Source organism: Panthera tigris, chromosome B2, assembly GCF_018350195.1.
Source record: "Panthera tigris isolate Pti1 chromosome B2, P.tigris_Pti1_mat1.1, whole genome shotgun sequence".
NCBI lineage: Eukaryota > Metazoa > Chordata > Mammalia > Carnivora > Felidae > Panthera > Panthera tigris.
Window position 1 is genome coordinate 15,023,218 of NC_056664.1, and position 288,358 is coordinate 15,311,575.

At 44.2% G+C, this 288,358-nt stretch overlaps 4 protein-coding genes and 1 pseudogene across 8 annotated transcripts; 3 read left to right on the plus strand and 2 right to left on the minus strand.

Moving 5' to 3' along the window:
* Nucleotides 1-26,516: 26,516 nt before the first annotated feature.
* Nucleotides 26,517-52,282, plus strand: MCUR1 (mitochondrial calcium uniporter regulator 1). 2 transcript variants are annotated; one of them, XM_042985693.1, is made up of 9 exons: nt 26,517-27,076; nt 35,278-35,415; nt 38,886-38,989; nt 39,731-39,832; nt 41,359-41,400; nt 42,182-42,253; nt 46,254-46,307; nt 47,612-47,726; nt 51,352-52,282. In XM_042985693.1, exons 1-9 carry the CDS (start codon nt 26,644-26,646, stop codon nt 51,414-51,416), a joined length of 1,125 nt encoding a protein of 374 aa, XP_042841627.1. In that variant the 5' UTR covers nt 26,517-26,643; the 3' UTR covers nt 51,417-52,282. The 2 variants fall into 2 exon arrangements, with proteins under 2 accessions (XP_042841627.1, XP_042841628.1); XM_042985694.1 differs by lacking the exon at nt 51,352-52,282 and adding an exon at nt 48,802-48,875.
* Nucleotides 52,283-97,924: 45,642 nt separating this feature from the next.
* On the plus strand, nt 97,925-188,233 carry RANBP9 (RAN binding protein 9). The gene is made up of 14 exons (XM_042985695.1): nt 97,925-98,592; nt 112,960-113,071; nt 150,409-150,461; nt 151,357-151,524; nt 155,761-155,783; nt 163,481-163,665; nt 166,338-166,450; nt 167,799-167,907; nt 170,367-170,557; nt 171,710-171,854; nt 175,185-175,306; nt 176,964-177,115; nt 183,919-184,030; nt 187,364-188,233. The coding sequence occupies exons 1-14, from the start codon at nt 98,016-98,018 to the stop codon at nt 187,492-187,494; spliced, it is 2,193 nt and encodes a 730-aa protein (XP_042841629.1). The 5' UTR covers nt 97,925-98,015; the 3' UTR covers nt 187,495-188,233.
* An 804-nt stretch (nt 188,234-189,037) lies between these two features.
* Nucleotides 189,038-193,541, minus strand: NOL7 (nucleolar protein 7). The gene is made up of 8 exons (XM_042985696.1): nt 193,220-193,541; nt 193,044-193,104; nt 192,354-192,412; nt 190,657-190,688; nt 190,340-190,421; nt 189,646-189,767; nt 189,490-189,567; nt 189,038-189,215 (listed from the first exon to the last, which is right to left on the minus strand). The coding sequence occupies exons 1-8, from the start codon at nt 193,483-193,485 to the stop codon at nt 189,139-189,141; spliced, it is 777 nt and encodes a 258-aa protein (XP_042841630.1). The 5' UTR covers nt 193,486-193,541; the 3' UTR covers nt 189,038-189,138.
* A 3,603-nt stretch (nt 193,542-197,144) lies between these two features.
* On the minus strand, nt 197,145-234,163 carry SIRT5 (sirtuin 5). 4 transcript variants are annotated; one of them, XM_007089747.3, is made up of 9 exons: nt 233,957-234,163; nt 227,060-227,209; nt 223,092-223,225; nt 215,597-215,822; nt 212,625-212,712; nt 211,480-211,533; nt 209,364-209,487; nt 207,169-207,284; nt 197,487-197,651 (listed from the first exon to the last, which is right to left on the minus strand). In XM_007089747.3, the coding sequence occupies exons 2-9, from the start codon at nt 227,172-227,174 to the stop codon at nt 197,576-197,578; spliced, it is 933 nt and encodes a 310-aa protein (XP_007089809.1). In that variant the 5' UTR covers nt 227,175-227,209; nt 233,957-234,163; the 3' UTR covers nt 197,487-197,575. The 4 variants fall into 4 exon arrangements, with proteins under 4 accessions (XP_042841633.1, XP_007089809.1, XP_042841632.1 ...); XM_042985698.1 differs by lacking the exon at nt 233,957-234,163 and adding an exon at nt 233,579-233,621; XM_042985697.1 differs by lacking the exon at nt 233,957-234,163 and adding an exon at nt 233,227-233,411.
* A 4,098-nt stretch (nt 234,164-238,261) lies between these two features.
* LOC102958392 lies at nt 238,262-238,987 on the plus strand (annotated as a pseudogene).
* Nucleotides 238,988-288,358: the final 49,371 nt, after the last annotated feature.

Consider the following 288,358-nt stretch of genomic DNA (forward strand, 5'->3'; position numbering starts at 1 on the left):
CCCAGGAGCTCCGCCCAATTCCCGCCCCTCCCCCCCCCCCCAGCCCTAGGGGCGGGCGGGAAAACAATTGAAAGCTAGTGGTTGTTGACAATGTTTCAGACCCTTCCAGGGATTTCAGATGCGTAAATCGTAGTTTCATCTATCCTTGAAGTTGTGCCCCTTGGGCCTCCAGCCGTCCAGGTGTCCGCGCCCCGCCCCCACCGCCACGCCGCGGCACCTGCTCCTGTCCTCACCTGGTCCCGCCACCGTGAGCTGTGAGCCGCTGCGGCCATGGCCCTGGGAGCCGTGGGTGGGCCTCCAGTGCCCAGTGGCCTGTGGTCCGGGGACCACCAAGGGGGGGGGACTCCGCAGGGCAGTGCGGGCGACCTCCGTTGCCTCGGCGCTCAGAGCTCCTGCTCCAGGAGAGCAGTGCGGAGAATTCCTCCGTGGTGGTCGCTTCTCCTCGACAGTCCTTGCCCTTCCCGGTCGTTGGTGGTCCAGCCACCTACTTCACAGCCTCTTCATTCTCCTGGGACCCCAGAGCCTGGGGGGGGGGGGGTAGATAATTAACCCTTGCCTGAGATGTGACAGGCAGGTGAGCGCCCCCCTCCTCACCAGAAGGGCAGGGCAGGGGGAAGGGATTATTGCCATCAACTCTGATCCCCCGGGAAGAAAAGCCACCTGCCCTCTCCTGCACCTCTTTATCTCTCTTCTCTCTCTCTCTCTCTCACACACACACACCCAAGAAAAGAAGATGAACCAGTTTTCCTCTTTTTTCTCGACTTTGCCCCATCAGGACAAAGTCTCTGCCCACAGCTCTAGAGGCTGGAAGTCCCAGATCAAGGGGTCAATGGGTTCTTCTCCTTGCCGGTAAGTGGCCGCTTTCTCCCTGGGTCCTCTCAACGTCTGTCCTCTGTACACAAGCACCCTTTAGGCTGTGGCCACACTAAATACGTGCCAACCATCTGTTGCCCATATTTAAGCCCCCTTCTCCCCCCCATCACAAATATTGGTGTGAAGTTCCTTAACTGCTTCAAATGGGTTCCGTAAACCCGTTTCCAGTGGATGAGCGCTGGTAAATAACATGTGGGAGTTGGGGCTGGGGGGAGGGAGATAAACCCTTCTCTTACAACAGGAGTAGCTCCACTCATGCAAAGAGAGTGACCCACAAGTAGACACCCGAGACTAAAATGTCCCTGGGGTCACCCTCACCGGAAGTAAAGGGAAACAATGAAAGCAGGAACCAGGGTGCCGGAGTTGGCTGAGCCCCAAGACCTCACCTTGGATTACGCGGGCTCACTGCACATGTTTCTGCCTGATAAGCATTAATGAGAGTTATCTCAGGAAGCATTTCACCAAAGTAAAACTCATAGCAGTTTTGCCCCCAGCGCGATTCCTCCTGGATATTTCTTCCCTACTTTTTGCTTCTTGCTGAACTTGGGGAGCAAAACAAAAGCTTGCCTGTCACGCCCATCCCAACACCGTAGCTGAATAGGGTTTGTTTTCCGTGTATCCTCGTGGAGTCTCGTAAAGCACAATGAACGGCTGTGATGCCAATTCACTTCTGCACGGCGATGCATTTTCTAGCTCAATCCGTCTCGTGCTGTTTCTTTCACCACTGCCAAGAGCTACTGGCTTCTTTTACGCAGAGCCTCTCTCAGGCAACCGATCCCAAGTTGATTGGAATCCACACACCCTCGTGCCAGTTAAAAGGGAAGGGATGCCTCACATCTGTTAGGATGGCTACCACCAAAAAAACTTGGAAAACAACTGGTGTTGGCGAGGCTGTGGAGACATTGGAACTGTTACACGTTGTTGGTGGGAGTGCAAAATGGCACAACCGCTACGGAAAACAATACGGCGGTTCCTCAAAAAATGAAAAATGGAATTACAATACGATGCAGCGATGCCACTTCTGGGTATATACGCAAAAGAATTGAAAGCAGGATCACCAAGAGATCATCGTGCACCCACATTCGCAGCAGCATTCTTCACAACAGCCAAAATTAAAGCAACCCAAGTGCCCAGCAATGGAACTGACCAGCCAAATGTGACGTATACATGTAACGGAATGTGATTCAGCCCTAAATGGAAGGAAACTCGGATACATGCCAGTATGTGGATGAATCTTAAGGATGTTACGCGGAGTGAAATGAGCCAGTTACTAGAGGCCAAATCCTGTGATTTCACCACTATACTGCAGTGCCGAGAGTAGTCAAATTCATCGACACAGAAAGGAGAATAGTGGCTGCTGGGGGCTGAAGGAAGAGAGGAGAGGGGCGCCTGGGTGGCTCAGTCGGTTAAACATCCGACTTCGGCTCAGGTCATGATCTCGCGGTTCGTGAGTTTGAGCCCCGCGTCAGGCTCTGTGCTGATGGCTCAAAGCCTGGAGCCTGTTTCCGATTCTGTGTCTCCCTCTCTCTCTGACCCTCCCCCGTTCATGCTCTGTCTCTCTCTGTCTCAAAAATAAATAGACGTTAAAAAAAATTAAAAAAAAAAAAAAAAAGAAGAGAGGAGAAAATGGGGAGTTATTGTTCAATGGTTACAGAGGGTCAATTTTGCAAGATGGGTAAGAGTGCTGGAAAGGGATGGTCATGATGGCTGCAGGACAACGTTAATGTACTTAATGTCACTGAATCGCACACTGAAACATGGTCACGGTGGCAGATTTTATGTGTGTTTTTATCATATTGTTTCCACTGAGGGGAAAAAATCAATAATCGAAGATATAAATTTTCAAATGGAATATCTTTTAAAAGAGAAGGAATGAAGTCAAGGATGGGATGTGGGCCAGGAGAGGCAGCAGTGTCTGTCAAGCTTTGTTACGTGGCTACAGTTAGAGGTTGCAAGTCAAATGACTTTTTTAGCATGCAACAAATTACCGTTGTCGAAAGGGTTGTATCAAAACATCAATCACCCCCTTCACGGTTCCAAGGACGATACATCACCCAAGTTTGTCTCTCCTTTTCCTTTGCCTCTTTAAGCACACACATCAGCATAAATCTTACCTTATCCAAACCCACTCACATTCCAATTCATTTACATCCCCCTGGATGGCAGGTGCATGTAAACTGGTCAGAACAGGCCATTGTAACACGGAGAGTGAGAGGAAGATGTTTGCCCAGCCATTTGTCAATTGGGTCAAAACATTGCCTTAGAATTAAGAAACATGATTTTTATGGCTTAGGAATATTTTCTTTTATTTTTTTTAATTTTTTTTAAGGTTTATTTATGTTTGAGAGAAGGAGACAGAGTGTGAGGCGGGAGAGGGGCAGAGAGAGAGGGAGACACAGACTCTGATACGGGCTCCAGGCTCTGAGCGGTCAGCACAGAGCCCGACGCGGGGCTCGAACCCACGGACCGTGAGGTCATGACCTGAGCTGACGTTGGACGCTTCACCGACCGAGCCACCCAGGCGCCCCGGACTTCTTTTCTTTCTGTCACGGTGCTCACCTGAACAAAGCCAACAGCAAATCTGTTTGCTTCCAGTGACAAAATGCACCCCAAATCTGACCACTTCTCACTACACCCACCGTCGCCTGATGGGCTCTTAGACACCATCACCTCTCCCCTGGATTCCTGTATGTCCTCCAAGGTGGTCTCCCTGCTTTCCCGCTACAGTCTCCTCACCACACAGCAGAGAGGAGGCTACTTTTAAAGGTGAGTCAGATCGTGTCATTCGGCTCGAAACCATCCAGGGACGTCCCCTCTCACTCAGATACAAGCCTAATGGCTTTGTAAGAGTCCACACAGGCCTCTCTAAATCTCCTCTTCTGCTAACTCTCCCCATTACTCTGTTCCATTCACCCTGGCCTCCTTGCTGTTCCTCACACAAACAAAGCAAACTCCTACCTCAGGGCCTTTGCACTTGATGTCCTCACAACTTGAAATTCTTTTTTTTTTTTTTAATTTTTTTTAACATTTATTTATTTTCGAGAGAGACAGTGTGTGTGATCAGGGGAGGAGCAGAGAGAGGGAGACACAGAATCCAAAGCAGGCTCCAGGCTCTGAGCTGTCAGCACAGAGCTCCATGCAGGGCTTGAGCTCACATACCATGAGATCGTGACCTGAGCTTGAAGACAACTTTCTGAGAAACTCATTAAACTCATTCTAAAGTCATCCAAAAATTCATGGGCTATAAGAATGGTACAATACACAGCAATGAAAAGTAATAAATTAGGACAATATATATTGATCTGAAGGTCTATCCAAGGTATAATGCTAAGTGGGAAAAGAAAATCAAACTACAAAGTAATAAGACTAGTATGATTCCATTTTTGGAAAAGTCTCAATGAATATGGTATATAAATTATAATTTTTGACCATAGACTACATAGGGAATCTCAAACCTGAATTATAAACCCCTCTATAGCTAACTTCATTAAAGTAATTAATATTGTCATAACTTTTTTAACCAATAAGAATTTTTTTTTAAGTTTTAATGTGGAAAAGTTTTCCGTGGAATATAACGTAGGCATCAAGCAACTTTTGGACTTATGACATAATATTAAGATGCAAAATTAAGTTACTAAATGCTTGAGCCAATTAGGAAAATAATTAAGTAGATAAATTAAAGAACCTCTATATTTTCCTTGCTTTGCTTATACAACTCAAAATATTTTCAAAGAGTTCAACTAAATTTAATGTGTAAATACAGCCAAATTTTCCAAAGATCCATTTTTTGGAGAGGGGAAAAAAAAAAAAAAACAGATACCAAGGAACCATTTCTTGATTTTGTTGTTTTGGAGGATGGTTCAACTTGCTAGAATTATATTAATTTTGGATACTGTGAGTTTTAGCGATCTGGAGCATTCAAAATGTCCTACCATAGGCAGGACTATGGTAGAATGAATACAATAAATGAAGTATATTAATAAATGAATAAAATAATTGAAGTAGAAGCAGACATAAGAGAATCTCAATTTCTTTACTAACAAGACAGTAAGCAAGGATCAGAAGTATGTAATTATTTTGGAATTATTCAAAATGCACGTGTTTTTTACCCACTTTGTCAATTCTTGAGATTTGCCTCAAATTTTTAAAAAGTTTTTATTTATTTATTTTTGAGAGAGAGCTGGCATGCACGATGGGGGGAGGGGCAGAGTGAGGGGGAGAGAGGATCTGAAGCAGGCTGTGTGTGGGACAACAGAGAGCCCCATGTGGGGTTTGAACTCACAAACCGTGAGATCATGACCTGAGCTGAAGGCAGACATTTGACCAACTGAGCCACCCAGATGCCCCGAGATTTGCCTCAAATTTTGAGCAAATTAGGCTCTGTACTAAAAAAATTAAATTCTGAACAAATTGGTGGTCCTATTACATCTGTAATTGCTATATAATCATTTTTAAAAAAATCTCTGAATCAATAAAAGACTAAAAGTTCTCATGTTGTTTGGATTAACAGTAATACTTAAAATTTTTTTATTATATTGGCACAAGAACAGACACTCAGATCAATGGAACAGAATAGAGAACACAGAAATGGACCCACAAACATATGGCCAACTAATCTTGGACAAAGCAGGAAAGAATATCCGATGGAAATAGACAGTCTCTTCAGCAAACAGTGCTGGGAAAACTGGACAGCAACATGCAGAAGAATGAACCTGGACCACTTTCTTACATCATACACAAAAATAAACTCAAAATGGATGAAAGACCTCAATGTAAGACAGGAAGCCATCAAAATCCTCGAGGAGAAAGCAGGAAAAACCTCTTTGATCTTGGCCACAGCAATTTCTTACTCAACACATCTCTGGAGGTAAGGGAAACAAAAGCAAAAATGGAACTACTGGGACCTCATCAAAATAAAAAGCTTCTGCACAGCAAAGGAAACAATCAGCAAAACTAAAAGGCAACTGACAGAATGGGAGAAAATATTTGCAAATGACATACCAGGTAAAGGGTTAGTATCCAAAATCTACAAAGAACTTATCAAACTCAACACCCAAAAAATAAATAATCCAGTGATGAAATGGGCGAAAGACATGAATAGACACTTCTCCAAAGAAGACATCCAGATGGCCAACCGACACATGAAAAAATGCTCCACATCACTCATCATTGGGGAAATACAAATCAAAACCACAATGAGATAATACCTTACACCTGTCAGAATGGCTCACATGAACAACTCAGGCAACGACAGATGTTGGCGAGGATGTGGAGAGAGAAGATCTCTTTTGCTTTGCTGGTGGGAATGCAAGCTGGTGCAGCCACTCTGGAAAACAGTATAGAGGTTCCTCAAAAAACTAAAAATAGAACTACCCTACGACTCAGCCATTGCACTACTAGGCATTTATCCATGGGATACAGGTGTGCTGTTTCGAAGGGACACATGCACCCCCATGTTTATAGCAGCACTATCGACAATAGCCAAAGTATGGAAAGAGCCCAAATGTCCATCGATGGATGAACAGATAAAGAAGATGTGGTATATATATATATATATGTAAGACACAAAAAATTATATATATATATATAATGGAGTGTATATATATATATATGTATATATATATATATATATATATGTAAGACACAAAAAATTATATATATATATAATGGAGTATTACTCAGCAATCAAAAAGAATGAAATCTTGCCATTTGCAACTACGTGGATGGAACTGGAGGGTATTATGCTAAGTGAAAATAGTCAATCAGAGAAAGACAAAAATCATATGACTTCACTCATATGAGGACTTTAAGAGACAAAACAGATGAACATAAGAGAAGGGCAACAAAAATAATATAAAAACAGGGAGGGGGACAAAACAAAAGAGACTCATAAATCTGGAGAACAAACTGAAGGTTGCTGGAGGGGTTGTGGGAGGGGGGAATGGGTTAAATGGGTAAGGGTCATTAAGGAATCTGCTGAAATCATTGTTTCACTATATGCTAACTAATTTGGATGTAAATTTTAAAAAATAAAGTTAAAGGGGCGCCTGGGTGGCGCAGTCGGTTAAGCGTCCGACTTCAGCCAGGTCACGATCTCGCGGTCCGTGAGTTCGAGCCCCGCGTCAGGCTCTGGGCTGATGGCTCGGAGCCTGGAGCCTGTTTCCGATTCTGTGTCTCCCTCTCTCTCTGCCCCTCCCCCGTTCATGCTCTGTCTCTCTCTGTCCCAAAAATAAATAAAAAACGTTGAAAAAAAATTTTTTTTTAATAAAAAATAAAGTTAAATTAAAAAAATTTTTATTATTTATTTTATAAATTATTTCTTATTACTTACAATACTAATGGGAAAATCTTACTGAGCATTAATGTAATAGCAATAATTTCACCTCAAAAATTATAATTAGTGGGGTTTTTTTAATGTTTATTTATTTATTTTGAGAAAGAGAGAGAGAGATAGACCATGTGTGAGAGAGGGACAGAAAGAGAAAGGGAGAGACAGAATCTCACCTGACAACACAGAGCCCTGACACAGGACTTAATCTCACAAACCATGAGATCAACAGCTGAGCCAAAATCAAGAGTTGGACACTTAATCAACCGAGCCACCCAGGCACCCCGATAACTGATGCTTAATAAACTTTATGCTACCTAGAGATATCATATAATCAATTTTTTTAAATAAATGAATTTTATAATAACTATTAAGAAAGCAACATCTTCTGCCTAGAAATGGGGCATAAAATGTCAGTTTTTAAATAAACAAGGAACAGTTCTAAATCTTCCTTTGACAAGCTAGTGGTGCAGAAATGTATATTAAAGTTAACATTATCCATAATTCCCTAAACCATACTCAAGATAGTGCTGATGACATATATATATGTATCTTTACTCCAAGAAAATGCGTGGCAAGTCCAATGTGAGGACTTTAGATCAATACAAATGAAAAATCTTATAACTTAATAATTACCAATATCATTGCACCTTCATGTAACATTAATCAAAAGCAATATTTTCAGGGGCGCCTGGCTGGTCAGTCAAAAGAACATGTGACTCTCAGGGCGCCTGGGTGGCTCAGTTGGTTAGGCGTCTGACTTGGGCTCAGGTCATGATTTCATGGTGTGTGAGTTCAAGCCCCACGTCAGGCTCTGTGCTGACAGCCTGGAGCCTGCTTCAGATTTTGTCCCCCTCTCTCTCTGCTCCTCCCCCACCCCCTCTCTCTCCCTCCCTCCCTCTCAAAAATTAACATAAGAGCATGTGACTCTTGATCTTGGAGTCATGAGTTTGAGCCCCACGTTGGAAATGGCGATTACGTAAACATTTTTTTAAAGAATATAAATTAGTGTGCTGTTAAGCTCTCCCAATTGCTTCAGTTTTAGATAAAAAGTTATCAAAACCCATCTACAAGTGAAGAAAACAGAATACACTAGAGCAGCACTTCTCACTCGGGAACTTGTTAAAAACACAAGTTCTACCCACCCCCTCCCTTGACCTGCCGAATCAGAGGGGAGTTGGGTCTGGCGATCTGTTTTTTCAACAAGCTCTCCAGTGATTCAAATGCACGCTACAATTGGGGAACCACTGGGCTAAATAAAAACAATCCAAAATTATTTATTAAAAAACTATCCCATAGGACAATAGCCAAAAACAGCACTTCTCAGCATGGAAACCCGATGGTTGAAAAAAAATGAATAAATTGTTGGTATTTTCCTAACGCCACACAATACCAAAAGCCGTTGTTGTGGTAGCAGACTACTGTCTTTAATTTGTTGTTTTCAGATTTGGAGTTTCAGAATTTGATCATGTAATAATGTATTCCATCAAATAATGCTATTTGTTTATTAGTAAAGTGATGTGCATATATTCAGTCAACCTAAGCTTGCTCAGCTGTGCAAGGGGTTATGGGAGAATATTAGTCAGCAATTGGAAATTACTTTGACTGAGGACCCATTTAGCTAATCATGCTACTGACCAACTCTTCATCTCCTTTAAACCAATGGTCACAACTCTCATACCCCAAGTGGAGGGATACCTCTTTTATGATTAGTTGTAACAGCTAGCTAATGACCTCCTACAGCCAGGATTCTTTCATTCTCCCCAAATTTACCCTCATTTTTTCAAGTTAGAGGTCCCTTCATGTGTTTTCTTTTTTTAGCGTTTATTTATTTTTGAGAGAGAGAGAGAGAGAGAGATGGAGCTTGATCGGGGGTGGGGCAGAGAGAGAGGGAGACACAGAATCCGAAGCAGCCTCCAGGCTCTGAGCTGTCAGCACAGAGCCCGACTGTCAGCACAGAGCCCGACGCGGGGCTCGAACTCACAAACCATGGGATCATGACCTGAGCCGAAGTCGGACACTTAACGGACTGAGCCACCCAGGCACCCCTACAGATCTCTTGATTTGGACCAGAAAGACACCAGTAAAGTAGTGTCTCCAAAGTTGGAAGAAAATACTGGAATGTGAATAATTGTAAAGAATAAGAACTGAAACCTTACTAATGTTTAGCATATGGCTTTGCTCTGCCCCAACTGGGCCCACAGGCAGTAAGATCACGTGCTGTATGTATGTAGTAGGTGAGGGATCATGTAGGAAAAGTAGGATTTCTACCACAACAAGGATTTGTAATAGCCTCATTCACTTTCAGAGAATTGCGTGAATTACAGTTTACCCGTGCTAGGTAAGTCAAGTCAAGAATTATCTTATTCGAGGCGCCTGAGTGGCTCGGTCAATTAAGCCTCCGACTCTTGGTGTCAGCTTGGGTCGTGCTATCACAGTTCGTGAGTTCAAGCCCTGCATTGGGTTCTGCACTGACAGTGTGGAGCCTACTTGGAATTCTCCCTCTCTCCCTCTTTCTCTGCTCCTCCCCTGCTCTCATTCTCTCAAAATAAATCAACTTAAGAAAATTATAGTAAGTAAACTGATCTTAAGAAGACATCTTTTGTTATGGATAGAATTTGTCATTCCCAAAATCCATGTGTGGGAAGTTCTAACCCCCCATCTCTCAGGATGTCACCTTACTTGGAGATAGGGTCTTTACAGAGGTAGCCAAGTCGAAGCAAGGCTAATGGTGTGGGCTGTAATCCAACATCGACTGGCATTTGTATTACAAGAACTTTGGACATAGACAAACTCGGAGGGAAGACCATGTAAAGAAGGAGAAGGGAGAAACAGTCCTCTGCCAGCCAAGAAGAAAGGCATAGAATGGATTCTCCCTTACAGCCCCCAGAAGGAACCAACCCTACTGACATCTGGTTTTAGCTCCAGCCTCCAGACTGTGAGACAACCAATTTCTTTTATTTAAGCCACTCTGTCTGTGGTATTTTGCTACAGAAGCTTTAGCAAGCTAAAACACCCGCCCACGAGTAAACTTCAGATGAAAGATGCTACTCATGGGGCGCCTGGGGGGCTCAGTCGGTCAAAGTGTTGGACTCTTGATTTCAGCTCAGGCCATGATCCCACTGCTCCTGAGTTCGAGCCCCGAGTCAGGCTCTGCACTGACAGCACGGAGCTTGCTTGGGATTCTCTCTCTCCCTCTCTCTCTGCCCTTCCTCTACTCACTCACGCGTGCACGCACACGTGCATGTGCACTCTCTCTCTCTTTCTCTCAAAATAAATAAATAAACTTTAAAAATTTAAAAAAAAATGCTTTTTAAGACATTAGACTGGGGGCATAACAAGAAAATGACAGAGCTGTTGCTTCCCTTGCACACGGTCTTTATTAGTCATAATTTAAGGTAAAAATAATAATCTTCTAATCAGATACGACCCCAAAAATGGCCCCTCAAAAAATCAGAATTACCAAAACAATAACAAGAAAGACTTAAACTATGGTTGTTGAAAATTTGGATGATGCTGAGTACTTAAACCTCCAAAACTTCTGAGTCTCCCTCTCCAGCAGAAACAACCATCCTCCCCGCGTAATGAGGTTGACCCTACCTTGCCTGCTCTTCTGGCAACTGCCCTCCTGCCCCACTCCTCTATCGCACCCCCAAACCCACATGGAGTCGGGGCCCCCCGTGCCCCTCGGGAGCCAATTAAGAAGACAGTTCCAGGAAAAACTGAGTCTCACAGCAAAAGGAAAGCCTGGTTTGTGGAGGTTCTGAACCCTTGGGGAGTGAGTGTGGACACAGATCCCCAAGAGACTTATCCCGAAAGGGAAGAGCTCAGCACTGACGTCATCTATATGGTGACAATCCTTACCTGCGATTCCTACGCGTGGTGCCTACAGTCTCTGCCTCTAGGAGGGACTCTCACTGCCTGCCCACTGGCCTGACTAAAACCTGAAGCCAGGGGCAGACTTGACCCAATGAAGCTGAGATGCCAGAAATTCCTCCCTATCACACTGAGGAAGGAACCCGAGGACCCAAGGAGATAGGAATTGCAATGGATTTGTGCTCACCCGTCCCTGCTGGTGGCCCTCAGTGGGCTCAGAGGATGTGACTTTCATCAGAGCTTTGAGACATAGAAGAGTGAGAGATAGAGAGAGAGAGAGAGAGAGGGCCTATCTCTGTGGGAACCTTGATGGAGGCTGTCCTCTGTGTAACACACATAAATTGAGAGAAGGGTCTGGATTTGGATTCCAGTTCCACACCTCACCAGCTTAGCAGACACTAAATGGCTCCAAGTCTCGGTTTGCTCACCTTTGTTTTTTTTATTTTTTATTTTCTTGAGCGAGACAGAGAGAGAAAGCAGGGGAGGTGCAGAGAGAGAGGGAGAGAGAGAGAAAATCCCAAGCAGGCTCTACGCCCAGCACAAAGCCCCATCTCAGGACCCCGGGATCACGACTGAGCCCGAATCAGGAGTCTGACGCTCAACTGACTGGGTCACGCAGCCTTACGCATCTCTCAACGGGGAGAGTGAAACCCTTTGAGGGGGTGTGTTGACAAATACTCTCATTTGTTTTCATCAGATACGGTAAGAGATGCAGACACAGAGATTATTGTAATGAAGAAAGAAGTTTATACTCACAGAGCCCTAGGAACAGGAGGTATGTCATGCAGGGACACATGGAGAAGCACCAGGGACAGTCAGGGGACAGAAGAGGGGTGAGAAGGGAGAGCATAGCTTAGGGCCTCTGTTGGGGTTTTCACAGGAAGGAGTGGGCAAGGCAGGGTACATATGCTGAGTAAGTTTGGGGCTGGGTAGTTTTTGGTTTTTTCCAAGTAAAACCAATACAATATTTTTAATTTATTTTTTAATATGATTTATTGTCAAGTTGGTTTCCATACAACACCCAGTGCTCATCCCAACAGTGCCCTCCTCCATGCCCATCACCCGCTTTCCCCTCTCCCCCACCCCCATCCGCCCTCAGTTTATTCTCAGTATCCAAGAGTTTCTTGTGGTTTGCCTCCCTCCCTCTTCGTAACTTTTCCTTTCCCCCCTTCCCTTCCCACATGGTGGGACTGGATAGTTTGAATAACTTCAGCGGGCTCTGGGCTTTAGGAGTGGTCCTTAGTTGTCCCATATCTAGCCCTGGAGTGATTTAGGGCAGGGAAAAATTGGCTTGGTGTTTGAGAATTTGATAAAGGAGATGGTTAGAGTGTTGTGGCACCGGTTGGTTTTTATATCCAAGGCAAGCTCTCAGGGGACTTATTTGCTACCTCTAGGAATTAGCTAGCCCTGGGAGGCCCAGGTTGGAGGCCCCACATGCCAGAGCATCAAGAACACGAAAACATAAAAACAAAAAAACACGTAGTCAATACACAGGGCTACCGTGAGATGGAAATGATGCAATCTTTGTAATGTCAAAGAAGAATATATTTTCTTTAAGACAACTAGAGACCAAAGCCTGAGCTCGGAGGAGTCCCGTGTTTCTGTCTGGTCTCTGATCCTTGAACCACACAGGTTACTCTTACACTCAGAGGACGTGGCCTCCCTGCAGGCCCTTCTCAGCTCTTTCTTGGCTCTCTGAGGGGGACTTGGGACATTTCCCCATGCCTCTCGCTCAGAAAGTCTTCCCTGGCCCTGTGCCGCATCCACTCCGTCCCTGTCACAGCTCATTGTCGGGAGAACCGGCAAGGCCGGTGTGCGGAGGGCACACAGGTGTCCTTCCTGCCCTTTAGAGACTGAATAGACAAACAGACGATGACCAGACCATTTACAAAAATCAGACTCTGACCCACAACCTGCAGCACCTGCCCAGGAAACCAACCCCTTATCTACAGTGACCAGCCCCGGAAGTCGGCCTGCTCAAAAGCAGACCTTCCGGAAGTCGGACCACAACCTGGGGCAACAATCCGGGAAACCTAACAGTTAGCCCCAAATGGCCAGGACTCGTCTGATAACTGACGGCTTCGCGAAGGTTTTTCCCTGCTTCCAACTCAGGACCAATCAGAGATAACCAAATAGATATCCCTTTCCAGTCACACAGGAAGCCCCCCTTGTAGTTACCCTGCCTCCAGCCTCCCGGGGCCAACAGCTAATGATGAGGACACACCTGAAGCGGATCCTTTTTCTTCCTCTCAAGCTTTCTCATGTCCCTGCCTGCCTTTGAGTGTCTTTCAAAATGCAAGTCAGCAAGGCCGACTCTTTCACTACAGCAAGCCCTGAATAAATCACCTCTAATTTCCTCATGAGGTTGGTCTTTTCCGTACCTCTGATCCCTAAACACATTCAGCTGTATTTCCACACAGCCTCCACCGGCAGGCACGGCAGAGCGGACCAGGAACAGGCTCGGAGCCCGCTCATCCACCTTTGGCCCTTCTTCTAGCTTCCAGACATCTTCAGTTCCTCTGGGGAGGGAAAAACAACATGGCACAGCCAACATTCCTCCACGTCTGCTGTTTTTAGGGTGAATACCATGCTCTGAATGCTTAAACGACAGGGCATTCAAAAGCCCAAGACACTTTCAACGACTAACTCTGAGGCAATACTTAAAGGCTACTGTGAAACTCATAAAGCTGAAACTTGACTCTTGTCTTTATATCACGACTGTAACACCCCAAAGGAAGACAATTTAGAATTAACAGATTTAAGTGATAGAGCAATCAAGGACGACGTTTGAGCCTTAACTGTATCCTAGCGTGAGCCAACAAACTTTGAAAAATGTGGTCAGGTAACTGAGGACATGTAAATGCTAACTGGATAATTGATGACAGCAAAGAATTCATGCTATTTTTATCACGTATGGTAAGAGTGTTATGTGCGGGTTTTTAAAAAAGGATTATTTTCTTTTAGAAAACAGTGAAATAGGGACGCCTGGGTGGCTCAGTTAGTTAAGTGTCCCACTTCGGCTCAGGTCACGATCTCACAGTTGGTGAGTTTGAGCCCCACGTCAGGCTCTGTGCTGACAGCTCAAAGCCTAGAGCCTGCTTCAGATCCTGTGTCTCCTTCTCTCTGTCCCTCCCCTTTCCCACTCTGTTTCTCTCTCTCAAAAATAAACAAACATTAAAAAAAATTATATGTTAATCAGGCCGTTTTAACCTTGGGGCCTTGCTAACCCAGAGGGACTGCCCCTCCCAGGATTAGCCAAAACCTAGAGACAGTAAATGACTTGCCTGGGAGAGTGCCTTTCAAGTGCAAAGCAGCAATCCAGAGCTCACACATCCCACTACTTTCTTTATCAGACTCACTCCCTCAGGACCAATATTCCCCTGTGGTAATCGCCCCAGGGCAGGTGCAGACAACTCAGGACAACCCTACCCCCAAAGCCCACTGAAGTGATTCCAGGGAGCCAATCCTAAGCCTGCTTACCCTGCCTTCCTGTTCCTCCCCCATAGAAACCACCATAAAGGCTCTGGCCTACATCTTCCCCTCATTCCCTGCTTCCCCTGAATGGCATACCCTACTCTCTTGGAATCTGTGAATAGAACGAATTATCTTTTCAATGGCGGGCATCTCCTTATCAGGATGAACTCACCGTACTTGAATAATAATAAAACCTCCATTTTAAAACGGAAGTCTATTTTGAAACTCAGAAGCTAAGATCTACTTTTATTTTTCTTTATATTGTGACTGTAACAAGTCTTCCCTAGGGGACTGAATTCGGAATGTCCTGTAGCCCGAACTGGGTGACGCAAGTTGGGTAGAAAAAAAAACCCATATCAGCAATTATCCCATGATAATGATAATAATGATAATTATCTTAAGTGCAGAGTAAGCATCCAGGAAATATTGTTGATTAACCAATTTTGCTTATTACCCAAGTACCTTAAGTAAGCTTTTCTTCGTTAATAGATAAAAATCAGTATGCTTTTATTTTCCTCTCCTCCCTGCCACTGATCAAGTGCCCCTAAGTATTTTTGACAGATTGAAATCCATTTTGATCTACTTACTGTTATATTTGTGGGATTCTTCTTCCATCCTCTATCCATGGCTTCACTGATGTCTCAGAAGAGAAAATATTTATACTACGCTTTTGTGAAAATATATTTATCGAATTTGTATCGTGCCATTTCTTCCAAAGGAGAAATATTCAAATAAGGAATATTTAAGTTCAAAATAGCTATACAGATAGATTCATGCAAGATTATTGGTTTTGGTAATTTTTTTTAGCTCCAGAGCTGGCTGAAGAAAGCCATCTAGACATGTTCATTTAGAAATAAGACTTGTATGCTGGAATAAAGGCCTATGTTTACAGATTTAAATATGTACATTTATGTATAATTATGTGAAGTTATAAAGACAAAAAATAAAAGTTGTACTGCTGTGATTAAGGAATCTTGCCAATTCCCTAGAAGTGAAAAAGAAAAAAAAGAATGTAAGCATCTCCATTACATAAAATTTAAAGGGTGCATTAGTTTTCTAGGGCTGTTATAACAAGTACTGCTGAAGCCACAGAAATTAATTCTCTCACAGGTCCAGAGGCTAGAAGTTCAAAATCAAGGTGTTGGCAATGTTGGTAGCTCCCAGAAGCCTTGAGTAAGATCTGTTGCGTGCATCTCTCCTAACTTCTAGTGGTTGCCCACAATCCTAAGTGTTCCTTGACTTACAGATATGTCGGTTCAATCTCTGACTTCCCTCCCTGGATGTGTCTTTATTAACATCACCTTCTCTGTGTCTCTCTGTGTCTCTGTGCATTGTTTTTTATAAAGACCCCAGTGATTGGATAAGGACCCACCCTAATCCAGTATGACCCCCTCTTAACCAATTATACCTGCCACGACCCTATTTCCAAATAAGGTCACATTCCAAGGTTCTGGGAAAACATGAATTTTGGGGAGACACTATTCAACCCAACATCAGGCAGAAATATAGATAAGTGAAAATACCTAGAATCACATTCCATAGCACAGAGATAGGGGCTAGGTCTATACCTGGAATACAATATAAGATGTGACATTTATCTGTATGATCTAAAATGAAATCAAATCTGGACTCAGATCCATAGCATCCACTTTTCCACAATTCACCTGCTAAGGACCTCTTCCTCCCACCCTGTTTATCCTAATTTCCAGAAAAAGTAATGAATCATCATTTATGTGGTAGGAATGATACCCAAGCGCCAACGATAGAATGACGAACACAACATGGCCCCTGACCTCATGGACCTTGCCCTCTAACGCAAGGATGGATGTTAAATTGTTACATATATGGTAGAGGTAACAAAATTGTTGATAAATTGTTATCACTCTGCATAGAGGAGATCCCCAAGACCACCTTCACTAGGAAGACTCATAGAACTCAGCACATGGTTGTATTCATGGCTGATTTATTACATCAAAATGAATACCAAGTGCAATCAGCAGAGGAAAAAGGCACACGGGGTGAAGTACAGAGGAAACCAGGCTTCCAAGGAATCCCTTTGGAATTACACAGGATACGCTTCATTCCCCTAGCGACAGGCTGTGACCACGGATGTGAAGTCTTGTCTACTGGGGAAGCTCGTTAGAGACTCTGTGCCCAGGGTCTTTTTTTTTTTTTTTTTTTAATGTGTATTTATGTATTTGGGGGAGAGAGTGCGTGAGCAAGGCAGGGACTGAGAGAGGAAGACAGAATCCCAAACAGACTCCGAGCCATTAAGCGCACAGCCCCTGATGTGGGGCTCGATCCCACAAACCGTGAGATCATGATCTGAGCCGAGATCAAGAGTGAGTTACTCAACCAATTGAGCCACCCAGGAACCTCGCCCGGGTCTTTTTAGGGACTGATCATGTAGACAGACTCTGCTTGACATGTGCCAAAATTCCGGACACCCAGAAAGAAAGCAGGTGTTCAGCATAAGCCATATTGTTTATACAAACAGCTTAGGCACAGTGAGCTAGTCTTGTCACTTAGCAGTGAGACCCCTCCTGAGATCTAAGTTCCCAGACACCACCCAAGTACCAACCTAGTAAGCAGGACTTTCCAGGGACTATGGTTTAAGCTTGCTCTATTAACTCTTTTCTGCATACCCTGAGACACAGTGGGTCGTGTCCAGGGTCAGCCAAGCTCCCTAAAAGATCAGGATGCCACAGCCCATGGGATCTAAGAGGTCGTTGCCCTGGAGTCCCATCTATCCCACTATGCGGTCACCTTTATCCCTGACAGATTCCCTATTCTTACCTGGAAAAGGCGGCAATGAAGAAGGACAAAATGGAGTAGAAATAGGGAGCAAGGGACTTCTTGCTCTGAGTCCAGCCCAGTTTAGAGGAGCTGATGAATTAAGCAGAAAAGGTAATTGGGAGTGGGGTTGGGGGTTGGGGGTGCTCTGGTAAGCCTGCTGGGTCTCTCCTGGGCCTTGCCATGGAGTTGATTTAGTGCACATGTCTCAGACAGGTAATCACGAGCTAGATGAGATGTATTGGTGGTTGTGTGATGATTGATTGTTTTCCTAATACATCATCTTTGAAACAACGTAGCAAAATGGTGCCGATGGCATTATGAGAAATTACACCTGGGACCTAACTGTTAGATCCAAATGGGGTTTGCCATCCTTGAATGTTATTTTGCCTGAGTTTCCAGATAGATGGCAGTTGGGGCTATAGAAGAATTGGTAAATCCCTATGATTTAAAGGACTTGGCCCTGGTTAGGCAGGATTGTATGACCATCAGCCTAGGGCATCTCTGATGAGAAAACTGGGCACTGGGAAAGCCATGCTCACAAAATACGGTGCATCCTGATGTCCTCTGACCTCTTCACTAATATGGATTTTGTGCTTGCCACACTCCCCTTAACATTTATACAGTGTATTTCTGGGTCTCATTCTTTCCAGAACTCAAACCCCATAGGTGGTGACACCAGGGAAGTCAGGATCTAGGTAAGCTCCTGGTTACAACTGGCCGAACCTGGAAACGAATCAATACGCAGAGGCATTGAAATGACATTGATAAGCACTTGGAGGCAGCACCGAGATTTCCAAGCTTGGTTTTTGTCAATTATCAGAATGAAAAGTAGATTGTAGTATTATTCACTAAGGAATCAAATGTGTGTGTGTGTGTATTTTCTTCCTCTGGCAATGTAAAGAAATCTCTCTTCCACTTGTAGAAGAACTGTGAGCTTCCTTCCAGCATTCATTCTCCCTTTCTTTCTGATAGTACTATAACCCCCAGGTTCTAGTGAGGTTAAGGCCACTCCAAATAAAGACTATATTTCCCAGACTCTCTTTCAGCTAAGGTTGGCGCTTTAACGATGGTTTGGCCAATGGGATGTAGGCAGAAGTAATGTGTCCAACTTCCAGATCACATCCTTAAACGGAAGAGGCACACTCGCTCCTTCTTTTTCTGCCTACTTAGAATGCCAGAATGTTGGTCGTTTATCTTGGCAGATGAGAGCAACGCTCTAGGAGGAGTCAACCAGTTCAACACCACAGAGACACAGAACCCTATACTATTCAATCCCGTTTGTGGGTTTCTGTTTTACATTTATTTATTTTTGAGGGGGGGGGGCAGAGAGAGAAGGAGACACAGAATGCAAAGCAGGCTCCAGGTTCTGAGCTGTCAGCACAGAGCCCGATGCGGGGCTCAAACTCACGGACCACGAGATCATGACCTGAGCCGAAGTCAGACGCCTAAGTGACTGAGCCACTCCGGCGCCCCATGTGGGTTTCTGTTTTAGATACGGAACCTATACCCTAATAAACCAATATAGCTAGTGTATGGGGCTTCTCAGGATGCCTTGTTAACAAAACGCCATCGATGGAGTGGCTTAAAGAACAGAAAACAATTGCTTATACACGTGTTTTATATTTTGTTGGTAAGAAAGTGGTTTGTCAAGTGTAAGGGAGGAAAAACTATTTTCCCTTCACCCATCTTCTTTTTTTAAGTCTATTTATTTATTTTGAGAGAGAGACAGTGCATGTGAGCACACACACACACACACACACACACACGGACGAGGGGAAGAGAGAATGAGGAGAGAGAAACCCAAGCAGGCTCCACACCATCAGCACAGAGCCTGATGTGGGGCTTGAACTCAAACCATGAGATCATGACCTGAATCAGAGTGGGATGCTTAACCGACTGAGCCACCCAGGCACCCCTAAATTAATACTTTTAATTTAATTTAATTTAATTTAATTTAATTTAATTTATTGTTCATTTATTTTTGAGAAAGAGACAGCATTCAAGTGGGGGAGGGACAAAGAGAGAGATGGACGGACACAGAATCCAAAGCAGGCTCCAGATTCCGAGCTGTCAACACAGAGTCCCACAGCGGGGCTCAAACTCACAAACCACGAGGTCATAACCTGAGCTGAAGTCGGACACTTGGTCAACTGAGCCACCCAGGTGCCCCCATCTTAAGTTCTTTGGTTGGAGTCCATCAGTTCAACTGCTAAAAGAAAAGATCTACAAGCGAAAACAGACAAGTTCATTCACAAGTACAGAGGGCACACACAGGAGTGGTCAGAGATGAGGAACACATAGGAGTGGTAGAACTTGGGCTTGTACAGCATCTTAGCAAAGAACAATTATTTTGTGGAGAAGTGGTAAGACAAGCAAAAAAGCACTTTGAGCTTCTAGGGGTAGCAAATTGTGAGAAGGCAAATCTAAGGGGCAGTAATGATTGATAAGGGTAGAAAAGGTTTATTATGTAGATTCCTCTGATTCTACTTCTTGGCTGTTACTGATCTAGGTTCCCTCTGGGGATTAACTTCTTTCTGGTAGAGAAAGGGGAGGGGACACCTTTACAGATCTATGTCCTATGTATAGGCAAATAGGGGGAAAGCAGAGAACTTTTCTCGTATCGACTTCCTCTCAATTGCTTTCAGTTCGAAACAGTCCTTATGCCAAAGTGGCATATTTTGGGGTGGCATTTATTCTACTAGCCCTCACAAAAAAGGAGGTTGGAACATGTTTTATTTAACAGGGTCTTAGCTTGATTTATACCTTCTCAATATCTGGATATAGGGGTAATGGGTCTTCATTTGTTCTCTTGCTCTGGTCTCTACAAATGTCCGAGGCAGACTACTTATAAAAGTAAGGAAGAGAATGGGTATAGCAAAGACTTAAATGATTCCCAAAGAAGAAGGCTTGAGGTCATACAAGTAAATGCAGGAGCAGTAAAAACAGTAACAGTTATTCAAAAGAACAAAATAGATATGGAAAACAAAAGTGATTCAAAATATGGATAGTTGTCCCTGAAATAGAAACTCAGCCGGGCACCTGGGTGGCTCAGTCAGTTGAGTGCCTGACTTTGGCTCAGGTCGTGATCTTGCGGTCTGTGAGTTCAAGCCCCGAGTTGGGATCTGTGCTGACAGCTCAGAGCCTAGAACTTCCTTCAGATTCTGTGTCTCCTTCTCTCTCTGCCCCCACCCCTCCACTCTCTGTCTCTCTCTCTCTCAAAAGTAAACATTAAAAAAAATTTTTTTTTAAAAATAGAAACTCAGCCAAGGGATAGGAAAATTATCAAAAATATAGGGAAAAGAAAAGAGAAACTGGTTATGTCTCAACCTTTCCTTCAGTCCTCTTATCATCATATTGTTCAAAGGCAATTGTACTGTCACATACCTTTCTTTTTTTTTAAGGTTTTATTTTATTTTATCAAAAAAATTTTTTTTAACATTTATTTATTTTTGAGAGACAGAGTGAGACAGAGTGCTAGCCGAGGAGAGGCAGAGAGGGTGGACACAGAACCCGAAGCAGGCTCCGGGCTGTGGGCCTTCAGCACAGAACCTGACGTGGGTCTCGAACTCACGAACGGCCAAATTAAGATCTGAGCCAAAGTGGGACGCTCAGCCGACTGAGCCACCCAGGGGCCCCTAAGGTCTTATTTGATTAGTAATCTCTACACCCAGTGTGAGCCTCGAACCTACAACCTCAAGATGGAGAGTCATATGGTCTTACCCTCTCAGCCACCCAGGCCCCCCTGTCATATACCTTTCTTATGCTACCTTACACATTAGTTTCTTATTTCTCCTCCCTCTTAACTTACTGTTTCCTACCTGATAATATTGTGAGAAGGGCTAATGTAGTTAATATTCTATGTAAAATAAGAACAAATGGGCACAGAATGAGTGTCCAAAGGCCTCTGCGTGGCATAAAGGGCTCAGGTTTGATGGGGGTAACTGACGATACTCAGAGTCACCCTCTGCTTTCGGTTTCAGGGCTATATGCTTCCACTCCGAAATTGCCAGAAATCTGGCTTCCCTAGAAGGGAAGAGGAAGGAAATAGCAAGGAGAACCCCTCTATTTCTGTCAAGTCCCTATCTCAGCACACATTAGAAGCTTCTTTCACTGGGGTTTTTGCCTCTTAGGGAAGCACTAAGGAGAAGCATCTTCCCCTTTCCCCACCCCTGCAACCTACTCACACCCTTCTAACTGAAATGAGTTTCTTGTTAACTATGTAAAGTCATTGTTTCGGGGCACCTGGGTGGCTCATTCAGTTAAGCGTCCGACTCTTGATCTCAGCTCAGGTGGTGACCTCACAGCTTGTGTCAACAAGCCCTGTGTTGGACTCTGCACTAACAGCACAAAGTCTGCTTGGGATTCTCTCGCTCCCTCTCTCTCTCTCTGCCCCTCCCCCCCACATTCTCCCTCTCTCTCTCTCTCTCTCAAAAAAATATTTTTTGTTTATTTAAAAATAAAAGAGGGCAATTAGGTGGCACCATCAGTGAAGCATCCAACTCTTGATATCAGTTCATGTCATGATCTCACCCGCACGTCATGAGATCAAGACCCGCACGGGGCTGTGCACTGACAGTGAGGAGCCTGCTTGAGATTCAATCTCTCTGCCTCTCTCTCTCTCTCTCAAAATAAATAAACATTTAAAAAAATAGGTCATCATTTTTTTCTTTTACTTTTTAATCCATCCAAAAATGTCTGTCCTTTAATGGGTGTTCTTAGGCCACAGGCTGGCAAACAATGGCCCCTGGGCCACGTCCAGCCCAGCACCTGTTTTTGAAGAAGAAGAACATGTGATAGAGATTGTATGTGGCCCATAAAGTAAAAAATATTTACTATCTGGCGGGCCTGCAGGTGGCTCAGTTGGTTAAGCGTCCGACTTTGGCTCAGGTCACGATCTCGCAGTTCGTGAGTTCGAGCCCAAAGTAGGACTGCACTGACAGCTCAGAGCCTGGAGCCTGCTTCGGATTCTGTGTCTCCCTCTCTCTCTGCTCTTCCCCCACTCACACCCTGTCTCTGTCTCTGTCTCAAAAATAAATAAACATTAAAAAAAAATTTTTTTAACTGAAGAGAAAAAAACTTTGTTGACCCCTGGTTTAGATCACTTACATTTAATGTGATTATTGATATGTTTAGACTTAGGTCTACCATTGTATTATTTGTGTTTAGTTTGTTCCCTTTGTTTTTTTTTTTTTTTTAATCTTCTCTTTCCCCTTTCCTGTCTCTTTTTGAGTTATTTGAACACTTTTTTTTTTTAACGTTTTATTTATTATTGAGAGACACAGAACGTGAGCAGGGTAGAGAGGGGGGAGACACAGAATCTGAAGTAGGCTCCAGCCTCTGAGCTGTCAGCACAGAGCCTGACGTGGGGCTCGAACTCACAAACTGTGAGATCATGACCCGAGCCGAAGTCGGTCGCCCAACCAACTGAGCCACCCAGGCGCCCCTGAACACTTTTTATTATGGCATTTTATCTATCGTGTATTTTAACTCTATCTCTTTGGATAATATATTTATGGGTTGCACTAGGCATTATAATATACATATTAACTTTTCTAAGTCTGTTTAGAATCTATTTAGAATTAATATTTAGCACTTGAACTGCAATATAGAAAACTTACCATCATATAAATACATCATACATTACATATATTATATACATTACATCATATATGTATAATAATGTACATATACGATATATAATGGATATCCATACCCATAACCATTAACCATAAACACTGAAAACCCCACCAGACACTCATAATTTTTGCTTTCAACCATTAAACACATGTTAAAGAATAGAGGAGAAGAATAGTCGATTACATTTACCTGAATATTTACTATTTCTATTGCCCTTCTTCCATTCCTGATGTTACAAGCTTCCTTTTGGCATCATTTCCCTTCTACCTAATGAACTTCCTTTAGCAATTCTTTTAGAACAAATCTGCTGGCTAAAAAAAAAAAGAAAAGAAAAGAAAAGAAAGAAAAAAATTGTCTTCGTTCTCTTTCATCTAAGAAGAGGTTTATTTCAACTTCATTCCTGATGGAATTTTTGCTGGATATAGAATTCTGGGTTGACAGGATAGGCTGGAAGGATGCCAAAGGGGGAAAAAAATACCCGTGAACTCAGCATCGGCTTGGTGGCACTTTGAATTTTTGCCTTCACGGACCCGTTTGCTACTATTTATTTTTCAGAGTCCTCAAATACCTGCCCTGTGCTTTGTGTCCAGATTTTATAGCTGCACTGAGTTGAAGAGATAGGGTGGGGTGTGCTAACTACATCCCACCTGGAACCAGAATCCTCTCCTCGCCCTTTGTTATTCCTCCATGAGGGAGAAGAGCTAATCTGAGTAGTGGACGCTGATCTCCCCTGGTCAATGTTTACTGGTAAATGAGGTCATTACGGTAAAGGTCACACTTAACATGCTCCGGCCTCTTTGTTTTCTCTTTGGCCTGCCATTCATGAGGCTCCTATTATTAGTCAGGATAGGAGACACAAACCCCGCCGTAGCTGGTTTAAACAAAAGCAGTTTGTCGGTTTTTAGCAATAAAAATTTCAGTTTCAGGTTAAGCTAGAACAAGACATTTCTCTTCATCTTGCCGGGCTGTTTTCTCCATAAAGGCTTCAGTCACAGGCCACGTGCTAACCCCAAGAGCTCAAGGTTTAAAACATCCTACACCTAGATATCATCAGCAAATAAGATCTTCTCCTTCCCAATAACTCTTAGAGAAATTCTAGTATCAAAGCTCGTTGACTCTTAACCGGTGACATGGCCACGCCTATGGCCTGGAGAGAGGCTGGCCTACCCAAACCACATGGACTGAGCAGGGACCAGCGTCACCCCATGGAAAGCTGAGGTGCTGACACCAAACGCAAGAAGGTGCTTTGGAAAGCAAGTAACATGTGTCCCTGCTTTATCTAAGGAAAAGTCGTATCCAACCTGTAATTGGTACTGACATTTGCTAGGCTTCAACCCTATACCAGGCACTGTGCTAGGCACTTTACATATACCACTGCATTTAATACTGACAATAACGATTTTTAAAACAACATGGAAAGGTACTCTCAGGGGCGCCTGGGCGGTTCAGTGAGTTAAGCGTCAGACTCTTGCTTTCCAGCTCAGGTCATGATGTCATAGTCATGAGATCGAGCCCTGTGTCAGGCTCTGCACTGAGTGTGGAGCCTGCTTGGGATTCTCTCCCTCCCTCTCCCTCTGCTTCTCTCCCCCCACTCACTTGCATTTTCTCTCTCTCTCTCTCTCTCACTCAAATAATTTTTTTTAAAGGTACTCTGGATATCATTATTCATCAGGAAAATGCACATTAAAATCACAATAAGATAGCATTCCATTAAGGACTGAAAATATGAAAAGTTGAAAAAAAAAAAAAAAAAAAAAAAAAAGGTCCGTGAGTTCGAGCCCCGCGTCAGGCTCTGGGCTGATGGCTCGGAGCCTGGAGCCTGTTTCCGATTCTGTGTCTCCCTCTCTCTCTGACCCTCCCCCGTTCATGCTCTGTCTCTCTCTGTCCCAAAAATAAATAAAAAACGTTGAAAAAAAATTAAAAAAAAAAAAGAAAAGTTGGCAAGGATATGGAACAACTGAAACTCATCTATTGCTGGTGAGAGTGTAAAGGGGTCTGATTACTCTGGAAAACACTTTGGCATTTTCTGTGCAGTTAAATTACACTGAACATATGAATCATCAGTTTGACTCCTAGGTTCTTTCCCAAGAGGATGACGAAGATTTTGTCATTAACCAAACCCTACTCAGGTTCCACAGAACTGCTTTCCAACTAGGCCTGACTTTCAGACTTCCCCGTTCCTCTCTGTATGATCCAATTTTCGCAAAACTCCCGATAAATCAATTCAACCAGGACCTTCCATCCTCCATATCTGATCACCCTGAAGGGCTGCCGGCAAGATTCCTGTTAGGTTGGTTTAGCCAGAATCCATCTTAATTCTGATGTTTCCTTATCCGCACCCTGTTCTGTGGCTATGAATTCCCGTCTGTCCCTGCTGTGTTTGAAGTTGACCCCAATCTCTCTCCCCCACTGCAAAATTCCACAGTAGTGCTCCCTAGACCTATCAAGATAGCTCCCCACCCTTGAATAAAGTTTTCCTTACTGTGCATTAACAAGTGTCATTGAATAACTTTTTTCCTTTAACAAGGGATAAATGCACATACCCACACAAAGGTGTATATAAGAATGTTTATAACAGCCGTATTCATAAGAGCCAAAAACTGGAAACAAACCACCACATGCTGTCAATTTATGAACATAAAGGCTGTTGATACACTTTGCTAAATTGCTTTCCCTACCAGTTCTACAAATGTGTAACTCCTACTAACTTCTTATGAAAGTGTCAACTTGCACCTTAACATTTTTAGTTATTTGTATTTTGATAGCTACTTAAACCTTCCTTCCACCTCTTTCAACGCCATATGCACTCTCTTCTCTCTTACCAGCACTTTGTAGCTCTTAAGGCTCATAAAACATGTTTTCCTTCCATCATGTATGTGGACATATGTAAGTGTGTAAGAAAACTCCTGGAGGACAAGGACAACTCATTTTTCATTCTCTCTCCAAGCCTTGAGCTTTGTGCGTTTCATTCCTTCACTCAGGAAACACCGAGTTCACACAACAGACCGACCTGTAACCGAGACAGGTGCGCTAGGCATTCAAAAAGTTCACTGAACTGAACCCCACTAGTGTCAGATATCCTACGCCAGTAGCTCTCCGTTAACATACAAGCCCCACGTTTTAAATTCCCCAGATTGTGTACTAATCCGAAAACAAAAGCTCTGAAGTTTATCCTTTAAAATGTATTGACTAAGTAAGCGCCGCTCCCTCGGCCCTGTTAATTCCCTTAACGTGCACACCACACTCTGGGAGACTTCGGCCAGAAAAATGACCAGGGCAGCCTGGTGGTGCGGGGACTTTTCAAGGGATTCTGAAGGGCGCCAGGGTCATTAATTTCTTTGAATATGCAAATCGTGGCAGCCCGGCAGGCAACCCAGATCCCGGAGCGCCCGCCGCCTCCACCCTACTGAGCTGGTCCGGGGCAAGTCACTCTCGCGGTGCCTGGGACCGTGCCCCGCCCCCGGCCCCGCCCCGGCCCCGCCCCCTGGCCCCGCCCCGCCTCGGCGCGCGTCCGGAGCCCGGCAGCCCGGCAGCCCGGCAGCCCGGCAGGAAAGGGCGGGCCGAGGCCGCCGCCCACGCTCGCTCCTGCCGTCTGACACGGGCCGGCGCCGCGCGAGGGGCGGCATGAGCGCGCGCCCGGGCCGGTGACCGCCGTGGCGATGGAGTGCGGCTTCGTCGCGGGCGGGAGGCCGAAGCGCCCTACGGGCCGCCGGCGGCTTCTGCTCTTCCTGCCCTCCGGCCGCTGCGGAAGCCCGGGCGGCCGCGGCGTCCCGGCGCGCCACTGCCTGTCCGCGCTGCCGGGGGCTTTGGGGGCGCTGCGGCCCCGCGCCCCGGCGGCCCGTGGCGGAGCGTCACGTGCCTCCCCGCTGCTCCTCCTCCTGCTCGTGCCCTCCCCGCGCCTGGCCGCCGCCGCCTCCCCGCGCCGGCCCCTCGCGGAGCGGGAGCGCTCGCGTCCGGGGCCCTCCGTGCCCCCGGCCGGTCGCGGCGGCGCTGGGAGGTGCCTGCGGGGCCTCGCCCCGGGCGTCGCCTCGGCCGCGGGCCTCCTCCACCTGTGCCGCGGCCGGGTGGCTCCCGTCGCTTCCTCCAGGAGAGGTGAGGGCCGCGCGGCCGCGGGATGCGGGGGGCAGCTCTGGCTTTAACCTCCCGAGCTGGGTCAGGGGGGGAGGCTCGGCCACCCACAGGTCGGGTCTGCCGAGGTCGCCGGGCTCCTCTGGGGCGTGGGGACGAAGGTCTGTGTGGTGCCCTGCCCTGGTGACCCGCGGTCGCCTGGCCTTGGCCAGCCGGGAAGAGCCGAATGACGCGGAGTCCCGGGCACCAGGTGTGTGTCGCGCTGTTGGCTCGGGCTGCGGGGAGGACCGCGCGCTGGGTGGGGAGCAGGTGCTCCGGGATGCGGGGAGCCGCCGCGTGGGCGCCGCTGACTCGTGCGTCCTGTCGCGCCTGGGGTGCGGGCGGCTGCGGGGGTCTGCGAGCTTATTACCATTTTATTTCCGACTCTCATGGATTTTTTTTTTTTTTTTTAGATTTATTTATTTTTAAGAGAGACAGTGGGCGGGGGAGGGGCAGGGAGCGAGGGAGACAGAGAATCGGACGCAGGCTCCAGGCTCTGAGCTGTCAGCACAGAGCCCGACTCCCAAGGAACTCACAAACGGTGAGATCTGACCTGAGCCACCCAGGCGCCCCCCCCCTCCCCCCCCCACTCTAACGGGTTTATTAACTCCTTAACCACTAGTTGCCTGTTCTGTGTTTCGCACTTTTCTGGGTCCTTGGGCTGTATCAATTGACAAAATCTCGGATCTTCACTCTAGCAGAGGAGATGATACGGCTTGATAGCTTTAACTTACACATACACATGTAATTTACATATACGTACGTAAATACTGTAGGGGAAAAAAAAACAGAGGTGGTAAGGGTTAGAAGTGAGGGGGGCCTCCGGCTATGGATTTAAATGGGGTTATCAGAATAGGTTTCATTCAGAAGGTGGCATTTGATTAAATTCTGGAAGGTGAGGGCAGTCACTGCCCTGCATAAAGATTAGGGAAGTCCAAAAACAGGCTCAGTTTACTAGACAGCAAATGGTTGCTTACTAGATCCCATCATTTGTGGTCACCTTTATTAATTAGCAAAGGGCATGGGGCGCCTGGGTGGCTCAGTCGGTTGAGCGGCCGACTTCGGCTCAGGTCATGATCTCGCGGTCCATGAGTTCAAGCCCCGCGACGGGCTCTGTGCTGACAGCTCGGAGCCTGGAGCCTGTTTCAGATTCTGTGTCTCCCTCTCTCTGACCCTCCCCCATTCATGCTCTGTCTCTCTCTGTCTCAAAAATAAATAAACGTTAAAAAAAAATTTATTAATTAGCAAAGGGCAAAAATATCACTTTGGGTGGGCTATACGTATGAGTCGGTAGCCATCAGTAACTACACTGATGGGTATTTATTTATTTATTTATTTATTACGTTTTTCTCAGTAGAAATGCCCTGTGAATGTTGACCGCGTCTAAAATTTGAGAATGCCTGTGGCTGGGGGAGAAACTGATTGGGAGAGGAAGAAAGTGAAGGGAGGAAGCTTTATGTATAAAGAGTGGAGAAAGAGTCGTGAACTCTGTCAGTGTCCTGCAGTAATTCTGAGTTAGAGATGGCTTTGGTCTTTATTTCAGTGCTTTTGCTCCTTTCTTTCTTTCTTTCTTTCTTTCTTTCTTTCTTTCTTTTTTTTTTTTTTTTGACAGGCTGGTAACTTGTGATTTATTTTCATTTCATAATTCAAGATGCTGGGGCAAAGGGGAAGAGCCTTTTCTCATCAGTTTTCTGACAGTGTGTCAAGAAGGAGGTCCTATTGGGTTAGTCCCAAAGGATCTCATTCTTCACAGTGAGAACGGATGCCTAACTATGGGGAAACAGACAGCACACACTTAAGGAGTGTGTGTGCCCATTAACTAGCAGCATAAGTTTTGGTCCTTTGCCTCCAGCCTCATGCTGTGTTCAGTACCAGAGCTACTGAGACTTAAGGATGTTACAAATAGGAAGTTTGTGCTTGGCTTCCTCCTCTGTTCAAGGCCAACTTTGGGCTGCTTTTGTATGCATTTTTAATATCCTTTTGATAGCCTGATGGTCCCTCCAAAGGAGAATTCCACATGACGCTTTAGCATAGCTCCCTTTACTTGCTTCCTGGTTATTGGTAGGAGTTCCCAGTTCTTGGGCCTCACTGTGTTGTCACCATAAAGGAGAAAAAATGAGTCAGAGGTATTCCACATGCCAGAATATTGGTCGTCCTCAGGCTCTGCCCTTTGACAGAAGGCAGGACATGCAGCTTCTGTCAGCAGAGGTTGGCCTGCCAAGTGACAAGTGGCCAGTCCTTTTCTCCACTTTTCAGATGGCAGTACATATTTTGCGACTGAAATAAATTCCAGTTGTTTTTGGACGAGAAAAAAAAATCTGCGGTATCGAAGTTTGGAATTAGCTCTTGCTTCGAAAGTAGTTGTGATAGTTTATTTTGTGTGTGTGTGTGTGTGTGTGTGTGAGAGAGAGAGAGAGAGAGAGGTTTTAAATCACACAAGTGATTATTTTTGTTGGTTAAACAAGAAATTCGATACTAGAAAACTCCATCACTCTTCACAAGCCACCTCTAGACTCCAGTGTTTTCAACTCGCGACCCATGGGACAGTTCAGCACAGTTGAAAGATGGGTGGGGTAACCTCTAGAGAGCCCCGTAAGAGATTCGGTCATTCATTTGTCCACCCCCACTGTTTCTCGAGCTAGGTCTGTTCTGTGTCAGGCAGACATTCGGGTCTCTTCTTACGGAGGCCACTTTTATCTCAGGACTGGACATAAAGGATGAAGAAAGACCAGATTTAACTGAGCAACTTAATGTAAAATAGAAAGATCATTGGTGAAGAGGCGAAAGGAGTTGATTTCAAATTTTCTTTTCTAGACAGTCTCATAATCCAGATCATAGAGTTCCCTTAAAAAATTTCTGGCGGTACCTGGGTGGCTCAGTCGGTTAAAGCATCCAACTCTTAATTTCCATTCAGGTTATGATCTCATGGTTCAGGAGATCGAGCCCCACGTCGGGCTCTGTGCTGACAGTGCAGAGCCTGCTTGGGATTCTTTCTCTCCCTCTCTCTCTGCCCTTTCCCTGCTCACACTCTCTGTCTGTCTCAAATAAATAAACATTAAAAGAAAAAAAATTATTTCTGGCCTGCAGCATGCCAGGCCTTCTGCTAGATGCTAACAACGTGAACGTGACTAAGACTGGCTGCTCTTGGGATGTTTGGACCAATGGATGATACAGATGTGGGAATAATACAGGGAGGGCTGTGATCGAGCTGTCTGAACTGGGCTGAGAACACAGATAAGGAGCAATCAAGGCTGCCCCCTGCCCTGGGTGGAACTTGCAGACAGAACCATACAGAGGAGTGTAATGCTCTGCCCGGAACTTAGTATGTGCTGAGCAGATTGTAAAATTAAATGAAAAAGCGTAAAAAGGTTTCGTAAAATTTACCAGTTGAAAAAGGGGGGCAGAGCAGACTTAAGGTTGGAGTACCAAGGTTATGTAAGTGCAGGAAACGGAATAGCTTAAGTGGCTGGAGGGAAAGCTGAAAGGGCAAGTGTGGGCTAAATTAGGACAGGCTCTGTATTTGTATGCTTTGCCAACGCCCTTTTTTTTCTTTAAGTTTATTTATTTTGAGAGAGAGAAAAAAATATGAGTGGGGGAGGGGCAGAGAGAGAGGGGAATACAGCAGGCCCTGTGCTGACAGCAAAGAGCCCAATGCTCATGGGGCTCACACTCATGAACCATGAGATCATGACCTGGGCCGAAGTCGGACACTTAACCAACTGCGCCATCCGGTTGCCCCTTGCCAAGGACCTTATACTGTAGGCTAACAGTTCTCTGAAAGTAAGGGCCTTTTTTTTTTTGTTTAACCCTTAAACTCACACATACATATGATAGCTGTTGCATTTTGTATTTCATCAGTCTGCAAACCGCGCTTGGTACAAAATGATTATTGGATTTCTTGTACCTGATACCGACTGAGCCTCTTTCCAAGGTGGGAACCACTGCTGTAGCTTACAGACAAGCATCAGATCTGTAGGGTCCTGTCCACGCCACACTTTTGCTTACGTGCAGTTTCCTTTAAAATGTTTGGAGGTGAAGGACTGACTATAGGAGCTGAACTATCTTTCTAGTCACCTAGGGATCTTGCTGAGAAAACCTTTGAACTCTGAGTTAGTAGTGACTGTTCTTTCTTCTACCACCCTTCTCCAAACCTGGCATCGTAGAAAAGTAAGAACAAATATGAGGCAATATTTTCATACAGCTATGTTTATTACATTTAAATGAAAGTGTTTTTTTTTTTAACTTTTTTAACATTTATTTATTTTTAAGAGACAGAGAGAGACAGAGCATGAGCAGGGGAGGGGTAGAAAGAGAGGGAGACACAGAATCCGAAGCAGGCTCCAGGCTCCAAACTATCAGCACAGAGCCCGACACGGGGCTCGAACTCCAACCGTGAGATCATGACCTGAGCCGAAGTCGGACGCTCAACCGACTGAGTCACCCAGGCGCCCCTGAAAGGTTTTTTTTTTATATTGTTCATCTCTTTTTTTTTTCTTTTGCTGTCAAAGTGCCTTTTATAGTATTGTAATAGTAAGGAGCTATTATGTTTAAATGTCCTTTTTGACAGAATTACTCATTGGCATTGCAATTGTTACATATTTTTTAAAACTATTTTTATGGTTCATGAAATACAAAAGCCAGGGAACCTCGAAACAAGTTTACAAAATGGGTTGGATCTGTGGCTAAATGCACAGAAATTCATAGAAAAGATAATATACAAATTGTTAGGACACCTCTCTCTAAAGATAGGCTTTTACAGAGACATCACAAAGAATGAAAACTATAGACCAATACCTCTTATGGATAAAGACACAAAAATCCTCAGCAAAATACGCAGCAAATCAAATTCAGCACTATGTAAGAAAGGAGTATATACATCGTGACAAAAGGGGATTCTGTCCCAGGAACAGCAGGTTCATTTAAGATCTGAAAATCAATTCACGTACTGCACCGTATTAAAAAAATAAAGAAGAGAAACCACATGACCATCTCAAAAGACAAAGAATTTGACAACATTCAGCACCCCTTCAGATAAAAAGGGGAAAGGCATCTGTGAAAAACCCACAGCTAACATCATACTTAATAGTGAAAGACGAATACTTTCCCACCAAAGATCAGGAGCAAATCACCATCCATCCAACATTGTACTAGAAGTTCTGACCCGGTCAAGACAAAAGGCATCCAGATAAGACGTAAAACTATCACTCTTCATAGATGACATAATCTTGTACATAGAAAACTCTAAGGAATTTGCTAAAAAACCATTAGAGCTAATTAACCAGTTCAGCAAGATTGCAGAATACAAGATCAAAATGAAAAATGTAAAAAAAACAAAAACAAAAAACAAAAATCAGTTGCATTACTCTACACTAGAATGAACAATCTGAAAAAAATCTAAAAAACAATACCCTTTATAGTAGCATCAAAAAGAATAAAATACTTAGGGATAAATTTAACATAAAAACCCACAAAACTTACATTCCACATGGTTGAAAATCTGTGTTTAACTTCTGACTTCCTGAAACTTTAACTGGTAATAGCTTGGCCAGAAGCTTTACCTAATAGACAGTTGTGTATAATATAATATTTTGTCTATGACGTGTGTTCTATTCCATATACTTATAATAGTGTAAGCTAGAGAAAAGAAAATGTTATTAAGGAAATCATAAAGATGGGGAAATACATTTACAGTACTGTACTATAAAAAATCTGTGTATAAGCGGACCCATGTGGTTAAAACCTGTGTTCAAGTGTCAGCTCTTCTGTGAAACCTACACAACGTTATTAAAAAATTAAAGACATAGGGGCGCCTGGGTGGCTCAGTTGGTTAAGCGTCTGACTTTGGCTTAGGTCATGATCTCACAGTGCGTGGGTCTGAGCCCTGCGTTGGGCTCTATGCTGACAACTCAAAGCCTAGAGCCTGCTTCAGATTCTATGTCTCCCTCTCTGCCCCTCTCCCACTCGCACTCTGTCTCTGTCTCTGTCTCTCAAAAATAAATAAACAGTAAAACCAAAAAAAAAAAAAAAAAGAAATGGAAAGACATCCTATGTTCATGGATTGAATTTGTACTCCCCCAATTAATATACAGATTTAAAACAATCTCTCTCAAAGTTTCACGTGTCGTCTTTGCAGAAATTGGTAAACTGATCCTAAAATTCATATGGAAATACAAGGGACTCAGAATAGCCAAAGCAATCTGGAAAAAGAACAAAACTAGATGACTCTTCCCTGATATAAAAACTTACACTACAGAGCTATAAGTAGTCAAGAAAATGTGGCATTGGTATAAGGACAAATATAAATCAGTGATATATAATGGAGAACCCAGAGATAAAGCCGTTATATTTTCAGCCAGTTGATTTTTGACAAATTCCAAGATAATGCTGAAACAACTGGACATCCACACTCAAAAGAAGTTGAACCCTCAACTCACACCACGTAAAAGTTAAATGGATCAAAGACCTAAATATGAGAGCTGAAATTATAAAACTTTTAGGAAAAAAATACAGGTGTAAATTTTTGTGTCCTGGAATTAGCTAGTGGTTTCTGAGATATGACACCAGAAACACAAGGAACAAAAAATAAATAAATTGGATTTCATTAAAATAAAAACCTATTGTGCTTCAAAAGTCACCGTCGATAAAGTGAAAGCCAGCCCACAGAATGGGAGAGAATATTTCCAAATCATATAAATGATAAGGAACTTTTATCTAAAATGTATAAAGAGCTCTTAACCGACTCAATAATAAAAAGATAACCCAATTTTTTTTTAAATGGACATAGAGATTTCTCCAAGGAAGATATACAAATGGCCATTAAGCACATGAAAAGATGCTCAACATCAGGCATCAGGGAAGTGCAAATGAAAACTACAATGGACTATCCCTATGTTTATTGCAGCATTAGTTACAACAGCCGAATTACGGAAGCAGCCCAAGGGTCCATCGGCTGATGAATGGATAGAGAAGATGTGGTAAAGATATACATTGGAATATTATTTAGTCATATAAAGGATAAAATCTTGCCATTTGCAAAGACATGGATAGAGCTAGAGAGTACAATGCTAAGCGAAATAAGTCCTATGATTTCACTCATATTTGGAATTTAAGAAACAAACAGAGGGGAAAAAAGGTGAGAGAGAGGTAAGCCAAGAAACAGACTCTTAATCGTAGAGAACAAATAAGTAAATACCATAGTTGAAGAGACATCTAAAAAAAATAATAATAATAAAATAAAATTGCAATGGGATACCACTTTATACCCCCTAGGATGATTATAATAATAATAAAAAAAAAACCAATTTCAAGTATTGAGGATGTAGAGAAATTGCATCCGTCGGACACTGCTGTTGGGAATGAAAAATGGCATAGCCACTTTGGAAAATAGCCTGTCATAACCTCATAAGGTTAAGCAGTCACTATATGATGCAACAGTTTGAATCCTGGATATATACCCACGAGAATTGAAAACTGGTTCACACAAAATCTCATACACTAACGTTCACAGCAGCATCATTCCTAATAGCCAGGAAGTGGAAACAACTCAAACGTCCTTCAACTGATGAGCAGATAAGAAAAAAATTGGTATATTCCTGAAACACAATGTGATTCAGCAATAAAAAGGTATAAAAAGTGCACGTAATTACAAGGTGGGTGAACCTTGAAAACCTCACCTAAGTGAAGGAAACCAGTCACAAATACCACATCCCTTATGATCTCTTCCTATGAAATGCCCAGAGTAGGCAAATGCGTAGAGACAGAAAGTAGATAAGGGGTTGCATGGGGGTCAGGGAGTAGGGAGATTGGGGCGTGATAGCTAAAGGATATAGGGTTTCTTTTTCGGATGATGGAAATGTTCTAGAGTTAACTGTGGAGAAGGTTGCAGAACTCTATAATTATAGTAAAAATCGCATTAAACACTTGAAATGGGTGAATCGCATAGTATGTGAATTACATCTCAATAAAGCTGTTTAAAAAAAAGAGGGGTGCCTGGCTGGCTCATTCAGAAGAGTGCGCGACTCTTGATCTTGGGGTTGTGGGTTTGAGCCCCACTTTAGGTGTAAAGATTACTTTTAAAAAATAAACGTACAAAAAACCAGTTAGGCTTTTGAGGTATGCCATGTTCTTTCCTGGCTTTCCTTTACCACCAGGTCCTGTTTTGAGCTTTATTGTCCTGTCCTTTCTAGAACTAAGCCTGTCTGCTGGAAGCCTGCAGCTGGAACACAGGAGAGATGTGGAGCACAAAAGGAGGGAGTTCACCTCTTGTGGGAACAGGAAGCTCTACTTCGACACCCATGCCTTAGTGTGTTTACTCGAAGAAAATGGTAATCCTTTTGTGCCAAGCTCAATGCCACAGGAAAAAAAACGCTGTAAAATATGACTTCTCATGATCTTATCTAATTTCTCATATTATTCTTTGACTTGTAAGTCTACAGGTAATCTTTTGCTCACTCTGTGTTTTTTAAGTTCGTATTTTTTGCTTAAGGACATTTTCGCTTCATTGGTACAGTTGAGACTTTTCCCACCCATTTTCTCTCTGTCCGAGAGAAGTGTATTTTAAAAAAATTATTTTAATGTTTATTTATTTTTGAGAGAGAGAGAGACAGAGAGACAGAGACAGTGTGAGCAGGGGAGGGACAGAGAGAAAAGAAAGGGAGACCCAGAATCCGAAGCAGGCTCCAGGCTCTGAGCTGTCAGCACAGAGCCCGACACAGGGCTCAAACTCACAAACTGCGAGATCGTGACCTGAGCCGAAGTCGGACGCTTAACTGACCGAGCCACCCAGGCGCCCCAAGAAGTGTATTTTTTATGACATCATTCTAGAAGGACAGCGTTCTAGCTAAAAATTTAGACACAAGTTAGCAAAAGTCAGGAATGGTTCCTGTGACAGCTGTCTGTAGCATAGAAGGGGTAGCTTTATTACTATGCATGATGTGTGCTTTGAAAACTTTCATGAAATTAAAATTTTCCTGAGCAGCAGTTGCTAATAATTCTAACTTGTGGCATTTTTAAATAGTCTAATATTTTCCCTTATTGCTGTTCATTAACATGAAAGGTAGCTCTAACATATACGACATTTACCGAAAGTGCCTTCAGTACATAGGTAACATTCTCTTTTACTTGTGTTTTATTATTATTTTTTAAATGTTTATTTTTGAGAGAGAGGGAGAGTGTAAGTGGAGGAGGGTCAGAGAGAGAGTGGGGACAGAGGATCTGAAGCGGGCTCCAGGCCCTGTGCTGACAGCTGTGAGCCCGACGTGGGGTTCGAACTCACAAACCATGAGATCGTGACCTGGGCCGCAGTCTGACACTTAACTGACTGAGCCACACAGGCGCCCCACGTTCTCTTTTTGTCTCATCTAGACCGACACACCAATTCTCATTCTCTGTACTGTGACCCTTTACTACCCTGTGTGGCTGTTTCTCCGGGCTACCCTGTGCTTCACTTGCCCAGGACACGCGATGGTGTGAGTTCTGCCGTGCTTGGGCAGGGGAGTTAGAAGTTCTGGGTTCAAGCTCTGCCCGGGGCCCCGCTGCACAGCCAGGCAGCTCTGTCATTCTTCCCAGTTTCCATCTCTTCATCTCATCGGTAGCGTCAGCGCAATAAGAATTCCGAAGATCCTTTTGAGAATTAAAGGAAATACTGTGTACTTGAACGCACTTTGGAGAAACGGTCAAGCACTGTATCGTAATTTTCACCACTTTGCTTCTCAGAGTTGAAACGTTAGGCCTTTCTTTCACCAAAGTGTCTTTCAGCTCAGAATTTGAAAAAGAAGAGCATAAGTGAGAAGAGGGGCATAAGAATTGTCTTGATAAGCAGAAGTCTTCCTACTTTTTCTTTTTTTGGATGGACCTCGTGTTCTTGCATTGAAAGTAACCCAACGTAAAAAGACACATTCAAGATAATGGGGAGGTTTCACTCCACGCAGGTGCGTGGGGTTGGTGAGGAAGCGTCACAAATTTTGCTAAGTGGCAGGGTAGCTGCAGTGGCCTCGAGATGGCCTCAGAGCTACGTCCCGCTAACAGGTGTGGTTTACTTCCCCTCCCCCCGCATACAAGTCGATTTAGTTAGTTTTGATAAATAAAAATTGTTCATGTTTAAAGTGTCTTATTCCGATGGATGTACTTCCTGCTTTTCTTGTTTTCAAACCTTGACCCCTGAGTGTTTGCATCTCTCAAGACCGGTGTTGGGAGGAACCCACTGCAGTGTAGGGCGCGAGGCCTCTTAGAGGAGCCATATGGGTCCGCCATGCCGTAGGGTGAGGCCCAGAAGGACCCGTCCAGGAACACCCCACCCTCTGTCCTCTTCTCCGAGGCTGTGTCTCCTGCTTGAGAGAAGTTCCGTCCGTCTTGCAGCTTCACTGACCCTGATCGTGTATTGGTCTGTCCTTCTCACAAAACATTGATTTGTACCTGGTAACCCGGCAGGTTTTTAGGCCTAACTTCTGCTTTTTCTTATCCCTTTCTCCTCCCACAGCTGGCTATAAACTATAAGGTTGTGGAGTTGATCATCAGCATAAGTTCTCCTCCGGTTTCTCTTTCTCTTTTACTCATCGCTGCCAAACTAATTATATTTAACTAGGAACCTGTCATAAAGTTTCAAAACTTGCGAGACGCATTTTCATTTTCAAAAAATGGGGAAGGCAGAAAAGAAACAACAAAAAAACTGTTTTGAATCCCAATACCCCAGAGCTAAACAGCATTAACATTTTGGTGGGTAACCTTTTAGATGATTTTTCTAAATGTGCATGACCCACGTGTTGAAAATTTAAGGATTTCGAGTAAAGTGAAGGGAGTAGGTCTTTGGAGGTCCTTTTTTGTTTCTTTCAAGATTTTGCCTTTGGTTTTTAAAAATTTTACTCCCATGCTTCGTCTGATCCAAATTGTTATCAGTTATAACTTTATTCAAAGTGCCTTTAATTACAATAATCAGTAGATTCTTCCGTAGTTCTTATGGCTAGAAGTGTTTAATGGAAAAAAAATTACTTTCCAGGGACTTGGTTTTAAGCATTTTTATTAGGATTTCCAATGTGAAATGTAAATTACCGTCTACAGTTATTGGAAACAGTAACACTGCTGAGTTGGATGTTTATATAATTTAATTCAGTATCATTTACTGAGTAGCACCTGGCCCCCTCTCCACAAGTAACCCAAGAGACTTGTAGAGGAAACATAAAAGAATGATTTTGTCTTTTTAACATCAAATAAATTAACAGCTGAATTACTAGTTATCTTTATATGGTCGGTGATTTGATGGATTTATGCAGGTTATAAAACAGTTGAACTTTCCTACTTAAGTAAATTATTCTTTACTAACATGTACATTTTAAAATTTGGGAAGACATGTCATTCTAGAAAATGTAGACCACACAGAGAAAAAGAAAAATTACCTAGGGTCTTTGTTAAATTACAAAAGCAGTAAACTGCATCTGTAGTTTTGAGTCTTGCTTTCCTTCCCTTGACCCCACACTTCAGGCTTCCTCTTTGTCATGAGACATTCTCTGGAAACATGATTTTTGACAGCTGGGTGGGATGTTAGAGGACACCAGCCCAGCCCTTTATCTTACTTGGGGAAATAGACTCCGCTGTGTCATGCTTGTCCAGAGTGACAGACACATCACAGCCCGGACTCTGGTCTCCTCACCTCCTGCCACACTGGGCTTTCTGAATTCACTTTCTCCCTTTCTTTGCATTGTCTCCCTTTCTGTGAAGGGTTTTTTTCTGGGTTTTGTTTTGTTTTGTTTTCTGACAAACGGAGTCTCCAGAGTGTGACTGTCTCTGTGTGTTCGCTTAGGGTTTACCACCCAGCAAGCAGAAATCACCGTCTCTGCGTTGGTCAAGATCACCGATGCCAATATGGACATTGTCTACAAGGATATGGTCACCAAGATGCAGCAGGTTAGTTGGGGCACTGTAGCAAATTTCAAGTCTGAAGCTGGGATGTTATTTGTGATACATATTTTTGGATGATATTCTATTGAAAAGCATATGGTACTTTTTTTTTAATTTCTTTTTTTAATGTTTATTATTTTGAGAAAGAGAGAGCACGAGCAGGGGAAGGGCAGAGAGAGAGGGAGACATGGAATCGGAAGCAGGCTCCAGGCTCCGGGGGGTCAGCACAGAGCCCGAAACGGGGCTCGAACTCACGAACCGTGAGATGGTGACCCGAGCCGAAGTCAGTCACCCAACCGACTGAGCCACCCAGGCACCTCTGAAAAGCATATGGTACTTTTAACCAGTAGTTGAGAGGCGAATGATTCCAGTGGCATAAAAGATACCTATTTGAAGCTCTTCTGTCCACTGTTGTAGAATCGTGCTGGAAAATTCACTATGCTTGAAAACAAACTGTTGCAGTCCACCAACCACACGCAACAAATGGCGATCTGGCCAGCACTGTGGCGGCGTGTTCGTGAGCCGCTGGCCCTCAGACTGCCACCCTTCTAACCGTGGCACGCTTGATGATGATACTGCACTTGGTCTTTACCGTTTTCCTTTCCTCATTAATAGAGAGCATGGCCTCGCTGCGCTGCTTTTCTCACGTCCGCGTTCCTCTGGTTTCTCGCAAAGATGATACCAGGTAGGAGGCGGACGTCCTAGGCCCGCCCAGGTTATTGATGTGTTTTGTTTCTCTCTTCCTAGGAGATCACTGTTCAGCAAATCATGTCTCAGATTGCTAATGTGAAAAAAGATATGGTTATTTTGGAGAAGAGTGAATTTTCAGCCCTCAGAGCAGAAAATGAGGTAACACTGAAGAGCCCCTCATCTTTACAAAATAGCATCGAGGCGTTGAAACCCAACACGCAGAGACAAAGTGCACGATAGACGTGTCTTCGCCAGGTGCCCGCTACCAGTCAGGTCGAGAAGTAGAATGTTACTGGGACCCCAGAAATCTCAGAAATCTGCTGACCCCCACCCTGCTAGGAAACCACTAGCCTGGCCTGTGGCACCGTTGGCCAGTTTTGCCTTTTCCAGAACCTCATCCGGGGGAAGCATGCAGTGTGGCTTGCAGCAGCAGATTTTGCTCTTGTCCACTGTCTGTAGGGTCATGTGAATGTGCCACATTATTTTCCTGTGACGTACGGGAGATTGACCCCTGAACAACGTGGGTTGGAACTGAAGAGGTCCACTTACACAGTTCAGTGAATGTGTATCCTCTTCCTTAGGATTTTCTTTACAGCATTTCCTGTTCTGAGGCACCTGGGGGGCTCAGTCTGTTCAACTTCCGACTTCAGGTCCGGTCGTGATCTCACGGCTTGTGAGCGTGAGCCCCATGTCGGGCTCTGTGCTGACGGCTCAGAGCCTGGAGCCTGCTTCCGATTCTGTGTCTCCCTCTCTCTCTGCCCTTCCCCCTGCTCACACCGTTTCTCTCTCTCTCTCTCTCTCTCTCTCTCTCTCTTTCTCTCTCTCTCAAAAATAAGCATTAAAAGATTTTTAATAACATTACCTTTTCAGTGGCTTACTTTATTGTAAGAAGATAGTATATAATACATATAACGTGCAAAATATGTGTCATGTTATTGGTGAGGCTTCCAGTCAACAGTAGGCTATTAGTTAAGTTTTGGGGGAGTCAGAAGTTATATGCAGATTTTTAACTGTGTGCGGGTCAGCACCCCTAACGCCTGCGTTGTTCAAGGGTCAAGTGCATATTAAAATTGTTTCCAAATTTGGGTTCTCTTGACCAAGTGGTGCTATAAAGAATCCCGTGGTTTGTAAAGTGCGGCCCGTGCTGTGTTTGCATCCTTCCTTTTGTTTTCAGTCCTCGTTAGAGTTCCGTAGAGGAAGTCCATTTATTACCGGTTCATCCTAGTCTTGTAAGAAGCCTTCTAGCAAAAGATTCCTTCTTTTGCTAGAAATGGTAAAGTTTGAAACTCTCATACTTGTCCTTGAAATCAGCTTGTTTGAAGGCAGAATTCGTTCAAAGTTGAAGGAGGTATTAAAGAAAGCAGGGCCTCTGGAGGCAAACATGTATGTTGAAAACAATTGCATTATTGATTTTATGTATCTTTCGAAATGAATTAAAACTGATCTCAAGATAGTCACACGCGTGGTCTTACCCTCCTGGCATATGACAGATTTCTGCTGCGGGGGCTGTGCAGGTCACATTTCATTCTGAATGCGGCGAGGTTCGTGTTCAATGAGAAAAGAATCAGGAAAACTCATGCACAAATACGTTGTCCTGATGTGTGTTTATTACCAGGTTTTGTGTATTTTTTTTCTAACCTTCTAAACGTACCCTTGACTTTTTTTTTTTTTTGATGTGTTTTTAGAAAATAAACCTCGAACTACATCGGTTAAAGCAACAAGTCATGGTAAGATCCTCACTCCTGCTTGCTTGTTTGCACTTACATAAACATAGTAACAAATATAATGTCAGAAGCCCTTTAATTCTCTGTTAATTATTTGTGTGATATGTCTCAGAAGTACACATTAGAAGATTTAGCTAAGAACATAGTCATGGAATAAGTTAGTGATGTCTGTAACCAAATTCGTTAAGAAAATTGTGTTCTAGGATGAATCGGATGAATTAAGTCATTTTTAGGTTAAAAAATTCTTAGGTAGCCACTTGGAACCTCTAGATTCTCTTAGAAGAGACTGGCCTTGGAGAATGACCTGTGGTTTTAAATGCTTACTGTGCCAGCTGTTTGATTTTTTTCTTTTTTAAGTGGAAAGGACATGGATGTTAAGGAAGAAAAGGTTCTGGTGAGTGTCAGAAAGAAGGCTTTATGTAAACCAGAATTTAGTATTTTCCTTCTTTGAGCCCAACTCTGCTTTCCAGAGTGGACTTTTGCCACAAATTCTGTAAAGAGATTACCCTGGGAATCTTGAGGTTGAAGGCGACAATAACCCCCCCTGGACTGACTTGAGCGTAAAAGGGGATTGTTTGTGTATGCGACTGGGGACTCCAAGACAGGGCTGAGTGCAGCCATGGCTTGGCCAGGGACGGGCCTCGTGTCTCCGTATCTCTGAGATCCCCTGGCCCCACCCCGTGCTCAGGAGAGAACCCGCAGGGTCACCATTGTAGGCTTCGCACCCCAAGGTTCCCCTTTCTCACTGTGGACTTCTTTCTTTCTTTCTTTGCCCTCCTCCTAGGATGAAGTGGTCAAGGTCCGGACAGATACCAAACTAGAGTTCAATCTAGAAAAGAGCAGAGTGAAGGAACTGGTATGTCCTTTCTTTAAAAACCGAGTGCGAATTCATTTCTCTGCAGGATAGCGTACTTGGTCAGGTCTGAGTTTATTTACAGCTCAGCAGTGCTGGCACACACTTACCCAGGTATTGTTGGTAGGCAGTTTTTGCTTTAATTCTGTTTTTGGCTTAGAGCTTAAATTTGATGCTTTCCAAAATGGCATTAAAATGCAAATTTTGGAGGGATGCCTGGCTAGCTCAGTCCGTAGAGCCTGTGACTCTTGATCTCAGGGACACGAGTCCAGGCCCCACATTGTGTGTAGAGATTACTCAAAATCTTTAAAAAATCTTTAAAAAAAACCTTTTTTTAATTAAAATCTTGGTCAAATCAAGTTTGAATCTTATTTCAGAGAGACTAAATTATGTGTTACTTAGACGTTACCAAAGAAACCAAACTCAATCTCGCTCTGTTTAATCTGACTTAAACCTCCACAGGTCCTGATTTCTCAAAAGTTAAGTTCATGACCTGTCTTGAATATTAAATTATTAATATCAAATTCTACACTGAAATTCAGGATTAAAAAAATATTTCCATGTAAGCTTTTTTAAGTTTATTTATTTTTGAGAGAGACAGAGAGGGAGATGCAGACTCCAAAGCATAGTCTTTTTTTTTTTAATAAAGACATCTTAATGACTTTATTGCATTGTTTTGAAATGCAAATTTTAAATGATTCTTTGAGTTACGTTAAATTGAAACTTTTAATTAGGAAAAGTAGTTGTATACATTTGTTACAAAAAAGATTCTAGAGTAAGTAAGCCGACTGGTACTCATACAGCAACGTGGGGGGATCACATATGGGGACCCAAGAAAACTGGAAATACAGTTCTGCTGCCCTTGCTTTTTTCAAACACGATGCAGATAAGTACTTTTTCCCCCCTCAGAACTTTCACAGTAATACTTTTTGAAAAGTTTATTATATTGTTATAATCGACATATACGGCATTATATTCATTTCAGGCATACAAGATAATGATTTCATATTTGTATACATTGCAAAACCATCACCACTGTGAATCTAGTTACCATCTCTCACCATATGTTGTTACAAAATTTTTTTCTTGCAATGAGAACTTTTACGATCTGTTCTCTTAAAGGCTTTGAAATATACAATATAGTACAATTACCTGTAGTCACCATGCCTTACGTTACATCCCAGGACTTACAGTGTTTACGACTATAAGTCTGTACCTTTTGACCCATTTCACCCACCCTGCAGCTCCCACCTGTGGCAGCCACTAACCTGGTCTCTGTGTCTGTTAGCTCAGGTTTTGAGGGGTTTCTTTTTGGTTCGGGGGCAGTTTTTTAGATTCCACATGTAAGAGAGATCATACAGTATTTGTCTTTCCCTTATTTAATCACCCGAGGTCCATCCATGTTGTCCCCAATGGCAGGATTTCCTTCTTTTTATGGCTGAGTAATATTTCATACACACACATATATACATACACACACACACCACATTTTCTTTTTTTTTTTTTGACGTTTATTTTTGAGAGAGAGAGATTGCACAAGTGGGGGAGGAGCAGAGAGAAAAAGAGGAAGACAGAATCTGAAGCAGGCTCCAGTCTCCAAGCTGTCAACACAGAGCCTGACGTGGGGCTTGAACCCGCGAACTGTGAGATTATGACCTGAGCCAAAGTCAGGTGTTCAACCAACTGAGCCACCCAGGCGCCCCATATACACCACATTTTCTTCATTCACCCATCAGCGGACACTTACCTCTTCCACGTCTCAGTGATTGTACATAATGCTTCAGTGAATATGTTCTAATAAAGATACATGTTGAGTTGCCTCTAGCGATTTTTAAGCCATCCATCTTCTTCAGGCTTTATTTCAATTTGATAGCAGTAGTTAGATAGCGTCTTTATTCTTAGGATAATGAGAAATAGGGGGTGCAAAGCATTTTTCACAAACGGAACTGGATACACCTGTAGAAACTGAGTATGCACATTTGTCCATTGACTTCGTGTTTTTCACAGTTTGTAACCAAAATGTGCTGCGATGATAAATGAAGCCAGTACTAAAATGCAAATAGGTACTTAACTTTATTTTAGAACTGTGTCTGGATTTCAAGAGTTAAGCTGAGCCTTGTTGTCCAAAATAATTATTAGGCCCATGTCACCTGTCTTTCTTGTCTTAAAAAACACGTCTCAACCATGAAGATTAAATCACCTCGTACCGCTAAAATAGTTGACAATCATTAGCATACAATTAGTCTCTAGAAGAAGAGAAACTCTTTTAATTACATTTGTCCCTATGGGTTATGTACCTAGCAGAAAATCTGAATGCACTTGATTTAGCCCATAGCTAACCAGGTGGGGAAGAAATACATCTAGGAGATGGGAAGGTATGGGATTGATAAACATGGGCTAAAGCCAGTGAATTTATGTGATTTATTAGCCCAGCTGAGAAGTAGTTCTCAGTAATCCTTAACTTAGAAGACTCTGAAATGCAGGACAACCATATATACTGTTTCGCAGCTGGCGTGGATTCAGTGTGCATTGGGGAAGATGAGTTATTTGACCCTCCCTTTCCTCGTTTAATAAAGTTATCATTCTGGGGCGCCTGGCTGACTCAGTAGAGCACGCGACCCTTAATCTCAAGGTCATGAGTTTAAGCCCCACATTGAGCGTGGAGCCTACTTAAAAAATAATAGTAATAAAATTAAATAAAGTTATAATGCTGATTCAAAGATATAACTGGTGGCACATCCAGCCAGTTTCAAAAGCAGTACAGCCTATAAACTGCTTTGGGGTGCAGGAAGATGGAATCCCATAGAAGTTATTCTAAAATCCATGGCCATGTCAAGATTTAGGCTTTTCTTTTCTGTTTCGTCAAGACTGACTTAGGGAAGACTGGAGCCCAAGGTTTGCAGAAAGATCCAGTCCACCCTGCCCTCTTGTGGTGATTTGATGCATAGCTCTTTCCTTTTCTGAAACCTTGACCTACAAAGAGGCGATGAGCAGTCTTTGGTCCTAGGCTATTCCTTGATTTGGGGTTTTGGGTTTTGTTGGTTTTTTGGGGTTTTTTTGTCTTCTTTTTCTTTTCTTTCTTTCTTTCTTTTTTTTTTTTTTTTTCATTTCTGGGCATCACTGTTTTTATACTCTATCCCCCTGTTATTGCCAGGGGAACATTTTATAGCTAGAACGTTTCTAGATACTAGAGCATTGCTTTTCTCTCCTATAACAATGTTAATTTAGTGACGAATTAAAAGCTAATTTTTCACTTAAATTATAGGTTTTCATTAACTCAGTTAAATCCTAATGCCCATTGCTAAGGTGGTATATCTGAATTTGGTCTCAGTGACAACAAAATTGCACTAAATCTTTGCATAAGCATTAATAGCCAAAGGCAAGATACCATTTTGATTCTGGGTAGTGCTAGTCTGTTCCTTTATTAACACTGGATTGTGACAACACCCAAGTGGGTTGTTGTTGTGTAATTAAAACCAACATGTGATGGTTCGTGCATTTCTTGTATCGATGTACTTAAATTGTATCTTTAGGCAACATGTGCGTCACAGAATAATATTCTTTGAAACTGTTTTTCCCCCAACTTTATAAAATTCCTATCTTTGTCTAAGCCTCAGCTAGTGACCAATTTTGTAATTGTGAAGGGATAACTCCCAAACTACATCCTTCCCCACTTTTTTCAACCCTCTCACAACCAAAAAGCATCTGACTCAGCAGCCATGCAGATTGGTCCCCTAGTGGGAGGGGCCTAATGACATCACAGCGAAGAGAGCACAGGAGCAGGGGAGAGAGGTAGGGGGTGACAGGGTGATGAAAGGAATCCAGATGCTGGAGCAGTGAGTGGCTAGAAATCAGAAAGTTGAGCAAACGCATCTAAAGGAGAGGGGCTAGCAGCAGAGGTGATCTCTAGTGTTCTGTGTTCTTGGAAGTACGGAGAATGCAGAAGGAGGAAAGGGAGAGAGGAATAAATCAGAATCTGACCTGGGTTACATGTTTGTTTCAGTATTCGTTGAATGAAAGGAAGCTGCTGGAAATGAGGACAGAAATGGTGGCATTGGTAAGACGTGAGACTGACTTTCCTTGATGGTTGTGTCCCTCTTTGCTTCACCCCACGCATGGTTACTGTCATTCGTGATGTGTCATAGGGAGGATGCACGCAGGCTCAGCGTCCTAGGGGTTTTCTTTTCAGTACACACGAAATCACCACCTGAACCGCTTCTAAGTGAACAGTTCGATGGCATTAGGTACATTCGCATCATGACACAACCATCACTGCCGTCCATCTGCAGAACTCTTGACCACCTATAGAACTGAAACCACCTGCTACACGCTGAGTCGCCATTCCCTTCTCCCCTGTTCTACTCTCTGTCTCTATGGGTTTGACTACTCTGGGGACCTCATGGTAGTGGAGCCATACGGTGTTTGTCCTTTTGTGACTGGCTGGCTTATTTCACTCAGCACAGTGCCCTTAAGTTCATCCGTGTTGTAGCACGTGTCAGAATTGCCCTCCTTTGTAAGGCTGAATAATATCCCATTATATGGACGTGCCACGTTTGGATTATCCTATCAGTGGACACTTGGGTTGCTGCCGTCTTTTGGCCATTGTGAATAATGCCGCTATGAATGTGGTTGGACACGTACCTGTTGGAGTCCCTGCTTTCAGTTTTTGGGGTACGCACCCAGAAGTGTGGAGTATCTTGGGGATTTTTTTTTTTTTGCACTTAATAGAATGTTTGATTATCTTAATGAAAGTTTAAATCTCAGTGACTGAAGAATAAGGAATGGAGATTTTTTATTTTTTATTTTGTTTTTGAACTTAGGGCATGCATTACTTTTTTTCCCTCCTATGTTACTTGGGACCCCTGAAACTCACAAGACACTTCCATCAGAGAATAGAATATTCCTCCAGAATATTTTCTACTCATCCAGGCATTTATTTCCTTACTCATTCCCTGAATTGTTAGCCATAAGGAACTACAAGTGATCCTTGAACAATAGGGAGATTAGGGACCCTCCCATGCATCAGAACTCTGCATATAACTTGTGACTCCCCGAGCACTTCACCACCAATAGCCTCCTGTTGACCGGAAGCCTTCCCAGTAACATCAGTAGTCAGTACGTATTCTGTATGTTGTATGTATTGTATACTGTATTCTTACAATAAAGTAACAGAAATATTAAAGGCCCTGATCAGTGCACATAGTGTGAGCATGGAAGAACAGAGACTAAAGCCCAGGTCTCCTCAATCTTACCCCAGCTTTCTCTCCGACTGCACCCTGCTGGGGAGGGTCCCTAGGAGGGAGCCATGGGGACAGAGGTATCCCAGCTGGTTTAACGCTGTGACTCTCTCTGTTTTAAAAGCATGCCCAGCAAGATCGGGCTGTCACCCAGACCGACAGGAAGATAGACACTGAGGTCGCTGGCCTCAAAACCATGCTGGAGTCGCACAAGCTTGATAACATTAAATATTTAGCAGGTAAGCTATTTTGTGTCGAAGTCGTTCAGAACAGCTGAAAATACATAAAATTTAGAAAATAAGTCAAAGATGTGCACTTTGTTGATTCTAACACATTTTTTTCGCATTGTAACGTCTCTGAAATTAGAAGGCACCTTACAATTTCTAATAGATGGATCATCATACCGTAATTGGCCTTTTTTCCCCTTAGTAGTGTAGCGACGTGCTTTACGATGGTCAGAATCTTTAATTTTGTAAGTTACTCTCATTGAACAGTCGTTACTTACTTGAAAACTTTTTTAGTGGAATTCAAGATAGAACATTTTATGGATGGAGTAAAAGGCTTTTGAACTGTGATCTCTCTGCTTCAGTTGGTCCCACTGCCTGTGAGGAGTTATTTTGGTTTTGTAATTTTTGAGCCCGAAGAGGAAATGAAGACTCACATGTGAATATAATTAGCCATCCGTTGCAACTCCTATTTAACGTTTTGGATTAATCAGTACTTTCAAGTTTCTAAAGCATTTAGAAGTGGAATTTTGTTCATGAAGTTAGTTTAAAGGGTGTGTCCCTGTAATATACATGTATTTTGTGACCACAGAATTTCTGTGATTCTCAGCTTTCATTAAAAAGTTTTGTTGAATATTGGATAATTTGTACTTTGAAGATGATGATTTGAAGGAGTGGAGGGGTTTTTTTTGTTTTTTGTTTAACGTTTTTATATTTATTTTTGAGAGCGTGCAAGGAGGGGAGAGGCAGAGAAAGGGGCGGGGGGCACAGAGGAGCCAAAGCAGGGTCCACACTGACAGGAGCGATCCCAATGTGGGGCTCAAACTCACGAACCATGAGATCCTGACCCGAGCCAAAGGCAGACGCTCAAGCGCCTGAGCCACCCTGGTGCCCCAAGTAGTGGAGTGTTGTCGTGGGCAGGTGTCTCGTGGAATGTGGCACATTAGCAGACGATCTGAGTTTCTTGCGTTTGTTCATTGTTCTGCTTGGTGGGTAGGTGGATAAACAGCTGTGTTTTCTTAATGAAAAGTTGTTCCTTAAGTAACTGTTAACTAATACTATGCTTGATTTTTTTTTTTTTTTCTTACAGGGTCTGTATTTACGTGCCTAACAGTAGCTCTGGGATTTTATCGCCTGTGGATGTAATAAAGTGTCTGTTTAAAGAAATCCTTATCGTTCTGCCTTAAGAAAACCAGACTGCTGTCCTTCCCCGCCCCCTCCCCCATTTCCAGATTTTAATCCTGGTTTCGATTTAACATGTATTATTTATTTTATGCAGATTATGGACATATGACCAAGGAAAGGAGTCAAGAATTTCATAATTGTTCCTTTCGTCTTTTCTGTCTAGTTGGCTTTGTAACGCTGAGCGGTGGTGGACAAAGCGTGGGAGACCCCGCTCAGCTGGACCAGTGAACTTGGTCTAACCTGTGGGACATATCAACAGTAAATATTTGCATAATTCTCCACAATTTTAAATCTTTTGTCAGAGGACGTGGGGGTCTCGGCGTCTTCACTAAGTGCTGAAGAATCACCGAAACTGAACCAAAAGCACCAAATCTCTTTACCTGAGGACCCGGTCCTTTCCATCAGCCAGTCCCCACATTAGGGTAACTGTGTTTCAGGCCCAGTTGTTTGGGGTGTTAATGATTCCCCTCTCCTGTCCACCCAAAGCAGATTTTTTTCCTCTTCATTTCCATTGTCTTTGTTATTGTCATGGTTATTTTTTACGTGCCTTCCAGCTAGAAAATCTTGTTGCCTAACGAAGTTTTGTAACGGTACTGGGGACTCTCTTTTACCTCCCAGAGTGCTAGGTTTCTCTCCCACCCTCTCACTTAAGTCTCCATGATGTGAGAACCGTAAGGTAACTCCCATTTGTGGCATTGCCTACCTAGAAAACGCGCTAATTCTCGGCATGGAAGTCTAGTTTGTGCAACACGGTCTCCTTCCTTCTGGTCTTCATCTGCTTTGCATGCAAGAGAACCACTCAGTTTTCCTTCTGCAGCAGTATCTAGATCTTTAGATAGCGGATGCACTTTTTACACAAGTCTTTCTTTAATGAATATGCTTGGAAATTAGAGAACCGTCATGCCGGCTCATCGTCCAAACCTGGGTCTATTCCTTTGGTTGTTCAAGACTTTCTTATGCCTGCCTTACCTCTGGTTTTTAAAACAAATAAATGCCTAGATACCGACAGGTTCCTTTTAGAGAAGCACGTTCTCATGTTATTTGAATGACTGATGTGGGAGAGGAGAAGCATTTTTAAAACGAGGACACAGAGGCCACGTTTTCCATCTTTCTCCACACACACGTGTGCACGCGACCTGGTACAGTGGAGAAGACAAGTGTCGCTCAAACGAGTGAAATAAATCACCCACCGTCACTGTTGGCAGACAAATTACCTTTGTCCTTTGGATGTCATTTCGAAACTTCCGGAAGTGTAAATCATTGTCTTTTTTCAAAACGTAGGTTTAGCACAGAGATTCTGAACTCCAAATAGGCATGAGAATCAAGTACTTTGGCATTGGTGGTATCAGTTTCAAAGTGAATGTAATGTAATCGTTTTCAACTTGATCCAGAATTCTCTCAGCTGCTCCATAAACTACTGTGGCAGTACGTTCTTCCCCTTTCAGGGACGGAGCCCCAGAAAATACTGCACATTTAGCAATTGCCTTAATTATTAAAGATTTAAGTAAATGACATCCATTAAGACCACGTTTGCCACTGCTTAATGTAGATACAACTTTCGTTAATAAGAGCTTAGAGAGAGGGCCTGGAGCGCAGACACTCCTCCAAAATTAAAAGAATCCCCAAGAGGCACAAGCACTGTAGGCAATTACGTTTCAGAGCAAACAGTAACTCGTGTAGGTTAAAAACAAGTGAGGTGACCTTACTTCCCGGTAAAACATGTCTTTAAGTGACATTCAGTGGGGTGACACTCTTTCATCTGCCAGAAAGTACTCCAGGTGACATCCCCACTGTTTTGCAGTCGTGCGCTGCGTCAGGCCCTGGACGCGGGGCCTTGGATTTTGCTCTGCCGTCGTTTGCAGCACAGGACAGCCTCCCCATCCCCGCAACCTTGGGAGCAACGAACTCGCCTTTGGGTGGCTCAGGTTGCGTGCGTCCGTGGAGGTTACAAGGGTCCGGGACCGTGTTCTCTTTGTTTGGTCAGAGGTCTTCTATGGGAAAAGCATATGGGCCAGAAATACGAGCATGCCCTCCCCGCTGCTGGCTGGCCCAGGCTTCTGAGCAGCGTGACCATTCCCTGAACTAGCCTGGCTCAGAGGGATTCAGATCACTTGGGGATTTAGGCCTTCGCCTAATTTCTAATCTCAGGAAGGGGGAGGATGCCCGGCCCAACTCGCAGGGAGCCCGTGTCCGGGCCCTGGGGAGTTAACCAGAGCTGAGAGCTGCCAACACGCCCCTGTGGGTACAGGTGCCTGAGCTACGCATGCCCAAGGCAGGGCATCGAACGGACAGGCTCCGTCTCCTTCGAGGCTGCCTCTGCATTCCTGCCTCCTCCTCCCGCCTGCCCTGGTTTTGTTTTGTTTTGTTTTGTTTTTTAAATAACCTAAACTCCAAATCGACACCTTTCCTGCTCCATTAGTAAGCAAAACCTGCCTGTCTCTACGGTTCTTTCCAGGAAACAGCAGTTTGGTCTCGGGGCCGTTCTTACCCCTTCGGCCGGTTTTCCAGCTTCGTCTCTAACAGAACCAAATCCGAATGTATTCATTTTTTCCCTCAAGTACGCCAAGGACCTCAGTTGAGAAGTCAAGTTCGAGAAGAAAGGCTTGACTCAAACCAGACATCTCGCTGGAATTTGTCTCGGGAACACTCTAAAAATAAACACCCTGAGCCACAGCGAACATGTCCCTGCCTGGGTTGGCCCCGGCTCAGCTCGTGCCCTTCCCTTTGTAGCTGCCCTTAGTGACAGGAGCCTTGCTTCTGTGTCTCAGCCTCCTCCGCATCCCTGCCTCTGCCTGTACATTAACCACGTCAGCACCGGCCCAGCATTTCTCTTCCACCCCACCATGCTCCGTCGAATCTGTCGCCGTCCTTTGCGAACGAATCTAGAACTCCCGTCTAGGAAACTTCGGCCTTAACGTACGTGTATCGGATTTGCAGCTTTTCTGACACTAAAGCAAGAACGTGTAAAGCGGAAGCTATTCCTTCTGTATTCTCTGTGTTTGAGAATGTCGAGCCTTTTGCTCTATTTTGAAAATACCTGTCCTGCTGAAGATTTACACTCCCGTTCCTTTGATTGTAACCCAAATCATTTATTAACCTTTTCGTTACTTAAGCAGACGTTCAATTCCATTTTATTGTAGAGTGGGTATAATATCTTTAAAGTAGAATATGTAATTGTTTCTGTGTGACTACTTTTCATTCAGATTTTTCAATGAATGGAGAAAACCTAGACCAACCTGTGCACTGTATTTTAACTGTTACTCCCTCCAATTGTATAGGGTAACGTTGGTGTATTATAAGAAAATCTAATACCCCCAACATTGGGTTTGTATAGACAACCTGGCAAGTGCTTATTTGATTTACAAAATAAATTTTTTTTATTATTCAAAAGAATCCGCATGCTTGTGTAAAACCCTTTGCTTGTTTGAGGGGAAATGAGGTTTTCAAGCTCAAGTTTTAGAAGTATGAGTGTTAGGAATCCAAATCAGGCTAGCCTGAGCAAGAAGGAATCTGCCCCTTTAGCTCACATGATCAAAGCTCAGGAGGGGCGAGACTCCAATGCCATCAGACCTCCTCCCTGCACCTCTTACCTCCCCTTTCTCTCCAGGTGGGCACAACTCTCTCAGACCAGCTTCCTGGTGAAGAACCGGAAAGGCCCAGCACACGCCCCGAGGCTTGGTGATTGGAGAGCTCATTCCACTGGGACAAAGCCTGGAAGAACGTATCCAAAGCCAGCGGCCAAGGTGGCAGCCGAGCAGGAGGGTGCAGGGAGGGGTGCTGTGCTTCCTTGGGGCAGCTCCTTCCCTGGAGACCCGCTGGGCAAGCGTCCCAGCTCTGGAAGAGGGAGCTCTTCGCGAGTCACTGTGCAGGCGACCTTCAGTGTAACCGCGTGTGCATGCGAGGAAAGCGGACACCTTGGGAAAGCGGACAAGTGAAATAGCTGATAAATTAACGTTAGGTACCTTTCATGGTCTCCAACCAGAAATCTACCAACGGTAGAGAGTCAAATAAACTGGACTTGAGGATGAGCCTTAAAGTTGCTAAAAAGCCTCCAATGATTTGCAGACTCAGCCTCCGTGTTTACAAAGCGGGTGGGGGGCGTCCATCCACCTGGTCCTGCTCTCACATCCACGCGGTGCGGCAAAACGAAAGCCTTGGCTTTGCCTCCGGCCTTTGACGTCCTCCAAAATAAGAACGTTGCCTCGAAGGATGGCATTTTCCAGAAACAGCTTTCTTTCTGGAATCGAAGACTCCGCCTTTCCCCAGCCGAGCTCTGCCACACATCGTACAGCCAGTGGCGTCTACCTTAATTCCGCAGCTTTCACGCGAGGGTCACAGACTGTGGGAGGCTGGGGAGATTTCGCGGGGGCCACCGCCACCCACAAGGATGTGGGCATCTGCACCTCAACGTCAACGGCCTTGGGTAGCCTCTTACATGTTACAAGTACGCGCACAACTATTTCTAGGCCAGCACTCTCAGGAGGAAGGAGTTGAGGCTGGGTTGGTTTTTTTTTAATGTTTATTCATTTTTGAGAGAGAGAGAGACAGCATGAGTGGGGAAGGGGCAGAGAGGGAGGGAGACACAGAATCCGAAGCAGGCTCCAGGCTCCGAGCTGTCAGCACAGAGCCCGACGCGGGGCTCGAACTCACCGCAAGATCATGACCTGACCAGAAGTCAGACGCCCAACTGACTGAGCCACCCAGGCGCCCCGAGGCGTGGGTATTTTATAAGGTCCTAATTTATATTCTTCTCTCCATTTCATCCTCCGCGTCCCCTATCAGTTCATGATTTGGAAGCTTAAGATCGGCCCAGGGAGCTGCACTCCCAGTTGTAGCTCGGGCACTTAACTGTCTCTGGAAGATATTACAGTTCTTCCATGGCCACTTGAGAGCCCACGACGTCCGTCCTCCCAGGAGAGAAGAAACAGCTGCTGAGTGGCACCGTGTCCCTTACTGCACGAAAGCCAGCGTCTGTGCCTAACGGAAGCATTTTTTTATTTCTTCTTTATAGTAGTTTGTGGTGTGTGAGCCTCACATCATTCTGAGAGGCGGTGTCTCTGTGGTATCTGTGAAAAAGGGTGATGAGACTTCACGGAGGAAAGATGGAAACCTGAGGGACCAAGGTATTCAGCGAACCCATGAGAGCACTTACGAGTATTTTTTTTTTTACGTCGTAGCGATCGGGTGCTTTCAACGGCAAGTAACATAAAACAAACAGTGGCTTATGCCAGATGACTTTTATAGCTTAATTGAGTCTAGAAATGCAGGTGATCCTCAGGGTTGGGTTGGCATGTCAGTGTTGCCTTCGAGGATCCAGCTGTTCTCATCTTTGCATTCTTCCCTTCCTCTGTATGTTAGGCCTTCAGCTTCAGCCTTGGGGTTACGTGATCACAATATGGCTGCCACAGCTCCAGGCCTCACATCCGCAGGTGGCAGCATGCAGAACAAGAGAGAGAGCTCCAAAAGGGCTCTTCTCATAGGTGTCTCGCCTTTTAGTCAAGGCGAAAAGTGTTTCGCCTTTGCAGCCCTTCCGGTGGGAGGCGGACAAGGAAGAAGGAAGCTGGCAGTGGTTGTCGGGTTGGCATTCACAGCATTGGTTAAGCGTGCGAGTGACACGGCCTGCACACTTAAAGAGAAGTAGATAATCACTTCAAATGGACAAATTCACACGCAGATGTATTTCTCAAAGCTCTTCCCCAATCTGCAGGGTTATAGATCCTCAGCTTTGCGGTATTATTTTAGCAAAGCATGGCGTAACCCAGATACCGCTCCCTTCCCCTTAAAAAGAGCAGGGTAGGGGGGCCTGGGTGGCTCAGTCAGTTGAGCGTCAGACTTTTGATTTCGGCTCGGGTCATGACCCCTGGGTCATGGGATCAAGCCCCACATCAGGCTCTGTGCTGAGCATGGGGCCTGCTGAAGGTTCTCTCTCTCCTTCGGCCCCTCTCCCCCACTGCTGTCTGTCTCTCTCTCTCAAAATTAGAGGGGCGCTTGAGTGGCTCAGTCAGCTGGACATCCAACTTCAGCTCAAGGCATGGTCTTGCGGCTCACGAGTTCCAGCCCCGCGTCAGGCTCGTTGCTGTCAGCGCGGAATCCACGTCAGGTCCTATCTCCCTCTCTCTCTGTCCCTCCCCAGCTCCTGCTTTCTCTCTGTTTCAAAAATAAATAAAAGCATTAAAAAAAACCTTTTTTTTTTTTTTTAAGAAAGAAAAGTCCCTTGCATGTTAAAAAAAAATTTAAATTTAAATTAGAAACAGAAAGATCAGGGTAGACTTCCAACAGGCACTGGACCCCCGGCGTCCTGCGGTTTATTTTTGCCTCGGTTGCCTTACGCTGCATGGCGAAGGCATGTGTCCCCCACTCCATTTGTCCTCCTCTGTTCCCAGCTTTCTGGCTCCTTCTTTTCTGACTCTCTCCTCTAAGAATACCTCAAAACACATATACTTGATCTGCAATTCGCAGGTTTGAGGGAAACGGGTAAAAAAATCAGTCGACACCCGGTAGAAGTCAGGGTCGGCTATGGCACGCTTGGTGGCCATCAGGCTTGTTAAGGGGGTGGTGGACCCAGAAGGCATCGCCTTCTCCGCTGAACGTGGTGCCCTCTGTGGGATGCTGCAAATCACTGGCGTATCCGATCCCTTCACTCGGACCCTGGACAGGTGCCCCTGCAGAAAGTCTGCTTCCGAGGTGTGAGTGCAATTAAGAAACAAGGTCAGCGTGCGTGAGAACCAAACAGCGGTTGAATGGAGCACGGCCGGTAACTTCCGAGTCTTCACCATTAATATTTATGCGAATGCCTCCCGTTGGTTATGAGCACTGCGCGTGCTAATAGACCAAAGAGTAGCAAGCCCTCAAAGGTTAAGAAAACTCTAAGGGAAAAAGTTTAAGGTTGAGAGAAGTCCATTAACTTCTTCCTGCCAATGAATAAAACCATGATTGTTTTGTTTTGTTTTAGCGGCATAGGATCACGGTGTGGTTGCTCAACACCCGTTTTTCTAAGCAGATAATTTCAAAACCACTAATGCGATGAGTCAGGAGCCCTGGGTTCAGCTCCCCAGCTTGCCACTTGCCATGCTCCTGGGAAAACCATCGAAGCTTGCCAAGCCACGGTTCCCACATTTCTACAGTAACAGCAGGAACAGTCACGAGAATGGGAATGATTATGGAGCATTTGTTTACCATATTCCAGGCACATTTCGAACGTCTTTCCGTGCTCGTTTAATCTTCATCACGTCCCTATGAAGTAAGCGCTGAAATAATCTCTTTACAGATGAGGAAATCAAGGCAGTGACCGTCGAAGTAATGTGCCCACCAGCGCCCAGCTAAGACGTGGTGACTCCAGATTCAGACCCAAGCGTTCTGACTCAAAGGAATACCTTTCCCTCGCCATCTCCCCAGAGTGCCAAGACACCAACACATACCAGGACAGGTTTATTTTTTAGTGTTTTATTTTTGTTTTTAAATTTTTTAGTTTCTATTTGAGAGACGGAGAGAGAGTGACCGAGCACCAGCAGGGGAGGGGCAGAGAGCTGGAGACAGAATCCAAAGCAGGCTCCAATCTGCGAGCCGTCAGCACAGAGCCCGACGTGGGGCTCAAACTCACAAGCAGTCAGATCATGACCTGAGCCAAAGTCGGACCCATAACCGACTGAGCCACCCAGGTGCTCCCCAATGTTTTATTTATTTTTGAGAGAGAGCACACGTGAACGGGGGAAGGGCAGAGAGAGAAGGGGACAGAGGATCTGAAGCAGGTTCCACGCTGACGGCACAGAGCCTGATGTAGGGCTCAGACCCACGAACCGTGAGATCGTGACCTGAGCCGAAGTCGGACGCTCCACAGACTGAGCCACTCAGGCACCTGAGTCAGATGAATTTGTTGAGAAAGATGCGGGGTCTTAGCAAAAAACAATAATCACTTGAATAGCTAGGGTATAGATTGTAGCAGGTACGTACGTAGATCATAGCAGGAATCCAGAAACTTCAAGGAAATGAGCATAAGCTGTGAAGGATTCTACTCTGCCAGCCCCTCGCATAAATCCCAGAGTGACTGTGACTGTTCCTCATTTTATGTGGGGGTTTTTGTATTAAAGGATTGATGTTGACATGAAGGTCACTGTCTAAGCCTTAGATTTATTCAAAGTTTAGGCCTTAAATAATTACTTACTATTTAGTTTAATGCCCTTTTTTTTGGTGGATCATTAAGTAGGGTATTTCATTTTTTTTTAAGTTTATTTATTTTGAGAGAGATGGCGGGGTGGGGGGGGCAGAGAGATAAGGAAAGAGAGAGTCCCAAGCAGGCTTTGCACCTGCAAAACCGACCTGGGGCTCAGACTCCTAAATCGTGAGATCATGACCTGAGCCGAAATCAAGAGTCAGACGCTCGGGGCGCCTGGGTGGCTCAGTCGGTTAAGCGGCCGACTTCGGCTCAGGTCACGATCTCGCGGTATGTGAGTTCAAGCCCCGCGTCGGGCTCTGTGCTGACTGCTCAGAGCCTGGAGCCTGTTTCAGATTCTGTGTCTCCCTCTCTCTCTGACCCTCCCCCGGTCATGCTCTGTCTCTCTCTGTCTCAAAAATAAATAAAAACGTTAAAAAAAAAAAATTAAAAAAAAAAAAAAGAGTCAGACGCTCAACCGACTGAGCCACTCAGGAGCCCCATTTTAAGATTTTATTTTTAAGTAATCTCTACACCCAGTGTGCAGCTCGAAACCACAGCCCCAAGATCAAGAGTCGCACGCTCCCCTGACTGAGCCAGCCAGGCACCCCTAGTATATTTCGTTCTTAATCAACGAAGGCAACCATCTATCTGTAGCACTACATGAGAAAATATATATATATATTATATAAAATATATAATACATACCATACATATATATATATATATATATATATATATATATTCAGCCACTTTTCAAAAGTTTTCCAGAGAGCCGGGCTACCCGAATCCTGACAGGGCCCTTGGAAGCATTTGCCTCTTTTCCAAATTCTGTTTTATTTGCATAAAACCCCTCTTGCCTGCTCTCAGCTTTCCATGGAAACCACGTATCTCCTGCTCTTCTCAAAGCGGGGCCTCAGATCTCAGATCTCAGAGAGATGAGAGGGAGAAGGGGCACGCGGGAAGGGCGCACTGGCTTTTCATCCCACCTTCTTGTGGGTTAAAAAAGTTACATTAAGAATAGGGGCGCCTGGGTGGCTCAGTTGGTTAAGCAAAAGAAGGACTTCGGCTCAGGTCATGATCTCAGGGCTGGTGAGTTCCAGCCTCGCCTGGAGCTCTGTGCTGACAGCTCAGAGCCTGGAGCCTGCTTCCGATTCTGCCCCCCGCCCCCCCTGCCCCTTCCCAGCTCACACTGTGTCTCTGTCTCTCTCGAAAATAAACATTTTTTTTAAGTTATTTAAGGATAAAAGGTGTGCACACACACAGACACTTCACCGGAATAAGCAAATCCATAGAGACAGAGAACCTAGACTGGGAGTTGCCTAAGGCTGAGGGGTGGGGGTGGGGTGGAAAGGGTGAGTGCAAAGGGTACAAGGTTTCTTTTTGGGGTGATGCAAATGTTCTAAACATGGATTATGGTGATGGCTGCACAACTCTGTGAATATACGGAGGACACACTTTAAATCCGTAAATTGTATGTCGAACTCATTGAAACTGGTTTTTATTTTTTTTAATTTTTTTTTTTTTTTAACGTTTATTTATTTTTGAGACAGAGAGAGAGCATGAGCAGGGGAGGGGCAGAGAGAGAGGGAGACACAGAATCCGAAACAGGCTCCAGGCTCTGAGCGGTCAGCACAGAGCCTGACGCGGGGCTCGAACTCACTGACCGTGAGATCATGACCTGAGCCGAAGTGGGACGCCTAACCGACCGAGCCACCCAGGCGCCCCGAAACTGGTTTTAAAAAAAAAAAAAAACAAACATGTCCATTCTACCCCTTCAACTTTCGGATGAAGAACCAAAGCCAGAAAATTGTACAGTCTGCCACGTGGGTCACACGGCTGGCTACTGGAGCTCCTCCCCCTCCCCCCCCCCCCCCCCCCCCCCCCCCCCCGCCACCCAGGGACCCCGCGGGGGCCAAGTCCTCCTGCGGTGCCCTCCCTGTGTGCCACATGACTCTTGATCAGTCTCCCAAGAAGATGCTTTGGTTACCGATAAATCCTAAATTAGGTTTTTTATTAAGGTTCAGTGATAACTAAAACGAACTAACCTAGGGCACCCCTCTACTTCAAGTGTTTTACAAGGGCAGAGCCGCCTCCTGGTCTGCACAGGGAGAGAAACCGAGCTTGTCCGTGGTGAGTGCGTTGGTCTCCCCGGGGCCGCACAGCAGGCACCCCCAGGGAGGGGTCGGGCCTTCTGGCCTCTCATCCCCAGGGGCCAGCGTCGTGCCTGGGGCAGCCCAGGCGGGCGGAGGCCACCCACCCTGAGCACAGGCCTCTCTTCTAGGGAGTGAGTCAGCCTGGGGCCTGAAGGGGGCGCTACGAATGGCCGGAAGGCCCAGAGGGTTAGCCATCCAAGGAGCCTAGACCCCCGCGCTCCGCAGAAAACTCCTCCCCCGGGACCTCCGCGGTGCTCTCCCCACGCCCCCGACTCTGAACTCTCGCCGGCCTCGGTAGGCAAATCAAGATTCCCCAGCCGTGACCCGTCTTCTCAGACTTCCAGTATCTTCTGAGACGGGACGTCCCGTTCTGCTCCTCCTGTCCCTTGTCTGTAACACGAGGAGGGGAAACTAGGAGACTCTCTTCCTCCCCAGACCACAGCCCTGAGGCTACAACACGTTGTGAGTCCTGGGGCTCAGGGCACACAGGGCCCCAGTACCTGATGCTTGCGGAATGATAAAGGTGAGGGAAGAGGCCTCCCCCTGAAGGAGGCCTTAAAACTAAAGAGTCATTAAAACTAAGAGGGTTAGAGGTGCCTGGGTGGTTCAGTCCGTTGAGTATCCGGCTTCGGCTCAGGTCACGATCTTGCAGTTTGTGAGTTCGGGGCCACATCGGGCTCTCTGCTGCCACTGCAGAGTCAGCTGCGGATCCTCTCCGCCTCTCCCTCTCAAAATAAATAAATAAACATTTTTTTTAAAAAGTAAGACGGGTTAGCAAGAAGGGGAACCAGCTGTCTTTTTTTTTTTTTTTTTAATCTTGCTCATTCTCATTCACCACCAACGTGGCCCCGAATCTCCATCATTCTTTGTGACAACTTAACCTCCTCCAGGAAGCCATCTGGATCGACCCCATTCTTCTTTCTCTGTGTTCCTCGCCATTCGCGTCCTGTGTCAAGGTTGGAAGCACAGCCTCCAGAGCCAGGCTGCTTCCGTTTGAATCCCTTGACCTTGGGGAAATGACCCCAGCTCTCAGTGCCTCAGGTTCCTTATCAGTAAAATAGGGATAATAATAGTACGCAAGTCATAGGGTCATTACGAGGATGAAATCAGTTTACGTGCATCGCCACCCAATGCCTAGAAACCGTTTTGTGAGTCGGTGCATTTTCTCATCTGCATTTCCTGCTTAGTGAACATGTGGACTTACAGTTGTTTCTAAGCGCTCCTGGAAGGACTGTCCCCTAACCGATGTCCTTTCCCAGTGATGAAACGACGCCGTGCACACAGCGGAGTGTTGGCTAAACGCTTGCTCTCTGCTTCCCGGCGCAATCTGTTTCAAACGTAGAGAACATTCGCTGGAAATTTTGTCAAGGCGGATCTGCCCGTATTTTAAACCCCGGGTGATTGTTGGAGGCAAGAATCGTCACCTTTTGTATTTTCCCTCGGAAGTGTCCTTTGCAAGCTGCAGCCACCCTGGTACCTCGGAAGGGCCCCGAACTGGGCTTCAGGGTTACAGGTTAAAATTAGCCACCTCGCTCTCGCAGGGGGTGCCCGGAGATGCAGGGATGGGGCGAGAGTGGATGAAGCTGGCCTGCGATTGGGGACCACCGTGGAGGGGAATAGAGGCAAGAACCTCCCCCCCCCCGCCCCGCCCCCACCATCAAATGTTGGCATCTCCGAAGGGGGCACAGAGCCTGGGGTTCCCCGAGGTTGTAAAAATCCCAAATCCGTGTCACGGCATATGTCTTCTCTGCGAGGTCTGCTGCTGCTACATTTGAGCTGTGTTGACAACTGGAATCTTCCAGATTGTTCCTTTTGTGATTATAAACTGTCTTTGGAGTAGCGTGATGTGGGCGGATGCAGTTTATAGAACTACTTGGACCAATCAGCCTGCTCCCCAAAGGAACGCTTGTCTTACCCTCTCCCAGAGTCTTCCTTGCAAAACAACATAGCCTGACGATCTGTTTTGGGGGAAAGGGGAGGAGAAAGGACATCATTCAATTTAAGGACATGAGGAAATACCCGAGCACAGACCAGACCTGAGTCGAATTGGGCAGGAATTCTCTTTTATGCGACCTCCCTCCCCGCCCCTGGACCTTTCCCCCATTCCATGGTATCTCTTCTTCTGTGAGACGCCCACTGCCTTCGTGTATTCTCAGTGCCCCAACCCACCAAAAATAAACCCAGAAACCTCTCCCCTCGGGAAGAGAGCAAATCTCAGCCCTTCGTTATGAGGGTGGGCTTTGACAGCACAGAGACCTGGGTTCAAACCCCAGCCTTTTCTGCTTCCTAGGGGTCTGAGCTCCTGCAAATCAGCCTGCCTGTCCCACATAAACCACAGATCATAACACTCACGGTGCTTTTAGCCACAAGTAACCAGAAAGCCAACTCAAATGGGTTTAACCAGTGAGGAAATCGATTGACCCCCACCCCGCCCTAATAATGGAAAGTTCAAAGGTGCAACAGGCTGACTGAACCCCGCTATCAGGGACCCAAGGTTCTTTCTGCTTCTCTGCGTTCCATCCTCGGGGTCAGCCGCATCTTAAACCTGGCTCCCTTCACAGAGTGGCAGCCAGGGCAGAGGAAACCACCCCCTTGACCACGGGCTAATGACTGGCACGAAGGGAATGCTATGCGCTTAGTGCCTCGGGCCTGGCTCCGTAAACCAGTTACCAGCAAGGCATGGACAGGATTACCATGGTTGGTATGCAGTGGTTGTCAAACTTGAGCGTACATCGGGGTTGCCGGAAGGACTTACAAAAACACAGATAACCGGGCCTCAGTGTTAGCATTTCTGATTCTGTAGGTCAAGAGAAGAGCCTGAGACTTTGCCTTTCTCACAAGTTCTGGGGTGCCACGGAAGCCTCCAGATCACGCTCTGAAAACCACTAACGTAGTCAGAGCAGGGGTACCCCTAGACTCGGGTCAAATGCCCCAGACTGCACGGTAAGGAAGGGGTGACATGGACGTTGGAGAATTAGCTGTGATACTCAGAATCTTGGAGAGTCAGTGTTTCAGTCATCTGTCACTGAATAACAGACATCCCAAAACTTAGCAGCGTAAAACACCAACTTATTATTATTTTCAATGGTTCTGTGGGTTGAGCGGTCTCGTCTGGGCAATTTTCACTTAGGGTCTCACATGCGTTTGTAATCGGATGTCAGTTGGGGGCCGAATCCCCTGAAAACTATGTTGAGCTGGCATGGAAATGGCTTCTTGGTTCACATGTCTGGAATGTATATGGCTGGGATCGCTGAGGGCTGGCCAGCACCTGTGTCCCCTCCGCCACTCCACGTGACTTGCTTGGGCTTCCTTACAACATGGCTTCCAGAGACTTGGATTTCTCATATGGCGATTGACTTTCCCCAGAATGACCATTCCAAGAGACCAAGGCAGGGGCTGTGAGGCTCCTCCCGATCTAGCCTTAGAGACCACACAGTATGCCTTCCTCCCCCCACCACGCCCCCCCCCAAGGGAAGGGCACCACACAAGGGCATGTATATATAGAGGCAGGATCACTGAGGGCTCATCCTGGGGACCAGCTACCACGGGGATTAAAGGAGATCATTCATGGAAAGTCTCGAGTATGAATATAAGCATTTACCATCAATAAGAGTTCAGGAAATGAACATTATAATAATTGCTGTTCCATGCAGGGGGTTCTGCTTATTACACTTTCTATGTTGTTGAGGAATTTAAGGCTTTCTCAACTAGGAAAGGATTTTCAGGCAGTAGCCAGCAGGTGAAGCAGTATTTTCTTGGAGTGTGATCCTTCCAGGTCTCCCGAGCCAGACGTACAAAGTCACTATTTCCTTAACCAGGAGAAAGACTACACTCCCAAGTGTATCTGCTATATGATAGAAATGTTCCTTTTCTATTGGCTTCTTCCATGTGGTTTCTATTTTATTAAAGTTTATTTATGTATTTCGAGAGAGAGAGTGGGGGAGGAGCAGAGAGAGAGGGGGAGAGAGAGAATCCCAGGCAGGCTCCATGCGGCCAGCACGGAGCCTAACGCAGGGCTCGAACTCACGAACCGTGAGATCACAACCTGAGCTGAAACCAAGAGTCGGACGCTTAACTGGCTGAGCCACCCAGGTGCCCCAGGTTCCTATTTTTAAATTTTTTTTAATGTTTATTTATTTTTGAGACAGAGACAGAGCATGAATGGGGGAGCATCAGAGAGAGAGGGAGACACAGAATCTGAAACAGGCTCCAGGCTCTGAGCTGTCAGCACAGAGCCCGACGCGGGGGCTCGAACTCACAGAGTGCGAAATCGTGACCTGAGCCGAAGTCGGGCGCTTAACCGACTGGGCCACCCAGGCGCCCCTCCAGGCTCCTATTTTAGAATGCTGGCTTTCGATGAGAGATTTTTACCCAGGCTCCTGTAGATTGGCTGACTTGTCTAAAAATTATGACAGCTCTTGTGTTCTGTATCGGTACTTAGGTGAAACCTAGTCCTCCAGTGTCCCCGTTCCCATGTCACTTATGGAAAGTCACTAGAATGACAACGACTCAAGTCACTCTGTATCACTCCCACCCAGCCACCTCTATTCTGAAGCCAAACACGCCTTGCCAATTTGAGCGATTCTGAGCACGACTGAGTTTCAGAATGGCCTCAGAGAGAGGATGGGTTTTCTTATTTCTACCAAATATGCACACATATGTCTTAGCTTTATACTTGCTGGTGCTTTTTCCTTTCCTTTTTTTTTTTTTTTTAACGTTTATTTATTTTTGAGACAGAGAGAGACAGAGCATGAACAGGGGAGGAGCAGAGAGAGAGGGAGACACAGAATCTGAAACGGGCTCCAGGCTCTGAGCAGTCAGCACAGAGCCCGACGTGGGGCTCGAACCCACGGACAGTGAGATCATGACGTGAGCCGAAGTCGGACGCTTAACCGACCAAGCCACCCAGGCGCCCCTCCTTTCCTTTTGAGTGAGAGCGAGTTGGGGCTTTACTCAACCGCATGATGGAGAGAAACTTGAGGGGCTTTTGGCTTGTGTGTGTTGGGGGTGGGGAGGAGCTGGTGCATCCCAATCTGGATGAATCTACTGCTGCGGAGGGAGAAGCACGGAGAGCTTCTAGAGTGTCTGTCTGTCGGCCAATGTACCCGAGCAGCCCTGCCAAGGTCTGATGTGTTTGGACTTGAGCTTGACGGGGAAGGTTGCACAAAGGCAAGTTCCTGGGATTTGTTCTGCCGTCTGAGTGGGCTGGGTGTTCTCACGGGGCTATTTCTGTACAAAAAGCTGTCTGGAACCATCTGAGAATCCACTCACTGCCGCGGTTTACTGGAATATACCTTCTAGTCACTCTGTTGCATCATTTCCCCTCCATTTTGTGCTTAAGAGGACGACTGTGTGTGTACATGTGGATGTCCGTGTGAGCGTGTGTGTTCCAAAGTTATGTTACCATGGAGAGTTATTTGGAAAAGCTATCTTACCAACCGTTTCAGCCGAACGTCTGAAAGTTCATTTCAAAAATCAAAGCTCCTCTTAATGTGCATAGACTCTGTTGGGAAGGACACGCAAAAAAGCGGTAATCTTTGTTGCCGCTGGAGAAGGGAACTGGGGGGTCAGTGTGCTGAGGGGGGCTTAGTCTTCATGGCGTGCTAGTTAATTTTGTTTTACCATGATCGTGTAATATTTTTAAAAAATGAACACTAGAGTTGTCGGGGGTTTTTTTTCCTAATGTTTATTTTATTTTTGAGAGAGAGAGAGAGAGCTTGCGCGAGCAGGGGAGGGGCAGAGAGAGAGGGCGAGAGAGAATCCCAAGCTGGCTCCTCACTGCCAGCACAGAGCCCGACTCAGGGCCCGACCCCACGCACCGTGAGATCATGACCTGAGCCAAAGTCAACAGTCTGACGCTTACCTGACCGAGCCACCGAGGCGCCCCGAACGCAAGAGTTAAACGCCAAAGCTTCTCCTGGGAACCATTCGCTGGACTCAATCGTCCCTCTTGACTCCTGCACTCAGCTCCCCAAGAGGAAACTGGGAATCTTTGAGCCATCGTGGGCTGAATATGAAGAAGGAATCTGCCTTCTTGGACTCACACTGCACAATCTCCAGGACACCCTTCGCCTCTTTATCCCAGAGAAAACACAGCGGGTGGTGAGTGGGGCAGCCCGCTGAGTGCAGGGTGCTAGGCATACCTGGAGTGACCTGCCAGGCCGGCACGAAACAGCTCGTCCCAGTTGTGCAGGGAGGCTCTGTACCTGGTCACATAGAGGAACACCGCACACCTTCATGATGTGTCTACCCACGTTTCGATTCCCTCCCAGACGATGGCTCAGGCTTCAGAAGTTATGGCGACCTTACTGTGTATTTTTATATTCTCTTCGCTGAGCTAATGACCTGCTTCCAAGCCAAGAGTACAAATGGCAAGTGGACAGCCCAATATTTCCTCTCCCGTCCTCGCCCTACTGGCAGTCCATTTAACATAACGCGTGTCCACACGGCCCCTCTCGTTGGCACCGTGCGTGCGGCTTGGGCTCGCTGAGTTGCACCAGATAGAGCCTGCTCATTGGAAAGCATTAGCCAACTCAAGAGGGAGGAAAAAAGAATAAAAAAGAAAAACACTGCCCATCATAAAAATAACTTGAGAATTGCGCAACCCGCCAGCATGGGTCATTTGTGTTGAACTTGCTTTCAGCGCTCTGTTAAAGGTACCACACCCTACCAGCCAAGAGATTACTCCCTTCCTTTCGAGCAGCAAAATAATGGGAGCTAGAAAAGCTTCTGTGAATTTGGCAAGGCTTCGTATATACAGGTTTCCATGAGGTCGGGCAAGAGCCAGGGTGGTGTCCGGTATACGTTAGTGCTCCCTGTTCATTAAAGGCTGCCTTTCGGAGGTAAAGCCACGCTTTCCTAGACGTGAGATTCTGCCCCGACCCGGTGCACTCGGCTGACGGTGTGGATTTTGCAATGCAGGTTATTGTTGTCTTGTTTCAATATGCTTGAAATCATCATGGCACTTCACGGAACGCTAATGTTTTCCCAAGGGAAATACTATGCTTTTGCACGCAGAGCTACCCGGACTCAGAGTTTCCTCCCGAGGACATTGTGCTATTCCACGGAACACAATAGGGCAGATGTTTCAGGGGATTTCAGTGCGGTCGGGAGAAGTTTGCTGACTGCCAGCTGCGTGCCAGACATTTTCGTATGTCTTCACGTGTTGTTGACAGCCACCAAGCGAGGCTGATGTCACTGTGCTTTCCCGGGTGGGGAAGCTAAAGCACAGAGGAATGAAGGACCAGCACAAGGGTGTCCCGCTGTAAGCGACAGCCGGGATGTACACCCAGACCCTCCTGGCCCCAACGCAAACACCCTTTCCTACGGCAGTGACACTGCCTTTCAATGCCCCCTTTGACGCTGAAGATGAAGGTGTGGCTCAAAGTTTGGACGTGGCTTTCAGGGAGGCTCTGCCAGACCACGGGTGGGACGTTGATGAGAATGGGGACTTGGGTTTCCAGGGGGAGGTTCCAGTATTGAACAGCACAAGGGCATCCAGAGAGCGAGAGGCGGGATTCCTGCTAATCGAATAGCAGATATCTAGGGACTAGACTCTAAGGGCAGGATCATAGCTCCAGAAAGACTGACGAGGAGATAATGAGGCAGACCCTACGTCGTGGAGGAGACAATGGGAGCCACGAAAACATCGACTCAAATCAAAGGGATCAAGGGGGTCAAGATGGAGACCCACCACGGTGGACTTCAGTCCCAGAGGATGTAACAAGGGCCAATGACTAGCGTCAGACGGTCAGAGCACGACCAGCACCAGCCTGACTTGGTGCCGAGGCTCTACTACGCGGCAGGGGCCGTGGGAGTAATAGTGGACAAGATAGGTGGAGTCCCTGCCCTTGTGAGCTGGTGATGGGTGCCCGGGGTCTGTGTTAGGGAGTACTCTTGGGTTCAACTTGTGGAAGGGAAGCGGGGAGGGAGCAAGACGGGGCGGAAGACGAGCTGTCTCCGGCGGGGAGTTTTGAAGATAGGATGACCCTCCAGAGCCACGTGCCCTGGGGGAGGCGGCTGGGCCCTGGCACTCCCCTCCCCCCCAGGTCATTGAGCCGTGGCTGCCCCTGGAAAGGGCTGGGGTGGGCAGCTCTCCTTCCCGGGGCGCCTGAAGGCTATCGACCGGCAGCACTACCTGCCATGAGCCCGTGATGGGAGCAAAGTGAGTAAGAGGGCGGTGGCAGAAAACGAGTTCGGAGAGGCATCGGGGGGCCAGCTTGTGCGGACCTCGGAGACCTTCGTGAAGACGGGCTTTCGTTCCCCCACTGGCGGTCTTGAGAAAGGCATGCCGAGCTCTAATTCACATGTTAACCTGATGGCTCCTGTAGCTAAGGGGAACAGACTGTGGAGAAGCAAAGGGGAAGGAGGAAGACTTGTGTGAGTCTGGAATTCAAAGGGAAGGTCCCAACTGAAACATGAATTTGGTAGCTTTCGTGATGCATTTATTTATTTATGTATTTATTTATTTGAGAGAGAGAGAGAGAGAGCACGCACACGAGCAGGGGAAGGGGACAGACAGGGAGAGAGAGAGAGAGAGAGAGAGGCTCCACACGCAACACAGAGCCTGATGTGGGGCTCAGTCCCACGACCCTGGGATCATGACCTGAGCCGAAATCAAGACTCCAACTCTCAACCGACCGAGCCACCCGGGTGCCCCTTTCGTGATGCATTTAAAGCCACGTGACCCCAGCTACCCCTTAGGGAGTGAATGCAGAGAGTGGAGAGAAGAAGTCTGAGGATTGAGTTCCAGAAGATTCTGCTGGCTGGGGGCCGGAAATAGGAGGAGGACACAGCAAAGAGAGACAAGCGAGGGTGCAGGAACTGCGTGAGGGAGCAGCGGTCCCGAGGCCAAGTAAAGAAAAGGTTCCACCTCGGAGAATAATCAGCTGCTGAGAGGGCGAGTAGGAGAGAAGGAGCAGGACCCGTTAGACCCGACGAGCGCCCTGGACAAGAGCAGTTTCAGATGCTCTTGGTGGTGGTGGGGTGAAAGCCTGATTGAACTGCCTTCAAGAGATAACAGGCGGAGGGGAATTGGACACAACCAGTACAAACTACTTTCTGAAGAGTTCTGTTAGAGGAGCAGAGAGGGGCACATGGGGGGGGGCTCAGTCGGTTGAGCGTCCAACTCCTGGTTTCCGCTCGGGTCATGATCTCGTGGTTCGTGGGTTCCCTGCTGACAGCATGGAGCCTGCTCAGGATTCTCTCTCCCTTTCCCTCTGCCCTTCCCCTGCTCATGCTCTCTCTCTCTCTCTCAAAAAAAAATAAAAATAAATTTAAAAAGGAAAGAAAGAGAAGCAGAGAAATGGGGCAGTAGCATGGATGCCTTCAGGGTCAGGAGAAGGCCAGTGAGCCTCGGGTCCCCCGAAAACAGTTCCGGAGTCTGGGCCGGGTGGAATCCGTGGGTGAGCACCCAGAGGCCCACCTGAAGGCTGGAGATTACAGGGTTTGGGGCTGAGGAGGCCATGCAAATCCTGATGTGATGAGTAGAGGGAAGGAGAACAGAGCATTTCAGATGTGCCTTTTTCTACACTGTCCTCCTACGGACGCTGAGAAGTTGGATATGGGTTGAACTTTTGGAAAACTTGGTCTTGTTTTAACTACTTGGGGGAAATTACTTAGAGGAAACCAGTGGTGATTTTTTAAAAATGCTGAAAAAATTTTTAGTATTTTTGAGAGAGAGACAGAGTGTAAGCGGGGGAGGGGCAGAGAGAGAGAGAGAGAGAGACCCAGAATCTGAAGCAGGCTCCGGGCTCTGAGCTGTCAGCACAGAGCTTGACACAGGGCTTGAACCCATGATCCGTGAGATCGTGTCCTGAGCCGAAGTTGGATGCTTAACCACCTGAGCCACCCAGACGCCCCAGCAGTGATTTTTTCGTGTGAGAAATCCTCTCCGAGCATAACCGTGTTATGAGAATTTCCATGTATCAGTTTTTCTAAAAACTGGGTACACCTATAATCGCACTTTGGGTTCTTGGCTACATCGAGGATGAAACTGAATGTAATTATATCACATTTTCTTCAAAGGCTCTTAAAAAAAACAGGCTATCACAATAGGACTGTGAGATTATAGAATAGCATGCAGTTTTTAAAAACTAAAACAGGGAGCAAGAAAGTTATTTTCCAGATGCCACAGAGTAAGCCTGGCCAAGCCTGGCAGGGGGACAAGAAAACAGCAATTCTGGGCCAGGCCAGTTGTCCTCAGGACCCAAGGGAGATCGGTAGGCATCAGGAGCCACAAGGCTTTAGGGAGGGCTTTAAAAGTTAAAGGACCAGCATCTAATACGAACAGGACCCTGGATAGCAGCACGGGGCAGGGGGACAGAAATTCCCGCCTTGGAAAGGCTGCAGGGCAGGGAAGGGGTAACAGCTCGGGCTCACACTGAGGAGGTGCCCAGCCTGTGTTTGGAGATTCAAGGCTGCAAGGTGTCCCCATGAAGACGCCTCGAGGACGAGCAGGCCCCCTCGGGGCCTTTGCTGTGTGGTCTCTCTGCTTGGAGGACTCGGCCCTCTCCGCCATCCCCAGCCGACTCTTACACAACCTTGAGATCTGTCTCATCTGAAACCTGTCGAAGTTTCCTGACTCCCTTCCCCCAACTTTCTTTTGTTTCTTTTCTCGTGCAGCTGTGGTCCCCTGGCTTCCCCTTCGTTGCTAGGTGTTGGTGCACCTGCTGCCCTGCTTCTCTCACTCCCCACCCCCTACCCGGGCTCTGATTTCCTGGTTCTTCTTGGATTAAAAGCAAGCCCAACCCACCCCACCCCCCCCAAGCAGTCTGTTCACACAGTGCGTTCTCCAGCTGCTCTCCTCTGGTTCAGGCTGCCCACGTGAGGTCAGTCCCACCTGTTTTATGGGACAGGGCTTTTCAGCAAGAGCCATATCCAGTTTTTGAAGAGACGTCCTCCTGCTTGCTAGTCATGCTGGGGAAAATGTTCCACTCTCCTGACCAAATAGTGACTACCAAAGGTTTTCCTGCAGATAAATATTCTGGATAATCACCGAGCACCACTTTGATTCCCGTAGAATTCGCCGAGACTTCCCATGGCTGCATGGAGATCTTCCTGTGGAGGATTGCAGGAACCCTGTTTTTGTTTTTGTTTTTTTAATGGTTTATTTATTCTTGAGAGAGAGAGACAGAGCATGAGCGGGGGAGGAGCAGAGCAAGAGAGGGACACAGAATCCGAAGCAGGCTCCAGGCTCTGAGCCATCAGCACAGAGCCCGATGCGGGGCTCGAGCTCACGGACCGTGAGATCGTGACCTGAGCCCAAGTCGGACGCTCAACCGACTGAGCCACCCAGGCGCCCCTCAGGAACCCTGTTTTGATGAGGTTCTTTCTAAAGCACCGGCAGAGAACGAATATAGGAGAGGACTCCATAGTCACACGTCATTCACTATTTCAGCTATTCAGATGGAAAGGGGAGGACCCCGGATGCTAAGGTGTCCCCGTTCTGAGGCTTCACGCTTTCCCTGTGTGTGATCAGGACAAGATAACAGGCGGTGTACCTTCGTGAGTGTGCCCTTCGTGAGACACCAAGCAAGGGCCCCCAGCTTCCCCTGGGCCTGCTACACTGTCATGTTTTCCTTCTCCCAAAGACAAATGTGGCTTAGACACTTCAGACCCTACTCACCAAAGACTTTCTGTGGCTTTGGGTTACGGTCCTGAGGCTGCTTCCTGGAATGCCAAGGAACCCTAGATTGCCCTTACCCACCAAGCCCTCAAGCCCCTGTTTGCTCCCGGGCTCAAAAATGCCAGCTTCCCTCAAGCCATCCTTCGTTTCCTCTTCGAGAACAATACCAGCCACAGGTATAAAAACTGGTGAGGATGCCCTTGCTGTTCCTGGGGAATTAAGAAGTCTGACCCTTGCCTCTGTGGGTGCAAATTAGACAAATCTTAACCTCTGGTATTCATATACATCTGACAAAGGACTGCGATCCAGATATATTTCTTTTAAAACTCCTACAAATCAATAAGAAGACAGACATCCAATTTTTTTTTAACGGGCAAAAGATTTACGCAAACGTCTCAGAAAAGGAGATACACAATTAGCACATGAAAAATGCCCAACATTTTTATTTATCGGAGAAAGAAAATTAAAGCCACAATAAGATACCACTACACATCCCCCCTGAAATGGCTACAGTTTTAAAAACTGACGCCACCAAATGTCGGCAAGGACGTAGAGCAACCGAACTCTCACACAAGCTCTGGTGGAAAACAAAACGGTACATCCGAGTTGGAAGACCATTTGGCCGTTTTTCACAAAGCTGCACTAACCCCACGACCCAGCAATTCTACTCCTGCTTGGTTTTTCTTACCCAAGAGAATTGAAAATATATGTCCGCCCAAGGGCTTGTGCCTGAGTGTTTATAGAAGCTTGGTTCATAATAGCAAGGCAAAACGAAGTCGTGCATAACCAAAATGTCTATGCCAGCAAGTGAATAGATAAACAAATTTTGGTCAAGTCACATAACAGAACACCTCTCAGCAACGAAAGGGAACAAATTGGTCGTGTCCATGACGTGGGTGAATTTCAGAAACACGACACTCGGGGAAAGAAACCCAATAGCCAAGAACGTATACTGTGTGATGCCATTTTTATGAAATTCTAGAAACGCGGAAAAAAACCTATAATGACAGAAACATTCTCAACCTCATACACAATAAAAAAAAAAAAAGCAAAACCACAATGAGGTGTGGTTTTGTTTTTTTTTTTTTTAATCTGCAGGGCTGCAAAAATATGTGCTTTGAGCAAAGTACAAATCTAGATTAAAGGTCAGTGACAGAGTTTGGGGACTGACTGCAAAGGACCACGAGAGAACATTTTGCGGTGACAGAAACGTTCTATGTTTTGATTAAGGAGTGATTACCCAAGAGGACACGTTTGTCAATATCCCACAAAATGTGCACTTAAAATGGGGATTTTTATTGTATATAAATTATACCTCATCCAAGGGGATGGGGGGGTTACCACTTAATAGGTACAGAGTTTCAGTTGGGGATAACGGGGAAGTTCTGCTTTTTCATGGCCGTGATGGATGTCATTTTTAATGTAAATTTTATTATTTAAAAATTTTTCTTAATGTTTATTTATTTTTGAGAGAGAGAGAGAGAGAGTCAGAGTGTGAGTAGGGAGCGGCAGAGAGAGAGGGAGACACAGGATCCAAAGCAGGCTCCAGGCTGCGAGCTGTGGGCACAGAGCCCGCCGCGGGGCTCGAACCCACGCCCCGTGAGATTATGCCCTGAGCCCAGGTCGGACGCTCGACCGACTGAGCCACCCAGGCGTCCCTCTTCATGTAAACTTTTAAACAACAGTGTGAACATACGTAATGCCATAGGACCATACACTTGAAAATGGTTGCAATGGTGATTTTTTGCATTGTGTGTCTTTGACCGCAATAAAAGAATTCTGCCTCGTTAATGTCAATTTTACAAAAAGGGAAGGGGGGGTTTCAAAGAGCGGCCTGGAAAAGAGTGAAGAGCACTGTCTGGAAATGGATATGTAAAACTTGGAAGAGTTTTACAGGACCTACTGGGTGCTAGCCAGATGTGAGATGCCCCTGGGCCGTCAGAGAAGTTGGTCGAGGCGGCCATGGGGCCGAAAAAGAACTGAGATGAAAAGCCAGACTTGTAGCTCCTGCCGGGCTCCCCGTGTGGCCGGAGAGTGTCACTTGTCCTTCTTCAGCTTGGGCCGCCTCCCCCATAAGGCGTGGGGGCTGGACTGGCTGGTGCCCAACGTCCGGCCTGGGGCTGACGCTGTTTCTGTAGCCACTAGGGATTTCCTCCCCTACAGAAGGGGAGATCCATAGCTTAAGTCAGACAGACCTAACGTGTGCTTTAAAGAAGTGAGCAGTGTTCACATTCATAATCATAATTACGATTACATAACATTATACAACAATTATTATTTGTCTTAAAGAAGTCGTGCCAGCTTTTTTTTCCCAATTAACTTTTACTAAGCACTCGTGTGTTGTGTCCAGGCGTCTCCCTCCGCGCCCTCCCTCCTTTTCGTTCTCTCTCTCTCTCTCTCTTTCCCTCCCTCCCCCACCCCACCCCTCAGGGCCCTCCCTCCCTTTCTGTCTTTTCCCTTCCTGTGACTCAAAAACCTGCCTATCAACACTCCCCCAAACCTGTTCTACAAAGGTCACAGTGACCTACTTCCTCATTGCTCATTCCAAAACACTCTTAAACCTTCATCCTTCCTGAGCTCTTGGCCAAACTTGACACTGTGGGTCCCTCCCAGCTGAGAGAACTTGGGACCTGTCGGAGCTGCCCCATCCTGCCGCGTCCCCAGCCTCCTCTTTTTTTCTCTTTATCCCTTCCGGGACCTGCAGACGTTTTCCTTTTCTGCCGAGGGCCAGATAGCAAATACTTCAGGCCTAGCAGGCCATAAGCTCTCTATGGCACATTTTCTGGTTTTGGATTGTTAGTTGGTGTCTTAAAACCCTTTAGAATGTAAAAGCCATGCACCCGTCGCATGGGGTGCCCGCCACACTGCGTGGGTTTCTGCCCACTGCCCCCACTCTAGCACCACCTGTAACCCCATGGCCTCACGTGACGGCCCAGGAGTTCCATCTTTCCCCAAGATGGGGAAGGGGGTTACGGATGCCCCATTTTCTGCACTCCAAGAAAGCTGGTAGCTGCAGGAGAAAGGACAAGGTCAAAGGGCCTGCACAGGTGATTTACAAAATAACAACTGTCGATGGCTTTGAAGCATATTAACGTTCTCAACCTCAAACACGATGAGAGAAAGGCAAAGTGAAACCACGACGAGATGCGCTTTTTTGATCCTGTACAACAACAAAAATGAAAGAGTCGGACACTCGATGCCTGAGCCACCCAGGGGCCCCAAGCGTCATCCTTTTGGGTGGGTGTTTTAGCCACGCATCGATCAAAATACAAAACGCACTTATCTTTTGACCCAAGAGGTCCATTTATAGATAGTTACGTGCAAAGGCAGACTGGAGGGCGTGCTTGTGGTACGTCACTGCCTGTATGAATGGGGCAGGGGTAACGCATGAGTATATGATACGTTGTTGAGATGTTGTCGAGAGCATGATACGTTGTTGAGATGTTGTCGAGAGCTCGGCAGAAAGCAGAAAGCTGGGAGTCAAGGGTGGAGGAGGAACAAGCCTTTGCACTGTGTATCTTTTTGTATCATTAGAGTATTTTTATCTTATGCATACGGTATTTTCACCAAAATGAGCCATAATTGCATGATGGATGGATGGACAGATAGGAAGGGAATATCTTATCAACAAAGACAGAGGAATCGTTGAGGTAGACGGGACCTTAAGATCATCTACACCAATGCCATCGTTTGTTGATGAAGACACTGAGTGCCGAGCAGGTCTGTGACTCTTCCGCGAGCTCACTGTTGCTGACTGAACTAGAACTTGAGCCCCGGCTGCTAGTTCTCGGTCCAGCACTGGTCCCTCTAGCTACAACACGCTGCATCCCATCTCTTAGATGACGCTTCGATGCAGGAAATCTAGCTACATAATTTGAACTTGAGGAAGAAATAACAATATTTATAAAATTGATCATTTGCAACGGATCTTCATGGGGAAAAAAAGGGCCCATTCTTGTATTTTAAAATTGCCAAAGTAGTAGGCGCTTTGGCATCTATAGAACTGGTAGAAAATTTAAATAATGCACACGTGTCGTAGGGTTGTTTCCACAACAAACATTCCACCCCTCCCCTGTCACGTGGCAGCCACAAGTGATTTGCATGGGATCAACCCCACTCTCAGCTGCAGGGGACACCGTCATTGATCTAAACAGAATTCTTTGCCATAGTGGTTTATTTAGAGAATATAGGCCCAAGCCAATTAGCACTTGCCACTCCTCTGGCCCCAGGAGTTCATTCAGGGTTGATCCAACTGATATTGAACCTGAAGACTTTTGCTGAGAATTAGGAGACAAGAACACATCTCTGCTTCCAGGTACTGTGGGGATGCATACGTGACGTTTGGACCTGCTGCAGCCTTTTTGCCACCATGAGGGAATCTTGTTTATGAATGCAGCAGACACAACTGAAAGCAGAGTACAAAGATGGAAAGAAACCAACTCCTTAAAGACGTTATTAAGTTACCAAATCACACCAATCCTGGCATTGTTAAGCTGTCAAATCACACCAGACCTCCAAATTTTCCAGAGGCCTGAGTAAATATTCCCCTGTAGTATTTAAGTTAATTTGAGTTAGGCTTTCTGTTACTTATGAAGTGAAGAGACCTGAATGATACATGTGTAAAGGAGTCCCCCTACTTCCACATTTAAGGAATAACTAGCATAAACAACCTGTTGTACGTCCTTTTTCTCAAACTGCTCTGCGGGGGGCGGCTTGTCACAGCAGGATATGTCCCTTCCCACACACACACACACACACACACACGCTCACACATATAGTTGGTTTAAAAAAAAATCCATTTTATTGCTCATGCTATTTTACAACTTGCTTTTTTTCTACTCAATAAAATGGCGTGAGAAGTTTCCCTACCCGTACAAACCAAACTACCTGTTTGCTGCAGGGTATCCCGTGGTATGGCTGTAACTTATGTATCAAGCCGTCTTTCTAATTTTAGAACCTTAGGTTTAGACTCTATAGCACAATCATGCATCCTCAGGCAGGTGTGAGGCATGTTAAAGAGAGTGACTTCATGTATGGGCTCTGGAATCAGATTGCCTGGATTCAAATCCTGGTTTCGCTAGTTACTCACTGTGAAAACTTCCTTTCCCTCAGCCTCAGTTTCTCGGACAATGGAGGTGATTATGGGTCATCTCGTGAAGCAAAGGAAGTTGTTCATGTAACGCGCCTGGCATGGGATCTGGCACGCAGTAGGTGCTCACGTAAGGCTAGCTGTTGTTATTATCACCGGAATGAATCTCTACAATTGCGCTTTCTGGACACAAGCTTACTTACCTTTTAAATCGTGATAGATGCTGCCAGTTGCACTCCAGAAATAAATCAAGTTCTGCTTTCTCCCACAGTGCCTTTCACCCCCACCTTTACCAACACTAAATCTTTTTCTTCTTTTTCTTTTTTAATTTTTGTTTTTACATTTATTTATTTTTGAAAGACAGAGACAGAGCATGAGCAGGGGAGGGACAGAGAGAGAAGGAGACACAGAATCCGAGGCAGGGCTCCAGGCTCTAAGCTGTCAGCACAGAGCGCGAGGCTGGGCTCGAATTCACGAACTGTGAGATCACGACCTGAGTGCAAGTCAGACGCTTAACCAACTGAGCCACCCAGGCAGCCCCGCATTGAGTATTTTTCATTTTTGTCAATCTGGTGAGCAAAAAAGTTATTCATTGCTGTTTTAATTTGCACGTCTTGATCAGTAGCAAGCCCTTTCATTGTTTATCAGCGATTTGCATTAATCCATGAATTGCTTGCGTATTTAGGATACTAAACCTTAGTCTACTATGTACGATATAAATATTTTATTCTGGTCTGCCCTGTGTCTTTTACTATCTTTGGTTTCTTAGAAGTTTATTGTTTTTAAGTTTATTCGGAGAGAGAGAGAGACACACACACACAGCATGAGTAGGGGAGAGGCAGAGAGAGAGAGAGAGAGAGAGGGAGGGAGGGAGAGAGAATCCCAAGCAGGCTCCACACTGCCAGTGCAGAGCCCGATGCAGGGCTCGAACTCACCAAACAGTGAGATCATGACCTGAGCCAAAACCAAGAGTTGGACCCTCAACCGACTGAGCCACCCAGGCGCCCCAGAAGTTTATATTTTTTATGTAGTCAAATCTGTCCTTTTTTTTTTTTTTTTCTTATGGCTTGTGGATTGTGTCTTTTTAGGATGGTTTTTACTTAGAATTTTTGATACGCATTTGGCTTTTCTATTTAGAGCAGGATAGCATTAGCTTTGGGATTTTTTTTTTTTTCCTGGAGAAGATTGGGCCTCTTGGACATTATTATAAACTATGAATTCCTTGGTCTGAGAGAGGCCCTTCAGGACACCCAACCTACAGCAAGGCTTTCTGAGCTGAGCAAGGGGGTCTCTGGCCTTCAGTTAGTTTAATATTTACTGAGCACGGTGGTTAGCGGTGGGATCCAGAAATGGTACAGGATATAGAAATGATATAGTTCCTGCTCTGGAGGTGCCTCCAGGGTGATGCAGGGAACGGGCATAGAAGCAGATCACTTCAGTCTTTCTCCCATGCTGATCAACAGTCCTCGCCACCCTCACAAAACATTTAAATACAAGCAGTGATACGGACGATATTGCTTCACTTAGTGTCACGGAATTCTTCAAAAAAAAAAAAAAATGGTTCCAAGAAATTATGATCTAAGATTCCACAACGAGCAAAGCATTACCTTCTACGAGACCCAAATGCAAAAGGCAGGGGTAGGGGAGGCCACGTGAACAAGGATCAGGTCCTCGGATTCTCAGCTGGGCTGTGCAAGGAACATGCCACATGACTCAGAGTACTCCCCACACCTTTGGGCTTGGTTCTTTTCCTGATTGGCTTTTAGGGTCTTGGGGTGAGGGGCGTTTGGGGAAAAGGAGGGCGAGGAAAGGCAGAGGTGCGTAAGGGTTGTTTTGCTGTTGTTTCATTTTGATTTTAAAATCAAACCTTTAGATGGAAACCCTTCAGATGAAACTTGCACTTGGTTTACAAAGTGGTTTGCAATCCACTCCAGCCTCATCGTGACTCTCTTCGTGACCCGCATATGGCCCTGTGCTCTCTACTCTCTGCAGGGCCTTTGGACACGCCTCGCTGGCCTTCCTCCCATTTCTACTTCGCTCACTGGGATGATTTGTGTCGTAACTTCTAGTACCTCGGAAGGGGACCTTATCTGGAGATAGGGCACTGCCCATGTCATTAGTTAAATGAGGATGAGGTCATACTGGAGTGGGGTGGCCCCTAAGCCACGAGGACTCAGTCCTTATGGAAAGGGAGAAATTTGGACACAGAGCCGTGAGGAGAGGGCCGTGGGAAGACTGAAGTCACAAGCCAAGAAAATAACCAGAGATTGCCTGTAAACCCCCGGAAGCTGTGAGAGAGGCAATGCAAAGTGAAAAAAGCTGGCTTACAAACTGTCTTCACATGTAATCACTTTAATTAATTTGGATGCCGTTGACATAATGGTAATTTTGTAGACATGCAATTATATATGCATTTGATATTGATATTGTCGCTCCCTTTCGATATTTTGGTCATGATACTTTTTTTTTCCCAGAACTCAAAACATTTTCATCGCTCCTGAGAAAGCTTGCAGGCCTGAAGCTCCTGCTTGTGGAACCCAACGAACACCCTTTAACATCTGGAGCTTGTTTCAGCCACAGAATCTGGCACCTGCTGGGTAACTGTTATTCCCTTGTGTTTTTCTTTTTATTTTCTTTATGTTTATTTGTTTTTGAGAGAGAAAGAGAGAACGTGAGCAGGGGAGGGGCAGAGAGAGAGGGAGACACAGAATCCAAAGCAGGCTCCAGGCTCCGAGCTGTCAGCACAGAGCCCGACGTGGGGCTCGAACCCATGAACGGTGAGATCATGACCTGAGCCGAAGTCAGGCACCTAGCTGACTGAGCCACCCAGGTGCCCCTGCCCTATGTTTTTCTTAAAAGGCTATAAATTCCTCGAGTACCAATCTCTACCTTATTTCTCTTTGTGACTATGTCTAACACGTGGCTTCTGTCCAGCAAGACTCATTTAATGAACAAATAAGCGATTATTTTTACAAATACCATTTTAAAAACTTACTAAGTGGGGCAACAATTAGTGTTTCTACTTTATTATTTTTTTAATATTTATTTGTGGGGGGCGGGGCAGAGAGAAAGGGAGAGAGAGAGAATCCCACACAGGCTCCACATGTCAGCATAGAGCCCAATGCCGGACTCGATCTCACGAACCACAAGATCATGACTTGAGCCGAAATCAAGAGTCAAGATGCTCAACCAACTGAGCCACCCAGACGCCTCTCGTGTTTCTATCTGAAAGCTCAAATGCAAGGAATAGCTAAACATGAAACAAAGAAAAACCCAGGACATTTTTTTTTTTATATATGAGGATATTTACATATGAGGACATTATGAGGACAAAGCCACGTTTTATATCGTGAGGACAAAACCATTGTCATTTTGTTATTCCTAAGGGATAGGAGCGGAGGCTAACTGTTGTTAAGTAATCTAAGTGCAGGTGCAACTCTCCTGGCCTTTCTTGGTTCCAGGAGATGAGTCTTGTCTTGGGTTCAACTCAAGGGTTTAGAGCAGGTGCTAGAGAGAAAATTCCAGGCAGGAGAAAACAATGGGCCGACATCATAGGGGTGGGAATGAGTGCCCTCTGTTATTTGAGGGCAATAATCCCTTGGATCAAGACCTATTCTGGGGGCACCTGGGTGACTCAGTCGGTTAAGCGTCTGACTCTTGATTTCGGCTCAGGTCATGATCTCACGGTTCATGAGTTCAAGCCCCGCATAGGGCTCCATGCCGACAGAGTGGAGCCTGCTTGGGATTCTCATTTTCCCTCTCTCTGCCCCTCCCCTGCTCTCTCTCTCTCTCTCTCTCTCTCTCAAAATAAAGAAACATTTTAAAAAAGACATATTCTGTTAAAATCATCGAATACTTAAACAGTGCTTCTTCAGCACTTGGCACAATTTCACTTGATCCGTGTCTGTCAGCTCATGTAATCCTCTCCGGAACCCTCCAAGCAGGTCAGCAGCCCACAACCATGCAGGCTGTGACCGGCGCCCCCAACCCTACACAGCTCTCAGCCTGCACAACCTGTGGTGACCCTGCCTATAACCCTTCATATACCCATTTTACAGGTGAAGAAACTGAGGCATGGAGATGTTCAGAGAAACTTTCTTAGTTCAGGGTTTAATCAAACTCATGCTAATCACAGAATACTCTATTCAAAGCTTGATAAGATAAAAATGCATTGATCAACCCAATTGCGAGGTGGGGGGAGTGTGGAATGGGGGGAGAATTTACATGTCGTGGCAAGTGTATAAGAGAATCATTTCTAAGAAATTAGATCTCGTGCATTAAATTACATCAAACCAACTAAAGTACTACCAGAACGTCGAGCCAGAAAGCAATCATGTGCCCCTAACGAATGCCGAGGTCTCATTTGCAGTCAAGAACCGTTACGGTACTAAAATTCTTAAAATTGGAAAAGAGGCTGGGCTGGCTTTATTTGATCAATTAAGCATGCCCCCTTACGAGCCTATTAACTAGCTAGACAATTTATTTACTAAACAATTTCTTTTTTTTTTTTTAATTTTTTTTCAACTTTTTAAATTTATTTTTGGGACAGAGAGAGAGACAGAGCATGAACGGGGGAGGGGCAGAGAGAGAGGGAGACACAGAATCAGAAACAGGCTCCAGGCTCCGAGCCATCAGCCCAGAGCCTGACGCGGGGCTCGAACTCACGGACCGCGAGATCGTGACCTGGCTGAAGTCGGACGCTTAACCGACTGCGCCACCCAGGCGCCCCAACAATTTCTTAAATTTCTCCAAGACTTCACCATATTCCAAAAAGAACACATTGCCACTCAGAATTGAGTGCAACTTGGTAAGGTTTCACTATGCTTTTACTTTACTCGGTTAAAGACTGAGTTTGGAAGGTCACAGGCAAGAGTTTCAAGAGAAAAATGTTTCTAAACTGACAAAATAACTCTTAAGCCAATAAGATAGGATGGAACCTGGTTTGTGGACAATTTAATACAGATTTTTGTGTGTGCCTAGTTTCTAGAATAAACTGCTCCGTTAAAAAAACAACAACAACAAAGTCCACAGAATTCTCAGTAAAGTTTACCTATGCGTATATTAACATTTATTATTCTTATCAAACAGGCACTAAGTGTTGCCTGGTGGTTAGACGTCAGTCTCCCAAGGCTCCGAGGTGTCCAAGAACCCTTCCTGGATCTCAGTGCCTTGCAGATCTGATCCATTAGGTCTGGGGTGGGGTCTGTGAACCTGCATATTTAAAATCTCCCAGGTGAAGACGATGCTGAAGAGTCTAGAACTCAGACTTTGGGAGCCAGATAGTTGGAGCTGGGTCCAAATTCTAACTCTGCCACTTCTTAGATCTGTGTCCTGGGGCGAGGCACCTCACCTCTCTGCGCCTTAGTTTCCTCATCTGCAAAATGGGGCGATGACAGCCGTATATACATCATAGGGGCGTGGCAAAAGTAAGATGATCCAGTAAGAGTAAAGCAGAAAAACATGACTGGCATTATGCTACATGTGTGGTTTACAACTTGCTTTTTGTACTGGGCATCTTTTTACGTCAGTAGAATAATAATAGGCTCATCTTTTTACATCTTTTTACCCCATTCTTCCTAACAGTTATATGGTATTTCATGATTGGTTGTATCTTGATTTGCTTCATTCCAATGGATTTTTTCTGCCCATTTTTAAAATTGTGGTCAAATATACCTGACAAAATCGACCATTTTAACCATTTCAGGGGTATGAGGTACAGTCACATGATTGTGCAGCCATCACCACCATCCATCTCCAGAACATTCCATCATCCTACGCCGAAATCCCATATCCATTATCTCCATGATATCTGGCACCTGACGATCTCTAGTCTACTTTCTTTCTCTATGAAGTTGCCTAATCTAGGTTCCTCACTTAAGTGGAATCATACAGTATCTGTCCTTTCGTGTCTCCCGTGGATTTTGAAGGGCAAAAATCTTGCAGTTTGTCCTCTGAATCCTGAGATCTCTGAGCTTCAGGTCATCCCCCTCCACAGCCCAAGCAGGAATTAGGTCAGAGCCGCTGAACTTCTGTGATGTGCAGCCAGCCTCTGGAGGCTTCTGACTCGGCAATGAACAAAACTCATCGTCACTTTTCTTCTCTCAGGGTCTACCTTGGGCCAGAAAGGTACTGAAGACCGCAGAGTGTCCCGTGGGGTTGGGAACATGCCCCCCATTTTGCAGACGCAGAAACGGAAGGTCAGAGAGGCTCGCTGACCCGTCTGTTGCAACTCAGAGCTGTTTAGGGACAGAAGTGGATTATAGGTAGGTCTGACTCCATCATTCGAGCCCTTTCCCACCACCTACCCAGCCCGGCAAATGAAAAAGCAATTGTTGGTGGTGGTGTTCAACAACCGTCTGATTAAACGCAGGTGGAACTTAAACGAAGCAAGCCCGATAACTGAACACTCAGATGTTTAGCCAAAATAACTGGGGGTAGTTGCTCACCGAAAGAATTCGACGCAGAACCTCTCTTGAGCATAAGTAAGCTGCTCAGCTTCCCAGGTGGGGAACGTTTCCAACAGGTGTTGAGTTGGCCAGTCGATTTACACCCTCTGCTGCTGTCCAGCTCCCTTTCCGTGGGGTCTCTTCCTAATCGTGAGAGTATGTCGATTTCGAATGGTAGTCTAGTCGATCAAAGGGCAAGGGCAACCTCAACGGGCCGTTCCTTACAGGGCTAACCCGGGTCCTCAGACGCTGCCGCCTTTGCCTTCAGTGTTTCAGGAGAACTAAGAAGGCTCAGAGGCAACCACTGTGGTCCCTGCCACACATAAGGACCTCAAAATGCTCGTCCGATCTCCTCAGCTAGCCCCCTGGCCAACAAAATGGGCCAGCGGTGCAGGTGTGTGTATCCGATTGCTTTCTAGAACGAGACTCAAATGTTCCGCTTAGGAAAAGAAAAACACACCTAATTTTAAGTTCGGTGGGAAAACCCTCTACCAGTGGCCAGAGCCACGGCATCTGAAAATAGCATCTCTGTTGGGGCGCCTGGGTGGCGCAGTCGGTTAAGCGTCCGACTTCAGCCAGGTCACGATCTCGCGGTCCGTGAGTTCGAGCCCCGCGTCAGGCTCTGGGCTGATGGCTCGGAGCCTGGAGCCTGTTTCCGATTCTGTCTCCCTCTCTCTCTGCCCCTCCCCCGTTCATGCTCTGTCTCTCTCTGTCCCAAAAATAAATAAAAAACGTTGAAAAAAAAAAAATAGCATCTCTGTCTCCTCCGAGGTGTCTCTTGTCCCTTGTTTTTGCCAAGAAGAAAGAGCGCTGTTTACGTGTCACCTCACCCTCTTCACGTGCCCCCAGCTGGGGATCCTCTTCACCAGGCTCACATGTTGCTCTGGCAGCCTGCACGCATTCTTTCGTGCTTCCACCCCTTAAAGGAGCCGTGTCCAGCCGAGCGGATCTGGGACTGTCACCCCAGCGGCGGCGGTGAGGGGCATACCGCGTGTTGGGATCGCATGAGCTTCCGCTTTGGGGCTGTGTCGCCTAGCTGGACCTTAGATCAGGGCGATTAGCGAAGGCCTGATGATACCACCCCACGGTGCACACCCCAAAGCCAGCCACTGTGGTATCTTTCATTGTGAACCCCAGCACGCAAAAAATAAAAAATAAATAAAAACCCACAAATAGATAACAGTCATACCCACAAGGACTCTTGGAAGGGGTAGTGGTCAGAAGGTCAAGATTTGCCAGGTCTGATGCTTTTTAGTGACTTTGGTCAAGCTAGTGAACCTTCTGTGATGATGACTAACATCTACTCCCTCCCTAGTAAAACCTCCCTTACTAGGGGTTTCATTATCGGACAGACCCTCTGAGTTATTTGATAAATAAGCTTGAAATTTCAGTCACCTGTAGCTGCATCCACTGAGTAGCTCCAAAGGATCTACAAGAAATAACCCCCTTAAACACCGGGGCCGTGACACAAAAGACTGAGGGTACACGTCCCCCTCGGAAATTGAGCTTACTGCTTTCTTTTGCAGCCGAGGAAGCTGCCTTTCTTAACTCAGACTCTGTATCAGAAGAACATCTCACCCTTTGCTCCCTCTCTTCAACTGGTTCGTGAATATAACTGGGCATCCGCATTCAGGGAGACTCCTCTAAACTGTGGGGCTTGTGTTACGTACAGGATCCAGAAAAACGGGGGTATAAATAAAGCAATGCCTCAGCTTTCATATGAATGTCACTGGCCATCCATTTGGAGTCAGGGAGATACAATGCACATGGCTTCTGGGGCCCGCGTATTCTGGAGAATTGTGGTTACTGTATGCGCTAAGGTATAATTCAGTCCATATTTATTGAACGTTTCAATGCTGAGTGTGCCTTCTACTCAAGACACCGAACTAAACAAGAGGATAAGAGATGAACCACCTAGTGGCTGCTTTTCGAGGTAAGTTCCCATCTGTCCCTTTCCAGCCTGGTTTCTTTCTTTTTTTTTTTTTTTTAATTTTCGTAATGTCGATTTGTTAGAGAAAAAGAGACAGACACAGAGCTAGCAGGGAAGGAGCAGAGAGAGAGGGAGACACAGAATCGGAAGCAGGCTCCAGGCTTTGAACTGCCAGCACAGAGCCCGATGTGGGGCTTGAACCCACAAACCGCGAGATCATGACTTGAGCCGAAGTCGGACACTCAACCGACTGAGCCACCCAGGCGCCCCTCCAGCCTGATTTCATGTGCCTACACAGAGTGGCTGCTTTCAATCAGTCACCAAGCATGTGGTAGGCACAGTGAAGTACATCTTTAAGGAAATCACTCTCTAGTTCGGGAGAAAAGACACGTGTACATAAAAGAATTAGCGATCAATACGAGGTCATATAGAATCAAGCGTTAGAATGTGGTGACAAAGACGTGAGAATGGGTTGGAATTTTAAAAGGGGATAAAATGGCTGGAATCCAGTTAGTGAGGGTCTCTGTGGAAGAAGGAAGCTTGGGAGTTGGCCCTCGAGTGAAGAATTGAACTAATGCAAAGGACAGAAAAGTGAGCCTTGCAGACTGGAAAACAGATGAGCTTGAACAAAGCACAGAAGTAGAATGAGAGAGCTGTGCCTGCTTGTTTCTCTTTGTCCTTCCTTTATAGTTTCTTGCTGCCGCTTCGCCCATTAGAGCTCCTTCCACTCCAGCTAATAGGCTGCAAATTTATAGAAGAGCCGCTTGGTTTTTATGCCATCTGTTCAGGGAATGTTGTGTACCTACTCTCCCAACTTTGGAAGGAGGGGAGGATGAATTGCATTTCACGAGGAAAAAAATGGAATCATGAAAGAGAAATGTGCTCTTTTCCTTCCTTTCCCTTCCCTTTCATCCCAAATGATTCAGACCTGAAGCGTTGGATGGGGCTGGACACCCATGGTGCGGGGAGAGAGGGTTAGCTGTGGTGTGTCAGATCTTAAGCAAGGTGAAGAGGGCCACCATGCAAAGGGGAGGTAGGGCCTCTGAGGGTGAGAGGGCATCCACATACAGGGTGGCTCCACGTGTGTGTCAGGGTGTGAGCACGATGACAGAGGCATCCTCACGTGAGGGCAGCCGGACACAGGATATCGGAGCCCGAGTAGAGAGGAAAGCATCTGTAATGGAGAAGGAGTGGCAGAAGAGGTAAGGAATGGATCAAATAAATACATAGAGGTTTCTCACCGTCGGGAAAAGAGAGTTACAAATACGGAAAGGAAGAAAACGAAAATGAACGGTGTGATGTTACATTGGAAGTGGATGAAATAGTATGAAGCATGGTTTGCAAGACAGAACAGGTAGATGGATACACTGGATGGATGGATGGATAGAGAGGTAGATAGAAATATAAACAAAGACATACATATGCATATACGTACTGTGGCAGACGGACTACAAGATAGCCCCCTTGCCTCTATCACTTAATAAGGTGATCGGAGTAGCAAGCTCTTAAGATAATCCCCAGTGATCCACACTTCCTGGTATTCATGCCTTTGTGTAGTTGCCTCCCCTTAAGTGTGGCAGGACCTATGACCTGCTTCTAACCAATTCAATACGGCAAATAGGATGTTGTTTCTGTGCTTATGTTACGTAAGATTGTAATGCCCGTCTTGCTTGGAGCCTCTCTCTCCCTTGCTGGCTTTGATGAGGCAAGCTGCTGTGTTTTCAGTGGTTCTGTAGAGAAGCCCACAGGGCAAGGAACTGAGGGCAACCTCCAGCCAACAGCCACTGAGAAACTGAGGCTCTCTGCCACCACATGAGCTGAGAAGGGGGTCCTTCCCCAACCGAGCCTGCAGATAAGATCACAACCCCAAACAGACATTTTGTGACACCCTAAAGCAAAGGAGCCGGCTAATCCATGCCAGGATTCCTGACCTCAGAAACTGTGAGATAATAACTGGGTGTGGGTGTAAGTTGCTAAGTTTGTGAAATTTGTTATGCGGCAATAGATAACTCGTTACGTGTAGTGCATGTACCTTAGCTTTCACTGAGAAGGCTTAAGGACAACAACACCCCAATAGCAATACATATACCTAGTGCCCAGATTTTCTTCCAATGTCATTTCCAACTACAAGGAACCATGGCTTCTTGGAGAAATGGCTCATTCCAAGGCTAAAGTGTGGAAGGTACAAGAGGAGTCTGGAGCATCATCTTGTGCCGGAGAGTAAGAAAATGCTCAAAGAATGACAGAGATGTGTCAAAAGGACCCACTAGCCAAACCACGGGTACTTTGAGCATCAAAATAAATGATAATAGTGGTGATTTATGAACCGACTGAATAAATAGGAAGTCATGTGTTGACAGATACATAAATAACTTTGTGAATTAAAAGTTTGATAAGGAATGAGACATTTAGTTCATTTCTTTTTTCTTTTTTTTTTTATTGCTGAGTGATGTTCCATGGTATGGATATACTACCTTTGATTTATCTGTTCATCCGTTGATGGGCATCTGGGTTGTTTCTACCTTCTGGCTATATTATGCATAATGCTGCTATGCATATCTGTGTACAGACTTTTGTGTGGACATGTTTTCATTCCTCTTGGGTGTATACATAGCAGTAGAATCGCTGGGTCGTATGGTAACTCTATGCGTAACTAACCTTTTGGGGAACCACCATACTGTTTTTCACAGGGGCCGCCCCATTTTACATTCCCGCCAGCAGGGTGTGAGGGTTCTGACTTCTCCACGTTCTTGCCAACACTGGCTGTTAGTACATGTAATCCGGGCATCGTAATCAAACTGTGAAAAACTTCCTTCTGAGAATGAAAACCACGAGGTGCTCGTAAAGGCCTGGAGTCGAAGATTTTGAAACCAGCCCGTGTGTAGCACCGGGAAGTATTTAAGGAGAACACACTGGATGTGGGGCATTATAACAGGAAGTGGGCTCTTTGAAGGGGTTTCTCCTGCTTGTGTTAAGTAAATGGGGCACCTGTGACTCAGATTTCCCTGGCAAGCCGGGAAGTGTATCAGGCTCTTTAGATCTGGTTCTACAGGCAGGGTAGCGTGACTGAAAAAACTAATGTCCCCAATCACCGATGGTAGGTAGGTGGAGGCAAATCACAACACTTTTTGGCTTCTCAGTGAACCAGGCAGATGGGAGACGGCAGAGCACATCCAGGACATCTGTAATTGGCCCCGAATGTCCGGCTCTGAGCTCAGGGTTGCCTTTAGGCCACTAACTGGTGACCCACTAACCAGATCTGACCCGCAGAGAGATGTTTTGCCTGGCCCACGTACTGTTTCAAACATTACGATTCTAATTTCTTCACACTCTCCATCTGTGACAGTCCCCACGGCTCCGTATGGTTTTAAACCTAACCTGGGTGACTCTTCTACATGATCCGTCTGGCTCCTGGAGGATGTGCACGTCCTGTTTAGATGGTGCCTGAGTCATATGGCTAAAGCCTGGGTAAGTCATTGAGTAAAATATCACTGCCGTCATCACAAAGCAAACAGTCACGTCTCTACAGTGCATCATCAACAAGAAGTAGTTATTAAGCAGAAAATTGTGCAACACGCGACATAGAGAACAAAAAATAGATGTGACCTGTGTCTACTAGGACCTTACAGACTAAAATAAACCACTCGGACACAGACGGACATTCATGTGGCCCACAGAGAGTGGAAAAAGGCATGCAGGCCACGAAAATAAACACGGCGTGAGGTCAGCACTGAGCGTGGCAGCACAAACTCACAACTGTGCGGTTGCTCCCACAGGCACCCTAAAAACAGATTTCTCTACAAAACACACTCTTCCTAGATTATTCCTACTAAAAGTTGAAAGTGTTTGCTGATGAGGTCTTCCTCATAGGATTTGCAAGACGTGAATTTCCAGCCTTTCGGGAATGCAAACATGCTTGTTTGTTTGCTTTCTTTCAGCGAGTTCTCTTATGGCAGGTGTATTCGTTGCAATGGTCACCCGTGGGGCGCCTGGGAGACTCAGCCGGTGAAGTGTCTGACTCTTGATTTTGGCCCAGGTCATGATCTCACGGTCCGTGAGTTCGAGTCCCGTGTCGAGCTCTGCACTGACAGTGCAGAGCCTGCTTGGGATTCTCTCCTTCCCTCTCTCTCTCTGCCCCTTCCCTACTCATGCATGCTCTCTCTCTCTCTCTCTCTCTCTCTCTCAATAAATAAATAAACATTAAAAAAATGTGGGGTGCCTGGGTGGCTCAGTAGGTTAAGTGTCTGACAGTAGGTTAAGTGGCTCAGTAGGTTAAGTAGGTTAACCTCAGTAGGTTAAGTGTCTAACGATGTCACGGTTCATGGGTTCGAGCCCCATGTCAGGCTCTGTGCTGACAGCTCGGAGCCTGGAGCCTGCTTCCGATTCTGTGTCTTCCTCTCTCTCTCTGTCCCTCCCTGGCTCATGCTCTGTCTCTCTCTTTCAAAAATAAAATAAACATTAAAAAATAAAAGAAATGATCAGTCGTGTGATTAGAAATGTAGTTTGGAGCAGAGCACACACATCCCTAAATGCGATTACTACCTTGACCAGTATCCGTCACCAGCCGGCTCACCCGTCTCAGGCTGCTGGGAGCACTAGCTGCCAGTGGTTTACACTACATCCTTCTCCAGAGAACTGCCCTTGCCTGAAGGGAGTCCGTAGCCCAGAGATGCCAGGATGTTATGCTCCCCCAGGGAGGGAGGTGGTCAGCTAATGAGGGCTGAATACAAGTTATAAAAGTCCTGGACTCTTGCCCGAGATGGGGCAATCCTACAGCATCGCACACACAGTTCAGAGCTCCCTGTGGGGTCAGGCAGAAGCCAGACTTTGCTGAACACTCATCTTTGCCTGGCTTCTTCCCCTGCCCTCTCCTGCTCCCCTTATTCTCTTACAGATGTCACTTGAGAGCGCTGTCTCAAAAACCACGTGCACTGGAAATCCCATCTCAACGAACAAAGGAAAAAGAGACTAACATAAGAATAGACTCTTAGATATAAAGAACAGACTGGTGGTTACCAGAGGGGAGGTGGGGGGACCATCGGTGAAATAAAGGGGATTAAGAATACACTTATCATGGGGCGCCTGGGTGGCTCGGTCGGTTGGGCATCTGACTTCAGCTCAGGTCATGATCCCACAGTTCGTGAGTTCGAGCCCCACATCGGGCTCTGTGCTGACGGCTCAGAGCCTGGAGCCTGCTTCGGATTCTGTGTCTCCCTCTCTCTCTGCCCCTCCCCTGCTCGCTCTCTGTCTCTCAACAATGCATAAATGTTAAAAAAAAAAAAATTAAAAAAAAAGAATACACTTATCATGATGAGCAGTGAGTAATATATAGAATCGTTGAATCACTACATTGCACATACACCTGAACTAATAGAACACTGTACGTTAATTATACTGGGATTAAAAAAATAAATAAAAAACAAAGAAACCCCATCTCGGGTTCAGCTTCTAGGAAACATGAAATAGGACAACTGACCTGTCCTACAAAGTTATCCTTATGGGGTCAGATTTTTCAAGAGTCGTTAAAGCATGACACACATGACGTTAGGCATCTCATGGTTAAAAAGTAACAGCTCTGAGCTGGGGCAGCCAAGGTGACCCTCTAATAGTGTCCTTAAGGCAGTTTTACGGCATTTATGCTTCTGACCCATGGAAGAGCCATTTCAGTTCATACCCCAGTCATAAAATTACTTTTCCATCAAACCAAAGTGCTTATAACCCCTTCCTTTACTGGAACTCAGAACCCGGAGAGAGAGGAGAGAGACAGAGAGAGAGAGAAATGAGGCTAAGCTATAAAATTATGAAGACAAGTAGTGAGCTTAGATTTGCCTTCTGGAGATAGACAATTAACATGACACGTGAGCTCTGGATCGTATGGCAAAGTACATTCCAGTAAAAAGCACTGCAATTTTGATGGGGGAAATGTGTTCATGGATCACTCTGGCTTCCACAGCACCCGGTATACTTAATCTTCTTAATGACTTCGTACAACTTTTCCCCCCAGAACCTAATAAGTTTGAAGTATATGTGTGCGTGAGTTTCCTAGGCTGCCGTAACAAATGACTACAAACTTGGCGTCTTAAAGCAAAAGAAGTTTATGGGGCGCCTGGGTGTCTCAGTTGGTTAAGTGTCTGACTCTTGATCTCGGCTCAGGTCAGGATCTCACAGTTCGTGAGTTCAAGTCCCGCGTGGGGCTCTACGGGGGCAGCACGGAGCCTGCTTGGGGTTCTCTCTCCCTCTCTCTCTGCCCCTCCCCTATTTGTGCTGTCTCTCTCTCTCTGTCTCGCAGAATAAATAAAAATTAAAAAAAAAAAAAAACAATCCAGAGTTTATTCTCTTATAGTTCTGGAGGCCAGAAGTCCAGAGATCAAGGCACGGACAGGGCTGTACTCTGTCCATCTCTGTAAGGGAAGATCCAGGCTTTGCCTGGTGGATGTTGGCGTTCCCTTTCCCCTCCTCCGTCTTCACATGGCCTTCTGACTGTGTGCGTCTTCTCCTCATGGGTCTGTCTGAAATCTCCCTCTGCCTCTCTCACAAGGACATTTGCCATTGGATTTAGGGCCCTCCATAATAATCCAGGCATTACTTCATTACCTCCTTAATCATATCGGCAAAGAGCCTCTTTCCAAATAAGGTCAGGTTCACAGGTTCACAGATGGACATCTTTCGGGGTGCTATGTTGGGGTCAACTACAGTGTGTGTGTATGTGTGTGCACAGCCGCACCAAGATAGAGAGGGCCGTGCACCGTTGAGGAATCCAACCAGGGCAGCACTTACGCACCGTACTCAACTCTGAACGCCCACAGTCTCGCCTCTTTAGAGGCAGCCCGGAAGACTCTTGACGAAATCCAGGTTCATAATTTTGCCCGAGCACAGATTGCATCACATGTGCGATGAGGTGAGAGCACTACATGGAAATAGGAACCTGGTCATTGAGTAGTCACCCAACACCCACATGCTAGTGCAGCTTTTCTGTGCTCTAACCATGTCGATGATTCTCATTATGCTTAGTGTGTTTTGTAGGGTGGCATGCTATGCTACGGTGGGATTTGGAGTGTAAGGATTTAGAAAGGTCTTTGATCTTTTAAGAATGCTGAAGGTCATGGTGCGCCTGGGTGGTTCAGTCGGTGAGGCGTCTGACTTCGGCTCAGGTCATGATCTCACAGTTTGTGGGTTCGAGCCCCGCGTCGGGCTCTGTGTTGACAGCTAGTAGCCTGGAGCCTGCTTCGGATTCTGCGTCTCCCTCTCTCTGCCCCTCCCCTGCTCACACTCTGTTTCTCTGTCTCTCTCTCTCTCAAAAAAACAAACAAACAAAAAAAACCCCCCAAAAACAAAAAACCAAGCATTTAAAAAAATGCTGAAGATCAATTGTCTATGGGAAATTTTCGGATAGTGGCACAAAGCACATGTCAGGGGCTGAGACAGTTGGTGACAGCAGGAGACAGGCCAGTAATTCCCAGCTAAGGCCACTCCTTTAAATAACTGCTATCTGTTTATATAAGTTAAATATTTGTAAAGTAAACTGATTTCAGCTGAGGCAGAAAACTACTAAAGAAGTATTTGAAACCGTTTATGCTGCTTCTTAAAATACAGATGTTCTATAAAATATTTTAAAAAACGAAAAAGGAAAAAGGGGGCTCCTGGTTGGCTCAGTTGGTAGAGCGTGCGACTCTTGATCTCAGGGTTGTAAGCTCGAGCCCCACAATGGGTGTAGAGATTACTTAAAAATAAAACCCTTAGGGGTGCCTGGGTGGCTCGGTAGGTTGAGTGTCTGACTTTGGCTCAGGCCATGATCTCATGGTTCCTGAGTTCGAGCCCCACACTGGGTCTCTGCCATCAGCCTGTCAGTGCAGAGCTTACTTCGGATCCTCTGTCTCCCCCTGTCTCTCTGCCCCTCCCCTGCTTGTGCTGTCTCTCTCTCTCTCAAAAAATAAATACAACATTAAAAAAAAATCTTTTGAGAAAATACAGATGTTCTGACATCTTTGAAATATTATGATTTTAAAAAGCCTCACATATTGCCTGGCATATTTTTCCTTGCATATCATTAAAGGCACTTCAGGAAAACAAACAAAAAAGTTTAAGAAATTAATTACTGAGCATAAAGTGATATGCAGCCGTGATGAAGGAAACAGTGAATTGCAAAATAAATTGCCTCACTAAATTACTTTCTTCTTGTATTTAGATTGCAAATTACACCTTGCACCTTCTTTGAGGGCCGTTACAATAAAAAAAAATGTGCATTAATTATGTCTGTGTGGTAACCTAGGTACAAAGAAACTTGGATCGAAGAATTAATTCATTTTACTGACAACAATGGGTTGGCTGGAGAATTACTTTTCCTGGGATATTAGAAAAATAGCCATAGTGCTTTCCGTCTCTATTACAGCACTTTTCCTACTCAACCTGAAAAATTGGTTATGTAAAAGCAATGTTCTTTCGCACACAACGACAAACTCCTCGAAGTCAAGGACTTTAAGATTTCTCCCCCACACCTCCCCTCTCCTTTGCTAGAAATGCCCATGTGCTGCTTAGCGCTGTGTATTGTATGTAATAGATACCCAATAAATGATGGCTGCAATGCAGCCCATATCCCAGGAAGATAGGGGGCTAACCCACAGTTGTAGGCAAGTTATAGACCTCAGGGATGTTTGGCACTTTGGGGAACTATCTACCATTGCCCTTTGAGGACCCATCTTTCTTTCTTTCTTTCTTTCTTTCTTTCTTTCTTTCTTTCTTTCTTTCCTTTTTCTCGCCTATTTTTTCTGTTTTTGTCTTTTGTCTTCCTTTCACCTGTCTCTTCCCTCCTAACTATTTGCCAAACTCCAGATGTTGAGATTTAAACCCCCAATGTGATGGAATTTGGAGGTGGGGCATTTGGGACATCATTATGTCACGAGGGTGGAGCCCACGTGAATGGGACCGGGTGCCCTTATAAAAAAGATCCCAGAGCACTCCCTAGCCCTTTCGGCCAGGTGAGGACGCACAGAGAAGATAGCCGTCTATGAACCAGGAAGAGGACCGTGGCCAGACACTAAATCTTCCGGTGCTTTGATCTTGGACTTCCCCGTGTCCAGAACTGTGATCAGTAGACGTTGGGTTAGTTTATAGGCCACCTGGTCTGTGGTATTTTATTCTAGGAGCCCAAACGGACCAAACCAGCATGCCTTGGGCTGCCCGCATGATCTAGCATCCAATAGGCTTTTCCTAGGCTCACAGGTGCATTGTCTGGACCTCAGGGAAATTCTGGGCAGGCTTCTCATTTTATGATTCCATCAAGAACCTGATCGCCCCTACTCAATAGCACTGAGGGAGACGGTGCAGAGGAAGCAAGTTCCAGATCAGAGCTTTACAGCAAGTTTTGCTCCCTGCTGATACGCCACCTTGCATGTGCTTTTGTGGCACTACCAGGAAACAGAGGGGACGCAGAAATCAACACGGAGGGAAGAGATGCGAGTTTTGACAAAGGAAGGAGGAGCTCCGGGAGACTAGAAAAAGCAGAAGGAAAAATTAAGAGGGAACTCAGATTGATAATAGATTAACTTCTTAGCCCAGCTTCTCTAAGCCAAAATTGCAATTTTTGTTCAAATCCTTCTAGAACCGATTAATAAAACATGTAGTTTCCTCTACATTTAATAACTTTTGGGTTTTCACATTTGTGTTATTAATGAACACTGAATTGTAACTGTTCTAGTCACGCATGAATATGAAATGGTGCATTTGTGTTATTCCAAGTGATTTTGCGGACCCTTTTCACCCCGAACCCTCAGCCGCAGGAATCCTACCTCTGGGTTTGCGATCATAGCCAGCACCCCCTTCCTGGCCTGGCCAAGACAGCACACAAATCCTCCTCATATTAGGTTTTGTCTACCTCGCCTTGGACTCTGAAGTCTCTGTTCATCCCCTAGAATCATCCCCTCCCCTTGAATGCGGGCTGCACCTAGTGACCTAGAGTGACTTATGTACTTAGCGACTTACTTTGAAAAAATAGATCATGGCGAAAATGATGGGATGGAACTTCTGTGATTAGGTAGGTTACAAAAGACTGACTTCTGTCTCGCTGCTATCTGCTTTCTTGGCTTGCACACTTTGATGACACAAGCTGTTTTATTGGAGAGGCCCATGGGCCAAGTTACTGAGGGCCACTTCTGGCCAATAGCCAGCAGGGAACTGAGGCTCTTTAGTCCAATGGCCTCAAGGAACTGAATCCTGCCATCAACCAGGTGGGTGAGCTTAGGAGTAGAACCTTTCCCAGTCAAGCCTTAGGATGAGGGTCGCCCAGCTGACACCTTGACTGCCCCTGAGAGACTCTCACGCAGAGGACTCTGTTAAGTTGGGCCAGATTCCTGACCCACTGAAACTATGTTATATGTTGTTACTTTAAGCCGCTAACTTTGTGGGTAATTTGCCAAGCAGCAGTAGATAACCAGTACAGACCCTGAAGCCATACTCTGGATCTCGGCATACTTGGCCGTCACATTTTCCAATACTTAGAAGGATACTGTCATGGATATTTCCTGAAACTGGCTGGCCAGTGTCTGACCCTCTTTTCTAGTACTGGGAAATCCTCAACTCTGGGCATCAGTGGCCCTTTTTCCACTAGGGCAGTGTGTTCTAACGTTTTTCATGTCATGCCAGGCATAGAACATGAATACGAGAGGCGCCTGGGTGGCTCAGGCGGTTGAGCGTCCGACTTTGGCTCAGGTCACGATCTCACAGCTCGTGAGTTCGAGCACCGTGACAGCTCAGAGCCTAGAGCCTGCTTCCGATTCTGCGTCTCCCTCTCTCCATCCCTTGCTTGCTCACACTCTGTCTCTGTCTCAAAAATAAACATTTAAACAATTTTTTAAAAAAGAAAATGAATATGAGGTGTACTCTATGAACGCATGAGGCTGCTCAAGGCCAGGAAAGACCACCAGCTCTGTGGGCTCCAGGCGTTCAAGGGCTACCCTCTATAACCCACCCATAGAATAAGCTGGGAATCTCTGCTCACAGGGAGCCCCTGGCATGATCATGCCACCTAGGCTTTGCCAACTTTGAAATTTGAGTGAATGATGAGAAGATTGGAGGTCAGAGAGATGAGAGTCCAGGCAGTGGAGGTGGCATCTGATTGATGGTGGCTGCTGTGACCAGTGGTGGGGCCCTGGCCTGACTACCTTTGGCCTTTGTTTTCAGGCTTGTGTCAATTCTGAGAACCATCCGATATCTTTCCAGTAAATTCTTTCTGCTTAAGAGAGCCGAACTGGCTCCTACTGTTTGCAACCAAGAACGTCAGCACATAGATACATATCAGTATTATTGCAATACATGGCAAAGGCTGAAAACAGGTGCCAGACGTGGTGGACGAGTTCAAGGCTAATGGATTTTTACCACGTATATCTCTATGTACAAGCCGAATGTTTTCATAATTAAAATTTACTTTTAATCATGTATTATAATTACCCATTACAGAAACATCTTGTGATTTTTTTTTTTTTCCTTCAACTCTTTTTGGTAACAATTGGGTCCAGGTATGATTATTGGGTAGTCATTTCCCATGTAGCGCATCATAATCTCTTTTCCAGGTCTTCAAAACCATATTTTTAAGGGGCCATATATTTATTTCACACTATGCCCGTGCAAGAGGCCTGGAGGGAGGTCTGAAATTGGGCCCAATATCCACTGACTAAATCAAGAGAAAGGAGTGTCTGTTTCTAATTGGTTGGCCTCCTTCTCCTGGCAATTCCGCTGCCCAGCGGGATACATTAAAAAAAAAAAAAAAATTCAAACCAACGTGCTAAACACGCTCCTGCAGTCCTACTTCTACTGAGTGGCTTGGAGCGCATTTATTCTACCTTGATTAGCCAACATTTAAATAGAGTGTGGCTTACATTGGACTCGTTGCTGTAATGTAAATGAAAGTTTTAGAACAATTTAAATACAATGACATCCTGTAATTTAAAGTGCATTGGCTTGGAAAAAGTCATCAAACAATAGGTTACAATGATCAGAAATTTTTATTAAAGAACAAGAGGGCATCAAGTTGTCTGGGTAATTGAGGGAGAAATTAGACTTGAATGACTTTATTCGTTCTGGCCAGACATTAGGGGCCTTCAATTAAATCACCATTTACCTACCCTCTTCAAGACAAAATAAATACTTCTCTATTCAGCAAACTATTCGTTCCTTGCATATTTGGACAAACAATTACCACCACAATATCTTTGCAAGCAAACAAAATACCAGAATTTACATCATGTCGTTTACACGTGTTGAGATCGATTTTGCCAGCTGAGGAAAGGATAACCCAAACAAAGGGAAGCGAGGAAAACAAAATAGTAATGCTAGGATGGGTCAGAGAGCAACACTTGGCAAGTTGTGCCAAATTAGTCGACCAAGCAAAGCACTCTATTGGGAATTGCAAAGTAGGAAGTCCTAGTTTTGACTCTGCTGACCTCGGTGAATATTTCCTTGTTTTAAAAATGTGCATAATTCTTTGCTACCTAACCAAGAGGCCTGTTAGGAAAATTAACGAGTCTATAAAATGTTTTGACGTCTCTAGAAGCCCTTTCTAAACCCACACTATAATCTTGTATTCATATAGTTCGTGTTCCTGCTCTTTGAAGATATGCCAGTCTTTATTAGTATTCCTGTGCCCCCTTCTACGACTCCAAGTTCACTTTAAGTCCTCATAAAATTAATTAATCAAATGACCACTATTTTAAAGTGGGAGACTTTGCCTTCAGAAATGGTTTCCAGTCCCCACATGCTAAACGCTGAGGTATTAAGTCCCGTGCAGAATAAAGAGCAAGTAGGTTCACGGAGAGGGAGGCGGCGGACAGGGTACCTCGCCCCGTCCGGGGCAAGCTCGGCCGGCAGAGCCCGGGCAGCCCGTGGGCAGTCTCGGGACCGCTCACCTCGGGGACCCAGCGGGGCCCCCGGAGCCCGAGCCTCTCCGTTCGTCCCGGGAGCCCGCGGGCCGGGCTCGCGGCGGCCCCAGCCGGGCTCGATTACTTTCGCCTGGGCGAGAAGCAGCACCGCCGCTCCAGCGGGAACCCTACGGAGGGGGGGGGGGGGGAGGTGGGGCGACGACAACAAAAAGAAGTAAAGTAGGAGGAGATTCTCCCGGGAGGGCCCGGGCGGAGGGGGGGGGAGGCGGCGGGCTCGTGGGAGGAGGCAGGGACCGGCAGAGGGACCCCGCGCCGGTAGCCCCGCGCCCCGCCGGGGAGAAGCGCTCCGCCGCCCCCGCCGCGCGCCTCGCCGCCCCCCCGCCTCCCACTCCCGCGGCCCGCGCGCCGGGACCCCCGCGAGCCCGCCCCTCGCCGCCCGCGCTCCCCCCGCCCCTCGCGCCTCCGTCCCCGCCCCCTCGCCCAGCGCCGCCCGCGCGCAGCGTCTCGCGCCGGCCCGGCCCGCCCGCCGGGAAACAGCCGCGAGAGCAGCGGCCGCGGCGGTCGCCACCGCGCCTTCTGCGCCCGCGCTCACGCTTCGCCCCCGCCCTCGGCGCCGCGTCCCGGGCCCGCGCCCCGGCCAACGTTCTCTCGGGGCCTCCCCCGGCCCGCCGCCCGCTCCCCCGTCTCCGAGCCCCCCAACCGCCGAGCTCTCCCTCGGCGCGCGGCCCGCCGCCTGCTTCCGGGGCGGGCGGACTGGGCGCCTGGTGCCGGCGGCCGCAGCGACAGCGCCCCCGGGAAGCAGAGGAGGAAGGAGAGAAGAGGTGGAGGTGGCCGCAGGCTGAGTCGCGGCCGGGATGTCCGGGCAGCCGCCGCCGCCACCGCCGCCGCCGCAACAACAACAGCAGCAGCAGCTGCCGCCGCCACCGCCGGCGGCCGTGGCCCCCGTCTCCGGAGTCGTCCTGCCGGCGCCCCCGGCCGTCAGCGCCGGCTCCTCTCCGGCCGGCTCGCCCGGCGGCGGCGCGGGCGGCGGCGGCGGCTTGGGGGCCGCGGCGGCCGCCCTGCTCCTCCACCCGCCGCCGCCGCCGCCGCCCCCCGCCACCGCGGCCCCGCCGCCGCCGCCGCCGCCCCCGCCGCCCGCCTCGGCGGCCGCCCCCGCCAGCGCGCCCCCCGCGCCCCCGGGCCTCGCCGCGGGCCCCGGCCCGGCCGGAGGCGGCCCGGCCGCAGCCCTGGCGGCGGGCAGCAGCGCCGCGGCCCCCTTCCCGCACGGGGACTCGGCCCTGAACGAGCAGGAGAAGGAGCTGCAGCGGCGGCTGAAGCGCCTCTACCCGGCGGTGGACGAGCAGGAGACGCCGCTGCCGCGATCCTGGAGCCCGAAGGACAAGTTCAGCTACATCGGCCTCTCTCAGAACAACCTGCGGGTGCACTACAAAGGTACTGGGCGTGTGTCGTCGTGCGGTGGGAGTGGGGCCGCTGACCCGACGTGTCCTGCCGCCGCCGCAGCCGACTCTCGACCCGCCCCCGACCCCCTCCCGCCCGGGGCCCTCCGAGGTGACTCGCCGCCCGTTCGCGGCTGCGAGGGTGGGACCGGGGTCGCGGGGAACGGGCGAGATTGTCGGGCAAGGCAGGTGAGTAGCATGTCCCTAGGTGTAATGGAGCCGGTGATCCTAGGCCAGGAGTGGGACACCTTGAGGGAATCCAGGATGACAGGACATAACTCGCTTTCCGATTTCCCTTGAAGATAAATCTTAGGGCTTGGGTGGAGGAATCCACGGACCCGGAGTTGGGTTACATTGTTCTCCAAGTGGTGGTGATGGGGTCAGGCGTTCTCTTCTTACGTGGGGGTGGGGGGGGGGGGGGTGGGGGGTGGACAGGCACGATCCCGAGGTATGATTTCTAATTAAGGGAGATCAGGGATATATAGGGGGAGGGGTAATCAGTGGAGGATTTTGTCCAAAATTAGGCCAGAGATTGTCTACGGGGACAAAAGGGCAAGGGCCCCAAGTTTGCCATCAGTGTTTCTTACTCAGAGTAACGGGGAGGGGAAGAGGTGAAGCTCAAAAGTAGGTGTTTTCTTAGGGGAGCAGAAACCTACCACTAGTGATTGGAAATGCCCTATATTTATGTGCTCGTGTTATATGAAGTCTAATTGAAAACGGATATTTAAAAATGTTATATAGCATTTTAAAGAAAACGGCTTTACGTTTTACACCTGCAGTTAAAAAAAAAAAAAAAAAAAAACAACAGCAGCCTTAGGCTTGTCCCCTCCTCCCTCACCTATCTGTTAAAACAAAGCATTAAGTAGATCAGTTTTATATGAAATTATCAATTGCTCTGACAATTCTTGAAACGTAGCAGTCTAAATGAATAGCATGCGTCAAGTTTACTTGTCGGGAGAAAACAAAATCTAACGTATGTCTGTCTGGAAGCAAATCCAGTTTTTAGGCCCCAAACCTGAAGCAAGAGCTTTTACATTTCAAAGCAGCCTCGTTTTGATTGGCTACAAAGGAAGGGGCCTCATCAGATCCTAGTGACAGGGGATATAGAGGGTATAAACAGTTTTTGTGGATAAATTCTTGAAGTACACAGGATTAGAATCGGAGAAGAACCTTGATAAATAAGTTACTGTTTGATCAGAAAGGAGAATGGCGGCAGAAATCTAGCAAATGGTTTGGCTGGAAAGAATCACGCACAAAAATAGGCCTTGTTGCACATTCCTTCTTTTTGTCCATAGATCCACAGAAGTACTTTCCGTTTTAAATATTATGTTCCTTATTCTAAATGGCTGAAAATGACCTTTGCTTTCTTTTTAAGTTAGGACATTTCGTTAATGCTCTGTGAAGGCTATTTAATTTTGCGTTTTAATTCGTGTGAGCTGTGCTGTGCTGTGAAGTGTTTACTTCTGATCTGGCTACCGGAAAGCTTTTTGTTAGACTTGACAAAACTTTATCTTAAATTTATGGTTGATGGTTAATAGTTAGCTTATAAAATCAGAGGCAAGCGATATGGAAAATTATTGAACAAAGAATCCTACCTTTCTTGAGTCCCGCAGTCATTTGTGATTTTAGGCATGTTCCAGGACAGGGCCTCAGTTTCTTCCTCTGAGAGTTGAGTGAGTTGAGCTGGATGGTAAGGAAATTTCCAGCTCCGAATTTCCGTGAGATCTAGGATTTCTGATTAGAGTCTCTTTAGCACTGTAACATGCCTCGATTAGTTTTACTGACTCCTTTTACGTAAAATTGATGATTTGGGTCACAGAAAAGTGCATGCTTGTGTGAAATTGGTTGGAGTTTGGAATATTTATGATACTGCTGTCTCCCATTATTTTTCCTGTTGGCCTCTTATTACTTGTTGTGTAATACTAAGATTCACTTTCTGGAAACTTCACTCTTTTATAAACACAAGGCATTATTTCTGGAAGAACAGATTTTGTTGTTTGTCATCTTTTTTCTTTTCTCTCTCTCTCCCCTTTGTCTCTCCCCTCCCCCTTGTCACAATCTCTCCCCCCCCCCCCCCCACTGCCTCTTCCTCTTGTCTTGTTATTTTAATGTGTGTGTGAGGTTTTGTGTTGTTTTTTTTTTTTTTTTTTTTTCCTGTTGTTTTTCTGTGTGCCTTCTGAGTGGACCACACCAAAGTACTGGGCAACTCTGTCCCAGTAAGAAGGGAAGGGAGCAAAGGGGGAGTGTCATAGGTATGGAGGATAAAATATTGAAGTCCCCAAATTGGAAGAGTGAGTTTTATTTAACATATCATTGGGCTGCTTTGATTTGGACCGAAGCATTTTTCGCACCCTTTTAACATGAAAACCACTGTTGATAAAATATTTTTGCATATAATGGAATTTGAAAAGATGGGTGTTATAAGGATAAGGATTTTTCTTACCTTTGAAATAGAAATACGTTGGCTTCTTTTGCTCTGAACCATGCTCAGTTTTTAAGATGTTATTCTTCTGAGTCGGAATTACTGTTTTGGAAGCCATATGGTTCCTTAAATGATTTGAAGGGATTCATGTTAAACAATGCCAGACATGCAGACAAAGTTGATCGGATTGCAGTGGAATAGCAGGGTGTGTGTACTGTGTGGTAAAATTTTAAAAAAGACCCTTTGCTTAGCAGTCACACACCAACTGGTGAAACACTCAGGCATAGCCCCTTTTATTTTTAAAACTCTCGTCAGCCTTGAATAAGTACGAATGTGACAAGCTTAGACTCCGTTATAATGAGAACTTTATTCCAACTTAAAGCATTTTAATGCATATGACAATTGGATTCAATTAGTCCTAAATGCTTCAGTTACAGATTGCATTTTTATATTTGTGAAGTTATCCCATTTGGATACTTTACAAAGCTTTTTAATACACACAAGTGTCTTAGTGGACTTGGACAAGGTAGTGGAATTCTCAATTTCAGATACGAGCGAGTGGCAGCACCTGGAGGCTAGGTGTTCCCAGTCACAAGTAAGCCAGGCCTGGAAACTAGTTTTCACCAGCTCTAAATTTAGTGCTCTTTCCAACCCTCCAGTATTGCCTCTTTCAATTCGTATGAGTTTTAGTTATCTCTAGTAGATATAATCCAGTGATCACGTTTAGAACTTTTTGAGGACTAGTTGATGTTAAAAGTACTTCCTCTAGGGAAAAAAAAAAACGTGGTCTGGAACACACTAATGCCTTGGAAAAGTCCAGATGCTTTGATTATAGCAATTTATGGCAGCTTAGAAGAAACGCAGGATAAGTGAAAGTTGGAAATGATAAGTAGCTATGAACTAGTGAATTGCTCTTTTTGATTGAGGCATTATTAACAGCATCTAATGAAATAGCTTGGCTTTCTGGTGTGCCTCACTCCCATCCCTCTCAGTATCCCCGGTCATCAGGCCTTTGACACTTCTGAAATTTAATTACTCACTGAATTCTTTTGCACTTCTTCAGGTTGAAGAAATATCTTTATGATATTTGCTTGCCTACCAATACGAATGTCTTTCAGGACTTATGGGGATGATAGAAAAATGTTCCCTAATATCAAAGAATTTAAAAACCAAGCTGAGCTTTTCCCAGGGATCTCTTTGCCAGTATTAGGGAAACTGAGCTTTAAAAATGGTAGTTGAGGGGTGCTTGGGTGTCTCAGTCAGTTAAGCGTCCGACTTCGGCTCAGGTCATGATCTCACGGTTCATGAGTTCGAGCCCCACGTCGGGTTCTGTGCTGACAGCTCGTACCCTGGAGCCTGCTTCAGATTCTGTGTCTTCCTCTCTCTCTGCTCCTCCCCTGCTCGCGCGCTCTCTCTCTCTCTCTCTCTCTCAAAAATAAACATTAAAACAATTTCTTAAAAATGGTAGTTTATAACTACAACAATTAAGTGAACCTAATAATCACACTCATAGAAAAGTAGTAGTAATGGCATTCATTGAGCAGTTCCTATGGTGCAGATATTCTGCTAGACAGTTTGTGTTTATGCCCTGCTCTCTGTTCATTCATTTATTCAACAAGCTTTTATTTATTTATTAAAAAAAATTTTTTTAACATTATTTATTATTGAGAGACAGAGAGAGACAGAGCACAAGCAGGGGAGGGGCAGAGAGAGAGGGAGACACAGAATCCGAAGCAGGCTCCAGGCTCTGAATGGTCAGCACAGAGCCCGACACAGGGCTCGAACTCACACTGTGAGATCATGACCTGAGCCGAAGTAGGATGCCCAACCAACAAGCTTTTAAGTGAATGTTTACTTTGTACCAAGTTCTAGGCGCTCCAAGGTGATAAGATAATGTCTTTGAAAGCACGTGTAAAACACTCAAGGGTAGTAAGGGAAGTGTTAGAGTCCTGTGGAAGAGTGGAGGGGCATCGACCCCTGGCTGATACTGGAAGTGATAAAGTTGGTGAGTCAGGGACAGCTTTTGGGAGGGATGAGGCCAGTGGTCAGTCTGGAAAGATGAGGAAATAGGAGAAGGGGCGTTAGGAGTGAAAATGCATAACTAAGAGCGCAGAGGAGAGAGTTATCCTGTATGTTCGGATTGACCAGCAGGTTTGCTTTGTTGGAATTTAAGAGTGTGTGACAAGTAGCAGCTGGGAAAAGATCATGAGAAGCCTTTGGAATATTTTACCAAGCTTAGATCTTCTTCTCTAGGACATGAAGAATCTTCAAAGGATTTTTTTTTTAATTTTTTCTTTTAATATCTTTGAGAGAGAGAGAAAGAAAGAGAGAAAATGAAAGTGTGGCGGAGGGGCAGGGAGGGAGACCCAGAACCCGAAGCAGGCTCCAGGCCCCGAGCTGTCAGCACAGAGCCTGATGCAGGGCTCAAACACACGAACTGTGAGATCCGGACCTGGGCTGAAGTCAGACCTTTACCTGACTGAGCCACCCAGGTGCCCTTCAAAGGACTTTATTTATTTATTTTTTTAATGTTTTTTTTTTTGTTTTTTTTGTTTTTTTTTGAGACAGAGAGAGCGTGAGCACGGGAGGGGCAGAGAGAGAGAGGGAGACACAGAATCCGAAGCAGACTCCAGGCTCCGAGCTGTCAGCACAGAGCCCGACGCGGGGCTCGAACTCATGAACCGTGAGATCATGACCCGAGCCGAAGTCGGACGCTTAACCGACTGAGCCACCCAGACGCCCCAAGGTGCCCTTCAAAGGACTTTAACTAGGAAGTGACTGGCTCATAGTTTCATTTTTGTGATACAACCAATTGGAAGATAGATTTAAGGAGTACAGGGCTGAGAAGAGCAAATTCATTTAGATGATTGTTTGGCAGACAGACCATAAGAAAGGCCTAGAACTTGGTCAGTGGTGGGATGGAGGAAAACCAGATTGGTGATATGTTTTAGAGTAACACTAATAGAAAGTGATGGAATGATGGAGACAGAAATCAAGGGTGACACTTGGGTTTCTAGCTCTGTTAGGTTCTTGCAAAGAACCAGGAATCAAATAACGATTGCAAGGAAGTATTACAGTGTATTTGGAGATAAGGAGGACTGGGAATCTTAGTCATATGATCTGACTTCATGGCAACCAGCAGAACCCAGAGACACCTTACAGAAAGAGCAGGAACAGATCTTCTGGAGTTAAGGTGGCTCCAAGTCACTGCAGTGGCTGGAGTTCATGACTTTTCGTTTCATTCCAGTGCCAAAGAGACTCAGCTACAGTTTCTAGTCTCTGGTTGTTTTCTTCTCTTTTCCCTGCTGACTGGTTTATCCTTTCCTTCCTATTTCAGATTCCTGAGGGACTTAGCAGATTGGCTTAGCTAATTGCCATCATTCTTAGTTGGGCGCAGCTTTTCGTTGCGAGCTGTGGTGTGAATGGGTGGCCTTCACGTCAGGTGCTAACCTGTGTTGAGTCAGCTGTAGAGGCGAGAGGGTACTGATGAAATACAGAACACCCTCCGGGCATAAGGAGAGTCGGGGCCCCGCTTGCAGTAGGGATGGTGTCTGAGGCCCTTTCTCCTAGGAAGGGTGGGCACACACCGTAACTGACTGAGCTTGGGAGAGAGGTCTAGGTCGTGACTGATCTGGGAGTCACCTCTAGGTGGTGGTTGAAACCCAGAGAGGGAGTAGATACAGTGAAAACAGTGGGCTAAAGATGGAACCCTGAGCGACACCAACATTAAAAGCCCGGGTGGGGTCCAAGAAGGAATAGGTGGGAGGTACCTGAACAGGGCAGAGTGTGGTGTCCCGGAAGCTGAGCAGAGGACTATGGGAAATGAGGAAGCGACCTCAAGTGTCAAGTGCAACAGATCGGCTCAGTGAGACAGGCAGAGTTTTCCACTGGATTTGGAAACTAGATCATTGCGACCTGAGGAGAGCAGTTTGAATTTGGCGTTGGGGGGCGAAGATCAGAGTAAATAGTAGGGACCAAGCAGAGGGGATAGTGAATATAGACTACTCTTGAGAAAATAAGTGAAGAAACCTGGAGGAGGATGGAGGTTAAGGCAGGGTTTTTTGTTGTTGTTGTTTAAATGGTGGACGGTGGAGTTACATCGCGCCTGGTGATTAGCGTCTAACACCAGCACAGAAGATGAAAATCCACATAGTCAAAATGATCCCTGAACACTCCATTGGAAGGTACTGTGTTCGAGACTGTTGTATCATTTCCAAGTAAGTCTCGTTTTTGCTTGGCGGTGTGGGTAAAACTGAAGTGACGTGAAGTTGGATGAGAGCGTGGTGTTAGTCGAATGTACGGACTCCCAGTAAATGTTATGTCCAAATTTAATGGACCTTTTGACAAAGTTAGTGTCAACGGTACTTGCTTTTATTACCTTAAAAAAACAAAAAAGTTCATTATACTTACTACCAACCCCAGTGCATTACTGACCATGATGTGGCCCCGAAGCACGGGGGATTCTGGGGACACCGCCTTACAGATTGAGAGGAAGGAGAGTGACGAGGGGAAGGGGGAAGAAGAGCTTGGGAGGCTGACGCCGCTGGCCTGCGGGGAGGAGGGCGGTTCCGGAGCACAGTGCAGTCCCGAAGAAGAGAGGACATCCCACTCCCCTGAGACTCCCCCGATCGGGGGAGAGGTGAGGATTGCTGTGGACGACGACCAGTTTGTAATAGGAGAGTGGGGACGAGAACATGACCGTGCACTTAGCGGAGTCCCAGTGTACGATAAAGGAGGCGAGGCGGTTTGCTCGCATCGGTAAAGTGGGTGGTGACCTTAAAGTGGGTGATGAGAATGTGGACCGGCCATCGAGGGGAAGGGGGCACAGGCCAACTAAAGCTTTCTCAGTACACCGTAGACAGCAGTGGGAGAGCCCAGCCGACGTCCTTCCTTCATAGTGGTGGCTGTGTGCGAGGTTGTTGGACTTGACTTGGTAGAGGCCAACTGCCCCCGGCAGGAGGAGGGAAGTGGATTATAATATTGATCTAAGGCTGTGGTTTTGCTGGTTGCGTGTGGCGGAAGGATAGGCGTGGGAGAGAGATCAAGGATATTTGAGAGCTTTTGAGTGATTACCACCTAGCCCGTCCCGGAAGAGGAGAGATGGGGCGGAGCGGAGCGCAGCCGGGGGAGCAGGGCTCAGGGAACGGGAGTTGGGAGTTCCCGTTGATCCCTTGATGTTGAAGAGGAATGTGGACCAGGAATGTTTAGGAAGGGGAGGGCAGAGGGAGTTGTGTCCTAGAGGAAGATACAGACATTGCAGCTCCTGTGCCAAAAATGTGTTCCTGGAAAAACCTTAGGTTTTCCACAAAATTGGGCACTGAAGGTAACGGGGCTTATGGGAAAAATAGGGCTGGGGCAGACTACTTGAAACCTATGAAACTTTGTAACCAGAGCCCCACAAAAATAACGGCCTAGTAAAACAGAAGCCCGGTTAAATTTCTGCTGGCGTTTGTGTCCGGCATCACAGGCTGCAGCCTGGAGCCCTGGGGTTTGGGCTTCCTTCTTAGGTAAGCGCTTGACAGCCGTCCGATCAAAAATAAAAATCTGATTCAGGGTTTAGCTCTTTTCAAATCCCCGCCCCCCCCCCCCCTTCCAAACAAAGGAAGAACATACAAACTCGAGCTGTTAGGATGGCTGAAGTCCAAAGAAAACCTGACGATGGCAGTTGCTGGTGAGGACTCGAGAGCGACGGGGGCTTGCGTACTGCCGGGCCGGGAGCGCAAAGTGATGCGGCCGCTCTGCACAGCGTTGGGTGGTGTCTAACAAAGCTAAACGTGGCTTCACCAGCAGTTGAGCTCCTACCTGGCTGACTTGAAAACTTGGCCCACACAGAAAGCCGCATGTGAACGTTAGAGCGACTTCTCCCATAATTGCCCCAAAGGGGAAGCAGCCAAGAGGTCTTTGAGGGGGTGAATGGGTGAACTGTGGTACATCCATACAATAGAATATTATTCAGTGATAAAAAGAAATGAGCTGTCCTTCCGAGCAAAGGCACATATGGATCTGAAATGCGTATTGCTAAGTGAAAGAAGCCAGTCTGAAAAGATTACGTGCTGTATGATTTCAGTTACCTGACCTTTTGGAAAAGGCAGAAGTAAAGAGATAGTAAAAAGATAAGTAAGTGCTTGTCGGGGGCGTGAGGGGAGGGGAGTGGGGGGATGGGCAAAGCACAGGGGGTTTCTGGGCGGTGAAAGCACGTTACTGTAACGGTGGACACATCACGCTGTGTATTTATCAAACCCACAGAACTTTACGGCCATAAAGAGTGCACTTTAATGTCTGTACATTTCAAAAAAAAATGTATTAGGAGAGAGGGGGGAAATCCCAGGATAAAACGCAGAATGTGACAAACCAGTCTAACTATTACAAATCCATGGAATAATAGCCTTGGAGAAGAGGGGGAAAGGAGCTGCCCCAGGTAACTTTGGAAACCGATAGTCTGTAAAAGTAAAGGTAAAAGAAACTACAAAAGCACTGAACTTTTACTGATCAAGTTGTGTCGCGTGGGGATATGGATTAACAATTCAGACGCTATTATACACGTGTACTGGAACTGCACAGTTAAATGCATGGCGGACGGTGGGAGCTACGTTTCTTACTGTTGGGGTGGAATTTTACAGATGAGCAGAGAGAGAAGGTTAGAATGATCTGTGTGGTAATAAACTTGGAGACCTCAGCGTGACCTCATGTTTGGTTTAATACAAACACAGATGATTACATATAGAAACGTAGATATATGTAGGGGGTGTGTGTGTGTATGTGTGCATATGTATACATGTACGTATGTACATGTAAGGGTTTATATACATCCATATATTTCCCTGCTCTTGTCAATGAGCAAGCCTAAAAGCAGTGACACCCCAGTAACAAGGAGCACACCTGCTAGCTCGATCTTGGGTTCTGGTGCTATGTGCCAGTAAAAGGAGCGAGCCCCAGGGCTCCTTGGAGAATGGCTGATTCTAGGACTAGGGTGGGAAATACACAAGATGAGCCGCCAGAGTCTTCTAGGGCCAGAAAAGAGCAAACAGCAAGAAGCGACATAATGGAGGTATGTCAGGGGAGCCAAATGAAAAAGCTCCCAGAGGCTGGGCAGTTTGAGCAGCAAAACAAAGTAGTATTGAATTATAACACAGAGTGTAAAGTAAATATGCAAGAGAGGCATGAGTCCTTCCGATATAAACGAAGAGGGAGTATCTTCGTACTTTTTGATCAGTGTCGCGCTTGAATTTTTCCCCGGATGGCTTAATGCCCTGGCAGGTGTAGCTGTTCCTGAGGCCACTGAACACTGGACACCGTAGGAATGCACTTGTAGAGGGCCCCAGGTTTTTTGACTTGAGAGTTTTTTTTGCATGTTGCTAGGCTTTGCTCTTTAATTCATTAATGTACTGGGAAAAGCGGTGTTATGACCTAAATGACTTCTTTATTGTGCTGACATCATTCCTGTATTTATCAAGTACGTGTGAGCTAATTTGTATTCAAGAAACGTGTTTTGTAGCAGAACACACGTCGTTAGAATTTACTGTTTCTGAGGCGGAATAGTTTCAGGTGCTGTCAGAATCCAGAGTGTGGCTCCAGGAAGGAATGATTGAAGTTAGAGTAGGAGGAGGTCAGTGGAAGTAAAGAGGCCCGGGAATTAAAATGTGAGAACAATAAGATAATCACAAGTAAGTGTGGAGCGTGTAAGTGTATGGGACGAACACGTGTTGCTAGGAGGGCACAGAAGAAGGAGGTTAGACCCAGTCAGAGGCTAGAGGAAGAGTAATTGAGGAAGAAAAAGTTGAGCGGAGAGCTAAGGGGCGAGCTGCTGTAACTAGGTGAGGAGGAAAGGGAGAGCTTTCCAGTTAGGGGGAATGGTTTGGGTGAAGACTGGTCAGGCCAGTGTGGCCGGTGCTGGAAGGCGGTGGAAAGTGCTGGGGGGCGGGCCAGATCGACAGAGTTTTCAGGCAGTGGTGTATCTTTTTCCTGGCTGAACGGGAGGCTGGTGAGAAGGAGTGTTAGCGGTGTGAGGGGATAGTGGCACTAGGAAGACTGATTGATATTTCCAGAAAGGCAGTTGACTGCACGTTGGGAGAGCGGAGGGGGGTGAGAGGTGGGCTTAACTCAAAACCTTGTCCTTGCAGTTAAAAGGAATCGACAGGTTGTGAAATGAAAGAGCTAACCTTACGGTTTTGAAGCAGTAACTGTACTTTGTCTCTGAATCCTGTAGGAAACACGTGACGCTGAAGACTTTGTGGGTTTAAAAGTTTATCCTTTGGTAGTGTGAAGTAGTGTTGTCTGGTCACGACAGAATTTAAGGTAACAAGCTTCCTGCCGATGAGCAGTTACTAGAAATAGGCCCTTCGCTATTGATATTACGAGTCTTACCTAGGAGACAGTACGACTCCTTTAGTCTGACATCGCAACTTTTTCCTGGGTCTTTCCATTTAAGTTTAATTTAATTTAAAAATGAGACCAATCCTTTTAGCATTTACGGAATTTTTCTACAGCGTCTAAATAGAACATAATATAATAGAACCTGGAAGATTGATGATTGTGTAGTTTACAGTTATTTTTGTATAAGAGGAAAATGTAGGGCATGTAAAAAAAATTTTTTTTTAACGTTTATTTATTTTTGAGACAGAGAGAGAGAGACAGAGCATGAACGGGGGAGGGGCAGAGAGAGAGGGAGACACAGAATCGGAAACAGGCTCCAGGCTCCGAGCCATCAGCCCAGAGCCCGACGCGGGGCTCGAACTCACGGACCACAAGATCGTGACCTGAGCTGAAGTCGGATGCTTAACCGACTGAGCCACCCAGGCTCCCCAGGGCATTTTAATTCATATATGGATTTAACACACGACTCTACTAATTAGGGGCAAGTTATACAACCTCTGTAAGAGTTTCTCCATTTTTATGTATGTATGTATGTGTGTTTTCAGGGGGGGGCTGAGAGGAGAGAGAGAGAATCCCAAGCAGGCTTCGTGCTGTCAGCATGTGACAGTGTGGGGCTGGGTCTCACGAACCGTGAGGCCATGACCTAAGCTGAAATCAGGAGTCAGGTGCTCAACTGACTGAGCCACCCAGGTGCCCCACAGTTTCTCCGTTTTTAAAGTGAGGTTAAATGATACCTGTTTCACAGATGTTGAAGGAGAAAATCTATACCAAAGCACCTAATTCTTTGGGAGGTTGTTCACCCTCAAATACTAATTTTCTTTCTCTTTTCCCATAGAAGTAGCAAGAATAGGAGCTAGGAATACAAGTGAAGTGATCCCAGGATGCTCATTGAACCCTTCCTGTGGGTTCGGAGCTCACACTGGATCAGACCTCTTGAATTTAAATCCCAGCACAAATCCTGGTTTGGAATTCTCACACAGCAGTATGATCTTGGGCGAGTTTCTTCATCTTCCCTTAATTTCCTCAACTGTGAAATGATAATAAGTAGTACCTACTTCAGAAGTTGTTTTGAACACTAAACGAGTGAACAAATATGGTCCTCTTTGAGAAGTGCCTGTCACATAACACTAAATGTTGACTATTGTCATTTATTATCATCATCATCATCATTATTTTTTAAGTTTATTGTGAGACACAGCAGGAGCAGGGGAGGGGCAGAGAGAGAGGGAGAGAGAGGATCCCAAGCAGCCTCCACAGTGTCAGCACAGAGCCCGATATGGAGCTCAAACTCCAGGACCGTGAGATCATGACCTGAGCCGCAACCAAGAGTGTGATTGCTTAACCGACTGAGTCCCCTGGCACCCTGATTATTATTATTAAATATATACCTTGCGACTACTTTATCCCTCAAAGTTTTGGTCACTTCTCTTCCAGAAAACCAAAACTAAAAGTAAAAGTTGATTCAGGACTCCAGGGTTAATCAGGGTAGGGTTTCTTTAGATTTTTTTTTTTTTAACTGTCTGAATTTTAAAAGTTCATTTAGTTCACCCTACCATTTCCCAGGCAATTCAATTATTTGAACACATTCTTACTGAAAAACAAGTTTTGCTGAAACCGTAATTTATTAAATGTCTCTTTAAGAATTGACTGGTGTCATTCTACAGATTGATGTGTTTTGTTTTGTTTTGTTTTCCTTCTGCCTAGCTCGATGTAAATCTATTAGCTAACATATGTTAAAGCAGTTTTAGGGGCATCGGTATATTGCTGCTTCCATTTGTATCTTCCTCACCAATTTTATCACCTCTCAGTGGTCACCACTTTTGCCCATAACGTACATACTTAAGAGATCTGTGGACACAGGTTTTCATGGTAACAGAAAGGAGTGTCTGAGATCACTCAGTTTCTTTTGGGCCATGTGAACAGCTAGTTTGCTTTGCTAGTGTAAGCTTACCTGTTTAATGATGTAATTTGATTAAGGTGTATGTATGGTAAGGGAAGCTGTCTCATTGGTGCGTGAGGGTTATTGTATAGCTAAGAGAGAATTTTCTGTTTGAAGAAGACATTTAGTTTTGAAACATGGTACATTTGAGAACGGGAAGTTTGCAACCCATGAAGGTCATATTATAGTGTGACTAAAGGGTAATGACCTAAGTTTGTACTGGGGGAAACATATTTAACACTGAAAAAGAATTTAGAGTGTTGTTTCTCAGTCCTTTTGGGGATTGTGGAGAGTTGTCTCACTCTTGAGTACTTTCTGCCATCAACTTATGTTTTTCTTCTTTTGTGATTTTTTGGGCATATCTTGCTCAGTTGATTTTGTTCACATGCTAGCTTTAGGCTAATTTGTGTCTTGGGCAAGGGACAGGGGAGGCGATTGTGAGGGAAGGAAATCCTCCTGGATTAGAATTGAGGAATTGCTATTTTAAAAAGTTTAAAAGCCATTAGCTAACAGATTCCCTAAAGATTTCAGCAGTGGTATGGTGTTAGATTCCTTTCTTTAAAAAGAGAGAAAGAAAATACAACTAGAGTTTAGATCTACTTCTCAGTAGGCTGTAACTGACCAAAGAAATTTTATGGATCAGCCTTTGTATAGAATGAATGATAAGAGTATGTCAAAGAACAGACTTGTAAATTCTTTTTTTTTTTTTTAATGTTTATTTAGAGAGGACGCATGTGTGCACACATGAAGTGGGGAGCCAGGTAGCGGCAGAGAGAAAATCCCAAGCAGGCTCTCTACGCTCAGTGTGGAGCCCCACACAGGGCTCCATCTCATGACCCATGAGATCATGACCTGAGCTGAAATCAGGAGATCACCCAGGTGCCCAAAACTTGTAAATTCTTCAAATAAGAAAGCTGCTCTGCCAAGTCCAATCTAATTATATAAAACTTCACTTAAAACTAATACTCTGTGAGGGGCTCCTGGGTGGCTCAGTCGGTTAAGTGTCCCACTTCGGCTCAGGTCATGATCTCGCAGTCCATGAGTGTGAGCCCTGCATCGAGCTCTGTGCTGACAGCTCAGAGCATGGAACCTGCTTCAGATTGTGTCTCCCTCTCTCTCTGCCCCTCCCCTGCTCATGTTCTGTCTGTGTGTCTCTCTCTATCTGTCTCTCTCTCGTCTCTCAAAAACAAATAAACATTAAAAAAAAATTTTTTAAATAATACTCTATGATATAGATGCTTCAGGTTTAAAAAATAGACCACTTGACAAAAGAGTGGGAATAGTATAAATTCTATGCAATTTGGATCTAATAAAATTTCATCTTTTTCAAATGCAGCCTTTTTTTTCTCTTAAAATATAGTCTACCCTATTTAGTTTGGTAGGTTCTGTGTATTCAGATTCTTGAAGTGTATTAAATCTAGTAATAGTGTGAAAAGTCCCAGGGCTAACGTGGGCTGTTTTGCATATCGATTTGCGATAATAAATGTTTCACTAAGTCTTTATATGTACTGATGGGAGCAGAAATGTATATATCGTTCTAAAAACTGTATTTTTCCTGAATTGCGTAAGATTTTTGTTGAATATCTCATTTGAGGTGTTTTTCTCCCCCCTTCCTGTGTCCTGTGCAGGTCATGGTAAAACCCCCAAAGATGCAGCGTCCGTTCGTGCCACGCACCCAATACCAGCAGCCTGTGGGATCTATTATTTTGAAGTAAAAATTGTCAGTAAGGGAAGAGATGGGTAAGTGTAAATTTTGGTGGGACGAATTGTTGGCTGTTCTTGCGTAATTATTTTGCCTTGATTTATAATAATTGTGATGTAACTGGGAAACGGGGATCTTGGAAGTTTTGGTAATCGGTCAAGTAGGATCTGAACGTTCCGCTGTAGCAGGTTGGATGTAGTTCTAGTTCTGTTTAAATACTGGTTGAAGCTAATACCTGAGTTGGTGAAATAACAAAGTTTCTCTGGTGGGTTTGTCATTAAGTTGGAGAATTGGAATTAAACGACAGAGAGACTGACTCATTTTCCATGCCTTGCCTTACACTGCCTTTGTCTGAATTCTGTTGAGAATTTAAATCTTCCCAGAGCTAGTTAACCAAGGCCAAACGGTGATTCATAGGTATTTTATGGGGGTTAGGAGTTTAACTTTTGGGTTTAGATCAGGGAAGTGTATGTTTATATGCTCTCAGCTGGAGGTGATTGGCAGGGATTAGGATGTGGTGGAACGGCCTCCAAATGAGAACTCCACCTAGATCCTGGAGGCAACTTTGATAGCATTGCTTTTCAACTTGGGATCAGTGTGTTCTGTGTGTGTATACATTAGAGTCACTTACGGCACTATTGGAAACGTAGTAGCTTGGGCCTTATCCTAAAAGTTCCTAAATCACTATTTTCAGAAGCAGAGCTTAGGCAAGATGGGCATTCTGAGTAAGCTTTGCAGGAAATTTTGGTGCATATCTCTGATTAAGAACTAATTACCTTGAATCATTGGATCTATCCTCTGGTATTTCTGGATAACTTCATTGTGGTACCAGAGGTCCCTTTTTAAAAAAAAAAAGAAATTTTTTTTTTAATGTTTATTTTTGAGAGAGAGAGAGCGCGAGTAGGGAAGGGGCAGAGAGAGAGGGAGACACAGAATCTGAAGCAGGCTCCAGGCTGTGAGCTGTCAGCACAGAGCCCGATGCTGGGCTTGAACTCAGGAACTGTGAGATCGTGACCTGAGCTGAAGTCACACGCTCAACCTATTTAGCCACCCAGGCACCGCCCCCCCCCCCCCAATTTTTTTTAAGTGTATTTATTTATTTTGAGAGAGAGAGAAAGCACAAGCGGGGGAGGGGCCCAGAAATCCTTTAAAGCATCCAGAGTCATTTGTCCGACTACCAAGATAAACTTACTAAGTTGACCTGTATTTGAAGTGAATCGTTTAACCTCTTAGTGCTTCTTCTGTGTTTAACTGACAAAATAAGTATGTTTAATAGATTATTCCTCTTTATTTGTGGAATAATTTCATTGTCAACAATATGGGAAGTAGAAAGTGAAACTTTGGAATTCATGATAACTTCTTATTTAACTGCCTCAGTTTCCCCAGGGTGATCAGGGCAAAGATAAAATCAGAGAAGCCACAGATAAAGTGGTTGAGAGACCCCAGATTGAAATAGACACATGATTATAATCATTTTTTACTCGGCTGCTGCATACTCAGTAAGCCAATTCTGTTTTTACTTCAGATTATACCATCAACCTCATTAATGCTGCTGTCGCTCACAGTGATTCCCAGGATTCTCTTTACCTTTTCTTTTTATTTTTTTTTATAATTTTTTTTTTTAACATTTATTTATTATTGAGAGACAGAGAGACACAGAATGGGAGCAGGGGAGGGGCAGAGAGAGGGGGAGACACAGAATCCCAAGCAGGCTCCAGGCTCTGAGCTGTCGGCACAGGGTCCAACACGGGGCTCAAACTCATGAGCTGTGAGATCACGACCTGAGCTGAAGTCGGTCACCTAACCCAACTGACCCACCCAGGCGCCCTTCTCTTTACCTTTTCATTCTCCATATTCTGTCTTTGCATGATCTTGACCTTATATTTTCATGGCTGCAAGTGCCCTGACGAGTCTCAACTTTAAAGCTGCCCCTCATGTTTTTTTTTTTTCCCCTCGAGCGCCAGCCCCATACATCTGACCCGGTGTTTGCATGTGAGTGTCCCACACACGTTCCAGGTTAGCTTGGTCAGTGGTGTCACTTGTGCTGGAAACTTGAGAACTTCCTGACTCTTAACTGACTCTGCATCTCTACGGCCTCCGCCTTAAGTCAGCTTCCCTCGTTTGTCCCCTAAATTACCGAGGTGGTTGGTTCACCGGTCTTACTTCAGTCTGTGACTGTTGTCAGTGTTCTTTCAGACACAGTTGTGCCTGTCCCCTTTGGGAGATTGTTTGGTGCGCTTGTTGCTTGGAGGGTAAAATCTAAAACTTCTTAGCAGGGTCCTTCGTGGTGTGACTTAACTCCTTTTGTAGTTTTTCAGTCTCATCTCTTTGTTGCCGGGATCCTCATTCATTTTTTTTCCTCTCTTTTTAAAATTAGGTGATTTTTACGTGTAGGAAAATTGATCATTTTTAGTGTGCAGGTCTGTGAATTTTGACAGGTGTGGATAGTCGTGCACCCACCACCACAGTCAATATACAAGTGGCCTTTGAATGACACAGGTTTGACCCGCATGGGTGTACTTTATGCACGGACATTTTTTATAACTGCAGTATAGTACTGTAAATATACTTTCTCTTAACGATTTCTTTTTTTAAGTTTATTTGAGAGAGAAAGCATGAGCGGGGGAGGGGCAGAAGGAAAAGAGAGATTCCCAAGCAGGCTGTGCACCACCAGCGCGGAGCCCGATGCGCGGCTCAAACTCGCAAACCGTGAGATCATGACCTGAGCTAAAGGCACATTTTACCGACTGAGCCACCCAGGCTCCCTCTTACGATTTTCTTTTTCTTCCCTCTTAGGATTTTCTTAATAACATTTTCTTTCCTCTAGTGTACTTTATTGTAAGAATACAGCGTATCATATATATACAACATACAAAATATGTGTTAACTGTTTATGTAATCGGTAAGGCTTTCAGGCTACAGCAGGCCGTTAATAGTTAAGTTTTGGACATGTCAAAAGTTACACAGGATTTTCAACTGTGTGGCGGCAGGGGGGGTGGAGGGGGTGGGAGGCTGGTGTTCCAAGGCCACCATAGTTCAAGGATCAGTGACAAAACCATTCCTCCCCCCCACCCCGATTCCTTCCTACCCCTTTGTAGACAATTTTTCCCCATCTCCAGCCCCCTGGCAACACTGATTGATCTTCTGTCTCTCTCGTTTTGCTTTTTCTAGAATGGCATATAAATGGAATCATCGTATGTAGCCTTCTAATTCTGGCATCTTTCACTTAGTATGGTGCATTTGAGATTCATCCCTGTTGTTGCATATACTGGTAGAGCAGTCCTTTTATGCTGATTGTGTGGTTGAGCCAACCACAGTTTGCTTATCCACTTCTCAGTTGAAGGACATCTGGGTTGTTGCCGTTTTTGGCAATTAGGAATATAGCCGCTGTCAACACTTATGTATAGGTTTTTGTGCAAACTTGAGTTTTCGTTTCAGTTGGGTAAATATGTAGGAGTGAGATTGCCGGACCGTGTGTTAGGTGCACTTTTAACTTTATGAGAAACTGCCGAGTCGTTTTTGCAAGGCGGCTGTACTAGTTGGTGTTCCCACCGGCAGTGTATGAGAGTTCCTGGCGCCTTGCGCCCTCAGGAGCACTCGGTATTGTCAGGTGTTTTTTTTTTTTATTTCAAATTTGTAGCCGTTGTAATAGGTATCTGGTAGTTTCTTGTTGTGGTTTTGATTGGCACTTCCCTAATGACTAATGTTGTTAAAGCAGCTTGAGTTCTTATCTGACTCCCCCTTTAACAAACTCCAAAATTACTTGATTTTGATTTTAATCCTCTGCCAACCACTGTGGAAGTGGTTAAGAAACGACTTACAAACACACTTAAAGATCCTGAATGACGGCGAAACTGAGTGGAAAGTTTCATAGGGCAGTTTTCATTTTGTCATTCACGCCAGTTAAATTCAAGGTCCTTCTACCTCATCTCTTTTCTGAGCACTGTAAGCTGTACCTGGGGCATCCAGTTAATCTCCATTTCCACCTAATGCAAGCTTAGGCATGGAGAAATTAGCCCCAGAAAGTAGAAAGTAGGATACGAAACAGAGTGGAGTCAATGTGAAATGACCCCAAAGACGGATGGAACAAACTGTTTGTTTTTTTTTTTTAATGTTTATTTACTTTTGAGAGACAGAGGGAGTGTGAGTGGGGGAGGGGCAGAGAGAGGGGGGACAGAGGATCCTCAGTGGGGTCCACGCTGTCAGCACAGAGCCCTACGTGGGGCTTGAACTCATGAACCGTGAGATCATGACCTGACCCAAAGTCCGGACACTTAACTGACCGGGCCACCCAGGTGCCCGACAAGGACCTGTTTTTAATCAGAATCAGCATCTGTGAAAAATGCATTGGGTAGACAGCAGTGTAGTACCACAGTTTGCTGTGCATGTGGCCAAATATTTCTAGTTCTGTCTGCAGACTCTTTTTTTTTTTTTTTTTCATAATTTTTTTTCTTAATGTTTGCTTAATTTTGAGAGAGAGAGACAGAGCATGAGCAGGGGAGGGGCAGAGAAGGAGACAGAATTCGAAGCAACTCCAGGCCCTGAGCTGTCAGCACAGAGCCTGACGCGGGGCTCAAACTCAGGAACTATGAGATCGTGATCTCAGCTGAAGCCAGACACTTAACCCACTGAGCCACCCAGGGGCCCCTCTTTCCTTCCTTCTTACATTCACCTTCTCTTGTCTCTTTACCATTTGCCCGGCTTAACTAATTACTCTTCAACCCTAGTTTAAAGATTCCTTTTTTGTGGTACTTTCTCCTCCCCCAAATAGGATTATGCCTTTAACAATCTTCATTTACCTTTTGGCCAGACTGTAATTATAATGTCTATACTGTTTCACTTCCTGCCAGTGGTATAAACTGCAGAATCAAGGGTAAGGGCCTATTTTATGTTTCTGTCACTCTAGTACTAGTAACTAATTTATAGCCAGCATTCATATGAATGAATGAGAAACAGTACTTACCTCCTCTTCTTGGACAAATCTGTTGTATCTTTGGGCAGATCTTAGTCATCTTTCTGGTGCACTTTTTGAACAAAATTCTAGGTGTAACTCCATGTTTTTGGCAGGGAAGCATGATTCCTTTATGAAGGAAAGCAAGTCGTATTGCTAACTGGGCAAGTAATGTCTTTCTGGAGATGTATTTAACTGTATCAGGAGAACTAAAAATTCCTAAAATCCCAGCATCTTTGTAAAGATGGACCAGAAAGAGCAGCTGTTACTTTTCATTTGCAGCGATATGTGCTCATCTGAGAGTTTATTATATTTGAAATTTAATTTTCTTTTAAACTGTGTGTTTATCCAGGATTAGAGCAGGCAAATAAATATTTAGATCCAAGAACTTGTCTTAAGATAAATTGATAAATGCAACATGTTTTCTCATGACATAGCATGAGTTGAGTATGAATTACCTCTTAATTTATATGTGATATGCATCATTTCTGGGTCTGCCTTGGAAAATTAGGAATATGACTGTGATCATTGTTACTTGTACTTTATTGCCTAAGGAATAAGGCTTGAAGGAAGCCTTTTATTGAGTGAAAGAAATAATATATTTTGGTTTTTGCCTTAGATTTTCATTTAAACATTTGTGTGTGTTCAGGAAAATAAGCTTATTTATTGGGACACAAGAGCCTAAGTTTTGTAGTTAATTTAAAAATAAATTTTGAAAAAAAAATAAAAATAAATTTTGAATACATTTTGTAACAAGATTAAATCACCTGTCACCTGCGTAGCTTTTTTTAGGAGTTATATAACTTTAATATATTTAAATAAACTTTAAACATATTTAAGGCTATATATTTACTTTGTGGTCTTGTTAATGATTGTTGACTCTCGAGATGAATTTCTCAAAGCTGTGTCTCATGAATGTACATTCAGTGCAAGAATTTCATTCAAGTTTTAGATTATCCATACTAATGCAGGCAGTGAAGATCCAGTCAGTTTTAAATGTGAGAAGTGATCCATTTTTTATTTGAGTATTTGTTGAATTATAATTTATTATGAGTGGTATTTTTAGCTTTTCAAACGAAATATTGATGCCATTCTGCCAGTGGTTCAAGAGAAGGCAGCAGGTAATCCAGTCTCTGTTCTGTTCCTAAATTCTTCTGCTGATAAGAAAGTGCAGTCCTTAGAGTGCTCCTTCTATGCTCGCTGACTTTCTGGATTATTTCTTGGGAGTGAAGAAAAGAAATAAGTCCTCTCTTCCCATTTAGTTTTAAACGGCTTTAAAAAGTCTTTCCTTCTGTTTTCGATGGGTGATAAGCAAGCAGCAAATGGAAACACAGATGGAAAAAGTGAACAAAGGCATCAGGTGACGTATTTATTAACTTAGCAAATATATATTGACCACGTGTGACATGTGATGTGTCAGGCATTGTCAGCGGCTGAATATAAAAATGAAATTATTGGGGCGCCTGGGTGGCGCAGTCGGTTAAGCGTCCGACTTCAGCCAGGTCACGATCTCGCGGTCTGTGAGTTCGAGCCCCGCGTCGGGCTCTGGGCTGATGGCTCGGAGCCTGGAGCCTGTTTCCGATTCTGTGTCTCCCTCTCTCTCTGCCCCTCCCCCGTTCATGCTCTCTCTCTGTCCCAAAAATAAATAAAAAACGTTGAAAAAAAAAATTAAAAAAAAAAAAAATGAAATTATTTTATACATCTCTGTCTTGTCCATAGTTCCTAGAGGACGCTGAGTGAACTAAATGTGGGTCCTTGCCCTCAAAGAATAGTAAATTCATTGGAGAGTACAGTGGGGCAGGGGAAGCGGCAGACATATACAGATCACTCTAAATTAAGATACACTACTCACTTGAAGAGCAAGAGAGTATATGGGAGAACTGAGGAGAGAGTGATTAATTCTCGCTCAAGGAGACCGATTTGTAAAGAAGGTAGTATGGATAGGCTTTACAAAATGAGTAAGAATTGAAGACGCTCTTTTGGGGAAAAATACTCCCGACTGTGATAGTGGCGGGACTAGTTTCATGGGAGGAGTGGAGCCGTATGGTATCTTTGGCCAAGGTATGTGGCTCAGTATTGCTGGAGACTGAAGGGATTATAGTGAAGAGTTCCCAGAAGTGAAAATGGCCATAGAGAGCACTGCTCTAGAGAGCACTGGGGACAGTTCTCACGTGGAAGGTGGTAGGGAGCCTGGAGTCTTTTTAGTAGGGCAGTGATAGCGATACCTGTTTGGAAAGGCAGTGCTAACTGGGTGGGGTACGTTGGATATGGTGTGCGGTGGCAGCGTGAAAGGTGGCTACGGTTGGAGTTCGGTTATGAGGCTGGTGCCTTGGGATGGATTATGTTAGCGCTTTAAAAAAAAACAATGGAGGGGGACGCCTGGGTGGCTCAGATAGCTGAGCATCCCACTTCAGCTCAGGTCGTGATCTCACGGTTCGTGAGTTTGAGCCCTGTATCAGGCTTGCTGCTATCAGGGCACAGCCCGCTTTGGATCTTCTGTCCCCACCCCACCCCCCACCATCTCTCCCACGCACCCGCTCGCGATCTGTCTCAAAAATAAACATGGAAAAAAATAGAGGGACAGGTGGTGGCTTAATTTTTGGCGTACTTACGTGCTAGGAACCTGGGGTTTATAAAGACGAACGGGGTCCCTGCCCTCCAGAGGTTCGCAGGTAAGAAGGGACACGGACAGGTCAGTGAGTTGTTAAATATAGTATAAAATATATGTAGTAATGGAGGAAGTGACCAACTCTATCAGAGGATAGGGTGGGGAGCCACCATAGAAAGCTTGCTTATAGTTACGGAAGAGGAAGGTTAAATCTAAGTCTCTCACTGTCCCTTAGCCCTCATTTACCCTCCCTAGACTAATTGCCTGGAGATTCCCCCCGCCCCCCCCCCCCCAAGTGTATGAGCAGAGCTTTTAAAGACATAGCTGTTTTATGGGGGGCTTGGGGGGCTTAGTCGGTTGAACGTCTGACTTTGGCTCAGGTCATGATCTCACAGTTCCTGAGTTTGAGCCCCACTCGGGTTCTGAGCCTCCTTCAGATCCTCTGTCCGCCTCTCTCTTTGCCCCTCCCCACTCACTCTTTTTCTCTCTCAAAAATAAATAATATTAAAAAAAAAAGATGAATAGCTGTTTTAGAAGCTGATAAGTGACCTTTGCCAAGAAGTACAGTGTACTTTGGGATTGGACAGACGGAGATTCGAACGTTGGGTCTGCGCGTGTACTTTTGGATGAACTCTGTTGCCTCATCTGTAAAATGGAAATAAGAGTGCCAGCCTCAGAGGATTAGTAATTCGTTGAAAACACTAGAGTGTCTGGTGCACATGCTGGGTGCTGCTGTCGCTGGTGGAGAAAGAGCAGCCCCAGGTTTTGTGGGAGGATTGTGTGCAGAGGTGACCTCACGTGGACTTCCAGTGCTTATGTGCCTGGCCCTTGGTCATTTAGGTGCTAGTTTTAAGCAAGGGAATGATAGCGCTTGGCTTTGCATTTTACGGAGGTTACTCTGATGGTAATACAGAGAGGAGATCTGAGACTGATATGGACGGGACGTTTGGGCCATTGTGATTTTAAATCGAGGGCTTAATCTGTCCTGGAGTTGGTGAGAGCCTAGACAGATGTGGTTAGCTGTCAGGACACGGAAAAACAAAAACAACCTTACCTGAGAGAAGGAGGTGGCAAGGGTGGGTTTGGAGAGAGAGAGAGAGAGAGAGAGAGTGTTGAGGACACCTTCCAGGTTTCCGGTGACTAAACAAATTAAATACCGGAGGGAAGCTGAGCTTCCAGGTTGCAGATTGGAGCAGCGTCTGAACTGCTGTGGGCCAGCCAGATGACTAACGGCAAAGCGGTGGGTTTTCCGAGGGAGAGCAGAGCTACGGGTGGATTCTGGAGTCCTCAGAATGTACGTTGTTAAAGCCGTAGGGATCGATGTGATCACCCACGTACGCGGCGTAAAGAAAGGCTGGCGATGGACACTTGAAACGCCACCTCCTATATATACGGGAGGAAAGAAATCGACTTGAAGAGTCTAGGAAGGAATGGTCAGAGAGAAGGGAGATGGGAGACCGTATTGTGTCAGAAGCCAAGAAAGTCCGTAAAAAGGAGAACTGAAGCATCCGCTGGCTTGAAACAGTTTCCTTGAAGTCAGGATAGAGGCGGGCGCTGTAGGTCAGAACTCCGAGTTCCGGAGGTGGGGAACGGAAACCACGGAGCCTGCAGACTCCAGGGCTGTGTTGCTGTCGTGGGAAACCATCCTCTGTCCATTCAGCAAAGTAATACGCAGCTAATTGAAAGATTCAGGGAGCACAGAAGAAAAATGAGGAAGAAAATTATAATCTTGTGTAATTGCTATTGATAATCCAACTTGTTTCCTTCTAGTTTTTTTAGATAATACGCTCTCATATTTTAAATATGATTATTCTCTACTTACAGATTTTTGCGTCCTGTTTTATGGGCTTACTTATTTGTATTTATTATTACATATTTTTTACACAGTGACAAGCATTTTCCTGTAAGATTAAAAGCCCTGAACATCTTTTTTCTTTTTCCTTTACTTTTTGGCTGCAACGTAGTTTGTCGTACCTATATTAAGGCACATCTGTAGCTGTTCTCTTGTTATTTTAGTGAACTCCTTTGACTATTATAAATAATTTTTAAGCATGAAATCTATCTCTGTTTCCTGGGGAAAGATTTCTTGAAGTAGAATTATTGGACCAAAGGAAAAGATACACACATTTTTGAGACTTGTGATACAGTAGCCAAAAGACTCTCCAGGAAGAGGAGTCCAGCTCCCTTTTAGGCGGGAGAGACTTAGTTATAGAAATCAGTTGATGAGGAGGAGTCCCTGCTGAGTCCAAAGAAGGACTGAGGGAGTGAATGCCTTTGCTAAGTGGATGGACTTGGGGGTTTTAAATAAATTAGGAACATGGGATGGAATTTGAAATTGATTGGAACGTATATATCTCTACTTTGGGAAGCCTTTCTTGACAGCCTTTCTTCCTCCCCACTAGGTTAGGCTCCTGTTGCCTGTTCTCATGGCACTTTGTGCTGCCCCTTCCTAGCATTTTGTCGTGTTTATAATTGTTTTTTTAAGGTCTGTCTTCCCTGTGAGAGTGTCTGCTCCATGAGAGCACAGACTTTTTGTCTGTGTGTTGTCCTCCCACATACTTATCAGTGAACAGTCACTGATCAGAGAAGTAAACGTATTGAGGAACTCTTGAGATTTAAAACCAGGAATTTGTGGGGCGCCTGGGTTGCTCTGTTGGTTAAGCATCTGACTTTGGCTCATTTCATTTCACAGTTCTGTGGGTTCGAGCCCTGCGTTGGGCTCTGTGCTGACAGCTCAGAGCCTAGAGCCTGCTTTGAATTCTGTATCCCCCTCTCTCTGTGCCTCCCCTGCTTGTGTGCGCTCGCTCTCTCTCGCTCTCTCTCTCACAAATAAACATTAAAAAATAATAATAAAACCAGGAATTTGTTGTGACAGCAGTTTACATACTTACTACCGTTTTCCTCTATGTTCTTAGCTGATTAGGGAGGAAAGTTGAATTGCATGATTGATGCAGGTTGGGAAATGATTAGGTAAATTGGAAGAATAGGTGCAGTAGATTGTGGTTACTGGTGAGGGAATAATTAAACGGCCAGTTTTAGGGGTACCTGACTGGCTCAGTTGGAGCATGTGACTCCTGATCTCAGAGTTGAGAGTTCAGGCCCCACTTTGGGCATGGATCCTACCTAAACTAAACTAAAATAAGCCAGTTTTAGTTCATGCTGGGTAGTGAAGAAATGAAATGAGTAAGGAACTGATAAACTCCAACAAAATTAAAGAGATGTATAGATTGCTGTCTGTAGTGAGGTTTAAGAAGAAATTTGGTAGCATTTCTGAGCTGGAATTGCTAAAGAGGCAGGTTGGATGTAGCAGTGAAGGACAACTTCCATGAAGAGAAAGCAGAAGGGATTTGGGGTCCGTTCTGCTCACTCCTGTATTCTCCACAAAATCGGTGCTGGAGGAGTATGTTGACCAAGTGGAGGTAGATAGGGATGTCTTTTTCTTCCGTATCCCCCCAGCTCTGCCTTGTGCAGAGGGTAGGTATGTATTTAGAGTGGATGGAGTGATTTTACCTGCCTTGTGAAAGGATCAGAAATTTTGGGAGCTGTGTTTGTGGTGGGGAGGACAGTGTTGTTTAACAAAGGACCTGGGGAATATGGGAAAAGTGACCTAGAGATACAGCACCATTGTGTTTCTCAAATTATTCGTTTTGGTTTTTTTTTTTTTTAAATTTTTTAAAGGTTTATATATTTTAGAGAGAGAGACCGAATGCAAGCAGGGGAGGGGCAGAGAGAGAGGGAGACACAGAATCCGAAGCAAGCTGCAGGTCCTGAGTTGTTAGCACAGAGCCTGATGCGGGGCTTGAACCCACGAACCATGGGATCATGACCTGAGCCGAAGTCAGACGCTTAACCGACCAAGTCACCCAGGGGCCCCATCTCAAATTATTCTTGAGTTACTATCTTCAGTGTAATGAATCTCAAATCGCCCTTACCCCCTACTCCCATCAGTTATTTTATAACCAGCAAATGCATATGGATTTTTTCAAGAGTCTTTTTTCTTTTTTTTTGAGGTATAAGGTAACACATTCTTAATGTAAAAGAAGCCAGACAAATCCTGTGAAGTAGAAAACAGCATAACTATTTTAAAAAGGATCTGCAGTCCCACCACCCATACATACTAAAGTGCAGTTGACATTTTGTGGTGTTCTCCAGGACTTTTTGTCTCTATTCAAACAAATTTTAACATTAAAAAAAAGACTTAGGATGTATTTGAATAATGAAATACATTATTCTTGTGTGTACCACTACTTACATTTTCACATTAGGATGAGTTTAATGAAAAATTCAGAGAGAAAACCTCTCTCTAATAATGTCTTGAAAATACCCATAATCTTTCAATATAACTGTAAGGATACATAGCTTTGCCATAATGAAGATCTTACTTGAGGTCGTACTTCACTTTTTCAGAACGAGAAAACCGGTTTGTAACCAGTTGGTTTATGGTGACCTCAGATAGCGTGCTTGCTGTTCGCTGACGGCTAGAATCATTTAGGTGAAATTAAACGAATTTCAAAATAAGGAGAAAGTGGTCTGTTGGTCCTAGACCTTTTGCCTCTTTGTGGCTGACCTGGCGGTTCGGATGGGTTGTTGAGGAGGAGCGGTCGAAGTGTTTGAAGTGATTACAGAGCAGTCCTTGTTCTCGGATGGAAGCCCGGGCTGGTTAAAAGTTGAGCTTCATCCCAGTCTTTCTCTCTTGGTGATTCAGACAGCACGCGTTCTAAGCGTTTTCCTCCCCAACGTTTTCAGACACACGCAAGAGTTCAGGGAATACCCATGTACACAGCACCTAGATTTTAGGGTTGGGACTGATGCATTTGCTTTATCACAGGTCTGTCTAGCCATCATCAGTCTGTCTCATTTAGTGCATTTCAAAGTAAATTGCAGTTTTCAGATCAGTTTTACTTGCATTTTCTAATTTTATACTTGTATCTCTTTTTTCTTAATCTGAAAATCTTTGCTCCCTACGCTACTGACATTTTTTTCATTTGTTTCATACTATAACATAGCTATATATTTCTTTTTAATTTTTTTTAATGTTTATTTTTGAGAGAGAGTGCGCGCGGGCGAGGAGCAGAGGGAGAGGGATACACAGAATCTGAAGCAGGCTCCAGGATCTGAGTGAACAGAACAGAGGAGAGCCGGACATGGGGCTCAAACTCATGAACCGTGAGATCATGACCTGAGCTGAAGTGGGACACTTAACCGACTGAGCCACCCAGGCGCCCCCATAGCTATATATTTCTAAATTAAAATACCAGTATCGTTACTAAAAAGAATATTACTATATGATGTGTTTTTAGTTGTTTGTTTGTTTGTTTTTTAGAACATATCCTACTAGGGATAGATATTCAAAATACTGCGCTCTAAAGTCCCTTGAAGTAACTCTTTTCTTTGTGTTACTACAACTAACTTGACATTATTAGTTTCATTTGTTTAAGTTTTTTAGGTTTTTAGGGGTTTCTTTCTTTTTGTTTTCTGTAATTATGTAAAACATTTAAACATTTGCACTGTTCCAAAATTAAAACTGTACAAGAAGGTACATCACAGAAGTTTCATTTTAATGGGTCATCTTCCCCATGCCTGCAAGTAATCATTTTTATTAGTTCTTGGTTTACCTTTCCATTATTTCTTTTGAAAATACATTGGACCCTTGAACAGTACAGGGCACTAGGGCTGCTAACTCTCCATGCAGTTGCAAATACATAATTTTGGGGGGGGTTTTGTTTGTTTTTTACCTGATCAAAAGTTATTTTTCCGCCTGGAATGTTTGAAACGTTTGGAGATGACATCTTTTTTTTTTTCTTTTTTTTTTTTTTTCTTGGATGTATACTTGAGTCCTGTCATGTTGGTTTCGGGTGTAGACTCTGTACCTTTGGCTGTGCCCCCACAAGCCTAGCCACCATCTTTCACCTGGCAATGCTATTGCAACATTGACTCTATTCCCTCTTTCTTACCTTTCAGCCCGGTGACTTATGTAACTGGAAGGCTGTATCTCCCAGTCTTCTTCACTCATTTTGCCCATCCCTCTGCCCCTCTGCCCTCTGGCACCCATCAGTTTTTTCCTCTGTATTTATGGCTCTGTTTCTGCTTTTTGTTTGTGTGTTCATTTGCTTTTTTTTTGTTTTGTTTTGTTTTTTAGATTCTACATATAAATGAAAGGGTATTTGTCTTTGGCTTATTTCACTTAGCACAATACCTGCTAGGTTCACCCATGTTGCCAAACGGCAAGGTCTCATTTTTTTTTTAAATGGCTGAGTAATATTCCACTGTTGTTTCCATTCCGTGTGTGTGTATCATACTTTCTTTGCCCGTTCATCTGCCAGCGGACATTTAGGTTGCTTCGTTGCTTCGGTATCTTGGTCCATGTAAATAATGCTGCAGTTAACATACGGGTGCATGCATCTATTTGAATTAGTGTTTTTGTTTTCTTTGGTAAATATCCATCCGTAACTGGGATTATTGGATCACATGGTATTTCTGTTTTTAATTTTTTGAGGAACCTCCATACTGTTTTCCACAGCGTCTGTACCAATTTGCATTCCCACCAACAGTGTGTGAGGGTTGCATTTTATCTGCATCCTCACCAGCACCTGTTATGTCTTTCTGGTCTTAGCCATTTGGACAGGTGTAAAATGATATCCTATTGTGGTTTTGGTGTGCGTTTCCCTGATGATGAGTGTTGTTGAGCGTCTTTTCTTGTGTCTGTTGGGATATCTGTAGGTCTTCTTTGGAAAAATGGCTGTTTAGGTCCTCTGCCCAGTTTTTAATTGGATTGATACCCCCACCCCCACCGTTGAGTTGTATAAGTTCCTTATATATATTTTTTGAATATTAACCTCTTATCAGATACATTATTTACAGATATCTTCTCCCACTCAGTAGACTGCCCTTTGATTCTGTTGGTGGTTTTCTTTACTATGCAAAAGCCTTTTAGTTTAGTGTAGTCCCAACAGTTTAATTTTGCTTTTGTTTCCCTTGTCTGAGGAGACCTGTCTAGAAAATGTTGCTAAGGCCAATGTCAGAGATTTTTGCCTCTGTTTTCTTCTAGGAGTGTTAAGGTTTCAGGTCTTGCATTTAGGTCTTAACCCATTTTGAATTTATTTTACTGTTTGGTATTAGAAAGTGGTCCACTTTCATTCTTTTGCATGTAGGTGTCCAGTTTTCCCAGCACCATTTAATGGAGAAACTATTTTTCCCCATTGTATATTCTTGCCTCCTTTGTCATAGATTGACAATATAAACATGAGTTTGTTTCTGAACCCTGTATTCTGTTTCATTATCTTGTGTCTGTTTTTGTGCCACCATACTGTTTTGATTACTATCTTTTGTAGTATGTCTTGAAATCTGGGATTACGATACCTCTAGCTTTGTCCTTCTTTCTCAACATTGCTTTGACTATTTAGGGTCTTTTGTAGTTCCAGACAAATTTTAGTACTCTTTACTTGTGTGAAATTGCTGTTGGCATTTTGATAGAGATTACATTGAATCTACAGATTGCTTTGGGTAGTATGGACATTTTAACAATATTAGTTCTTTGAATCCATGAGCATGAGCTGTCTTTCCATTTGTTTGTATCATCTTTCTTTCATCAGTGTTTTAGAGTTTTCAAGAGTATAGGTCTTTCACTTCTTTGGTTAAGTTTATTCCTAGATATTTTATTTTTTGATACACTTGTAATTTGAATTTTCTTATTTCTCTGTTACTTTTTTATTAGTGTCTAGAGACAACCGATTGCTGTGTGTTAATTTTGTATCCTTCAACTTTACTCAATTCTTAAGAGTTTTTAGGGTTTTTCTATGTATTAGTGTCATGTCATCTGCGAATAGTGACCGTATAACTTCTTTCTTGCTAATTTGGATGCCTTTTATTTTTTATTTTTTTGTGTGTGATTGCTTTGACCAGGGCTTCCAGGACTGTGTTGAATAAGCGTGGCTACACTGGACATCTTTGTCTTGTTCTTGATCTTACAGAAAAGTACTCAGTTTTTCACCATTGAAAATAATGTTGGCTCTGGGTTTTTCGTATATGGTCTTTATTATGTTGGTATATCGTCTCTCTAAACTCACTTTGTTGACAGTTCTTACCATAAACACGTTGAATTATGTCAGGTACTTTTTCTGCTTTTATTGGGAGGATCATGTGATTTGCGTCCTTTCTCTTGTTAATGTCGTGTGTCACGTTGGCTTGTGTATATTGAGCCATCTTTGTTGCATCCCTGGAATGAATCCCACTTGATCATGGTGAACGATCCCTTGAATGTATTGCTAAATGTGGCTTGCTGATACTTTGTTGAGGAAATTTGCATCTGTGTTCATCGGGGATATTGGCCTGTAGTTTTCTTTTTTTGGTAGTATCTTTGTCTGGTCTTTGGTATCAGAGTAATGCTGGCCGTGTAGAATGTATTTGGAAACTTTCCTTCCTCTTCTAGGTTTTGGAATAGTTTGAGGAAAATAGGCACCAATTCTTTAAATGTTTTGTAGAATTCACCTATGGATCCATCTGGTCTTGGACTTTGGTTTGCTGAGGGTTTTTTGATTACTGATTTAATTTTGTTACCAGTAACTACTCTGTTCAGATTTTCTGTTTCTTCCTGATTCAGTTTTGGAAGATGGTATGTTTCTAGGAATTGATTGATTTTTTTATAGGTTGTCCAGTTTGTTGGCATATTGTTTTTTGCAGTACTCTCTTACTATCCTTTATATTTCTGTAGTGTTGGTTGTTACTTCTCTTTCATTTCTGATTTTATTTGATTCCTTCCTCTTTCTTGATGAGACTGCCTGGAGGTTTATCAATTTTGTTTTTCTTTTCAGAGAACCAGCTCTTGGTTTCTTTGATCTTTTCTAGTGTGCGTGCATGTGTGTGTGTGTGTGTGTGTGTGTGTGTGTATTTTATTTCTGCTCTTCTGATCTTTATTACTTCCTTTCTTATACTAACTTCGGGCTTTGTTCTTTTTCTAGTTCCTTTGGGTGTAAGGTTAGATTGAGATTTTTTGTTTGTTTGTTTCTTAAGGTCGGCCAGTATCACTATAAATTTCTCTCTTTGAATTGCTTTTGCTGTGTCCCAGAGATTTTGGTCTGTTGGGTTCCCATTTTTGTTTCACGTGTCTCCATGTATGTTTTTTATTGCTTCTCTGGTTTCTTTGTTGACCCATTTGTTGTTTAGTAGCATGTTATTTAGCCCCCATGTGTTTGTGTATTTTCCAGTGTTTTTCTTGTGATTGATTTCTGGTTTCATACTGCCATGGTTGGAAAAGATGCATAATATGATTTCAGTATTCTTAAATTTATAGAGACTGTTTTGTGGCCTACCATGGGCTTTATCCTGGAGAATGTTCGATGTGTATTCTGTTGTGTTTGGATGGAAGGTTCTGTATATATCTAAGTCCATCGAAGGTTCTGTATGTATCTAAGTCCATCCTAGTCAATGTGTTACTCAAAGACACTGTTTTCTTACTGATTTTCTGTCTGGATGATCTTTTAGTGTAAGTGGGGTGTTAAAGTGGACTATTGTATTGTCCATTTCACCCTTTTTATTCTGTTAACATTTGCTTTATGTATTTAAGTGCTTCAATGTTGGGTGCATAGATATTTACAATTGTTACATCCTCTTATTGGATTGATACCATTTTTAATAAGTAGTATCCTTCTTTGTCTCTTATCACAGTCTTCGTTTTATTTTTTTATTATTTTTTTTAATGTTTATTGATTTTTGAGAGACAGAGACCGAGCATGAGTGGGGGAGGGGCAGACAGAGAGGGAGGCACAGAATCTGAAGAGGCTTCAGCCTCTGAGCTGTCAGCACAGAACATGACATGGGGCTCGAACCCACGAACTGGGAGATCATGACCTGAGCCGAAGTCAGTTGCTTAACTGACTGAGCCACCCAGGTGCCCCCAGTCTTTGTTTTAAAGTCTGTTTTGTCTGATAGAAGAATTGCTACCCCTGCTTTTCTGTGTATAACTTTTGACTCCCCAGAAACTTAACTACTAATAGCCTACTGTTGACCAGATATGTTACCAGTAACATAAACAGTTGATTGACATATATTTTGTATCTCTATTATATGTTGTATTCATGCACTAAAGGAAGCTAGAGAAAAGGAAATGTTATTAAGAAAATCATAAGGAAGAGAAAATACATTTACAGTATTGTAATATAAAAAATCCATGTATAAGTGGATCCATGCAGTTCAAACACGTGTTGTTCAAGGGTCAGCTGTATAACCGAATATGCCTTAGAACACTCTGAACAAATACCACAAATAAATGGTGACAGCAGTTGCTTCTAGATAGAGGAAGTGGTTAGCTGGAGATAGGAGTGAAAGGAAGCTTGAAACATTTTTGTCACTTCTGAATTTTGTTTTTTATGATACCTATTTTCATTGCTCTCTTTTGGGGGGAAGATTATGTAGTTAGAAAGTTACTTTTATACTAATACCTCTAGTCCCTTCCTTTTAAGAGATTCTCTTTTGTGAGCAATAATGAAATCAGCCAGTAACCTCTTCTTCACTTTACCTCTCTCTTCCCTACTATCTTTTGTTGTTGTTTTCTGGCATTTAAAAATTTATTACTGATTTGCATGCAGTAAAATCCACTTTTTGGAAAGGGTGTACATATGGTTCTGTGAGTTTTGACAAATTCGTAAAATCATGTAACAACCATTATAATCAAGATACAGAACTCTTCCTCACCTCCCTAAATTCCATCTTACTGCCCCTTTATAATCAAATCTTCCTCCCACCCCTAATTTTTGGCAACCACTGATCTGTTTTCTATGCCTATAATTTTTTTTTATTTGAAACCAGAATGTCTTATAAATGTTACCCTTTGAGTATGACTTTGTTTTTCGGTTAGCATGATGCATTTGAGATTCATGTAGGTAGTCCAATGTATATCAATAGTTCATTCTTTTTTTTTTTTTTTTTGGCAGACTCCTCCATTTTGTTAGTTTCATTATATCTACATGTTGTAAAAGCACATAATATGTTTGCATCCACAGCTGTGTTACCTCATCTTTTAGTGTTAGTTAAAAATTCAGTGTTTAGTAATTCAGTACCAGACCTTATGCCAAAGGTTCTCTTAGGGTTTTTTGGTTTTTGGTTTTTGGTGTGTCCCCCCCCCCCCCCCCCCGGTTGTCTGAAGATCATTCTTTACTAGAGAACTCAGGAAGAGCTCATGGGAACAATATTATTTTTAAGTCCTTTTTGGTTCAAAACTGTGACCATTACACTCATTTTATTTGAAGATTTGACTGGATATAAAATCGCTGGCTTATATTTTCTTGAGCTCCATAGTCTTGGATGTGCAGCATCATTGTCACAGTCTTAGGCCATCTTTTTTTCCTTATGAGAAAATTGGTCTTTCACTCGGATGGCCAAAAGATTTTTCTTTGAAGAGCCAGTACTGAATATATCTTGGTGTTAACCTTCCTGTGTGGCCTTAAATAATAATTTCAAGCCCTCTTTCATTTCGGAAAGGTTTAGTGTATGATGATTTTCATTCAGTACTTGTCCTGTTCCATTACCTAAGTTTCTTTTTTAAGGACACCAGTCAAGAGGGTGTGTTGGATCTTCTTTGCCTGACTTCTATATCATTTGCTCACAAAACCTTTTACTTTCCTTCTTTGTTTATTTAGAAAATTTCTCTGTTCCATCTTTTTCTTTTTTTTCTTTTTCAAAGATGTTTTGTTTATTGTTGAGAGAGAGTGAGCACAAGCTGGGGAAGGGCAGAGAGAGGGGGAGACACAGCATCTGAAGCAGGCTCCAGGCTCCAAGCTGTCAGCACGGAACTCAATGCAGGGCTTGAACCCACAAACTGCGAGATGGTGACCTGAGCCGAAGTTGGACGGTTAACCGACTGAGCCACCCAGGTTCTCTTGTTCCATCTTTATCTATGGAGACTGTTCACTCTTATGTTCTGTTTAGTTTGTCTTCATTTCTGATGTAATTTTTTTCTTCTAATTCTTACATGATGCAGGTAAAAACACTATTCTACTTATGTTTATTCAAAATTGGGGACTTCCTATTAAAAAGTCTTAAAGATCCAATGTAAATTTTAAGTTCTAGAGAAATGTGAAGAGAAATGTTATTGCTGAAAAACCGTAAAATACACCACAGTCTGTGTAGTTTTGTAGGTATACCTCGCTTGGTACAATGGATAGTACCTGTAAAGTTCATAAGATTGAAATGTGAAGCCATTTCTTTTTCTTTAAAGATTTTAAGTAATCTCTACAGCCAACGTGGGGCTCCAACTCACAACCGCTGAGGTCAGGTGTTGCATGCTCTACTGACTGAGCCAACCAAGTGCCCCAGATGTGAAGCAATTTCTTATTAACTTATTGGCTTGATTTGGAATTGCTGCTATTTATTGTTTATCTATCGATTTTGTAGGGACATGCTGAAAAACAAGAATTTTATGTATGGAGTACAATAGAAAGAATTGATTTTGTTAGCCAAAGATTTCACTTTATTAGAGTCATAATTTAGTGTCTATGAGAGGAAAAGATCTCTTTTGTACCTAAAGTGTGATAAATTATTTTCCTTACTCTCTGTTTAACACTATGACAGGCTACTTTCAAAAGTCAGGAAACCAAATTATGTTTCGTTGTTGTAATTAACTACAGATGAGATTCTTTGACAAAGAATTATTAGAGGAACTCTGATACTAGTATCTGCTTTTGTGGCTCATTGAGTTTGATTGTCTTAATTATTACTTAAAAGGCAGGATCAGTGAATACTTGAAGGCCACTCTTTAATTTAAGGTATTGTTTATATAGCTCTTTTAGAGGTAATGGGAGAAATCTGCATCTCGAAGTTTGATGTATATTATGGTGGACTTCCCAGAGGCAAGTAGTAGAGCCTGTTAAGTTTGTTTTTCATGACCCTTCTGCTTTAGGAGGAATGGGGGAAGGGCAGTGCAGTGTAGAGAGAGATCGGTAGCTGCTTTGCTGTCAGTGGAGAATCAGAATTGGAACAACATTTTGCGTCACAGGGTGCGCTAGGTTTGAATAGTAATATTAAGGATAATTATTTCCATTTTCTTCAGTTAAATTTCTTACCTCAGTCCTCTTCTCTCAGATAGTCATCTGGCGATTAGTACTTAATTTGTAATATTTTAGATACGCATGATCTTGAATTACCTTCGTATAGTAGCAGTAGCTGTTCTAAGAACGCACATGTTGGATACGATGGTGAAGGTGTCACAGCTGCAGGAGGAGACCAGAGCAAGGCTGGCGAGGAAGTTTATTACACTCACAGGTCCTAGAGAGGGGAGGTCCCACGTGCCACGAGGGGCCCCAGGGGAAGTACCGCGTTGTGGTCAGGGGGCAGAAGACAGGAGCAAGGGGAAGGCCTAGGCCAGAGCCTTCTTTGGGGTTTCCAAGGGAAACGATGCAACAGTTTAGGAGGGGCTCGTTTGAATGATTTTGGTGGGCTTTGGGCCGTTTTGGTGGTCTCCAGTTTTCTGGTGCCTGACCCTGGGGGGATTTAGGTCAGGGGACGGATTGACGTGAAAATGAGATAACGAGATGGGCTGCAGACCGGGTATTGGCTGGTTTGTGTGTGGGAGACGTGCCCCGGGCCAAGTCCTTTGCCGTCTTCTCCTTGGCCAGCAAGCTCTTTAAGATGTTCAAGACCTCATATAAAATACGGTGAAAAGCATGACTATTTTAGTGGCTTATGAAAGTGAACTTCCATATGTTTTTCCTCATAATTTCTGATGTGTTCATAATCTTTCAGGACCGGAGCTCCCTAGACAATTGCTTTCTTTTTCTTTGTTTGCTTTCTTATAAGTTTTTAACTGATTTGGTTAGTAATTGTTTTTGTTTCTCTGGTTTTGGTTTTGGTTTTGTTTTTTTTAACCCTGAAGCATGCATTTCTTAAAAACCTGATTGAAATATTTTCACGGGAGCATGTGCAACTTTTGATGAAATCTTGTGGTTTAATTTTACAGCACTATATGAGTCACCAGTTGGGTATATGTCTGCAGTTTACTTTTAACAGTTGAAAGTAGTTAGATGTTTTCTTTCACATAAAGAAGAGATGGATGTTATATTCATATCTTTTACACATGTTTTAGATTGGTACTTGTGAGATGCAGATAAGTGTCCTGAGTTTCTGTATAGAAGGAGATATACATATACCAGTATATCTTGAAGCAGTAATTACTCTCCTTTGGTGTTCTTAAAGTAAGAGTTTTTTCTTTTTTTTAAGTTTGTTTTGAGAGAGAGAAAGCATGAGCATAAGTGGAGGAGGGGCAGAGAGAGAATCCCAAGTAGGATCCATGCTGTCAACGTGGAGCCCAACGTGGGGCTTGATCCCACGAACTGTAAGATCATGACCTGAGCCGAAATCAAGTGTTGGATGCTTAACCAACTCAGCCACCCAGGTGCCCTTAAGAGTCTTATTTTACTATATTCATTATGCCTTCAGACAGAAATAAGACATTCTAGTTCAAAAGATATTAAGTAGTTTTCAAGTCTTGTGAGGCCAAAAGGTCCCTTTTGTACCTAGAGTAATGTGAAAAACCTATTCAGAATTTGAAATTTTAAAATTCAGCATCAAACAAGGAATTTGCTTGGTTACCATTATACCCACTAGATGAATGCTTAATGAAGAGCTAACATTCAGCGTAATTTGAAATTTTCTTTATTTCTGAGATCCATGAACACTTTTGTTAAGAAATCACAGTGATTTTTGTCAAGAATCACAGTGAGAAGATTGCTGGTGAGTTTCGAACAAGGCGGTGGTTGGATGAATTATTGTAATTAAATTAATATTAAATCTTAATTAAGATTAAATTGAAAGCTGACTCCAGCCCACATGGCAGAAACATCTAGTTCACCAGTCTTTTTGAGAACTGCCAAAAGTTGAATTGTTTCACTCAGAAGGGCCATAGTTGCCCTTTTGGAAAACACTATCCCTTTACAGTTCCAGCAGATGTGCACACTGGTTCACAACAGGCTTTCCTCCTCCGTTATTGCCTGATATCTTTACATGTTATTACATTTTTTTATGGCGGCATTTGCAGTAATCACATGGATTTGTTTCTTTGGAAGGTGTTGGGGAGTCCGGCAGGGCCTGGCCGCAGTCTGCTGGCTTGTCAGGTGCAGGGCCGTCTCTTCCTCCAGCCATCACGTTGCAGCGTGTAGGGTCCTGGGGGGACCTGCGTGAGATGGGGACTTGTGTGCCGCCTATTTGGAATGTATGCATGCAAAATGATTTATTACCTGTCCTTTATTGTTACCCATGGAGGAGAACGCTGGCTTTCAAATTACCCATTTTTTTGTTACAGTACTTCCTTTTTTAAAATTTATTTTTAATTAATGTACAGTAAACCTTTTTTTTGTTTGTACAGTTCTCTGAGTTGTGACAAATTCATGGAGTCCTGCAGCCACTACCACAGCCAAGATATAAAGCAATTCCATCACTCCCTGAACTTCTTCCCTAAAAGGGAATGATCATTAATCTTCTCTACACTGGTAACTCCTAAGAGCCACTGAACCATTCTCCTCCCTTCGTGGTTTTCTTTTTGAAAAATATGGATGGAATTGTGTCATATGTAATCGTTGGGACTGACTGATTTCATTTAGCATAGTGCCTTCAAGATTAATCCACACTGATGTCTGTACCAATTCTTTGTTGCTTTTTCTTACTGAGTAGTGTTCCACTGTGAGGGTGCCCCACAATGTATTCATCCGTTCACAGTAGGAAGGACTTTGTGTTGTCCATATGTCTGTTAGGAGTACAGCTGCAGAGAGTATCTGCGAATAGGTTTCTTCTTTCACAATATTTTTAAGCACATTCTGTGTTTAGCGTAATTCTATACTATGTATGTTGGAATATCACTCCTAAGTTGTTTGCCCTTTGTATTGGGTTATGGTGTTTTTCTCCCTAAATGTACCTTCGGGTTTTTGGCCAGTTTTAGGAAATTTTTAGAAATTTAGAAAATTCGCACAGAAAAATTAAGCAGATACTACAAAGAATTCCTGTTTATACCCCTCCCCCCCCTGGTTTCTCCCATTAACATCTTGCATGAATGTGGTACTTTTGTTCTAGTTGACAAACCAGGATTGATAGGTTATTACTAACTACAGTCCATAGATTACATTGGGGTTTACTCTTTGTTGTACAGTTCTGTGCGGTTTGGCAAACGCATCATGTCTTGTATCCACCTTTACGGTGTCTTACAGAATAGTTTCACTGCCCTAAAAATCCCCTCTGGTTCCACCTGTTTGTCCCTCCCCTCTCTGCCCCCCGTCTCCAAACTTCCCGGCAACTGCTGATCTTTTCACTGTCTCCATAATTTTACCTTTTCTCGAGGGTTATAATTGGAATCATACAGTATGTAGCCGTTTCATACTGACTTCTTTCACTTAGCACGCATTTAAGATTCTTCCATGTCTTTTCATGGCTTGATAGGTTATTTCTTTGTATCACTGAATGATACTCCATTGTAGGGATGTATCACCGTTTGTTTACCTGTTTACCTAATGAGGAGCATCTTGGTTACTTCCAGTTTTTGACAGTTACGAACAAAGCTGCATGTGCAGGTTTTTGTTTGGACATAAGTTTTCACCTTATTTGGGTAAAAATACCTAGGAGCACGATTGCTGGAGCAGAAGGTGGTCTGTCTTGGTGAATGTTCTTGTGAGCGTGAGAAGAGTGGGTATTCTGCTGTTAATGGGTGAAGTGTTGTATAAATGTCAATGAAAACCAGTTGATTGATGATGTCTCTGAGTTTGACTACATGCGTGCTTCTTTTCTGTGTCTGCCGGTTACTAATGCACGTTTGTTGACGTCTCTGGTTGTAATAGTGGATTTAACTATTTTTCCTTGCAGTTCCGTCAGTTTTTGCCATACATCTTGTGACGTTTTGTTACTGGTGCGTAAACATTAAGGATTATTATATCTTCAAGAATTGGTTCTTTATTGTTATGAAATGCTCTTTAGTTCTGATAGTTTTCCTTGTTAAATCTGCTTTGAAATTAACATAGCTAGTCCCGCTTTCTTTTGATTGGTATTAGCACGGTATGCCCTTCTCTGTCCCTTTACTTTCCATCTATGTGTGTATCTATATTTAATGTGGGTTTCTTGTAGATGCTATATACTTTGGCCTTGTTTTCTTATCCAAACTGGCAGTTTTCTTAATTGATATATTTCGACCTCTCACATTGAAACTGACTGTTGTAGCTGGATTAGTGTCAGTGCTAGTTGTACTTGTCTTCTGTTCCTTGCGTTTGTTCCTCGTTGCCTTTGTTCAAAAGAAAAATCTGCTTTCTTCCTCCTCTGGTTTTAATTGAGCATTTTTTTATGATTGCATTTTCTCTCCTAGTTGCCTCAGAGTTTGCAGTAGTCATTTTCATGAGTGTAAGTCCATTTTCGAAAAACACTTTACCATTTTACAGGTAGTACAGGTTCTTTATTACATTATAACCACTTCCTCCCTCCCATCTCATATAATACTGCTCTCACTCATTTCACTTGTCCATAAACTGTAATTACCCAATTTATTGTCGCTGTTTTTATTTCCAACAGTTAAGATCAATTCAGAATGAGAAGAATGCAAGGTTTTATCATATCTTCATTTATTTCTTGCCTGATTCTTTATGTGGATCTGAGTTCCTCCCCAATACTTTTTCCTTCTCTCCGAAGAACTTTTAATATTTTTTGCAAGGCAAGTCTGTTGGCAGTTCTTGGGAGTTTTTGATTGTCTAATAAAGTATTTGTCGTTAACCTTTTAAGGATAATTTTGCTGGACACCGAATTTTAGGGGAATAGTTTTTTTCTTTCAGCGTTCAGGTATGTCACTGCAGTCTCTTCTTGCTTGCGTGGTTTCTGAGAATAAGTCTTCATGTAATTCTTAATTACATGTGAGGTTTTGTTTTGTTGTGCCCTTAGTTTATTTCAAGATTTTCTTTTTTGACTTTCTGAAATTTGAATGTAAGCCTGGGTGTTGATGTTTTGGTATTTATCTTGTTTAGTGTTCTGTAACCTTTCTGGAATTTTGGTTTCATGCCGGTCATGAATTTTGGAAAAATTCCCAGCCATTATTACTTAAAATACTCAAGTTTCTTTCCTCTTCTTTTGGTATCCCCATTATGTGTATGTGACACCTTTTATATTGGTCCTGCAGCTCTTGTATGTTCTGTTCTGATCTTTTTATTCCTTTTTTTTCTCTTGGCATTTCAGTTCGGGAAGTTCTTAATAACATATCCTTAAGCTCACTGGTGGCTTTCTCAGTTGTGTTTGGTCGAATGATGAACGCATCAAGAGCACTGTTTGTAATAATGTTTTTAACTTCTAGCATTAAAAAAAAAAAAAAATTTCTTATAGCCTACAGCCTATTAATCACAGTTATCTTAAATTCTTAGTTTGAAAATTCCCAAATCTCTGCCTTGCCTGAGTCTGATTGCGATACTTGCTTTATTTCTCCAGATTGTATTTTTCTTGCTATTTAACATGCAGTGTGATTTTTTTGTTGTTGTTGAGAATGTTACATGATTTATTGGGTAATAGAAATTTAGGTAAATAGATCTTTATGTGATGTTTTATACCGTGGCTAGGAGTCAAGTTGTGTTTAATGTTTCCTTGGTGTATGTATTGTTTGACTGTGTCAGGGGCTTCATTTTTCTCTGGTTTCCTTGTTTTTGTTGTCACTCTTATTTGGGGTTTCCCTAGAAACTCCTTAAATAGAGTCTGTGTCTTGCACCTCTGTCAGTTGTAATTGACTATTATAGTGTTACACTAGAGCCTTACTGACGTGGTGATAAGGTACCAGGGAAAGGCAGCGGTCTGTGATTTAATGACTAAATCTCAGTTGTTATAGTGGACTAGTGTCCCTTTCCTCTGAATTTCAGAAGAATTTTAGTCTTTCTCTTTTTTTTTTAACCCCTTCTCTTCAGTCAGGAAGGCTAACAAGAACTGGCGTTGTCTAAATGCTCTTTTTCTAATTCAAATAAGGTTCTGATAAAGTAGTTTCTCTTGAAGGCAGGTCTTTGTTAAAAGGGACACACTGCTCTGGGTGTTATCTCTGAATGGTTACTTTTCCCCTTCCCGTGGACGGAACTGAAGAGCTCTTCTTGCTCCTGGGTGATAACCTGGTGACAAGGTAAAACTCATCCAAGTGTGGAGGCTTCTGGAAGACTGGGCCATCAGCAGTTTTAAAGCTTCAAGCTAGTTTATACTCTGCCTTCAGGAATTCATTGTTACCTTTTAGTTTTTAAAAATTTGTTTGTTTTGAGAGAGAGAGAGAGAGAGACAGACAGACAGACAGACAGTGTGTGTGTGTGTTGAGGAGGGGAGAGAGAGAATCCCGAGCAGGCTCTGCGCTGTCAGTGAAGAGCCGGACGTGGGGCTCGATCTCAGAAACCATGAGATCATGACCTGAGCTGAAATCAGGAGTCAGACAGACTTAACCACCTGAGCCACCCAGGTGATATTCGTACCAGTTACTATCTTCAGAGACTCCTGCTCATGGTAAGCTCTGATTCTCTGTAATCACACAGCGTTGTAGCCTTTTTATTTGTTCACCTTTTTTTTCTTGTTGTGCGGAAGGGAGTGACAAGTTCCAAGCCCTTTACATATTCGCGCTGCAAACAAAAGTCCTCTTGTTGATGTTTTAATGAGAATCTTACTGAGACATTATTCATAGTTATAAAAATTTACCCTTAAAAGCATGAAGTTAGGTAGTTTTTAGCATATTCACGGAATTGTGCAATCCTCACCACTGTTTAATTTTAGAACATTTTCACGGCGCGAAAAGAAATCCTGTACTCGTCAGCAGTCCCTTCTCCTGATCATGGGCAACCACGTGCCTATTTTGTTTCCATGGATTTACCTACACCGTGGGCGTTTCATATAAATGGAATCATACAACACGTGACCTTTGTTTCTGGCTTACTTATCTTAACATGATGTTTTCAGAGTTGATTTCTGTTGCGGCATTTGTCAGTATTCCATTCCTTTTTCTTGCCAAATATTCCATTATAAGGATATATCACATTGTGTTTATTCATCAGTAGGTGGAAACACATTTCTGGCTATTTGGAATGATGCTGTTATGAACATTTGTGTCATGTTTCTGTGTGGATATGTTTTTGTTTCTCCTGGGTAGATAACCAGGAGTTGAATTGCTGGGTCAGAAAGAAACTCAATGATTCCCATTTCAAGGAACTTCCAGACAGTTTTCCAAAGTGACTGCACTGTTTTACCTCGTGACCAACTGTGAAAGTTCTAAACGCTCATTCATGATTCTAGTCTATTCTTGATTCTCGTCCTCGTGGGGTGTGTGAAGTGAGATCTCATAATGATTTCGATTTGCATTTCCTTAATGACTAGTGATATGGAGCATCACTTCATGTACTTATTGGCTATTTGTATATTTTCATTGGAGAAATGTCTGTTCAGGTCCTCTGGCCATGTTTTAGTTGGGTTTTCTTTTTATTGCTAAGTTGTAAGAGTTGTTTGTGTGTTCTGAATACAAGTCCCTGACAGCTGATTTGCATATATCTTATCCTGTTTTAAATTCCTTAATAATCTTCAAAGCACAAAAGTTTTATATTTTTATGAAGTCCAGTTTATCTTTTTGTGGTTGTTACTTGTGTTTTTGGTATAATATCTAAGAAACTATTGCCTAATCCGAGGTTATGAAGATTTACTCTGGTGTTTTTGTCTAAGAGTTTTTATGTTCTCTAATTCATTCTGAGTTACATTTTATATATGGTGTCGAGGTATGGCTTTGTTTTCATTCTTTTGCCTAGATACATCTAGTCCCTGCATCAGTTGTGGAAAGACTATTGTCTTTTCCATTCAATTTCCATTAAATCAAAGACTTGTTTTTTCCATGAAATTGTCTTGTCTCTCTTATCCTAATCACTTGGCCATAAACATAAGAGTTAATTTCTAAACTCTCAGTTCTGTTGCATTAATACATATGTCTGTTCTTAAGCCAGTAATAATACACTGTCCTAAGTACTGTAACTTTATAGCGAGTTCTAACACTGAAGTGTGAGTCCACCAAGTTTTTTTGTTTTGTTTTGTTTTTCCAGATAGATCAGTTCTCCTGGGCCCTGTTGCATTTCCATATGAATTTCAGGATCAGTTTCTCCATTTCTGCTGAAAAGCAAGTTAGAATTTTGATAAGGATTGCCTTGAATCTCTAGATTAATTAGGACAGCATTGCCATCTTACCAGTATTCTTTCAATCCGTGAATGTGGGTGTCTTTCCATTTATTTAGATGTTCTTTAATTTCTTTCAACAACGTTTTGTAGTTTTTTAGCGTTCAAGTCTTGCACTTTTTTGTTAATTTTATTTCTAGATATTCTTTGATTCTGTTGTAAATGAAATTGTTTTCTTAAATTTATTTTCAAATTGTTGCTAGAGAGTAGGAATAAAACTGATTTTTGCATATCGAACCTGTATCCTGCAGTATTACTGAACTTGTTTAATAGTTTTTTGGTAAGGATTCTGAGGATTTTTTATGTGTAAAATTGTGTTGTATGTGACTAGGGTATGTTTCTTCCTAACTTTACAATACGGATGTCTTTTCTTTTTCTTGCCTTATTGCCCAAGCTAGAACCTCCAGTCCTGTGTTGAATAGAAAGGGTAAAAGGGGTTATCCTTTTCTTGTTCCTGATTTTAAGGGGAAAGCATTTAGCCTTTTACCGTTAAGTATGATGTTAGCTGTGGATTTTTTGTAATAGATACTTTTTACCGGGTTAGGAGGTTCCCTTTTATTCCTGACTTGTTGAGTGTTTTTGTAAAGAAGGGATGTTGGATTTTGTCTAATTCTTTTTCTGTGTCAGGGATCAAGTTGTTTTTATTCTCTATTCTGCAAGTATGGTGTATTACGTTGATTATGTTTCGAAGCCAACCTGCATTTCTAGGATAAATTTCTCTTGTTCATGATGTACAGTCCTTTTCTGTGTGTTGCCAAGTTTGGTTTCCTAGTCGAAGATTTGAGCATCTATATTTGTAAAGGATATTTTCTCTTGTTTTCTTGTGGTATCTGCTTGATTTTGACAACAGGGTTAACATTGGCCCTGTAGAATTAGTTAGAAACTGTTACAAATTTGCAGGGAGGAATCTGAGGATTGGTGATCAGTTTTCTTTATGTTTGGTAGAATTCACCAGTGAGGCCATCTGAGCATGGGCTTTTCTTTGTGGCAAGTTTTAAGATTGCTATTCAGTTTTGGTAGTTTATGACTTTTTAGGGATTTGTCCATTTTAAATAGTTTCTGTAGTATGTTGCTATATAGTTTTTCACAGTATTTTCTTATAATTCTTTTTATTTCCTTAAAATCTTTTGTTACTTTGGTAGTAATTACCGCTCTTTTGTTGCTGCTTTTGTTGAGTCTTTTTCTTTCGTAGTAGAACCACCTTTTGGATTCAGTGATTCTGTTGTTTTCTGGTCTTTTTTGCATTTATTTCTGCTCTAATCTTTTAATCCCATTGCTTGCTTGGGTTTGTTAGTTTTGGGGGGTTTTTGTTTTGTTTTAATTTTCTAGTTTCTCAGTGTAGAAAGTTGTATTATTCATTAGATCTATTTCTTTTTTTTTTTTTTTTTCAAGATTTTATTTTTAAGTAAACTCTACACCCAACAAAGAGCTTGAACTTACAACCCCAAGATAAGAGTCGTGCACTCTATCAACTGAGCCAGCCAGGTGCCCTGAGATATTTTTTTTTTTTAAATATAGGAAACTGCAGCTATAAATTTCCTTCCAAGTACTACGTTAGATGAATCCCATAAGTTTTGGTGTATTATGTTTTCATTTTCCTTCATTTCTAAGTATTTTCTAATTTCCATTGTGGTTTCTTTGTGAATTTTTAGAAGTGTGTTTAGCTTCCACATATTTGTGTACATTCCAATTTTTATTGTATTTATGAGTTCTTTAAATTTTTTTAGTGTTCATTTATTTATTGAGAGAGAGAGAGAGAGCGAGCGTGTGTGTGTGTGTGCACTGGGGAGGAACAGAGGGAGAGAGAATCCCAAGCAGGCTCGGTGCTGTCGGTGCAGAGCCGACGCGGGGCTCGATCTCATGAAAGGTGAGATCGTAACCTGAGCCGAAATCAAGAGTTAGACACTTATAACCAACTGAGCTACCTAGTACCCCATGTTTGTGATTTCTAATTTAATTTCTTTGTGGTTGGAGAATATGCTGTGTATGATTTCAGTTATTTTAAATTTACAGGGGCTTGTTTTAGGGCCTGGAGATTCTTCTGTGTGCTCTTGAGAAGCATGTCTCACCATGGTTGGTGGAGAGTTCTATAGATGTCTGTTGGTTCTGGTTGGTTTACAGTTGTGTTCAAGTTTGCATTTCCTTGTTGATCCTCTGATTGTTCCATCCGTCATTCAAAGTGAGTTATTGAAATTTTCAGCCATTATTTTGACTTGCGTGTTTCTTTTAATTCTTGGAGTCTTCACTTTAAATAGGGCTCTGTTGGTAGGTTTGTATTTGTGTATAATTGTTATGTTTTCTTGATGTATTGACCCTTTTGATGATAAAATGTATCCTTTTGTTTCTAGTAGCAGCTTTTGTCTTAAGGTCTATTTTGTCTGGTATTAGTAATAGATTACTTAATTTCTTGTTTGATTACTATTTAGAATGTCTTTTTTCCTTCCTTTTATTTTCATCTTGTGTGTTCAAATCTAGTGTTCCCCTAGACAATATGCCATTGTTTGTTTTTTTAATGAAAAATACTGTTCTATGAGTCTCTACCTCTTAATTGGATGACTTTATCCATTTGTGTTTCTTATCATTGCTGATAACGTAGGACTTAAGTCTGCCATTTTGATATTTATTACGTGTGTTGTATCTTTTTGTTTCTGTGCTCTTCCATTATTGCTTTTGTGTGAATTAAATGTCTTCTAGTATACCTCTCAATTTCATTGTGGTTTCTTTTCTGTCGTTTCTGAGTTATTTTCTTAGTGGTTGCTCTGGAGGATTACTCAGATAATACCTTAACATAAAAATATAATTTGGGGGGCGTCTGGGTGGCTTAGTCGGTTGAGCATCCGACTTCGGGTCAGGTCATGATCTCACAGCTTGTGAGTTCGGGCCCCGCATCGGGCTCTGTGCTGACAGCTCAGAGGCTGGAGCCTGCTTCCGATTCTGTGTCTCCCTCTCTCTCTGCCCCTCCCCTGCTCATGCTCTGTCTCTCTCTCTGTCTCAAAAATAAATAAAACATTAAAAAAAAATTTTTTTTTAAATAAAAAAATATATAATTTGGATTAATACCAACTTAATTCCAATAGTATGTTAAATTTTGCTTCCTAATATATTTAATTTGTTCTTTTCACTGTTATTGTCTTAAAATTCTATCTGTATGCAATTTAAACCTAAAGAGTTATAATTATTGCTTTTATGTTTTTTATGTAGGAGAAGAGAGTTAGAAACAACCATTCATACCTTCTTTTGTATTTACCTATGTAGTTATCTGTATTGCTGTCCTTGCTTTGTATGGATTTGAGTTAGTCTCTAGTTTCCTTTCTTTTATGCCTTATCATTTCTTATGCAGGTTTGTTAGTGACAAGCTTCCAGTTTTTGTTTATTTTGGAATATCTCAGTTTCTCTGTTTTTGAAACATAGTTTTGCTCTATATAGAATTCTTGCTTTACAGAGTTTGCTTTTTCAGCATTGCCAAACGTCATCCCACTGCCTCTGGCTTCCATGGTCTCTGATGAGAAGTCTGTTGTGTGTCTAATGAGTTAAGTAGCATTAACTAAACAAAGCAAGAATGGTGCCGTTCTTGTGGAGTGAGTGGCAAAAATGTGAGAAGAGGTAAACGGGCTTTAAAAGTTTTGTGTTACATTGTCATCATGTAATAAATATACTAATTCAGTCAAGAATATGTGGGTTAAAGATGCATTTCTTAACACATGGTGTTCATTGATATACTATCAAAACATACAGCAGAAAGCTAATAACAAAGGGTAAATATAGAAAAATACAAAGAACGTAGAAAAGGATGAATGGAGAGAACAGATGGGAAATTAACAAGCTAATTGACTTAAACCTTAAACCTATAGTAGGAATATAAACTAATCTTCTTAGTCTCTGTTCTTTGATATTTGGTGCAACCATTATTTTTAAAATGCTAATAACTGTATAATTTGAAATTGATATATTGATCTGAAAAAATTTTATAGCCATTTCCTTTGCTAAACACAGAGTATCACAATAATAAATTTCTTATTCATTGGAGCTCCTGGGTGGCTCAGTCGGTTATACATCTGACTTTGGCTCAGGTCGTGATCTCACAGTTTGTGAGTTCGAGCCCCACATGGGGCTCTGTGCTGACTGACAGCTCAGAGCGTGGAGTCTGCTTCAGATTCTGTGTCTCCCTCTCTCTGCCCCTCCCCCCTCATGTTCTGTCTCTCAAAAATAAATATTATTAAAAAATAATAAAAAATAAATTTCTTGTTCATGTACTTTAAAAATCTTGCCACTCCCTCATTGCTGTGTAATTCGAACTTGCTTTTATATGTCATGCCACACCTCAGACATCTACCAACTATGTTGGTTCACTGCCTGTTACAAGCCACACCCATCCACATCTGCTGTTACAGATTTGCCCGGCAAAGAACTTTTCTTCCACCGCTTCACAATAAACCACAAGCTACAGTCCTGTGCCACCCACTTCCCCAAGTGAACTTCAAGTCTTTTTCAGTGCAGGAGGCTGTATTTATTGTCGTGTTTATGTATTTTAATCAATTTAGCTTGTGTAAAAATTTTTTTTTGAAAAAAATTTTTTTAATTGGGTTCTTCTCTGTCTTTTTTAAATGTGTTACTGCTAGAGTTTTGGAATGCCATGCTCTTACCCCATTTTTTCCCATAAGCCCTGTGGTTTTTATTGCATGATTTTGTATAGTGCAGTGAATTTAAGGAACTTAAATGTGATCATATAATGAAATCCCCTCCCCCAGTTTCTGCATTTATAGATATTTTACTGTGAAATAAAATTTTCTTATTTTCATGTGAGAAATGCACGAGTATGCAGCTCAGTGTTCCTGTGACAGTAATAGGTTTTTTTGTTTTTTTTTTTTTCTGGCTGCTTTCACTATTTCACTTTATTCTTACTTTTCAGCAGTTTGGCTTGTGACTTGTGCATAGGTGTGCTTTTCTTTGTGTTTAACCTGTAGATTATTGAATCTATAAATGCTTTTCCCAGACTTGGGAGATTTTTCTCAGATTTTTTAACCCATTTTCTCTTTCTCCTTGTGGGACTCGGGTTACATGTATGTTAGACCTTTGGATACTGCCTTAGGCAACTCTTTTTTCCCCTCATTTTTCTCTCTGTTCTTCAGATAGCTCTGTCTTCATGTTTACTTAACTCATTTTGCCATTTCCAGTGTGCTGTTAAGTATGTAAGTGCTTATTTCAGGTATTTTTCAGCTCTAGAATTTTTGGGTTTTTTTTTTTTTTATTGTTTCTTCTTCTTTGTTGAAATGATCACAAGCATATTTCCCTTTACGTCCTTGAGCATTGTAACAAGAGTTGCTTTAAATTCTTTGTATTTTAATTTCAACCACTCCATCATCTCAGGGTCATTCTGTTTTTTGTTTCTTTTCTCTTGGATATGGGTCATGTTTTCCCGTGTCTTTATATGTAAAGTACCGTTAATTGTATTCTAGCGTGTTAGGTATGGATTATAGAATTTTAAAATAATAGTATTTTGAGGAATTATTTTTAGTTACATATGTCATCATTTTTTGTGCTGATTATTGTTTCTTTGACCCTTGCATTTCTTCTGTTTTTTTTTTTTTGTTTTTTTTTTTTTACTTTTTCACTTTCTGGTAAAGCATATCTTGAAGTAGTTCTTTTGTGAGGGTCTGTGGATAGTAAAACTGTTAGCTTTTTAGTGTCTTTAAATACCTTATGCTGCCCTCATTTTCAGTGCAACTTGATCTGGGCATTAAGTTCTAGGTTCTTTACCTTAAGTTCTAGACTGTTCTTTACCCTTAGTGCTTTGTGCCATTGTTTATTGCCATCAACTGCCGCTGGGGCAAAATCTGCTGTCAGTCTAATGGTCTTTTCTTGGAGGGACATAAGCCGCATCTTCCCTTTGGAAGCTTTTAGGATTAAGTGTTACCGATATTCTGTAGTGTGTCCGCGTGCGGGTTTATTTTTATCTTCTTCAGTGTGTGTGCGCGCTTTCAATTCAACAATGATAGTTTTCAGTTGTGGAAAATTAGCTACCTATCTTAATAAACACTGATGTTCTGCTTTAATTTTCCATGCTAATGGCTCCTTTTTCCTTTTACGTATCCTAAATGTCCTTTTTAAATTGTTCCCTCTGTCTTAATTGTCCACTTACTTGTGTCATCTAGAATGAATTCTTGTTGCAGTTGTATGTATTTCCTTGGCCTATGTTTGGTATATCCTATAGAGTTTGGCTTTTGTAGCTCATTTCGGTTAGAGAATTTAAAGTTTCTCTTCATTTTGTGCATCTTTTTCTATCCTCATTTTCTCCTTATGACAGTTTGTACTTTCTAACCCCTGGGCCCCCAAACAAAAGCTGGTAGAAGAGTCTTCCAGTTCTCCCTTCAGGGGGATTGGCAGCCTGGCAGAGTCAGTCCCTGATCGTTCAACAGCTTTGCTCAGGTTTAGTCAGGAGGCTACTGCTAGCCTTATCTAGGCCACAGTGTCCAGTAGGCTTAAGCCAAGGCAACAAGTGGTATCGGTATTTTCTTCTCTTCCTTTCAGGAGCGGAAGCCTCTTCCAGTCTTTGGTCTTAAGCAGTGAGCACGGCTGATGTGCCTCCTGGGGAGCATTTTTAGTCGCCGTTTTCCCAGAAGGGGAAACTCGTAGCCGTTAATGGGTGCTCCTAGACCCAGGACCTTGCAGGTCTGCCGTCGTATCCCTGCTCGCAGCTTCGTGTTTCTTCTCAAAGACTTAAGTCTTGTACTTTATTAAGTCTTTTGTTTCTCCCAATACTTACATTGCATGTAAAATACGTGCAATACTCTCAAAATCCTTCTAGTTTTGAAAATCCATTGGCAATCTTTCTTAAATCTTATTACATGTATAAATTTTAGAAAGATACTCTTTTTTTGTACTGTCAGGCTATCCAAATACATAGCATATCCATGTATTTATAGCTTTTATTTTAATATTTGTTTTCATGCCATGGGACTCCTGTTTTATGATTTCTGTAGTTTTGTGACTGTATATTTACACACACCACTTTTTTTTCTCTGGTTACTACTAAAAGAGAAACGTAAATGTTGGTCTCATTTCTAGTCACTTTGCCAAAATAATTATAGTTGACCTCTGAACAACACGGGTTTGAACTGCATGGGTACACTTATATGCAGATATTTTTCAATAAATGCAGCACGGTAGATGTATTTTTTCTCCCTTATGATTTCCTTGACATTTTCTTTCTTTAGACACAACTGTATTGTAAGAGTACGGTGTATAATGCACATAGCATACAAAATATGTGTCAGCTGACCGTTCATGTTATTGATAAGGCTTCTCTGGTCCATAGCAGACAATTAGTTAGGGAGAATCAAGTTATACTTGGATATTTGACTGCATGAGGGTCAGTATTGCAACCCCCTGCATTGTTCAAGGGTCAACTGTAATTCTAAAAACTTTTAGTAGACTCTGTGGTTTTCTATGTATATAATCATAGCGACTACAGGTAAAGATTATATCTTTTAATATTATACTAGTTATTTTTATTAAATTACCTGAAAACTTCAAAACAGTGTTTAACAGTTGTAGACAACTCCATGTCCTGATTTTAATGGAAATGGCTTCAGGGTTTACTGTTGAATATCTTCCTGTATTAGAGTTGGGCGGGGGGTGGGGTGGGGGGGGGGGGAAGTGTGTCATATTTTAGTTTCCTTATACTCTTATTTTGCTTGAGTTTTTATTAGAAATGTAGCTGAAATTGGTCAAATGACATTTTATTTTAATGTTTATTTTTGAGAGAGAGCAGGAGCCGGTGAGGTGCAGAGAATGAGGGCGTGGTGGGGGGAGGGGTGGGACATACAGATTTTGAAGCAGGCTCCAGGCTCTGAGCTGTCAGCACAGAGCCCAACGCGGGGCTTGAACTCACAAACCGTGAGATCATGACCTGAGCCGAAGTCGGATGCTTAACCGACTGAGCCACCCAAGGCATCCTGTCAAATGCCATTTTAAATCCTGGTGCAATCATAGTCAATTAGCCTTTTAACAAACTGGATTCAGTTTACTGTTTTATTTAGTTGTTGGGTTTTTTTGTGTCAGTATTTACAGGTGTATTGCTTTATACTTTTCCACTTTTCTCCTGTCTTTATAGGTTTTATTAATATTTCATAAGCTTTTAAAAATACTTTTAAGTGTAATTTTATTAAATATTTCAGATGTTTTTATATGAATTTGACATCCTTTTTTTTCTAAATCTGTATCTGTGTTCCTTTTTTTGTGGTCTAGATCTTTACTGTGTCTTTTTAGAAATATATTTGTTTCCTAATTATTGTTTTCTTTTTCTTCCACAATCCCCCTACACTTTTTATTAGAAGTCTTAATCCTCAATATTTGTGTGGATAAGTTGAAAGGTTTTTCTAGTTGTTAGTAGAGTGCATAATTATTTCTAATAGTTGGGGTGTCTTTATGAATGAGTACTGTAGGAATTTACTGTGAATCTGGGTTTTATTGTGCTTAATATTGTCCTTTTTGCCATTTAATGAATTGTAATAACTGTTTTGTAGCTGTCCTAGGAGTTTCAACTTGGGCTGGGTTCTGATGTTTCAGGGTGTTGGGTAGTTTTTTTACATATATGGTTATAATAACATGCTTTTCTCCCCCCTCCCCCCCTTTTTTAACAGTTACATGGGAATTGGTCTTTCTGCTCAAGGTGTGAACATGAATAGACTACCAGGTACTTGTGATTGAATTATAGTACTGTCCTACAACTACTTCTTTCTGGTTAAATTTGAAGTAATAATTTGAAATCGTTAAATACTGATTTTTCTGTGTTTTTAATCACGTGTATTACGAGTTCAAAGTGGAAGCCGAGAGGTTTTAAAAAATTCAGATTTTATGTTATTTAGCAAAACTTACGTGTACTATGCATGTTTTTGGTTTTTTTGGTTTTTGGGTTTTTTGCTTGTTTTGTTTTGGCATTTTAACTTCCAGTATATAGCCATATCAACTGCTTTAACTATTTTCATATGATTGGTTGGTTCTCTTTGCTACCCAGCACATTCCTGGCTTTTAACCTGTTGTCATTTGTTTAATGTTCTGGGAATGTAGGCTAATAGGAAAAGTAAACTAAGGAAGGTGTGAAAGTGATTCTTGGATTATATTTTCTGGTATCCCGCTTACCAATGTTAAAAAATTAATTTGGGGGGAAACTTTTTGAAAATAGAAAAATCTTATATTTTACACTAAATGCTCTGTGTGTGTGTGTGTGTGTGTGTGTGTGTGTGTGTGTGTGTGTCTGTCTAAGCCAAATCAAAGCAAAATTCCTTTGGTCTGATAGCAAAGGAAATATGCATGGAAAATGTGACTTTTTTTTTTTTTTTTTAAATGGTAGGAGTCTTGTTTAGTGCATGTTTTAGTCTTCTGTGTGGCATATTTTCCTTAGTGTTGTGAGCAGTATTTTAATGTAGAAATCATGTGGTGTAATTGTTGAGAATTTAAATGTACATTTGGGAATTTATCTTTGTGCTCTTGTTTGTTGTACCACTCTTGCTTGTCATAATCTTAGTGAATAGCTCTCGTACAGAGGAACCTGACTTTTCATTGTAAATATACTGGAACTTTCTCTCTAGGCTGGGATAAACATTCATATGGTTATCATGGGGATGATGGACATTCATTTTGTTCTTCTGGAACGGGACAACCTTATGGACCAACTTTTACGACTGGTGATGTCATTGGCTGTTGTGTTAACCTTATCAACAATACCTGCTTCTACACCAAGAATGGACATAGTTTAGGTACTAAGATAACGTATTGCATGTAAAATAACCGAATACTGTGATTATTGTACTTACAGCATGGTAGTCACATTTATTATGTAGTTCTCTATTATAAATAGTTGCCCGTAGACATTATTTCTTTGTTCCTTCCAGGTGGAGGTTGAGCAAACGGGGAAAATTTGTATTCTGTGAAGGCCACATTGTATCACATGTACGGGAATAACTGTGAAAATAATCCCCGGGGCTCACGTGTTTATTCTAGTAATAGAAGTAAATGCTAAGTGTTCTCTGCTTTGCTTTGAGTAAAACACTTCGTAGCATGACTGAAGTCTCTAGGTAACAGGTGCTAAGGGGAAGAGAAGGGCTGTCAGTTGGTAGTGTAGTATGGGGGAATAATGAAGGAAAAGATTGGTACTATCAAGCAAACCAAAGGCCGTGACCTACTGAAAGGTCAAGCCTGCTAACAGTGTGATGACTGCAGGATGATGGCTACAAGTTAGTTCTGCAGAAAGGAGCAGAACTGAAAGGAAGAAAATAACAGCAGGATTTCTACGGGTAAAAGACAGATGGCAAATACACAATAAACAGGTTAATGGAAACACGAAGAAGCCTGTCCATTGTAAGACGAGTAGGAAATTAGGCTTTTTTAGTTGCGTATGCACCCACAGCACTTCAAATTCCGAATCGTATGCGGTTGTTACACTCGCTTTTCTTAGAAGTCTTTTTGCTTTCGTTTTTATACAGAAGGTATAAAGAAAGAATGGTAAGACTGATGCTTTTACAAATAAAATGGTTTCACATTATTTGAAAAATCCTTGGCTCAAAGCAAATTATTTCTGATGAGGTAAAGCGTAAGGAAGCAAAAAGTAATAAGTAGCTTCAGAAGGCAGAAATTTCAGTTGGCTCATAAACAGTATTGAAAAATTAGACTGCAAATAGTGTCCTTAGGCAAATAAGAGATGTTCTTTGATAGAACACAAAAGCTGTTGTGTCTTTCATTTCATCGTGGGAAATTCTAAGTGTTTTGCTACATTGGTAATAGCTATTCCTTTCTAGTGTCTCAGCATCTTCGTGGTATGCAGTTAATGTCTTCACATTTATATATGGCTTCAATCTTTTCCTTCCAAGTTTTAATATTGATCCTGAAGCCCTGTGTTACCTGACTAAAAGGTCATTCCAAGTCCATAGTAGATCCTTATATGGTCCTTGGTACAGGAACGTTGATTCAGGACGCCAGGCAAAATGTGTGTGTTTAAGGTTGGGTTGCTGTGGCCAGCCAGTTTCCAGAAGGATGCAGCCTCTTCAGCTTCTTTGTTAATAACTGCTTTGGCTCTGACTTATCAAAGCAGTTAACTGGGATGGTCTCAGTGGCCTTGCTCGCGTCAGATATTTGGTCTTAAGTTAGGAGAAATCTGCTTTGAGGTATGACTTTCGATTCAAAAATGCAAAGGAAGACATGTTTTTAAAACTTTATTCCAGAGAAAAAAATTCTATTTTGGGCAGTGGAAAGATCATAGGTGATGTGCCAGTTTCCTGTTCGAGTTTCACAAACACTTATGCTGAGGTTTTCTCTTGAATAAGAAACGGTTTTTAAAATGTGAGATGCTTTTTAGGAAAAGGGTACTTTAGTGATGGGATCACATTCTAATTTTAAGTAAATTTGAGACATTTGTCATGATTCGTTTCTAAAAGTAATGGTTATTAGGCCCACAGAGAGGCAGTATAAGAGCGATTGAAATGGGTTCTTTCGTTGCCTGCGTTTGTCTCCTGGCTTAGGCCTTGTGACCTTAGCAGGTTAGTATTTGTGTGCCTCAATTTGTAAAACAGGATTACTATAATACCCACCTTTTTTTGGTTGTTCAGGTCGACTGAAATGACGCATGCGAAGTTCTGAGGTGATTGCCTGGCACATAGTGAGGATGCACTAAATGTTGTTTATTATCATTGTTTGCCAGGGTCTGGGCTAGATGCTGGAAGTCCAGTGGTAAAAAATGACTCCTCTAGGACAGAGGTCAACAGACCATGGCTCATGGTCCAGATTGGTCTCCTGTCTTTTTTTTTTTTTTTTTTAAGTAAAGTTTCATTGGAACATAGCCACACCCATTCATTTGTGTAATGTGTATGGTTGCTTTCCCTGTTTCGGTGGCAGAATTGAGCAGTTGTGACAGAAGCCATACGGCCTAGAGAGCAGAACATACGTACTGTCTTTACAGAAGTGTGCTTACGTAACTTTGATCCGAATACTGGCATCTAGAAAATAAAATGTTATTTCCACAGTGTCGTTGTGTACTTCCTGGAGTGGATAATTTCTACCCAAAAGGTGATACGTCTTTAGCTTCTGTTTCGTGAAGGTTTTCAAAACTGGATATTTACTGATCATAGAAATAGAAATGGAGAAGTTTTTATTTGAGGAAATAGGTAAAGGAGAAACAGTTCGGTATGCAGGTTAACTTAATTGGGAAAGTTTTTTACTTGTTTTATTGAATATTATCAATTGAAGATCACTTTTTGGAAAACCTCTTGCCAAGTCACAAAATGAGAAATATTAAAAAAGTGTCTTCTGTGTGAAATTTCAATAATTACACTAGCTACAGTGGCATCTTCCTGTGGTCTGGATGTGTACAGGTTGTGGTAGCTGGGTTTGGCCACGTTCCAAAGGTTCATGTGTGGAATTGGGTTTTTCCATTAGAGTTTTTGGTGAAGACTGAAGATTTCAGTAATAACAAAAAGGAACTTTTGCTGAAACTATAAAAGTAGACAGTCTTTGCTATAACAGACATCTTTGAGGAAAATAATTTGTCAGGCTGCTAATTTATGGCAAATGGTAAAGATATGAATGGCAACTAAAATATTCTCTGTTGTTTTCTGTATCCTGTTTAGTTTTCTGAAAATTTTAGAATAAATTTTCATATTTGGCCTGTAGTCCCTTTGCTTTCCATTTATGAATGAAGCCAAAATGATCAGGATGTTTCACAGGGGACTTGGGGGAACCTCCAGCTTTGTTTGCCTTTTGACAAGCCAACATGAATTTACTAGTTTTTAAAAGTCATAAAAATAAGACTTTGACTACAAAACACTATTTCTACACATTTACTAAAAACCATCGAGTAGAGATGTATATAGTCTGTCTTTCAGTTTTATTACTTTAATATCAGATAATTGTGTTTTCTGATGGTATAGCACAATTACAGAGCCATAAAATCTCACGTGGGGAGATACCGTAAAGATAATTTAACAGAAACGCCCTCAATTTTTAGATGATGATCAGTCCCAGAGAGGTCATGGTATTGGTGTGGGTTTTTGTTTTGGTTTGTTTTGGTTTGGGTTTTTTTTGCTTTGTTTTAATGTGTATTTAGACTGGAAGAACTGAGATTAACTGACTAGCCAACAACATCTCCTCCTCTTTTTCTAGAGCTCATTTTTTTAAACCTATCAATGAGATCCTACAGAAATGTTTGGTTTATTTATTATTTTATTTTCCGCTAAGTAACATATTTAAATACTTGAAGAGAGATTATTAAGTCGTCATTTCGGGATGCCAGTAGACTTACTCCAATGACGTCACGTTATTCAAGTATATTTGGAAAATGACTGTGTTCAAATTACTGTCAGGACATTCATGAGAAGTTCTCAACCGTGTAAATCTTGATTCTTTGAATGAGGAATTGACTTTTGTCACAGAACAGTCAAGTTATTTAAGAATGTACTTTCATGGGAAACATTTTTTTTTAAGGAAACACAAATACCGTATTTTGCATTGTTCACTTTTCTTTTTCTTGGTAACAAAAGAAATCTCCGCGCCCCTCCACCCCCCCCCCCCCCCCGAATTACTGAAAAACTAAATCCAGGTGAGGAAGATTAAGTGATAAGACTGGATAGAGCAGCTTGGGTGTTGGCCAAAAATCAGATGTCACTGTCGTGCAACCGGTATTCTCGCAAGGGTCCTCACATAGCCTAGGAGATAGATCTAAAACCATTTTTCAAGATGGTACCCCATAAACAGACTTGGTGTGTGACTAAGAAGGATGTGGACTTTGAGAGGAGATAGCATTCACTCCAACCTCTGTTGGTGTTCTTGAGAAAAATGCTGGTCTCATTATTTTATATTTAGCCTTTAAATTTTTCCTTTCCTTCCTTTGCCATTCCTTCCCTTGTTTTCAGTTATAAATTCAGTTCAGCTTTGTCACTGTTGTCTGCCTTTGAAAAACCATTTCTAATGCCACTTTTTTTGGTTTTTGTTTGTTTGTTTTTTAGGTATTGCTTTCTCCGACCTACCGGTAAGACATAATTTCTTTTACAAGCAGTCTTGCATTTTTAATTAAAAGAATTTAAACTAGTATTAAGCATGTGTGGAATTCAGTCTTACTGATAATTATTAATTTTAGAATGCCATGCGTAGAATAGAGATCCTTTCTGTAGCCACCGCTGTTGTGCACTTTAGAAATTAAACTCCCAAGTTGCTCTGGGTGCCATGGCACAAGGGAACTTTGTTGTAGCTAAAAAAAAAAAAAAAAAAATCAGGATTGATTCTTAGACTACACCTTGTAATGTCACTGCATTCACTCGGTATCCCTGAACTTTTCAGCAGGTGGCTGTGCCACAGTTCTGGTCATTTATTAATGCAGTTGTATATTGAGTGCCTGCTGGTGACAGGTTCTGTGCTTGGGATACGTCATTCATCAAAACAGGTGGAGGTCTCTCTCCTCTTGAAGCATTCACGCTGGGGAATAGAGAATAAACAATTCATTAAAAACAAGTAAATTATAACCTATTTTAAGTACTTTTTAAAGAAAGAAAACGTGGGCGTAGCAAAGACAGAAGAGGAGCTGTACGGTTTGCTCACCTTTGCTCAGGGTAAGTCTCGAGCAGAGACTTGTGGCAAAGTGAGGGAGTCAACTGAATGGGTATGTAGAGAAGGGCACAGGCAGAGGGAACAGTCAGGGGAGCCGTACTGAGGCAGGCGCACAGAGAGTGCTAGGTGAGTCAGAGGTCATGGTGGGAGAGGACGAGCTAGATCACAGAGGCCTTGAGAGCCATTGTAGGGACTCGGCGTTTACTATGAGTGAAAGGCAGAGACCCTGCAGGGTTTGAGGTATAACTTAAGTTTTAAAGGGTCACTGACTGCTGGTTGAGACCTAGACAGGGACAGGGAGTAAGGGTAGAAGCAAGCAGACCTGTGAGGAGGCCATTGAGAAATTGAGGCAGGAGATGATGGTGACTCCCCTCATTAGAGATGTGAGAACTGGTGTGATTCTAGATACATTGTCGAGTCAGAGGCTGTCCATTGTCATGTGCATCATGTATATATAACCCTACAGTAAGGGAAAAAACCTAACAAACAACGATACGATGCTTTCTTGTCACTTAGAATTTTTATTTTGTATTTATTGAATTATCTCTTAGCGTATTTAGAGGTTTTTAATCCATATCACTCGTTGCACACTTAAAAACAATAAGATATGCAATATAGATTGATTGAGGTATTCCCCAAACTTAATGTCAAGAGTCCAACCTTTGAAATCACTTTCTTAGAGTTGACATCTGGTTGTCTACATGATGGGGGCTTCTGGGCCATCAAGAACATTTCTTAAGAGCTGTCCATTACGTCTCTGGCTTTTTCTTCTAAGCTCCTGGTGCCATTGTGCAGGCTCTGATGACAGCCCTTTTTAATATTACCAAAAGGTACTAACCAGAGGTTTTCTGACAGCAGTCAGGACTCTGATACTTCTTTCTTAGTTGGTCCGTTCATGACTTGTTGACTAAAATTGCAGTGATCCATGTTTCACCAGGAAAAACGTTGTTTTAACAAATTCACACTCCTGTGGGCACAGCGACAGCTGCCTGACCAGACACATGTAAGGTGCCACTGATGATAAGACACGTTCCAGTTTCCGAGAAGTTTTGAGAAAAGTGACAGGAGAATCAGGCAGAGAATAGTCATCTGACCTGTAGATTATTAATATTCCTGAAGAAAATTTTAGGGAAGGAAAAAAACCCAGAAAGAAATCGAAGTTATAATAGAAAACAACTCTGCTAAGCCAAGGAGAATTTGGAGTCTAAAATCAACATGCTCGCCAGGAAGCATTATTTAATAATAAACAGTGATGGGACAGGTGTTTCTTTTTTTTTTTTTTTAATTTTTTTTTAACGTTTTATTTATTTTTGAGACAGGGAGAGACAGAGAATGAACAGGGGAGGGTCAGAAAGAGGGAGACACAGAATCTGAAACAGGCTCCAGGCTCTGAGCTGTCAGCACAGAGTCCGACGCGGGGCTCGAACTCATGGACCGCGAGATCGTGACCTGAGCCGAAGTCGGCCGCTTAACCGACTGAGCCACCCAGGCGCCCCAAGGTGTTTCTTTTTTTGAAAAAATATGTCATCTTGGGGTTTTGTCTTGTGTTTGTTCCAAAGTAAGTTCCAGGTAAAGAGTTAAATGAAAAAACAGAAATCAATATGATTGAACCAAACCCCAACTGAGAGCCAGAGGCAAGAGAATTTTCTGATGGATTGGATGTGAACGTATGAGAAAGAGGATAGACAGGACTTGGAGATTCTTGGCCCGAGGAACGGAAAGGATGGCGATGTCACTTACAGATAGAGGGCTGTGTGTAAGGGAAGCAGGCTTTGAGTGGGGGGTGGATCTGGCGTTCAGTTTTGGAAAAGTGAAATGGACTTGCCAGGTATACAGCGTTCAAGAGCATGATCTGAGCTGGGGACGAAAACTTGGGAGTCTTTGGCATTTCAGTATGTAAATGTAAAGTCACGAGACTGTGACGTCAACAAGGGAGTGTATGTAGGCAGAGAAGAAGGGGCATGCATGTTTGGGAGAAGAGATGGGAGCGGCAAAGGGAGATTGAGACGGAGCAACGGGTGAGATAGGAGGAAGACTTAGAAGCGAGTGTGTCCACAAAGCCACGTGAAGAAAACCTCTCTAGAAGGAAGGAGTCAGCAGCTGTGTCAGATGCCCATGCGATAGATCCCGTAAGCTAAGGGCTGAGAATTGACCGGCGGATTTAAGCAGAGTGGAGGTCGCTGGTGACTTTGACAAAGTTTCAGTCGACTGAGTGACGGGGAAATCCTCATTGGAAAGGGTTTAAGAGAGAATAGGAGGAGGGGAATCACAGAGTACGGACAACCTGGTGGAGAATTTGACTGCACTAGGGAGGAAACAAGTGGGTTGTCGTGGCTGGTGGCAGAGGTGGGAGCAGTGAAAGATTTTTTGATTTACTAGGATGTTTATTTGCTGGTGAGAATGATTCAGGAACAGCCAAACAAGTTAACATAAAGGGAGAGGTACACCGTGAGTGGACAAGCTGGGGATCACATGACTCGTGGAGGGGAGGCTGCAGAGAAGAGCATCTGTGGAGGGGCCAGGGGTGGGGTGCAGGTGTGGATGCTGGCACGCAGGTCAGTGTGGCTCAGAACCATCGCAGAGGGCAACACTTGAGTTTCATTTGCAGTTGGCCAAAGGGTTTAGCTGGTTGGGTGTTTGGGGGCGTTTTTTCCTCTTTGTGACCCAAAGTAAGTAGAATCAACTTGTCGGAACAAGCAGATGTTTTATGAGCTCTTGTTCCTCACTTTCATGAGTGGTGACAATTTGGAAAAGACTCGCCGGTTGTAGACATGTTGACTATTTTTGTGTTGCCTTCTGGTTATTTTTGTCCCATTTTAGAATCACTGGTTATGTTTCTTGCCTTGTCTATAATTAGCTGGTGGTAACTTTTTACCAACAGCGGGTAAAGTGGTAGTTAGGGTAGTGTTACAAGTTTTGTTTTGTTTTGTTTTGTTTTGTTTCAATATAGTGGTTCTGAGAGCCTTTTATTCTTAGGATTCTGAGATCTGCTGGGACTTCCACATGCAGCACAGCATTCCGCTCCTTGAAAAGGAAAGGAAAAGTGAATCTTTGCCTTAAGGGCCCCACCAAAGAAGTATTTCTGTGTTCTCTCCCTGTGATCTCTCACTGGCCAGCTGTAGCATTAAATCCTGGTAGAGAGTGTATTTACAGAAAAAAAAAGTTTATCTAGACTGTGTTCCATTTATCATGGAACCTAGGGTGTTTACATGGCTCTGAAAACCCTACATTACATCTTTTCCAGAATAATCTTTCTTCCCCAGCTCACCTCACCAGTTGGAAAAATATCCACCTATAAACTAATTTCACTTTGGGATTACATAAATTCTTTCTTTTTTGTTATAGAAGCTGTCCTCATTTAAAATGATGCTATTTTCCAGCTCTTTAGGCTGATTTGAAATCTACTTTTTATAGATAACATTATTCTTTTTGTTTCTTTTCATTTCATTTCTTTTCATTAGAAAACATCTTTAGAACAAGATTATGCTACTGAATTTGATTTTGTGTGTGTATTTAGTTTTTGAATGTTATTTTTAATATCTTTATCTTTAATAGGTTAATAGAAATTATGAGATCTATGTTTCTCTTCATAGAGACTTATTTTCATTTTTGTCTGATTCTACATGAGAAGGGGTGATCTTTTTTTTTTTAATGTGTTAAGTTTCCTAGAAAACATTGTTTTACATAAATCCACAACCTAGATTCATGCCGTATCATGGAAGAACCTTGAAAGCATTTTGCTAAATGAGCGAAGACGGTCACAAAAGACCACGTATTGTATGAATCCTGTTTGTGTGAAACGTCCAGAATAGGCAGCTGCATACGGTCAGGAAGTAGATGAGTGGCGGTCAGGGGTTACAGGATGGGGAGCAGGAGGTGACTGCTAGTGATAAAAATGTCATAAAATTAAGTAGTGGTGATGGTTGCACAGCTCAGTGACCATACTGAAAACTGTTGTGTTGCTACATTCTGTTTTTAGAAACCTGTAGTCCAGCAAGTTATCTATTAGATTTTTTTTTTTTATAATGTATAGTTTAGCCACTTAAGCCATTCCTTTCTCCTCAGTTCTTCAGGTTTGAAGTTGAGTAAGCGGTATAAAAAATACTGTTACTTTTCATTGAATCCAACTGACTTTACCACTTCTAGTTTTTTATCACGTCCTGATTACAGAAGTAATACACAGTGTTAAGTATTTGAATAATAAATGTTTGTAAATACAGAAAGGGTACAAAAGAGAAGTTTCTCGAAATTCCAGCCTGTTTAGACATGATGGCTGCATTGAATATATATCCTTCCAGGTCTGTTTCTGAATTTAGGTTAGCCAGTATGTCCATTATTTAAATGTTTACAGCAGAGGTGAGGTCATAGTTTATGTACTAGTCTCTAGCTTGCTTTTCTGCATTTAGGAATATAACATCTTTCTGTGTCAGCATACAAATTTTTTACTCTTGTTTTTTGCTTGCTTTTGATATCTTATTGTATGATGCGCTACCACGATTTCTGAGATGCACATTTTTTCATATTTTGACACTTATTTTTTTAAGTTTGTTTCTTTTTGAGAGGGAGAATGAGTGGGGGAGGGGCAGAGAGAGAGGAAGAGAGAGAGAATCCCAAGTAGGCCCCACACGTCAACACAGAGCCCAGTGTGGGGCTCGAGCTCACGAACCTGTGAGATCATGACCTGAGCCGAAGCCAGATGCTTAACCGACTGAGCCACCCAGGCACCCTTCTGTTTTGACTTTTATAAAATGGGGGTGCATCTTAGAATCTGTGGCCTGCCACATTTAATTGGAAGTGTTTTTTCTTAGACATAAAATGATGGTATGTCTTACAATTATTGGAGTCTGAGTTTCGATGAATGTGGTATGTAATACCACTTGTGAATGGACATTCTTTTTAATGTTTTTCCATTAAAATAATGCTTCAGGGCGTTATGTTTGTTTCTCTGTAGGATTTAATTCTTAAAAGTGAAATTGCTCTGTCAGTTTTAATAGATTTTGCCAAATTTCTTTCTTAAAAGATGATATCCTTTTACATTGCTGTGCACAGTGGATGAGAGGGTTTACTGTCTCAACCTTCATCAGCATTGGGTATTCTTAGCTTTTAAAATCTTAATCTAATGTGCAAAAAATTCTTCTTGTTTTAATTTGTATCCTAGGAAGGCCAGTGAGGTTAAGTGTCTCTTCATATTTTCATTGTTATTTGACATTTCTTCTGCAAATTCCGCGTATAGCTGTCACCACTTTAAAAACAATTGAGTTGGCCTTTTAATCTTTGTACCGTATCTTGAGAATATTGTTTACATTGGGAATGTTGATTCTTACATGTGTAGCAGATTTTTTTCCCCATAAAGTCTATTGTCTTGACGTTTATGGCATGTTTTGTCATAGGGAAGTCTTAATCTGTGTTATGGCACAATTTTATCAGAGTATTTCTGAATGTTGATTTTCTTTTCTAGTGTTGATATGATTATTTTCCCGAGTTCGCCAGGAAAATTTAGATTAGCACACCCCTTTTAAAGCGTCTCTGGGCAGTGCTGAATGTCAGAATCACATTCTGCTTGACAAATGGGATTGCCTTTCACTCTGTTGTTGCCTGTATGAACAGTCTTTGGCTTTATATACTTTTGTTTTAAGGTATGTCAAAGTTTGGTTCTGGAGTTCAGTGGAAAGAATCGTGTGCCAAAAGTGGAGAGGCTTGCGTCCCTTTTTTTATGTGTCTCATTCAGAGATGTATGCTGCCACTCCCTGGGTCTCAGTTTCCCGGGGGGTGAAATGAGAGGGCTGGAACAAGTGTCTCCCTTATCTCCGGCTTAAAATTGTAAACACTTGCTAGTTTGGTTGATCTGGAATCCGGGCATTTGCATACATCGCATCACCATTTATTTCCCGAATCCAGTGCAATTCTGTTCCTCAGTATTTTGACACAGTATTCCCTTTGTTTCTGATTTTGGTTGCTTGATCATCGATGAGTTGTTGTTAAATACATCCTCTCAGCTTTTTGCTGTGAAATATATCTAAGCATCTTAAATTCACATCCAAATTATCCGCTCTTAATCTTTATCCAATTTTGTAGTGAAAATATTTGTGATAACCATTAAAGCAAAGAAATAAGGCATAAATACAGAGAATAAAGATGAAGTAAGCCTTGGAGTTAAAACTAAAGTAAAACTAAACGTGGATTTGTTGTCAGATTAATCTGTGCTCCAGTCCCTCCTGTGTCGTGATGCATACCATGAGCAAGTTAATTTACCCCAAACCTCACTTTCTTTATCTTTGTAATGCAAATAATAATTATTTCACAGGATTATTATTGTGCTTAAACCCTGCTATTTAGTAGACATTCAGTAATTCATCCGCCCTTTAGGTATGACAACTAGTGATAGACCCAGAAGGATTCCTGTATTTTTTGCATACTTGAAGCTATTAAACTTGATTGTTTAGCTTCAGAATCTTGGAATAGATCTGAATGCATTTCTCTGTGAATTTGATCATCGAAATCCCTTCCGCTCCCGAAACGTGTGCATTTGAGTCTTTTATTTTTATACAGAGAACCCCACTCTTAATGGCACTGTGTGTTTTGCTTATAATTAAGTTCTCACCACCGTCCCTTTATAATGGCATGCCCAATGCACAGAGAAGTGAAATCGGTAAACTTCAAGTGGCGCCTGCCCCGATAGAGTTGTACAGTAACTAGTCTTCTCATGGAGTCTCTAGAAAATGCATCAGACGTATCCTATATGAAAGCATAAATCCGAATTAACGTGTTTACACTTGAATTAATGTGTAACTAGTATGTGACATGTTCTTAAGAGCAAGACTTACGTTTTTGCTTATTAGAAGTATAATGCCACACGGTCTCTGAATAAAACAGGTGCTTTAGGTGGCTTTAGACTTTCTCTTGATGATTAGATTATAGGAAGTGCTACTTTTTGTCGAGCATATGGTCTCACTTCGATTATTTGCTTACTTTTATTTGTCTTTAGCTGATTTTCTTTCTCTGCTGGTTTTGATTGAGATTTTAAACTATTCAAGAAGTAAAATTCTGAAAGGTAGCATTTGAAAGAATGACTGAGTCTTTAAAACAGTTAGATAGATGCTAGTGAAATGTGTTGTCTTACAGCCAAATTTATATCCCACCGTGGGGCTCCAAACACCAGGAGAAGTCGTGGATGCCAATTTCGGGCAGCATCCTTTCGTGTTTGATATAGAAGACTATATGCGAGAGTGGAGAACCAAAATCCAGGCACAGATAGACCGGTTTCCTATTGGAGATCGGGAAGGCGAATGGCAGACCATGATACAAAAGTAAGTGAGGAAGTTTGAATGGACGTTATTCAAAAATATATATATATATATATATTTATGAAACATTCTTCTAGTATGAAAGAATATTTATTGAAGCATTTTAATCTCATTTCTATCCTAATAATTTTAGTGTATCATTGATTACATTTAAATCTCTATAAAAAGTAATTTACTTTTCTTAATTAAAAATATTTTTTATATATCCTAATAATTTTAATGTAGTGATGATATTTTAATCTCTATAAAAAGTAATTCACTCTGCTTAAGCGATTAAAAATAATTTCGTATCTGGTCTTACTGATTTGGAGGACAAAATAAAGTGACACTAGATAGCTTGGGTTCGTTCATTTGCTATCCTCAGTAATAGGATTTAATGATTTCCATAGGCTACTTGATTCTGTTGTTAATAGTGCCAACGCAAAAGACAAATTCAGGAAGATAATTTAGGTTGTATAATTCGTGGTTTTTGGACATGAACTTGGCTGTGTCCGGTTCACATATTTATGGGGCTAAAAAAAATAATCCAGTTAAAATAATGGTATAGTTAATGTACTGGAATACACACTTGGGATGTACATTTTGTATTTCAAGTTTTGACTCAATTTTTCCAGTGTGTGGGTTACTCTGTCAGAATAATACCAGCTACTTTTGCTTACTAGGATTCCTGTTGTGCTAAATATTTACTATTTTTCGTGGAGATTCAGGGAGGCTATAATTGCCTCTGTTCTAAATAGGAAAATCTGACCAAAAGCATTCTATGGCAGGAATTTTTAAGAATCTAATTATTTTTAATGCAATTTACTTTTATATGTTCTCATTAGACATTTAAGAGGAAGCAAAAAGAATGAAGATCAAAGAGTTGAGACTATGGAGTGAGGATTCCTAAATGCAGGATTGATACTTAGGATTTAGGATGATACAGAATGGGTAGCAGCAAACAATGGGTGTCAGTAAAAGTACTCTAAACTGAACAACCTGTATCTTAACTCCTTTATGAAAAAAGAGGATTTCATTATGGAAGTCAGCAGGAAAATGCAAGTCCTGTGACAGTCAACTCTGTAGACTGTACCTTTGTGAAAAGGCTAGAGATGACACCTGGGTGTCAGTAGCACTAAACGGTAGCTCTGAAAGCTTGAAATGGTACAGACTTAAAAACTAAGTACCAGTGAATTTAAATAGTCATTTTCACTGCTGTCATCTCACCCAAGAAAATAGCAAAGGCTTGGAGATACCATCTATCCGACAGTGTGTCTTAAATGTCTGTGTAATTGCTTTGAACAGTTGTAAACTTAAAGATACAATGAAATTTTGTGTGTGTGTTTTTTGGAGAAGATAGTGATTGGAAGACATGATGGTAATTTGGAAAACATGCTTCTTCCTTGGAGCTGTTACCATCTGGTATCACAGAAGCTCTCCACCGGTAGTCTTTGCCGGCACACTTGACCCAGCAGTGAAGTCTGGCTGAACGTCTCGTGGTCACCATGAGTTAGAGCTCAGATGGGTTGCTGTCCCGGGGTCACCTCCCTTTCATGCTTTAAAAATGGGTGCCGCTGAGCATCCTTGCAGGGGAGTAGTAGAGGAGAGGAAACCTTGTTTATCTTAATTCTGTGGTCAGAGTCCAGTGAGGATCCTCACCGCCACCATGTCCTTTACACAAGTGACACTCACCATGACCTCCTAGGGGGTCCATTTAAAACAGTTCTTCCCTACCCTTTGAAATTAATTTGACCAATTAGATGAATTAAAATGAAAAATCTTGTTTCTTGGAGATTTGCCCCTCTGCCCCCCAGTCCCTCCTTCCGGAACCACAGCTTCCTTCCCCATTTTGATAGGGCCTCAGTAGTGCCAGATGGAGGCAGGCTTAGGAGTTGAATACTTGGATATATTGGTTATTTGGGTTAATATTGTTGAGTCAAGTTTTTGTAACCTTTTGTGATTAGATGTAAATGTGTTTTGACCGCTTGATGGCCTTTTAAAAAGTACACTTGTTCTTTGGAAGTATGGCACTTCCATGTAAATCACAGCTGAGTCAGTTTTTTGTGTGTACAGTCATACTAATAGATTTAGATTAGAAGGGCAGTTTCTCATTGATTAGTAGAATCGCCCTCAGAGACTTTGTTCTGGAAGATTCTCAGGTTCACCTTAGCGTTTCTTGTGTTCACCTCCTGTGACCCCATCTCTTGTAACTGAGGAGCAGAGAAAGGAGTCGAGCTCCACACAACACAAAGAGTTAATCTGTTATTTAAAAATTACTGTATTTTATAAAATGCTAACACTTCACTGGGATAAGCCATGCAGTAAAGATGAAACCGAAATTACGGTTAGTGGGATTGAATATAAGGATGGGAATCGTAGGAAAGGCCCCGGGGATAACGGGGAGCCAAGAATCAAGAGCTGTATAATGTCCTTGCCTCTCTAGTGGTAGTTACTCCTAGGGAGAGCACTCTTCACATGGGATTTGCAGCTAGCTGCCTTGTTGGAAATATGACATGAATAGAACAAAATGACTTTTTTTTTTTTTTTTTAACTTTAAAGTGGAGGTTCTTAAAGCCTGGTTTCAAGGGAATAGGTTGGTTTTGTAACATCAGAGTAGATCTTGTTTTATATAACTTGTAGTATGAAGCCTGTATTCTCTTGACTAAAAGATGTGTGTTTCTTCTTTTTATTTTAAGAATGGTTTCATCTTATTTAGTCCACCATGGGTACTGTGCCACAGCAGAGGCCTTTGCCAGATCTACAGACCAGACCGTTCTAGAAGAATTAGCTTCCATTAAGAATAGACAAAGTAAGGACCCTGTGGTGCATGGATAACACTTGTTTTCAGATTATAGGTTTGGTTATATCAATTTTTAGAAATTATATTTTTTAAACTAAGATCTTTTCAAATATATTAACTTAAAATGGATGCCTCTGAAATTTATTTTCACTGACATTTTTGAAGACCACCTTAAAAAACACTCACGTAAGACTGGGTTAGCGTTCCGGACGTAGAAAGAATTTTGGAGAAAGTTTTATAAGGAATGTTTACCATTTTTTCTTTAAAAATGTTTGCATTAGCTTTTAGGAAGTAAACATTAAACAAAAAAAAATTCTTTTTTTTTTTTTTTTTTTGTAGTTGGTAAAGTAATCCCATGATTAGAGACTAGCAGAGATAATACGTACAAAGCAATGTAAACCTTTGCATTCAAATCGCTCGCTAACCTTAAGGTAGTATTGGTCTTCCGTTGTACTGCCCGGGTGCCGGTGCTGTGGCCAGAGCTGTCGGCCCAGGCTACCAGGGGCACGTCAGTGTGTCGCTCCCACAGTTAGCCTCCTAAGTGACAGTGGCGCAGCTAAGTCCACCGGGGAGGGGGTGGCTGGATGAGACCCTAGGCATCGAAACAACGTGATGGGTGAAAGCGATGTTTTTATAGGTCGCGCTGCTATAAGAACACTTACTCCATTGTGTTGTCACCAACTGTAGGCTTGTCTGTCTTTCTCGCTGTGTTTAAGCTCTGGCAAACCGGAGACGATCACTTTTTTTGTGTGCCCATCATGTAATTGAACAGCTTACCTGACAGCGGGGAACACTCAGTGAATGTTGAATTCAGACTTTACTCCAAGGCTACCTTCTCTCAGTACTGGGTTCGAAAGGTTATCACGTTTGATAAGGCATTTTGAATATTACGTCTTTAATGTTTGCTATGGTCTTTAAAAAAAAAAAAACACAACACTCTACTGAGATATGATTGGCATATTAGATAGAAGCTGACGTATTTAGTGTGTAAGTTGAAGAGTTGGGGCTTGAGGATTCCGTGAAGCCAGCATCACACTGTATGCCGTAAACACGTCCCTGCTTTTAATCTTCGTGTTTAAAACTTCAGTAATGCTTCACAGATGTTTTTTTGTATTACTTGTGTATTAATTCGTGATTTTTAGAAATAGTTTATGAAAGTACTTGTTTTTCTAATTTTTTAATGTGTCTGAAATTGTTCCTTGATTGCCTGATAGAAACTATGATTTAAAACAAAAAAAGAAATGGAAGTTAATCACCGTAATTTAAATACTTTTTTTGACTAACTCCTTTTTTGACGGTCCACTAAGTTTGTTTCTACTCTTAAAAAATTAATCTTTTACCTTCTTTTTCTAAATAGGAATTCAGAAATTGGTGTTAGCAGGAAGAATGGGAGAAGCCATTGAAACAACACAACAGTTATACCCAAGTTTACTTGAAAGAAATCCTAATCTCCTTTTCACGTTAAAGTGAGTTTGTTCAACAAAACGTTATTGTGTGTGTGTGTTATGTATAATCAGAATTGTTTTCATGTTTTAATAGTTTTTGTTTCACCTCGTGTCAGGTATTTACATATAATTCTGTGATACAGCACGTCTCCATAACCGTTTGTAAAAAACACTTTTGTGGTAGGATTATAAGCAGATGGCATCTCTTGCTATGTTTCTGCTCTTCTGTGGTGCTAGCTATATGTTTAAAAATGTTAAAATTGCAGTTAAAAGGTGGATATCTGTTTTTCTTCCTGCTTATTGTAAGTCTGTGTCATTTCGAAAGCTGTGGTAAAATATACGTAACGTTTGCCATTTTTGCACGTGCACTTCTGTAGTATTTTTGCTTTAAGTTTATTTTGAGAGAGCACGCACGTGCATCGGTGGGGGCGGGGGGCAGAAGGAGTGGGGGAGAGAGAGTCCCAAGCAGGCTCCGCCCTGTCAGTGCAGAGCCCGACGCAGGGCTCGTGTTCACGAACCGTGAGATCATGACCTGAGCCAGAATCAAAAGCCCGACCGACGCTTAACCGTCGGAGCCACCCAGGCACCCCGTGCAGTTGCGTAGTATTAAGTGGAGTCACGTTGTTCTGATCGTCACCCGTCATCCACCTCTAGAACTTTCTTCATTATCCCAGATGGAAACTTGGAAGTCCCCATTTCTCCCTTCCCTGCCTCCCAGCAACCACCAGTTTACTTTCTGTTTCTGTGAATTTAAATTTGGCCGCTCTGGGCGCCTCAGATAAAAGAAAGCGTAACAGTGTCTGTTCCTGTAACTGGCTCATTTCTCCCAGCCTATTGTCCTCAAAACCCATCCATGTTATATAGCATGTGTCAGTTTCCCTCCTTTTGAAGCTGAACAATTGATAGACATTTGGGTCGCTTCCACTTTGGTTCTTGTGAATAACGCTGCTGTGAACAGGGGTGGTGTACGAATATCTGTGCGGGGTCCCTGCTTCCAGCTCTTCGGGGTATATACCCAGAAGTGGGATTGTTGAACCTGTGATCAATCTGTTTCACTTTTTGAGATTAATCCTGAGAGCTCTGTAGCCCTGCACCATTTTACAGTCTCAGCCAGTGGTATGCAAGAGTCCTGGCGTCCCCACATCCTGCCGACACTTCGTTTCTGCAGCTTTTGTTTTAATAGCCATCATGATTTGGCGTTTCTTTTTTATTGGTGTTATGGGTCTTTGTTATTTTAAAATTCAGGTGTTATTAAGCCTAATATTTCAACTCTCTAAGTACCAGACGCCCTTTGTGTTTGTTTTTCTTTTTTTTGAGAGAGAGAGTGAGCCGGTGGCGGGGGCGGGGGGCAGAGGGAGAGAGAGAATTCCAAGCAGACTCCGTGCCCAGCACAGAGCCCGACCTTTGCAGGCTTCGATCCCATGACCCTGAGATCATGACCTGAGCCAAAATCAAGAGTCGGACACTTAACCGGCTGAGCCACCCAGGCGCCCCACCAGAAACCCTTCCTTTGTAAGCCAATGTCAGAATTGTTTTGCTTAAGAGTAAAATTTTAACTGTGGCACATTTTGGTTAAGAGGTTGCAGATGGGAGTTGCAGTGAGGAAGAGCGTGGAGCAAGGCGCTTCGTCTACGTGATGTGTACACGAAAGCGTATCGTGTTCTTGCACGCCATCTGACTTGCCGCCAAATGCGAATATTATTTGATTAAACTATTTTTAGCTTCAAAAATGAGGTCTTCTGATTTTAAGCTATGGACTCCTTCATTTTCTTAGTGAATCTTTTTTTTTTTTTATTTTTTTTTAATGTTTGTTTATTTTTGAGAGAGTGCAAGCAGGAGAGGGGCAGAGAAAGAGGGAGACACAGAATCGGAAGCAGGCTCCAGGCTCCGAGCTGTCAGCACAGAGCCCGACGCGGGGCTTGGACTCACGAGACGTGAGATCATGACCTGAGCCGAAGCCGGACGCTTAACCGACTGAACCACCCAGGCGTCCCTCTTAGTAAATCTTAATTAAAGGAGAGATAGTGTGTTTTGCTTTATACTCTGGTTTTTCCGGAAATTTTTAAATTATTCTAAGCAGTACAGTGTATGAAACTACATGTAGTGTTTTTAGCACACTATCTAAAGACCACACCTACTGATAGATACAAGTCCATAAGGTATTTCCTTTCAGAGATCTGTTGTTGCTACTAAACAAACTGCTCTTTGAAAATGACCTAAGTAGGGGCGCCTGGGTGGCTCAGTCAGTTGAGCGTCCGGCTTCGGCTCAGGTCATGATCTCGTGGTCTGTGAGTTCGAGCCCTGTGTCGGGCTCTGTGCTGACAGCTCGGAGCCTGGAGCCTGCTGCGGATTCTGTGTCTCCCTCTCCCTCTGCCCCTCCCCTGCTTGTGCTCTGTCTCTCTCTGTCTTTCAAAAATGAAGAAACATAAAAAAAAAAAATTTGAAAATGACCTAAGTAAATTTGTCTCTTATCTTTCTAGAGTGCGTCAGTTTATAGAAATGGTGAATGGTACAGATAGTGAAGTACGATGTCTGGGAGGCCGGAGTCCAAAATCTCAGGACAGTTACCCTGTCAGCCCTCGACCTTTCAGTAGCCCGAGCATGAGCCCCAGTCACGGATCGAGCATCCACAGCTTAGCACCAGGCAAAGGAAGCAGCGCACATTTTTCTGGTGAGACTCAGTCTTACGATGTTACTTTGAAGTGTTTGCCCTTCTTTGTAGTTTTGAACCAAAATGAAAATTTTTTGAAACATGGACGTTTCCACATAGCTGTTTTGCACATGCACATACTTGACCTCAGCGCTGTTCTGGAAGGAAAATTGTAAGTGGATCGGACTCGTGTGTTTTTAGTACCAGAAGGTGACTTGAAGCAGAGCTGTTTCTGAGAATGGATTATTAGCAGATCTTCGTAAGCCAAAGTCGACATTCGAGCTGTCTCTAGAAAGTAAATCAGTAGATATTTGGTAAAGGTAAAAGGTAACCCGTGTGTTCTAATCCCATATAAACGTGAAGGTGGTGCCGTGGCCGTGGCGGCTTTGGCCACCGATCCCCACGCTAGCTGGGCCGGCTGCTCTCTTTCTTTCCCCACCGGGCCTCTGCTCTGCCCGCTTCATTTTCTCACGTCCCTCTCTGGGCTCACCGGTCATAGTCTCTCAGGCTTTTGGGGTTCTAGGAACTAAAATTCTCTCCTTTCCTGCCTTCGAGGACATCACTTCTACAGGTTTATTTCCAGCCTTCCTTAGTCTTCCTCTGCTGGTCTCTCTCATTCTGTTCTTCCCAACGTGTTCTCTTTCCTCTGTACATTTAACCTTCTAAAGCAAAAGTCACATCCTCTTTCCTTTCATAGAGTAACACCTTTGCTCTTTCTCAGTCGGCATGCACCTTTCTACATTACCACCTCTCGGTTTATTTACATCACCATCCTGTGCAGTGCGTGTGATTCCCACGTTTGTACCCTTCGCCACCTCCCCTCTTGAATTTCATACATTCACTCGGGCCCAGACGACTTCTTGGCCTCAGTGTATTCGTGCATTAAATGGGAGCGATGAGAACACAGGCCTCATGGGGGAGCTTGGGGGATTAAATAAGATCCATAATTAAGCCTTCAGTAAATGTTAGAGGAGATGATAATTACAGCCCACAATTAATATCCGTCTGTCCTTTCAGAGAAGTTATGTTTCCTTTTTAAGCAATGCATGGACTCTGCCACGTTATAAAAGTTTTAAATGCAAGATCAGAATATGGGCATATAGTCGTTACAGCTGACCAGTAAGTTGGTGTTTTGTTTCTGTTTTCATGCCTCTTTTTCTTGTTTTTCCCCAGGTTTTGAAAGTTGTAGTAATGGTGTGATCTCAAATAAAGCACATCAATCCTATTGCCATAGTAAACACCAGTCATCCAACTTGAATGTACCAGAACTGAACAGTATAAACATGTCACGATCACAGCAAGTTAATAACTTCACCAGGTATGTGATCTCCCTAGCTTTTACATTACTATAAGCAGCCTGATTATTTGTGTCGTCATTTTTAATCATTTGGAGAACTTGAATTAGATCGTCCATAGGGGGTCTGGGCGCTCCCAGGTCCTCAGAGAACAAAAGGGTGAGGAGTGAGTCCCAAACTCTCTGGTCTCCCGGGGGCCGGCAGCCTCTTTTCCTCTGCTCCTTCGTCGTGCTCCGCATCACCTTTTCCCTCTGCCGGGCTGTAAGCATACACACCGGACTCCTTGCCTCTGGGCTTCCTGTGGGCAGCGGCCTGTACACGTGGTCACATAATGCTGTGCCTGTATTTCCGGGTTAAGTCCCAGTCGTTCATTTACTCTCTAGAAGTAACGTATGGTATGTTTACAACTGTCTTTTTCTCTCTGTGTGGGTTTTTTGGTGTAGATGTGCATCAGGTTTTCTGAATTCCAGGTAACTAACTTGACAAAGAATCTTTTTTGAAAGCCTGACTTTAGGGGGCGGGGCTTGCTTGTAGCAGCAGAGGGACCTTCGGCCATTTAGTAAGCGTACCATGAGCCCAGTGCTGAGGACCTGTCGGATGTCAGACATTCTGCCGGGCCTGGTCTCCGACTTCAGAGAGCTGGGAGAGAAGAGATGTGTGTGTCACCGTCCTGTCACATATATTCGGGTTGAATATTCACGAACCTCGAGGTTCACGAAATGTAATCATTTGAATTGAATACGAGTTCTTACGAAATCAGCCTGCCCAGATCATCCAGCATCTGAATTCACTTTGGTTCAGGACTAGTGGCATGATAAAAAAATAATACACATGAAAAATGATGTGTAGATTTTATCAACTTGAGGTTGGTTTGGTCTTACAACATGAATTGTTTGGTCACACCCCATCTGGGGGGGAATAACGTTCATCAGTGCAAAACTTTCTCACTGAAGGAGAGCGGATGGGATCTGACTTTTGACATGGGAAATAGGATTCTGGAGAAAGGCGTATGTGTGAGAATCAGTATTGCGAATCAGGAGAATAATGAGAGTATCAAGATGATCTATCCCAAGCGCCAGCCTGCCGAAGTAATGGCGTGTGGTGTATACAGGTCATAATGGTGGTCCACAGAAGTGGTAGGAGAAGAGTAGGAAAAAACTCCGTCTTGTACGGAGGAGGTTCGGGTTGTCTTTCACGATAGAAATGACATAGTGGAAAGTAGGTTAGAGGACTGTGTCGTGCTGAAAATTCTGTCTGGAATATGGGTGTGTGCGTGCGTATGTGCTTTATATATAGCACGTTAGCACTTTGTTCTCGGTAGAGGCTTCTGCCATTGTTTGTGGCAGGACCGGGGGCAATTCGGGCAGTTTGTGGGTTTTTCTCTGAAATACCTCCTCATGGCAAGGAAGTTGCTAAAGAGACCTGTTGTTACCTGCGTTCAGGGAAGCAAGCTCACCGGAAGGGTTTGGCGACAGCATCTTCTGTGTGCCGTACGGACGAAGAAAGTGAGCTTGTGAAGTGCCCGGAACCGTTACACGGTAGCAGTTCCTTTGTAGTTGCTGAAGGCTTTCCTTACAGCCCTATTGCGAAGTAGCGAGGGTGGTACTATTAAAACATTGTACAGATGGAGAGCCCAAACCAGAAAAGTAAGCGATATTTTGTTGTTGTCAACAATACACGTCAATAATTCGTGGCTAGTAAGTTGCAGAACAGTGACTGCGTCCCAGGATTCCTGACTTCCAGTCGTGTGCTTTTTCTGTTATCAGCACCCCCCTCCCCTGCTGCCCCATCTGCAACACTGCTCCCTCCGCCCTCCCTCCTCCCCTCCTCTCAGCCGGCTGTAAAACTGAGTTCACTTGTCATTCCCAGGATGATTTCCTGGTGACATCCCCACCAAAGGCGGTGGCTCCCTCCCAGTGGGTCCTCTGTTGGCCCCTGGAGGGCGGAGGCCGTCTCATTGTAACCTTAGCCCGCAACACACAGTGTGGGCTCAGAGGCTCTTAAGTGTGTGTTGAATGAAAGGATCCCTCCCAAATACCGAATTGAATTGTCAAAAAAAAAAGAAAGAAACAAGTGTTAGTATATTAAGATCACTAAGAGCTATGATCTCAACAATTTCCATTACATTAAACATTATTTTTTAAAGTTTGATTTTTCTTCTCGTTGTCAAAGCTCATCAAGATACAGTCCGCGAGCTTTTCTGCCTGATGGAGTCATCCTGGGGCCCTTGCCCCCTTCTTCCCAGATCTGTGTCTTTTTGCCTTACACGTCTCACCGATGGAGGCAATGCTCTCACACGCACACACTTAAACTCACGCACTGACCCCGAGGTGCTACCAGCGGTTACCTCTGGTGGTGTGTGTGCAGAGCGCGTTTTGCTTGTCTGCGTTCGGTGTTGTTTTTTTCCTACGAATGAATATAGTTGCTTTTTTAATGAGAAAAGTGCATTTTCATTTAAATATTTCCTACACTGTCATCACGCGTTCCTTCTGGGCCGTATAATCCCTGCCTGGATCGTCACTGGAGAAGTCTTCAAGAGGAGGCGTTTGCCGTTCGTAGGGCGGGTGCGCGCGCCCACAAGTTCAGTGTGTCCAGACCCAGTTACTGGCACAGGGCTGTTCTTCGGTAGATGTGACCTGAGGGAAAATGAGGAGCAACCTAAATACCCGAAATCACATTTTTAAAATGAGGATTTAGCAGTGCTTTTTAGATTCTGTAGCCAGCGAGAAAGCCTGCGAGAGAAGAATCGTGGTGGGGGCTGGCCGGGGTGTGAGAGGGCGAGCCAGAGTGGTCTTCCAGATCACCGTTCACCTTGGTGGGAGGCTGTGTTTCTGAGTGGTGAGGACAGATGCCACCCCGTCCGGGCCACTTAAAGAAAACCTCGTCCTAGAAGGGATGAAGATGAGGGCACGAGAAAGGTGAAGTGGGGTCGGGGAATGGTTTGTTTCGACGGGGTAGTTTTCCCCTTTTTTGCCCTGGCTGCTCGAAATGCGAGCGGCGTGAGGCTGGGGCACCCGGGGGCAAGAGCTGATGAACACAGAACCAAGTGCGGATCTGACCTGGAAACACGGTGAGACGTATGTGAAAAGGAGTGTGTCCGTACGGATATAGAGTCAGGAAACCGCTGCATTTTAGGACGTACGCTGTTTTCCTCCTTCCAGGAGTACGGCTTTGTTGCGAGTCGGCTACCTACTGGCTCTGAAGACATTCAGGATAGAACCAAATACCTTGTTTTTGCAGACTGCTGTCGCCCTATGAAGTCAGTCTATGAGGAGGCTAGGAGTAGGAATTGATTTTAAACTACGCTGCGAGGATGTGATTTCTAAAGTTAGGTGTTTCTTCTTTATTTCCAGTAATGATGTGGATATGGAGACAGAGCACTACTCCAATGGGGTTGGAGAGACTTCATCCAACGGCTTCCTAAATGGTAGCTCTAAACATGACCACGAAATGGAAGACTGTGACACCGAAATGGGTCTGCAGTGATATTTCTTACGTTTTTAATAAAAAATGGTGACTACAAGGTTATGCTTTTACTTGTATTGATTCACAGCTGATGAGCACAAATCACGCTTAGCGATGTATGTGCCATTGGATTTGACAAGAGCACATATCCCGTAAACTGCCTCGTGAGCGCGGGCTGCTGCAGGGCGCGGTGCTTTCCAGTGCCTTCTGAAGTTAAGTTCCAGCCGGTTTTCTGTGCCGGACTGTCTTCGGCTCAACTTGGTGCTGGCGTTGATGCAGCCGTACTCTTACTAGCGTTAACTGTCTTTTAGGACACTTGGGGTTGGGGAAGTGAACGTTTTTACACTGGCTTCAGTATAGCCAGTGAAGGCCAAATGGGTACAGCTGATTTTATAAATTCGAATCAATTTCTTAAGTTCGTTTAATGTGAATATTTGTGACTATGAATAGTTCAGTGCCTTCCACATAGTAGGTGCTTCAGTATGACCCCCCCCCTTCCCTCTCCCTCCCCCAGGCCCCCCCAAAATTATGTGGCTGAAAGGTACATTAGCACGCATAGTTTTGTTTTGTTGGTAACTTGCATAGTAAATTGTACCATAATGTTAAACCATCAGCAAACTTTCCCATCGATTGGAGAATGAAAATGATTGGAGCTTCAAAATGCTTTTTTGCCTGAATTCGATGGCAACATTAGATTTCTGAGTATTTGGGAGTTAAAGGGTCCTTATTGAGGACTGTTGTTGAGGATTATGTGTTCAGTGTAAAATCCATTTTTCCAGCAAGGGGTATAGTTGGGAAGGCCAGCCTAGTTTTCTTCTATCAGATACCAGCACCCTCAACATTCAGAGTATAATCAGAGCGTGGTGATTGAGAGTTCTGGAGCCAGATGACCTGGATTTGAATTCTGCAACTGCCATTTACAAGCTGTGTGACCTTGCTCAAGTTACTTAAGAGCACAGTGCCTCAGTTTCTTCATCTGTAAAATGGGTGTGGTAATAATAGCAACCGCCTCATAGGCCACTGTGAAGCTTAAATGGGCTAATTTGTGAAAAGCTAGTAGGCACAAAGGAAGTGCTTAGTGAATGTTAAGGATCGTCATCGTTAGTAATTTATATGTTATTAGGGATTCATACAGTTACGTTATTGATCAGCGGTTATTGTCAACCAAGATATATACTAAACAATTATTTTCTCAAAGTGTGTAATTAATCCTGCGATTCCCTGGTGTCTTCTGTGTTTTTATTGGAGTCATTTAGCTTTTCACCTGGAGGAGTCCTTTTTTTCCATCTCTGCTCTGTGTCAGTCAGAGTAGCTGGAGTGGCAGTGCTGTTGTCTCCTTAATGCTGCTTAATGTAGTTTTAGAGAATTGTGCTTAACTTCTTCTACACTTTTCCCTGATATACCAGGGGCATCCTAAATGGAGACGATTTCGACGGACTTTGACCTGCGTGCTGGAGAGTAGAACCTAGATTCTTGAGACCTAGATAAAGTATACCTTTTAGCTGCAATGTTTTCTATTAAGTGAGAAAGAAAACCGCATATTTAAATAAACTATTAGGTAGTAATTACTAAATGAAACGTACAAAATGTTGTAAGCAACTGATGTTCATTTCTCCCTGGCACTCCATTTAATAAGAAAGTAAAATACTCGTTTGTTTTGCTTACAGAAGTTGATTCGAGTCAGTTAAGACGCCAGTTGTGTGGAGGAAGTCAAGCCGCCATAGAAAGAATGATTCACTTTGGAAGAGAGCTACAAGCCATGAGTGAACAGCTGAGGAGAGAATGTGGCAAGAACACAGCAAATAAAAAAATGTTGAAGGTAGATTTGTTTTTCCTTGAAAAATTGTTGATGTGTCAGAGGAACTAAAATTTAATTTTGTAAAGCACTGAGCACTAGGAATTCTTGTTGGACTTCAGGTAAAAAGGATGGATTCAGGGCACCTGGGTGGCTCAGTTAAGCACCCGACTCTTTATCTCAGCTCAGCTCTTGGTCTCAGGGTCGTGAGTTCAAGCCCCGCGTTGGACTCTGTGCTGGGCATGAAGGCTACTTAATAAATCAATAAAGGTAGGGATTCAGTCCCAGTTCTGCCGCCTGTCAGCGTTTTATGCCCTTTGTCGACCTACTGTAATTTTCTTAGCTGTAAAATTGGCAGACTTATTAGGAGACATGCGAGTTTGTTGATAAAACTATAAATTTGCGATATTTTTATTTCCATAAACGCTGCTCAGGGCTGCAGTAGATTGAACGTGTACTACGTGGCTTTCATTATGACAGTGATTGCCGAGGCACTTTCACAACCCCAGATAGATAAAATACATTTTCAGATCTCTTCTGGATTGATGCGCATGATAGATGGTAAGATGGCTAGGACTTCAGCAGTTTAGTACGGTGGTCACAAGTTTGCGTGTCGGTTGCGGATGGAGTTTTTCCCTCCCTTAAGTCGCCGTTGCTGTTAGTTGTAGAGATGTTAAGACTCCAAGAGGTTTTTTTTTTTGTACTCGCGTAAGTCCCAACAGCCCTGTAAGTCTATGACATGTTAACCTAGCTGTTGCATTTTTTTTTTGTAATCCTGCATCAGCTTGGGCTCAAAGGTGATTCGTTAGCAACATTTTCTCCTGCGTGTTTAAGAGGAGAGACGCGTGTGCTGTGGCCCTGAGACCGATGCTGGGGTGCAGTGGCAGGAGCAAGGCTTCTGCCAGCCCTTCCTGACCCAAACTGAGCCTCAGCGCCACAGTCAGCACCACCTAGCAGCACCAAACGCGGCCTAAAAGCAGCCAAAACTCAAACGGCTACCTGCACCGGAGCCTCCGTACGGTGCCTGTGTAGACGGAACACCACCTGCTCAGCCTAGGATGGTGGGTGAAGGAGCCACCCACGTACATCGCCAGTTACGGCGTGCGGTCTTGTAGCGTCGGGGGCTGCGACGGGAGCAGCGGTGTATTTGCTCTACGCGGTACTTCACCCGCTGGATCGCACAACTGCGGTTTCTGGTGGCGACCCTGAGCTATCCAAAAAAAAAAAAAAGAAGTAGTTAATTATGATTTTTATGCTAAATAAAATTGGTGGAATATGTAATTTAAACAGTTTTTCATTTAAAATGTCAAATCGCTTGGTGGGACCGCAAACTGGTGCAGCCACTGTGAAAACGGTTTGGAGATCTCCCAAAAAATTAAAAATAGAATTACCATATGATTCAGTAATTCCACTCCTGGGTATTTACCCAAAGAATATGAAAACAGTAATTCTAAAAGATCCATGCACCCCTGTGTTTATAGCAGCAGCATTGTCTACAACAGCCAAATTAGGGAAGCAGCCCAAGTGTCCACCGACCGGTGAATGGATAAAGAAGTGGGAGACAGACAGACGCGCACACACACACACACACACACACACACACACACACACGTTACTCAGCCATAAAAAAGAACGAAATCTTGGCATTTGTGACAACATGGATGGACTTCGTATTCTGCTAAGTGAAATAAGTTGGAGAAAGACAAATACCACACGATTTCACACATAGGTGGAATTTAAGAAATAAAGAAAACTGACCGGAAAAAGACTCTTAACTCTAGAGAACACACACTGCTGGTTGCCAGAGGGGAGGGGGCTGGGGAATGGGTGAAACAGGTGATGGGGATCAAGGAGCGCACTTGTGAGGAGCACTGGGTAATGTGTAGAATTGTTGAATCACCATATTGTGCACCTGAAACTATTCTAATGCCGTGTGTTAATTATACTGAAGTTTAAAAAAAACAACAATAGGGGCGCCTGGGTGGCTCAGTCGGTTAAGCGGCCGACTTCGGCTCAGCTCACGATCTCGCAGTCCGTGAGTTCGAGCCCCGCGTCGGGCTCTGGGCTGATGGCTCAGAGCCTGGAGCCTGCTTCCAATTCTGTGTCTCCCTCTCTCTCTGCCCCTCCCCCGTTCATGCTCTGTCTCTCTCTGTCTCAAAAATAAATAAACGTTAAAAAAAAAAACAAAAAAAAAAAACAACAATAAATTAAAGCCAGACACTGATATATTAGGAATATGGCTGCCCACGTTTGCCCTGTAAGGTGCAGAATTCCTTGAGGTCAGACTAGGTCTTTACCTAACTCCTCCCCCTTTAAATATATCCAGTGCGCATGGCACCTCGCTATTCATGAATGTTTATTAAGAGTTTTGTTTATATGGGTTCTGTTTATTGATATTTACCATACTAGAAATTAAAACAAATGATTAATCTCCTGACCAATAATCCTGGATCCGTTGAATATTTTTACGAAAAATAACTTCCAGAAACATCCGAAGAATGGCATCGCTTTACATTTGCCAGGCTTGATGGAGGGGAAGTTGGATTCTCGTCCCTACCTGTGCACTCGATGTGCTGTGCTGTCACTGTCACCGGCCCCGTGGCCCCTGGAAACCCCGCTGTGTGGCCGGGAGGGAATGAGAGTGAGGGTGAGGCGAGAGAGGGTTTTCTCAGTTTTATTACGAAAACAGCGTTGACGTTCCGGGACCTCCTGCAAGGATCTTAGATTGAACCCAGTGTTTCTGGACTGTACTTTGAGAACTGCTGTTTTAGGGGATATTTGGGGATACGGAATGTTTCTAAGAATTCACGTGCTTTTTTACGCTAGGTCATCTTGACTGTTTTCTTGTTAAAACTTTATGCTAATTGTGCATGATGAAGGAATGTGATTTATGTAGTGCCTTTCAGAATGTAAGATTTCACTTAATCAGCTTACTGTCTTTGATGCTGATGTGCATAAGCTGAGAAAATGGCATTGATGTGGCCTCTTCTCAAAGATAGTCCTTGATTATATATTGAATTATGTGAAGATGTAATTCATCTTCCTCATCTAAAGAGTGTGGATGGCTTTGATTTTGCACTTCTGACTTCTAAGCACATGCCAACTACTACTTTAAGAGACTTTCTTAATATTCTGAACTCCTTCCTTCCCATTCCCCAAACTTATCTTGATCCACGTGGGGACAAGATGACTGACTGATCCAAGTTACAAGTCCCCGAAGAACAGCTGGAGGGTTTGAGGACAACATGAAGAGGTGGTTTTTTTTTGTCATCGTTGAGAAGGTTTAGAAATTATCCCCTTTCATTTTTCATTTCAGGGCACGTGTGATTGTAGTGGGTGATTTTTATCTTTAATTTTGTGTGGATCCGCGTAAGCATCTGAATCACACAGGCATCTGTAGAGAGAAAGATTCCTTTAAATGTGAAGCTAAGAGTTCCCTAAATGCTTTCCTGTATTCTGCTTCCCAGGGTCCTGGGGAGCAGGCCTCGTGCAGAGCCTGGGGTGGCCCGTGTGCGGTACAAATGGGTGGGAGGGGCAGGGCGTCCTGCAGCGCCCGTTTGCCTTGACCTTTCCCAGTTCTCTGTCTTCCTTTCCTCTTCTCCTGTTCTCTGTTCCTCGCCTCCCTACACCTGCCAGTGGCTCGTCAGACAGCTACCTGAGTTTGTTCCGGAGCTGCGTCCTGAGGCTCTGGCCGGAGGGACCGTGGAGTCGCACACGAAGGAGCAGCCCCGGCTGGCAGTTGAAGCCAAAACAGAACCACTTAAGACCAGCCCTGTTTAGAAACTGCTGCAGATTTTAAGCCAACTACAAGTACAGTTTGAGAATCCTACCTGAATGATGTCACGTTTGCCTCAGAAGTTATTCCCACTGAGATCTGTTTTTTTTAAGTGAAAAGAAACCCACGATCCCACGCCTCAGAGTTTTAGTTTTGTGCCTTAAATCCCCCGTGTGTATATTTCACGTAGTAAGTATACCATTTTGTGGTGTTGTCATTGTCCTAAAAATGTACTCCCAGTTTCTGTGCATTAGTTCTTTTTAAGTGGCTACACGCTACTCTCTTGAGTTGCTGTGTCAGTTCATTTAAGCGTTGCTTTATTCAATTTTTTGCTTTTATTCAGATGCTTTAGTGAATGCCTTTATACATGCGTCTTTGTTCCTTAAAATTACAACACGGGATAGAGTCCTGGAAAGAGAATGATTGAGTCAAAGCTTGGGATTATCGTGGCTTTTCCTATATATTGCTATACTGTTTTCCAGAAACCTTCCCCCAGCTTACAGCAGTAGTAAAGGAAAGTGCCGGACGTACTCCTGTGTTAGTCTGCTTTAGTGACTTCAAGCTCAGACCTTAAAATCGCTTGTTTGCATTTCTTTGGTCATCACCATCAATTAGGTTTTACTGCAGGATTTAAAACATTAATGTCGCTGCCCTGATTTCACTCCCTTTGAAAAGGAAAAGTTGTAGATATTCAGGGAACCTGGTGGCATAAGCCTTTTTTTTTCTTCTTCTTCTTCTTTTAAGGTTTTATTAGTTTTCTTGCTTATAGCTTCACCTGACTTCCAAGCCTGTTCCATTGTGCTGCGGTGGGATCCTGCTGAAGTCAAGTCTTACCCACATCAGTCCTCCATTTAAAACTCCATTGTCGTATTGGAAAAAAAAAAAATTTAAGCCTTTGGGGACATTTTAGGATCTAACCCCCCTTACCTCTGGCTCCGTCCGTGCCTTTCTTTCTCTCAGCCTGTTTCCACGTACTTTGGGTCTCTCTGGGACTGTGACACGTGACACAAAATACTGCATGTTCATAAGCAGTACCCTGTCCATTGTTTATTTACATGTCTGACTTCGCCGTAAGACCGCGTGGGTTCTTGGCACAATGACTAGGTCCTGGTGATTGCTCTCTGTGTCCTCAGGGTCTGGCAGCTGTGTGCAATAATACTCCATTGTTTTGAAAATATTGGAGCTAAATTTTAGCCTTTCTTCATCTTGATATTTAGATTGGCAGTTAAAAGAAGCTGCATCTTACTAAAAGAGGTTCTGTACTAACTGTGTGCCCTTAAGCTCTCACTGCCTCAGTTTGCTTCTCTGTAAGATGGGCATAACAGTATCCGTCTCCTAAGGTTATTGTGAGGATAAAATGAGATTCTCCACGTTAGGGCTCGAAACATTGCTTCACCGGGTATTAGTGCACGATAAATTATTACCATCATCATCTGTTTTTTTCCATGAGGTTTTGGTGAAATACTAGGAGAAGGTGTTAACAGAAGAACGGTCTGCCTTGAGATCTGGGACCGCAACCTTTCTCGTTTTCGGTTGCGTGTCCAGATGTATAGACCCGAGAGGACAGTTTTGTGCTTAGAGGTGGTTAGGTGCCAGTTGTTCCTTGAACGCTTCTTCGGTGTACTTCAGCTAACTTTCTGTGGCATGGGGATGGTACCTCACTAGGTGGCTGTGGGGTCAGTTAAGTCTTGAGCGAAGATCCGTGACTAGAGTTAGCTTCCCGGGATACGGGACGTTGATACTCTTTCCATCAGTAAATTCGGACGGCGGGGGTGGGGGAGCCAGGAAGTAGAACGGAGTGGCCCTGTGCGATGCACTGGAAGAAGCAGGTCCTGTGCTGGGCGGGTGTGTGAAGCTGCTTCCCTGTTCCCAGCGTCTGTGAGTAGCTGCAGGGGACTCAAAATAGTGTAAGAAAGAAATTTTCCTTTCAGAGACCTTTCGTTATAAAAACCGGGGCGAGCCGCCCACCACCCGTGAAATATTCAGCAGCGGAAGGAAGACCGTGGACGAGCCGCACGCGTTTTCTTTGAGAGGCACGTGTATTCCCCGCCCGGTAGCCCCAGGCCGCGCGGCTCCGGCTGCGTGGACAGCCCTCCCCCGGGCTCCCCGGTGTGCAGGCCGCGTGGGGTGAGAAAGGGCCAGAGCACAGCTGACCGGCAAGCCCGGCCTCCGCGGCCGCTCTGAGCAGCGGTGAGTTGAGCGGAGGGACGTCCGGGCGGCCGGCCCTGGGACCCTTTCCTTCAGAAAGTCCAGTCTCCCACGTGTCCGTAATCCGCGTTTTGAAAGTGGCACTGACCGAATTCGTTGACGCTTTCCTGAGCACTGTCCTACGTAGGCCTTCTGAACCGGGAAGGCGTCCTGTCATTCGCCTCTCTCGGGAACACCGCCCCGGATTAGGGCCTTGACTTCGGGCAGGAGAGGACGACCTCCGGTACCGAGAGGTTAGAACGAACGGACGCTGCCAGTGTCCTGGAGCGGTTAGTGCTTACTGACCGAGAGTCACTGACTGAGAAGACCGCGTGGCCGTCCCTTTCGGAAGGGTGGCTCGAGGATGGTTGGCGCTACCGAATGTTCCTGAAGGGCAGCCAGTTTACCTTGTTGGTCCCGAGTTTGAGAAAATGACATCCAGGGAGATGGAGCTCGTCCCCACGTCTGTTTAAGAAAATGAATAGGCTCTGTCCTCTTAATGTCAGATTCATACCAGTGGTGATAAATTATAGAGCATCTGAATGTTTTTGTCTTCCTCTTTAATTAGCCCGTTCCACCGGAATTTAATTTTGCCGTTGTGTATGTGTTGTAGGGATGGGGGAAGATTCAGATTCGGATTGGCTGTTTACAGTAAAGAAGAAGGAAGACCCATTAGGCTTTGTTGTATCATCTTGTTAAAAAATATATATATAGCCTCATAATCATTGGGGTAAATGGGTTTGAGTGTCGCTGTAGTCTTGTGCCGGAAAGCTGTGTATTTTACTTGTCTCTCAACTTTGTAGCCGTGGGGAGGACAGTAGCTGAAGCGTTTGAATGAAAAACCAAACTGCTGTGTTTTCAACAGGACGCATTCAGTTTACTCGCTTACTCGGATCCTTGGAACAGCCCGGTTGGAAATCAGCTTGACCCGATTCAGAGAGAACCTGTGTGCTCAGCCCTTAACAGTGCAATACTAGGTGAGTGAAGCGGCACTTCAGCCAGAGTGTCTGCATATTTGAGACGGGATTCGTATTTTGGTAAAATCTTAATGTGGAAACCATTTCTACATTTTAAAAAAGGTAAAATTATTTCAAAATATAGAAACCTTCCCCTCCACCATCTCAATTCCAAAATTAAATGGATTCAAACAGAATAATAAAAAAAAAAAACCACAACGGTATATTGAGATCATACCCCGGGAAGTCTGGAAAATGGAAGTCTTTGTGTGCATGTCGTGTAAGCGTTTTTGGGCTGAGCCGCACATACCGCAGCTTCCGCTGTGCTTGAGATACGGACACGAGGGACTTCCGGGTGACGTGTGACTGCCCTGCCAGCACCAGCCCTTGGAGTAGCACCGTATTTGCATGAAAGTTCAGCATATTCAGCCGTAATATGCCCTTACCAGGTAAAAAGCGAGGGGGGGAAGAGAGCAGCAGTTTCGGTGGTGAGACGTCGCTAGAGGGGAGCACGGAGGGAGACCGGTTTGCCGTTCCCCTGGTCGGTTGCTGTCCCTGTAAGCAACTCATTACAGAATACGCTTACAGGACTCATGTCCCGAACAAATACTTTTTCTGTGAATGCTAGAACATTCCGTGCATTTATATATAAACCGTACAGGGCGGTTTACGTGAAACTATGATCTTCTCTCGGAGATTCTTTTCAAAAGTAACTTAAAGAAGAGTGGCTTTTGACCTGACTTTACAGGCTAAATCCACAGGTAAGATGAGGCTCCCACTCCTGCTCGGCCCTGTTAGGGAGCTTTTAGCAACACGTTTCACACCATTTCAGGTGCGCGAGAGCGTTGCCACAAAGAGCAGGGAGACCTGCAGCGGGCCAGGGACCGTATGGCTAGAATGTGAAGGGACCAAGTGTTCCTACATGAGCCTTATCTGCTCTTACAAAGTTCATTACAGTTGACGCTCGAACCGAGTGGGGGTTGGGACACCAACCCCCCAGCACAAAAATTTGCGTGTAACTTTTGACTCCCCTAAAACTTAACCGCTGCTGGCGGGAAGCCCTGCCAAGAACAGGAGCCCTTGATAGACACAGATCTGGTATGTGACACGTGTTGTGTTCTGGATTCTTACAATAAAGCCGGAGGTGAAGAAAACCCGAAGGGAAGAGCCGTCTACATCCCTGTACCGTATCAAAAACCGCAGCTGGAAGCGGGTCTGTGTAGTTCAAACTGGTGTTTCTCAGGGGTGAACTGTGAATTCTTTGTGTTAAAGTAGAACGGGGTGGGGGGGGGTTGCAATAACGGTAAGAAAAAAAAAACGTCTTTGGTGGGGTTTCTATAAATTTAGAATTTGTATATAATAAATCACGTGAATTTTCTCTGGTTAACGTGTTGTATTCTCTGGTTATATGAAATCCACTTAGCTCTATTGGTAAAAACAGAACTCAGTAGTAATGCTGAGATTGTAGGGCAAATCGTGGTTTACTGTAATGGTCTTTTTGAAATTACAGCCTTCATATTTAAGGATCAGATTCGTGAAGAATTTTTGAAGTAACCAGTTTTCTTAGAATAGTTTTTTATGTCGAGTTCTTCAAGGTAATTCAGTGATTAAATATGAAATTTTGTAGGGCCATTAAAGATGTGTGTACTCTCACTGTGCTACCTAGTAGATAGGTTCAGCTGTACCTAGTACTTAAATTTATATTCATAGGATTCCTGCAAAATTAATGACAGGCTTATTAATATAAATCGCTGTAGATGAATATGTGAATATTTATAAATCTGTAATTAGTGCTTAAAGTTGTTACATATTAACTGTATGTTAGTTCTTGTCAGTTGCAGATCCCAAAAGAATCTAAAGATGCTTATAACCACATGCCTCCTGATGCTTATCTTCCAGCAAGGTTACTTCCCTGTGAACCATCAGACATTTTTGAAAAAAAAAGCTTCCTTTTCCATTTTTTATTCCTTTTCATGTTGATTTTGTGTAAAACTTAAATTGTTCTGGACTGAAGACAGAACTATAAAGTCCGTCCTGCTTAGAGCTGGCAAAAACTGTATCACCATCAAAGTTTAGCTAAACAGTGTCTCACCGAAGAATAGCCAGGACTTTATTAATCCTAACCCACAGACCACTTTTCAAACCATACTTTCTCACTGATCTGTGTACCTTTTCTTACAGATTTCCATTCTTCAATTCTTGATCCTATTTTGTGTTCTTTTGTACCTTTAAATCCTGTATTTGCTTCCTTTATTTTTTGGGGTCATTCCTTATGGAACTTTCTCCCACCCCATTGTAACCTTGGAATCAAAAGTAGAATTAAATTGGGGCACCTGGTGGCTCAGTCGTTTGAGCGTCCAACTCCTTGATTTCAGCTCAGGTCATGATCCCAGGGTCGTGGGGTCGTGCCCTGTGTCGGGCTCTGGGCTGAGCGTGGCGCCTGCTTCAGATCCTCTCTCTCTGCCTCTGCCCCCTCCCCCACTCACGTGCATGCTCTCTCCCTATGAAATAACAAAAATAGGATAGTATGGAGTGTGGCCTTACCTGCCAGTATCATGGTCTTTGCCCTTCGTTGTCCACTATGCCTAGAAAGGACTGAGGAGTGATTTTATTAATTGGGAATCTAATCAACTTGAAACTTGGACTTCTCCACCCAGGGAGAGATCACTAGGAACTTGGCCAGTTTCACCAGTAGTTCATTTTTTCATTTCTGGCACAGAACTTGAAGTCTTGCAGACTTCTGGTATGTAGGACACGGAGAACAAATTTATCGGCCATTTAAAACATATTTTATCTACCAACTGTAAGTCAACTCCCTCCAACGTCGTAGGGTGGTTTTGCTTTTGTCTTGCCTCACGGCCACCGCCACCATTTGCTCCCTAGAAGCCCAAACAACATCCACCAATATGCCTTGGAGACAATTAGCCTCTGGTGGGTTCTATCCCCAGAAGGGGAGGCGTTTATCGGTGAAACTTTTACTTTAAGCCTGAGGCCTTTTCCTGTTAGGTCAAGTGACTTAAGGCGAAGAGAAATACTAAATAGTCCTTACTCCCCACTGTAAATATCAGGTAAGACCGGACCTCTTTCCCATCATAGTTAATGTGGAAGTTTTTAAGTGTCGAATTCTGCAAGAATTTTCCTTCAGAGTCGAATACTCAGTACCCATAGCACCTAGTCCGAGCAGCAGGGCCAAAGACGTTAATGACTGGCTTAGAAATGACCGATGCTAGTGAGGTAATTAAGAACAGTGTAGGCAGGGGTAAGTTTTCAAGTAATGCAGTATTTTCCCCATTGAGAAGTTTTTGGGAAATGTCTTGCTAATTGCTGTTTCCGTTTTTAATCATTTTTCCTCAGAAACCCACAATCTGCCAAAGCAACCTCCACTCGCCCTAGCAATGGGCCAGGCCACACAATGTCTAGGACTGATGGCTCGGTCAGGAATCGGATCCTGTGCGTTTGCCACAGTGGAAGACTACCTACACTAGCTATGCATTTAAGGAGCTCACGTGTACATTGTGGCATATAGTCAACCTGGAAGTAGACCAGCTCTGCTGATTTGAAATTTAGATTTTTTAATTATGTACTGGGGACAGGTTTTTGTCGCTTTACATTGCTTCCTAGTTTACAGCATGATGCAAATGATTTTCTAACTTGGTGTTAGGAGAAATTATTTTCCATCTTTAACCTCTTAGTTGTCTAAGAGTTCAATATTACTGAATTTCAGACGTTCAAATTGATCATCACAAATCCTTTAAAACAATTACCTAAAAGAAACCAAAAAATCCTGCCGCCTTTGTTTGGGGGAGAGGGGGGAAGGAAACGGAACCAGTTGTGTTTGTGTTAGCATGTGGGTGATGTAAACTTCAATTTGGGAGATGCTCCGACCCCCGCTCCCATATAAGCATTCAATCAGTGTAACTTGCAAAACGCATAAACATCCGACAGTTTGAATTTATAGTGTTGATGGAAGAAATCATTTTTAATGTGTACTGTAAAACTTGAAATACTCAGGAGCTGAGTGAATATGTTTGTTGCTACTTACAATCCCGACCTGTTAGTCCCAGTAGTTTTGTTTTAACATGGTCTTTTTCAACTTTGTTTCCTGTTTAACTACAGACGACTTCTGTTGTAGACTCACAAGTTTAACTGTTGTATTATAACAGTATTACATGTCAACAGTGTGGTTATGACCTTTATTTATATAAAAACCAAATATTTAGTCAATTTACCGTGTCTTAATTTAATCTTTGTACACCTTCCATTTTTAAGTGCTTAAATGAGTACTATATTGCAATAAAAATGTAGTGATATAATTAACCAGCCATTAAAAATTTACTATTACAGATACTAGAGTGTCAATTGAATTTATATATTAGGTGCCCGCACACTTCTAATACAGAATTAGAGCGATTCTCTAAATCTGAGTTCTACAACGCAAGACTGCCTTCAGCTTACTGGCCGCCCTAGAGTAGGGTCAGACCTGATGCTGTGGGTGCTGCCGCAAGAAAACAGACAGTTCAGCTCCTGTTTCTGTAACTACAGTAGGAACGATGGCACGTGGCCTGCCACCAAAGCACACCCGCCCAACCTGGTTAAAAGTAACACTCAGCCAAGATCACCAAATCCTCTGGCTAACGAACTCTGCACGGAGGCTTCCATCTTCCTCGAGAAGAAATACTTACTGCACTGAGATACTGAGCTTTCAGCTACTTCCTTCCCGTTCCATAGCCTGGGAAACAAATGCCCCTCAAAGCACCAAAACCTCTGCGAGACCAAGGCAGCTGAGAGCTGCAGCTGAAAACACCCCAGGGCCCACTTCTCTCGCCCTGCTGTGCACCCAACACCGCAGGTGGAAGACGAGCTTTCAATTAAATGCACAAACGCTCATAAAAAAGAGAAACCATCTTTTGAACCGGTTTGTCTTCCAACGTCATTCTCAAACTACGAGGCAGGACTGTCCTGAAGGATGAGAGGTGATGGGGTGCTTCCCCCAACAGACCTACGAGTTTTGCAGTAACCCTTCAAAACTCTTTATAAATCATTTATTAGATCTTTTTAAGAGCATTTTCTAAACCAAATAACTGAGTCCTATACATACAAGTTCTCATCCTTCATTTACTTCATTTGATTTACTTCTTAGAAGTTTTCATCTTTCTGACCATCCACCGTCTTTTAAACCTCTTGGCATTTTGTTTTTTCTGAGTTCCTAGAATAGAAAAATTTTATTCAGTAAGAATATTGGATACGAAATTCGCAAGAAACAATTCCAAAGTTTTCAAGATTCTATGAATATAAACACTAATCAAATTGTACAGTAGATATACCACGCTGATCTATGTTTTAGAAGCAACTTCAAGATATTAATACAGAAGCCATTATAAGGAAAAAATGGATATCTCACGATTATTTAAGTATTTACTACCTCCTTAAAAGAAAGTGTGCGATATATAAAAAGCTGAGGGAGCGGAGCTGGATCTTACCCCAAGCATTATTCAGAAACTGGGCTGCAGCCTTTTTCACTGGTAACCTCTTATTTTCAAGAGACAGGAACTTATTTACTAGAAAAGAGAATTATCTATCACTTCTTTGTTTAATTTGCAGTAAAAAGTGAGAGAGACAGTCTATAAAGAAATTACCAGTAGTTCTGTTGGTTCCTGGACCATATAAAGAATTCTGTATAAAGGCTTTTGCTGCTTGCTGTCTTGAATCTCTCAGATCTTGATCTTTTAGCCTTAGAGCCAAGTAGCTTTTATTCTGGCTGGTGACAAACACAAAAGGTCAAAATGAGCAAATCTGATAACATGCTGAGTTTGAAAATAAAGTTTTGTTAGCTACTTAAAAAAGTGAAAAGGGGTGCCTGGGTGGCTCAGTTGGTTAAGCGTCTGGCTTTGGCTCGGGTCATGATCTCACAGCTCATGAGTTCGAGCCCCACGTAGGGCTCTGTGCTGATGGCTCAGAGCCTGGAGCCTGCTTCGGATGCTGTGTCTCCCTCTCTCTCTTCCCCTAACCCACTCACATTCTGTCTCTGTCTCTCTCAAAAATAAACAAACATTAAAAAAAAGAAAAAATTTTTAAAAACCCCAAATCCTAATTTTCTGTATGTGCAGATCGTGAATAAAATGACATCACTGGGCTATTTTACTACACACAAATAGACTAACGTTTCCATTTTAGGAGGCAGAGGTCTTATTTTTACGTAAATATCAGAACTGGTTTTCCCATAGAGGAGGTAATCTGAAACTACTATAATGAAACTATTTCCCCCCACAAGCCAATACTCTCTCTCAGGTCAGCTTTACATTCTCTGAAAAGAAGAAAGACCCTCCTTACCCGACAGACTGTACTTTTTGTACTTTAGCTTTCTTGGAATCACTTCCTTTGTCACAGTCTTCATTTTCCTTCTGCAGATTCGCTAAAAAATTGAGTTTATATATGTAAAACAAAGCAGGAACATTTACTGGACTGTACTTTAAATCTAGTACCAATCTGGGTGCAATCTTTACTTGTAAGAAATAGAGACAACGGGCCAAGCTCCGCTTGGCCAGGCCTATTCCCACACTCTCTCGGGGCCAAACATTTGGCTGCAAATATCTGCAAATGTACCTGACACTTACAAGAGAAGTTATTGAAATGAGAATAGTTCATACCTTCTTTCAACTTTCCTGATGATTTCTTGATGCTAAGGAAGAACAATAAAAACACTGATTGGTAAGGCAGATAGCAAAGATGACTCCACTGGTTAACACAATTTCATCTGCTTTTACGAAGATCTCCCCTTTTCATTACCACCATCCTCGGTTTTTACTCAGGATCGTTAATCAGTTTTGGAAAGCAAAAGTCCCTCCCCAGGGCACTGCTACCAATTCCCAAACTAGTAATACGCTAGGGAGGGAGTATCTTCTCAGAAGTGAAGATCTCAAAGCATATGAGCAAACTTCAGCAGAAGCAGATCGATGTGGGTAACAGTAAAGTGAAAGACTTCAGGAAAAACGAGTTCTGTAATACAGTATTCAAAATACAAAGTGAAAAGGTGGTGAGACCGCCTCGTTTTACTTGGAGGAATCACAAAGGGTTAATCCAGCAGTTCAGACAGAAAGACAAGGATGGAGACCAGGACTAGCCTGGAAGAGTAGTGGTCTTAACGAGAGACCAATGTGAACTGACAAAACACAACAGGAGACTCCCATGTGGAAACACCAGCACAGGGGAAAAGCTACACTAAGGAGGCAGCGAGGACATCTGAGCTTGGTTTTTAAGGAGGAAAGGGGAATGTGCCCCAGGTAACAACTGTTGGTATGTTTACTGGTAGTGTTTACAGAACTTGAATAGCTCTTTGGAAAAGCCTTTTACTGAAAATTTTGAGAACCGCTGGCCTAGGCAAGAAATACAGGACTAGGGGTGTCTGGGTGGCTGTCCACTAAGCGAGCGGCTCAGGTCATGATCCCACGGTCGTGGGATTGAGTCCCAGGTCGGGCTCCTGAGATTCTCTCTCTCCCTCTCCTTCCCCTCCCGTCTGCACGCTCTCTTAATAAATATTAAAAAAAGAAAAAACTACAGGACTAAACTTCTGAACTTAACAAAGCAGTCAGGAGAGGCCAGGAGAATATTAAAAAATTGCCGAATATCTAGCAGCCTAAATTTATTAAGGTTTGATTTCAAGGGCTAGAGGAGGACGAGAACTACTGCACGGGCCTTTACACATTCGGCACAGGGCACAGCTGCTAAATGAGAGGAATGAAACCGAAGCCGGGGAGCAGCCAAGGCAAGCACGGGACAAGAGGAGCCTCAGAGCCTGCGGATGTGCCTGCTACTCCACTAGCTGATACGGTTCAAGACATCATTTTACTCACCACCGTCTCCCCTGCCCTTAGTACAATGACAGGAGCACAACCGTCCCCTGACTGAACACACTGGAATCAGTAACTCGGAGGCTAGAGTTTGCTGTGGGAATGAACACAAAGTGGTGGGGCACCTGGGTGGTGCATCCGACTTCGGCTCAGGTCACGATCTCGCGGTCCGTGGGTTCGAGCCCCACGTCGGGCTCTGTGCTGACCGCTGGGAGCCTGGAGCCTGCTTCGGATTCTGCGCCTCCCTCTCTCTCTCTGCCCCTCCCCCGCTTGCTCTCTCAAAAATAAACATCCAAATTTTTTTTAAAAAGTGGCAGAAGACTGAAAAGTGGAGTTAATTCCCTCCACCTTTCCCACCAAATCCAACCACCTGCTGTGTAGCTTTCTGTCTTACTCTCTTTATTATTATGTGGATTCAAACAAACGTGTGTACCCCCCGTATAGCATCCAAAGACAGGTGTCTAAGCAAGGCGTATATAACAGGATCTATTACTTACTTAGTCTGTCCGGCTGTAGTTAACTTCTCGAGAATGTTATCCGGAAGGAGTTTCCTTTTCTTAGATTAAAACATTTAAAAATTAATCAGAGGTGAGATACATGACACACCGTGGGCTGCTTCTCAAGTTTCTGGCTCTACGGACACAGCTTTACACCCAGAGCAAGAAATGAATCAGGCTGAACCCTCCCTGCGCCTGCGATCCCTACGCTGTGGAAGCAGTGGGCCCAGGAAGCTCAGAACCTGTAACACATTCTTGGGAAGACTGAGCGAAGACTGGGAAGGCTGGCCCCGGTATTCCACCCCAGAGGTCACTGTTCTGCCATGAGCGCAGTCAAGTCACGTCCCTCTGAGCGGGCTCTCTGTGGCCAATCTGCCAAACGTCAGACAGCAAAGCGAAGATACTCCAGGTACAGCCTTCACTTTGCAAAGTACCTGAGCAACCCAATTTCCGGTAAAGAAACGACCTCCGCGAGACTAAACGACCAGGCTCGTCACGGTGAGCTGGTACAAGGGGGAGAACCCCACGATCTCAAACTCCCGCCTCTTCCCACTCCCATTTTCAATCGGTGGACAGCAAAGAGCACGAGCGCCTTGTCCCCAGAAATCTCAGCGACTCTCCCTGCCAAACATGGGAATTCTGCCCCGGCCGGGGTGCCTTTGAAACGGAGACGCCTCCCCCGCCTCTAACCTTTTGTTCGATGAACAGCTCCTCGCGTCGCTTCCTCTTCTCCTTCAGGAGCGTTTTGTCCCTGAGAGAAAGAGTGACAAGTCAGTGCGGGGCGACACGCGCGGGCCGGGGGGGTACGGGGGGGTGGGGGGGGGTAGGGGGGGGCGGTTTCTCCCGGCCGGCTGCGGGCTCCGAACCTGCGCACCGACTCCCGAACCCGCCGCTCCTCCTCTCGTGCTTCCGCCTGGGCGCTGGCGAAAGTCAGCTCCTCCGGGGCCTCGTCGTCAAACTCGTCGTCCCCTTCCTCGTCGTCTTCCTCCAGCGGCTCCGCGGCCGCGCCGCTGCTGGGCTGCCCGAGCAACAGGCCGTGCTCCGCCTCCTCCTCCTCCTCGGAGGCGGGCTGGCCCTCGTCCACCATCGCCGACGCCGGGACGCGGGACGCGCGAGGCCGCAGCTGCACCATGGCCCACACAGCGCGCCCGGCCGTCCGGCCTCTGACCCGGAAGCAACGCGCAAGCGCCGCGTGACGCAAAGAAAGAGCGACGCGACTTAGGCCGCCCCCTGCAGGTGCAGATGGGAAGACGGCCGCGCGCCAGCAGAGGCGCAGGCGCAGAACGAGGAAGGGCGTGGCCTAGAGAGAGCCGGCCGTGTTTGTTTCCTCTCTGTATGTAGGATGTTTTCCTCGTCTGGGATCCCACCTGGATTCCTCTCCGCCCCGCAGCAGTGGCTCGCGCTCCGGCTGCGAGAGCGGGCAGTGATGGGGCTCGTTTCCAGGAGGGGAAGAGCCATCATGAGACGTCCTCCGCTGGGAGGCTGGCAGCAGGATTGGCTGGCTCCCTCCCTCCTCCGGTCCAGTGGCCAGTTATGCCAGCCAGTGCCCAGAAACCTGTGACCGCAAGCCCCGGCGGCCCTACCTACCACGGGGATCCGCTTGGTCCTGTTAATCTGAAAAAATAAAACTGCCGGTTGTTTTACCAGCGAAAAATGGGTTTATTCAGGAATCGTAGAGAGTTGCAACCCCGTGGCAAACAGGCTGCAGGCAAAACCACAGCAAGTACCCCTAAAGCGTGGATCGCTCTTTTTATAAAGGAAAGGGAACCTTTGGGTGGGGCTGTTACAAACTAAAAGGCCATTGGAATAAACTGGGAGTTCAAACTACAGTGGCTTCTCATTGGGCGAGTTGTCACGCTGTCATTGGCTGGGCTGTTGCTGGGGGAAGAGGAAAGCCTTTCTCCCTCCTGTGGGCGTTAATAAAGCAGTATACACCTGCCAGGTCCACTGTTGGATTTGCAAGTAAGGGCAAGTGGTAGAGCGTGAGACCGCCCTTGCCCAACTTCCCAGCTCCATTTTAGTGAAGTTTCTCCTTATTAATTTTCACAGTCTAATTAATCAGTATTTGTAGAGTCAGCTCCCTTCACTCCCTGCACCCCAAAGAAGTGGCATTTCCGAGGGAAGAATTGTAGCAATAGGACCTCGATGCCTTCCAGTCCTTCTGTTGCCGACAGGAACAAGTCGACAGATGCAGGTTTCAATCAGTCCTCAGCAACGAACATGTGCTTGGCAACCTCAGCCACCAGGCTCCCCTGACCACCTGCCCCCTGGACTGTCCACGCCTCTGTTCATCGTTGTTCTGTCAACACTGCTGACAGCTGATCATCGGACACCCCAATTAGGATGTAAGCAATGTGAGAATAGGGTCCTGGTCTGGTTCCCTGCTTTAACCCCAGGAGCCTTGAACAGTGGCGGGTGGTCGCAAATCCTGAATCTGGTAGAAGAATAACTTCACCGTTACTTAGTGAATGCAGCCCGAGCGTTGTTTATATTCTCTGCCTCCGGGTATATTTTGTCTCTTGGCACACAGGCCCCTTCCTGATCTCTGTGCTTATCTTCTCCCACCCATTGCACACAGCACTGATTGGTCACTCTCTGAACAAACCAAGCTATTTCGCACTTGCTATGCATTTGTACACGCTGTTTCCTTTTCTGATACTCCTCCATGTGGAACTATTTATACTTCAAACATTGCCACCAAGGCTGACTTCCTCTTAGATTTTTGTTTTAACGTTTATTTATTTTTGAGGCAGAGAGAGACAGAGCATCAACGGGGGAGGGTCAGAGAAAGAGGGAGACACAGAATCCGAAACAGGCTCCAGGCTCTGAGCTGTCAGCACAGACCGCGAGATCATGACCTGAGCCGAAGTCGGACGCTTAACCGACTGAGCCACCCAGGCACCCCAAGGCTGACTTCCTCTTAAAGTGCCTTAATATCTACCCTATCCCCTCTCCACCCATCTCTAATTGCATTCTTCCCTGAATCTTGCTCATATTACTTCACTGTAGTTGCCACACTGTAAAATAGTTTACGTAACAGTTGTCCCAACCATTCTGTGAACTCCTAGAGGGTAAGGCCCATATCTTGCCGATCGTCTTATTTCCAGTGTCTATCACATGGGAGCCATTCAGTACACATTAAATTGAATTAAATAATGCTACCTCACATACGTTTTGTATTTTCAACTCTTTTTTTTTCATCTTCTCTAACAAAACCAAAACGTGAACAAAAATGAAAAAACACGAATCAAACTAAAAACTAAAAAAAAGCCACTGGTGCCAAAGGCCCAGGATGAGAAGAGTTGCAAAGAACAGTTCCGAAATACGTGGGCTTTGGTCAGATAGAAATTACAGGTTAAAAATATAATCAGACTCGCGGGGCACACCTGAGTGGCTCAGTCAGTTAAGTGTCTGACTTTGGCTCAGGTCACGAGCTCATGGTTCATGGGTTCGAGCCCTGCATCAGGTTCTGCGCTGGTGGCGTGGAGCCTGGTTGGGATTCTCTCTCTCTTTCTCTCTCTCTCTCTCTCTCTCTCTCTCTCTCTCTCTCTCCCTCCCCCACTTGCACATGTGCGCACTCTCTCTCTCCCGCAAATAAACTTGAAAAAATATATATAATCAGACTCACTGAGACAGTATGCTGACTTCTGACATCGCTAACCCTAGGAAAATGTATGCATTTAACTTTGAGAAGCCCAACAACAAAACTATTAAGAGTGAATGATGAAAAGTGGGAATCGAGCCCTCAAGATGCTTGGCCGGTCTTTCAGACTCCTTGTAGGTTATGAACACCCCTCTTGCCCAAGCAAAGAACCTCTGGGATTTATGAAAAGTTATGACTTGCAAACGCAGTACAAAGTTTTATGTGACCCGTGTCTTGTCTATTTCTACGAAAGCCAACAGTGTAACATTAGATGCGGTTTTGTAAGGGGCTGAGGCAACGTGGCCCAAGTGTGCGATCACCCAGGGAACCCACCTCATCTAAGGGGCCCAGGTAGGGCTGACCTCCCTCCACTGTTTCCTAAAGACCACTCTTCCCGGTCAGGCCAGACAGCAGGCATTCCGGGACCCTGGGTGTGGCGTTAGATGGTGAGGCTTGAGCAGGAGCTGTATTTTTACTACTTTACTCCAAGGTAGAATGGGCATAATTTTTTTAAAGTCCACAGGAAAAAAAAAAAAAAAGCTTCAGAATTCAGTGTCTGGGAAAGCTTGGTGGGCTTTTTCACCATACACAGACCGTTTGCTTCTGTGTTTATGTCATTGAGAAACAGCGATCACGTCCCCCTTTCCTCCTTGGCTGCTAAGAAGGCCAGCGCTCAACTTTAGGCAGCTGTGTTTGCCCCTGGAGTCCATATATTTGCATCGTTTATTTTTTTTTTAATCCGGATTTTCTATCTTTTTAGAAAATTTTTTTAACATTTTTTATCTTATTTTTTTTTGAGAGACAGAGACAAAGCGTGAGCAGGGAAGGGGGAGAGAGAGAGGGAGACACAGAATCCGAAGCAGGCTCCAGGCTCTGAGCCGTCAGCACAGAGCCCGACGCGGGGTTCAAACTCACGAACCGCAAGATTGTGACCTGAGCCGAAGTCGGAAGCTCAACCGACTGAGCCACCCAAGCGCCCCCTGATTTTCTGTCTTGTGCTACTTTTCTCTTCCTTCCTTGCATGACTTCTTGTTGTAGGGTTATCCCACGCACTGTGAGGTAAGACAGACAAACGAGGAAAACACCGAAAAGGAAAATCCCCCAACAAAGACATCTCTTGGGGTAGCATCTTTATACAATAAATCACCTACCGTAGAGAGTGAGTTTATTTTCCACCAAAACTTGACAAAAATTAGAAATACCAAGGTTTGACCCCTCTACTCCTATCTTTGCCCAGATAGCAACAATAAAATCAGCACAACTGCTTCTTTAAAAGAAAATCCAATCACAAAAATATCCCCTTCCAATAACCAAGCAAACACGTCAGAGAGATCTTGTGTTTAGGTTCACACAAAATAACACTGCATCAACTCCACTGTTCATTGACTTCTCCCTCTGACTACGTTTGCGATTGTTCCTTCTAAACTGCCATCGCTTATCATCAGGTGGGATTCCAGCCAGGGAATCGGAGGTTATTTCTAGATTTTCTAACATTTAGCTCACCATCCCCATGATTGTTTCGCCTCTGTCTGTGGCCCGGTACTTAGATGTGCCACAATTTCTTCTTTCCCCGGGACAATTAAGACACGTTTTCAGTTTCATGAGGAGCAAGGGCTTCAGGAAGAGTGGTACCGCAAGGCCCCTGGAAGTGAAACCTGAAATAGGACAAATACAGCCGAGTTAGGGGCAAAATGAACATACGACTTCAGCCGCTCACACACTGCGTGGCTGTATCCAAAGTAAAATCCCAAATCTCACAAATACGGTATTGTGAACTTTGTCCCCACTCTTGGCAAACTAGCTTCTGACAATTCTAGATGTAGACATTTCATTACAGGCCGGCCACAGAAATCAAGGGGATGTAGTTAGGAAAGGAACAGCCTAGAATTCAGGCGCTATAAACACGAATTTTATTTGAAGGGGTAGGGGAGACATAATTGTAAAGTGCATTTTATGACCGTATTGCCAACCTCATAACTGAAACTGTGAGTTTTACAAAATCCATATACTGCATTAAAAGAGCATTTTCGTGCACTGAAGACAAGAGAGGGGCGCCTGGGGGGCTCAGTTGGTTAAGCTTCCAACTTTGGCTCAGGTCATGACCTCACGGTTTGTGAGTTCGAGCCCCGCGTCGGCTCTGTGCTGACAGCTCGGAGCCTGGAGCCCGCTTCGGATTCTGTGTCTCCCTCTCTCTCTACCCCTCCCCTGCTCACGCTCTGTCTCAAACAAACATTAAAAAAAAAAAAAAAGACTAAAGAAAAATAACCTCATGTACCACACAGACCATGAACATTTTCGCTGAACAGGCCTCTCAAGCGATCCACTGGACTTCACGACTAACTGACGTATAAACAGTCAGAAAGGAGAAAGAAACAAACATAAAGAGCAAACAGCAGGGACAAAGAAGAAAAATTAATGATTTCGGCTTCCTTTGAGGAAAAACACAAAAAATAAGCCCAACTCTGAATGCAGGATGAGGAGAATCCTGTAAAAGTAGGATTTTCTAGTATGTTAATAAGCAAGCCAACTGAGCACAATTAAAAATGGAAAAAGCACATGTTCAATGTAATTCATCATTCATGCTGTATTTTTTAAAAATTGTTTAAAATGTTTACTTATTTATTTAGAGAGAGAGAGACAGAGAGACAGACAGGAGAGGGGCAGAGAGAGAGAGAGAGAGAGAGAGAGAAAATCCCGAGCAGGCCCCATGCTGCCAGCGCAGAGTCCAACGCGGGGCTCGATCTCCCGAATTGTGAGATTACGTGAGCTGAAACCAAGAGTTGGATGCTTAGTTGACTGAGCCACCCACGCGCCCCATATCGCTTATTGACACAACACAAATCGTGGACGCCTTAGACCTCAAACAGTCTTGTCTCTGGACAGAGTGCTGCTAACGGATGTCCCCACCCAGTGACACCTCTACTCCTTCCGGCCACCTACAGTATGTTGAACACTGGCTGCCAGCAAGCTCCTCACCTGCACGGTTGAAGCCCCTTGAGGACCTTCCAAAAATGCCAGCCAGGCACGGAGAACTCCTAGGGAATCCCCACAGCCTCAACTTGCACACGTTTTCCTTCCTGAGAAAGTGGCCTTTCACCTGCCCCTTGCCCCGTTCAGCTTTCTCCCACTTTCCAAGAGCAAGCCGAGCCCCTCACCCGCCTGGAGCCTTCCCACGATGCCTTATCACAGAACGTGCAAACTTTCGAGGGGCCGGATAAAGGGGCGTTTGAAATGTCGGTGTGCATCTCAGAAAACAAACGGTTTCCGGAGACGGGGTGACGACACATCCTTAGGCAAGCAGGGGCCACTCCGTTCCTGTCTTCAATAAAACCGGAAGAGCATCTGGCCCGGTAGGGCCGTCGACGAGATCACTAAATGCGATTCAGTAAAAATGTGCCCTCCCAGCCCTCAGACTAGAGAGAACAAGAGACGCAGAGAAAGCCAAGTGCAAAGAGAAAACGGTATTTTTTCCCAGGAGGAGCTGCAAAGTATCCTGACAACCCCCCTTCTCTGTGTGACTGCTGCTTTTTGTTGTTGTTGTTGTTGTTGTTGTTACTCAGGGAGGAACTTTGTTCTCTAAAATCATAAACTGCCCGAAACTGCTGTTGGAAATGACAGCGGTAAAGGGTAAGTATGCTCAGAGGATCTAAGTGACCGTGCCACTGACCAGCAGCCTTGACTTCCAATCCCGGTGCAGACCTCCAGATAAAGGGCATCCGGACACAGCCTTCCACGTCTACCTTCACTTTGCAGGCTCCAGGGAAACAGGACCCTGTGCCCACGCTGCCCGCCAGACTGCACCTGACCCCCTTCCACACAGCCCTGCTTGCTGTTCTGTCTCCCCAAAACAGCTTTGTTTAAATTTCACCTAAGCTCCACCCTCCCTCCAAATCCTGTAGTCACGGCACCTTTTCCTTCGCATGGGGACACGCACCATGTCCCCCTGGGATGCGGTCTCCCTCATTTGCAGAGAACCAGTAAACTTGATCTGACTACAGATTTGTTTCTGGTGACTGCCGGCGGATTGGGCAGGACCAATATAAACTGTCTCCTAACACTTAGCCGGGGACACGGGAACTACTCCAAAAAGTTCATGGCCCATGCATCTATTAAGAGATGCGTTTTGGGGCCCCCCGGGTGGCTCAGTCAGTTAAGCATCCGACTCCGGCTCAGGTCATGAGCTCACAGTCCGTGAGTTCAAGCCCCGCATTGGGCTCTGTGCTGACAGCTCAGAGCCTGGAGCCGGCTTCAGATTCTATGTCTCCTTCTCTCTGACCCTGTCCTGCTCCTACTCTGTCTCTCAAAAATAAATAAAACATTAAAAGATGCATTTCCTGGGGCGCCTGGGTGGCTCAGTCGGTTGGGCGTCCGACTTCGGCTCAGGTCATGATCTCATGGTCTGTGAGTTCGAGCCCCACGTCGGGCTCGGTGCTGACAGCTCAGAGCCTGGAGCCTGCTTCGGATTCTGTGTCTCCCCCTCCCTCTCTGCCCCTCCCATGCTCGTGCTCTGTCTCTGTCTCTCGATATTAAATGTTAAAAAAAAAAAACAAAAAACATTTTCTAGCCAAGAACTCAGACTTATAAACTCTACTGGCAGTTTGCTTTCTTTCTCCCCCCCCCCCCAAAAACATGTTCCTTCCTGACCTTCCTGACCACCTCTTCGCCCTCCCTCCCCCTACTCCGGCCACACTGACCTCAGTGCTGGTCCTCACACCTCCCAGGCGTGCTTTGTCCTGGGGTGGGGGGGGGGGGGCTCTGCTCAAGTGGTCCTGTGTCTGGAAAGCTCTTAGCCAGACAGTCCCCTTAGTTCACTCTCTCATCGCCTCCAAGCCCGCGCAGGTGTCTTCTCAGTGCGGCCTGCCCTGACTACCCAGCGGAATCTGGGTAGTCTGCTCCACTCCAATTCGACTTTTGCTTTCTGCCACAGCCTCCGGCCCAGCTGCTCACCGGCTACAGTCTTGGCACGTTTATTCTGCTTTACTGCTCACCGTCTGCCTCCACCACGAGAGGGTCATGTTCACACAAGAGATTTTTTTGCTTGGTGTCCTGACGTATCCCGGCCTGAGCACCTAGGACCGTGTCTAGGGCATTATAGGTGCTTAGTAAATGAACACCTGTGGACTTCAACTAAATTCCCAAGTTTAGAGAAATTCCAAGATGGACGACATGGTGATCACAGGGCACGGGGGTGGGGGGAGGGGACCAGGTACTTGGAAGGCCCAACACATCAGCCTCCTGACAAGCAAACCTCATTTCTGCCTCAGCAAGTGCACAGACCCTCACGTGCCAAGGACCCCGGCGCTGAGTGAACAGCCAAGAACCTTGAAGCCGAAGCTGAAAGTGGCTCATGTCTACACTAACCGTAATGGCTTGTCAGAAATCATCCGCGACCACCAGCGGGGATGGGACAAATGACAAAAACAAAACCGGAACTAATGAACACCCTGAGGATATTAATACGTTTCAGTGGGAGGCAAATTCTGTGACTTTGTCTCTACATGAGAATTGGGGCAAAGAATCTAATCGACGCGTGCTCGGTCTAAGACGTCCTGTGAGACCCACGTTCAAAGTGTGGCCCGCGTTCCTGCCCCGCCTATTTAGGCAATAAGGAAAATTAGGCCAAAAGGAGACATTATCCCAGTTTTTGTTTCTCTCATTAACCTACAGTAGTTGTTGGCAAAGCCTTTCTCTGTGAAGAGCCAGAGAAGGCATATTTTAGGCCAGACGGTCTCTGTTGCAACGACCCAGTTCCGTTGCTGTAAACACAGGGCCACGGCTGAGTGCCAATAAAACTTTATTTACAAACGCAGATGGCGGGTGAATTTGGCCTACAGGAGGCAGTTTGCGGAGCACCGACCCAGAGTCAAATCCAACCAAAATCTATCACGCGTGAGCTGTTAAGAGAAAATCCTGCCCTTGTCGAGCTGTGTGTTCAAACACTCGATCGCCCCAGCCCTGGTTCCCCGTTTGAAAAGCTGAGAAGGGGTGAGAAGATCACCTACATCTCTCCTAAATGCCACCTTTGAGGACTCCTAGATAGAAGCACGACTGTCTTCGCCCGTCAGTTACACCCATCTGGGAAAATTCCCAGACTTGGTGGTACAGCCAGCCTCAGCTGCCAGAGGAACAAACGAACAGCAGGCGGTTCTTGTGGTAGGTGCTGGTCAGTGGGTAGCTTGTCAGACTTGGTCAAGGCTTCCAAGATTTTGGCCGAGACTGAGCAGCGGCGGAACCGGGTCTGTCGTGTTAGGAGGCCCAGCTTATGCAATGGTATCATTATACGCCACGATTCTCTTCTCAACCTGCAGGGACAACTGGCAGGTTCAATTTCCTCTCACACGAAGACACACACAATGCCTGCCAGTCCCTGCCGGTCAGTCCGGGGCATGAAAGGTAGAGGCCAGCCCTTGGCTTGTGCAAACACTCTCCTTTTATTGTCTTCTTTTCTCCCCCCCATCTGCATTTTGTTACTTTCCTACCATGATGGTTTTGTTTTCAGTCTTTATACTTCTTAGAGGTGAGCTGGAGATCATAGGACTGAAAATAAACCACATTAGAAGAAAGGGACTAGGGACGGAGCTCCCTTCCTCCTTCAGAAAGTTTATCCCAGGGCACCCGGCTGGCTCAGTGGGGTAAGGTCTTGACTTGGGCTCAGGTCATGATCTCGCAATTCGTGGGATCAAGCCCCGAGTCAGGCTCCGTGCTGATGGCGCAGAGCCTGCTGGGGATTCTCTCTCATTCTCTCTCTGCCCTTCCCCAGCCCCACCTCAAACAAATAAATAAATTTTTAAAAAAAGAAGAAACAAAGTTTGTCCTTTCCCATTCTTGGAGAATACTGATGTTCTTTTTTTCTTTTTTTTTTAATGTTTATTTTTGAGAGAGAGAGAGAGAGAGAGAGACAGAATGCGAGCAGGGGAGGGGCAGAGAGCGGGGGAGACAGAGAATCCGAAGCAGGCTCCAGGCTCCGAGCTGTCGGCACAGAGCCCGATGCGGGACTTGAACTGGTGAACCGTGAGGTCGTGACCTGAGCCGAAGTTGGACACTTAAGCCGCCGAGCCACCCTGATGTTCTTTCGAGCAGACGAGAGGCCTGAGCTGCCTGCTCCGACACTTCTTAGAATGCTACAGGCTAGCACAGCTGCTACCTGTGTATGCCACAACGCGTGTTAGAGGTCCAATGTCTACTTTTTGGGGCATACATTAGAAGATAACTTAATTCTGAGCAGGACAGCTTAACTGAGATATAACTCACATATAAGCTGTTTAAAACATATAATTTAATGTGGTTTTTTTTTTTTTAGTATATTCACAGAATTATATGACCATCACCACAATCCACATTAGACAATTTTTTCTCATCCCAAAAGGAAACGTGTCTCCATTTATAGTTACTTCTCGTTCCTCCCTGCCCTAACCCTAGACAACCACTCATCGACCTCCAGTCTCGGTTGATTTCTAGGTATCTCATATAAACAGAATCATATGATGTGTGGTCTTGTGTGTCTGGCTTCTTTCACCCACTAGAATGTTTCAAAGGTCATTCGTGTTGTAACACAGATCAGCATTTCATTTCTTTTCGTGGCTGCATAATATTCCCTGATATGTATGTACCAAATTATGTTTCTCCACTAATCAGTTGAGGACCGGAAGGACATTTGGATCATTCTTGCTTTTTCTTTTTTTTTTTTAATTTATTTTGGGAGAGACAGAGACAGCACGAGTGGGAGACGGGCAGAGAGAGGGGGAGACCGAGAATCCCAGGCTGGACAGAGCCCGACGTAGTGTTCAAACTCATGAAACCATGAGATCATGACCTGAGCCAAAACCAAGAGCTGAATGCTTAACCGAGTGAGTCACCCAGGTGCCCCTTTTTTCCCTAATGTTTATTTACTTTTGAGAGAGAGAGCGCGAGAACAGGGGAGGGGCAGAGAGAGAGGGAGGCAGAGGATCCGAAGCAGGCTCTGCACTGACAGCACAGAGCCCAATGCAGGGCTCGAACCCACAAACTATGAGATCATGACCTGAGCCGAAGTCGGACGCTTAACCGACTGAGCCACCCAGGCGCCCCAGTAGATGTATGTTTTCATTTCTCTCGGCTATCTACCTAAGAGAATTGCTGGATCCTATGTTCACTCTGTATATAACCTTTCGAGGAACTGCCAGACTGTTTTCCGGAGCAGGTGCACTATTGTCCATTTCTACCGGCAACAGGTGAGAGGTCCACTTTCTTCAACACCTGTTACTTTGTTTTATTATATATATATATATATATATATATATATATATATATATATGCACACTTTGTATTATTATACCCATTCTAGTGGTTGTTAAGTGGTATCTCATGGTTTTAATTTGCATTTCCCCTAATTTTAATAATGTTCAGCATATTTCAATATGCTTATCGGCCACGTGTACATATTTGGAGAAACGTCTACTCAAATCTTTGGTCCATTTCTAAATTGGACCGTTTGTCTTTTTATTATTGAATTGTGGGAGCTCTTTACATATGCTGGATGCAAGTCCCATATCAAATATTAGACCGGCAAATATTCTCTCCCATTCTGTAGGTTGTCTTTTTCACTTTGCGGATGGGGTCCGTTGAAGTACAGAGGTTTTTAATCTTGATGGAGTCCAATTTATCCATTTTTTTAAAAAAAGTTTATTTATTTATTCTGAGAGAGGAGAAAAAGACAGAGAGGCAAGGAGAGAGGGAAAAAAAGAATCCGAAGCAGGCTCCACACTGTCAGCACAGAGCCCAATGTGGGGCAATGCAGGGCTCAAACTCATGAACCGTGAGATCATGACCTGAGCCAAAAGGAAGAGTTGGATGTTTGACTGAGCCACCCAGGCGCCCCTGATTTATCCATTTTTCTTGTGTTACTTGTGCTTTTGAAGTCATATCACGGGGGCTTTGACTAACTCGAGGTCAAAAAAGACTTACTCCTATATTTTCATTTAAGTATTTTACATTTTTAGCTTTTATGTCTAGGTCTATGACCCATTTGGGCTAATTTTTGCAGGTGGTGTGATGAAAGAGTCCCAGTCCCTTCTTTTGCAGGTGGCTCTCCAGCTGTTCCAGCACCACTTGTTAAAAAGACTGTCCTTTCCTTGAGTTGTCTTCATACCCTTTCCAGAAATCAGTTGGCCATACGCTGACTGGACTCTCGATTCTTTTCCGTTAACCTAGTGTATTTCTGGACTCGCGATTCTGTTCCGCTAACCTATGTATATTTCTGGACTCGCGATTCTGTTCCGCCAACCTACGTGTATTTCTGGACTCGCGATTCTGTTCCGCTAACCTATGTGCCCATCTGGAGGCCAGCGCCACGCGGTCTGCGTAACTGTAACTTCGTGGTAACTTTCCAAACTGCAAAGCGTGAGTTTTTCAACTTCATTCTTTTTGTTTCGGCTATTCTGGGTCCCCTGCATTTCCGTATGAATTTTGGGGCCAACTTGCCAATTTTAGCAAACAGGCCAGCCGCAATTTCGATAGAGACTAGCGGTATCTGTAAATCAGGGTGGGGAGCACTGCCATAGTAACAATATTAACTTGTCTGGTCCATGAACGTGAATGTCCTTCCACATATTCTCATCTTCTATATTTCTTCTCCTGGGGAGTTTTCAAAGAATCAGTTTTATAATCGAAGGCAGTTTTTTAAAGGGACGTCTTCCTGGTTCCTACCACTTATGCACAAATGAAGAGGTGGACTAAGGACACAAACCGTAGCTGATTAAAAAGACGTGGAGGAGACCAGATTCGGCCAAGTCACCTGAAGACGGTCACACAGTCTGTGGCACATTTTGATCCCAATGAAGACTCAGAATGCTGGTTCTCACCGTAGCTGCACATTAGAATCATCTAGGAAGCTGATAAAAATCACGATGGCCAGGCTACACCTCAGGCCAATCACATCAGAACCTCCTGGGTGGTACCCACACGTTGGTATTTTTTTTTTAATTTTTTTAACGTTTATTTATTTTTGAGACAGAGACAGAATGCAAGTGGGTTGGGGCAGAGAGAGAGGGAGGCACAGAATCCGAAGCAGGCTCCAGGCTCTGAGCCGTCAGCACAGAGCCTGACGCGGGGCTCGAACTCATGAACTGTGAGATCATGACCGGAGATGAATTCGGACGCTCAACCAACTGAGCCACCCAGGCGCCCCCGTCGGTATTTTTAAAATATGTTGTCGAGGTGAAAACTATTGGCTGAAGTAATGATAAGAAGTTTCAGGAGCGCCTGGGTGGCTCGGTCAGTTAAGCGTCTGACTTCGGCTCAGGTCATGATCTCGCAGTTCGTGGGTTCAAGCCCCGCGTCGGGCTCTTTGCTGATGGAGCCTGCTTCAGATTCTGTCTCCCTCTCTCTCTGCCCCTTCCCCGCTCATTCTCTCTCTCTCTCTCTCTCAAAATAAATAAACATTAAAAACTTAAAAAAAAAAGAAGTTTCAGTGAAGTTTTCCATTTATTCATATTTCTTTAAGAGTTTTTCATGTTCTACCTTATTCTAGAAAGGAATTAAGCAGACTGATAAAAATGTATAAACTAAGGGAAGACACAACAGCCAGGGTGAAAAAAGAAAGCAAAAGGAAGGGGAGGACAAAACAGAACCCCCAAAACGCATACTCTGATGGTCTCCACTTTCCACAGTGTGGAAGAAGGGATCAGAATCGCGGCATGGCCCCAAGTACTAATATTGAGGATACGTGGCAACTTGGCAATTATTTGGCAATGAGACCAAAGAGGAGCTCACCCAGGACGCCGCGCAGTGAGAACAGAGTGATGAGGGCGTATGGGCATCTCCCCGGCTGTGCTGGGTATTCAACTCGCCTACACCGAAATGCCATTACTAAATCTCACATAAACACACGAATGACAGCAAAGCCTAGGGAATCAAAGAACTTTCAAAACGCTAATCAAAGAAGGACTTTCAAAATGTGAACCCCAAAAGCCCTAAGGCAAATTCCCTGTAAAAAGACATAGCTACCTTGGTCTACAGTGAAGATTTTGTTCTTCCATCAAAGCAACGACCGACCAAATTAGAAAACATATACTCTGTGTGTCTCCATCTCTCTCTCTCTCTCTCTTTTTTCTAATTAGAACCATAGGTGACATCTGTTTAGATAACGTGTCTAAACGTGCTCAGCACCGTCCATCTCCCACCTGGTCCCTGTACCTGAATCTGTTCGTGGCTGGGGTGGTTTCCATGTTGAATTCGGCCACTGGCACTCCGCGGGCAGACACCTGGGGGGCAAACATGGCGGCAGGATAAACCACGGAGGAAGTTCCCACCTACAAAGCAAACAAAGAGAAACGGACCAATGACCACACTACGGGAAGAGGAAACATTCTTCCAGAAAACCTTACATAAACTCAGGCCACTTTAGGGTTGCAAGATGTGAGGAAAGCTAGCTGGATGAAACAGATGGAGAGCTTCCAAGGGACAGATGGGGAGTTAAGAGGCATCCTGTCGGCTGATCACTAGAAGAATGTGCTAGGGAAAAGGGAGCACAAATGGAGAGAATCAAGGGCTCGATTTTGTCTCTGCTCTGTGAAGTAATGCCAATAATCCATGTTCGTTTCTTTCTTTTTTTTTTTTTTAACATTAGAAAACGCAAAGAAAAAATATACTCACGTTATTCATACTCCCGCTACCCTGTGATGACCACTGTTCACATTTGGATATACATCCTTTCAGGTTTTTCCCTATAGATACATATGTATAAGTGTGCTTTACAAGAATGGAAAGGCCAGAATATGTTGTACAAACTAGGTTTTCTCATTTAAGCACTGGTGATGAACAGACACTGAAACATTGGGGTGCACTCAATAAATACTGGCTGAATGAATGTGTACCCATGAGAAAGTGCTTCTGCTTTTAAAGATGTGTTAAGGAAACTCAGAAATATGCACACCCTCTGTCTAATTCATTCCATTTCTAGGAAATATGTCCCAAGGAAATGATTTGAAGAGTATATGAGGAGTTATGTCTAAGAATAGTCACTACAGGGGCGCCTGGGTGGCTCAGTCGGTTAAGTGTCTGACTTCGGCTCAGGTCATGATCTCGCAGTTCGTGAGTTCGAGCCCTGCATCGGGCTCCGTGCTGACAGCTCGGAGTCTGGAGCCTGCTTCAGATCCTGCCCCTCCCCCACTCACGCTCTCTCTGTCTCTCAAAAATGAGTAAGCGTTTAAAAAAAAATTAACGACAGGGGCACCTGGGTGGCTCAGTCGGCTGAGTGTCCGAGTTCGGCTCAGGTCATGATCTCGCAGTTGGTGGGTTCGAGCCCCGCATCAGGCTCTGTGCTGATGGCTCAGAGCCTGGAGCCTGCTTCGGATTCTGTGTCTCCCTCTCTCCCTGCCCCTTCCCCACTCATGCTCTGTCTCTCTCTGTCTCTCAAAAATGAATAAACGTTAAAAAAAATTTTTTTTTTAATTAACAACAAAAAAAGAATATTCACTACAGCATTATTGAAAATATCAAAATGTGAAATGGCCTAAATGTCCGACAATGGAGGATTGGTTAAATATATCATTGTATATCCATGCCACAGAATACCATGCCGCCAATGAAAAGATGATACAGATTTGTGGATGTACTGACACGGAATATGCCCGGTGAATCGCTACATGAATAAAGTTGTTTCAAAGCAGAACATACAGTATGAACCCACTTTTGAATTTTTAACCACATGTATACATCTGCACAATGAAAGGTCTAGACTAGGAGTAGGGAAATGTTTTTCTGGAAAGGGCCATATAGTAATATTTTTAGGATTTATAAGCCATACAGTCTCCATCACAAATAGTCAACTCTGCCATTGGAGTGTGAAAGCAGCCATACACGATACATAGAAGAATGGGCATGGTTGTGTCCCAATAAAACTTTATTTACAAAAACAAGTGGCAGCCTAGATCTGGCCCACCGGCCACAGTTTCTCACCTCTGATCTAGGAAAAAATACACTAAAATGAACAGTGGCTATTTTTGGATGGCAGAATCATTGGTGATTTCTAATTTCCTCCTTATAATCTTACACTTTTTTGTGTTTTCTCAGATGTAATAATGAACATGTATTACTTTCAAAATCAGAACCAATAACATGCTCTTTTCATTATTTTTGGCAGGAGGGGAGTGTCTTTGCAAAGCCCAAGACATGGTCTTCCGCAGTTTCACATTTACGATCAATTCGTATTCGTTGTTTCTTAATTCTTCTGTAGGGTACAAAACCTCTCAACACACACAGTAGGAAGAGGAGGAAGGAAGGAAAGGGAAGAGAGAGGGAAGGAAGGGAAGATAAAAAAAACACAACAAACTCCACCCCAGTCCTGGTGTTCCGGAAAATCTCGAGGATCAGGGGAGGGCATGACTTACCACTAGACACAAGTCACAGAGGGTCAGCTCTCTGTCAACCTCCTCCAGAATGGCAGGATCCAGGTTTTCGCCAAACCACACCACGTGGGGTCGCAGCAGGCCCTCGCACCCCGCCTCTTCGCACCTGTGGGAACATTATCCTTCACCCAACCCCAACACCTGCCCTGCCAGAAGATCTGCCCCACTGGATCAGAGGAAGGCTAGGGGCTACCCCAAATCAAGTCTGTCGCCCTCTTCCTTGTTATCCTCCCTCCCTCCCCTTCCAGACCATGTGAGCTTATTCTGAATATTCAGGCCCTTCTAAAGCTTTCATTTTGTCCGGATGCACTGGGCTGATATGTTGACAGATGTGTTTCGGCCAACCTTACCATTCTCTTTCTAAACCGTGTTAAAAAAGAGAGACCACAGGCCCAAAATGGAGTCCCGTGGGCTAAGCCCCATATCAGCAAACCAAGACCTAGTACCTAACCTAGCTGTACACCCAGCCTCTCCAGGGCCTGTGGTCTTTAACCAGTCAATCTGGAGCCACCTGGTCGGCACTAGTGGGGTAACCCGCCTGAAACACCCCTTGGGTCCCCAGAAGGAAGGTGACCTTGCCCGAAACAATTCCCTCTTTGCCCGAAGAACTTCCTCGCCCTGCCTCCTCCACCTATAAACGTCTTCCATTGTGCGCAGCTCCTTGGAGCTTCTGTCTGCTACGTGGGATGCTGTCCGATCCATGAATCTCGGATGAAGCCAACTGATCTTCAACATGGACTCAGCTGGATGTGGGGTTTTAACCACAGCTTTCCCTTTCCCAGCTACGTCATCGCACTCTTCAGCATGGCAGCCGGGAGGAACCAGGCTCAGCCCTGCCTCGAACACACCAGCCACCTGCTAGTCGCATCTGTGTCCCCCTTTCACTTTCCCTCAGATTCACCTTTCTCTTGCCCTCACCACGGCCAAGTTCGCCATCTTCCTCTTCTTCCACTCCCCACTGCCTGTGGGTCATCTTACGTAGACCTTCTACAACAACCTCCCAAACCTCACTTTCATCATAAATAATCTTCTCAAGAACTGCCCACGATTCCCTATTGTTTTAGATCAAACTTTAGAATTCAGTAATAAAAACCCTTCTTAAGAATAATAAATAGGGTTCTGGGGCGCCTGGGTGGCTCTGTCGGTTGAGCACCCAGCTCTTGATTTCAGCTCAGGTAGGTCATCATCTCAGGGTCATGGCATCGAGCCCCGCGTCAGGCTCCACACTAAGAGCCCAGAGCCTGCTTGGGATCCTCTTTCTCCCTCTCTTTCTGCCCCTCCCCCACTCACTCTCATCCTTTCTCTGTCTTCTCAAAATAAGTAAATAAAACACTTAAATTAAAAAACGTTGAAAAGAATAACAAATAGGGTTCTGTGGTTAAATAAACCAGTGAAATATTCACAAATGATAACTATTCTTTAAAGAACAGTGTACTTTGGTGTATTAAATGCTCTGAGAAGTCCTGCAGTAAAGCAAACATACTTCAAATTTGTTTACTCTACGGTTTCCATATTTATTTGAACACATAACATCATTTTTTAAGTAACGTCCATCAACATCACATGGATCGAGTGTTCTAAGAACACTTTGGGAAATGCCGTTGTAACGTCTGCTTTTGAAAAACCGACACAAAAATCTTTCTCTAGGGCTTTTCTTTTTTTTTTTTTATCTACAAAAATCCTGTTTGGTCCTATAATTTCACTTTTGCAAGACCTTTTACTGCCTCCTTTGCCCTGGGTTAATAACACACGACAAGGAGAAGAATGAAGTTGATTGCAGCTAACATTTTCACAAGATGTCCGCCTCTACGCTTCGTAAGCACCGGGTAAGCAGCTGGGGCATAACAGCTCCAGAACCCTTCCAGGCCTCAAATTATCCCACCACAGTGCAAAGCAAAAAGGGACAGTGCAAAGCAAAAAAGGGACGGGAAGGGAGTGGTTCTCCTCGCCCTGGGGTGGTTCACCTTCAACCTTTGGCCCCCGTCCGGCTGCATTTGTGCACTTAAGAGGCATCTCAGCAAATGAACTTAGATTTTGATTGTTTTTTTTTTTTATTTCAATCTGGAAAACCAACTACGGATCAGAGATTTTTACCCACCGGGGAAGTTTCTCCACTGGGATTCTGGCATCCTGAGCTTCAGGTTCCGGAGCCCTGGAGTAAGTGATGTTAGTAAAGAAACAATGACATTGGTATAATCAAAGAACAGAGAGAAAACATAACGTGAGTCTGTATATTCGCCTGGCGGTATACAGCTCCCAAACTCATAGTTAATACAAGCTGACTTAGAAGGGTACTGGAAGGGCAGATACCAAACAGTTAACACCCAGTGATTTTATCTCAGAAAAGGGAATTTGCATGTGGGGAGGGGGCGGAGCCACCAGGATATTAAGGCGGAGCTTCCTGATATGCACTGTATACATCATCATTGGAATCTTCTGCGATGATACTGGATTCATGTATTACCTATATAATTTATCCTGATTTAAAATGGCCAGGTAAGGGGCATCTGGGTGGCTCAGTTGGTGAAGCGTCCAACTTCGGCTCAGGTCATGATCTTAAGGCTTGTGAGTTCAAGCCCCGTATCAGGCTCTGTGCTGACAGCTCAGAGCCTGGAGCCTCCTTTGGATTCTGTGTCTCCCTCTCTCTGCCCCTCCCCTGCTCACACCTCTGTCTCTCTCTCTCTTTCTCTCAAAAGTAAATAAACATTAAAAACATTAAAAAAAAATTTTTTTTTAAATGGCCAGGTAAATTTTTTCTCAATATTTCGAGTCTACTCTTATTTTTTTCCCTAGTTATAACAGTACGTGCTCATCACAGAAATGTTAGAAAAACTCCAGAAAGATATAAAGAACTAATCAAAATTACCCATAACCCCACTATTCTTGATAATCACTGTTAATATTTTGTTGTCTTTTCTTCTGATCTGTTATCTATATACCAGGTATACCCACATGGGGTGTGCGTGTGTTTGCATGAGTGTGTGTGTGTGTGTGTGTGTGCACGTGCATGTGTTTAAATATGAAGTTTGGATCATATTAGATAAGAGTTAGGTCCTGTGGTTTTCACTTAGCATTGTAAATTTTGAGCAAAATAGTTCTTTTATCCTATGGCTGTACTGTAATCTAGTCTCATTTCTCGTAACTATCCACAGGAATCTTAGGCTACTGTTCAATTTCCTTCCGTTTATGTTGAACTTAAAAGAGAAAACAAAGTACACTCATTCCGTAGGGCAGTGTCATTACCCTTTTCCCAATAAAGCTGGACAAATGGGACTCTTGTAATTCTCCGCCACAACTCCACAAGAGGTACATCGGGTTTTAAATAAGCTACCTGAAAAACACAAGTTAAACAAGACCGGAATTTAGCATAATTAGAAGGAATTGTCTCCATGTCTAAAGGGGTACAACAGAATTTAGTTTTTATTCGTTCATTTCAACAAATGGGCCTGCCCTAGGTGTCCAGGGAAATCCAAAGGCAGTTCTACTGAGCCACAGACATCTGCCTCCTGGATTTTGTAATCTGGAAGGGAGAGAGACAGATAAAATGACTTATGGCATGATTAAGGAGCTCTCAAATGATCCTGATGTTGAGGCGGACTTGAAGGTGGTCAGTAGGGTACATGAAGCCAGTGTCAACCCAAGGGCGTGGTTTGCTAGGTACATGACTGACGAAGGCTCAAAACGTTGGATGTACTGGCAAAATCTTACCGTCGGCTCAACAAATCTTGAGTCTTTCTACAAAAGCAGCTCAGTAAATACATAAGCAACTAACAAATGAAGCAGGTAATTGTTAAAACTAGCAACCCATTTATTGAGCTAAAGCAACGACGGTGACCACGATTCACTAAATGTTCACCACGCACCAGAGTGGACGTCCACTCATCCATTCCGTCCAGTATTCCTTCCTCGGGGAGCCATCTCTCCTCTATCCCCTGAGTGGGTGGAGCTGTCAATCCCATCCCCAAATACAAGCTTAGGCTCACGCCCCCGACTGGTCCAATCACGGTACCGTAATCCTCTGGCAGTGGCCTTCGGTCACAGGGAGGTATGTGACCCAAGCAAGGTGCCCAGAGCGGCCCACAGCTCCCTTCACTGGCCTGGCGCACGGAGGCAGACCGCATGCACGGGGAGAAGTGAGGTTTTATTCAAAGAGTCAACAAAGCTGGGGTGGGGGGCAGAGCAAGAGGAGACTGTTGCTCACGACATCAGCTCCAACCCAGGACTCCCGGGTTCTGTGAGACAACATCCCTACTTTGTCAATTTCGGCAAGGCCATTCTCCCCCACGTTAGTATCTCTGAAATCGCATGTGTCCTATGACCGCTACCCGGCGAGAGGACAGATGTGAGGCGGCCGTCAGAGCCTGCGCTGGCACACCTGTTATAGGAGAACAGTGATGGCTGAAACGTGTGGGGACATGGCTGTTATTCCCCAGGGACTGCTGGGTGGGGCAAGGGCCAGCCCTGGACGTTTCAGCCCACAAACCACCAAAGGGCCATTTGGGGGAAGAAAACGAGTTCGGGCTGTTGTCTAGTACATTCCCCCCGACACCTGTTGGTGTCGATCCAGGAAGGCCCAATATCAGACTTCCAGGATGTGTGTCAGCAGCTTGGAGGGGAACGCGGAGACGAGCGGGGAGCAGCCTCTTAGGAAATGCGTGGAAAACACGCCTGGAAAACACTGACGCCTTGGAGTCATTCAGAAGTGGTTCGAAAGAGTCGGAACGTGAGAAGTATCTTAACCACTTTATTTCACTCATTTTCATATGTGCATTTTTATATTTCACTGTTTTTTATATGTGCAAGGGTGATACAGTTTCTAAAAATCTGTGTCTATGTAAGTTTTAGTAGGCCATTTCGGTAAGTGCAAAATAACAATGCTCAGGGATAATAAAATATGATGGCTTAGGCAGACTATTTCCTTTGCGAGGGTCACACTGAAAACACGATACATGTTAAAAATTGGTGGCATCTTTAGTTTGATGAAAGAAGGGGCTTTCCTTTTTTTACCTAAATCAGAATTTTTTTTGAATGTTTATTTTTGAGAGAGAGAGAGAGAGAAAGAGGCAGAGAGAGAGAGAGAAAGAGACAGAGTGCGAGCAGGGAAGGGGCAGAGAGAGAGGGAGACCCAGAATCCGAAGCAGGCTCCGGGCTCTGAGCTGTCAGCACAGAGCCCGACGCAGGGCTCGAACTCACGGACCGTGAGATCATCACCTGAGCCGAAGTTGGCTGCTCAACCAACTGAGCCACCCAGGCGCACCTGTTTTTACCTAAATTAGAAGAGAGTTCTCATCGCTTGCAACCCCGTAAGCCCCAACTAATAATATGTACATATTGTCTTATTTAATCCTTAAACAACCAAGACAGGTGTTAACACCCCCATCTGACACATTTATACATGGCAAGAGACACCGCCTGCATTCTGATAGTGTAAAGAAACGAGAGGAGCCGCATGGACAGTGGCCCAGACCCAGCGGGAGAAGGTGCCAACAAGACACCGGGTCAGTAGGTGGCTGACTATGGCTAGGGCACAAAAGAGGGACGGGACCCAAGTGAACAGTGCTCGGTTTCCGTTATCCCAGGCAAAAATAGGCAACTTCACTGCATACCCAAGGAAACCAGCCCCATTCCCCCCTGGGTCACCACTGCTGGAAATTCCACAATTAGCAATGCGTTGCTTGGGATGGAAGTTTTGTAGGCTCTTAAATACAAACGCCCTTGGGATTATGCTCTTGTATGAATGAAATGTGAAACTGTATGAGTTTACGAGATTTTTGGCGAGCTCAAAGGAGGGAGGGGATTAAAGAGGACGTGAGGGAGACGGTGTCATCAAGGGCAGAGGGAAGCCAGCGGGACGTAAGACAAACTCCACAGGTGTCACAAACCTGGCGGGCTTGGTCACTGATCTGTTGAGAGCTGGGCAGAGGCTCAGCCTCAGGGGACAGGCCAGCTGGGGAGGAGGGGAAAGGAAACGGCCACCCCCAGGAATGCCAGAGTCTTCCCGGGCGGCTCCTGCCAAAGCCGTAAGTTGTTCGATGGCCCACACTTCCCTTTTCCCGCCAGCCTCCCTGGGCACTCGCGTCTCTGCCGTGTGACCCGCACACCAGACGCCTGGGTGTCCTGTCTAAATGCAGACTGTGGTTCGGTGGGTCCAGGTGGGAAATGGCAGGACACGTGTTTTGAAGTCTGGTTCCCCTCCCCACGCGAGGGCGCCTCACCGTGGATTTCCAGAAGGTTCTTGGTGCCAGCCTTGCGGTGCAGCTCATCGATGTTTTGAGTGATGACCACAAGCCGGCGGCCCTGCCCACGCAGCCGGGCCTCACATTCAGCGATGGCGAGGTGCCCGGGGTTCGGTTCCTTGCTCCGCATCACCTCCCGCCGGTAGTGGTAGAACTCCCACACCAGGGATGGGTTTCGCGCAAAGGCCTGAGGGGTGGCCAGGTCCTGGGGGTGAGACAGGAGACAGGAGTCAGAGAAGGAAGGGTGCACTAAGGCTCTGGAACGTGGAGGCAGGCGGCTTCCGGGGGGAGCGAGCTGGAACACATCCGCCCTAGGCCCACGCGGTGTGGCGGACGGGGCACAGGGGCCTGGGCGCCAGCCTCCGTCCGAATCCTGGGACCAACAAGGGACCTTGGAGAAACTGCTTTTCATTTCCCCGCTTACAAGGCAGGGATAATGCAACCTGTCCCATTTTCCACTCGAGTAAGTTATGACCAGGAAGTAAAGCAATAATGTGGAAGAAAGTAATTCAGGTTGAATCTGCTTTTTTCATGGAGTCCCAAAACATATGAGGTCCCTTGCATTGATGCAGGAAAAAAAGTGAAATACAAAACGCCCGATTGATCATGGCCACAGTTGACAAACTCAGTTTTTTATAACTATAATTATGGCTCCGCACACACACACACAACTACACACAGAAAGAACAGGGGCGCCTCGGGGGCTCAGTTGGTCAAGCATCTGATGCTTGGTTTCGGCTCGGGTCACCATCTCACGATCGCAGGTTCATGAGCTCGAGCCCTGCATCGGGCTCTGGGCTGACAATGCGGGGCCTGCTTGGGATTCTCTCCTTCTCTCTCTTCCTCCCTCATTCTCCCACTCTCACTCTCAAAATAAGTAAACTTCAAAAAAAAAAAAAAAACAGTGCACATATTAACAGAATATATAAAAATGTATTTTTAAAGTACGATCCCTCTTCTAGGAGAGAAGAGTCTCATCTACCGTGAAAGAGAGAAGGGTAGTCGTTGTCTGGGGCTGCGAGCCTATGAGGAAAGGGCAAAAGGGAGCCTCTGGCAATGACCGAAACGTTCTAGATCTTCATTGCGGTGGTGGTGGTGTTCTGCCTTTCGTTTTCCCTACGAAGGTCACTCTTCCACCCGCTAACAGTGTCAGCCTTCACTTGGGGAGTGAACGGGGAACAAACATCTACGCCGTGGATCATCGACATCCACCCTGTACTTCCCCACAAACCCTGAGCTGTTTTGACACTTCTGACTATCCTCTCCTCTCAAAGCACCCCCCGAGACCCTCCGAGCCCCCCCGCCCCCTGCCTCTCGGCTTCAGCGGCTGCTTTCTGAGCCTCCTCTTTCTTCCGGGACCCTAATGGCCCTCTGCCCTCCTTCCCCCACTCCTTCATCCTTAAGGCAACGATCCCCACGGCTACAGCCACAGGCTCACCTGGAGGGCAGCAGAGAGGCGACAGAACATCCTGAACATCTGCCAGCCGGGGGCATGTGATAGGGCAGGAAAGGCAGGTTCATCAGCCCTTCATTTAACAAGAAACTACCCACGAAATGTGGAATTCGTGCACTGAAGTAACTATGCACGATGGCCTCCATTCACCCAACTCAAGCACTCACGTGTGCCAGAGTTCCGGGAGCTGGGGATAGAGCAATGCGTAAAACAGACGGGGGTGCCTGGGGGGCTCAGTCGGTTCAGCGTCTGATTTCAGCTCAGGTCATGATCTCAAGGTTCGCGAGTTTGAGCCCCCTGCGTTGGGCTCTCTGCTGTCAGCGGGGAGCCTGCTTCAGAGCCTCTGTCTCTACCCACCACCCCCCCCCCCTTGTGTTCTCTAGCTCTCTGCCCCTCCCCCACTTACACTCTCCCTCTCTCTCTCTCAAAATAAATAAATAAATAAATAAACATTAAAAAAAAAAAAAAAGGGCAGACAAAACTTCCTGCACTCCAAAACTTGGGATTTCCTGAGCCGGGGGAGAGCAGGAGGCTGACTGCAAAAGGCCTGAAGTTATATTCTGGGCCCATGATCATGGTCATGGCTACGCTACGGGACACACTTGTCAAAACTCATTAAATGGCACGCTTTCAAACTAGTGAATTTTATTGTACGTACAGTTGACTCTTGAACAACGTGGGGGTAAAGGGCAGCGACCTCTGTGCATTAAAAAATCTTGCGTATAACTTTTGATTCCCCCAAACTTAACTACTAACAGCCTACTGTTGACTGGAAGCCTTACTGATAAAATAAACAGGCAATTAACACACATTCTGCATGTTACGTGTATTGCATAATGTATTCTTACAAGAAGGTATGCTAGAAAAAAGAAAATGCTATTAAGAAAATCCTAAGGGAGAGCAAATACATTTACAGTACTGTACGTATCGATACCCAAAGTACATTGTCCATTCACAGCGTGAATCATCTGTCAGTATCTACATCAATATTCTTATATATGATACAAAACACTGTAGATGCTCTACGTATTACTAACGGTAGACCTCAAAAAATAAAAGAGGGGCACTGGGGCGGCTCAGTTGGTTAAGGCATCAGACTCTTGATCTGAGCTCAGGTCATGATCTCATGGTCCTGAGATCGAGCCCCACACTGGGCTCCATGCTGGGCGTGAAGCCTGCTTGAGATTCTCTCCCCTTCCCTTGCTCGTGCACACACACTCTCTCTCTCTCTCTCAAAATGAATAAACATTAAAAAACACGTAAAAGGCAATGTGAAAAGTTCGTATTTATTCACGCATAACACAATTCATACGTCAGTAATGAAGCAGCAGCAATGACTGAAATGGATACGATTGCTCCGCGGTAGCTAGCCCATACGCTGGGTGAGTGGTTATAACATCTTTACGGCATACGGTATCACAATCATATTCATAACACAGTGTTAGAAACACTTAACTTTAAAAAAAAAACAAACCACTTGTGGGGCACCTGGGTGGCTCAGTCGGTTAAGCGGCCGACTTCAGCTCAGGTCATGATCTCACGGCCCGTGAGTTCGAGCCCCGCGTCGGGCTCTGTGCTGATGGCTCGGAGCCGGGAGCCTGCTTCTGATTCCGTGTCTCCCTCTCTCTCTGCCCCTCCCCTGTTCATGCTCTGTCTCTCTCTGTCTCAAAAATAAATAAATGTTAAAAAAAAAAAAAAAAAAAAAAAAAAACACTTGCCTGTGGTGATAGGTTGATACACGGTTTCTCAAATTGTAAGAGACGCTCACTGTAGTGTACCGTAATTCCTCAAAAGCAGCGTTCGAGAACCGTGAGAAAACTAACACCTTAGGAACCTCATGTTAACTATCACTCACTTTATGCCTCCGTACGGGTGGGCGATGCACTTCCATGCAAGTGAACACAGGATGGCGCACACGATGAATTCTTGGGTGATAACGGGCACGACACAAGACACCTCCTATGGTCTGAGCCCTACGGTTATGAGGTTCTCACACGAAGACACACGCATGCACGACGGGCCGGCTTATCAACTGTGTGGCGCGATGATCATTTATTATTCACTAAGTGGAAGCGGGTCATCATAAAGTCTCCATCCTCATTGCCTTCCAGAAGGCCGGGGCGGGGGAGGAGGACGGGGGGGTCTTGCTGTCCCAGCGGCATCAGGGGAGGGAGCGGTGGGGGAGGTGGAAGGGGAGGCTGGAGAGGCAGGCACACTGGGTGTGACTTCACAGAAATACATCGCAATCTCTGCCCAACTTTTTTGCCTTTTCATTTCTCTCAAAATGGTCCCACACAGAAGCAATTCTTCCTCCACCATTTGCTTTAGGGACAGTGCCCAAGTCTGTCTCGTAAAAGAAGTCAAGGGGCGCCTGGGTGGCTCAGCCGGTAGAGCGTCCAACTCGCGATCTCAGCTCAGGTCATGGTCTCATGGTTGGTGAGTTCAAGTCCCACATCCGGATCATCGGAACGCTTTTGCCAGACTGTCTAACATCGGTTTGTCTCCTGAGCTGCTTTTGCATCTTCGTCCTCGTTGTCTGGCACTGGTTCCAAGGCTCTCACCTCCATCACGTCGACTCCTGTGGGTGCCTCTGGCGTGTGTCTTTAGCGCTCGAATTTCTCCAAGATCCGGATCTTAAAACCCTTCACCTCCCTCCCGCCCCTCCGCCATTTTTGCCAGAGCCATAATCTTTCTCATGGTTTCCCCGACGGGCTGCGTGATAAATCCCAAGAAGTCACACACGACGTCTGGACTTTTCTCCAACAGGAATTTATTGTTTCGGGCTTGGTGGCTCTCGCGGCTTTTTTCTGTAACGACAATGGCACCTTCTGGTGAAATCCTTCCAGACTTCTGTGACGCTCTCTGTTGGGGTTCCCTTCCACAGCGTTGACAATCCTTTCCATAGGACACCGTGTGTCGTGAGCATTAAAGGTCCTTCTGACCCCTGATCTAGAGGCTAAATTAGAGACGCTGTTTGGAGGTGAGGAGATCAGTTTGAAGCCTTCGGTGTTGGACTCACAGGGTTCTGGGACAGGGTACTGTCTGAAATCAAAGATACTTCATCAGGGACCCACCCAGAAAAAGGATTCTTGGTGTCCAGGCCTTCTTCTTGTACAAGACAGGAAAATATTTATATTCTCCCTTCAGAACTTGGGGGTTAGCGGCTCTTTAGAGAAGGGCCGTCTGATCAGAAACCCGACTGCGTTTGTACAAAACCATAGAGTTAGCTTATCCCTTCTGGCCTTAAATCCTGGCGATCACTTCTCTTTCTTACTAGTAAATGTTTTTTGTAGCATTTTTTCCCCTAGAATAGGGCACTTTCGTCTATGTTAAAAACCTGTTTGGGCAGACATCCTTTCTCCTCAATGATTCTCTTAACGGCATCCGGGAACTTGTCTGCTGCCTCTTGGTTGACAGAAGCTGCTTCCGTTAATTTATTTTTGAGAAAGAGACAGAATGTGAGTGGGAGGGGCAGAGAGAGAGGGAGACAGAATCCAAAGCAGGCTCCAGTCTCTGAGCTGTCAGCACAGAGCCTGACGCAGGGCTCGAACTCACGAACCCTGAGATCATGACGTCGGCCCAAGGTGGACGCTCAACCGAGCCACCCAGGCACCCCGATCTTGGCATTTTTTAAAGCCAAACCTCTTTCTGAGGTTATCAAACCATCTCCTGCACTAAAGTCTCCAGCTTTAGGTCCTTTGCTTTCTTTGTGCTCTAAGTTGTCATAGAATGATGTCACTTTCTCCCAAATCAGCTTAGTCCACAGGTATGCCTTTCTTACGGCAATCCTGAAACCGTATAGAAGCTGCGTTTTCTTTTTTTTTTTTTTAATGTTTATTTATTTATTTTTGAGAGCGAGCAAGCACGAGTGGGCGAGGGGCAGAGAGAGGGGGAGAGAGAGAGAGAATCCAAAGCAGGCTTCGCACTGTCAGCATGGAGCCCGATGGCGGGGCTCAAACCCACAAACTGTGAGATCATGACCTAGCTGAGATCAAGAGTCAGATGCTTAACTGACTGAGCCACCCAGGTGCCCTAAAGCTGCATTTTCAATATGAGATACAAACATATTTCATCCAAAGTGCAAGGTTTTTGCACCTGCTGGTATAGCTACAGCAATGGCTTCATGAATTTCCTTTTATTTTTTCTTTTAAAAATTTTTTAATGTTTTATTTATTTTTGATACAGGGAGAGACAGAGCATGAGTGGGGGAGGAGCAGAGAGTGAGAGAGAGAGAGAGAGAGAGAGAGAGAGAGAGAGAGAGAGAATCCCAAGCAGGCTCCGGGCCGTCGGTGCAGAGCCCAACAGGGGGCTCGAATCCACGAACTGTGAGATCGTGACTTGAGCCAAAATCAAGAGTTGATCACTTAACCAACTGGGCCACCCAGACATCCTGTGTCACACCATATTTTAAGCAGATACTCGCAACACGTGAGCTCATGGCAACAGCCACAGGAGGTGGCTACGAAATCACTACAGAGGTACCGTGTGCACTGCAGTTAGTTTTACGTAGTTATGATTTAACACTGTATCTTCACATGTGTTTACAATGCTCTAGACTACGAATGGCACCATATAGGCTCTGCATTTGCGTGCCTAAGTTCTGGCAAATTCTTCTTTTTGCAATAAATTTGAATGGTAGTAAATGATAAAAGACAGACTGGTATCCACATGTATTTTATGCATTCACGAAATGCCTAACTTTGTCTTAGATTTTTAGAAATGTCTAGGTTACGGGGCTCATGTGAGAGTTTTTTCAAACTGTCACAAATCTCTAAAAAGTTTTACGCTATGTATAAAAAAAATCCGCACGTAGGTGGATCTGCATAGTTCAAACCTGTGTGGTTTGAGGGTCATCTGTATATTATACCATAATACAAGTCTGTTTTTAAAAAATTATTTTTTAATGTTTATTTATTTTTGAGACAGAGAGAGCACGAATGGGGGAGGGTCAGAGAGAGAGGGAGACACAGAATTGGAAGCAGGCTCCAGGCTCTGAGCTGTCAGCACAGTGCCTGACGCGGGGCTCGAACTCACGGACCGTGAGGTCATGACCTGAGCCGAAGTCGGACGCTTAACCGATTGAGCCACCCAGGCGCCCCAATACAAGTCTGTTTTTAAAAAGTCCGTGCCCATAGAGTTTCCATTCTAATGGCCTTCGTGTAAAGTTTTTTTTTTTTTTAATGTTTTTATTTATTTTCGAGACAGAGAGAGATAGAGCATGAACGGTGGAGGGGCAGAGAGAGAGGGAGACACAGAATTGGAAGCAGGCTCCAGGCTCCGAGCCATCAGCCCGGAGCCCAACACGGGGCTCGAACTCACGGACCATGAGATCGTGACCTGAGCTGAAGTCGGACACTTAACCGACTGAGCCACCCAGGCGCCCCCGTATAAAGTTTTTAAACGTCGAGCCCTAAGCCTTCAAAATTGCAACTTTGGTTTCAAACATGAAAGTTCACAGGAACTTTAAAAATTTGTAATACTTGGGGTGCCTGGTGGCTCAGTCAGTTAAGCATCTGACTCTTGGTTTCAGCTCAAGTCATGATCTCACGGCTTGTGAGTTCCAGCCGCACGTTGGGTTATGAACGGACAGTGCGGAGCCTGCTTTGGATTCTCTCTCTCCCCTTCTTTCCTTGCCCCTCCCCCACTCGTGCTGCCTTTGTCTCTTTCAAAATAAATAAATACACTTAAGAACTGTGTTAATACTTAATTTCAAGATCTATAGAAAAGTAATGAGCTATGCTTAGCACGACTTTTCTGATTCCACTTTAAGTTCGAGAAGAAATCGAAATTGTTACACGAATAAATGCGATCTGTACATATCTAGAAAGTAAGGAAAGTGGCTGCTTTGCTTATGCCTGAGACCCTAATCATACAGACTTTGTGTTGAGGCCAAAATGAATAAGCACAAGAGTCATGGTCAATTTCAAATCTTTTTTCCCTCTGGGCCAGGCATCAGCAGGCTCTGAGTCAAACTGTGCTTCCTTCAGTAGAACCTCTCGGTATTCTGGAAACATCACTCACCTGAGCTTGCCATGTTCTCCAATAGCCCCCAGCTCCTCTGAAGGTCGGAACCCCACTTTCAGCACTAACGCCAGCCCCCGAAATGACGACTATGTGCTTTGCTTTTGCAAAAAACTTCCGAAAATCAGCCATACCTAAAGAGAGCATAAAATCTTTATAAATCCACTGTACTGTTTGGACATTTATATTCTGTATCAATCGTTCGTATTTTGACTTGACCTTGCAAGAAATTAGATTTTAGGATACCCAAATAAGAATCATTCCGATGCCATGAAGATGCCACCCGTGGGGCCTGATGTGAGACCGTATAGCGTCTTAAGAAAGAAGCAGGAACGGGGAGCCTGGGTGGCTCAGCCGGTTGAGCGTCCGACTCTTGATTTTGGCGCAGGGCAGGATCTCACGGGTTCGTGGGTTCCAGCCCTGCATCAGGCTCTGCATTGTCTGCTCGGATTCTCTCTCTCCTTCTCTCTCTCTCTGCCCCTCCCCCACAGGCATGCTCTGTCTCTCTCCAAGTAGATAAACTTAAGGAGAAAAAAAACAAAGAAGTAGGGGCTTCAGGCACATGACACTGGCTTCCGATCTCAGCTCTGCCTCCCATCCATCCGCCTGTGACATCCGATGCAAACAAGTGGCCTCTGCGGCCCTAGCTGTTTGATGTGCACAGTACTGCCTTCCCCAGAGCAGGCTCTCGCAGGGGTTTTTAGCAGCTAATGGATGGGACGCATCCTCCTTCCTAACAGTAAAAACAAGCTAGTGTAGGAGGGTTCACCTCAGGCCCACTGGACCCTAGAGTCTTCCCTTCCTCCCCAGATCCCCTTCCCTTTGGGGATCTTGCTAATTGCAGCGTCCCCTCGGCATCATTACAAGCTGAGGGTGAGGCTCCCTCCCCTGTGAACAGATGCTCGGCTCCAAACCTGGACCACGTTCTTTACAACTCAAGCAACAGCTGGATCTTTCAGCAAGACATCACCAGGGACTTGGGGTCACAAAAAGCAGGTGAACCCAGAGCATAACCGGAGAGCAGGTCACAGACTACGGCTGGCTCGCTGTCTGGGATGGGGGGCCTTGTTCTGCACCTCCAGGCCTTCTCCCTCTCCAGCTCTGACCAACAGAGGCAGCAGCAACCGTCCTTCAGTGAGGGCGCGCCACGCCCCAGGCTCCGCACCAAGCACTGTGAGTGGACCACCAGGGAGAGTCCGCCCTTGCAATAAATGTCCTCGTCCCTGGTTAAGAGTGACTTGGTGACGCCATTGAGTGGTGCTGGGGCCCCCGGAGGCCGGGCCCAAGCGGTGCAGAGCTGAGCACAAGCTGCCAGGAGAAGAGAAACTCCCGCTTCAGCCCTCCCGCTGGAGAAGCAAAAGCCGGACCAACACTGCTTGCGGCCCCTTGACACTGACGTCTTCTGGAAGTGGCTAACCTGGGCTCCTGCTCTGCAGATTCTGGCAAAAGTGCAAACGAGTTCTTCAGCGGATGCAGACAGAAGGTTTTCTGGTCTCCTGCTGGAGGCAGTGGTGACCAAGGTTGACCCCTGGACGGGATGAGCATCCCCTGAGAGATGGCGCCCATGACAGGAGGATGGGAGAAAGGAGAAAGGATAGCAGGATGGGGGTGGAGAGACAATGAACTTAGACATGAAAGGAATGTGACTTCATTCTGTGCCCCAGGCTGGGAAGACAGATCCTGCTGGTTTCTCATACATCCGCGACGCCTCCCTTACAAGCCCAGAGTCACCTCCACGCCTGGCCCAGGGTGAGAATCTCAATAAAGACCCAACCTGCCCTCCCCGTCCCTTCCTCTCCGGCTGCTGGTAAGAATGCACAGGGAGTGAAAACAGACTCTCAGAAGCAAAGACGCAGAGGCTCACTACTCCCTCTCCTACCACATTCCTGAAGCTTCTCCGGGACCACGTTTCTGGCAGCACAAATCTCAAAGGACTGAAGATGGTGCTGGCACACTGTTCCTGGGGTATAACCAGCCCAACCACCATTTGCCAACCACACCAAAGCTCAGCCCACGCTCACGTCCCTTTCGGAGATAGACCACTGTGAGAAATGAGGCCCACGAAAGCTGACCAACCAGGAGAAAAGGAACCCCGTCTGGGTAGATTCGGGTTTGCAGTCTGATCTAATCTCCTGTCCAATGGATGAATGGATAAAGAAGATGCTTCATAAGAAAACGGGCAAGTATTTTACTCGGGGCTATTTGTGCGACTCCTGGGTTCAAACCCTACAAAGATCCTCAAGGACTTCAAAGTTCACCCATAAAACTTTCTCCAGCTCTAAGAGTCTTTTTCACCTGAAATGTAAACTCTTGTCATCCCACTGATGAAAAGATCCCAGGTCCAAGTGACTCCTTTAAAAGGTCCCACTTTAAAAGCAATGTCTAGAAACAAAAAGGGCAACTTAGGTTTGGTTCTTGGAAAACAGGATTTAAGATATAATACATTAACGTGGTGCGAAATCCTAAAAGAAGAAAAAGGAAGAGGAGAAAAGAAAAGAGAAGAGAAGAGAAGAGAAAAGAAAAGAAAAGAAAAGAAAAGAAAAGAAAAGAAAAGAAAAGAAGACAAGAAAAGAACATTTCCTAACACAGCAGGACACTTTGCACTTCCAAACCCAGACGGCCCGCTCTGGGCAGAAGCCAGGCACAACCGTGGGTCTCACTACAGCCTCTAGCAGCCTGCCCTGTTCTCCACAGCCAGGAGCACCAAGGGATTGGGTTCTTTTTATTTCTGAGGGTGGGCAAAACAGAAGCAGGGGCCATTATGTCTGAGCACACTTGCAGGATTAGAAAAATCCAGAAGTTGAAAATGAGGCCAAAAGAGGTCAGCTTGGCCTTTCAATGCCACCCTGAATTCAGCACTCTTGAACAGGCTCATCCAAGGTCCTTTTAGTATATAAATCTGTTAAGACTCTATACTCCCTGCAGACTAAGGGCCCAGGTAGAGATATAAATCCTACCTCGGGGCGCCTGGGTGGCTCACTTGGTTAAGCGTCCAACTCTTGATTTCAACTCAGGCCATGATCTCACAGTTCAGGAGATGGAGCCCCACATCGGGCTCTGTGCTGCCATCACGGAGCCTGCCTGTAACTCTCTCCCTCTCTCTCTCTCTCTCTCTGTCTGCCCCTCCCCAGCTTGCTCTCTCTCTCAAAATAAATAAGTAAACTTAAAAAAAAAGTCGTTATCAAGGGGTGCCTGGGTGGCTGAGTCGGTTGAGTGTCCGACTTCCGCTCAGGTCATGATCTCATGGTTCGTGGGTTTGAGCCCCGCATCAGGCTCTGTGCTGACAGCTGGGAGCCTGGAGCTTGCTTGGGATTCTGTGTCTCCCTCTCTCTCTGCCCCTCCCCCACTCGCACTCTCCCTCTCTCTCTCTCTCAAAAATACACATTAAAAAAAAATTTTTTTTTTAATCTATCTCTGAAGTAGAAAATCTACTCCACGTTACCCTGTAGGACAGTCTCCTGCTTTCCCCTCCTGCTGAGAGGTGAGGATTTTAAAGTACAAATCAGGGCGCCCGGGTGGCTCAGTTAGTTGAGCATACGACTTCAGCTCAAGTCATGATCTCACAGTTTGTGGGTTTGAGCCCCACGTCGGGCTTTGCGCTGACAGCTGGGAGCCTGCTTAGGATTCTCTCTGTCTCTCTCTCTCTCTGCCTCTCCCCTCCCCTCTCTCTCAAAAATAAACATTTAAAAAAAATTTAAATGCAAATCTTATGTGAGAAGCTTGAATGCAAACATTCTGGGAGAAGCAATAAAATGTCTTCAATGGGCTTGCACTTGACCTACTAGGAGATGATCCCAGATCCTGACCTGCAGGGGGCTTGCCTGAGGGCAGGAGGGCAGTTGTGGCTTTCTCCAAAATCTTGCCCAGCACCCACTCCACTACAGACATTACCCCCTCAAAGTGTAGGAACGTTCAGGTACTTTAAATTCCACCGGAGATAAAGGAGTGGCAGGCTGAGAAAGACCTACTTGAACTTGGTCGAGCCATCGTCGGGCAAATCCGGGTTCTGGTGGAGACTGGAGACTTCAGTCCACTATGCAGCCAGGAGAGTAATCGACAGGGGACAATCTGAAGAGGTTGCATCAGGTTTTCTTTGTAGTCCTAACTCCAGAGATGGGCTTCAGAAAAAAAACACAGACACAAACAGAAACAGTCAACTTCTATTTCTACACGTGTATATAAAAGTAAGAAGGCCCTTGACAAAAATCATTAGTAACAGATCTTGAGGGCAATGCATCCTCTAAAGCAACGGTTTTCAGTCTGTGTTTTCAAGCTGTTCCTGGTGCCCTGGAGCAGTGGTTCTCAAAGACAGGTCCCCAGACCAGCAGCAGCACCTGAGATCTTACTAGAAATTGCAAAGTCAGGGGCTCCACCGCAGATCCACTGATTCAGAAACTTTGCAGGTGGGGCCCCCGTCTGTCTCCAGGTGATTCTGATAAATGTTCAGGTTTGAGAACCGCTGCCCTAGAGGCTTGGGAAGGGGTAAGATGTGAGAATTCATTCAGAAAACAAGTTCTTCTGCTTTTTAAAACGTATGAAAAGGTAAGAAAAAGGTGTGTCTTCTCAACTTTGGGTCAAAAGACAGTTTCTACGAGAAGGTAAACTAACTGAGAACAGAACAAGGCAGGGAAGACACATACTATGACAACGAATGGGATCAAGATGACATCAGGTCAAAGGAACTTGTGACTTAAAGCACAGTTAGTAGATTCTTATCCATCCCCGAGGAAACGTATAAAAGGGAAACAGACACAGAGAAAGACAATATTTAGATCAATGACATCAAAAGGGTAGTTGGCAGGGCTGACTTCTATCTAGAGGGCAAACTGTTGGATAGACTCAGAATGAAAAAGTCTGTAGATCCAGAAAATAGAAAAAGAACACATTTACCAAAACTTCATAATCCCTTTGGAAGACAACCTATCAAGATTACAGGCGCTGGGAAGGCAAGCTGGTGCAGCCACTCTGGAAAACAGTCTGGAGGTTCCTCAAAAAACTAAAACCTTACAACCCAGCAACTGCACTACTAGGCATTTCTCCACGGGATACAGGTGTGCTGTTTCAAAGGTGTGCTGTTTCGATATGCCCTACGATGGCTCGACCAAGTTCAAGTGCACCCCGATGTTTATAGCAGCACTATCAACAACAGCCAAAGGATGGAAAGAGCCCGAATGTCCAATGGATGAATGGATAAAGAAGACGTGGTATATAGATACAATGGAGTATCACTCGGCAATCAGAAAGAATGAAATCTTGCCATGTGCAACTACGTGGATGGAACTGGAGGGTATTATGCTAAGCGAAATTAGTCAGAGAAAGACAAAAATCATATGACTTCACTCACATGAGGACTTTAAGAGACAAAACAGATGAACATAAGGGAAGGGAAACAAAAACAATATAAAAACAGGGAGGGGGACAAAGCATAAGAGACTCATAAATATGGAGAACCAAGAGGGTTACTGGAGGGGGTGTAGGAGGGGGTATGGGCTAAATGGGTAAAGGGCACTAAGGAATCTACTCCTGAAATCATGGTTGCACTATATGCTAACTAATTTGGATGTAAATTTTAAAAAATCAAAAATAAAATTAAAAAAAAAAAAGATTACAAGTGCATTTTTCCCTTTGCCCTAGCAATCCCAAGTGAGGAAATTTGTAAAACAGGGAGACTTGCCCACATCCAAAATGATGAATCTGTAGGTTGTTCTTTAGATCAGTTTGACTAACAGCAAGAGACTGGAAACAACCTAACTGTCCACCTGTGGGGGACGAGTTCAGTAAACACAATGGCACAGTCACAACATGCAGCTTGACAAAAAAGAAGGTACGTATGATTCTACCAATATGACATTTTGGAAGGGACAAAACTATGGGGACAGAAAGTATGTCATGGTCACCTGAGCAGGGAGGCGTGAATACACAAAGGGGCACAAGGGGATTTTGGGGGTGATGGAATTGTCCTACAAGTTGATTATGGTGGCGGTTACGATTGTTGTCTGTCAAAACCCACAGAACACTCTACACGAAAAAAGGGTTCATTTTCCTGTATGTGAACTATAAAATGGTTTAAAAATAAAAGTAATGGGTATAGGGTTTCAGTTTTGTAAGATAAAGAGAGTTCTGGAGATTGGTTATGTAACAACGCGAATGTACTTACTGAACACTGTTGAACTGTACCCTTAAAAATGGCCAAGATGCTAAGTGTTATGTTATGTGTCGTTTCCTACAATTTTTTTTTTTTTTAAAAATGGGGGCGCCTGGGGGGCCCAGTCGGCTGAACGTCCGACTTCAGCTCAGGTCATGATCTCACAGTCTGAGAGTTTGAGCCCCACGTCAGGCTCTGTGCTGACAGCTCGGAGCCTGGAGCCTGCTTCGGATTCTGCGTCTCCCTCTCTCTCTCTGCTCCTCCCCTGCTCATGCTCGGTCTCTCTGTGTCTCAAAAACAAATTAAAACATTTAAAAAAATTTAAAAAACACACAAATGAACCAAGTGATCACATGTGATTTGCTGGCTGATTCAGTATTTAGAAGCAGACAGCTCCCTGACTTCAGAGTGAGGGCCGGTATCAGCTGAGCAGAGGATGTTCGGAGAGGTTAAAAATAAATGTCTGGAAGATGAGGCTCAAAACTCTGTAGTGCCAAATCAGACTATTTAATTCCACAACTCACTCCAGTATGCAGATGTCCCATGTTAATAAATAAATAAATAAATAAAGACATTGTCTCTAACCTTTCTTTCTTTTTTTTTTTTTTTTTAACGTAAGCACCATACCCAATGTGGGGCTTGAATTCACAACCCAGGTTCAACAGTTGGATGCTCTACCGACTGACCCAACCAGATGCCCCAAGACAGCCTCCCTAACCCGGAGAGACGTCTCCAGAATATAAATACTGTTTTGTAAGAGAAAGGGGATAGGAGGTACCAGAGTGCTACGGGACCACAGTACTCGTTGGCATTTGCGTTAAAAACGTGGAAGAATTCCCAACTAGTAAGTGAAAAGAGTTGGAGGTGGGGTGGGAAATAGGATGTCTGGAGACACGAGGGGAAGCAGGGATCCACCATACTTGCCTCTGTATGTTGTTTACGGTGCGAGTAAAACACACCTGTAGCTGGGCAGGTTGCGGGGAGAGAGAAACACCATGGAGACCTACGGGGTGTCTCAGTAACAGCCTTCGAAAGGATTTATTACAGGATCGAGGCGTGTGTTAGGAAGGTCAAGCAGGGTTCATGGAAGCGGGACCGCGTTCTGGACTGGATGCGGTCAGAGAACACGATGCCTTGGTTATTTTAGTGGATCTTACCGAAAAGGGGCAATGAGGAAAAAGGGGCTGGCACCACGACTGGTCAAGAAGCTGCAGTCCCTCGTATCAGCCAGGGCAGGAGAATGTTTTGTCATTTTTGTGGCTTGGGAGACGTGCTTGGTTTTGTCTGGGTTCAGACCTAATCACTGAGCTGTCTTGTTTTCGTCCTGCTTCACCGCCGGTCACAGGGTGGCCTTGTGTGATGTCGGTGTTCTGGGAAATTATTTATGTTCAACAGCAGAACACCAGGGTCCATCACACGGTGCCAGCCAGGACAAAAACATGGAGGCAAACCCAACGTCCATCAGCTTACAAAGAGGGTAAAAACACTGTGGTTCGTCCATACGATGAAACACTCGCCTACTTCTTGTCAAAGACATGTAGCTAGCTTCTGAATAAACGGTCTTATTTTTTTTCTCAGACATGAAGGTAGGATTTTAAAAGTCACTAGGAATTTGAGGCGCCCGGGGGGGCTCAGTCGGTTAAACGTCCAACCGTGGGTTTCGGCTTGCTTCACGATCTCACGGTTGGTGGAACGGAATCCTGTGTCGGGCGGGCTCTGTGCTGACCGTGGGGAGCCTGCTTGGGATTCTCTCTCTTTCTCAAAATAAATAAACATTGTTAAAAGTCATTAAGCATTGTAAAGAATTTAAGGAATTAAGATCCAAGCACCAGAGGCATCAACCTAAAGCAGCTGGGAACACTGCTTTGTCCGTAGCTCTCTTGCACAAGAGTCTCAATGATGAGTCTTCTACTAAATAGCTATGAAATGAAAACAAATCTTTTTTTTCCCCCTATTTTTTCTTTAAAAAAAAATGTTTATTCATTTTGAGAGAGAAAGAGAGAGCCCGGGTGAGCAGGGGAGGGTCGGAAGGGGAGAATCTTGATTTCTGCTCAGGTCATGATCCCAGAGTCCTGGGATCCAGTCCCGGGTTGAGTTCCACATGGAATGTGGAGCTTGCTTGGGATTCTCTCTTCTTTTCTCTCTCTCTCTCTCTCTCTCTCTCTCTCAAATAATAATCATCACAAAGTAGAAAAAAGTTTTACTTGATCATATTTCAATATTTCCCAAAATCACTAGTTTCTATTTTCTTTGCCCAGGAAATGCAATCAGCAAGTACTTCTTGGGAAGATAGCTTTAGGTCTTATGTGAATTATGCCAAATGTCACACACACACACACACACACACACACACACACACACACACATATATGCATGTATACATACACTCAAGGACTATAATACAATTAAAATACTTTCTAAACATCTATATTCTTTGTATTGCAAATCTTTTATCGTACTAACTTATCAATTTATTAGTAAAGTCTAAGTTTTCCTTTTTTTAAATGTTTATTTTGAGAGAGAGGGAGAGAGGGAGAGAACTAGCAGGCGAGGGACAGAGAAAGTGGGAGAGAGAATCCGAAGCTGATAATGCAGAATGTGACATGGGGCTCGAACTCACAAACCGTGAGATCATGACCTGAGCCAAAATCAAGAGTCGGACGCTTAGCCAACAGAGCCATCCAGGCATCTCAGAATGCAAGTTTTTCATTGTCTATCTGAAGTAGTCAATCAGTGAGATAATTTCTGGTCTCACAAAACCCACTCCGCTTCCTGTTTTATTGGTGAACATCTCACATGATGTTTTTAATGAGTGTAGGAACCATTTTGCTAAGTTTTCCGTTAATTTAAAAGATGTTCTGCAAATCTTTCAGTGAATGTGCAGACTAGAGATTAAATACAGCAGTGCCACCTGAAATTTACTTCCCAGATTGGAAATGCTCAGAACATAAGACTATTTTCAAGATACTCCCACAAAGTATTTATTGGAAATATCTTCTGTGCCAACATTTATCTGCTTTTCGGGGGTGGGGGGGCTGGTCGGAGTGGTCTACCTTCTACAAGCTTACGACCCTGTTCAAGTGTAAAAGCAAATTCCTCTAAGCAGCACAGGCCACAGCCGTGCTGAGTCGGAGAATGGAGAACTCCATTACTCTGCCTTTTATCTTCAGGGTGGGAGACAGACCACAGGGGAGAAAATAAACTAACTCATCAAACAGTCATTGGGAGCTTTCTGGGTGCAGGACTGGTTCCCCAAACACTGACATTCCTCTGGGTGAATGGCAGTTCCCTGTTTAACCAGACTTTTGAAATCACCTACTGAATTAGAAGAAAAGAACAACGTCTCTCTGTTCCCTGTGTATTTTTCAGTGCTGAAAAATACTATAAATGAAAGGCTCCATCAGGAAGTCAAGAGAAAAACACTGATTTAAAATACGTAAGTATATGGCAAAGGAACTGCAAAAACTGACACAAATAATTTCTGAAACCCTAGGAGTTAAGTGCAATGTACCAGTCCCCACTAGCACACTTATTCCCTCACCCCTCTACCAATTGCTCTTGTCAAGGCCACCAGTGACTTCCATCCACCTTGCTAAACCCAATGGTCGTCCGGATCCTCCTACTTGGCCATGTCCAGCCTCCGACCCATTTGATCACTTCTACAGGAAACATTTGCTCCTTCTGATTTCCAGGCACCACACTTTCCAGATTTTCCTGCTACCTCTCTGGGTCTCCCATCCGCCCCTCCAATGTCCAACAGGCGCTCCCACCTCACACAGCCCCGCCTGAGCTCCAGAACCTTCCCCACACCTTCTCCGCGCAAAGCCTTAAGGCATCGTCTCCTTGAACCTGACCTCTCCCTTTCACATCTCACACCCCAGTCTGGCCCAGGCCACCATCATCTGCGACCCGGGCTGCTGCGGTGGCCACAATGGCTCCACTCGGAGCCCCCCTGCGGCTCCCCCTACAGAGGGGGGCCGCCAGGCCCACCTGATCCGGCCGAGTGACTTTGAACCTCGCTTCTTGCCCCCTCCCTCGTCTCTCGGGCGGCAGGTGCCCGCGAGCTGTGCCACCACCGGGCTCGGGGCTCCGCACGGGGCGCGGCCCCGCCCGGGGAGCCTCCTGGGGTCCTCCCGCAGAAGCGAGCTCCGCTCCCCTCCCCCTCGCCCTCCCACCCATCGTGGGCCCCGGAAGAGGGGAGCGCGCATGCGCCCGCCGGCACCGCCCCCCGGCCCGCCTCGGCCGGCGGAGCTTCGAGTCCGCTCCGGTCGGTGCTGGGCTGGGACCCCCGGCGGGGAGCGGAGGACGGGCCGCCGAGCCCGCGGGCCGCGCGGAGACGCACCTGCCGGAGGCGGGAACGGCGGCGGCGGCGGCGGCCCTGACGCAGGGGGCGGGCCGTGGAGGCCGCGGGGCGGGCCCGCCACCTGCCCCGCTGCAGCGGCCCCTGCCGGACACCCAGCCTGGCCGCGCTCGCGAACGGCGGGGGCCACCCCCGCTCCTGTCTGTCCGCCAGCGACGGTCGCTTTGCGCGACCGCGGAGCGGAGCCGGGAGCGGTGTCTTGCCGCGTCTTTGCGCGCTTCCCCGAGGTGTCGTGAATTACTACCTGCTTTCGTCCGGCCGGATCACACAGCTTCCGGACAGAGCACTTCAAACACTGGAAAAAGCAATCTCCAAAGATGGTTAGCCGGGTTTCCGGGCAGCGACCCCTGAGATCTTTACCTGGGTGTCCCAAGGGAACAGTTTGAGGGTCTCTAGGGCAGGGTGTCCCAGGTGGCTCCACGTGTCTGATTTCCCTTAAAATCGCTGAGGTTTCTTCCTTTTGATTCAGGCTGACCACCAGCACGAGCCTTCTTGCAGTAGAACTGCCTACGGGTGTGCCCGTGGATCTGAACCGGAAGTGGCCTGAGAACCTGGGTGCAAAAAACGTTACCTTGACATTTGTTTTCTGGTGTCAGACCTCAATCACTTCCTAGTTGGCTGGAAATTCAGCCTACTTTGGAAGCCTCTCTTGCTCCTGTAGGCTCTCGCAGCCCCTCAGGGGCTTAGGGAATCCAAGGATATGGGAGGAGGGCCTCACATGTAACCATTTCCCTCCCCCCTACCCCCTCCACGTTATGTGGCACTTACTTTGTGACAGACGCTTGTAAGTGCTTAACATACCTTAGCCAGTTTCTTTTTTTTTTTTTTTTTTTTTTTTTGAGTTTATTTTGAGACAGAGAGAATGCATGGGAAGGACAGAGAGAGAGGAAGAGAGAGAACTCCAAGCAGGGTCTGTGCTGCCAAATACAGAACCGGTCACTGGGCTTGAACTCACGAACTGTGAGATGGCTGACCTCAGCCAAAACCAAGAGCCAGGATGCTAACCTACTGAGGGGCCCAGGTGCCCAGCCTTAACCAGTTTAAATCTTCCCTGTTATCCCTACTTCACTGGTGGGGAAATAGAAACCCAGGGAAGTGATGCCCGAGGCAGAAAAGCTGTTGATAGAGCTAAGATTCGAACCTAAGTGCTTTAGCTGCAGATAACAAAGGTCGGGGCTTCCACACACACTTTCTCTTACTACAGTGTTGTTCCATGGTTTCGTGTGCATGTGAGATTAGCCTTTGAGTGTTCATCCTTTCCTACATTCAGATACTGGGTGCAGGGAGCTGGGGCGGGAGGGGGGGGGCAGTGCCCTTCCCTGCAACCTTTCATGGTTTCAAGGCCCAACATGTAGCCCTCTGCCTCCGCCCACATGTTCACCCACCTCTGGGGCGTGGCCGTCCATCAAGGTCCAGGAGTCTCCTCCCTACAGCAACCCTCCATACCAACCCCTCAACGCCATCCCTTCTTCCAGACTTGGGTGAGCTGACGGTTCCTCCTGAAGCATCATTAGCTACTATCCTTGCCATCTTTCAAGCAACTCCCGCTGAATCTCCCGATGGCCTTGTTCTTTCAAAACAAAGACTGTCCCCTCTTCCTGAAACGTTCTTTCCCTATTCCCTCAAGAGTAACTCCTCTCAACCTTCCCGGCCCCCCTCAGTCGTAACTTCCTCAAGGAAGCCTTCTCTGACCCCAGCTCTCCCCCCAATGTGTGAGATCCCTTGTTCCTGATCCAGGCTCTTACAGCACTACAGCAATTATCCCAGTGAAGGTTTCAAATGCACTGCTGTTTATTGGATTCCATTGTCTCCCCTCCACCAGGCTGTAAGCATCCCCGAAGATGACCTTTTTGTCTTTCTTTGCTCACAGTGGTATTTCCAGTGCCTCACAGGGCCTGACAGTGGATACTCAATTTATTAATTCAATTAATATGTGTCACACGAGTAAATGAGCAACCTCACAGGAAAAGCAGCCTAGCATGGAGAGGAGAATGGCTTGGCTGTCTTTACCAAAATGAAGAAGTAAATTACTTTTTCCTTTCACGTTGCTTAGGAGTCCCGAGCAGCACAGAACAAAGCAAAAGTAAACAAGCAAAAGCAGTTTATCGATTAACTACCTGTTTGCAGAGGTTTTCCTGGCATAATGAAGGAGGTGATATAAGAATTTAGGAGTACATACGCTAGGCAGTAGAATCTTGCCTCCTCCCTTTAGTGAAATTCAGACATGCCAAACTTTCCCTCTGGGAAGAAAATCTCCCCCCCCCCCCCCACTCTTTTTTTAAATGTTTATTTACTTTGAGAGAGAGAGAGGGATTACGCATGCGTGAGCAGGGGAGGGGCAGAGAGAGAGGGAGAAAGAATCCCAAGGAGGCTCCGCGCTGTGAGATCATAACCAGAGCCAAAATCAAGGGGCACCTGGGTGGCTCAGTTTGTGAGATTGAGCCCCAAGTTGGGCTCTGTGCTGACAGCATGAAGCCTGCTTGGGATTCTCTCTTTCTGCCCCACCCCCTGCATGTGCGAGCTCTATCTCCCCCTGCCCACCTCAAATTAAATAAACATTTTAGGAAAAAAAGAAATCAGGCTTTGGACACTTAACCAACTGAGCCACCCCAGGCACCCCATGTATATTCTGTCCGAGTCGCTCACTTTGCTGATTGCCACGCTGCCTCTTAAGGGTGGACTGTCCTCTTTAAGCTCTGGTGCAAATGTAAACACGGATGTAAACATCTAGACTTGGCATCCTTCACCGATTGACTGATTTTGACATGCTTAGGAGAAAGCTACAAGTTTCTAAGGGTTTTACTCAGTACTAAGGGAGAACAACAAGAAAATCGACATCAAGACCGCAAAACTAGAAGAGATATAAACACCACCCAGAAATGGTGCAAAACCCCAGCCGCGTAGATGATACATTTCCCAGCTCTAGTCTGTTTCCACAATCACACGCCGATGTGACGCTCATCCCCCCATCTACCCCCCGCCATCTTGGGCCCTGTGTGGAGAAAGGCAAGAGAGCAAGAACGCGTCTGCACAGCCCCTCAGGTTCTTCAGGTTTCGGTATGAGGCCCGAGGAGTGGTTAGCACAAAGAACGGCCTCGCCCTCGGAGGGATCCCGCACACACAGCATCCAGGGCTTTGGCTTTCACTTCAGTCAGCTGGTCAGTCCATCTGCATACAATACAGCTGCATAGGATATAGCAAAACAGCTGTGAGTGGTGGAAGGCAGGAAATGAGGGGTGCAGGTGTTTGCATGCTCTGTGGTGCGGGAAGCCAGGTTATGAGGAAATGGTTATATCAGACAGCAATCTGGAACAACGAGGGCGCAATCTTCTAGTAGTTGGATGGCGAGGTGTAGGGGAGTCAGTGCCCTTATTCCTAATGTCTGTGATAATTAATAAAGGGAAACTTCACTAAAGTCCAGAGGGCAGAAGGGGAACCCTTATCACTCAACATCAATTACAAGAATTGTCAATTTCAGGTCCCAACAAAGAATGGCCAATAGGGAAGAATCCTCAATGACAGGCGCCAACAGGGAAAAGATGTGCATTGCACCTCTACTCCTGCAACCCAGCCAATGAGAAGCCTTCATCACCCTGAACTCTTGCCTTTGTCCAGTGGACTTTCATTCAAAACAGCCCCTTCCAGGGCACCTGGATGGCTCAGTCTGTTAAGCCTCCGACTCTTGATTTCGGCTCAGATCATGATCTCGCAGTTCATGAGTTTGAGCCCCACATTGGGCTCTGCATTGACAGTGTGGAGCCTGCTTGGGATTCACTCTCTCCCTCTCCTTCTGCCCCTCCCCCACTCGTGCACGTGCTTGCTCGCTCTCTCAAAGTAAATAAACGTTAAAAAAAAAAAAAACCAACCACTTCCAACTTCCTCCTTCTCCATAAAATAACATTTCTTTCCTCTCTTTTGTTGGACGTGCCTGTGGTTTGCTGCAGATTGCTGTGTCAAATTGCAATTCTCCACTTCGATTCCAGAATAAACCCATTTTTGCTGGTTTAAAATAACTGTTTCGTTTTTAAGGTTAATGTATCCAAGAGCCCTGTTCTTTCTTTTCATGTTTAGAACATCCATGTTTTGGGGCACCTGGGTGACTCAGTCAGTTAAGCGTCTGACTTCGGCTCAGGTAATGATCTCATGGTTCGTGAGTTCAGGCCCCAAGTCGGGCTCTGTGCTGACAGCTCAGAGCCCGGAGTCTGCTTCGGATTCTGTGTCTCCCTCTCTCTCTCTGACCCTCCCCCATTCACGCTCTGTCTCGCTCTATCAAAAATAAATAAACATTAAAAAAAATTTTTTTTAAACCTGCCCATTTCTGAAAGCCAAATTCTATTGGTATTTTTTAAGGGATCAAGTTAAATTTATAAACTAACATGGGGGGAATTGACAGATACTTACGATATTGAGTTTTCCTACTCAAAAACAGCATCTACTTAATTTGAAAACATATATGCGCCCTTATGTTTATTGCAGCATTATTTACAATGGCCAAGGTATGGAAGCAGCCCAAATGTCCATGGATAAATGAATTTCTACGTATAGAAATATTACCTAGCCATAAAAAAAGAATAAAATGTTGCCACTTGCAACAACAGGAAGTACCTAGAGGTTGTTATGTTAAATGAAGTAAGTCAGACAAAGAAAAACATGGGTACCGCCATGATGCCAGGGAGAGTGGAGCTCCGCAGTCTGGGGGATCCGAAAGGGTAGGAGGTGAAAGTCGGTGCTCAAAGCTGAGGCTCATCACTATGGAGTTCAGCGTGATAAGCCTAACAATGAGTTCATGCTGTGCCACTGGAAAGAGAAAGACTCCAGGCAGTGTTTAGAGGAACGTGAGATCATCAACAAATGTGCTCTGGACTTCTTCAAACAGATCAAGCTTCACTGTGTAGAGCCTTTTACAGAAGCTTAAACTAGAGGTGCCTGGGTGGCTCAGTCAGCTGAACGTCTAACTTCAGCTCAGGTCATGATCTCACAGTTGATGGGTTCAAGCCCCGCATCAGACTCTATGCTGACAGCCCGGAGACTAGAGCCTGCTTCAGATTCTGTGGCTCCCTCTCTCTCTCTGCCCCTCCCACCCCAAAAGTAAATGAACATTAAAAGAAATAAAAAACAAATAAAAATAAGATGGTTAAACTTGCATTGATTATTCCAGCCTGCATTTAACTCTGCTGGTGTTGCAAACAGCAGACCAAGTTTGACAAGCATGTGCCGGACAAACTGGGCTGGGTGTGACATGACCTGAAAGAGCGGTCAAAGTCACCCAAGTGAAAACAGATCAACCTTTCCCAGAGAATCTCAAGACCAAGAGCAGAGGCCAACCCCAAAGTGGAAGGAGAACTGAAGCCTCCCAAATATGGCAGCCGCCATGTTTTCCGGACCAGGTAGAGAGGGGTCCATGGCCTGCACTCAGTCACAGGTCCAGACGACCACTGATGACACTCCCATGCTGTTTGCATCGACCAATAGAGTGTCCTTTCTGGGATTATAAACTTTAAAAAGTTAATTCATGTGACTTGGCAGTTATTCTATACCATTTCCCGGCCATTAAAATTTTTAAAGGGAAAAAAACCCAAAACCAGAAACAGACTCATAAATACAGAGGACAAACATAGTTGCCAAGGGGGGGAGGTGGTAGAAGAAGTCAGAGAAATGGGTGAAGGGGATGAAGATTACAAACATCCAGTTAGTTATAAAATAAGTCATGGGGATGAAAGGTAAAGTAGAGAGAATATAGTCAATAATATTGTAATAACTTTCCATGGTGACAGATGGTAAGCAGACTTACCGTGGTGAGCATTTCAAAATGTATACAATTGTTGAATCGCTATGTTATCACCTGAAACTAATATAATATCGTATGTCAACTACACTTCAACTAAAAAAAACGTATATGCCTTTTCATTTATTCAAGGCATCTTTTAAATCTCCCAAGAGCCCTTACATTTTTCTTCATATATAGGTTTCCCACATTTCTTGTTAAATTATTCCCATTTTATCTTGAAATTCTGTTATTGGAGTTAACCGTTCAAAAAGCCCTCTCACGGCAGAAAGTCCTCTTTACACGAAGAATCCAACAAAAGAAGTACCAAGACAATAGGAGGTTAAAAGCTAAGGAACGTGGGAATAAAAAGGAAGTGTCCAATATTCTACCACTTTAAATTGACCGGGCAAGTTTGACCTCCCCGATTTAGTCTCCTCCATCCCCCCATTGGCACATCCATCCATCCATCCATCCATCCACTTATTCATTTATCAGTCGTGTGCCAACCATGGCTAGGCCTTCAATCAGAGCAATGGATCAGAACTAACAGCACCAGCAGAGATAACTGCACGGATCAAATAATAAAATTCTGCCATCAAACATATACTGTGTTGTATCTTTGGCCCTCGGCCTTTCTCAACACATTAAGCACTAAAATTTAGAATCTGCTTTTCTTTATTTAATTTTTTTGACCTCCAATAAATAGCTGTGCGGGGTACTTAGTATAAAAGTCAACATTCTCTCTCAGAGCATGAAGCATTTTGTAATAACCTGCCATCAGGGTGTTTGACAAGTTTACTGTGAGATGTCAAGGCAAGTCGAGGCAAACCACCTCTAACTACCATATTTCTAGATTAACTAGATTGGTGGGAAGCAAAAACATCCTCAAGAAACAAAGAGAAAAGGTCTTGTGGTTTCCATGTAATCTGACATATGCCTGTCCATTTTTTGTTATGTAGTTTGCAGATATTTATTTTAAGAACCTATTTGATCACTCGTACCGCCCGGTTTGTGATCATCACGGGTGTGTGTATGTGAGTTTGTTGTAGGCAATTCTACAAGGCTTAAGAATCCAGGGTCCATAGCTTCTGTTCTAGCGTCTTGAGTCTCAGATTTTTTACCTTTTAGATGGGACTAACAATGCCCCTTCTTACTAGATTGTTGTTAGGAGCAAGTGAAATAATGTCAACAGAGGATTTAACACAGGGCCTGGTGTAGCTACACCCAATAAGCAGTTGCCCAGTTGCTATTAATTTACTGCTATTAACTTTACTACTAGAAGGTGGAATCACCTTCTAGATTGTATTTTGAAAGCATACCCATGCCATCATTACCAGCGCTTGACCCCTTTATTTGTGCTGTGTCATCAACCTCCTTGAAAGAGATACAGCACCTCAACCCTCTTGGGAAGGTATGAACCAAACATTAATCAGATTCTGAATTTTGCTTTCTGGAAGACAGGTGTGGTTCTGGGAACAGCGGCCTCAACAACACCTGGGAGCTCGTTAGAAATGCAGAAACTCGAACCCTATCCCAGACCTCTCAGTCAGAATCTGCATTGTAAGAAGATCCCTGGGTTGATTTCCAGAAACTTCAGAGTCTGAGAGGCCCTGACATTGTTTACCTACCAGTGGAGACAAAGTTATTATAAACAGCTGCTGCCCCTAGAGCAGGGGTAACACGGTGTTATATAAGAAAGTCACAGCATCCTTGTTCCTGCCCAGTGGAAGGCTGATCTGTTCTTTTGCTGGAACTCCAAACCAGAAATTATATTTCTCACCAAAAAGAGCAAATGAAACACCCATCCTGTAGTTCAGCGCATGCAAGGGATACAGAATGCTAATCTACAGGAGGAGGAAAGCTGAATGCAGAGCAAACCAAGGCACTTGACCCTGGACGTTAAGGAATCAGTGGCTGACATTGATGAAGTTTCCTTGGAAATGTAATTGATCAAACTCCAATAGAAAGAGCTCTGGATTATTTTTTTAATGTCTGCACATTCCAGCAGTATGTGAGGAGTTCATTTACTCCACATTGTCTCCTGTGCTTAGTATTGTCAGAAGTTTCAAAGGCATCCTATTAAGCGTAAGGTGGCATCAAATTGTGATTTCCATTTCTCTAACGAATAACCATCCTGAGCATCTCTCCACGTAGTCATTTTCTGTCCACTTTTGGTGAAGTGTCCATTCAAATATTTTGCCTCTTGTAAAAAATTAGGTTGTGACATTAAATTAAAATTAAGTTTAATTCAAAATTTTAAGTTTAATTAAATTATTTTTTACAAGAGGCCAAATATTTCATTAATAATTAAGTTGTGACATTCTTTAGCCAGATATTTGTTTATAAGTATTTTCTCTGCTGCTCATCCTTCCATTATCTTACACGCATCTTTCAAGGAGCAGACATTTTTCAATTTTGACGAAGTCCAATTTATCAACAAATTCCGATGGCTTATGGCTTGATTTGTGTCCCCTAAGTAATCTTTGCCTCAGCCCAAATCACAAAGATGCTTTTCTATGCTTTCTTCTGGAAGGGCATTGGCTTCCATGGTAGCCGCTAGTCAAATGTCAAATTTAAATTTAAATTAATTAAAATCTAATTAAATAAAATGACCAATTCAGTTTCTTAGTCACATTAGCCACATTTCAAGTGCGCAAGAGCCACTTGTGGCTACTGGCTATTGTATTGAACACCACAGGATAAGAAAACATTTTCAGCATTACAAATGTTGCTGTAGAAGACTAATAGGTTTGGGTTTTACAATCAGATCTGTGATCCATTTTGAGCCAGCAATCTCACTCCTGGGTATTTCAAGAGAAATGGAAAATACATCCACAGAAACATCTCTAGACTAATGTTTAAAGCAGCTGTATTTTTTTTTTTTTTGTTAATGTTTATTTTTGAGAGAGACAGAGACAGAGACAGAGACAGAGCACAAGCAAGGGAAGGGCAGAGAGAGAGAGAGAGGGAGACACAGAATCCAAAGCAGGCTCCAGGATCTGAGCTGTCAGCACAGAGCCCGGTGCGGGGCTCGAACTCATAAGCTGTGAGATCATGACCTGAGCTGAACTCGGACGCTTAACCGACTGTGCCTCCCAGGTGCCCCACAGCAGCTGTATTCTTAAAAATTGTTTTTAAATGTTGATTTATTTTTGAGAGAGAGAGCACGAGTGGGGGAGGGGCAGAGAGAGAGAGAGAGAGAGAGAGAGAGAGAGAGACTCAGAATCTGAAGCAGGCTTCAGGCTCCAGGCTTCAAGCTGTCAGCACAGAGCCCGATGCAGGGCTTGGTTCAGGGTTCCATGCAGGGCTCGTACTCACGAACCGTGAGGTCATGACCTGAACTGAAGTTGAACACTCAACGGACTGAGTGTTCGACCCACTGTAGGCTCCCCTACAGCAGCTGTATTCTTAATTGCCAAAACCCGGAAACAATCCACATAACCATCAACTGTGAATGGATAAACAAATCCGTGGTGCAGCCTTGCAAGGAGATCGTAGGCAGCAATAAAGAAGAACAAATGAATAACATAGGTAACAATGGGGGTGACTCTCAAAAGCATTATGTTAAATGAAAAAAGCCAAACTCAAAAGGCTACTACTTACTCTGTGGTTCTATTCAGATCATACTCTGGAAAAGGCAAAACTCTCCGGCATAAAAATCAGATCAGTTGCCAGGGGACTGGGGTGGAGTAAGAGATTGATTATACAGAGGCATGAGAACATTTTGCATTTTGGCGACAGAGAAATATTCCAGATCTTCATTGTAGTGGGGATTATACGACCACATATGTTTGTCAAAATTCCTAAAACTGTTCACTTGAAAAGGGTCAATTTCACCGGAAGCGTTTATTATCCCACAGTTTCTAGAGGTTAGGGATTTGGGAGCAGTTTAGTTGTGTGGTTGTGGCTTTGATCTCCCGGCTCAAATGTCAGCTGGGGTTGCTGTCATGTGAAGGCTTGACCAGGGCTTGTGGATCTTCATGTTAAGCTGTTCCTGTATTCTTTTTTTTTTTTTTTAATTTTATTTTGTATTTTTTAAAATTGAGGGGCGCCTGGGTGGCTTAGTCGGTTGAGCGTCCGACTTCGGCTCAGGTCATGATCTCACGGTCCGTGAGTTCGAGCCCCGCGTCGGGCTCTGTGCTGACACCTCGGAGCCTGGAGCCTGTTTCGGATTCTGTGTCTCCCTCTTTCTCTGACCCTCCCCTGTTCATGTTCTCTCTCTCTCTGTCTCAAAAATAAATAAAATGTTTAAAAAAAAAAGAATTAATTCTTTAAAAAAAATAAAAATAAAAAATAAAATTGACATCCAAATTAGTTAGCATCTAGTGCAACCATGATTTCAGGAGCAGATTCCTTAGTGCCCCTTCCCCGTTTAGCCCATCCCCCCTCCCACACCCCGTCCAGCAACCCTTAGTTTGTTCTCCATATTTATGAGTCTCTTCTGTCCCCTCCCCCCGTTTTTATTTTTGCTTCCCTTCCCTTATGTTCATCTGTTTTGTCTCTTAAAGTCCTCATATGAGTGAAGTCATATGATATTTGTCTTTCTCTGACTAATTTCACTTAGCATAATACCCTCTAGTTCCATCCACGTAGTTGCAAATGGCAAGATTTCATTCTTTTTGATTGCCGAGTATACTCCATTGTGTGTGTGTATATATATATATATATACCACATCTTCTTTATCCATTCATCCATCGATGGACATTTGGGCTCTTTCCAAACTTTGGCTATTGTTGATAGTGCTGCTATAAACATGGGGGTGCATGTGTCCTTTCGAAACAGCACACCTGTATCCCGTGGAGAAATGCCTAATAGTGCAATTGCTGGGTCGTAAGGTAGTTCTACTTTTAGTTTTTTGAGGAATCTCCATACTGTTTTCCAGAGTGGCTGCACCAGCTTGCATTCCCAAAGCTGTTCCTGTATTCTTGATCTACAGAGACTGTGGGATAATGAATGCTTTGTTTCTTTTTTCTTTCTTTTTACAAAATTTTTTTTAATGTTTTTTATTTTATTTTTGAGACAGAGAGAGACAGAGCATGAGCAGGGGAGGGTTAGAGAGAGAGGGAAACACAGAATCCAAAGCAGGCTCCAGGCTCTGAGCTGTCAGCACAGAGCCCGACGCGGGGCTTGAACTCACAGACAGTGAGATCGTGACCTGAGCCAAAGTCGGAAGCTCAACCAACTGAGCCACCCAGGCGCCCCGTGAATGCTTTGTTTCAAGCCACTATGTTTTGGGTTAATTTGTTACACAAAGGTAGGCAAGTAATATACCTATCAATGACAGAGAGAAAATGGGAAGGGCCCAAATCAAGAGAAATAACATAGTGCCACTAGGGTTTGGGTAGGAGAGGCAGCCTCTGACCCTCTGAGCTCAGCTGGGTATCTCTACGGCAGGGGACAAGGTATTTAGGCAGGGTTAAAGAGGAGTTCCTCTGATGTTTTGGGGAACAGGGAAGGAGAATTAGGCATAAGATAAGAAGAAAGTAATCGTCACTCTTGCCACTTTCCATGCGTCCAGGCTTGGTGCAGGTGCAGGGGTCTTTGAACTTGCTCATTTGCTCCATAATGGATGTGCATGGTAGAAGGAGGAATGTACCACCAAGAAAGTCATATCTGGTGAACTGGACAGGGACTGGGACCTCAAAAGAAGAAAGAGCAATAAACACAGAGCCTCTGAGAGTGAATTCATTCTAAGGGAAGACAAAGTCAGGCACCCTGAACCAGCCTTAGCAACAAGACTAAGGTTTGGAGGAGGGCAGAAGTTTCAGGTAGAACCCAGTGGCCATTACATGAGTCTGCCTCAGCCCAGTCCTCTTGACAACCTAGGAACTCTAAAGAGGAAAAAGCTTGTGTAAAATGAAAGCACTCAGCTCATCAAACTCTGTAATGCCTGGGGGCAACAGGTCTCTCCTGGGGGCCTGGAAGGACATAAGCCAAGGACAGCAGTGTTTACAAGTCATTACCTATTACATGGGAGAAATGACGTGCCAACGATGAACAAGTAGGCTATTAAGTGGCGGGTGGGGCTGATCATCTTGCTGAAATGGGCAGTGGCAGGAAGGAGCTTGGAGATGTCTACAAATATAAAAAGGAAGGCAAGGGGTGCCTGAGTGGCTCAGTTGGTTGAGTGTCTACCTCTTGGTTTTGGCTCAGGTCATGATCTCATAGTCAGTGGGCTCAAGCCCCTCATTGGGATCTGCGCTGACAGCGCGGAGCCTGCTTGGGATTCTCTCTCTCTCCGTCTCTCTGCACCTCCTTTGCTCACTGGCTCTCTCTCCCAAAATAAATAAATAAACAAACATTTTTTTTAAAAATTATAAAAAAGAAGACAAATACTTGGGAGACAACAAGAATACTGGGATACTATAGTTATATAAGCGTGGGCTTATAAGTGTGACTAACAAAATATGTCTAAATAGTAAAGTGACCTGATTTGTACCCTCAGTTGGTGAGGTCTAGGGACATTCCAGGTATAGAAAAATAGTGGTCTGGTTCTTCACTGCGAGCCACAGAAACCAATTCTGGCTAGTTGAATTAGAAAAAAAAATATTTTATTAGAAAAGATATTAGATAAATATAACTACAATAATGTGTTAGCGATTAATAAGATAAAGAGATGTAAGTTGTGACATCAAAAACACAAAACATGGGAAGGAAGAGAGTAAAAATGTAGAGCTCTAGCATCCATTTGGACAAGTTGTTATTCACTTAAAATAGACTGTTATAAATATAAGTTGCTTTATGTAAGCCTCTGGCAACCACAAAGCAAAAATCTACAGCAGATACGCAAAAGATAAAGAGAAGGGAATCTAAGCATACCACTACAGAAAAGCATCAATTCACAAAGGAGGGGAGCATGACACAAAGAAGGGAACAAAAGCACAAAACAGCCAGAAAACACTTAGCAAAATAGTAATAAGACCATACCTATCAACAATTACTTTCCTTTTTTTTTTTTTTAAAGTAGGCTCCAAATCCAGCATGGAGCCCAAAGTGAGGTTTGAACTCATTACCCCAAGATCAAGACCCAAGCTGAGATCAAGGGTCAGATGCTTAACCCACTGACCCATCCCGGTGCCCCTCAACAATTACTTTAAGTGTAAGTGGACTAAATTCCCCAATCAAAAGACATAGAGTGGCTGAATGGATAAAAATTTAAAAAAATAAAAAAACAAGACTCAACTATATGCTGCCTGTAAGAGACCCACTTCAGCTTTAAGGACACACATAGACTGAAAGTGAAGGGGTGGAAAAGATATTCCATGCAAATGGAAGCCAAAAGAAAGCTGGAGCAGCTATGTCTATGTTGGATGAAACAGAATTTAAATCAAAGACTGTAACAGGAGACGAAGAAGGGCATTATATAATGATAAAGGTGTTAATCTAACAAGAGGATATAACATTTGTAAATATTGACATACCCAATATAAGAGCACCTAAATATATAAATCAAATACTAACCGACCTAAAGGGAGAAATAGACAGCAAAACAATAATAACAGGGGATTTTAATACCCTGCTTTCTTCATCCAGACAGAAAATCAATAAGGAAGCATCAGACTTAAATGACAAATCGGACCAGACGGACTTAACAGGCATATACCAAACATTACATTCAAAATCAGCAAAATACACATTCTTCTCAAGTGTACATGGAACATTCTCCTGATAGATATTACAGTAGGCCACAAAACAAGTCTTAAGAAATTTAAGAAGACTGAAATCATAATAAGCTTTTTTTCTTTTCTGACCACAGCAGTGTGAAACTAGAAATCCGTTATAAGAAGAAAACTGGAAAATTCACAAATATGTGGTGATCAAGCAACATGCTATTAAACAACCAATGGACCAAAGGGAAAATAAAAAGAGAAATTAAAAAAAATCTCAAGACAAAGGAAAATGGAAACACAACATACCAAAATTTATGGGATGCAGTAAATGCAGTTCTAAGGCAGGAAGTTCATAGCAATAAATGCCTATATATAGAAATAAGAAAGATCTCAAATAAACAACCTAACTTTATACCTGAAGGAATTAGAAGAACAAACTAAGCCCAAAGTTAGTAGAAGGAAGGAAATACCATAGATCAGAGTAAAAATAAATGAAATAGAGATTAAAAAAAACAATAGAAAGGATCAATGAAACTAAGAGCTGTTTTTTTTTTTTTTAAAGATAAACAAAATAGACAAACCTTTGGCCAGACTTACCAAGAAGAGAGGGGATGCAAATAAGATCAGAAATAAAAAAGGAGATGTTACAAATGGTACCACAGAAATACAAAGGATCATGCATCTACTATGAACAGTTATATATCAACAAATTGGACAACCTAGAAGAAACAGATAAATTCCTAAAAACATACAATGTATCAAGACTGAACCATCAAGAAATATCAAAGCTGGGGTGCCTGGCTTGCTCGGTTGGTGGAGTGTGTGACTTGGTATCTGGGTTGTAGGTTTGAGCCCCACATTGGGTGTGGAGATTACTTTAAAAATAGATAAAATCTTAAAACAAAACAAAAAGAAATACAAAACCTGAACAGACCAATTGCTGGTAAAGAGATTGAATTAGGAATTAGAAACCTCCCAACAAATGAGGCATCTGGACGGCTCAGTTGGTTAAATGTCTGACTCTCATTTTCAGCTCAAGTCATGATCTCACAGATCGTGAGTTAGAACCCCATGTCAGGCTCTATGCTGACCGCACATAGCTTGCTTGGGATTTCTCTCTCCCTCTCTCTCTACCTTTCTCTGCTTGCTCTCTCTTTTGCTCAATAAATAAATAAATAAACATTAAAAAAAAAAAAACCCTCCCAACAAACAAAAGTTTAGGGCTGGATGGATACACTCACTGGTGCATTCTACCAACCATTTAAAGAATTAATACCAATCCTTCTCAAATGCTTCCAAAAAATAGAAGAGGAGGGTATACCCCCAAACTCATTTTATGAGGCCAGCATTACACTGAGACCAAAATCAGACAAGGACACTATAGGAAAAGAAAATTACTGGCCAATATCCCTAATGAATATAATTGCAAAAATCTCAAAAAAAAGTATTAGCACACTGAATTCAATGACACATTAAAAGGATCATATACCACGATCAAGCAAGATTTATTCCAAGGATTCAGGGATGGTTCAACACCCACAAGTCAGTCAATGTGACACACCACATTAACAAAATGAAGGATGCAATCCTATGATCATCTCAATAAATGCAGAAAAGCATTTGACAAAATTCAATGTCTATTCATGATAAAACTCTCAATAAAGTGGGTACAGAGGGAACATGTCTCAACATAATAAAGGCCATATATGACAAGCCCACAGCTAATATCATACTCACCAGTGAAAAGTGAAAGCTTTTCCTCTAAGATCAGGAACAAGACAAGGATGCCCACTAATGCCACTTTTCTTTAACATGGTGCTAGGAGTCGTAGCCAGAGCAATTAGGCAAGAAAAATAAAAGGCATCAGGATCAGAATGAAAGCAGCAAACCTGTCTCCATTTACAGATAAAATGATATTATATACAGAAAACCTTAAAGACTCCATTAAAAAAATTGATACAAGAATTTAGTAAAGTTGTAGGATACAAAATCAATATACAAAGCTCAGTTGCATTTCTATACATTAATAATTAACCAAAAGAGGGATGAGAAAACAGTACTATTTACTATCGCCTCAAAAAGAATAAAATACCTAGGAATAAATTTAACCAAAGAGGTGAAAGATCTGTACACTGATGACAGAAACTGAGGAAGACACAAGTAAAGGGAAAGATATTCTATACCCATGAATTGGAAGAACTGATAATGTTGAAAATGTCCACCTACTCAAAGCCAAAGCAATTTACAAAAACAATGCAAGCCCTATCAAAATACCAACATTTTTACAGAAATAGAACAATCCTAAAATTCACACGGAACCACAAAAGACCCCAAAATAGCCAAAGCAATCTGGAGAAAAAAGAACAAAGCTGGAGACATCACACTTCCTGATTTCAATCTATATGACAAAGCTATCATAATCAAAACAGTATGGTACTGGCCTAAAAACAGATACTAGATCAACGGAATGGAGTAGAGAGCCCACTAATAAACTCACACATATGTGGTCAATTATATGTGACAAGAGTCACAAATATACAAGGGGGAAAGAACAGTCTTTTCAATAAATGGTGCTGGGAAAACTGGATAGCCACATGCAAAAGAATGAAACTGGACCCCAATCTTACACCACACACACCAATCAACTCACACTGGATTAATGACTTGAATGTAAGGCTTGAAATCACAAAACTCCAGAAGAAAACTTAGGTGGTAGGGTTCCTGACACTGGTTTTGGTGTTGATTTTTTGGATTTGACACCAAAAGCTAAGGCAACAAAAGCACAAATAAACAAGGGAGACTACTTCAAACAAAGAAGCTTCAGTGCAGCAAAGGAAACCATAAGCAAAATAGAAAGATAACCTATGGAATGAGAACAAAAATTTGCAAATCATATAGGCGATAAGGAACTAATATCTAAAATATATAAAAACTCCAATAAATGATGATGATAGATGAAAGATGTAATATAAATGTGTGCATGTAGGGGGCGCCTGGATGGCTCAGTTGGTTAAGTGACCGACTCCGGCTCAGGTCATGATCTCACAGTCTGTGAGTTTGAGCCCTGCGACAGGCTCTGTGCTGACAGCTCAGAGCCCGGGGCCTGCTTTGGATTCTGTTTCTCCTCTCTCTGCCCCTCCCCCACTCATGCTCAATCTCTCTCTGTCTCTCAAAAATAAATAAACGTTAAAAAAAATTTTTTTTAATGTGTGTATGTATTTGTGCGTCTACGTACATATTTCCCCTAGTTCTGTTCTCTGAAAGCCTGGGAGCAGCAATACCCAGTATCAGTTGACGCATTTGGCACAGGAAAGAGGAAGGTGATCCTGGAACATTCTGTAGTTCCAGAAAGCAAGAACATGCCCCAAGAACGATGGGGACATCAGAAGGACACAGAGCTAATAATTACAACTTATTAAATAACACCGGAAACCATGGGAACATAGATACACGGTATGTATATTTAAACGTACACATTTATTTTATATGCATTCTGTGTGTGTGTGTGTGCGCGCGTGTGTGTGCATGTGTGCGCACGTGTGATACAGAACAGGGTACCAAGATAGTTTCCAAATACCACCCTACAAAATATTTGTCAAACCTGGTATTTTCCACCTAATTAAGGGATCAAAGTGGATATCATCAGTGACGAGACAAATAGAAATTATAGGATGCAATCACTTCCAACAATGATAGTATTAATCTAATCTCAAGGAAACACCAGTTAGACCAGATTGGAGGATAATCTACAGAAGAACTGCACTGTTAATTATGAAAGTGTCAAGGTCATAAAAGCCTCTGAAAGATTGAGGAAGTCTTCCAGACAGAGACTCAAGAACCATGGGAGCTAAAGACTCCATGTGATCGTGACCTGGAGACTTTTGCTAAACAATTCACTCTTGGGTCAACTGAACACACTTGAATGGCTCCGGGGATTAGGTGGTAGTGCTGTATCAAGGCGGATTTCCTGACTTTGACTGTTGTACTGTGGTTATGTAGGAGAATGTTCTTGGGTGCAGAAAATACATAAGTATAATGGGAGGATAATGGGACATTAGATTATCAACTGCTCACAAATCGTTTAGAGAAAAAACATTATTTGTATAGTATCCCCAATTTTATTAATAAGTCATGATTATTCCAAAGTAAAACAATTTTTTAAAACGTAAAAAAAGATATTTAAAACAGAAAAAGATATTTCTCCCCCAACACCAAAAAAACCCCAGAAATGACACAAATGCCCCTCAAAAGGTGAATGGGATACACAAACCGTGGTCCAGCTGTCAACATAATGCCACTCAGCAAAAAGGGATAGACTATTATCACATGCAACAACTTGAGTGACTCCCAAAAGCATCATGCAAAGACGCAAGAGACTACCTACTGTAGAATTCCATTTATATGACATTCTGGAAAAGTGAATTCTAGAGGTGGAGAACAGATTAGTGGTTGCTTCATCTGTATCCTGACCGTGGGGTGGCTAAACAAATCCATACCTGGGTCAGAATTCCTAGAACTACATACTAAAACAAAACAAAAATGTGACTAGATTGTGGTGGCAATTGTATAGCACTATAAATTTACTAAAGCCCATTGCATTGCTCAACCACAATGTGTGAATGTTATGGTAAGTTAGTTGCACCAAGAGGAGTGGAGGGTGGGGAGAGGAGAGGTTTGTGCATGTTTGTACAACAACAAACACAGATGCAAAATATGAATATTTTTCATTTTAACCAGTTACTAACAACGAAAGAGTCCTGGGTATCTCGCAGTAGCCCTGGGACCAGGGCTGGGACCTCCAGCCGGGAGCAGTGCTCAAAATCCCAGTGTAGAACTCCAGTAGAAAGAAGACGTCTGAAGATGGGACCACATCCGAACTTGAACCACAGACTGCTAATTCTGGATCTGGACATGGCCAACTCACAACTCCCTCTGCTGCCCGAGGAGGTGGGCTCCCGCATCTGTTGCCACGGTCACGGTCACATAGAGCTCTTCTGGTCCTTTCTTTGTGTTACTAGTTCTGTTTTCAAAGTCCCCAACAGGTGTCTCTGTCTGGCTGTGCCCCGGGAAAGCAGGTAACTTGCATTTTTACCTTCTAACGTGGAAAGCAGACCCTGCCTCCCACCAATATCCCTAAAGTGAGAGAATTCCCCAATACTGGAAGGGGGTACCTGTGCTGAGCAGCCAAGGAAAAGGACAATGTCCACCCAACAGCAAGCACCGTCTCTTTAAAGTATTGTTGGGGTGCCTGGGAGACTCAGTCGGTTAAGCGCCGGACTGCGGCTCAGGTCACGATCTCACCGTTGGTGGGTTTGAGCCCAGCATCGGGCTCTGTGCTGACAGCTCAGAGCCTGGAGCCTGCTTCTGATTCTGTGTCTACCTCTCCCTGCCCCTCCCCTGCTCATGCTTGTCTCTCTCTGTCTCTCAAAAATAAATAAATGTAAAAAAAAATTTTTTTTAATTTTTAAGTACTGTCTTAAATTGGCTCCTTTCGGTCTAGCAGTGCTTCACATGACAGTAAAGCACCTACACATTTTTCAAAACACTAAGATGTTTGACAAGGTTCACCTACCGCTTGCCTGTCTCTTCTTCCACATACTCCAACAGGGTCTCTAGACAGACCCTTACGAACTCCAAACCTGTTAGCATTTTCCGCTAACATGTTTAGCAACACAAGCTTTGCTTTCTATTTTCTAGGTCAAAGGAGGCCAAAGGCAATGAGGACACTCCAAGCTTTTTGACATATGAAGACAGCTTTGAATCACATCAAATTGTTACACTACGGCCACAAGAAAATAACTAGAAGGCGGGTTCGCAAGTGTTCACCTACTTTGGCAAAAACCTTCTGGTGGAAAGGGATAGCCTCCTTTGCTTAATTTCACAGAACACCAGAATGGCGCCTACGTGGTTCATTTCCACTATGGTGATTGGCTATCGCACTTCCCTTATGTTACCCGTACGTTATTGCAGGAGGGATTTTTATGGAGCTTTATAGGTCTTAAGTGCTTTCAAATCATTAATAACTTATTTGTCCCTGAATCTTCAGGTCAATGTTAACATCTTCTTTTTTAAGTGCAGCCACCTGGATATAGAGGGTAAGTGGCTGGTCCAAGGTCAGGGGTGAGTCACTGTCAAACCTGGGATTGTATAATTCAGTAGAAAAAGAAAATTCCACCGGGGTAGCATGCATTGGAAGAAGGCTGCTCTTGATCAAGGCCACTTTAAAAGTCAAAGGAAAGAGAAGGATTGATTAAGTGCTGAGCTGGTTTGTTTCAAAACTTGGCTTAGGCGAGTGCCGCCCAGGGAAGGGCCAATAAATAACCTTGCCACAATGGGACTTCTAAATCAATCCAGGTCATCGCTTTAACCACAGACACTAAAACTGTCACTTGAGATATTTCTCCCTGTGTTTTATATATTCACACTCATGTTCTAAAAATGACCTTCTGAGGGATTAAGGGAAGAGGTGATTTAGACCCAAGGTCACTAAAATGGATATTAAAGAGAAAGAATTTTAGCTTAATGTAGTAGCCATCGCTTAAAAGCAATTGGTAGCTAATGTTCCTTTATTCTTTTCTTAAGAGTAGAGTCGGTTTAAAATACAGGTGGTGTCTTAGACTCTATGTCTGGAGTTCTCTCTTGTCCAGGACAAGAAAGTGGGACACAGGATTAAAAATGTGAGAGAGGCTAATGTCTGGGAGGAGACAAGAGCCCCGAGTAAGGGTCCTTGCTCCGTTTTTATTAGGATCAGAAGGCTTACAAACGTGGTGATGGGCGCGCACAAAGAGAATGAAATTGTGAGGTTTTGAAGATACGCGGTGTTAGGGGTTTGGGTTAATATAAAACAAAATCCTGGCGTCCAGGTGGAAGGTTGTTTTCAGCCAACGTGAGGCACCACCTCTGTTTACCTAGTCTAGGGGACAAGAAAGACAAGCTTGCTACCTCTGGGTCAACAAGGCTCCTTTCTTTTGCTAATTAGATCTGCTCTGGGCAACTTCGCCCTGCAGCGGTCTATAGCCCTGTTTACCTATTCACCTAATTTGGCCCTTCCTTCCTTTGCAAGCAGCTTTCTTGCTATTGTACTAAGTTGGGCGGTATTTCCGCCCTGAATACCTAATCTTGTTTACCTCATCTTGGATATTTTCATCCTGAGATTCCCTATTCCTACACCTTTGTCCTATACTGGGAGCCTTTGCCCCATTTACCTATAAGGTGGCAAAAATACTACGCCTTTTTTGTAGGACACACTCAAGCGAGGAAATGTCGAAAACACTAGAAGGAACCCTGGGCACAATAGTGGCGACCTCTGGGCATTAGCATGAGAATAGTGCTTGTCTTCTTTTTTTTTTTTTTAATTTTTTTTAATGTTTATTTATTTTTGAGACAGAGAGAGACAGATCATGAGCAGGGGAGGGGCAGAGAGAAAGGGAGATACAGAATCTGAAACAGGCTCCAGGCTCCGAGCCGTCAGCACAGAGCCCGACGCGGGGCTCAAACTCACGAACTGTGAGATCATGACCTGAGCCGAAGTCGGACGCTTAACCGACTGAGCCACCCAGGCGCCCCTAGTGCTTGTCTTCTAATGTCTCTTCTTAGGCTCATCAGAAAGGCTGAAAAAAAGCTCTGGAAGGAAATTCAAAGTCAGTTTCCTTTGCCTTCCAGAGAACCCTATAATTAAGTAATAGTGATTTAATGACAGAATCTAAGAAAATGGATCATTCTGCGATCCAAGTAGACAAGCTCCTGACTAAAGCAACTTCTTTGCTCACTCTTGCATTCTATCCTCATGGCATCAACTGTCTAAGGTCTTCGTTGTTTATCTCCGGGGCAGCATAAAGCAATATCCTAGAGAAGACAAGCATTCGGTTATCTGACACAGAGCAGGTAGGAACAGAGCCTGTTAAGTGTGGAGGAACAAAACCCATCAGCTAAAGCGCTGAAAGGGCATTTTTCCTTTTTTTATTTTTTTTTAATCTTTATTTATTTTTGAGAGAGAGAGACAGAGCACGAGCTGGGGAGGGGCAGAGAGAGGGAGACACAGAATCTGAAGCGGGCTCCAGACTCTGAGCTGTCAGCACAGAGCCCTCCGTGGGGCTGGAACTCACGAACTGCGAGATCATGATCTGAGCGGAAAGTCATCATGATCTGAGCGGAAAGTCGGAGGCTTAACGGTCTGAGCCACCCAGGCACCCCAGGGTGTTCCAGATTTAAAGATGTACACAAAGATGACAAAACAGAAGCCCCAGAAAGCAGTGTAAGAAGGAGATTCTCTCTTCTGGGGGGACTCTATTTAGCATCCAAGGAAGGTGATGGTGGAGCATTAAATCAGGCCATTAACTCCTTCCCCAGCGACAAAAATTAAATGGGAGGTGAGGAAGGGGATGGGCAATGTATTTCTCTTTAAGCCAAATAAGTAAAACAAAAGAGAATAGTTCCTTTTTTTACATAATGGCTTTCACTAAAATGAGGCTTCTGCACAGCATCGGAGTCCTAACATCATTCTTTGTCAATTCAATTTTAGTAACAACTAAGGTTGTGAAACACTGGAAAGAGAAACTTCTGATGATGTAAAATTCAAACCACGTACAAAGTAAGAACAAGTGTCCATCGAGGCCTCCCCCTTTTCCTGGCTGTAACTCCTTCACTCCAGAGTAATAAGGATGTCCTCTGCCGTCCGATTACCCAGATATAAGGTGGCACAGAAATAGGGCTTATAGCGCGATTGTTTTTATTAGTCTGGTTTTTTCCTGAGGGTATTTTAAAGACTGGGGAATGTAGGCCGTTCTCAGAGAAAAAAAAAATTCTCTTAATCATTTTTAGAGTTATGTATAATACATATAAAACTACCTGTTGACTTTAATATAGCCTCTCGTGTCGATGATAAATATTTCCACTACCTATGACAACTTGTTTTGGTTGAAACCGGTTAATCTTCAATCCAACGTCAGCTTGTGAGCCCCTTAGTTATTACTAAGGTGCCCCTGGACCTGAGAGCTGGTTCTATCCCAGCCAGCTCTCACTGCCGTTATGGCTTCCTCTCATCTGTATCTATTCCAGGGAGAACACCCCTGGTAAAGGCCACCTCTGGGTAGGGGGGCTGGGGGGGACAGGCTGGGTGCTCACACCGTGGGAGAGTGGTGGGGCAGGAGTGACCCCGGAGGACACAGACTTCGCATCCCAACTTGGAGACTGGGCTTCAGGATGACCAACAAGTTAGAGGCACGGAGATGTTCCAAAGCGTAAACAAAACAAAAACAAAAAACAACAAACAGACAAACAACAACAAACCAAAACCCAAACCAAAAACCAAAAAACAAAGTTGTTAGCTTATTCAACTTTGAGAAAGAAAGCCCGAGAATAGATCTAATTAGAGATTTTTCAATATCACCTTTAATCCAGAAATATTCATTGAGAGCCCACCATGCACTGGGGGGAGTGTTACCCCCCCAAGAAATAATCTCCTGGGGAACAATGCCTAGCTGTTAGGTCTCTGCCCGGAATGGAACAAAGGCAAATGGCTCTGCATAGCAGAAGAGTCTCAAATTAGCCGTAATGGAGAATTTTCAACATCACAAAGTGAGGGCTGTTAAATACCAGGACGGCTTGCCAAGGGGATCGAGGGAGCCCTGGGGCTGGCTTGCACAAATCAGTTCTGGGTGGTTTCAGACCGGTAGCTTACAGCAATCAATTGTTCCAGTAAAGCTGGGGGTTGAGAAAGGGTATGTTGTTTGTGTGTTATTTTGAAACTTACTTTTTATAAATATTACTGAGAAATCTCTCAGGAGTGTTAAACACAGGTTACACCTGGAGGAAGGAGAAGGGAGAAGCTGAGCAACGCAAAATTATATTCAAACCACTTACTATAAATTTCTTTCTAAAAAAATCAACAGGTTATTTTTTCAATAGTAACTTTTATTGCTGATGAACATACAGGAAAAGAGGACTGTTCGGACATCAATGATTCTCTACATATAAAACTCCTTAAAAACATTCCATTTTCTTTTCTAGTCTTTTTTTTTTTTTTAATGTTAATGTATTTATTTTGAGACAGAGAGAGACAGAGAGAGTCGGGGAGGGGCAGAGGGAGAGGGAGACACAGAATCCGAAGCAGCCTCCAGGCTCTGAGCTGTCGGCATAGAGCCTGACACAGGGCTCAAACTCATAAACCATGAGATCATGAGCTGAGCTGAGCTGAAGTCAGACGCTTAACTGACAGATGCTTAACTGACTGAGCCACCCAGGCACCCCAAAAAACATTCCATTTTCTTAGAGGAAAAGCTCTCAGTTTTTCAACATTGAATATGATTATTAGCTGTGGGTTTTTCATATATGGCCTTTATTATGTTGAGGTATGTTCCCTGTAAATCTACTCTGTTGCGAGTTTTTATTATGAATGGATGTTGTATTTTGTCAAATGCTTTTTCTGCCTCTATTGAGTTGAGATGATCATATGTTTTTTGTTTTTTTTTTTTTATCCCTTCTCTTATTAACATGACATATCAGGTTGACTGATTTGTGAGTATTGAACCACCCTTGCATCCCTGGAATAAATCCCACTTGATCGTGGCAAACAATTTTTTAATGTATTGTTGAATGAGGCTTACTAATATATTTTGAGGATTTTTGCATTTATGTTAGTCAGAGATGTTGTCCTGTAGTTTTCTTTTCTTGTGGCATCTTTATCTGGTTTTGATTTTATTTATTGAATCCCCTCTCTCTCTTGCTCTCTCTCTCTCTTTTTTTTTTTTTTTTTTTTTTTGATGAGTCTACCTAAAGGTTGGTTTATCAACTTTTCAAACCTTTTTTCCAAGCTCCTGGTTTCATTGATCTATTGAAGATTTTTTTCAGTCTCTATTTCAATTTTTTCTGCTCTAATCTTTATTAGGGTTTAAGGATGTCCGCTCTTACCTCTTTTATTCAACATAGTACTGGAAGTCCTAGCCATAGCAATCAGACAAGTAAAAGAAATAAAAGGCTTCTAAATCAGTAAGGAAGAAGTCAAACTTTCACTATTGGCTGATGACATGATACTATATATAAAAAACCCTGAAATACTCCACCAAAAAACTATTAGAACTGATAAATGAATTTGGTAAAGTTACAGGACACAAAATTAATATACAGAAACTTGTTGCATTTATGTATACTAATAACAAAGTAGTAGAAAGCGAAATTAAGGAAACAATCCCATTTACAATTGCACGCACACACACACAAATACCTAAGAATAAACTTAACCAAGGAGGTGAAAGATCTGTACTCCCAAAACCATAAAACACTGATGAAAGAAATTGAAGATGACACACATAAATGAAAGGTATTCCATGCTCATGAACTGGAAGAAATGGTATTGTTAAAGCGTCCATACTACCCAAAGCAATCTACAGATTTAAGGCAATCCCTATCAAAATAGCAACAGCATTTTTCACAGAAATAGAACAAATAATCCTAACATTTGTATGGAACCAAAAAAGACCTCAAATAGCCAAAGCAATCTTGAAAAAGCACAAAGCTAAAGATATCACAATCCCAGATTTCGAGATATATTTCAAACTATGGTAATTAAAACAGTATGGTACTGGCACAAAAAAAGAGACACATAGACCAATAGAACAAAACAGAGGGTTCAGAAATAAACCCATGATTATATAGTCCATTAATCTTTGACAAAGGAGAAAAGACTCTAAAATGGAAAAAGGACTGTCTCTTGAACAAATACTGTTGGGAAAAGTGGACAGATACACTCAAAAGAATGAAAGTGGACCATTTTTTAACACTGAACACAAAGATAAGCTCAAAATGAATTATTAAAGACTTGTGAGTTCTGAAACCACAAAACTCTTCAAACAAAAACATAAACAGTAATTTCTTTGACATCAGCCACAGAAACATTTTTCTAGATACGTCTCCTCAGACAAGGGAAACAAGGGCAAAATTAAACTTGTTAGACTATACCAAAATAAAAAGCTTTTGAACAGTGAAGGAAATAATCAACAAAATAAAAAAGCAACCTACTGAATGGGAGAAGATGTTTGTAAATGATATATCCAATAAGGGGTTAATATCCAAGAGATATAAAGAATTTATACAACCCAACACCAAAAAACCCCAAATAATCCAATTAAAAATTGGGGAGAGCACCTGAATACATATTTTTCCAAAGAAGACATACAGATGGCCAACAGATATATGAAAGGATGCTCACCATCCCTAATCATCAGGGAAATGCAAATGAAAACCACAATGACATATCACTTCACACCTATCAGAATGGCCATATCAAAAAGAGAAGAAATAACAAGAGTTGGCAAAGATGTGGAGAAAAAGGAACCCTTGTACATTCTTGGTGGGAATGCAAATTGGTGTGCTCTGTGGAAAACATTATGGAGGTTCCTCAAAAAATTAAAAATAGAAATATCCTGACCCCGTAATTTCACTACTAGGTCTTTACCCAAAGAAAAGGAAAACACTAACTCAAAAATATATATGCGCCCCTATGGTTATTGTGGCATTATTTACGATAGCCAAGACTTGGAAGAAACCCAAGTGTCCATCAATAGATGAATGGATAAAGAAGATGTGAGATATATACATATATATATATACACACACACACATACACACATATATATATATTATGTATATACATATATACATACATGTATATATACGTATATACATAATATATATATTACATATATATATACATATATATGTAAGATATATATATCATATATATGTATACATGTGTACACATATATATCATGTATATGTATATATGTATATATATCATTCTTTCTATAGCTGAGTAATGTTCCATATTAGTAATGGAACATATATATACATATATATATACTATATACATATATATACATATATACATATATATACATAATATATACATATATATACATAATATATACATATATAATATATGTACATATATATACATATATACATAATATATATTACATATATACATATGCATATATATGTAAGATATATATATCTATCATATATATGTATATATGTGTACATATATATCATGTATATGTATATATGTATATATATCATTCTTTCTATAGCTGAGTAATGTTCCATATTAGTAATGTTCCTATATATATATATATATATATATATTCCATTATGTATATAATGGAACATTACTCAGCTATAGAGAGAATGAAATCTTGCCATTGGCAATAACACAGATGGAACTAGAGAGTATAATGCTAAGTGAAATAAGTCAGGCAGAGAAAGATGAACACCATACGCTTTCACTCATATGTGGAATTTAATTAACAAAACAAATGAACAAACGGAAAAAAAGAGAGAGAGAGATAGAAAGAAACTAAAAAACAGACACTGAACTATGGAGAAGAAACTAATGGTTACCAGAGGGGAGGTGGGTGGGGTATGGGTGAAACAGGTGGGGAGGATTAAGAGCACACTTTTCACCGAGCACTGAGTAAGTATATAGAATTGTTGAATCACTATATTGTACATCTGAAACTAATATAACATTTTATGTTAATTATACTTCAATAATAAAAAAAAACAAAGACAATAAAAGACAACAACATTCCATTTTCACTTTTGGAAATCTATCCTTACAAATACCTAAATCTGAAAAGAATTGTGCTCAGAGACGCTCATTCCGCTATTTGTAATCATAGGTAAAGAAAGTCTAACATGGTCCACAACCATAAGACACTGGAAGTAACCCCGTGTCCAATGCTAGGTAAAAAATTGTGAGAGAGCAACTCAAAATATCGGACCATTACAATGATGTTAGAGTTACAACATGGAAAAGGTCGTGTTCAATATTAAGTGAAAAAAGTAGAATATGCCTCGTTCTCCCACTTACTAACTCTGTGCCAGGTAAGAAACTCCATTGCTCGTATTTAAAATGGGAAGTCACGACAGTATCCTCCCCACATCAGGCTGTTGGATCATTAATTGGAATTATGTACGTACTGTGCAATGTGTTTGTCAAATGGCAATTGCTATTTTTTAAAGCCAGGTACAACCTGGCATTTAAAAAGTCACCCCGGGGGCGCCTGGGTGGCTTAGTCGGTTAAGCGGCTGACTTTGGCTCCGGTCCTGATCTCACGGTTTGTGAGTTCGAGCTCTGCGTGGGGCTCTCTGCTGTCATATCCTCTGCTTCATATCCTCTGTTTCCCTCTCTCTGCACCTCCCCTGCTCTCACTCTCTCTCTTTCTCAAAAATAAACATTAAAAATAAATAAATAAATAAAAAGTCACCACAACACTTCAATCCATAAACGAAGCTTAGAGAAAACCCTGGAAAGAAATAGAACAAGGACAGGGGCCATCTCTGGATATTCAACTATGGGTTTAAACAGGGTTCAATGATTATTTTCTCTGTTTTTTATTTTTCTGTTTTTTTGGTACTTTCTGAGTTTTTGTGTTTTTTTTTTTTTTCTTTTCCCTTGGATATCTCTACGGCCCTTACAATGCATGATAAACTCAAGGTCTTTTTCTTTTTTAATATATTTCGGTTTAGCTTACAATACTTTCCAAAAACGAGAGAAACGGATTAAGTCACTAAAGTTGAGATGGAAATGACAACCATTAATCAGCACTATACCCAGTGACTTTACTGGACCCACAAATGACACATGGTCACGGAGAAGGGAGGGGTGGCCAATCCCCCACCTCCAGCCCCTCACCCCTCATCCACTCAGGTTTATTATCTAGCCGGTGCAAGGCTGTAGCTGAGCCTAAAAGGGACTTTTCCAGTGTTGATGAAGCTGTCCGTCCAGCCCCTCTTATGATCTATGCATTCTTTTCTCCAGCAAGCAGCAAACTGCAGCGACAGATCTCCCAGAAAAAGCCGAGCTTTTATAGAACCCAAAGCCTGATTCATCTTGCTTGACTTAATGAATGCCTGAATGGATTTTTATTTTTAAATTCTCAAAAAAAAAAAAAAAAAAAAAAAAAAAAACCTCAAACAAACAAACCCCAAAAAACCCTTTAATCTCTATCCTGGAGTCAGCAGTTACTGGGTAAAAAAAAAAAAAAAAAGTTTTTTATTCATTATTTTAAGAATTAATACAATAAAGGGAGAAAAACCTACCAGTCATTTCTTTTTTCCTTAGGGACCTCAAGGTGTATCGACTGGACGGGTTAATGGTCTATGTGGGTCATTCTGTTTGCACATACACCAACATGTGTGAGACACAGGGGTCTGCCGGGGGCGGGGGGAAAGGGGGGAAGGAAATGGGGCCCGATGGTTGCAGAAAGAGGAGTGATTACCCCTGAATTCTAATGCTCTGGTATTCATTTCAAGGACAACTGTGAATAGGGCTTGGCTAAATATCCTCAAATAACCTCCCGCGAATTTATACACATCTCATAACCAGAAAACACTCAGCGCCTTCCCCACCCCTTCGCTTCCTTCCTCCCCTGTTCTCTGAAAAATTGTTTGATTAACAGTCGTGTCACACTTTCCCCTTCTGCCCCCTGCTCCCCTCCCATCCCTGGGGCTGCAAAGAAAGCGTCTCTTCATGAGAAGTGCAGCTGTGTGTGGGTTGCATCCCTCCCCTCACAGCCAGGAAGGTGGAAGCCCACCCCCACCCCACTCCCCACCACCCCTGCCTGAAAGAGCCAGCCAAGTGCCCCCCCATCACTCCCCTCCCCACCCCCCCCCCCCCAGCTCCTCAGGGCTGCTTTGTGGGGCTGCGGCTGAACGTGGTCTTTCCCAGGAAAAGACTCCAGGGGTACCTGCAGGCTGGCCCTCGTGGTCCTGAACATAATATAGACACTGTCTTCTTCTTGGCCAGCGCTTCCTTGGGTTGCTTATTACCTATAAAAGAAAACGAAGAAGAAGACAGAACGTTTGAGTCTCTAATGCGGCCACGAAAAATAGATCATGCTAAGATTTCAAAAACAGATGAATGGGCCCCACCCTGGGCACATAATGTCAGGCAAGAGTCTGGAGCCTCCGTCTCTGGAGAAGCTGAAAGGAAAAGGCTTTGCTTTAGAGCAATTTGTCTCGACCTCGGTGCTATTGACATTTCAGACCAGATAATTCTTTGTGGTGGGGGACTGTCCTCGGGCATGGCAGGATACCTAACGGCATCCTTGGCCCCTACCCACTCCTGGAATTGTAACAACCAGAAAAGTCTCTAGGTGTTGCCAAATATCCCCTGGGTACCTTCAACTTGCCAGATAAAAAAATATCAGATGCCCGGTTAAATGTGAAGTTCAGATAAATGATGCGAGTTTTGGAACATACTTACACTAACAAATTATCCATTGTTTATCTGAAATTCGCATTTAACTGGGCACCCTGTCCATTTATTTGCTAAGTTTGGCAACCCTACCTGAGGAACAAAATGGCTCCCAGTTGAAAACCACTGCCTTAAAGATAATAGGAACCCGAGGATGGTCTTGAGGCTTGGGGCTGTCGTCAGGAGGATTGATTGCCTGGGAATGGACTGGTCCGACCGCCAACTCCCTTCCTCTGGCACCCACCCCTAGCCACCCTGGCTCCAAGGCAGACCTCTATAGAAGGCTTCTCTCCTGGAGGAACTGAATGGGGCCACAGACTCCACCACACCATACTGGTAATTGAGGTTCTGCAAAAGAAGGTCTGAGTCTCTGGCTAATCACTCTAGCATGAGGCCTGCCCCGCAATAAGCCTCCCCCAATGTCTTGAATAGAACTCTAAATTTATTCGAGGTAGTAATGTGCCCAGTTCTAGATGACGAATCGTCAATTGTCCAAGCCATTGGTTGGCTCCCTCTTTGGGGAGCCAAAAGACCTGGTGTAGGGGAGTCTGTAAGGGGAGGTTTCTAGAAAAGTCTTGCTTTGTTGACGGAATCCTCAGGAATATAAGAAATGACCTATTCTATCCTTTTTTTCTTGCTGTGAAAGTAGATGTGATATTTGGATTTGGGGCCACAATCTGATGGTCATGAGGGAAAGGCCAAAAGAACTGTAAGGATGCCCGCCCTAACTAATGTCCAGCATCCGCTTATCACCATATTTCTTGTTACCTGGAAAAATGAACTGCTTTTTATTGTTTTGTTGCTTGTAGCTGAAAGCATTCCTCACCGATACAGAGACCGAAGTTAATAATTCAGGAAACAGAATAACAAACAAAAAATTCCCAAGTCACTCAAATCTATTTGATATCCTTAGAGAAATTGAACACTGACTAATGATTCCTCCCCCCAAAAATATTTTTATTACTTTCTTATTTATATTTCCAGTGTTGTTCTCTACAATTGCAGACAAATACAACTGATATTTTTATTCCACTAAGTGTAGCATACTGTTTACATTCCATCAAATAGTATTCTATCTACACCATCCTTTTCATGTTTTAATGGTGTAGCTATAGATAGAACTCTTCACTTCAGTAGGGATTTTCCACATTCCTTTTTTATAGCTGCCTATTGTTGCATTGAATTGGTGTGCCTTCGTTTTTTGAATTAGTACTTAACTGCTAAATACACTGGTTAAATTTTAAATTTGTTTATTTTTGAGAGAGAGAGAGAGAGAGAGAGAACGGGAGAGGGGCAGAGAGAGAGGAAGACACAGAATCTGAAGCAGGCTCCAGGCTCTGAGCTGTCAGCACAGAGCTCGATGCAGGGCTCAAACTCATGAACCGAGAGATCATGACCTGCGCCGAAGTCGGATACTCAACAGACTGAGCCACCGAGGTGCCCCAATACATGGGTTAAATTTAAAAAATTACACCACCATCAATAAACTTGTACATGTGTTCTTGCATTACTATGTAGAAGATTGTATAGCATATATTCCCAGATGAGTGGATTGTTGTGTCCAAAGGAAAATGTGTCTGTAATTTTGGAAAACATCACCAGATTCCCCACCATAAGGGCTTGTATGGCTTTGCACCAATAAAATACGGAATTGCATATTTCTTCTGAGCCTTTCCAACAAAGTATAATAGCACATTTTTAGATTTTGGGGGGAGGGGGAATAATCTGATAGGTGAAAAATGGAATTCTGTTATAGTTTCCATTTATATTTTTCTCATTAAAGTGAAGTTGTTTCTATGTTTAAGGATTATTTATAGTTCTTTCTTCCATGAACTCCCTGTCTTCTTTGCCCTTTGTTTTGTTTTGCTTTCTAGAAATAGATAGATAGATAGATAGATAGATAGATAGATGATAAAGCATGGGTCAAATGAGTACCCAGTCACTGCGGTATCTTTTACTAAAAAGTTCATCTTTACTCCACGGACTCAAGATGGTACTTTTGTCATACATGAAACTGATCTGTAATCTGTTGAATCTATTTCTGGACTTTCTGTTCTGCTCCAAGGATCCATATGTCTTAGTGTCTTTTCAGGCATAATACCACATTGTTCTTATCACTAAGGCTTTGTAAATGTGTTAACATCTGATAGGGCTTTGTTCCTTCACACTGTACTTCCTCTTAGAAGTTTTATGGCCTTTTTTGTTTATTTTCCCACATAAACGTCAAAATCAGCTTGCGTACTTCCAGAGAAAAGGTTTTGCTATGTGTGTCGAAATAGCGTTCAAAAGAAATTAAGTAGGTTGACTGAAGTAAGAAATTTGGTGATGAGGTCGGAGAACAGTCAAAGACATCTTCCAGGAGAAAGAAAATAGAAAACATGAGAGCGAGAAAAAATTACCCGAAGGCTCAGTTCGGGAGGTCGGGTAAAGCAGTAGGAGTCCCAGAAAATGAACATCGAGAAAGTGAAGGGAAGGAAATTAATAAGAAAATAATTTTTAAATGTCTGAGGTGAGTCTCCTGACTAAACGGCATATTCCAACACATTCAGAGGAGAAAGTAGGTTCCCATGGAAGGACTAAGACTTAGAATGGCATGAGGCTTCTTAAAAGCTCCACAGGATTCTCTGAGAGTCAGAAGCGCCAGGATTCCTGAACAATGTCCACGGTTCCGAAGGGTCATTATTTTCCACATAAACTTCTCTGTGCAGGCAAACCGTGAGCTCATTAGTTCACGTAGTGAACTACTGGTTCATCCAATTAGTGACATTTCAAGCATTTAAAGACTCAGAAAACTTCCATCTATGCACCTCTCTTAAGAGGCCACTGGAAGGTATGTCTCATCAACATGAGGAAGCCAAAGAATAGTGGAGGTTGGGGTGATCGGTGGCTGCAGCAGGTCCCAGCAGGCCACACGGTTCTTGACCCTGGCTGTGCACTCAATCTTCCCCTGGTCCCCTCCCCCTTTCCCCGTCTGCATCGCCCCCAATTCTGATTTAATTTTCCTGGGGTGGAGCTCAGCGAGTAGTTTTTTATTTTTATTTTTAAGTTTATTTATTTTGAGAGAGAGACAGAGAGAGATAGAGAGGGGGAGGGGCAGGGAGGGAAGGGGAGAGAGAACCCCAAGCAGGTTCCGGGCTGTCAGCGCGGAGCCCGACTCGGGGCTCGAATCCAGGAACTGTGAGATCGTGACCCGAGCCGAGACCAAGAGTCGGACGCTTAACAGACTGAGCCACCCAGGGGCCCCTCAGTGAGTAGTTTTTTTAGAGAAGCTTCCCAGGCGATTCTATTGTGCAACAAAGGTGAGGGACACCAATTATGAAAGAACTTTTTTTTTTTCTTTAAGAAAAGAACTTTTGATCATTATGGTCAGAACAAGCATTTGCTACCTTTTACTGTGTGTGTGTGTGTGTGTGTGTGTGTGTGTGTTTTCCAGTCAGATCGGCAGGTTGAAATTTTCAACTACGAGAGAATTCTACTCTGCAAGTGTTACAGAGTATTTGTTTTTTAGCCTCTGGCTTTAAATGGTTAAGACTCCAAGAGGAAATCGAGTTTTTGAGCTCTTCAATATGCAGGGACAGGGGGAGGGGGTGGGAACCAACAGAGGAAGATGTGACAAGTAGGCAGTTGCAAATTTCTAAATTATGCAAGAAAGTGGAGATGATTTTAATGTTCCTCCTCGGAAGGACAGTGGACATAGCGTGCAGCACCTCCACCCCCTTGGCTGCAGTGGTGAAGCATGCCTGACTTCTTGCTAGGAACTGTCTCCCAAAGAAACATAGGTGCCCAACTCGTGGGTCGTAGATAACTGGGATTAACTAGTTCTTCCCTGGGGAAGCTGGCACAGAGACTTCCTCTGCCCTCTCTCCCTCCATGAAGCTGTGGGTCAAGGTGTTGGCTTCTGGAACGTAATATTCGGAGAACTTGGATGACTGTACTAAAAGCAAGAATTTGACTTTTGTTTGTTTGTTTTTGTTTTTCCAGTGAGTAGGTGTGGGGCCAGGGCCACCCAAAGCCTCGTCTCTTGTTGCATACTATGGACCTTCTGGAAAGTAGTGTGATGGATGACATTTTGGATATGCTGGAGGAACACGGTTATTTCAGGCTGGATCTCCCAGAGGAGCCCCTCCAGCCACCCAGGCTCCAAGAACCCCTGTGGGTAGAACGGACTAGAAGAAATTGGGAAGACTGTTAATTTCTTTTAAAATTATCCTAAGGAATTGGAACTTTAGGCTTTCACACATAAGAGTGAAAATATTAGATTAATTCCTTTGGACTTGAACTTCAAAATTCAGGAATTCAACCTCTCTGGGATTTTCATCTTTGAGCTTTCAATCCACACTGAACATCCTGACAGGAAGGATGTGCTGTTAGCATTTTGTTACCACTATGAGGCCACCTAAGCTCATTGCAGAACCCCTGGTAGGCTATGCTGGACAACATGACTGGCCTAATTTAGAATGGGACATTGCATAAGGAGCGGGTTTTGAGCTTTTTCGTACCTCAGTTCATTGGGACAGAGAATGGCTCTGGGTTTTGTGAGGCCTGATGCTTATACAATATGCCGGGACGCTCTTAAGAAAAAGAACAAAATTATGACCACAAAATTAAATATAAATTTTATAAATATAAATATAAATATTATGACCACAATATTTAGGGGCACCTGGGTGGCTCAGTCTGTTAAGTAACCGATTCCTGATTTCGGCTCAGGCCATGATCTCGTGGTTATGGGAACGAGCCCCACGTCGGGTTCCGCGCGGAGTGTGGAACCTGCTTGAGATTCTCTCTCCCCCCTCTGCCCCTTCCCCCATCACATGTTCTCTCTAAAATAAAAAGAATTTTTTTTAAATAGGTAAATATTTAGAATGAGAAAAGAAATCACAACAAATTACAATTCTGTAAAGCTGACAGATACTACAAATCTAGAAAGTAACATGACTTTTTCTTTTTTTAAATACATTTCTTGACATTCCTCTCCATTTTTTTGGCTGCCGCCTATTCTTTGATTACCTCTTCACAAAAGAGTGGTTTTACAACATCCCTTTATGTAAAAGGAAGATAAGCCAGGCTTTCTTCTCACATGGTCGGTTGGGATTTTCTTCAACTGCACAACATTTTTCCTCAGCGATGAAACTTTGCTTCACGAGATAGAGCTTGAACTTAAATTGTATCTTGAAAGGACAGTGCTTTCTGCACCACTCAGTTTCCCAAAGAGAAAAGTCACAAGAGGATTACTTGTCCCAAAGTCACCAACCTGATGAGTGGCTTGTTCCTCCCCCTGGGCGTGGACGAGGGTGGGTGCGGAAAGACCCTTTAGAGGAAAATCTCTCTTCCTAGAACCAGAAAGGTGGGGGATGAGCATTCTTCCCTACCTTGTCCAGCTTTTCGGTCCCATACGATATTGGGTTTAACCGTTAAATCCATAGTCAGAAAGAGTAGGGTTGCCTCCCGTGGGAAAGAAAGCCCACAGCTGATCAAGGAAATCCTACTCTCATATTCCTTCAAAATCAATCCCTCCTCCTCTGTAGCTCCTCTTGGCAATGCTGGCCCACAGCACTGATTTCGTCCTCAGCAAAATTCCCAGGTGGCTCAGAAGCCCAGAGGACAGTTCACCTTGAAGCTACTGACATTGAAGCTCCAGGGCCCATCAGGTCAGCCATTTCTAAAACCAACAAAGATCTGGGCCTCCTTTTCCTTGAAGCATCCTTCTGCCTGGAAGGGGAATGGAATTGGTAACAGAAATAATGCCAGAAGAAAAATAATACTCTGCTGCTGATAGGCAAAATAGGACTAGGCAGCAAAATTTCAGCCCTGAGTCAGAGGTTCGGGTCTTAAAGGGGGGTTTTCTATTCCCTTATCTACTCCCCTCCCTCATCCTGGGACCAAGCATGTTTTTTTACTGATTAATTCCTGCTGCCTCCATAGCTCCTGAGGCACACTCAACCAAAGCCCAACTGTGCACCAGAACATATTATCAAGAGAAAGAAAAGATCTCCCAGACTGGGAGAAAATATTTGCAAATCATACATCTGTTAAGGGATTAAGATCCAGAATGTATACAGATCTCCCACAACACAAAACAAAACAATCCCCCGGCCCCCAAATAACCCAATTCAAAACTGGCCAAAGGACTTGAATAGACATTTCTCCAAAGAAGATCTCCCAATGGCCAAAAAGCCCATGAAAGTGTGCTCGACATCACCAGCCATTAGGGAAACACAAATCAAAAGTACAAGACACCCATTCACACCCATCAGGACAACTATTATAAAAAACAAAATAGGGGCCCCTGGGTGGCTCCCAGTCGGCTAAGCGTCCGACTTCGGCTCAGGTCATGGTCTCCTAGTTCGTGAGTTCAAGCCCCGCATCAGGATCTGCGCTGATCTTCTGACTCCCTCTCTCTCTGTCCCTCCTTCTCTCTCCTCCCCTCCCCCCCACTCTCAAAAATAAGTACACATTAAAAAAAAATTTTTTTTAAACAAAATAATAAATGTTGATTTGGATGAGGAGAAACTGGGGCAGCCACAATGAAAAACAAGGCTGGCAGGTCCTCAAAGAGCTGAACAGGATTACCACGCGATCCAACGATTCCACTTCTGGGTATATACCCCAAAGAATTAAAAGCAGGGACTCAAACAGGTACTTGTTCACCAATGTCCCCTGCAGCATTCTTCACGATAGCAAAGGATGGAAACCCCCCAAGCATCCATTAGTGGACGAAGAGATAAACGATACCGCGGGATATTATTCAGCCGTGAAAAGCAGTGGACTTCTGACATCAGAAGGCTACATCAGTGATGAACCCTGAAAAACGTAATGCTGAGTGAAAGGAGCCAGACACAAAGGTCAAATAACCTATGAATCCACTCATAGAAGGTATCCGCAATAGGCAAACTCGTGGAGATTATTAGGGGCAGGGGAATGGGAAGTTACTGTGTTGTTGTTGTTTTTTTTTAATGTTTATTTATTTACTTTGAGTGAGAGTGAGAGAACGGGGTGGGGGGCAGAGAGAGGGAGAGAGAGAATCCCAAGCAGGCTCCATGCTGCCAGCGCAGAGCCCGATGTGGGGCTCGATCTCACTCATGACTGTGGAGATCGTGACCTGAGCTGAAATCAGGAGTCGGATGCTCAACCGACTGAGCCCCCCCAGCCGCTGCCCCCCCGCCTCCCCAGCCAGAAGGTTATTCTTTAGCGCGTATACGGTCTCTGGGAAGATGAAAAAGTTCTAGAGAAGGATTGGCAGTGATGGTTTCCCAGCCGTGCGAATGCACTTAATGCCACAGAACCAAACACTTAAAAACGGCTAACATGGTAAATTTAATATTGTGTATATTTTACGGGGAGGCCAGCCAAAGATAAAGAGTCCAGTCCTGTCGATTCTGCTTCTGCGTCTCTCAGATGTGCTCTCCCCGCCCGACTGATGCTACACTGCTAGTCCGGCCCCCCCAACACATTTTTCTAAGTTTACTTATTTATTTTTATTTTTTAATTTTTAAAAAATCTTTGTTTTTGAGAGAGACAGAGAGACAGAGCATGAGCGGGGGAGGGGCAGAGAGAGAGGGAGACACAGAATCCGAAGCAGGCTCCAGGCTCCGGGCTGTCAGCACAGAGCCCGACTCGGGGCCCGAACTCACAGACCGTGAGATCATGACCTGAGCCGAAGTCGGACGCTTAAAACTGACCAAGCCACCCAGGCGCCCCTGCCTTATTTTAAAGTTTATTTATTTTGCCAGAGAGAGAGAGAAAGCACGCATGAAGGGCAGAGACGGGAGGAGAGAGAGAATACCGAGCAGGTTCCATGAGGTCAGTGCACAGCCCAATGCGGTCTTGAACCCATGAACCCTGAAATCATGACCTGAGCTGCAATCAAGAATTGGACACTCAACCAGCTGAGCCACCCAGATGCCCCCAAAATTTGTATTTCTAACATGCTCTCATCTGGGTTGCTTCTGGCTGCCTCTGATCCGGGGACCACACTGTGGGATCCGCTGGCCTAGAGCGGAAGTAGGGAGAACAACGGTCTTTGGTCTTCGTGGCCTGGCCCCACTTTTGTAATTCTCACCCCTTCCCCCTCCAGGAAAACATTTGCCAGCCACATCAAAATTCTTTTGTTTTCTCGAATGCTTTATGTTCCCCAGACCTTCGTGCAAACAGTTCCTTCAGCCTGGGACTGTCTTCCTTTTCTCTCCTTCCCTGCTCCCTCCTTCCAGTGGCCTCCCTACCCCCACTTTCTGCCTGGTGACCTGTCACCCACCCTCGAGGGATCTGCTTATATGGTGTGTGTGTGTGTGTGTCCTTTTTAAAAATAGCTCTATTGAGACATAATTCACATACCACACAACTCATTGTTCAAAACACACAGTTCAGGGGGCACCTGAGTGGCTCAGTCGGTTAAGCATCTGATTGTGCTCAGGTCATGATCTGAGCTCAGGTCTGTGAGTTCGAGCCCCACATCGGACTCTGTGCTGAGAGCTCGGAGACTGGAGCCTGCTTCGGATACTGTGTCTCCCTCTCTCTCTGTCCCTCCCCTGCTCATGCTCTGTCTCTCTCTCAAAAATAAACATTAGAAAAAGAGCACACAGTTCTGTGGTCTTTAGTATGGTCACAGAGACGTGCAACTATTACCACAGTCAACTGGGGACCATTTTCGTAACCTCGAATAAATTCTGCACCCTTTAGCCATCACTCACTCTCTCCCCTCCTGCACTCCCACCTTCAACCCTGACCATGCTGAGCACCTTGTCATGTGCTTCTTGGCCGTCTGCATATCTTCTTTCGAGAAATCTCTGTTCATTTTTACATTAGATTATCTTTTAATTTTTGAGTTGTGAGAGTTCTTTACATATTCCAGATTCAATTCCCTTACCAGAGATATGATTTTCAAATATTTTCTCCCATTCCGAGCAGAAAAGTTTTTAATTTTGATGAAATCTAATCCACTCGTTTTCCCTTTGTTGCTTGTGCTTTTGATGTTGTGTAAGAATCCTTTGCCAATTCGAAGATCATGAAGACTCATCGCTATATTTTCATCGAAAAGTTTTATAGTTGTTATGGGGCACCTGGGTGGCTCAGTCAGTTAGGCGTCTGGCTTCGGCTCCCGTCACGATCTCGTGGTTGGTGAGTTCGAGCCCCGCATTGGACTCTCTTCTGTCAGCATAGAGCCTGCTTCAGAGCCTCTGTCGTCCGATCGCTCTCTGCCTCTCTCCCCACTCTCTCTCTCTCTCTCTCTCAAAAACAAAGAAACGTTAAAAAAATTAAAATAATGGGGAGTAATTTAAAAAATAAAAATAAAGTTTTATAGTTGTTGCTCTTACACTTAGGTCTTTGATCCACTTGGAGTAAATTAAAAAAAAAAATTTTAACGTTTATTCACTTTTTGAGAGACAGAGAGCAGAGCATGAGAAAGGGAGGGGCAGAGAGAGAAGGAGACACAGAATCCAAAGCAGGCTCCAGGCTCTGAGCTGTCAGCACAGAGCCTGATGCAGGGCTTACACCCACCAACTGTGAGATCTTGGCCTGAGCTAAAGTTGGACACTTAACCAACTGAGCCACCCAGGTGCCCTGAGACAATTTTTTATATATGGTATGGGATGGGGTCTAACTTCATTCTTTTCCATGGTTTATCCCAGCACTGTTTGTTGAAAAGACCATCCTTTCCCCCACTGAATGGTTTTAACACTCTTGTTGAAGATCAGTTGAGCACAGACGTGGATCCATTTCCGGACTCTCAATTCTAATCCATCGAACTATGTCTATCTTTGTGCCAGTACGGAATTGTCTTGATTACTGTGTCTGCTTAAATGTTGTTACAGTATTTCATGTGGGGCGCCCGGGTGGCTCTGTCCATTGAGCATCCGACTCTTGATATCCGCGGAGGTCATGATCTCACCATCGTGAGATCGAGCCCAGAGTTGGGCTCCACACCGAGCGTGGAGCCTGCTTGGAATTCTCTCTCTCTGCCCCTCTCTCCTGCCTGTGCTCTCTCTCTCCCTCTGTCTCTCTAAATAAATAAACATTCAGAAAACAAATGTCACAGTATTTCATCAAGTGCATTTTGATTTTGGAGATATTAAAAGGTAGAAAATAGTCAGTGTTTACAACCTCAGAGATGTTAGGGTCCTAGTATTGACTGAATCTGCTGTGTCTGGGGAAACTTCTATCCCCATAGACTGCCTATCATAGCACTCATACTATTAGGACCCCCGTTCTCTTAGAGCAGCGGTTCTCAAAGTAGGGTTCCCAGGCCAGCATCATCATCCATCAACACCATCATCTGGGAACTTAGAAATGCCAGGTATCAGGCCCAACCTTAGACCTACTGAATCAGAAACTCTGGGGGTGGGGCCCAGCAACCGTTTTTAACAAGACTTATGGGTGATTCTGATGCACACCAGGTTTGAGATTCTCTCAATATATAAGGTCTGTGAAGGAAGGAACCATACCTGTCTTGTCACCATTGTGTCCCTAGTACCCAGGAAGGGGAGTGGAAGTGGAGGGTTGGTGACCGGCATGGATTAACGATCAAGGAGATTTTGTTGAATAAATAAATAAATGAGGTTACGTGACTTACCCAAGGTCACCAGTAGGTGAATGTTGAGAGCTAAGTTACCTCTTTCTGCCTTAGTTGCCTGGTTTCTGGCATGAGGTTTGTAGGAATATCAACAAACAACTGTTGAGGAATTATTATGTGCCCATTATCTTTCAAAATTTGGCCAGATGTTCTAGTTTTGGTAATAACCAATGAGGCGTCGATGGTAGCTTTTTAGGATGATTGAAAGCACTTAAGAGTTTGGATACTAGCCCTTTGTCTGATATGTCATTTGCAAATATCTTTTCCCATTCCGTTGGTTGCCTTTGGTTTTGTTGTTTCCTTTGCAGTGCAGAAGCTTTTTATCTTGATGAGGTCCCAATAGTTCATTTTTGCTTTTAATTCCCTTGCCTTTGGGAATGTGTCAAGTAAGAGATTGCTGCAGCTGAGGTCAAATAGGTTTTTTCCTGTTTTTTCCTCTAGGGTTTTGATGGTTTCCTGTCTCACATTCAGGTCCTTCATGCATTTTGAGTTTATTTTTGTGAATGTTGTAAGAGAGTGGTCTAGTTTCATTCTTCTGCATGTTGCTGTCCAGATCTCCCAGCACCATTTGTTAAAGAGACTGTCTTTTTTCCATTGGATATTCTTCCCTGCTTTGTCAAAGATGAATTGGCCATACATTTGTGGGTCTAATTCTGGAGTCTCTATTCTATTCCATCGGTCTATGTGTCTGTGTTTGGGCCAACACCATGCTGTCTTGATGATTACAGCTTTGTAGTAGAGGCTAAAGTCTGGGATTGTGATGCCTCCCGCTTTGGTCTTCTTCTTCAATATTACTTTGGCTATTCGGGATCTTTTGTGGTTCCATACAAATATTAGGATTGCTTGTTCTAGCTTCGAGAAGAATGCTGGTGCAATTTTGATTGGGGTTGCATTGAATGTGTAGATAGCTTTGGGGTAGTATTGACATTTTAACAATATTTATTCTTCCAATCCATGAGCACGGAATGTTTTTTCCATTTCTTTGTACCTTCTTCAATTTCTTTCATAAGCTTTCTATAGTTTTCAGCATACAGGTCTTTTACATCGTTGGTTAGGTTTGTTCCTAGGTATTTTATGCTTCTTGTACCACCTCACACCAGTCAGAGTGGCCAAAATGAACAAATCAGGAGACTATAGATGCTGGAGAGGATGTGGAGAAACGGGAACCCTCTTGCACTGTTGGTGGGAATGCCAACTGGTGCAGCCGCTCTGGAAAACAGTGTGGAGGCTCCTCAAAAAATTACAAATAGACCTACCCTATGACCCAGCAATAGCACTGCTAGGAATTTACCCAAGGGATACAGGAGTGCTGATGCAGAGGGGCACTTGTACCCCAATGTTTATAGCAGCACTTTCAACAATAGCCAAATTATGGAAGGAGCCTAAATGTCCATCAACTGATGAATGGATAAAGAAATTGTTTATATACCCAATGGAATACTACGTGGCAATGAGAAAGAATGAAATATGGCCTTTTGTAGCAACGTAGATGGAACCGGAGAGTGTGATGCTAAGTGAAATAAGTCATACAGAGAAAGACGGATACCATATGCTTTCACTCTTAGGTGGATCCTGAGAAACTTAACAGAAGACCATGGGGGAGGGGAAGAAAAAAAAAAAAAGAAAGGTTAGAGAGGGAGGGAGCCAAAGAGACTCTTAAAAACTGAGAATAAACTGAAGGTTGATGAGGGGTAGGAGGGAGGGGAAAGAGCGTGATGGGCATTGAAGAAGGCACCTGTTGGGATGAGCACTGGGTGTTGTATGGAAACCAATTGGACAAGAAATTTCATGTTAAAAAAAAAAAAGCACTTAGAAGTCCAAAAGAATTGGGTAAAGTTGAACTTTATGAAACACCAGGGGAGCCTTGTGAAGAAGAAAGTAGCAGACTTGTAGGGCAAGCCAACCCAGCATAAGGGCACTTCCTTCCTCCCTCCCTCCCTCCTTCCTCCCTTCCTCCCTCCCTCCCTCCTTCCTTCCTTTCCTTAAAGGAGGCTTCATGACACCCAGGTGTCCCTTATTTTTTTTTAAGAACTAATTTGTTCAGGGGCACCTGGGTGGCTCAGTCAATTAAGCATCCAACTTAATTTCAGCTCAGGTCATGATCTCCCGGTTTGTGAGATTGAGCCCCACGTATGGCTTGCTCTGATGGCTCGGAGCCTGCTTGGGATTCCCTCTCTCCCTGTCTCTCTCTGCCCCTTCCTTGCATGTGCTCTTTCTCTCTCAAAATAAATAAACATTAAAAAAAAATTAGTTCAAAGATGCCCATAGAATGAATTTCTACAGATAAACCATTGTTTCCATTGGATTTCATTGCCTTGATATTTTCATTACCCAAGCATAATAAAATTACTCTTTATTATTTTTAATTTTTTTTTTAATTTTTTTTTTTAACGTTTATTTATTTTTGAGACAGAGAGAGACAGAGCGTGAACGGGGGAGGGTCACAGAGAGAGGGAGACACAGAATCTGAAACAGGCTCCAGGCTCTGAGCTGTCAGCACAGAGCCCGACGCGGGGCTCGAACCCACGGACCGTGAGATCATGACCTGAGCCGAAGTCGGACGCTTAACCGACCGAGCCACCCAGGCGCCCCTAAAATTACTCTTTAGATAGCATCATATTTTTAAAAAACACATTTATGTGTAAACAACGGGCAATTTTTTAAAGTTTATTTATTTTGAGAGAGAGAGCACCAGTAGGGGAGGGGCAGAGTGAGAAGGAGAGACAGAATCTCAAACGGGCTCTGAGTTATCATCAAGGAGCCCAACGACACGGGACTCAAACTCACGAACGATGAAATCATGATCTGAGCCAAAATCAGGAGTCGGTGGCTTGACTGACTGAGCCACCCAGGAACCCCTGGATAAACAGCAGTCAATTTTTGTCTGTTTTCAAAACCCCAAACTTAAATCCTGAAAATTAAATTAGAAAAAAATTGTCTTATTTTCTGAAATAATAAACGTCAGTTAATCACAAAATAGATGCCTGACAGCTAGGGCGATTTGTGTGCTTTATGCAATGGTCTTAAGTTTTAAAGGGGGAAAGGTGAAAGGCTAATTAATCACTAAACACTAGAACGCATTGTACTTCCCGCGTTTTGAATGACTGTGCTTTCTATTTCAATGATTATTAGAACACCGGTGCTTTCCTGGTAAATCACGGAGAGCATTTAAAGTGTATCCTAAAATCGATCAGGCACAGTAGTAGGAGACCACTCCTGTGAATTTCATTATTAGGTTCCTCTAGGAAGGCAAAGGTTATCATTCCAGGGGAAAATGAGTCACGCGGGAGGCAGAACACATTGTTTATGGCCAAACTCTGCATCTACATATGGAAGCTCATTACTGAGGGCAACCTTCCGCGGTCATCTGACTCTAATTTTACAACACGGCTTTAGAAGTTCACAGGCTGCTCTGCTTTCTCAGAAGTGGGTCTAATTCTGGTAGAGTGCCAGCACTTCGTGGGTGTTCAACAAGCAGCAGATGAATGAATTGAATCAACCATGAGTTTCCCCTTGAATTTCCTAAGACTTCTAAAGGCGCTCAGAGGGGAGAAGCTGCGGCTGTTTTCCGTGGATGGGCTGCCACTAAACTAAGACAGATAACACCAGAGAAAAGGCATATTTAAAGCCCCAAAGCCAAAACTTTCAGATCAAAGCCCCGTGCCTCCCAGTCATGCTGGACATATTCCACCCTTCAATAAGAAAGAAAAATTCTTCTCTAAAAAAATGTCAGCTGTCAGATTTTAATTGCAACGGAGACTGAACCAAATGGATGGACTTAGGTCATTTCAGGCATGTTACTGAATCCCTCCATGCCTCAGTTTCCTGATTTGGAGAATGGAGGTATTACTAGCACTTATCTTGCCAAGTTATCGTTAGGGTTATGCGTGTCCAGAGCTTTGCAGAGTGTCTCAATTCACTCCATATTTATCAGCCAATGAAAGTTTGTTACTACATACATAATTCCTTTCCTCTGATGTTCATCTTCACAATTTCTTTGCATTTATTTATTTATTTATTTATTTTTTGAGACAGAGAGAGAGAGAAGGGAAGGGGCAGAAAGAGAGGGAGAGAGAACGAATCCCAAGCAGGCTCCACATTGTCAGCACAGAGCTGGATGTGGGCTCAGACTCATAAACTGCGAGATCGTGACCTGAGCTGAGATCAAGGGTCAGACACTCAACAGACTGAGCACCCCGATCTTGGTGATGATTTTTTTTTATCTGCAACTCCCAAAACCTTAGAAGTTCAGAAAACCCTAAATTTGGTGGTATGGTTTGTACTGAATTGATGAAAGTCTGATCTGAGGCTTCTCGACCCCTTTCGTGAAAACACTAACATGATTTGCTGCAGAAATATTAATTTATATACCTCCCTAAACCCCCCCAAACTCTAAATTCCAGAGTACCCTTGTCCCAGAGGTTTCAAATAAACTGACTGTGGACCTATGTCAACATGATGCCAACACAAGTCAGAGAAAAATAAACCACTTTGGATTCTTGGACACCTGGCTTTGAATCCAGGCCTGGCCCTCCTCTTTGTGGCCGCAGGAAAGTGACTTAAATTCTCTACACAGCTCAGGTGGTTGATAGATCATTCCCTATACTGCCCAGGTGTGAGCATCCTCAAATTCTGCACCCCCCCCCCCCAATGTATCTTTTCCTTCATTCATCCACCTGTCGTTTTTGGAGATTGCTCCATGCCTGAATTGTTCAGGCCACTGTACCACAGGCGGATGGTGAGTGAGCCAAACGGGAAGTTCTATGGAATTCCCAGAATTGACAGGCCTAGAATATCTTTGGCTTATGGCATGATGGGGCATCAGGATTTTTAAGATTCCCGAGTTCAGATGAAGGAATCGGTTGATTTGAAGTTACCCTATTTGCCTTTCTCCACACTTCTTTTTTTTTTTTTTAAGTTTTTAACATTTTTCTTTATATTTGAGAGAGAGAGAGAGAGAGAGAGAGAGAGAGAGAGAGAGCGCATTAGCAGGGGAGGGGCAGAGAGAGAGGAAGACACAGACTGTGAAGCAGACTCCAGGCTCTGAGCTGTCAGCACAGAGCCTGACATGGGGCTCGAACCCACAAACCATGAGATCGTGACCTGTGCTGACGTCGGGCGCTTAACCGACTGAGCCACCCAGGCACCCCCCCTTTCTCTGCATTTCTGATGGCCAGCAGCAATCCAATGAGTGAGCTTTCCAAAGGGCTGCTGCCCCAAAGGTAAGAAAGGTACAAATGCACAAAGGTATACATGACTGACAGCGTAAGATTGTGCTGATTTCAATCCACATATAAATTCAAAGGGAAAAAACTAGCTTCACCCTACCCTATCATGCTTGACTACAGAAAGCAGCAGTAAAAAACAAGCAAACAAACAAAAAAAACCTGGAGGATGTAGGGAAGATTCGAGACTGGTTCACTGGTCTGGACTGATTTAATTAAGGAAGCAGCATTAGGCCAGAGCTTCTCAATCCCGGCCGCACGGTAGACTCACCTGTGTATCTTAAAAATCCGCATCGGGGCGCCTGGGTGGCTCAGTCGGTTGGGCGTCCGACTTCGGCTCAGGTCACGATCTCGCGGTCCGTGAGTTCGAGCCCCGCGTCGGGCTCTGGGCTGATGGCTCAGAGCCTGGAGCCTGCTTCCTATTCTGTGTCTCCCTCTCTCTCTGCCCCTCCCCCGTTCATGCTCTGTCTCTCTCTGTCTCAAAAATGAATAAACGTTCAAAAAAAAAAAAAATCCGCATCTCCTCTGTAGATCAGTTGGGTCAGAATCCTTGGGGAGGGGGCCCAGCATTAATATTTACAAAAAAGCTCTCCAGGTGATCCTATATTTGGGGGTTGTTCCAGGTTATCTGTGGAGACACCTGGGAGCTTTAAAACTGTTGATGCCCAGGCCCCACCCCCAGAAATTCTAATTCAATTGGCCTGGAATATAATTGACTTACAGCGTGCTGGAGAATCCGGATTTTTCAGTTTCCCGAGTCATTATAATAACGAGATCCAGGCTCTCTCCAAATGCGCGGTATCCTTTTCTCCCTAAAAAGAGGTTTTCTGGAGTTTTTGTCATGGGACCGCGAACCACTTTCCAATGCCATCTCGGCTGCTCAGGGGTTGAAAATCAATACTCAAGAGACAAGCGATGGTGGGAAAGGTAAGTTTGCTTTACTCAGGAAGCCAGCAACCTGGGAAGAAGGTAGACTAATGTCTCAAAGACCACCTTCCGTGTCCAGGGGGAGCCGGGGTGGGTGGGTAGGGGTTTCGAAGGCATGGGGAGAGGGAGAGGGGCTATGCGCACGAGAAGCAGGTGCCCGGACAGTTAGTCACCTGTCGACATGACCATGAACAGACTTGCTGGCACCCGCCGTGGCTATTTTCTTTTTTTTTTTTAATTTTTTTTTTTAACGTTTATTTTTGAGACAGAGACACAACATGAACGGGGGAGGGGCAGAGAGAGAGGGAGACACAGAATCGGAAACAAGCTCCAGGCTCTGAGCCATCAGCCCAGAGCCCGACGCGGGGCTCGAACTCGCAGACCGCGAGATCGTGACCTGAGCTGAAGTCGGACGCTTAACCGACTGAGCCACCCAGGCGCCCCTACCGTGGCTATTTTCTAATGTAGTCAGGCCATCTCTTCTGAGAAAGTCTGGTCCTTCATTCCTCAGGGCCAGTGGTCTGCAAATCTCAAAAGAAACTTAGTTCTGCTACAGATCAAAAGGACTTAAGTCAGCCAGCAAGGTGTGCATGAGCTTGAAGCAAGTTCACCCTTAAGATCGGTTGGGGTGCTGTTACATTTTTATTGAGAATTTCAGATACCCTAGCAATAATTTCCAATAATATAATTCACATGCTCACTTGGCTCTTTACTGAACATTCATGTTTTCAGGAATGGATTCCAACTTGGAAGAGCCTAAAAGAATAGGTTGGGCGTATTTCAGTGAGAATCTCAAGCATAACTCGCAGCCATTGAATCGATTACCTGGCCGGAAATTTTTCCTGTTGTTAAGCCTCACCGTTATCGGATGAATTATTACCTTGACGCTGCAAAGGAATGGAAAAAATGGGGAATAGGGAATATGTAGTACTAATGGCTTTTAAAAAATGATTAATGGCCATTTGTCATAAATCTGTGAAGTTGGTACAGATCACAGACATAATCTATTTCCACGTACTGCTGCGCGGTCGATATTTAAGAAATGTGCTGTTTTTCACTAGCAGCCAAGCAGTTTACTGGGGTCCCTGACTTCATAGCACTTTACCCCTCACCTGGGAGTCTAGAACAGGTGTGATGAACCTGGCCTCTCAGCGAGGAGCAGTGACTGAACGGAACTCATGGCTAATGAGCCTGATGATTGCACGTGTCAGTTGTTGAACATCTGACTTTGGCTCAGGTCATGATCTCATGGTTCTTGAGTTCGAGTCCTGCATCGGGCTCTGTGCTGATAGCTCGGAGCCTGGAGCCTTCTTCGGATTCTGTGTCTCCCTCTCTCTCTGCTTCTCCCCCGCTCGTACTCTGTCTCTCTCTCTCTCTCTCTCAAAAATAAGTAAAGATTAAAAAAGATTTTTTTAATAGAGATTAGGAGGGGCACCTGGGTGGCTCAGTCAGTTAAGCGATCGATTTCGGCTCAGGTCATGATCTCCGCATTCATGCGTTGGAGCCCCACGTCGTGGTCTGTGCTGACAGGCCAGAAACTGAAGCCTGCTTTAGATTCTGTGTCTCCCTCTCTCTCTGCCCTTCCCCCACTCATGCTCGCTCTCTCTCTCAAAAATAAACATTAAAAAATTAAAAAAAATAGAGATTAAAAAAAAAAAAAACCCGAAGGGACAGGAGGGGGCCACTTTACAGAGTGACATTTGAGCTAGGAGATCTGAGCAATGAGTCAGCCAACCCAAGAGCTGGGCAAAGGGAGTTCTGGCATTGATTCTCTAACATTTCTAGAGGGCTGGGTCGAAACGACAACACAGGCTTTCCCCCTCCCAGCCAAGTCCCTTAGTACACACCTGAGGGAGCTCTAGGCCAGCAGACGTCTCCCTTGCCTAACCGTGGCCCTCCGGAACTAGCTGGCCAGGTCACCCAGTATTACTCCTCCGCAGGTGACATGAGGAAATGACATCGTGCTAACCAGAGAGGCAAGACGGTGCCCCCTTCACTCCAAACCTTCCCGTGAGCCCCGATGGGTGTGGCACCCTTGGTCGGTGGCCTGAAAACACGTGCCTCCCCGGGATCCCCTGACCGCGTGGATGCCGCCCCCAGGGCTGGAAGACGCGTACTCGCTACTCGCTGTAGGTGCGCAAAGGAGACCAGTCAGGAGGCTTTGCTCTTCCTCTTTGAAGTTGTCACAGCACATTTAGTCATTAACTCGCCCAATCTTCGGAACAAACAGCTAGACCGGACTTGTTTAAGCCGAGTCTTGGAGCGTAGTTAAGCCTCGGAATTTCAAGGCGAGCAGGTCTGGCTCATAATCTTGGGTCCCGAGCTTGCTAGCGTGTGATAGCTGATCAATTCCTTCATCTCGTTGAAGTCGGTTTCCTTGTCGGTTCAGGGGAGGCCTCCTATCCATCGCATAGGTTGTTGGGAGGGGAAACGGGTCAAACACTTAGGAAAGCACCTGGTGTATAGGTAGTGTCTCGTGAATGTATTTGTTGCCACTGGGTGAGGGACGGGCATCACGACGCGTCCACCCACGAACTTCACAGCCAGCCTCTGCCGGTGTGGGCTGGACTTCTCAGACCTCTCTCTCTGTTACTCCCGAGAAGGCAAACACCAGTGCTGTACTTATCGGGTATCCCTTGACTTCCCCAAAATGCACTGGATTTTGTTCCCTTCTGGACCGCGGGACAACACCCAGCTGTTGTAGGTTTGGGGTAACAGGGCCTGTTAACAACAGCAATCATTGAAAAATGGTTGTCAGTATTTACAGCCAGTTTCTAGAGAGAATAAATTATCCCCTAAAGAGATTAGTGGTTGTGTCAACATGCCCCATGAGGACCCATTAGGGACGACTCTGTGGCCATTTGGATCAGAAGGTACTCTTTGATTGTCTTGGTTTAGAAACAATTCCCTTCATGCTTGTAGTGTTTTCCTGCCACAGAGCAGAAGTGACAGGAGCACCTTGGCCAGGGACAGTAGTTTAGGGGGACCCGATGCCTCCCTAGAGTCGTTCAGATCACTAGTTGGGAGATCGCCCTGTACGGCAAGACAGTCAGTCCTCCCTAAGCGTTTCCAGTAACCAAGATTCGAGTGAATTCTCCTAATATCTCTGGAAGCAGCATGTTTCCTACTAGTTTCCTCTGGCTGGTCTGGGTTTCAAATAAGAATGGAACTTCCTGTTTCTTTCTTTTTTTTTTTTTTTAAGTTAAATTTATTTTTTATTTTATTATTTTTCAATATATTTTTTAAGTTTATTTTATTTTAATTTTGAGGGAGAGATAGAAAGCAAGTGGGGAGGGGCAGAGAGACGGAGACAGGCTCCCAAGCAGGATCCACGCTGTCGGCACAGAGCCCGATGCGGGGCTCGAACTCAAACCGCGAGATCATGACCGGAGCGGGAGTCGGATGCTTAACCGAGGGAGCCACCCAGGCACCCCCCGCCACTTGTTTCCTTGTGGTAGCTCTGTTGTTTCGAGTCTCTTGACCCTAGACTTGACAATCTTCCCTCCTCCCTGCCTTTCTCCGAAGGTCGGGAGCGGAGTGCCCCTTCAGCCAGAGTGCTCTCTCTCCTCTTTTCTTACAGCCAAGCTTCTCAGAAGCAGCACCCCCTGAATCCACCTCCCCTTACTCACCTCCCATTCGCTCTCTAAGACCTTAAGATTTGATTCTGCCCCCACAACAGGGTGGGGAGAGATCACTGACCTCCTCCTGGTCACCGGGTCCAGTGGGATTTTCTCAGCCCTTCTCCTTCTTGCCCCCGGTAGCACCTGACTGCGTTGACAGGTGCTTTGACTGTCTCCTCCCCCTTGTTTTCCGGCTCCTGGACCCTCCCGGTTTTCCTTGCCCCTTTAGAAGCACCCCTCCCGCTGCTTACCCGCTAAAGGTTGCCATTTGTGGCCGCCTCCTCCCTTGGTTTTCCTGAAGCCTGCCACACCCCTACCTCCAGCCTGGGTGTCTGCCCCACCCTCTGAGGCCTTGAGTTAGTCATGCGGGTCCCTTGCCCTAACTTCCTCACTAGATGGTGGGCTGGATGATGTCTAAGATAGGACCCACAGTACGTCAAGGTGTTGTCATTGTGTTTTAGCAAGCCATAGCACAATTTGTATGGACTCAGAGCTTCATATTGGCGGAAAAAGTCTAACCTTGGAAAATCGCCAATGCTTTGCCATGCTAGGGCTTTTGGCTTCTCTCAGGGATATCTTACCAGCAGGGTTAAGTGTGATGCATTCATACGTCCCTGTCAATATCTGTCAACACCTCTGCTGGGGAAGTAAGAACTAAAGCCCCGGTCCCTCTGTTATCCAACAAAGTATACACGGGTTTGCTTAGGGGAGCCCTGGTTTGTAGTGACTTATGTTGGTAGCTTTCCTACTACAGGAGGGTTCTCTATTTAGTTCATAAAAACATCATTCAGAATATTAGGCAGGCCCTTTGAGGAACCCCTCACTGATTCAACTCATTGGTAAAAATCACATAGTGGAAATAAATATGCCCTTTGGGGTGAGAAATCATTCTGCCTCTTATTTACAAGACTTAATTAGCTAGAATCAGAAGCATAAAATTGCTTTACCTCTAGGTTTCCTTTCTAGCTGGTAAAAATGATAGTTCTCAGTGAGCAACCACTGTGAATTTTGAGAGGGGAAAGTCATTTAGAAGACAAAGAATTGGCCTGATACAGGGGTGCGGGCATGGTGCTGTGCTCGGCCTTAGGAGATCTGGTTCGGAAATGATTTCTCACCCCCTCTTCCTCCCTCTTTTCTCCTAGACTTTCTGTGACCTGTCTGCCTGCTAGGCCAGGCTCCAAAGTCCCCAGAGATTACTTCCTTTCAAAAATGAAACACTGGTATTCGAGAAGCAGTATGGTGTGGTGGTTAAGTACACAGGCCTGAACCCCGACAGTTTGAAGCCTGGTTCTGGTACTTACTAGTTCTGTGATGTACACATTTCTTTTTGCCCCAGTATGGGTGGGGGTGGGGGTGGGGAGAGTGTTCAACATAAGCTTCTAACACTGAGCTCTAATGAACTGGATGTTCGCAAGCTAGGGAGTAGTTAAAAGTTCGTCACCCTGGGTTGCAAAATCTTTCCTTCTGTGCCTCACCCATCACAGCCCTGTCCCCGGGAGATAGGGCACAACTGTGTGCTCACTCTGTTCTAGAACCCAGCTTTGGCCCTGAAACTCACTTCCTTTCTCACTTGGAGATTTAGCTGAGAAACCAGAGCAGCCCAAGAGGGTCACTTGCCTGCCTCTTTTTTCAGATCCTTCTTGGTTCTTGAAAGTATATAAGGTGTTCCAAACCCCCAAACGTCCTCCTACCCCAAGACCGATTTCTCAGAACTACTGCCAAGAGCCCCTTTTCCTTATGTCTATTAGCTCTTATAATTATATCTCTCCTTGCAAATACCTTACCCCCAGCTGATTCCTTTATTCAACCAACCAACCCACAAACCGATCAACCGATCAACTAGTTTTCCTGAGCTCCCTGCGCTCTGTGGGAAGCCTTTCCCATTTAGAGTTACAAGTGATAATTTGGTAGTGAGCCCTGCGACATGGGACACCTAGTTCCGCTGAAGGGTACGTCCAGGGGTAAAAGAGTAGGGTAAGAATGCTGTTGTGGAAAACTTTTCAAGAGGTCACTGTGAGCTAGGTCCTAAGGTTAAGTGGCAATTAGCCATGTGAGGGGCTGGTTATGCAAGAAAGGCCTTCCAGGTGAAAGACACAACAAGCAGATTGGGAAGTAGCGTGTGACTCCTTCTGGGAACTCCAGAGCTTGGGTTCAAACCTTGTCTCCTCTACTTCCTGGTCATCTGACCTTGGGAGTGGTAGCCAGGATACAGGCTACCTAAACATGTCCCTGTCCTAAGACCCGTATCCCGTGACAAAAGGGACTTACATGGCGAAAGAGACTTTGCCAACGTGATCAAGTTAAGGATCTTGAGATGGGGAGATTATCCTGGGTTACTCAAGTGAGCCCAAGGTAATCACAATGTCTTTATGAGAGGAGGCAGGAGATCAAGAAGAAGGAGTCTGGAAGCATAGGTTGAGTGATATGGACACACGGCCAAAAACACAGGCCCCCTCAAGTCAGTAGAAGAGGTAAGAAGACAGATTGGCCCCTGGAGTCTCCCGAAGGTATACAGCTCTCCAGACATCTTGATTTTGAAGCTGGTTTGGGACTTCTGACCTCCAGAACTATAACATAATATGTTTGTGTTGTTTTAAACCACTACGTGTGTAGTGACGTGTTACGGCGATGATAGGAAAGTACTACTGCGGGGACAAGTTATTTAACATCTCAGTTCCTGATCGTCTCATTTATACAGTATGGCTATGAGAGCATTTCCATCTAGCAAAGCTATAGTGCTTTGCATGGGCGAAATACTCAGTCATCACATCATGCTAAAAGGTTCGTCTCTTTATTGCATATGAACTAAGGAGCGACAGGAACATTTTCAGCAAGAAGACAACATGAGCAGATATGTATTTTAGGCAGATCCACTGGGGCAAAATGAAAAATGGGTTTATTGAGTGGGGGAGGGAATGTTGGAGGCTGGAAGACCAATTAGGAAGCTGCTGTCATAACTCCAGGCAGTGACAACGGGGGCAAGGTCAAGAGCAGCCTTTCCTGACCCCTCTGTCTCGTTAGTCCATCTTATTTTTAATGCTTTTTAAATATTTTGTCAACACTGTTGGCCGCCAAGCCAGAGCTGGTTCCCCTCCTTTTCCTTCTTAACAAAACCCTGGCTTCGGCCGGATGTCACCCTCCCACAAACCCCCTTGGGGAAGAGGCTCCATCTTGTTTGATCCAATGGTAATCTCACACCCTCTGCTAATTTGGGGTTCTAGAATGGGCAAGTGACCCAGTTCCAGAGGGAGAGACATGAGGGGAAGGCTGTGAGGGCTGCCAGGGAAAGCTCCCTCTGTCCTTGGAGAGCCACAGGCAGAGAAGCCCTCTCCTCCCTCTGGCCTTGGTGTCATCTCAGCGCGATGCCTGGAATTGCGGCAGCCATCTTGTTTCAAGCTTTACGTTCATGCGAAACAAGAACAGGGCAGACGGCTGGAAGGGACTGGGTCCTTGATGACAGTGCTTCAACCGCTGATCACAAACCCTTGAAGTCTTTTCCACAACTGGAATTAAGCCAGTTTCACTTACCTAGCCGACCAAAGCAACCTAACACACAACCGGAGATGCTTTTTTTTTCCATCTGTTTGTTGCTATCTCACCACGTAGAATTATAAGCTCCTTGGCCATGAGGTCCTTATGCTGGTAATCTCTCTGGACCTGAACTTTGCTTGGCATATCGTAGATACACAGTCTGTATATTTAATTCCAGTTTTTGGCCAGACCTGATGACCGCTGGGATGCGGACGGTGGAGGAGGGGGAAGAGCCCAAAACAACCTCAAGACAACTTCCTGGTTCAGGGCCCCAGTGACCAGGTTGATGGGTGTGACGTGAATAGAAATACTGAAGAGCCCACATGTACGATACCACTGGGCATTTTCCTGCTAACCTTTTGGCTCCCATCTCCACTGTGTCCCCAGTTGCTACCATGGACCCTTTGCAAAAACAGAGAGTGAGGGAGAGCACGCGGGACCCCAAAGACCAGACCTAAGAGGCACGGGTTGAGTCACTTACAATTCCTCACCCCGCCTCTCCCCCAGCCCAGGGTATTTGTGACTCGCTTGTCTCTCAGTGTGGACCTCGTCCCAGTTTGCCGTCCTACATAATCGTTCTGTACTTGAGAGCACTTCTTGTCAAACAGCATCAGGATTCTGATCTTACAGGTGTCTTGGGAGATGAAGCCGAGTGACAAGTCTAACAGGTGGGAAGAAAGCCCCCCCCCCCCACTCACTTTTCATTATTTAAATAAAATCCATTTTTTATCACTGCAAAGAGATTCAATATGAAAACTCCTCTTTCAATCTTCCCCCATAATCCTTGGTTACAGAGCAGTTATATCACCTGAGCTTTGAGGTTCTGGGTCTTCTAAGTGGGCATCCAGGCTGCTTCAGGCCCCAGGGTCTGGCCCCACTCAGTCCCCCCACGGTGGGTATTTTGTTTTCAGGCCTTGGAGGCTGCTTTTTGTTTTGAGGCTCACTTCTTTTTCATTAAAAAAAAATGTTTTTAATGTTGATTTATTTTTGAGAGAGAAAGAGGGAGACAGAGTGCGAGCAGGGCAGGAGCAGAGAAAAGGAGACACAGAATCTGAAGCCCAGAGCCCGATGTGGGGCTCGAACCCACGGACCGCGAGATCATGACCTGAGCTGAAGTCGGATGCTTAACCGACTGAGCCACCCAGCTTCCCCTTTTTTATTTATTTTTTTTAAATGTTTATTTATTTTTGAAAGAGAGAGAGAGAGCATGAGCCAGATTGGAGCAGAGAGAGAGGAAGACACAGAATCCGAAGCAG

Excerpts from the sequence above, each read along its gene's own strand:
- MCUR1 (XM_042985693.1), top strand. The coding sequence starts at position 26,644 with ATGGAGTGCGGCTTCGTCGCGGGCGGGAGGCCGAAGCGCCCTACGGGC. Across the intron at positions 41,401-42,181 it reads GGTTAAAGCAACAAGTCATG|GATGAAGTGGTCAAGGTCCG; the intron begins GTAAGATCCTCA and ends CCCTCCTCCTAG. Across the intron at positions 47,727-51,351 it reads TAACATTAAATATTTAGCAG|GAAACAGCAGTTTGGTCTCG; the intron begins GTAAGCTATTTT and ends GGTTCTTTCCAG.
- SIRT5 (XM_007089747.3), bottom strand. The coding sequence starts at position 227,174 with ATGCAACCTCTTCAGATTGTCCCCTGTCGATTACTCTCCTGGCTGCAT. Across the intron at positions 212,713-215,596 it reads GAACCTTCTGGAAATCCACG|GTAGCTTATTTAAAACCCGA; the intron begins GTGAGGCGCCCT and ends TGTGTTTTTCAG. Across the intron at positions 197,652-207,168 it reads CCAGCCACGAACAGATTCAG|GTTTCACTTCCAGGGGCCTT; the intron begins GTACAGGGACCA and ends GTCCTATTTCAG.
- RANBP9 (XM_042985695.1), top strand. The coding sequence starts at position 98,016 with ATGTCCGGGCAGCCGCCGCCGCCACCGCCGCCGCCGCAACAACAACAG. Across the intron at positions 98,593-112,959 it reads CCTGCGGGTGCACTACAAAG|GTCATGGTAAAACCCCCAAA; the intron begins GTACTGGGCGTG and ends TGTCCTGTGCAG. Across the intron at positions 113,072-150,408 it reads GTCAGTAAGGGAAGAGATGG|TTACATGGGAATTGGTCTTT; the intron begins GTAAGTGTAAAT and ends CTTTTTTAACAG.
- NOL7 (XM_042985696.1), bottom strand. The coding sequence starts at position 193,485 with ATGGTGCAGCTGCGGCCTCGCGCGTCCCGCGTCCCGGCGTCGGCGATG. Across the intron at positions 193,105-193,219 it reads GTTCGGGAGTCGGTGCGCAG|GGACAAAACGCTCCTGAAGG; the intron begins GTTCGGAGCCCG and ends TCTTTCTCTCAG. Across the intron at positions 192,413-193,043 it reads AGCTGTTCATCGAACAAAAG|AAAAGGAAACTCCTTCCGGA; the intron begins GTTAGAGGCGGG and ends TTTTAATCTAAG.